A 288,358-nucleotide genomic window follows, 5' to 3' on the forward strand; every position below is an offset into this window, starting at 1 on the left:
TTAAGGCAATGCAGCTTGTAATTGGCTACCTCTTGGCTGTGGAATTTAATTTGTGGAGGGAAAAAACCTAATCATTTCATCTTCCTCTGCACCCTGCTTAAAAAAAAAAAAAAAAGCTCAGTGAATTTACTTATTTACTTCTTTACCCCAAGAAAAGCAGATCTTTGATCTTTTGATCATGAATGAATCCATTCATTCATTCACCAGTTCAGCACACTTCTGTTGATTGCCTGCTAGGTCTCAGGGATTGTGCTTGAGCTGGAATTGGCCTAGGAGTCTGGAACGACCAAATGAGATGGTAGGAGATATATATTAAAAAGAAAAAAGGAAGATGATCATATCCAGTATCTGAAGTGGGTGAGCTCAAAGGTAGGCACTGGTGGGTGGGGACCCATGACTGGAGTCTCTCCAGAATACGACACCAGGGATAGGTCTGTGAAGAATATTCTGGGTAAATTGCAACCCTGAAGGAATATGAGTTTCACATGGGACTTGGTCTTACTAGTCTTAAAGTTTTATTATGACAGAAAAACTCCTTCAGAATGTCAGGGTTGAGCTGACGTCCAGCTTATTGTTTTGTCTTTATTCCCAAGTGGGAAATTCTTCTGGACAACGCATTTGTGTTGTCCCAAGGGAAGGGACATGCTTTATGTTCTTGCCACGAGCTTGCTGCCCCTTTCCCTCTTCTGCTGTCTTGACTTTCCAACAGGTCAGAACAGGTTTCTCTAGCTGATGGTGTGGTCTTTGCCTGCTTAACAACAGGAGGTGGGCGTTGTTACATGGGATTGGATTCTGCTTCTTTCTTTTTGTTGGGGCCCTGGGTATACATTTCTCTAGCCTTCACCTGGGTTTCTTGCACTAAAAATTACTAGATTTTTCTCTTTGATCTTTTAAGCCGAAAAGTTAAAACAGAGGCATTCAAACAGGAAATGATCCAACTCAGGGTGTCACATGCACAGCCCATCTACAGAATAGTATATTGAGACAGAGAGGGAGAGACAGAGAGATAGATAGAGACAGAAAAAGAGAGAGACAGAGACAGAATGAATTAATCTCCTTTGGGGAAAGTTTATGAGATTCTTGCTGATACTGGTTGTGAAAGGAAAAAAAAAGTCTCCCTTTCAGGCCTTAGTGACTATATTGCTGTGGGAACTTAGCAGTTCGACTCTCAGAGGTAAACTGGGGAGTTTTAGGGTCTCTGAATCCCTGATGTATTTTGTATAAACTGTTTTCCCGTTTGCCATTTAAATCAGATTTTGTCTTTCCCCTAGAAAGCCTTTTGGGCTCTGGCGCCGGCTACATCTCTCCTCGGCTGCCGCCTGCCCCCCACCTCCGTCTCTTCCTGTCCCTCCCTAGCTGCCTGCCGTGCTTCACTTGTGTTCCAGCCACACTAACTACCGGCAGGTGGTTGCCTGCACACTTCATGCAGGTCCCTGCCTCATTGCCCGCAATTCCTGCACTCCTCACCCACCAAGAGCTAGTTCGAGGGCTACCTCCTTCGTGAAGCCCTTGCATTCTATTGAATTCCTATCCTGCACTAGACACTGCCCACTAGACACTCCTTATCTGTATTTAAGCTCTATATAAGATATGTATTTATATATCCATATTTAAGCTATGTAATATAGCTGATTTCAACTGTGCTGTGGCTTATGCTATATTTAAGCATTGCATTATCCCAGGGGATAGATATTATTATTATTCTTCCCTTTTTAGAGGTGAAAAGAAAAACGGAGCTCTAGGGTGGAACTAGGTCCTGCCCCTTTGACACCACAGCTGCTGGGTCTATGCCCTCTCCAGCACTTTCCTGCTTCAACAGATGTACTGAAAGTCTTTGATGCACAGGGTACTGTTCCAGTGCCTGGAAAACAGCCGTGCTGAAACACCACGCCCCTCTTCTAGGGAGGGAGCTAGACAATACACAGGCACATACGTAACAGCCAGGTGATGGTAATGGTGGTCAGCGCTCAGAAGACAAATAAGCAGGAACAGAGAGTGAGGTGGGTGCCATATAGATGGCCTCTGATCAGATAGGACGTCAGTGTGGCTGGAGCAGAGCAAGGGATGGATAGAGGTGGGGATGTGTTCCAGGAGGGGATGGTGGGACCACAAGGAGGGCTCGTGAGCTATAGAATGGAGCTTGGATTTTATTCTGCAGTCATAGGATGGTTGAGCAAGGAGTGAAATCATCTGATCTACGTTTTTAGAAATGCATTCCAGCAGCACACATTCCAGTGTGGAGAATGGACTGTGGCTGCCTCAGGGTGGCAGCAGGGAGGCCAGTTAGGTGGTCTTTGCTCTGATCCAGGGGAGAGTTGATGGTGGCCTGAATGGCAGCTGTGCCGGTAGCGAGATGGCGGATTCTGGATGTATTTGAATGTTGACATTCCTGACGGATTGAAAGTGAGCTGTGAGAGGGAAAGAAGTGGAGAATTGGCCTGATCAATGGGAGGAATGGATTGACCTTCCACTCAGATGGAAGGTGTGGGTTTTGGGGGTGTGTATTCATTTCCTAGGGGAATTTTTGTAAAGCCACCAGGCATCCGTGATGAAAGGAGATGGTATAATTGAGGGGGCAGGAGTCTGGCCTTTGGCATCAGCTACCTTGGGTTTGGTTTCAGCCACGCCATTTACTGGTGATATGGCCTTGGACAAATATTGTAGGTTGGCTTCTCCCAGAAGCTGACCCCAAGTCTTAGACTTGAGTTGCAGTTACTTATCTGGGTGCACATTTATTTGGAGGCCCTTGACTGTCTTGGGAGAGAGGGTCAGGAAGCCAGTGCAAGGTGTGTTAATGACCAGGAGACAGCTGTGGGCACCAGAAACCCAGTTCTGCTGGGACCTCTGGATAACCATACAGACCTTCCTCAGCCTGTCCCACCTGAGGAGCAAGGAAGCTCAAGTATTACCCACCAACTCCCATTTGTCTTTATTTGAGGGATGCTCCTGGGACAGGGAACATCAACTCCTTGGCACTTGCACACTGCCCTACTCGTAAGCCCAGGTGCTCTTGTGAATAGAGAAAGCCCTGGGGCAGAGTCTGGGCTTTAGGAATAAGCTAAGGATGCTAACCTGTGAGTATGGAGGGTGTCTTAGTCAGCTCAGCTGCTATAACAAAGTACCATAGACTGGGTGGCTTATAAACAACGGAAATTTATTTCTCACAGGTCTGGAGGCTGGAAGTCCGAGATCAGGTCACGATCTGGTGAGGGCCCTCTTCTCGCTTGCTGACTTCTTGTATCCTCACATGGTGGAAAGAGGTCAGGAGAGCTCTCTAGGGTCCCTTTTATAAGGGCACTAATCCCACTCGTGTGGGCACCACCCTCCCGCCTGCTAGTTCCATTACCTTGGAGGTTAGGATTTCAACATATGTATTTGTTGGGGGGACACAAATATTCAGTCCATTGCAGAGCAGATATGGATGGATACTAACAGTATAGGCCAAGACAAGTCACTTGAACTCCCTAAACCTCGTTTCCTCTTCTATAAAATGGGCATAATAATACCGTATACCTCATAGTTCTTTGTGGGGATTCAGGGTGACAATGAACATACAATGTTTAGCTTAGACTGCTTGGAAAGCCAGCAAGGGTAGCTGTTACTGTTATAAAGGAGAAATGTATGAAAAAGGAGACTGTGCCTTTCAAAGAGTGGTGCCCATAGACTCTACTGAGGAAATAAATTAGTAGAGGCAGTTTGTGTCCATTTAATTTGCTTGGAGAAATGCCCCTAATAGAATCTTTTACACTTGGTCACTTAAAAGAATTAGGTGTGGCTGACACACTGAAGTCACATTTATCCTCTTGGACAGAAGGTTCATCTTGAGCATAGAGCCTGTAATTTACTTACAGGTGTATATGGTGGGATAACTCAGGTTAATGTCTGTGAACAGAGACCAACAATTAGCAAGTTAATTAGGGGCCTGATTTTAGTAGCAAAGGATAATCATTTATTAGCTTAGGTCAGACCCTGGGCCTTCCCGTGAAGTGACTTTCTATGAAAATATTGACTGAGAGGGACTCCCTGTAGCTTGCCTAGTACAATTCACACATGCTCGGGAAACTCATTATCTCTCACAGAGATAGTAGTGAGGATTGCAATAAGTTTAGGATGCCTTGCTGCAGCTGGCCTTAATGTGATGGCCAAAATATAAATAGGATTCTAATATAACAATAGGAATATCAGTTCTTCCCCACCCCACCCATGCTGTTCAAGTGCTGCTTTGCTGGTGCGTGACTGCCAGGTGCTGGCGCTTGCTCTTTTCTAGCCAATAATCTCAGATATATTAACATTATCATTTCATATGAGGCATTCGTTGAAAAAAATATAAAAGGTACTATTGTGCTTTGGGGCTAAAAAGCATTAGGAAGTGGTAAGCTTTTCTATTTCTTGTTTTTCACAATGACCGTCATGGACCCGTACCAGGGATTCTGTATCAGGGGCTGGAGATGATAAATCCAATTTGGAGAAGGGGAGAGGGCATGGATCGAAGGGGCCTCTTGCCGTGGATGAAGATATGAGTGGCAGGCAGCTTCTCTTTTTTTGCCAATAAAAGGCCCGGGGTTCACTGTGTCCGTTTTGTCTTCCCACTCGCCCCTTCTTGCCTTTCTCCGGCACCCACGCCTATTTAGCTGGGTTGGAAAGTTACTTAGAAGGTCCCTTGACTAATGAGGTGGAGGCTTGGCCATGCCTCAGAAGCTGTAGAAAGGATGACGGACAAGGCTTTTCAAATCTGTTTGCCTCCCGCGTCCCATGCCATCAGTCACGAATTGTGAGTTGTTTCTGTGTGTTGTAAATAGAAGCAGAGATGAGGTCACGACAAATGTAGCTTTGGTAAGTCACTGCAGCCTTCTGAGGGAAGCTGATCCCGGGTGACGAAAACAGTTCCTGGCTTTTCGTTGCTGGGGGCAGATTCCCTGAACACTTTTTCCCATTTTGGTTTAAGCTGAACCTGCCTCCTGTGAAAAGTCCAAGTCAACAACAAAGGAACGCTTCTAAATGATAGGTTAGTGTTGTTTTTTCTTAACACGATCTGGGGAAACGTCATTTTAGCTAATTAGAAGAGAACTAAGTGGTAGAAATACCCACCAATAACCTTCCCTGACCAAGGTCCCGGCATTCTAGGTGTAAACTGGTGCACACTTTAATGAATTATGTTCAGCAAGTAGCCTGGGAGGCAAAATAAGGCTCCCGTCCCTCCAAATGTTCACGTCCCGACCCGCCAGAGTCTGTGAATGTTACCTGACATGGCCAGAGGCACTTTGCAGATATGATTAAGGTTACAGACCTTGAGATGGAGAGATTCTCTTGGATTATCCGAGTGGACCCAATCTAATCATGTGAGTCTTTAAAATCGGAGAACTGTTCCTGGCTGTGGTGAGAGGGAAAGAAAGAAGGATATGATGCCCTGGTGCTGGTCCCGAGGTGCAGGGGCTGTGTGCCAGGAACTAAATTCTGCCAGCAACCCCACTGCATGAGGAAACGGTCCTCCCCAGAGCCTCCAGAAAGGATGTCAGACCTGCCACTGCCTTGATTTTAGCCTGGCGAGACCAGAATTCTGATGGACAGAACTGTAAGGTAATACATTTGTATCACTTTAAATCACAGAGTTTGAGGTAATTTGTTGTAGCAGCAATAGCAGACCAATATATCTCAGTTTCTCTGGTCTAGAGTTTTCCTAATGATGAGGTACTTTCTGAACCCAGTCAGGAAGGGCCGTATCATTTCTTTTCAAAATCAAACGCTCTAGCTCCAGTGTTTCAACAAATTCCCACCTGTGGTCCTGGGTTTCTAGAATGTCAGAAGACTTGGGTGATGGAGAGACAAGAGGAGGTGAGTGAAGATTAATAGAGCATCTCCAGTGTTCCAAGGATATTGATTAACCTACTTAACCTTATTTCAATCTGTGCAGTAGGTAACATCATATTGTACAGATAAGAGAGGTTCAACAACTTTTCTGAGCTTAAAGCAGTAGTAAGTGACATAGTGAGGTTCTGAACCTCCAAAAAATATGTTTTTTTTCATCTTCTGCCCCACTCTTGCATTGTCCTTAGCAAGCCTGACGAGTCAGGAAATCAAAATTGTAGTGGCCGAGTCCTCTACCCCAGTGAACGAGAGAATAGAACCACTTGGCCAGTTTCTGCTCTAGAAAACAAGAGAATAGAACCACTTGTTTCTTTGGCTGATACAATATTGATGAAGATGGAGGACATCGTCCCTGACTTTTTTAAAAAAAACCCACAGTGGGACGGGGGGACCCAGACCGATTGGCTCATCTCTCAATCTCCACTCAGGTTCCCACCTGTATACTTGGCTTCTCTGATTACTCATCGGCAATGCTTTGTGGCTTGCAGAATACACACCTAGTTTCTTAGGAAAGAATCAGGGTGGTATTTAAGAATCAGACAAAGGAATTGGCAAAGAAATCAGGTCGGTATTTAAGACAAAAAAATATTTGAAAAAATGATTATTTTAAAGGGTCACTTGGCTTTGCCGATCCTACCGCACTAAGCCAGATTTTGGTTCTACTGCTGGCAATGCCGGTTGGATTAGACATGTGCAACATGGCCCTGAAATCCCAAGATCCTCTGCCAGCCTTTGAACAGCCCTACACGTTGTCCAGAGAGAACACTGACTATCAGCTAATGAACCCCTGCCCTACCTGTGCTGGGAGACGGCTTCTTTCAATTCAGCCTTAAGGCTGGTGGAGACCACCAGACAGGATTTGTTTAATGGGTGGTTTTAAAGCACTCACACGGCAGCATTAAGTTCCACAAGAGCAGGAAGGAAGCGTACAAAGTGCTACCTGCTTCTGAGGAGCATCCGGTCTAGAGGGAGGAGGAGGCTGTTTAAAAAGACCAACAGGGGCTTCCCTGGTGGCGCAGTAGTTGAGAGTCTGCCTGCCGATGCAGGGGACACGGGTTCGTGCCTCGGTCCAGGAAGATCCCACATTACGCGGAGCGGCTGGGCCCGTGAGCTATGGCCGCTGGGCCTGCGCATCCGGAGCCCGTGCTCTGCAACGGGAGAGACCACAACAGTGAGAGGCCCGCGTACCGCAAAAAAAAAAAAAAAAAAAAAAAAAAAAAGACCAACAGGTTTTGGTAAACAAGGAGTTCCGTGCTCCATAGGTAGGGGGAAAACTCCAAGGTCACCGAGCACATGCCCAGGTTTGGGGCTGGCAGTCGGATGTTGGTGACATGTATTTGCTTATGGGTTGGTTGGGGAGAATGCCCAGCACCCTTTGCGGCTTGAGAATCAAGCCCTTAGACCTTGAGGGCTACAGCTCAGTGTGTGTGCCTGGCTAGACCTGCCGCTGAGATCTGGGGGGTGAAACTGGCACCTCTGATCACCCCCTGCCCACAGGATGTAGAATCCTAGCTAGTCCGTTAGCTCTTCTGAATTCCCTTCCCTAGAGCTTGCTTCTAGAACTTCCTCTTCTGTCACCTGCTGGAGTTCTGCCCACTCGTGTTGGCCATTCCTATCCTAGCTGCCCCCTCACCTAGTTCCTGGTTGGGGCCAGTGCCTGATATCTCTCTGCTTTCTGTTGGATTGATGTCTTTGTGTTATTTTCCCCAGCTTGTAACTTGCTCTGCAGATGCCGGGCTCTCTCCCCCTACCCAGTTCTGCCTCTGGGTCAGCTTCCATTCCCCCCGTCCCTCATATCCCAGGCTTCTCCTGGCCTCTCCCCTCTACTCTCTGGTGACTCTGTATTGTTAAAGTCCCAGGGTACCTCATTTGGGAGTTGGAATAGCAACACAATGGACCCCAAATTCATCCCTCTGGGGCCTCCTTGATTTACACCCATCAGGTTTATAACATCCTTCGAGGCTTTGACTTCAACCCTAGAGCCCAACCAATACAGTACCCAGCTCTGCAGCTCTGCACAGAAACTGCTTCCCAGGATAGAATAAACTCCTTACTGAAATAAAAAAATTGAAAACCTCTTTCTTCTTTGTTGACTACAGGAGGGCTTCTTTTTAGAAGACCATATTAAAAAAAGAAAAAAAAAACAACTGTGATTTTTTGGTTAGAAAATAGTCTCAGAGTACACTATGCCCTAAATCAGGATGCTGTATGTTTTCTGTACCATGAAAGCTTTTTTTTTTTGCCCCTCTCAGCTCAATTCTTACAATAAAATAATTTTAAATACTTAAGACTAAACACTTCTTACATTGGGTAGTTAGTGTCTTTTTTTTGGAAAGAGTTTTGGATTATATCTGGGCTTATTTCTGTTAACTAATTTTTTATATTGAATTATTTAATGTGCATTGTGATGGCTTTTTATAAACACTCCATATCAAGCAAAACATCTGTACTCAGAATAATTTGCCTTAAATACTGCTTTCAGCACATCACAACTCCGCTCAGGAATTCTGGGTTTTTTCCTAAGCTCTTTGTCTTCTAACCTAAGTTTGAGCGTCTGAGTCTCCAGGTCTACTTGCTCCTGACCCCACCTGATCTGTTCTTTTCTAACAGCTCTTTTTGTTGTCCTCTCTCCATGTTCTGCTCATAATGAACTAGAGGCTGTGTTGTAGTTGGTGACAAAGACCCTGAAGCCAGGGTTTCTGGGTTCAAGTCATATCTATTAGCTGTGAAACTTTGGCAAGTTGCCTAACTTGCCTGTCTCAGTTTCCTCATCTGTAAAATGGGATAATAATATGACCTGCCTATAGGGTTGATAGGAAGATTAAATATGTTCTCATGAAAGCATGCTTTCCAGCACTCAGAAAGTGCTTACTAAGTGTGAGCTATTATTATGTTACACCTTCTCCTGAGGGAATTGGTGATTTAGATAAGGGAACTGTTTTTGTCCCGTTCCTCCTTTTTTCCTTACATCTCAGGTGTAGATATCCTTGCTCTTGGTTTAACCTGAAATTGGTGTTTTAATCATTTGGAACATTTCATTATTTTTTCTTTATTTTTTCAGAGACAGGGCAGATTTCAGGACAGCTTTGCTTGTTCAGAATGTACAGACTAAATAGTTTTCCTAAAAAGTAGCATCGAATCTCTACCCTCAGCCCTAACTATTTGCATATACATACAAGGTGTTATCTTTAATCCAGGCAGTCAAATAAGTTTTAGGTTTGCATCACTTTTTCTGTGTTTGCTGCCGTAGCATTGAAACTTGCATGGGAGGTAAAGATACAGGATAATTCATCTGTGAATAAAGGTTTGGTTTGAATCAGGAGACTCTAGAAGCAGAGTGTTTTCATGGTGGTTTTTGCTATTTTGAAACTTTCTATTCTGGTTCCCTGGCCCCCCTTCCTCCAAATGAATCCCAGAAGCCAGTTGACCTTCAGAGCTCAGTTTGAAGTTCATTGACAGGATCAGAAAATGAGAATGCCACAGTGGGTCAGAGTCCTAGTCTCTCTAGCCCAGTTTTCTGTCACCAGTATGGGGGGAAGTGTTGTGTTTTAGGAAAGCATGTCAGAGTTCTACCACAAAATGATCTTCAGGAAGTCAGGGGCTTACTCTAGCAGCCCACAAAGCAAGGCGTCCCAGTGGATCAAACTGGGTTGGATGCCCATGAGGAAACCCAAAGAAATCAAGGCTCTGAGTCACGGAGTCTGTAAAGCTTTTGAATTGTTCCCAAACCTAGTGTAATTGGAAGAAATCTACTTCACCCGTTTACTTTAAAGAACAATCCTCTTCATTTTACCGTGCCCACATGAAGAAATACATTTTGCGTCACACATTTAAATCTTGGTCATATAATAAAGGAAAGACTCCCTTATGTATCATCCGGTAGCCATTATGTATATTTCTCTTTGAAGGAGAAATCAGTGGAGTTGTCACCTCTAGAGTCTGGTTGAGGGAGGCAGCATAGGGTAATAGATAAGAGAACAGATTCTAGAGGTGAAAGATCTGGTGATCGTTAGCAGCGTGATCCCGGGCAAGCTCCCTAACCTTCTGTTAAGCCTTAGTTTTCTCACTTGCAATTGGAAACAAAAATAAGGAAAACCTCTCTCTCTTTTATGCACGTGCACACACACACACACACACTTACTGCAGATATTTTTGAAACTTGAGTGAGCTAATGCATACAAAGTGCTTAGGACACTACCTGATCTCTACCAAGGACTCCATGCATGGACTTTCAGTCATTAAGTACTCAGGTGCCTTTTATTCCACGCGTTTTATTCCATGCAAGTCACAGGGGCCACCAAAATGAGTAAGACATGGTCTCTGCCTTTGAAAACCACGCAGTAAGTGAGTATTACAAGGCATAGGAAGTCCGTGGGTTTAATCAATAAAGGAGGAAACAAGTTGCCTCTGGGTTTGTTGGATGTTGTGAAGCAGTGGAGCTGTCTTCAAAATGTTGGCAGTGCCCTCCGTGATGTGGCTTCTGCCTGGGTGAACAGCCTCATCTCAGGCTGCTCCCCTTGTTGCGCACTGAACTCCAGGAACACTGGCCACATCTACTCACTTAACAACCATTTAGTAGATAGTCCGTGAGCGCCTTCTATGAACAAGACACTCCTGTGAGCAAGTGGTAACTAAAACGGATCTGAACCCTGCTTTCCTGGTACATGTGTACTGCCAGCGTGTCAAACACACTAAGCTCTTTCTCACCTCAGGGCCTTGAATCATGTGTCTCTTCTACCTAGAATGTTGTTTCTTTGATGCCTTCCTCAACCTAACTTCTATACGTCCTCATGTCTTAAATTTTGCTTCCTTAGACAAGCTGATCTCCTGTCTCCAATCCAATCTAAAGTAAATACTGCTGTTATTTTTTCTCAACGTACTCTTAACTTTTATTTCAAAACACTTATCACAGTTTATTTGTATCACTGTTTGTTTACTGCCTCGTCCACTGGACTGTAAGTTTCATAAGGTCCCAGAGACTGTTGATTTTTTATTTCATTCTTTTTTTTTTTTTTTTTTTTTTTTTTTGCGGTACGCAGGCCTCTCACTGTTGTGGCCTCTCCCGTTGCGGAGCACAGGCTCCGGACGCGCAGGCTCAGTGGCCATGGCTCACGGGCCCAGCCGCTCCGCGGCATGTGGGATCTTCCCAGACCGGGGCACGAACCCGCGTCCCCTGCATCGGCAGGCGGACTCTCAACCACTGTGCCACCAGGGAAGCCCTGTGTTGATTTTTTAAAAAAATTTATTGAAGTATAGTTGATTTACAAAGTTGTGAATTTTTCTTCTGTACAGCAAAGTGATTCTGTTATACATATATATATATATTCTTTTTCATGATCTTTTCCATTGTGGTTTATCACAGGAGATTGAATATAGTTCCCTGTGCTATACAGTAGGACCTTGTTGTTTATCCATCCTATATATAATAGTTTGCATCTGCTAATCCCAAACTCCCAACCCTTTCCTCCCCCTCCTTCCTCCTCCCCCTTGGCAACCACAAGTCTGTCTCTGTAGTCTGTGTTGATTTGGTTTACTGTTTTATCTACCACATCTAGGACTTAGCTGGTTCACAATAGGTTCTTAAAATATATTTGTTGATTTAATAAAAGAATCATCTTAGTATTAAACTCTATTTTCATTTTTCAAGCACTGTTAGAAAAATCTGTGCAGATTTTTAGTGGTGACAATGCATTTAGATCAGTAGGCTTATTTTAGTTCTGCTGATTGTATGTGTATATGTATATATAATTTTTTAATTGCTAAATTATGATCCTGGGGAGCTATTCTTTATATTTGCAAAGCTTTCAAATAGTTTTCTTTTCCTCCCCACAGGATTAGCTTTTCGAGTGAATTTTTCTTGGGATTTTGTCATGTTCTTTAATCTCTGTAATAGCATGGGTTACTCAGTATGAACGTCCTTGGGTGTTTCACAGGCTCGTTCTTCCGATGGAAAATGTAAATCTGCTCCCTTGATTGCCTGTGCTGTCAGTGTAAGCCCAAATCTCTGGAGATAATGTTTAGAAGGAAATGAAGAAATGGATAATGCATCCAACAAATGTTACCTCTTTGTTTGCCTGCTGGGGTGAGGAGTAAATGAGAAAGGAAGTGGGGTGGTCTCTGGGTTTAAATGCCTACAGTTGATATTAGCCTGAAGCGTTGGTCAAACACAAACCTCTTCTTCCGGTAAAGTTGACTAAGTCAGCCCACCGTGTTCTCATCTATTTGAAAAGCATTAGTTCAAGTTTCAATACTGCTACGAAAAAAAAAAATCTGCCATCACAGCAAATGATACTGTTGGACGTGGACAGAAATCCCATAAAATTGTATGGGTGATATTAATTTAGTCACCTAGGGCTTAATAGTCATTTTATGGACATTAAAAAACAGTTTTGTAGCCATAATGTTTTATCTATCTTTATGGTCTCTTATGCTGTGTTTAATCAGTGTAATTATGGCAGAAGATAATTAAATATAGTACTGTACAGTTCTTAAGATTTTAATGCTGTTAATACTAATTTAACCACACAAAAAAAGATATATAAAATCTGCGCCATTGTAAATCTTAAAGAGAAATATCCAGTCAGAATTTTCAGGAAGCAGTTTAAATAATAGAGGTGCAGTTGTTAAAAAAAAGAGAGGTGCAGTTGTGACTTCTTTTTTTGTCAGTTTATTGATACCATTTAATATATTTTAATCTATAACTTGGAAGGGAAATCAAGAGGAGAAAATACTTGTACTATTCTTTGAACAAAAGTGATATCTGTCTTCAGTTCAAACCGGTTACATTAGAAATAGTCTACTGCCCCCAAAGGCTATTCAGGACTACATTGAAACACTGAGACTATACATGCAATATATTTTATTGTATATGTGTATTCAGTACACATTAGCCATATTATTACCTGGCATAAATAAGAAACGTTAAAAAACTTTTTTAACAAAAAGAGGGACTACCAAAGAATTGACGCATGTATTCTGAACTCTCTTGCTTTCAGGAAGGTACTTGAACTTCCATTTGCTGTTGTGAAAGCACACATTTTACAGCTGGTCTGACTGTAATTGAAGGGTCCTTAAGCTTAGTGGGTGCTTAATAGATCTCTCTTGATCCGTGCTCCCGTGGGTCTTTGTGGTGGAGCCGGTGTTGAATCGAGCTCATGCAACCACCAGGATTTAGAGTAGAGAAAGCCGGGTGTGGGGTGTGCTGGGATGGGGAACCAGTGTGAGCAAAGGGGAAGAGACTTGAAATTCCTGGGGAAGAGGCAAGGAACTCCTGACTAATCTTTTCTGCCCCAGAGTGCACAGAGCTATGTAACGGAAAATAAGTACGAAGAAGAAAAAGAAAAAAAAAAAGCAGACCAGGATGTGGAGGCTTAAAATGGCATGCAAAAAATACTGGACTGAATACATGGTATATTATTTAGCCTTAAAAAGGAATGAAATTCTGATACATACATAACATGGATAAACCTTGAAGATATTAAGCTAAGGGAATAAGCCAGACCCAGAAGGATAAATATTGTGTGGTTCCACTTATATGAGGGATCTGGAATAGTCAAATGCCTAGAGACAGAAAGGAGAATGGAAGTTTCCAGGGGCTGGGAGGAGGGGGCATGAGGAATTATTTTTTCATGGGTACAGGATGGTGGTGATGGGCGCACAGCAATGTGGATGCATTTAATGCCACTGAGCTGCACACTTTGGTAAAAATGGAAAATTTTACGTTATGTATATTATTTCTATATATGTTTTACTATAATAAGAAAAAGTTTAGAAGTACTGGATTGAATTCTGAAAACAATGGGAGGCATTGAAGGTTCTTGTGGATGGGAGGATATGATCCAAGTGGCATCTTTGGAATTAAGCTATTGGCTCTCTTTTTTGTAAGCTTTGTACTTTTGTTGACAAGCTATGTTTGAGACCATTTTTGTTGCCATCACATAGAAAGATGAGTATTGAGTCTCTATAATTTCATGAGAAAACTAACAGCGTTGATGGATGGAAGTTTCTAATGGAGAATGTATGGTTGACAGTGAAATTAAGGCAGCAATAAATGACTTGCAGCCGGAGTTGTACTCCATATTTGAAAGACTTCTTGGCAAACCCAAAGAAAGTCTGATTTGCCTGTGTGCTTCTAGGAAGCTTGAGTTGGATGAAGCACCGGGACCTAATGCTGAAAGTTATCAGCCTGGAATTAATGAAAAACGTGAGACCAGCCCTTAGGTTTGAGAGTAGTTCTGTGCACTAAATTGATGTTGTGTTCTTTTCATTCTCCGGCAAATATATTCTCATTGTTGTGCTTGGGAGGAAATGATTAAAAAAATCATTAAAGCACTTCTCTTCCTTTCTTCTTCATTGGAAGAGGCCACAAGTGTCTGCCTTTTCAATTTGAACCAAACCCTCGCTTTTGCATTCTAATAGTGGCTATAAATGCTGATGGTGTGGTTCAGTGGCTCGTGGAATTTTACACCATGAGACTAGCAAAAGGGCTCACACATCATCATTTTTTATTTCTTTATAGATAAGAGTTTTTAAACATTTATTTTATTAATTGTCATTTTTGTTTTGGCTGCGTTGGGTCTTCGTTGCTGAGCACGGGCTTTCTCTAGTTGCGGTGAGTGGGGGCTACTCTTCGTTGTGGTGCATGGGCTTCTCACTGTGGTGGCTTCTCTTGTTGCGGAGCACGGGCTGTAGGCGCGCAGGCTTCAGTAGTTGTGGCATGTGGGCTCAGTAGTTGTGGCTCACAGGCTATAGAGAGCAGTCTCCGTAGTTGTGGCGCACGGGCTTAGTTGCTCCGTGGCATGTGGGATCTTCCCGGACCAGGGCTCGAACCCGTATCCCCTGCATTGGCAGGTGGATTGTTAACCACTGCGCCACCAGGGAAGCCCCACTCATCATCATTTTTTAAAAACATCTTTATTGGAGTATAATTGCTTTACAATGGTGTGTTAGTTACTGCTTTATAATAAAGTGTATCAGCTATACATATACATATAGCCCCATATCTCCTCCCTCTTGTGTCTCTCCCACCCTCCCTATCCCACCCCTCTAGGTGGTCACAAAGCACAGAGCTGATCTCCCTGTGCTATGCAGCTGCTTCCCACTAGCTGTCTATTTTATGTTTGGTAGTGTAGATGTGTCCCTGCCACTCTCTCACTTCGTCCCAGCTTACCCTTCCTCCTCCCCGGGTCCTCAAGTACATTCTCTATGTCTGCGTCTTTATTCCTGTCCTGCCCCTAGGTTCTTCAGGACCTTTTTTTTTTTTTTTTAGATTCCATATATATGTGTTAGCATACAGTATTTGTTTTTCTCTTTCTGACTTACTTCACTCTGTATGACAGACTCTACATCCATCCACCTCAATACAAATAACTCAATTTCGTTTCTTTTTGTGGCTGAGTAATATTCCATTGTATATATGTGCCACATCTTCTTTATCCATTCATCTGTCGATGGACACTTAGCTTGCTTCCATGTCCTGGCTATTGTAAATAGAGCTGCAATGAACATCGTGGTTCATGACTCTTGTTTTTTTTTTTTTTAATTTTTTTAACATCTTTATTGGAGTATAATTGCTTTACAGTAGTGTGTTAGTTTCTGCTATATAACAAAGTGAATCAGCTATACATATACATACATCCCCATATCTCCTCCCTCTTGCGTCTCCCTCCCACCCTCCCGATCCCACCCCTCTAGGTGGTCACAAAGCACCGAGCTGATCTCCCTGTGCTGTGCAGCTGCTTCCGACTAGCTACATGACCCTTTTTGAATTATCGTTTTCTCGGGGTATATGCCCAGTAGTGGGATTGCTGTGTTGTATGGTAGTTCTGTTTTTAGTTTTTTAAGGAACCTCCATACCACTTTCCATAGTGGATGTACCAATCACATTCCCACCAACAGAGCAAGAGGGTCCCCTTTTCTTCACACCCTCTCCAGCATTTATTGTTTGTAGATTTTTTGATGATGGCCATTCTGACTGGTGTGAGGTGATACCTAATTGTAGTTTTGATTTGCAGTTCTCTAATGATTAGTGATGTTGAGCATTCTTTCATGTGTTTGTTGGCCATCTGTATATCTTCTTTGGAGAAATGTCTATCTAAGTCTTCTGCCCATTTTTGGATTGGGTTGTTTGTTTTTTTGATATTGAGCTGCATGAGCTGCTTGTAGATTGGAGATTAATCCTTTGTCAGTTGCTTCATTTGCAAATATTTTCTCCCATTCTGAGGGTTGTCCTTTTGCCTTGTTTATGTTTCCTTTGCTGTACAAAAGCTTTTAAGTTTCATTAGGTCCCATTTGTTTGTTTTTGTTTTCATTTCCTTTCTCTAGGAGGTGGGTCAAAAAGGATCTTGCTGTGATTTATGTCATAGAGTGTTCTGCCTGTTTTCCTCTAAGAGGTTTATAGTGTCTGGCCTTACATTTAAGTCTTTAATCCATTTTGAGTTTATTTTTGTGTATGGTGTAGGGAGTGTTCTAATTTCATTCTTTTACATGTAGCTGTCCAGTTTTCCCAGCACCACTTGTTAAAGAGGCTGTCTTTTCTTCATTGTATATTCTTGCCGCCTTTATCAAAAATAAGGTGACCATATGTGTGTGGGTTTATCTCTGGGCTTTCTATCCTGTTCCATTGATCTATATTTCTGTTTTTGTGCCAGTACCATACTGTCTTGATTACTGCAGCTTTGTAGTATAGTTGGAAGTCAGGGAGTCTGATTCCTCCCACTCCATTTTTCTTTCTCAAGATTGGTTTGGCTATTTGGAGTCTTTTGTGTTTCCATACAAATTGTGAAATTTTTTGTTCTAGTTCTGTGAAAAATGCCAGTGGTAGTTTGATAGGGATTGCATTGAATCTGTAGATTGCTTTGGGTAGGATAGTCATTTTCACAATGTTGATTCTTCCAATCCAAGAACATGGTATTTCTCTTCATCTGTTTGTATCATCTTTAATTTCTTTCATCAGTGTCTTGTAGTTTTCTGCATACAGGTCTTTTGTCTCCTTAGGTAGGTTTATTCCTAAGTTTTTTTTTTAAGTTTTATTTTTATTAAAAATTTTTTTATACAGCAGGTCTTATTAGTCATCAGTTTTGTACACATCAGTGTATACATGTCAACCCCAATCGCCCAATTCATCACACCCCCCCCACCACCACTCCTATTCCTAGGTATTTTATTCTTTTTGTTGCAGTGGTAAATGGGAGGGTTTCCTTAATTTCTCTTTCAGATTTTTCATCATTAGTGTATAGGAATGCAAGAGATTTCTGTTCATTAATTTTGTATCCTGCTACTTTACCAAGTTCATTGATTAGCTCTAGTAGTTTTCTGGTTGCATCTTTAGGATTCTGTATTTATAGCATCATGTCATCTGCAAACAGTGACAGCTTTACTTCTTCTTTTCCAGTTTAGATTCCTTTTATTTCTTTTTCTTGTCTGATTGCTGTGGCTAAAACTTCCAAAACAATTTGAATAATAGTGGTGACAGTGGACAACCTTGTCTTGTTCCTGATCTTAGAGGAAATGGTTTCAGTTTTTCACCATTGAGAACGATGTTGGCTGTGGGTTTGTCATATATGGCCTTTATTATGTTGAGGTAAGTTCCCTCTATACCTGCGTTCTGAAGAGTCTTTATCATAAATGGGTGTTGAGTTTTGTCAAAGGCTTTTTCTGCATCTACTGAGATAATCATATGGTTTTTCTCCTTCAGTTTGTTAATATGTTGTATCACATTGATTGATTTGCGTATATTTAAGAATCCTTGCATTCTGGGGATAAACCCCACTTGATCATGGTGTATGATCCTTTTAATGTGTTGTTGGATTCTGTTTGCTAGTATTTTGTTGAGGATTTTTGCATCTATGTTCATCAGTGATATTGGCCTGTAGTTTTCTTTCTTTGTGATGTATTTTTCTGGTTTTGGTATCGGGGTGATGGTGGCCTCATAGAATGAGTTTGGGAGTGTTCCTCCCTCTGCTATATTTTGGAAGAATTTGAGGATAGGTGTTAGCTCTTCTCTAAATGTTTGATAGAATTCGCCTGTGAAGCCATCTGGTCCTGGGCTTTTTTTCATTGGAAGATTTTTAATCACAGTCTCAATTTCAGTGCTTGTGATCACATCATCATTTTTGATCTCCTTGCTTTAGAGACAGAGAAGCTGGGGTCCAGAGGGTCATCACTGATCCTTTTCTCATTCCATCGGTTTTCTGCAGTTAGAACAAATTTATACCCTAATGGCCAGGCTGGGCAAAGAGAGGAATTTTAGTTGCACCTAGCTTAAAAGAAAACGAAAGTCCTCCTGGGTGATAAGAGAGCTAAGGAGAGGACAGAGCAAGGGAGGTTGCCTGGGAGAAGGCAAGTTGGGGGGAAGGCACCTCAATCTGTCTTCACAGATGAAACCACGGAGTTGGAGCTCACGTCTCAGGAGCTTTATTTGGGCTGATGGAGAGTTTGTAGTGAGCCATGGATCAGCTTGATGTAGAGCTTTTTTTTTTTTTATTTGTGATCATTCCAAATTTATTTTAACTTGTTTACTTTTTTATGTTAACTTTGAGTACAACTTTCATTTCTTTTTAAAAATTGAGGTATAGTTGATTTACAATGTTGTGTTAATTTCTGTTGTACAGCAAAATGATTCAGTTATACATATATATATTCTTTTCATATCCTTTTCCATTATTATTTATCACAGGAGATTGTATATAGTTCCCTGTGCTGTACAGTAGGACCTTGTTGTTTATCCATTCTATATTTAATAGTTTGCATTTGATGTAAAGGTTTGAAGTTACGTCTGGCGTCACATTTGGCTTCACCCTTTATTAGCTCTGTGATCTTGGACAAGTTATTTGTCCAAGATCACATTTGTGAAATTTGTGAAAGAGCAATAGTATCTCTTTAATGGAGGTGATCTGAGGATAAATGAGGAAATGCCTGTAAGTACAAAAGGAAGTGCTCAGAAAGAGTAACTATTATTACGTTGTTGGGGGAATGGTCAGGTGTCATCCCCACCAGGAGGTCTTTCTGACTCCCCCTCTCCCCCGCCCCCTACAGATGCCCTTGTGGGAGCACTGGGGCACCCAGGCCCACCTCTGTGGAGCCCTTGTCTCGTGGTGCTCTCATTCATTTACATGTCTGTCTGCCCCAAAACACCACTGTTCCTATAGGTTAGGGATGAAGTTCTGTTCCTCTTTATGTCCTCAGCACCTGGCACAGGGTCTGGCAAATAACGGCTCAACTACTCAACTAACGGTTCAACTGTTGGTCGGATGAATGAATAAGAGAATGGCTTCATTTGACTTGTCTTGCAAAAAACCTAGAGGGCAGAAGCTGTTGACCCTCTGTAGGTGGTGGGCGGAGAGCAGCTGGTGAGTCAGAGTGAAGATGGACCTGGATTTTTTGGGCCTTCTCCCAGATGACAATTCAGGAGGTGATTATTTTCTTTGTAAAACTTCTTTCTAAAATTTATAAAAAGGAATTTAGAGAGAGCACACATTTTTTGGACTGCAGTTAAACAATATAAAGAACCTTAAAAATGCTCATAACCTTTGATCCAACAATTTTACTTTTAAAATTATTTCCTAAGGTAATAATTGAAATGTTCAGAAAGAACTTTTTGCACAAAGTTGTTCATGGGAGCATTTATTTAGAACAGCAGAAAATTGAAAATAAAAAGCCAACTATTTTTCTTTGATGATTAAGTTATTTAGCATCAAAGGAGTATGATTCAGTATATTTTGGTATAAACATATATTGGAATAAGATGTAACCATTAAAAATAATGTTGAGAATTGTAATAGCATGGACAATGTAGGTATATAAGTAAAATTAGTGATATATGCAAATTTATGATATGTGTTGAAATGCAGGAATAAAATATATGCACGTTTAACAATAATTGCTTCCATACTGCAATAATGCTGAGTGATTACTTTCTCCATACTTTTCTGTACTTTGAATAAATGTTTATTAATTTTATAATTATAAAGACAGAACCCCTAAAAATATCTGTTTCCGTAATCCATTTAAAGAGAGACGCTGGGCACAATTTTCAGAGTGATTTTCGGGAGGAAATAGCCTACGCCTGGACCATCCCCTTCTCCTGGGGGCAGGAGAAGCTGATAGATCAATGCGTCTGAAATGACACAGTGACACAAAGCTCTTGCCAACAGGGGGGTGGAAATGCTGCCACTCGGATATCTCCTCTTGGAACCAGACACAAAATACCAGGGAAAAGGCACTCAGGAGATGAGGACGAAAGAGTCCTCGAAGAGAGGGCCAAAAGGACAGATTGAGAGAAAGACAGATTGTGGAAAACAGAAACCATTAAGAGGCAAGAGGGATGGTGGTATAGGAGTGGAAAAAAAATGGGAAAAAACAGAAGAGAAAGACAACTGGTGTTTTGGGGGGAATATAGAGAAAGTCCTCAATTAGTCCCTGTATTGCTCTGGACCTACATGTGTTCTGATCAACTAATAAATCAGTAGGTGCTTTACTTTTATTTATTTACTTATTTTTATATAGCGTGGTATCATTAGGTAATAAATAAATGGGCATATCCACCTGACTTCTTTCTCCAGGAAGCATTTGTGATTCAAATTGGAAACAAGACCAGTTTTTCCTCCCATGCATCTCTGTCACCTTGAGCAGCTTGTTCATACTGAGCTGGGAATCTCAGCCCTGGGTGATGGACTGTCGTGTGACTGTTGTCTACAAACAAGCACTTTGTTTTCCTAAATACAGGATCCTCTGAAAGTTACCCTAGTGCTTATGGCTGAGCACTGAGGGATCAGATTCAGAAATGCATTCCATATTTTATTCTGAGACCTTTCAGGGATGGCTTTGAGGGATCGCTTTTTTCCTACTATGAACCAATCCATGAAACGGGAATGGCTTGCTAGCATTTGTCACTGGCTGGCATTTACAGAGACTTCTGGTCTCTGTGAGAGGAACTTGATAGAGGTCAGGAGACAAAAAGGGAAGAAGGATAGAAGCAAGGAAGGAAATGGCTGAGTGTAGTGGAAAGAAAATTATTTTTGGCTTCAAGCACCTGTGGGCTTGCAGCTTAACTCACCTACTTACCTAATGAACTGGTGAAATCAGTTAACTTTTATGAGCCTCAGTTTCCTCATCTACACATGAACATAGTCATACCAAATTCAGGGGCCATAATGAAGACCACATGACGTAACATGTACAAACACCTAACACATACTAGGTGTTCATTTACGTGACTCCTGTTCCATTTATTGACTGCCTACCTTATGCCAAGAATTATGCTAAGTGATTTCCAGGGCCCCTGTCTAGTAATTTAGACAGACAGCTCCCATTATTTCCTCCGAACGCAATAAAGTTGTTTTGAGTATATCCTGATAAGTAATTGCTTCCCTTAATGATACTCTAGTGGAATACAATATGGAAATCTCTGAAGGTTCTTATTCTTGAAACTAATTTTTAAGTACAAGTGCTTACAATTAATCTTGCCTCAGCATGATTTGCAGCATACCAAAAAGCCCTGGATTTCTAAATATAGAAATCAAATACCTTGAATCCTCTGAAAGCCAAATCAGAAAACCTTATACAAAAGGAGGATATGCTCATACTATTCTTCAACATAACTGCGTGTCACAACCCAGGAAACATTGGCTGTTCAGTAAAGAAGTGTCTTGGGGAAGTGTCCAATTTGTATATATAATATATACAAATTATATTATATAATGTATATATAATGTATAATAACTAACCCCCCATCCATGGCCCCCCACCCCGACACCCATTACAGCAGATAAAGAAATTTCTTGGAAAAACAAATTCAGTAATTAAAAAAAAAAAAAACCAAACCCTGTGGATGGAAATGCTTGGATGGTGGAGTACTTTGTCAAACTGGTGGTTAAAAATTTCCCACGCAAATAGAAAATAGAGATTCCTGGAATTCTACCTTAGTTATTCTCCAGCAGGTCAAGTCCTGTGATAGAGGAGCTTTCAGGAACTGCACCTGCTTTTGACTTTGCTAAACACTTCTTAGACATCATGTCTTTTTAATCTTCACAAGATCTCAGGTAATATTTTTTCAGTAATTGAAAAATATGGGCCATGGAGAGGTTAATTGACCTTGAGAAGGCTACACTGATTTGGTTAATCAACAAGCTGGAATTAGAGCCAAGCTTATACTTGGGGCCTCAGTTTCCTAATACAGAAAATGGGTATAATTACATTTACCTTGGACCAGCAGCATCAGCATCATCTGGGAACTTGTTAGTGATGCAAAATCCTGGACCTCATCCCAGACATCGTGAATCAGAGACTCTGGGGGTGAAGTGCAGTGATCTGTGGTTTAACAAGTCCTCCAGGTGATTTTGATTCCCCCTGCACCTCCCCCCACCATCGCCTTGAGGACCACTAGGCCAGTTTCTTTCGTGCTGACTTCTCTCTTGGTGACTATTTGGTAGGCCCAGTGGCTTTCAGCTCTATAATGCAACCCACAGACTAGACGCTCAAGAGTTTTGACTTTTGTTTTGCTATTCTCACTTATCCTCAGCCTCTGGTAAGATTGAGAAGCTCTCTGTATCATAGGATCCTTTGCAGAAAAATGGGGAAAACAGAATCAAAGTATTTGTGAAGACTTATAAAAGGATTAGGAAAAATTTTGCTGACGGAACATTTGGAACAAACGTGTAATTGTCATTTGTGAGTGGATCGTGAAACTTAGAGAAAGCACATAATACATTAAATTGATTTTTAATATTTCAAAGGTATTTGAAGTCTTTGAAAAGTGAGGAAGATGAGGAGACAGGACACGTCATAAGCTCATATCCCTACCACACTTTTAACTCTGCAAAGTATTTGTTTATCTATTATTTTATGTTAGACTCATTATGAATATTTCAGGTTGGTAGATAGGCAAGAGATTGTCTTCAGTGTACAGATGAGGAAGCTGAGTCTCAGTGAAACTAGGCTAATTTCTGAACGTTACACTTGAGAAAGTTAATTGATGTTAACAGAGTGGCACATCTACTAGCCCCCCAGGCTACAGCCTGTCCTCTATAGACTTCACCGTCTGCACATTATGTCTTTTGGGTAGTATAGATGATAATTCATATTTCAGTTTTGCCTTGTGCCAATTAGTGTAAATAATTTTACAACTCTTTAGCTACTATTCTTTGGTAGGTTTCACGTACACAAAATAAGAGATGCACTGTCGGTTCTTGTACATATTGAAATAATAAGTGGTAAGCGATAAAATACAAGGCAAAAATATTTCATTCATTCAGCAAGTGTTTATTGAGAGTTTACTGAGCGTTTACTCTGCTCCCGATACTGGGTTGAATCTCTGTGTTTACAGTCGTAAGCACAGCCAACCTCCATTGGGTTTAATATTGTCATGTCATCATCTCCAGTTATGTGGCCTTTACTAATGCATGAAGTGATGTGAAGTCGGTCTGCTCAGCCTCCCTCTCTCCTTGGAATCATCCTAGAGACACCTCTGAGGACTGGCTTTAAAGCCACTGATCCACAGAGAGCCTCAGTCATACAGGATGGTCAGTGGTGGCTTGGATAACAAAGCATCATGTGAGCTACTGCCCAAAATCAACATCTGGCTAAATGTGGAGTTTACCTTAGGGCCACATGGAGGTGCTTCTTAAATGAGAAATGGAAGGATGTATGTTATGCTAGAGATGCAACTGAAATGTTAGGGGAAAATGCTTTATATATATTAGGAAGCCTGCTTCCTGATGGAACTTCCTAAGAAACGAAGATTAAGTAAACAAATATTTATTCACTTATTCAGCAAATATTTTTTTGAGATGCTGTCCTAGTGTCGGGAACTACAGCAACGAGCAAGATGGGCAAGTTCATTGTCCTTCTGGAACTTGTCCTCTTCATAAGAAAAGGAATACATAACTACATAATACACTGCAGCGTTAGGAGATGGTGCGTGACCGTCTGGGAGTGGGGAAGGGTGACTCGTTTAGATAGGGGTGTCAGGGGAGGCCTCTTGAGGACGAGGGGAGATAGGAGCCGGGATGGGAATGCTGTAAAGGAACAGCTCAGGCTGACAGCTAAGAAAGAATGTTCCAAGTAAAGAGAATTGTAAATGCAGAGGCTACCAGAAGCCAATGGGCTTGGGCAGTGGCTGAAGAATGTCCTATCGTGTGTACATTGTGCTGGGCAGTGTGAGGATGGGCAGAGTTCTGTTGAAAGATGGGCAAAAACAAAAGACTTGGTTTCGGCCTTCAAGGAGAGTATGTAGCAGGAAGTGTAGTACCAGAGCAATGAAAGATGAGGCTACATGCTGTCTTGAAATGTGCCAAAGAACTTGGAGGAAGAGAACATCAGTGGAGGACTCAGAGAGGGGATCATGACGGAGGAAGGGGATTAGATAGGTGGGCAGAAGAAAAGGCAAGGGGACCCTTATAGAGGGGAGGGCAGCTGGAGACTATATCTAGCAGTCAATTGGAGAAGGTGGGTCGCTGTGGAGTGGTGTGGCATCATGGAAGAGCACCCAGGGTCTGAAGCCAGGCTGCCCGGCTTGGACTCCCAGCCCCACTCCTTACCAACGGTGTGATTGTAGGCTTTGGGTGTCTCACTTTCCTCACTTGTCAAGGAAGGGTCGTAATAGTATTCATATGTTCTGGTTATCTATTTCTGTATGGCAGTCTTCCCCTAAACACGGTGGCTCAAGACATCAAATAATTATTCCCTCTCACAGTTTTGTGGGCTCAGTGGGATCTGCTGAGGCAGGAGTCAAGTGAAGGCTCCACTGAGTTGAATGTGCAAGATGTCATCTTCATTTGGATGTCTGGTACCTGCACTGGGATGAATGCAACAGCTGATGGCTGGCTGCGCATTCTCTCCCCAGGACCTCTTCCTGTGACCAGCTAGGGTTTCCTCCCTGCATGACAATTCTCAGGGGACTCAAACTTCTCACATGACAGCTAGCTTCCCCCAGAGTGAGCATTCCAAGACAGGAACTGGAAAGATGCATGACATCATTTCCCGTGCACTCTATTGGTCAAAACAGTCACATGCCCGCTCAGCTGTAAGGGGACAGAGACCCCACCTCTCAATGGGAGGCATGTTAAAGAATCTGTAGCCATCTGGAGTCATCTTTCATCTGCCACACTATTTTATTGATTGTGGTGAGGAGTGACTAGGTTAGGAGAGAGCACTTATCAATGCACATGGCACATAGAACACACTCGGTGTTAACTATTGTGGTGATGGTGGTAAAGGAGGGTCTTCAAAGCCAGGCAGCAGATTTGATAGGACAACCCTGATGGAATGGCGGGGTCATCTGAAATTCTTGTGTTGAAATGGAGGGAGGAGGAGGGGTTGGAGAGAAAACTCACTCCATAGCTTGTGCACACTTAAAATGAAGATTTTGTTTGGCTGTCTTTTTTTTTGTTTTTTTGTTTTTTTTTTTTTTTCAGTGGTACGCGGGCCTCTCACTGTTGTGGCCTCTCCTGTTGCGGAGCACAGGCTCTGGACGCACAGGCTCAGCGGCCATGGCTCAGGGGCCCAGTCACTCCGCGGCATGTGGGATCTTCCCAGACCGGGGCATGAACTCGCGTCCCCTGCATCGGCAGGCGGACTCTCAACCACTGCGCCACCAGGGAAGCCCTCGGCTGTTTTTTTTTTTTTTTTTTTTTTTTTTTTTTGCTAGGTTCTCTCATAGGCAATCAGTAGCTCTTGCGCAACGACTTCATTCATTCATTCATTTGACCTTGGCGAGCATTCAGAACTTGAGCATTCAAATTTCTGTGTTGCACTGAGTGTTAGGTGAATAGGACACAGTCCTTTCCAATGGAGGAGCAAAATTTCAAACCGATAGTCACCAATAATTATTTGTGATTGGGCTAAGGGTCCCAGGAGATCATAATGGGGGACCTAGCCAAGTCTCTGCAGATAACATTCAATCTGGAACAAGAAGGATAAGGAGAAATTGCCAGGTAAGAGCCCCAGGAGGAAGGCCCAGCATCAGCTGAGGCAGGAAGTGGAGTGGAGCTCGGGTCACTCAGAAACCTGAGTGGCGGCCCTTGTGGTTGATGCAGTAGGTTGTGGGGACCAGTGGCAAGAGTTGGAGCTGGTGAGGTGGGTAGGACCCCATTGTGCAGGGCGTCAAAGTCCGGTTAAGGACTGCAGATTTTATCCTAAGGGTAATGGGGTTCACTGGAATGATGGTATTTGAAGAGTTCCCAAAATTGCAAAGTCTTTTTGCCTGAAAAAGAAGGAAAAAAAATATCTTAAAGAGAGATGGGAGATGGTGTTGGAGGATGAACTTGGCTGGTTTCACTTGAACAAATAAATCACCGGTTGCCATTTATCCCCAATCAGCAGTAATCCTAGCATGCTCACCCGGGGTCAGTCTGGACAAAAGCTGGCCACTCTGCTCCTTTCCACATTTGTCAGCCTGTAATAGCATCCTTATCTTAGGAAATCTCTAGATTGCTCCCCAATATAAACTGTTTGCTGGGCAGCCAGGGTTAGCTGTGCCTGCTAAGCTCGCAGCCTGACCCAGGTGCCCTGTTCGAACTGCCAAGGGTCCAGTGGAATTGTAGCGAACAGCCCGAGGCGGTGGTGTTCACTGATACAGGTTTGGGTCTGGGACTGTAATTTCCCAGTGCCCGTGAAAACCACCTGCTCTAACCAGTGCATGGGCCGAATGGCCAAGCAATGCAGGTAGCCAAAAGGATATTCCTCCCCCCGACTGCCCTCAAAGAGTCAGACCATTTAAAATAAGCTCCATTCATGCAAGGAGCGGGATTTCTCATAGATTGGGGTGGGTGGTGTGGAAAAAAATCCCTCGAATTACAACATAAAACCAAACAAAAGAACCTATACATGACCTTCACGTTTTCTTTTGTCAACACGGGAACACAAAAAGGCTCCCCTGGGAAGGGAGGTGATTTTAGTAGGTAAACTCCTGTAAACTCCTAGCTAGGGTTCAAAAGCTTTGAATATTGCTAATGAGAAGTTCGGGATGAAAAAAATCCTCCTTGCCCAAAGGGGTTAAAATGTGCACCATGTTTCCTTGTGCCTCTTTTGTTAATGGGAACTGACGTTTCCTACAATCAAATGGGACTGAGTCTAGTCATATTCTCCATGACAGAGGAAATTAAGGTCTGTGGTAGAAGACATTGTAATCCTGACAGAATTTTCATGCTCTCCAAAAGCCCAAATTACTCTGTTTACTAAAATCCCATGTTGGCAGATCTTTGTTTTAATGCTCTGATTCGGAGGACCTGCTAATTTCCATTTTGTGGGGAGGGGGAGTCTTCAGGTGTCAGTAACCTCCCATCATTTATCTTTCGATGTGCTTGAGCAGATGAGTGCTGCATTCGTTGACTAGAAAATCTCCCCCATGCTGGATGACTCCAGGGTTTGGGCTGGCCAAAGGCAGCAGTGAGAACTGACTCATTTTGTTTTTCTCTAAGGCCCAGCATGGTTTCTTCCTTCCCAAATGATCTGTTTGGGATCTACCAGCAGTTAAGCCGTCCAGAATTTATTCGACAATTACCTGAGGTCCAACCCCATGCTCAAATATATATATATATATATATATATATATATATATATGTATATATTTCTGATAATGGATGCTGTGAGAGTATGAGCTGCTTTTCAATGATTACATCCAAAGAAAAAGTAGTCATTGCAACTACATTATTTGGTTACACGTGTATGAGGGTGATATTAAAAATGCTGGGTGTGGGCTTCCCTGGTGGCGCAGTGGTTGAGAATCTGCCTGCCGATGCAGGGGACATGGGTTCATGCCCCTGTCTGGGAATGATCCCACATGCCGCGGAGCGGCTGGGCCCGTGAGCCATGGCCGCTGAGCCTGCGCATCCGGAGCCTGTGGTCCACAACAGTGAGAGGCCCGCGTACCGCAAAAAAAAAAAAAATGCTGGGTGTGACCAAAGTGGACACTGTAGTGGGTCAGGATGGATGCCTATGTAAACAACGGGCATAGCTGTGGTCAGAGGTCGGCTGGTGCATGTTTAACAACTGACTGTCCCTCCAAAAACTCCCAGGATTTTGGAAGTTTTTGGAGGGAGCCCTGACTAAGTGCTGACTCATAGTGCATGTCGATTTCTGTAGTGTAAATACTCCCACCACAGTCAATTTCAAGCCACCCATATGATGTCAAGGAACTTGCAGAGTTCCTGCAAATTTAACAATCTGCTCTTGCAAAAGCGAACATAAGCCAGTATACCGCAGTCTGAAGCAAGTACATGCCAGTTTAATATTATCTCTGCACACACGCGTGCACACACACACTCACCCCCCCCCACACACAGTTACACATGCATCCAAGAGATCCTTTTCTCCCTCCAAAAAAATGTGAAGTTAAAAATGACGTATAAGAACAAGTCAGCTGGGAATAAAGTGTCTGAAGTGTCACCAGATGAGCCGTCAGGGTTGTCAAGAGGAAAGCTGCAGTTTGATTATTTTCTGCTTCTCCATTGTAGTGAAGCTACTGCTCAAGCTTCGTTTTCAAAATGCATTTCTCACCAAATGTTTTTTTTTTTTAATACGCTTCACCTGAGGGGAGAAAATAATTTTGTACCCCGAACACCGGCGAAGCAAGCCCCAAAGTCACCAATTTAAAGAACCATTTGCAGATTTGGTATGTGGACAAAATAAGCGGAGGCTATAATCAGGAAATTCTGCATTAAGAGCAACTGGATTTGAGCTGATTTTAACTCAGTGGGTAAGGAGTTCTACAGCATTATAGTTGGAATAATTCCTTGTAAGGCTTCTTGGGGCAGCTATGTTCTAAAAATGGTTGATGCTCCTATTAGGTCATTGTTCTCCATTAATCCACCATCTATTTTAGAAGCAGAAACAATCCCGTGCAGGCCGTGAAATTTTTGATTTGAGCACTTTGTTGCTCTTTCTTTTATGGACAAGTCCAGAGTTGCTCCTTACAAAGAATTCTAATAGGCTTCCTGCTGAGTGTTGTCTGTTCTGAAGTCTCTTTTCATTTGAATTGGAGAGGAGTAGCAGTCAGTTGAAATACTGGTCTCTTTGGCAGTGGCCTTTGTAGAGCTGAACAATACAAACCAACGTCCATCATCATACATTAAGACTAAATCATTTCAGTCAAGTTGTATGTAGCAGATAGAGGTGATTTTTACATTGTACAGCTGACAAATATTTCCCTATCCGTCCATAAACATCTTTATTGGTGCCTCTCTGGGTTCTGGAATAGTGGTTCCAGCAGGGTACTGCTGTGAAAAAAGTAAAGTCAGAGATGCACTTGTGTCATCCTTTTTGCTTTGACTTCTTTATATATTGAGATTAGTTTCTGTTTCCCACTTGGGAGAAAATAATACAGTAGTTCCTAGTGGAAAAACTATCTTCAGTTAAATTTAGCAGGAACATGAGTCAAGCTACTGAGGGGCTGCCAGCTTCGTCATTATAGGATTATGCATTTTAATTGGACACAAGTTCGAAGAAGGCCTTTGGGTTTGATGGTTGCATCACACACATTTTAGTTTCCCAAGCATTCTGAGGCCTGGAATCTCCCCAGTTTTTAAAAGCCAGGTGTTGGGTGACCTCTGTTTCTTTTTGCTTCATTTTAATCACTTGATCCTTCTTACACAGTATCGTTTAGGATGAGGGAATCGACACCAGCAAATTTGTTTCGAAGGGCACCTCTATTTTGGAAGCTTTACATGATGACTTAGCAGAGAAATGAATTTCCTCTTCTTCAGAGCTTGCTTAGATAATTCAGGCTTGCACAAAGAGGAGTCAGGCCCTACATTTGGCAACTCTTTGTTGGTACAGCTGGGACTAGGGGAGAGAAAATGGGGGCCCGGATGTCTTGGTGGCCTTGTAAGGCTGATTTCTGGAAACTGCTGGAATAGCGTTGTAATTTTAGAGGACTCTAAGGGTTGGCTCACTGGAAGTCATTTTCCGGCGACTGATACTGTTTGCCCAAGTGCAATTTTTGTCAAAATAGCAAACAGGTATTCAGAAGTTTATTACCTAGCTTCTATAGTTGTCTGTGCATGTTCCTCTTGGCTGCAATCTGTAAAATCTGGATGATCTCCACTACACGCTGAGACACATTCTTATGCAAAGCCTTTACACATATTCCCAGGAGCTTCTCTGAGCTTTGTGCAATGGAGACACATGTTCACCAGCCTGAGCATCAAACCCCATCTCTGTTTTTATATGAGAAGGCCTATAGCTTTCAAAGGATGTTCATTACCCGGCAAAATATTTTCAAGTTCCTAATGCTTAAATATACTTCAGGAATGTCAAAAAGAGTGAAAACCAAGTCTTCATTTTAAATGCATTGCTTTATGGAGAAAAGAAAGGGAGAAAGGGAAGGAGCATATATATTGTGACTAATATTGAATGCTAAGGTTGTCTATTTTCCGTCAGAACTAAGGAAATGTAGATTGAGTAGAATAGAATCTATGAGGCATATTAGTTATGGTGTTGTATTTATTTTTTGTGAAAACTATATTATTCATTCTAGAATGTAAAAAAAATGCAAAGTTTTCTTCCTTTTTATGATGTTGAAGATAGAGGATAATTTCAGAGAACATTGCTTAAACTTGCCAGAAACAAGATGTCTCAAGAAGGCTGGAGAGAGCTAGTGGCAGTGGTTCACAGCAAGTAAACATTTTCTAAGGAAAGCCATCATTTAGAAATTTAAGTTTACCAACTAAATGAAGAGAAGTCCGCTCTAGTGTTCTGATGCCTTTTCCTGGTCCTTCTGCCATTCAGCGTTAATCATTCCAGGTGTCTTGTGTTGCTATTTTCTGGAGGCCTTGCCTTACATGTAAGACACATTCGGGTCCAGAATGACTCTTCGAGAGCCATTGTCTCTCTCTCTCTCTCTTTTTTTTTTTTTTTGTGGTACGCAGGCCTCTCACTGTTGTGGCCTCTCCTGTTGCGGAACACAGGCTCTGGACGCGTAGGCTCAGTGGCCATGGCTCAGGGGCCCAGCCGCTCCGTGCCATGTGGTATCTTCCCGGACCGGGGCACGAACCCGTGTCCCCTGCATCGGCAGGCGGACTCTCAACCGCTGCGGCACCAGGGAAGCCCCTGTCTCTCTTTTTGATGAGCCAGCTTTTTGGGCAACGAACATGAAAAAGTAACCGAGAAAATAAAAAAAAAAAAAGAATTGCTGTGAAATCAGAGACAGCCCTGTGGATAGAAACAGGTATTTTAGAGAGAAGTAACATATCCTTCTTGGAGTGCATTCAACTCATTCGGCAACAATTTAATGTGAGGGGAAAAGTTTCTTCTTGAACCCAAATGTCTGCCTTGAGTTATGAGTATTAATAACATTAGCCATAACTGCAGATAGAACTCTTACTGGTGTGAACATATAATTCTATTAAAAATAAAGCTCACTAAGCTACTTGGGGAAGAAAGTTCCTATAGCACTGAATCCCCAGAGCTAATTGTGTGATGTTAAAAGCGCTTCCTCAACCCATTAATTTTTTTTTCTCTTTAATTTCATGGAGTGTTTCCTTGGTCTTGCATTGTGGCACAAGGTAACTAAGAATGTCCATCTGGCATATTCATGAACCCTCATCTATTAATTACTTCATTTGTACTTTTTCTTTTTTTAAATTTTTGGCTGCATTCGGTCTTCGTTGCTGTGCGTGGGCTTTCTCTAGTTGTGGCGAGCGGGGGCTACTCTTTGTTGTGGTGCGTGGGCTTCTCATTGCCGTGGCTTCCCTTGTTGTGGAGCACGGGCTCTAGGTGCGTGGGCTTCAGTAGTTGTGGCGTGTGGGCTCAGTAGTTGTGGCTTGCGGGCTCTAGAGCACAGGCTCAGTAGTTGTGGTGCATGGTGCACTTCTGGACATTTGATTTCACTCCACCAGACTGGCCATACTTCCTGCTGAATGTCAGGTGGTGCATGGGCTCAGTAGTTGTGGTGCAGTATCATGATCTAAGTTGCTCCGCGGCATGTGGGATCTTCCTAGACCAGGGATGGAACCCATGTCCCCTGCATTGGCAGGAGGATTCTTAACCACTGTGCCACCAGGTAAGTCCCTTCATTTGTACTTTTTATCTTTCCTGACACTTCTCTATTTTCACAACAATGTTAACTCTTATCTCAGGACAAACTAAGTCTTTTCTCAAATCAATGACTTCATTTCTGATCTCTTCTTTTTACTTCTCTGCTCCAGATTTTTTTTTTTTTTTTTTTTAAATCTGGAATGATCTCCCCATTCCTCTCCATTCTCAGAAATAGTATTTATCCTTGAAGGTGATGCTCACATCCTACCTTATCTGGGAAGTTCTTCAAACTTTATTGGCTGGATTATCAATGTGGCAACAGCTAGTGATAACTTCTGAGTCATCTCTTTTGTGTTTGTAAATTCATCAACCAGATTGCAGTTTCTGGAGAGTAGGGATTCAGAGGCCCTCCAAATTACACATCCTCGGTGTAACCAGTAGTTGTTGTTTGGGCTGATTTAGGCCATAGCCTAATAATACTTTTCTGTGTATCTCTCAGTGCTTAAAAAAAAAAAATGCTGCATACAGTTTATTGGCACTTTTGATGATGCCAGACTAAGAATAGGCATTCTCATGAAGCTGTCCACTGGGATGCGCACAGCCTTCTGTGAAGAAGTTATCACTTGTTCTGGACCAATCAAGACACAAAAATAGCAGGGCGAAAATATTTCCTTTGCCTTTTCTGATGCTCCTTTTGATCATGGATTGCTCAATCTTTTTAATTCTCTTTTTTCCTTCTGGTTCGACCTTAACTTCAAGTTGAAGGGTTTTAACTATTTTCACAGGTCTAAGAGCCCTTAGGCCATATCATGTGTAATCTCATCATTTCACACATAAAGAAATTGAGGCCCAGAGAATAGTACTAAGAGGTCCAGGCTGGGCCAGGCTCCCTAATACTCTACAAGCTGGGTGCTTTCTCTAATCTACCGTGCACTCTCTTGTCATTAGCTACCTGCATTTTTCTATTTACTGTACTTCATTTGACAAATCATTAAAAATAGATAGCACAAAGCTGGCCCCAGGACTAATCTTTGAGCAGCCCCATTATTTTTAGCATCCCATGTGGAGAATTGGCTATTTATTCCTGCTCTTTGTTTCCCCTAGCTTAAGAAGCCTTTAATCACAACAGAACTTTACCTTTCACCCTGTAGTTACCGACTTGCCTGCCTGGCCTTAATAGCCTCCTATCAGAGAGACCTTCTTCACAGCCTTTAGAAAATCTAAATAAATTATGCCCACAGATTCCTTTTTATCTGCTGTTTTTAGCACACAATTTTCCCAAACAAAAAACCAGGCCAGAGTGCACGTTCGTCTTGGTAGGTGCTTTGAAATGCTGTCCTGTGGAATTTATTCTTTTCTTGTACTTGGCTAAAGATGGGTGCTTGTCCGGGGCTGGACTGGGGGCTGTGGAGTGTGGCAGCCAGCTCTGAAGGGAAAAGTCCAGCCAAACAACTGGTTTCTCTGTCTACAGGGTGCCAAGTAGCCATCTACCTGCAGGTTTTTCAGGGATAATTCTTTTGGTGTTTGTTGTCTCCTCTTCTTGCTTAAGTCCTGCTAAAACTGGACTTCTCAAAGTCCCCTCTGCTATGAAGCCTTTCTGGACCACCATTCTTTCATCCCTTTCCCTTCTATCATGGAGCCACAGCACTTCTGGACATTTGATTTCACTCCACCAGACTGGCCATACTTCCTGCTGAATGTCAGGGCCTTGCTCAGTCAATACCCACTGAATGAATGACTTCTGTATCCCCAGAGCCTAGAATAGGGTTGGAATATAGCTAGATTCAGTACATGCTTATTAATCAACAAATAAATGAATGAATAGAGGTGAGCAGCTGTGGTTAAAGGCTACCCAACTAGCTGAGTGACCACGGGTGAGCTACTTACATAACCTTTTTAAGCCACATCTTCCTCATCTGTAAAATGGGGATAATATTACTTATCTATAGGGTGATGGTGAGGATTAAGGCACAAAGTGCTTGGAACAGTCCTCAGTGACAGCTTGATACCTCTATTTCTTTTTTTTTTCTGAATAAAAAGAAAGTAACTTTCTTCTCCCCCAATGTGCACACAGAGCAGAAATGAATGTGTGTTCTGCTGGAGGGTTATGGAAATGGTAGGAATGTTTGCAGTCATAACTGTACTGAATTAGCCCAAGACATGGTAGCTTAATGAAAGCCTACCTTTCCAGAAGACTTTTAAAAATTAATTTCCATTTTCAGAGTTCTTACACTGTGTCAGACAAGGTATATATGTGATCTCATTTCACTCTGAAAGCCAGTCCTTAAAGGTAGGCTCTGTTATTACCATTTTGCAGAAGATGAAATGGAAGCTCAGAGATGTCAAAGGCAAGATCTTGCATGAGTAAATGGCAGAGCCAAGTGAGAACTTTGGGTCTTGCCACTGCCCCTGTGGGAAGACACCGTTACAGAAACTGACATGGAGGGTTTCTGAAAAGTAGTCTTAGATTGGTGTTTGTGGAACAAGCTCATTTGCAGCAAAGGCCCCTCAGCAGCATAATCATGCCTCTTTCCTTTTGCTTCAAGAGGGTGACAGGACTACAGGTTATTGAATTATCGCCCTCTAAATAACCATTGAAAGTAAAGCATTGGGACTTTGTGCTAACTGGTTTAGCATCTTGACATGGATGCTAAGCTGACTCAGCAGCTACAGAGATGTGGTTGGTTCATCTGGCCCTGGTATCTGTCTCTCCTTAGCCCTGCTATAGGTGTCTCTGCCCATCCAAGATGAAACCCCTTGTGGCAGAAACATTTGGTCTTGACAAGTGCAGCATCACCTTGGTTGACCCCTTGCTTTGGAAGAAATTGTGATCTTCGAGCTAGACCAGGACAGGTGAGAGCATTGATGATCCTGAAAATCATTCTGGATCCAACAGAAGGGACAAATGGAGCAAAGCCCCCAATCTCAAGGGTCGGAATGAAAAGTGCTGGCTTCAGACGCTGCTCCCTTGGCCTGGCCTCTGGGGCATTGGGTGCATGCCGGCCTATGGCTCTTCATGCAGGCCAGAGCCCTTGCATATGAAGTGTCCTTTCTGAAGAGCAGGTCCAGGATGGAACCTTTAGAATGCCCCAGTTTTGTCTGGCTTTGAATGCCCAGCAAGGCCCTGGCAGTGTAACCTGCAAATGTTCTGACCTTCAGGGAAGAGTTTCTCAACTGTGGCACTATTGACAATTTGGGCTGGATAATTCCTTTGGGGACTGTCCTGTGCATTGCACTGTATGATGTTTTCCAGAATCCTTAACCTCTACCCACTAGATGCCAGTTGCATCGTCCTAGTTGTGACAACCACAGTCTCCAGACATTGCTAGATGTCCCCTGGGAGTGCAGTAAAATCGGCCCTGGTTGAGAACCACTGCTGCAGGGTCATTGGCATGTGAAGGCTTGGCCTGAGCCCAGCTGGTCAGTGAAGAAAGCCTTGGTTTATTGATGTATCTCGTATCCCAGGCATACTTTTGAATGTTCAGCAGCTTATGCACTCTTGGGTGGAATTCTGTAAGATATTTGGGGCCTAATACCATAAAACACCATGCATTTTCAGTTTTAGCCTATCCAAGGCCATTTTCTTCAAGTGGCTAAACCTGGGAGAGCAGATGCTTGGTTTACAACCCCTCTTCCCCCACTCCTGTGCTCATGCAGACATTACAAATCCATCATGACACTTTCCTACTGACCTTAGTGGCATCAGCATCCTTTCAACATAAGGTCCAGGAACCTATCATTGTTCAGAAGTAGTATGCAAGATGTCAACTGTTTGTCATCTCTGGGCTTGACTCTATGAACTCAATTCAAAGAGAACTGCCAAATATTAAACATAGTGGTGGGAAGAAAGTCTTTTGGGCATAAGAGGGTCTGGACCCCTGAGTTCTAGTTTGTTTTGATTTCTTTTCTTTCCTTAACACCTAAGGCCTCTGTTGATTAGTCTTTAAAATGGAGTCAAACTTTCTGGAAAAAATGGAATGCCATAGAGCTGTTAATTATTCTTCATGAATTCTTGGATGGTGGAAAACAGGCAGCCTTAGGGACTGAAGAGATGCTGACTATAGTATCATGATCTAAGTTAGCAGAAGAGAATGTTTCTGCCTTCACCTTAGATTTCCAAGGCAAATTGTGAGTTTAGGTTAGTAATAGCTCTCAGTACATTCAGTAGTAAGCAATTGAATAAAGTTAAGCTTTGTACCCAGGTGATAGACAGAACACTTTTTTTTTCTTGAAAATTAAAAAGAAAGAAAGAAAAGAAAAAAAGTACTATAACAAAAATTCTATTACCACCACCCAGAATTGATAATTGCTAATATTTTGTCATATTTTTCTCAAATTTTTTATTAAAGAAATAGATCTTCAAAAGATAAAGTGAAATATTCACTCCATCCCTAGTTCCATGACCCTCCCAAAAGGCCTCTGGAAAGCCAGAGGCATCCCATAATATGAATTTGTTGTATATCTTACTAGTGTATTTGTTTACTTACCTAAAATATGAATATGTAAAAAATGTATTCTATAATTTTAGGTGTTATTGACTTGCTTTTTTCACTCAGTGTTGTGATTTTGAAGTATGTAAGCAGATACATATAGATCTAGTTAATTAGGAGTTGAAAACATCCTTTTGTATTTCATTGTATGAATATACTTTGTTTATCCATTCATCCATTTATGAACATTTATATTGTTACCAATTTTTCACCTCTAGAAATAATCTTTCAGTGAGTAATCTTGTAATTTCTCCTAGAGTTTCTTTAGCATTTGCACCTAATGTGAAATTGGTGCTTCATTTCGCATATACATTTTAAACTTTATTAGATATTACAAATGTTCTCCAAAGCTGCTGGTACCAGTTTATCCTCCTACTAGACATATATGACAATTTCCATTTCCATACATTCTGAGATGGGCTGGATTAAAGCTCCAGAATCTTGTTTAACTTCTGATCAACCAGCCAGTTGAGTTATAATATACTGGCTGGGTATTTTGCTGTTTGGAGATCACTCTACCATAGAAATCAAGTATATTTTCCAACCATGGTAGAGTGTAACTTGCCTTCCAGTTCACTGCAGTATGAATGAAGCCTTTTAAATGTTAAATGGTAAAGCTATAAGGAATCAGAGATTACAAACATTTTGCACTTCTGGATTCTCTGGTGAATGCCTCCTGCTTTGGCTGGAACATGGCAATACCTTCTTTTACTGTTTCATTAACTCATGGTTCTTTTTGATGTCTCAATCTAAGCTGGGCCTCTCTTTCACATAATAAGGTTTTTCCTCCCTTTCCTCTATTGCTTTATTCTCCAGTGTGAAAACGGATGCAAATTCATTATTTAGTTTCCCTGCAATCTCCTTATCCTTTTGAATATCTCCTTTGTGCACTGCTTGTCTAGCCAATTCACTGATCCCTTTGCAGCAGTCTTATTTCTGATGTGTTTAAAGAATTTAATATTATTTGTTGTTATCATTGGCTGTTTGTTTTCAAACACCATTTTTAATCCTCTCTAATCTTCACTTTACATCTCACCTGCTAAAGTTTGTTCTTCTGTAAGCCTCACACTGGAATGGATTTCAATTTCTTGAAATATCCGTTTTCTTTGGTCTCAATAAGCTTCTGAACCTTGCTGGTTTTCTGATTTTTTTTTTTTTTTTTTGGTCACTGTTTTAACTTTTGTGTGGTGTGAATTTTGTTCTGATTATGGATTAAAATTTGGAATCTCTTTTTCTGGGGATTTTTCATGGTCGAATTCCTGGATGAATGTTATCCACAGTTTTATTGTGAGATGAAGCAGTAAACAAACTAAAAAAAAAAACTTCTAGGAAAGTAAATTCCTTTGTGCTTTAACAAATCACTGTAGCTCACACTACTGGTTAGGTCTTAGTAACAGAGTAGAGACAGAGGTATTGATAGTGTCAGTAAGTTGCAACTTTAGTAGATGAAAGTCCGTCCCCGCATCTGACTTGTTTTGGTTGCCGTATTTGTAGATATAAGACAAAGAGAAAAGCAAAACATCAAAGTGGATTTTCTGATAGATAAGAAAATTAAAGCATTTCTTCTCCATCTCTTTGTTGATTCTTTCTATGATGGAACCCCCTCAGGGCATATTCCTTGGACCCCCTCCTTTTCTCTATCCTCCTAGGTGATATTATTTAACATTTCTATTTATACATATGTTAGAGCTTTTGATATTGCCCCATTGAGGCTCTGTTCAAAAAAAAAATGTCCCCCTCTGTTCTTCAGATTGTATAGTACCTATTTATCTATATTCAAGTTCATTGAATCATTCGTCTGGTCTGTTAAGCCCATCTAATGATTTTTTTAAAAAGAATTTCAGATATTCATTTTTAGTTCTAGAAATTCCATTTGATTTTTTTAAAATTTAATTTATTTTTTTATACAGCAGGTTCTTATTAGTCATCCATTTTATACACATCAGTGTATACATGTCAATCCCAATCTCCCACCCCCCGCCGCTTTCCCCCTTGGTGTCCATACGTTTGTTCTCTACATCTGTGTCTCAATTTCTGTCCTGCAAACTGGTTCATCTGTACCATTTTCTAGATTCCACAGATATGCGTTAATATACGATATTTGTTTTTGTCTATCTGACTTACTTCACTCTGTATGACAGTCTCTAGAACCATCCACGTCTCTACAAATGACCCAGTTTTGTTCCTTTTTATGGCTGAGTTATTATTCCATTGTATATATGTACCACATCTTCTTTATTCATTTGTCTGTCGTTGGGCATTAGGTTGCTTCCATGACCTGGCTATTGTAAAGAGTGCTGCAATGAACATTGGGGTGCATGTGTCATTTTGAATCATGATTTTCTCTGGGTATATGCCCAGTAGTGGGATTGCTGGATCATATGGTAACTCTATTTTTAGCTTTTTAAGGAACCTCCATACTGTTCTCCATAGTGGCTGTATCAATCTACATTCCCACCAGCAGTGCAAGAGGGTTCCCTTTTCTCCGCACCCTCTCCAGCATTTGTTGTTTGTAGATTTTCTGATGATGCCCATTCTAACTGCTGTGAGGTGATACCTCACTGTAGTTTTGATTTGCATTTCTCTAGTAATTAATGATGTTGAGCAGCTTTTCATGTGCTTCTTGGCCATCTGTATGTCTTCTTTGGAGAAATGTCTATTTAGGTCTTCTGCCTATTTTTGGATTGGGTTGTTTGTTTCTTTAATATTGAGCTGCATGAGCTGTTTATATATTTTGGAGACTAATCCTTTGTCCGTTGATTCATTTGCAAATACTTTCTCCCATTCTGAGGGTTGTCTTTTTGTTTTGTTTATGGTTTCCTATGCTGTGCAAAAGCTTTGAAGTTTCATTAGGTCCCATTTGTTTATTTTTCTTTTTATTTCCATTACTCTAGGAGGTGGATCAAAAAAGATCTTGCTGTGATTTGTGTCAAAGAGTGTTCTTCCTATGTTTTCCTCTAAGAGTTTTATAGTGTCCGGTCTTACATTTAGGTCTCTAATCCATTTTGAGTTAATTTTGTGTATGGTGTTAGGGAGTGTTCTAATTTCATTCTTTAACATGTAGCTGTCCAGTTTTCCCAGCACCACTTATTGAAGAGACTGTCTTTTCTCCATTGTATATCCTTGCCACCTTTGTCATAGATTAGTTGACCATAGGTGCATGGGTTTATCTCTGGGCTTTCTATCTTGTTCCATTGATCTGTGTTTCTGTTTTTGTGCCAGTTTGTCTTGATTGTACCATATTGTGTTGATTACTGTAGCTTTATAGTACCATATTGTCTTGATTACTGTAACTTTGTAGTATAGTCTGAAGTCAGGGAGTCTGATTCCTCCAGCTCAGTTTTTTTTCCCTCAAGACTGCTTTGGCTATTCGGGGTCTTTTTTGTCTCCATACAAATTTTAAAATTTTTGTTCTAGTTCCGTAAAAAACACCATTGGTAATTTGATAGGAATTGCATTGAACCTGTAGATTACTTTGGGTAGTAGAGTCATTTTCACAGTATTTATTCTTCCAATTGAAGAATATGGTATATCTCTCCATCTGTTGGTATCATCTTTAAATTCTTTCATCAGTGTCTTATAGTTTTCTGCATACAGGTCTTTTGTCTCCCTAGGTAGGTTTATTCCTAGGTATTTTATTCTTCTTGTTGCAGTGGTAAATGGGAGTGTTTCCTTAATTTCTCTTCCATATTTTTCATCATTAGTGTATAGGAATGCAAGAGATTTCTGTGCATTAACAAGAGATTTCTGTGCATTAATTTTGTATCCTGCAACTTTACCAAATTAATTGATTAGCTCTAGTAGTTTTCTCTTGGCATCTTTAGGATTTTCAATGTATAGTATCATGTCATCTGCAAACAGAGACAGTTTTACTCCTTCTTTTCCAATCTGTATTCCTTTTATTTCTTTTTCTTCTCTGATTGCCATGGCTAGGACTTCCAAAACTATGTTGAATAATAGTGGTGAGAGTGGACATCCTTGTCTTTTTCCTGATCTTAGAGGAAATGCTTTCAGTTTTTCACCACTGAGAATGATGTTTGCTGTGGGTTTGTCATATATGGCTTTTATTATGTTGAGGTAACTCTCCACTTTCTGGAGAGTTTTTATCATAAATGGGTGTTGAATTTTGTCAAAAGCTTTTTTGCATCTATTGAGATGATCATATAGTTTTTATTCTTCAATTTGTTAATATGGTTTATCACACTGATTGATTTACGTATACTGAAGAATCCTTGCATCCCTGGGATAAATCCCACTTGATCATGGTGTATGATCCTTTTAATGTGTTGCTGGATTCTGTTTGCTAGTATTTTGTTGAGGATTTTTGCATCTATATTCATCAGTGATATTGGTCTGTAATTTTCTTTTTTTGTAGTACCTTTGTCTGGTTTTGGTATCAGGGTGATGGTGGCCTCTTAGAATGAGTTTGGGAGTGTTCCTTCCTCTGCAATTTTTTGGAAGAGTTTGAGAAGATTGGGGTTATTTCTTCTCTAAATGTTTGATAGAATTCACCTGTGAAGCCATCTGGTCTTGGACTTTTGTTTGTTGGAAGTGTTTTTTTTTTTTTTTTTGTGGTACATGGGCCTCTCACTGTTGTGGCCTCTCCCATTGCGGAGCACAGGCTCCAGATGCACAGGCTCAGCGGCCATGGCTCACGGGCCCAGCCGCTCCGGGCCATGTGGGATCTTCCTGGACCGGGGCACAAACCTGTGTTCCCTGCATCGGCAGTCGGACTCTCAACCACTGTGCCACCAGGGAAGCCCTCCCTCTTTTTCTTGATGAGTCTGGCTAATTGGTTATCAATTTTGTTTATCTTCTCCAAGAACCAGCTTTTAGTTTTATTGATCTTTGCTATTGTTTTCTTTGTTTGTATTTCATTTATTTCTGCTCTGATCTTTATGATTTCTTTCCTTCTACTAACTTTGGGTTTTGTTTGTTCTTCTTTCTCTAGTTCCTTTAGGTGTAAGGTTAGATTGTTTATTTGACATTTTTCTTGTTTCTTGAGGTAGGCTTGTATAGCTATAAGCTTCCCTCTTAGAACTGCTTTTGCTGCAGCCCATAGGTTTTGGATCGTCGTGTTTTCATTGTCCTTTGTCTCTAGGTATTTCTGATTTCCTCTTTGATTTCTTCAGTGATTTCTTGGTTATTTGGTAACGTATTGTTTAGCCTCCATGTGTTTGTGTTATTTATGTTTTTTTCCCTGTAATTCATTTCTAATCTCATATCGTTGTGGTCAGAAAAGATGCTTGATATGATTTCAGTTTTCTTAAATTTACTGAGGCTTGATTTGTGACCTAAGATGTGATCTATCCTGGAGAATGTTCCATGCGCACTTGAGAAGAAAGTATAATCTGCTGTTTTGGGATGGAATGTCCTATAAATATCAATTAAATCTATGTGGTCTATTGTGTCATTTAAAGCTTCTGTTTCCTTATTTATTTTCATTTTGGATGATCTGTCCATTGGTGTAAGTGAGGTGTTAAAAGTCCCGCACTATTACTGTGTTACTGTCGATTTCCTCTTTTATAGCTGTTAGCAGTTGCCTTATGTATTGAGGTGCTCCTATGTTGGGTGCATATATATTTATAATTGTTATATATTCTTCTTGGATTGATCCCTTGATCATTTTGTAGTGTCCTTCCTTGTCTCTTGTAACATTCTTTATTTTAAAGCCTATTTTATCTGATATGAGTATTGCTACTCCAGCTTTCTTTTGATTCCCATTTGCATGGAATATCTTTTTCCATCCCCTCACTTTTAGTCTGTATGTGTCCCTAGGTCTGAAGTGGGTCTCTTGTAGACAGCATATAGAGATGGGTCTTGTTTTTGTATCCATTCAGCAAGCCTGTGTCTTTTGGATGGACCATTTAATCCATTCATGTTTACGGTAAATGTTGCTATGTATGTTCTTATGACCATTTTCTTAATTGTTTTGGGGTTTTTTTTGTAGGTCCTTTTCTTCTCTTGTGTTTCCCACTTAGAGAAGTTCCTTTAGCATTTGTTGTAGACCTGGTTTGGTGGTGCTGAATTCTCTTAGCTTTTGCTTGTCTGTAAATCTTTTGATTTCTCCATGGAACCTGAATGAGATCCTTGCCAGGTAGAGTAATCTTGGTTGTAGGTTCTTCCCTTTCATCGCTTTAAGTATATCATGCCACTCCCTTCTAGCTTGCAGAGTTTCTGCTGAGAATCCAGCTGTTAACCTTATGGGAGTTCTCTTGTATGTTATTTGTCGTTTTTCCCTTGCTGCATTCAATAACTTTTCTTTGTCTTTAATTTTTGCCAGTTTGATTACTATGTGTCTCGGCATGTTTCTCCTTGGGTTTATCCTGTATGGGACTCTCTGCGCTTCCTGGACTTGGGTGGCTATTTCCTTTCCCATGTTAGGGAAGTTTTCGACTATAATCTCTTCAAATATTTTCTCAGGTCCTTTCTTTCTCACTTCTCTTTCTGGGACCCCTATAATGTGAATGTTGTTGCATTTAATGTTGTCCCAGAAGTCTCTTAGGCTGTTTTCCTTTCTTTTCATTCTTTTTTCCTTATTCTATTCCTCAGCAGTGAATTCCACCATTCTGTCTTCCAGGTCACTTATCCATTCTTCTGCCTCAGTTATTCTGCTATTGATTCCTTCTAGTGTAGTTTTCTTTTCAGTTATTGTATTGTTCATTTCTGTTTGTTTGTTCTTTAATTCTTCTAGGTCTTTGTTAAACATTTCTTGCATCTTCTTGATCTTTGCCTCCATTCTTTTTCTGAGGTCCTGGATTATCTTCACTATCATTATTCTGAATTCTTTTTCTGGAAGGTTGCCTATCTCTACTTCATTTAATTGCTTTCCTGGGGTTTTATCTTGTTCCTTCATCTGGTACATAGCCCTCTGCCTTTTCATCTTATCTATCTTTCTGTGAATGTGGTTTTTGTTCCACAGGCTGCAGGATTGTAGATCTTCTTGCTTTTGCTGTCTGCCCTCTGGTGGATGAAGCTATCAAAGAGGCTTGTGCAAGTTTCCTGATGGGAGGGACTGGTGGTGGGTAGAGCTGACTGTTGCTCTGGTGGGCAGAGCTCAGTAAAACTTTAATCTGCTTTACCGCTGATGGGTGGGGCTGGGTTCCCTCCCTGTTGGTTGTTTGGCCTGAGGCAACCCAACACTGGAGCCTACCTGGGCTCTTTGGTGGGGCTAATTGCAGACTCTGGGAGGGCTCATGCCAAGGAGTACTTCCCAGAACTTCTGCTGCCAGTGTCCTTGTCCCCACGGTGAGACACAGTCACCGCCCACCTGTGCAGGAAACCCTCCAGCACTAGAAGGTAGGTCTGGTTCAGTCTCCCCTGGGGTCACTGCTCCTTCCGCTGGGTCCCAATGTGTGCAGTACTTTGTGTGTGCCCTCCAAGAGTGGAGTCTCTGTTTTCCCCAGTCCTGTCGAAGTCCTGCGGTCAAATCCCACTAGCCTTCAAAGTCTGATTCTCTAGGAATTCCTCCTCCTGTTTCCGGACTCCTAGGTTGGGAACCTGACATGGGGCTCAGAACCTTCACTCCAGTGGGTGGACTTCTGTGGTATAAGCATTCTCCAGTCTGTGAGTTACCCACCCAGCAGTTATGGGATTTGTTTTTACTGTGATTGCACCCCTCCTACAATCTCATTGTGGCTTCTCCTTTGTCTTTGGATGTGGGGTATCTTTTTTGGTGAGTTCCAGTGTCTTCCTGTTGATGATTGTCCAGCAGCTCGTTGTGATTCTGGTGTTCTTGCAAGAGGGAGTGAGAGCACATCCTTCTACTCTGCCATCTTGGTTTCTAATCTCCATTTGATTTTTTGGGGGTAGTATTTATTTTTCTTTGTGAGATTCCTATCTACTCATTCATTACAAATATGCTTTCTTTTGCATCATTGGTCAAATTTCTTTCTTTTTAAAAATTTTTATTGGATTATAGTTGATTTACAGTGTTGTGTTAGTTTCAGGTGTACAGCAAAGTGAATCAGTTGTACAAATACATATAGCCACTCTTTTTTTTTTTTAAGATTCTTTTTCCATAAAGGCCATTACAGAGTATTGAGTAGAGCTCCCTGTGCTATACAGCAGGTTGTTATTAGTTATCTATTTTATATATAGTAGTGTGTATATGTCAATCCCAGTCTCCCAATTTATCCCTCCCTACATTATCCACTTCAAATTTCTAATAGTTGTTCTAAAAGCATAGTCTGCTAATGCTAACATCTGGGTTATCTTGTGGTTATTCTCCATTGATTGTTTTTCTTTTAATACTGGTCACAGTTGCCTAGATTTTGGTATGTTGAGTAATTTTATTTATTTTTAATATATTTACTTTTTACATCTTTATTGGTGTATAATTGCTTTACAATGGTGTGTTAGTTTCTGCTTTATAACAAAGTGAATCCGTTTTACATATACTTTTTTTTAATTTCTATTTTTTTTTAAACATCTTTATTGGAGTATAATTACTTTACAATGGTGTGTCAGTTTCTGCTTCATAACACAGTGAATCAGTTATACATATACATATGTCCCCATATCTCTTCCCTCTTGCATGTGTTGAGTAATTTTAGATTGTATCCCAGATATTACAGATTTTGTCATGGAGATTCTGGATTCTGTTACAGTTTTCAAAGAATTGATTTTTTTTGTTTTGTTTTAGTAGGCAGTTAATTTGTTTGAACTCAGAAAACTCTATTTCTTGGATAGCAGCAGCTGAAATCTCAGTTCAGGTATTTTATCTTTAGCTGAGGAGCTTTCAGTTGGCCTCATCAGTTGTGGTTCAGGGTCACAGAGATTTGCTGTCCTCTGATTTCTCAGGCCAGAAAGACAGGTTCCCCACCGCCCACCCCAGCCCCAAATAAGCTAAAACCCATAAAAATGGGAAACTCATCTATGACAGTATCTTTTTCCAAATATCAATTCCTTTCTAAAATCTAACAATTCCTTTCTAGAATCTGTCTACTTTCGTTTACTTTGCAGAGCCTTATGTAGCTGTTTTTGGTATTTTGTCTGGAGTTTATAGCTCTTATCTATGGGATGGTCAGTCTGACAGGAGCATTTTCAGCCATACTGGAGGTGAATCTCCCCAAATTTAAGTTTTTAAATACCATCTCCAAGTTACAGATGCCACATTTCCAACTTCATCCCTCAACGCTCTCTTGAGCTCTATATGTGTATAGCCAAAGTCCTACTCATCATCTCCATTTGGATATGCAGTATACATCTCAAATACAATATACCTGAAATGAATACTTTGACTTCTCTATGCAAAATATCCCTCCCCTCAATCTCAATAAATGGAAATACCATCCCCCTTGATGTTCAGCTGGGAGCCACTAAGCACAATTTTCCTCGCTACTCCTCCCCATTCAGTTCATCAGCAAATCCTATTGGCTTTATATGGAACATATCCTTTGAATTCATACACTTCTCTCTGTGTTTAATATTACCACCTTTACCTTTACCTTTACCACCATTATCTCTTTCCTTGACTAATGCAATAGCCTCTCATTATTAGTCTTCCTTGCATTTACCCTATATCCCCTACAAACTAGGCATCACACACCAGCCAGAGTATTCTTCAGATATAAGTCAGATTATATGACTCTTTGTCTAAAAACTCTTCAGTGATTTAGATTCTTTGCTCTTAGCATAAAATCTAAGTATTTCACCATGTTCCACCTGGTCATATGTGATCTGGTTTCTGTTCACCTCTCCAACCTCATGTTGGCCACTGTCTCCACCAGGTTCCAGCCACACTGTCCCCTTATCTGTTTCTTGAATGAGTCCCAGTCTTTCTCACTTCTGGGATTTTTCACTTAGAGTTCTTTTTATCTGGAATGTTCTCTCTAACCCTTTTGTATTACTGGCTCCTTCTTTTCCTTCTGCTTAAATTCAGGTTATCAGCTCATTAAAGTGACCTTTCATAACCAATCTGTAGACTTACCTACTACCTCGTCTTGTATATTTCCCTTGTGGCGTGTATCACATCTGTAATTATTTTGTTTATTTATTGGTTTGTAATCTTTTCCTTTTCTTTCACACTGGAGTGTGAGCTCCTAGAAGACATCCTTTTCTATCTTGAATGTGGTTCTTCCTCAGTGCTTGGCACAGTATCTGATACATAGAAGGTACTCAATAATATTTCTTGAATGAATGAATGAAACCAGGAGTACTGGGCTTTTTTCTTCTTTATTATACTAACTCCTCAAGTCTTTTCCATTTTCTGATACCTCATGCTGAAAGGTTGAAAGAAATCACTGATGTGACTGTGATTTTCTCTGTTTGTATCAGTCCTCTTAGAGATTTCACCTTCATTCCATTACCAGTTAGCTGGGTGATCCTGGGTAAGTCTCCCATTTTCTTGGGACCCCTTTTATTCCATCTGTGAAATGAGCAAATAGAATGAGAATCAGTGGTTTACAATTTTTTTTAAGCTACAGGAAACCTTCCCCTGTTTTATTTCCAATGAAATATTATGCAGAACCTCAAATAGCTCTGTTTAAAGTGAGATGGTCTACAGCCCTCCCTCTCGCTCTCACACTTGACCCCTGAGACACCTTGGTAGAAACCGAGGTCTTTGGATGCAGCTTGCAAGCCATTGTCTGTTCAGCTCAAGCAGCCTTTTACTAACACAGTCAGTTTTTCTGAGATGAACTCCAAAGCAAATACATGGCAAACAAATCCCATATTGTCCATGTGGTAAAGAGTATAATTAATCCCTCCGTACTATATAAATCAAAAAACATTTGTGCTTTTTAAAAAATTAAGGCAAGAGAATATGACCCTAAACCTAGCAAATTGAAAAAAATTAACCTGATTTATTTTATTTTATTTTTTACATCTTTATTGGAGTAGAATTGCTTTACAATGGTGTGTTAGTTTCTGCTTTATAACAAAGTGAGTCAGCTATACATATACATATATCCCCATATCTCCTCCCTCTTGCATCTCCCTCCCTCCCACCCTCCCTACCCCACCCCTCTAGGTGGACACAAAGCACTGAGCTGATCTCCCTGTGCTATGCGGCTGCTTCCCACAGGCTCTCTAATTTACGTTTGGTAGTGTATATATGCCACTCTCTCGCTTCGTCCCAGCTTACGCTTTCCCCTCCCCGTGTCCTCAAGTCCATTCTCTACGTCTGCGTCTTTATTCCTGTCCTGCCCCTCGGTTCTTCAGAACCTTTTTTTTTTTTTTTTAGATTCCATATATATGTGTTAGCATATGGTATTTGTTTTTCTCTTTCTGACTTACTTCACTCTGTATGACAGACTCTACATCCATCCACCTCACTACAAATAACTCAATTTCATTTCTTTTTATGGCTGAGTAATGTTCCATTGTATATATGTGCCACATCTTCTTTATCCATTCATCTGTCGATGGACGCTTAGCTTGCTTCCATGTCCTGGCTATTGTAAATAGTGCTGCAATGAATATTGTGGCACATGACTCTTTTTGAATTATGGTTTTCTCAGGGTATATGCCCAGTAGTGGGATTGCTGGGTCATATCCAGTTCTATTTTTAGTTTTTTAAGGATCCTCCATACTGTCTCCATAGTGGCTGTATCAATTTACATTCCCACCAACAGTGCAAGAGGGTTCCCTTTCCTTCACACCCTCTCCAGCATTTACTGTTTGTAGATGTTTTGATGATGGCCATTCTGACTGCTGTGAGGTGATACCTCATTGTAGTTTTGATTTGCATTTCTCTAATGATTAGTTATGTTGAGCATCCTTTCATGTGTTTAGTTAACCTGATTTAAATGTAGCTTAGAGAGACATGCTTTCAAAGTAACTTATCTTTTTCTTTTTTCCTGGGGGAATAGCTGTACTCCCTGTTAGTTGGGAAAGGCAGGGAATTTGGGCATTGGAGCTCTGGAACCAGGGTCTGTGTCGTATCCACTCTCTAAAGAATGAGGCAGGGGATAGCACTGCTACAGTACTGTCTTGGGTATTTGTTAAAACAGGCAGGGCAGGCTAGTGAAAAATGCCAGAACTGGAAATGAGGGTGAGCTCATGAGTCAGCTGTGGCTCTGGTCACTGTTAATTAATGGCTCCAACAACTTCATCTTCTGAACCAGCTCCTCTGCTGGTATTAAATCAAGACTTCCTTTTCCTCTTCTGTACCTGGGCTCCTCAGAGAATCTGCCTTTATCAACTCATGCTCCTTTTAGTCTTGTGTTTCTCAATGACTCTTAACTCTCCTGATTTTTTTTTTTTTGAACCATGTCCAGTAGCAAAATAGAATTGTTTTCAGCTTCTTCCTTGCTTCCCCTTATTTTGGGGGAGAGTATAAGCTTCTTGAGACCAAGGACAGGTATTAGAATTAATTGCCTCAAATTCACAAGAGTGCCTACCCCAATGCCAGGCATATAGCCTGTGCCTTTGACATCATTCAGTTCAAACAAATGTTTGGAGAAGACATTTTTCCTCTTTTTGAAAGTAATGTATATTTATTGTAGAAAATTTAATATAAGCAGAAAGAAAGAACTGTATCCAAGTGTCAAATGGGGAGAGCTGCCTCCAGTGTCTTGACAGATTGGGTGAAACCCCACTATACAAGTTGTGGGAATTTGACACCCTTTTCATGGAACCACTGCCTCTGGACCATGGAGATGCCTCATGGGTGTCTTCTTACTTTTAACTATATAGACCTGGAAGTGAACCTTTTGTTCCTTGCCTCAATTTTCTCTCCCCTTTTCAATAAACAAACAAACAAACAAACAAACCCACATCCATGAATGCAAGGCATTTGCATATATAGCAAACTTTACTTAAGGGTTTGGGAGATGGAAGATGCTTAAGTTAGAGCAAAACAAATCACCTCAAATTGAAGATAGAAATGCCTATTCTTATCAGCCATTTGACAGCCTTGCATATTACTTGACCATTTTCTTGATTCTTCTCTACCGCCACCTCTTTTTCTCTTTCCTAGGTCCCAGATTTCTCTCTTTTTTTTTCCAATGCAGAGCACACTTAACTAGGTTTTTTCCCCCTGTGTTTCCTACCATGGATGTAGTCTGAAAGGGGTCTTTCAAAATGAGGGTCATGAAATAAATTTTGATTATTTGGTGAGGCAGCATAAGTCATGGCCAGATAAACGTTTTCTTGAAACTTTCAAGAAACAACTTTCAGGGGTGTGTGTGTGTGTGTGTGTACGTGTGTACTAGGTCACTGTACCAGTCAGACTCCCAAGAGGAAACAGAAGTCACACTTGGGTTAGACTAATTTGAGCAAGGTTTAATAGAGAGACTATTTACAAAGGTGGGAAGAGGGAAGCCATGAATGTCAGACCCGAGGCTAGCCGCAGCAGAGCTATTATTAACTGGTCCTTTTGATTTTGGGGGTCTTGCTTGTGCAAACCCTCCATGTCTCCTCTCCATCCCAAGAGACTTATCTAGAAATAGTCCCAAATGAAAACAGGACTCTTTCTAAAAGGAATCTTGAAAGTATTTTTTTCTACCTTGCTACGGAAGAAAATAAAACCCTCACAGAGTATCACCACTTGAATAGCCACTAACGTTTTGGCGTAGATCTTTTTTAGTCCTTCTTTTATAACTTTTTTTTTTAAGTAAAAGCAACAAAAATTTTAAGCACCTACCATGTGTGCATCATATTTGTTTTACATTGTGGAAAAATGAATAAGGCAGTGCTTGAAAGCAGCTTTTGATTTGATAAGATGTATAACTGGATAGAAAAAATGATAGCATAAGCCTGAAAATCATTCAGCACGTGCTACTGTATTAGTTTCCTATTGCTGTTGTACAAATTACCATAAACTTGATGGCTTAGGACAACACAAATGTATTACCTTACAGTTGTGTAGGTCAGAAGTCTGAGATGGGTCTCATGGGGCTAAAATCGAGGTTTTGGTGGGACTGTGTTCCTTTTGAAGGCTCTAGATCAGAATCTCTTCCCTTGCCTTTTCAAGTTTCTGGAGGCTGTCTGCATTCCTTGGTTTGTGACCCCGTTCTGTCTTTAAATCCAGTGACATCCAGCTGAGTCCTTCTCATGCTGCCATTTCTCTGGTTCTCTCTTCTGAATACCTCTTCCACTGTGATGAGTGATTAACCACAACCATATATATATAACCATTATATATAACCAATATAATCTCTCTATTTTAAGGTTAGCTGATTAGCACTCTGAATTCCCTCCGAAGCCTTCATTTCCCTCTGCTGTGTAACCTCGCATATTCACATGTTCTGGGCATTAGGACGTTGACATCTTTGGGGGACCACTTTTCTGCCACCGTAGCCATAGTCACAGCTGTTGAGTAAGACTCTGAGGGACGTAGCTTGGATGCTACAACAACCAGAAGCTACAGCGTGCTATGACCAGTGAGCCTCAGTTGGGGGAAGGAGGTTGTTCTTAAAGGGAAAAGCAAGAGAAATTGAACTCTGGGCCAACTTCCTGATCTACCTCTGGATGATGATGAAGAGATACACTTATTGCCTGGGGAAGGTATGGGCAAAGAGGAAGCCAATCCCCTCATTTCTATTTATTTATTTATTTTGCCATCAAAGGCAATGACCTTCAAACTGAAACTGGGTGTTCAGTGGTTTCAAAGTTAGGGTGAGTCATAGGGGTGACCCAGCCCTGAGCCACCCGCAGTACTGCAGGGACTTGGGTATATATCACGGGACCACTGTTGGTGGTTGTATGCATATTCCACAGAAAGGGAGTCAGGCCGGAGAGAGGATTGGAAAGTTATAGATGACTTAATTTTTAAGAAAGAATTAGATGGATTTTAGACATCCTACAAGCCAGTGACTACCAATCTTCAGAGAAATTCTAGTACAGTTTGAGAGAAGTAAATAGCTGGTTATTGAACATAGAGAAAAAAGAAAGATCACTAAAGTCAATGAAAAAGAAGCCAAGCTAACCTCTTTTCTGGTGGACTGTTAGACTAATAAATCAGCACATGTGCGGATACTGTGAATACTGATTTCATCAGTGTGTTTGACTAAGACTGAAGGTTATTTTTCTTCTGTTGGGAGATGGTAGCTAAGCTGGAGAACTGGGTGGGGGTGGGGAGGGTGACACTTAGTTGTTGATCAGTGATGAATTCTCCTATGTTCCAGATTTTGACATGTCAAATTTAACATGGTCACCATGTTATCACTCCCACCCCATAAGCCTTCTCTTGTTACTACCATCATTGTCATTCAAGATGCTAACACGTAACACCACAGGGTATCTTTAGTGTAAACGTCCTTCTTATTGTCTGTGTTCAATCCTGTCGATTCTATTTCTAAAATGTTTTTACTTTGTACTCTTCAACATCACTGCCACCACCCTAGTATAGGCCCTGGTTCCTTTTTGCCTGGATAAATAGTCTCCCTGTCTTTAAGCGTGCTTCCCTCTTGTAATATATCAATACCTAAGAGTATTCTTTCCTTAATATTGACCTGATCATATCACACCCCTCCTCAGAAGCATTTGCTAGCTTCCCACTCCCTATTTGACTCATACTCACCTTTTTATTGCTAGTGCTAAGTCCTGCTGACTCCTCTCTCTTGCTCTTTTCTCCATCATTAACCTGAAAATACCAACACTACTCAAAATAGTGTTACTGAGAGCTTCAACTTTGCTTTATGATTCATTTATTCACTCACTTATTCGTCATTCAATGAGTTTGATTAAGCACTGAGTGAGATGTTGGGGAGATAATGATGATAAGACGTAGTCCTAGTTTTCAGAGATCCTGCAGCCAGATTTTAAATGTATTGTCTTTGACTGCTTTTCCGCTACAATGACAGATTTGAGTAGTTGCAGCAGAGACTGTGTAGCCTGGAAAGCCTCAACTATTTACTATCAAGCGCTTTTTAGAAGTTTGCCATCCTCTGGTCTAGATCATCACTCAGAAGTCGCAGATAAGGGAGCTAGAATATGGATGTTCACTATGTTGACCAAGGTCTTGGGGTAAATCTGTGACCCAGTCAAGAACCCAACGAGCATACTGCCCTTGTTCCCTTCTTGGTCATCTGCTCCTGTGATGACAGGAGTTCTCTTAACTTATGGGTACTGATTATTCTTCACCTCGTCCATTTTTGTGTCATTCGGATTTCTTCCATAGGTTGAGGACACATCCCTGATTTCACCCTGCTTATCTCCTTTAGGCCCTTCAAATGTTGTACAAATTCAGCCAGCTAAATATCCTTTAAATTCTCTATGCTTGTTGCATTTTGAGTCTACTCCAGTGTACAAGGACCCAGAAGACATCCCAGTAATGATGATGGCTACCTTGTTTTAAGTGGTGGCAAACACTGCGGAAGGCATGTAACATACATTAAATACAGTTCTTACTGCCACTTTGCGATGAAGATATTGTTATTTACATTTTATAGATAGAGAAATGGAGACTCAGAGTGGTTTGTTAATGTGCCCAAGGTCACAAAGACAGTTAAGTGGTAAAGGCCAAATTAGAATCCAGGTCTATTTTACTCCCCAATTCTTATTCTTTCCACCTTAATGCCCTGCTTCTTAGTGATAGCTGGGTGTCCAGTTGATCCTTGAACAACATAGAAATTAGGGGCTCTGACTCCCTCCCCCTTTCCCGGGCAGTTGAAAATCCGACTTTAGCTTTACAGTTGGCCCTCTGTATCCTCAGTTCTGCATCCGTGGATTCAACCAACTGCAGATAGTGGAGAACTGTAGTATGTATTTATTGAAAACAATCCACGTATAAGTGGACCTGCCCAGTTCAAACCCATGTTGTTCAAGGGTCTACTGTGTATTCCACTTCAGTGTGCCCTCAAACCACTGTTCTTGTGCATATTATCTCATTGAATTGATTTTGAACCTCACAACATCCTACTAGAATGTAAACCTCAAGGGGACAACGACCTTGTCTGACTTATTCTCAGCCATAATCTTAGCACCTAGCACAGTGCTTGACATAGAGCAGGGGCTTAATAGTTTCTAGAATGAGTGGGTCAGCTCACTATCCCCCTTTCTTAAAAGCCAGTAACACATGACTTTTGCTAAGGTCTTCCTTTATCATTCAAACTCTCTTTATAACATGTGTACCTTCTTCACAATTAAGGGGGCTGTGTTCACCTATTTGCCAAGGACAGTTCCAGCTTGCTTCTGTTTTGGCACAATTATTAATAGAATCCCTTTTCGCTTTTAAAAGTGTTCTGATTTGGTCGATGAATCATATGGTCATCCACTTAGAACACTTAAAACATTGCTGAGCCCAGGAGGGTTGAATTTGGAAGTCTCGCGGGGAGACGGCTGCAAGGACCGACTCTGGAGTCAGACTACCTGGGCTTGGATCCCAGCCCAGCCATATTCTTGCTGTGCAAGTCGGACAGGTACTTAACCTCTCGGTGCCTCCATCCACTTACGGAGATAAGACTGAGACCTATCTTACGGGGTTGCTGGCGAGGATTAAATGAAATAATTGCGCAGAGTACTGGCAGCAGTGCCTGCGTCATAGTTCAGACTCTAAGTAGTAGCTGTTGGGAGTGCTTTGTCCTGTAACAAGCTATAATGAGTTTGGGGGCCCATTATTGGAAATCACTACCCTTCGGCATTTATTAGGAGCCAAGTAAAATGTAAAAAGCTCCCCTCCAAAAGGCTGTCCCATTGCAGCACAAGCCGGTAACCAGCAAGTGTTTATAGATCAAAATACCCTTGTACTGAGTGAGCAATTTACTTCAAGCTCTCTCAGTCATCCCAGATTCGTCAACTTGTCCTCTGGTTGACTGAATCTTCCAGAACAGAAACTTGTCTTTCCTGATTCTCCTTACATTTCAAGGGGAGCTGGGGTGGGGCTTGTGGAAGGGTGTCCCCTCTCAAGGTCTGCCACTAGAACTGATTCATATTCCCTATGTACATTTCTTATTGGAACTAACGCCACCGCAGACAGCATCTCGCTTGTGCATTTCCCCACTTTCTGACATTTGATTTTAAAGTGAAAGCATCAGAACAATACAGGGTTCAATTAAGCTGGACATGAAGAGTCTCTGGTTTAAAAGGCACCAGAAACAAACAACAACCAATTTCAGCTCTCTTCCCTTCTTCTGTACAACACTGTTTATTAGACCAGATGATGTACTCGACTCCAAAACATTCATATGGAAAAAAATTGAAGAATTGTGATTAAAATTGATTTTTTCCCTTTGGGAAGTTGGAATCAAAAATGGTTACCTGCTCATTTATGAAACAGATTTATTCTGTTGACATGGAGGCTTGTTTGAAATGTAATTGAATTTCTGTTACCTAATGGAAAGTGACAGTTAACAGTATTTATTTTCCATTTGTGTCTCAGCAGATAACATAACACAATTTTGATTTGTAGTTAGCTTCGGAATCTGAGATTGTTCTATCTCTGTAATTGAAAAGATGGGAGTGTGATGGACCCAATACAATCCTTTTTTGTTTTTATACAACCAGTAAAGGTAGCTTTAATACAGTAAACAGCCTCTCTTCCAGGCTGCTAATGGTTATATTCAGTTGTACTGCGTGAAGCATGTGTTTCTTATTAGGCTCTAACACATATTTCTATGTTGATCATCTCTCCATTTAGAGTCCCATTTTTTTTTCTCTGCAACTAATTTCTGTAAATAACCTCTCCTCTGTCTTCTCCCCCTCCCTTTTGTGCAAAAATAACTTCTGTCTTGGAAATAGAGTGACGATTCTCCAAGAGGATTGCAACCGCTCCGTCTAGCTGACATTTCTGGGTGTCTGGTGGACGGGAGATGGAAGTTGTGGAGGAAGGGTGACTTTCGAATGTGGCGGGACTTCAACCCAGGGGTCTGGGTTTTCATGGCAGGAAAGGGGAACCTTCCTTTGACTTGATGTTATTACTCTTTTTCTTTATCTGAGTCTAGACCGAGAGGTACAAGAATATAATGATTTCTGAAGTAGACTGAAAATGGGAAGTAATGTTTATTAAGACGGTTTTCTTCTTCATTTGGAGAAGTTGGAATCCGATCTTGAGCCTGTGTCCCCAGGCAGAGATACATTTCTCTCGCCGTAACTGTATTCCTCCAACCCCCTGTTTTCCCAGAAACCCCTTTGGATAGATAATTCCTGACTGCTCTTTAAGAAACACTGAGTGTGCATGACAAATGGCAGAAGTGGAGGTTTCACAGCCACTGGACTTGATTATGGAATGCCCTGCCTGGCCCTTGACTTTTTAAGTGACCATGGGAAGTTCACTTCATCCACCTGCTGTAAATGAGGGCCTCAAAGGCCTTCAACAGTGGTTGGATGAAACGTCTTCAGCGAAGCTACAGCATTTTGATTCAGTAAGACCAGCCTTCTGCCTCAGGGCCACCTCCATCAAACACCCTGTCAAATTGCTCAAGTTTAAGACAAGTAGCCAAGATGGCCTGGAGGGCAGGGGCAAAGAAGAGATTGGCCAGATGTGACCGTTCATAACAACGGCCTGGAAGGGGAGAACAGACGTTTCAGCTCCTGCTAATTTAAAAGTGGCCCATCAGTCTCTGTGGGCAGTGCAGCTCTCCTCTAGAAATAAAGTATTCCAGCAAGGGTATTACTCAGGACATATATATATATTTGTGTGTGTGTGTGTGTGTGTGTGTATATATGATGTTTTGTAAAAAGTTATGCAGCAGTGACATCAAACCTTTTATACAACATCAGATATCATAACCATCAATTATTACTCTATAATCAAACCATTGCATTGTTCATGCTGAAGAATGAATCAAGAAGGAAGATGGATTTTCGGAGGTGGCCTGAATTTAGAGTGGTGAGGGACCCATGAGAATGCTGTGTCTGCCTCGAGAGGGACAACTTGGGGGCAGAGGGCATGAAGAGAATAGGGAGGGCTGCCTCTAATGTAGGAATAGTGTTGATTCAAAGTGAAGGTTGAATTTCACAAGTAGCATGACCTACAGGATGATTTTAGAAAATAGCAATTCGTTCAGGAAGCATTTTTGGGGCACGTTTCATGTGCCCAGCCCTGTGCTAGGTTAAGGGGACAAGAAATGATAGAAAGACTTCAGGATCTTTGCATTTGAGGCAGTCACTGGTTCTAAGAACCAAGAAACCTTGGCTGCCTGCTTTGAACACATGCACATACTTCTTTTTTTGGATAATGATGGGTATGGGGAGGGTGCATTTTCAGTGTTTCATTAAATGCTGACCCTTAAAGAATCCTCTCTGATGGTCTTAGAAACTAACTACAGTCTCTCTCAACTGATGTTGCTTATTTACTAAATAGACCCCAGGCTATTTTATGACTTGATGACTCAGTTTCTCTGTCAATAAAATTATGTCAGTAATTTTACCTACCCCATAGGGCTATTTGCAATTTGCTACAAATTTTAGGGGTGAAAAGCTCTAAATCACAACTGGTGTTATTATTTACCTAACAGCTAGAGTTCAGTTCTCATCAACATGAACCTCATTAACCCTGGACTTGGTTGGTTTTGCCAGATAAAATCCTTCCAAATTATGGGGTCTGAAAGATCTTATGCTTCTTTTTAATGATAAATATTAAAAAATAAACCAGCTTTTATTAAGGTAAAATCTGAATTGTATTCATTTATTTGCCATTAATCGGCTCATAAATTATCATTTTGACTTTTAGTGTGGTATCCTTTATACATACTGAATTAACTTATAAATAAACAAATTAAGGGTGGGATTTTTCTCTTTATGAATGAAGACCAGAAATAGGCCCTTTAACACTGACATGGTAGCTCCAAAAATGTATTAGGGACCCAGGTCTTTCTGTCTTTCTATTCTTTCAGTCGTAGTGCATGGGTTTTCATCTTCAAGATGAAAGACAGTGGCTGAATTATTATTCCATGATGATGATGATTATGATGATGATGATTACTTCCATGTTTCGGACAGAAAAGCAAGGGCAAGGGCAAGGGCAAAAATGGGGTGTGTTCCAGTTTAAAACTCCTTAAACTTCTTTTAAGGAGTTTCTTGGACATCTCAGTCAATGACCTCTGTTTGTGTTTCATTGGCCAGAACTTACCTCTCCACACGTAGCTACAAGGGAAGCTTTGAAATGTAGACTCAACTGGGCGCCTTGGTCCTCCAAATGAAACTGGGGCTTTATTATTAAGCAGGATGGGAGAATGAATTTTAGGTTAGGCAGCCTCCCTAACAGATATTAGGTAGACATTCTCTGTGGCATACGTATACCAGTTTATAAGCTGATGGGTCCATTTAATAACCAGTTTATTGCAGATGTCAGGTTACTGCCTGATGCGAAAGGTAAATAAATTTATCTAGCTGGAAAGTTATATTGTGCATTTGTAGTTATGTGTTTGTGTGTATATACATACTTATTTTTATACAATCATGTATTTTGATATATGCTTTTGTCATGTTTCACACGAGTACATATATATGCCAATATGCCTATACCCTGTGTTTTTAACTTATGCAAAAAATGCTATTGTTTAGAAAACTACCATTGCTTGAAGGAGAAAAAACCATAAAAGCAGTAGTTAGTCAGTTTTGTCTTATTTCTAGATAATGAGGTCCTATATAGCAAAATGTGGCAAATTAAACAGTGGTATAAAAATATGAGGAAGAGGACTTCCCTGGTGGCGCAGTGGTTGAGAGTCCGCCTGCCGATGCAGAGGACACGGGTTCGTGCCCCGGTCTGGGAAGATCCCACATGCCGTGGAGCAGCTGGGCCCGTGAGCCACGGTCGCTGAGCCTGCGCATCCGGAGCCTGTGCGCCGCAACGGGAGAGGCCGCGACAGTGAGAGGCCCATGTACCGAAAAAAAAAAAAAATATATATATATATATATATGAGGAAGATTCAAATAATTGATGTAAACTGTTCCTGAAGAAGGAGGTGGGAGTAGATACTGAAGGCAGGAACTCCAGAGTCCTCACGTTTATTTCATGATGCTCCCACCTAATCAGACCTGACCTTTAGAAGGCCTTGATGCGTGGGACCCTCATCAGATTGGAAATGATGAATTAAGTAAAAGCTTAAATTGCAAATATGAAAATGTTTAATTTTCACATCACAAATAAAAAGCCACATGATTTTTGATGCAGACTCTAATTTCAACACACATGGTTCTTATAGAGGAGGTTAACTGATATACAATTAACCTACAACGACTTTATATTTCTCAAAAAGGAATTTCTGGCCTGGATCTTGCCTCTAGTGATGCTATTCATATTCTAGTGTAAGATGTGTCGTTCCTGAAGGATGAAAACAGCCTAGTTAAATAGGCTTGTGATAGTCCCTAGGACTGAAATTACTTATGTGTTGGGTTGGGATGTCCTTTGTTTGTCTTGCTCTGTGCCACAGAGACTTGATTGGCAGTCCATATTCATGATCATAAATAAGAGTCGTATTCAGACTTATTTGGAGAAGGAAGACCAAATTGTAGCCCACCTTTTCCAAACAGTGAGCTAGCTCTTTAACCTCACCAGGGTTGAGCAAGGTGGTTAACCATTTTGGCCCCCTGAAGGGGCTTTATTGAGTAAAATAGTGCTCCGGGACACTGTGGACCCTTAAAAAATCCCATATACTTACTTCTGTGAACAAGCCTACACCCCAGATAGAGCTAAAAGTCCCTTCTGTTACAACTGCTTAGGCAATAATGCTCATGCACAAGACATAGACTTTTAACATTGTAATGTCCATATATTTTTTATTCCACTGGAAATTATGGCTTGAGTGAATAATGTTTAATAGCAAAAGTCCCATTTGTCAACTAGGTTCTGTGGTCGGCTGTGGCAATCCATGCTGACAAATGAGGAAATCAGTGACTGGATTTAAAATCAGGTCCTTAGAGAAGTTGTGTAATAAAGAGCATAAAATTTTCACCACAGCTGTTCTTTGTGTTCAGTCTGTATATTTGGCTGTGACTTCTGGCAGCATTTGTGCATTGGTTTTGGTATAGAATATTTTATCCCCTTCTTGGTAATGAGACCTATGGATTTAGTTGACTCAATTCTGTACTTCTTTTTACTGCTGAGTCCACCAGTGGCCTATTAGCTGTTCTATTCCTGTAGTGAGAGGAGTTGTTTAGGTTCTTATCATTAAACATTTAGTAAGCACATTTATTAAACACATATGTAGTATAAATGCTGTTTCACAGAAGGGAGGCATAGGTGCTTCTAGATGTTTACATTTTGAGAAGAGTAAATTTGTATGCGAGATACCAGTAAAACCCAGAACTTTATAGGAACTGTGTCTCTTGGACATCTGTTTCGAAGTTTTGTTTTTGGTGTGGAATTGAGCATAGTAAAAGCCATGTTTTATAGAGACACTATACATTTCCTGCTACATTTTTAAGCTCAGAGAGTTCCTTTTTCTGAATGTTCAATGCCAAACTCAGAATCTGATATGTGTAGGTGCTTAGTAGGTGTTGGTTGAAATGGACTAAACCGTTATGAAGGTGGAATCCCATATTAGTCAGGATAAGGTAGGTGAAGCTGCATTAACAAACAATCCTGAAATCATGGTGGTCAAGAGCAGTCGTGTAGATCAATGATAAGAATGATGACCAACATTTATTGAGTAGTTACAACATAGTAAACACTATTGCAAATAGTTTACTTGGATTAACTCTTTGAATCCTCACAACTAAATGGGATATGTTCTATTATCATTAGCATTTTATAGTCAAGAAGACAGAGAAACAGCATGGTTAAACAACTTATCCAAGGTTACACAGTAAGTCTAGGAGCCAGGATTCTTACTTTGGGAAGTCTGATTTCATTGTCTGCACCTGTAACCGCTACATAATGTTTTTGTAACCATTTGATGTTTTTGCCACCATTTGATGTTTTTGCCTTCCAAAGCAGAAACATTATGTTTTCCCTGACCACCTCTCCTTTTTTTTTTTTGGTAATAGCACATGGATTTTGCTTTTTTCTCTCCCAGGAATTAGAATATTGACTATAATTGGAGCTAAAATATGTCTCCATGGAGGTGGCTCTCTGCTCTCTGGGTCCCCTGTTATCTAGGTCTGTGTTCATTCTGAAGCCTGACTCTGCAGTCTTTCAGTTGGTCCTGTGGGTTATCATACGTCCTCTTATTCTCTCTTTGTAAAAAATTATTTGGACTTACATTAGCCAAAGCTGGTTTCTGTTGCTTACAACCAAAGGACCCTGATTGACCCAGAACATAGCTGACCGTAGAGTGGTTACATCTTAGTGACACATTTCTCTTTTGTCTCCATGTCTCTTGGCATGGAGCAGTAGAGGCTTTGGATGCAGGCAAACTAGGCTGTTTTGGCCACTTTTTTTTTCCTGTGTACAAATGGGATGCTCATTCGATGGTGACTGAATGGAATCAAAATATGAGGGGGGGGCTCACTTCCTTTACTTCCCTCAAAGCTCATGATGAGCTCCAGGTGTTAGTTATTTTATGATTCCTGGAATGGGAACAAATGCTTGAGGCTGGCTTTTGTTGACCTTATGGTAATGAATCGTATTTTTGCAGTGACCCTTTTCTTCTAGATACAAAGATTACATATGGATAATTGAAATCTGTTCATTGGCTTTTATGGAGTATTTACATCCCCTTGATGGCCCATGAGGGTAAATTGTATGTTTGTGTTTTGCAGTGAGCTGAAAGCTGTGAGAAGCTCATGAAAAGAAAGGAGAGGCTTTTTAAAGTGCATTTCTGAGAAGAATTATATCAAAGCATCACAGCCTAGTGGTTTAGAGTATGGGCTTTGTGGGAGAGTGATCATAGGGATGTGGGTTTAATTCTATTAGCTCTACTACTTGGCATCTCTGGGAAAGCTATGCAGCCTTTGCCTCACTTTCCCATTTATACTGGTAAGGTTGTAATGCCTACCTTGTGCCTGGTATTTAACAGGTGTTTATTAAATGATGCTCATTATTAGTAATATTGATTTGATCCCCAGGACCCTTCTAGTTTCAAGTGAGAGTCACTTTGACAGTTGTTTACTGTCTTTTATTAATTGTACTTCAATGCATTTGTCTTGTCTTCTTAACAATACTCCAGTCTCTTGTCTTCTGTCTATTTCCCTTGCCATCAACCAGAATCAATCCCTAGTATTTAAGGCAGTCCTCCACGCATTGCACATTTGCAACTGAAAAAAAAATACTGTGTTGATTTGATTGGTGAGATAGGAGAACATATGCTTGGGGGTGGGACAGACCTTGATGTCCATCCTGGAATCTCCATTTACCAGCTGTGTGACCCTGGACAGGTTTCTGCAACTTACCAAGTAATGAATAATACCAACTTCACAGAGTTGTGAGGATTAAATTAGCTAGAGCTGTAAACACCTAGCATAGAGCCTGGGCACAACCATGAAGATGCTTTTGATGATAACATTATTTGCTGTTTGAACTATGAATGGGTTACTATTTTAAAGCATGTGTCACAGGTACACACAGCTAGGACTGCTGAAGTGGTGAAATTCATAATGGTGATGGCCGTCGACCATGTTGCCATGAAGGCTGCTAGGCCCTGAATTTGTGAATCATTCAAGCAAATTTTCTGCCAACCTAATTGATTTAGACAAAAGCATCTGGCCTTTGATTGAATTTGCCAAAAGGATTAACTCCTTGGCTTCTGAGGATCAACTTAAACTCTTTGGGGTGAGGGTTGACAGATGAAATACAGGACAATCAGTTAAATGAAATTTCAGGTCAACAATGAATAATTTTTAGTATAAGTAGGTCCCATGCAATATATGGGACCTACTTATACTAAGAAATTATTTGCTATTTATTTGGCATTCAAATTCAACTGGACGTTCTATATTTGTATTTTCTAAAGCTGGCCACCCTATGTGGGACTGTGTAGCAGCCACTCCTGTGAATCTTGCTGGTAAAGTCAAGAATAGTCCTTTCAGGATAAATTTGGTTTTCTCTCTCCACTTTCTGGTGCCTCTAGCGCAAGGCTCTCTCTGATGCTTTTCCCACAAACTCCAATAGAACCCTGTTTTACCTTAATTTCGTGTTCATCTATTTTAATCTGTTTCATCAGATGAACAGCATTAACTCATCCTATTTATATATAACCTATTTATAAGCACTAAAAAAGAGAGGGTATATTTGGCAGGAGAAACAACTTCTATTTAGCAACTGGCAAACGTCAAGAGAGGTTTGGCTTCGGTAAACATCTCTAAAAGTTGTAATGGTGGGAAGGAGATTATTACGATCCTCTTCCTTTTTAGATAAACTTAAAAAATGAAAACAAATACACAAAAACATCTCATGATAAGGAATAGAAAGAGGTTTTGCTTTTATCCTTAAAGAATATTCTTTGAGGCTGCTTCTCTGTCCCAACTCTCAAGGCACTAACTAAACAGCTTTGCATTAATTGGAGAGGCAGCTGGGTTGAAAGCAGTGATTGATGCCTCTGATGGACCACGGCATGGCCAGTTGCCCATGAAACTGCCTCCTCAGAAGCCTTCCCAGGGGCTTGCTGGAGCAGGCGGGGCCCAGGAAGGGCCAGGGGCCTGGGATTGTTCTGTGTTTCTGCACAGCCTTTGTAGCTAGAGCTGCCACCTTCAAAAAGCCTGATGGCAGTCACCCCAGAGTTCCAGATGTGATTGGTGCCAGAGAACTGGGAGCTCCTGTTGCCTTGTCGTTGCATCTTTGTGGGATCATGGGGAAAAAGAATAAAAGGAAATCCTTTGCTTGGTTTCTTATCTTTCACAGAGAGAGATTAAACTTTGACAACATAGTGATTTGGCGTCCATGGGTGAAGAGACCCATGGCAATGCTGACTCTTGTTAGAAATCTCCAAAGGCCAATGAGGATCTGTCCGCAGAAAGCTTGTCTGGGGGTGGTGGGGGAAGGTTTAGACCTCAGTGGGCTTTCTTCGTGGCAACTCAGCTGGTTTATGCTCACTGTCACTTATTCTTTAACTCGTGATCTAACTATACGTCTGAATTGCTTCCTATTTATTTTAGAAAAGAAAATTTGTAGCGGTCGATATGCAATATTTATTCCCAAAGAGTGACTTTAGAGATAAAAGCTCAAAAAAATTAAGCCTTCCACAGAGAAGATACAGTATACATTTTAGAGACCGTATATTAATTGAGGCATCATTCAAGTCATATTTTCTGAGCATCAACTATGTACAAGGCATGGCACTGTAGCCATAAAAATAATGATGATGATAATAATAATAACAACAACAACAGTTAGTACTCATATGGGTTTTCTACCTGCCAAGTTTTTTCTAAAAGTTTCATGCATTTATATATTTATCTCCTCATTCATACTATAAAAGGAGCCTCAGTTTTGGCCCAGGCCTTCTCTAAGAAAATGCAGTAGGGAAGAAATAAGAGAAAATACAATTTCTCTACTCAGAGATCTGGGTTTAAGTTCAAAAGAGAAGACATGGTACCTGTAACAATCAGAAAACAGTTTAGGGTGGTTTGTAATACCTGAGTTCAGAGCAATAGGTAGGTACTTGGGGAACAAGAGTGTTCTAGAAAGCCTGAAGGAAAACTATAATCCCTGAGTTAGGCTTTGAAGAAAGGTTGGGCTTTGACATGGTAGCAAGGATACAGGAGGAGCACGGGCACCGGGTAGACAGGGAGCGGGTGGAGGTGACGGAGGGCGACTTGGTGAGGAAGAAAGGCAGGCATGGCTGGGTGACATTTCTGCAGCTTCTCGGGGAAAGGACATGTCTGGGAGATGGAACATCAGGTCTTGGCCACCTGCTTATTTGTAATTGACATTTTCCGTAGAATAGTGGACAGCAGTCCTGACCTCTTATCTCTTCTTAACGCCTCCGTTCTCGAAAGTAACCAGTATGGACATAATCAGGGCATTCAAAGCAACTCATAACAGTTCCCTCTTTCAGGGCAGGAAGTATTTTTTGAGTGGCTATTTTGTACTTGGAGATTTATATGTGTCCTCTGGGCTTCATCTCTAGGCAGGGGTGAAAATAGAGGTCAAACCCTTGAGAGCATCCCTGTGTAGGAGGTAAGTCTCAGAGAAGCTTGTGTGGTGACGTAGCTGTCTAGACATCTCGGCCTGTGTCCTCCTTTTGGTCTGTCTCCCTGCCTTCTCTCTCTCCTTCTTCTTCACCCACTTTTTTCCATCTCTGAGGAAGCCAGGCCCTCTTACCAGACTTCCGTGCTGCTGCCGCCCAGCATCCAGAGTGATACCCCTTTTTGTTCTACCTCTGCAGGAGCCCTTCTTAGTGTCTTCCAGCTGCCCTAGCCGTTTCCTCCCCAGATTCACTTATGTCTTCATTTCTCATGTTCTCCGAAGAATTCTCTCCAGCTCTTCCCCTCGTCACTGATTTCATGCCAGATGTTTCTCTCTGACTTACTACTTGCTTCCTGCGCCTTTTGTCTTTTAATTAATTTATTTGTTCTTCACGTCCGCTGGTCTCTACCCCAGGCACCCTGGCCCCTGAGTTCAGCTTAAACGTTCAGGCTGTTCAAGTGCGTGGGTCTTGGGATCAGCTGGCCTTGGGACAGAAGCCGGTTCTACTGCCTCAGTCGCTGCGTGTTTGGAGACAAGTTGTTAGGTCTCTGAGCCTAAGGATTCTTGTACCTGGGGATGAAACTCCCTGCCTCCTAGGGTTTTGTGAGGATTCAATGCAGTACTGCAGGCTGTGTGTGAGGCTTAGCGTCATGCCTGGCAGAGAGCAGGAACCCAATGACTAGTAGCCACAGCTGTCATTCACCGTTTAAAGCCATCCTAGTTCAAGTTCAAGAAGTACTCTTTAACATTTACATCATATACACATTGACATAGAATGGCTGCACAGACCTCTTGTCCACTACAAAACCGAGATGGGGGAAAGGGTGGGAAGAAGTTAATTTATTATATCATTAAGAGATACTGAGAGAGGGAGAGAGAATTTTAAGTAGGCAGTTTTGTCAGGCTCAAGGGTTTGGACATGTTAGAAAAAGCAACGGAGACAAACTTCTTAAACAAAAGAGTGATTCTGGGCACCCATTTCCCGGGGATTTATCTAGCAAATGGGTGGGCTACTTTAGGGAGATTGGAGGTAGGTAAACCATGTAGGAGGTCACAGTGATGATCTGAGAGACAGAAAGGGGGGTAAAGACCCAGATTAAAGTGACAGCAGAGAAGGATGCATGGGGTCCATGAAACAGTGAGGGTGCAATGGAGGGGAGGAGAGAGTAACATGTGAACCAAAATGTTGTCTGTAGGATATGGGGAAAACGGTTGTTTCAAATGAATAAAAATGAGGACTTTGCAAAGAGGAATCAGATGGAAAAAAGACATTGAGTTAAATTTTAGGCAGATTGTGGCTCTAGAGTCATATCAAATGTGTCTCAGAATTGGAATCAAATAGAGTCAGAAATAAGGGGCTGCATTTGGGAGTCACCAGCATTGAGTCATTACTTGAAATCATGCAGGCATGATTCTATGAGCCAGAGATATAGGAGTAAGCCAAACCAAGTCCCTGCCCTCCTGGAGCTTCCATTCCAGTGTGAGGACAGGATGGGGATTCAAGGAAATCCCGTTGGTAAATCACATTGACTTTGGGATGGCACCGTTCTCAGCACTTTACTTGGTTTGATTATGTTATTTTTTTCTCAGGTCAACTCAGTGAGATAGATACGACTATAATCTCCATTGTATAGATAAAGAAATGGAGGCATAGGGAGGCTAATTCAGGAGGAGAAACAGAAGAGTTAAGACTGAGCTTTGCAGGCTGTCGACTAGTCAAGCTGGGAGGGAGAAAGGAGAAGTAAGGAAGAAGGTGAAGAAGGGCTCAGAGAAGTGGGAGAGAAATCAGAAGCGGCTGGTGGCAGTGATCAATGTCAAATGCCCTGGGAAGTTAAGCAGAATAAGAAATGAGAAAAGACTTCAGGGATTTGGCTGGAAAGATGCTACTGATGACTTCCCAGTGGTCAGTCTCCCCAAGTAGTAAGTATAAGTAGATGATGCCTATCAGATGCTTCCCCAGACTGAGGAAAGTCTAGTGAGAAGATGGGCATAGATCACTCATCCCAGGAGTTAGAGAGAGAAAGAAGTGAAATAAAATAGCAGTTAACAAACGCAACCACGTAAAGTTATTTTCTATGTGGGGAAGGTACAGAAGGTGCAGAGGGGAGGGTAGGCGAGCTCACGAAAAGGAAGGGTCCAGGTGGCTGGAGGAGGTGGGAGCAATGGTGGAGGAGAGGGCTCAGCTCTTAAAAGATGCCGGCAAGGATGAGAAAGGAGATGTAGGGTGTGGATTTGCTGAAATGGACCAATGTAACAGACAGGTGGGACTCTTGATTCAGACAACTTTTTCTGCAAACAGTAAGATTCCATGTTATCAGGTAAAGTCTTGGTCAGCAGAAAGGATTGGCGACTAAAAGGAGGAAGAAATATTTTCCATATTTTCAGTGTCTCTCTGGGGAATTTATCATACGGGACTTGCTATTCAGTTGGTTGCACCGTTGATGTCTACTGCTGTTTATTTATTTATTTTGGATTTTTAAAACAGCTCTTCCTCTTATCCTGTTGGTGCATGTCTTGTTCTTGTACAAAAATGCTGGTGATATTAAAAGGAAATTTGTATTTGCACTTTCGTTAGTCTTTCACATCCTCTTCCTGTCAGCTTTATTAGTGTGAAATGCCGTTAATCATTACAGTGTCATAGAACATATTTTACAATAATGTTATTTCACCCCCCAGGTTGATTTCTACCATTCTAAGAGGTATTTGTGTTGGAAATAGGTTTCATTTTGAGCCTTTCATCTTGAACTCCATAGTTATTCCTGGGACTACTGCCCCTTAGTTGATAATTGGTTTCGGAGATCTGTTACAGACTTTGTAATCTCCGGAGGGAGCTCTGGAAAGGGATGGGTTAGACCAGTAAAAAAGACCCTTCGTTTTTAAATAAAAATCGCCATATGGTCTTTCCTTAGGACCATTTGTTCACAGCCTGGGGCTTAAGAAACCCAGCCAGGGTCATCATAAGGCAGAAAGGAGCTCTTTGCTCCTGGGAGACTGTAAAGAGTGGACAGCTCCTGAAGGATCTATAGGATGAAAACCAGGGTTGTTGGTAAATTGAATATAGTGCATGTTTGAGGGTGTAACAGTGAGGTTAGCCAAAGAACTGGAATGGGTTGAGGAAGCATACGAGAGTTGCTAGGTCCCTAAAGAGGGTTTAACTTGAAGGGCACCCAAAAAAGATGCGGGGATGTGGTGAAAGGACACAAATACGAGAGAAGGTGCTGCAGGATCAGCTGGCTGTCATCCTCCTTTGCTGTATAGTCCATGCCTGTGTCTTCTTTTTTTTTTTTTAAGATGTGTGTGGGGGGTAGGAGTTTTATTAATTAATTTATTTATTTTTGCTGTGTTGGGTCTTCGTCTCTGTGCGAGGGCTCTCTCTAGTTGTGGCAAGCAGGGGCCACTCTTCATTGCAGTGCGCGGGCCTTTCACCATCGCGGCCCCTCCCGTTGCGGAACACAGGCTCCAGACGCACAGGCTCAGTACTTGTGGCTTATGGGCCCAATTGCTCCACGGCATGTGGGATCCTCCCAGACCAGGGAGGATCGAACCCGTGTCCCCTGCATCAGCAGGCAGATTCTCAACCACTGCGCCACCAGGGAAGCCCCATGCCTGTGTCTTCTGAATGGTAGGTCGTTGTCCATTTCAACTCTATACCCAGGCAAATCAGGAGTAGTCTTTTGCTGAGTGCGTGGCATTTATTAAATGCTTAAAAAAAAAAAAACCAATTGGTATGATACGGGTCATTCCTTTTTTGAAGAGGTACCATTTAAAACAATCGTTGTCCTTTGTATTCTGACTCTCAGGTCTTCTTCATGTAGTGAAAATGCATAAGATGGGGGCAGTTGATGTCTTTCCTTTAGAAACTTGTGTGTGCATGTGTGTGTGCATGTGTGTATGGTGTTGAACATTTTATTGGTCCGAAACGGAAGATAATGTTTCTTTCCTAGGACACTAGTGCTGAGTCACTTCATTGGTAAGCATGATGCTTTGCCTGACCTTAAAAGATGGGAAAAGTAACATTATTATTATTATTTTTATTGAAATATAGTTGATTTACAATGTTGTGTTAGTTTCTGGCATACAGCAAAGTGATTCAGTTATACATACATACATATTTATATGTATACATATTCTCTTTCATATTCTTTTCCATTATGGTTTATTACAGGATATTGAATATGTGCTATATAGTAGGACCTCGTTGTTTATCTATTTTATATATAGTAATTTGTATCTGCTAATCCCAAACTCCTTATTTATCCCCTCCCCACCCCCTTTCTCCTTTGGTAACCATGAGTTTGTTTTCTATGTCTGTGAGTCTGTTTCTGTTTCATAAGTAAGTTCATTTGTGTCGTGTTTTAGATTCCACATATAAATGGTATCATATGGTATTTGTCTTTCTCTTTACAATTTATTTCACTTCGTATGATAATCTCTAAGTCCATCCATGTTGCTGCAAATGGAATTATTTCATTTTTTTATGGCTGAGTAATATTCCCTTGTGAATGTATACCACATCTTCTTTATCCATTCATCTGTCGATGGCCATTTAGGTTGCTTCCGTGTCTTGGCTATTGTAAATAATGCTGCTATGAACATTGGGGTGTATGTATCTTTTTGAATTCGAGTTTTTTCTGGATATATGCCCAGGAGTGGGATTGCTGGATCATATGGCAACTCTATTTTCAGTTTTGTGAGGAACTGCCATACTGTTTTCCATAGTGGCTGCACCAATTTACATTCCAACGAACAGTGTAGGAGAATTCCCTTTTCTCCACACCCTCTCCAGCACTAAGTAATAGCATTATTAATAGAGAAAATAAGTGGCTAGTCCCTCTGTATAGGTTAGGGAGCTCTTGGCTTCAAATAACCAAAGAGTCAACATTAAGTGGCTTAAACATTCAAGAAGTTGATTATCTTATAAAGCAAGATGTGGTATGCAGGACCCAAATGGCTTCCAGTGAGTGATTCCTGGCTTCTGGTCCTTCATGCTCTTATGTAATCCTCTCCTCTTGATCTTGTGACTCATTATAAATCAGTGGTTCTCATCTGGGGGCGATTGTTTCCCATGGGACATTTGACAACATCTGGTGGCTTTTTTTGTTATAACTGGGGGTGGTGATGGTAACACTGGCATCTAATAGAGACCAGGGATGCCGCTCAACATCCTACAAAGCACAGGGCAACCTCCCAAGCAAAGACTTATCCAACCCAAAATATCAGTGGTGCCAAGGTTGAGAACCTCTGCATTAAAAGAGTAGAATATAGCATGGAGTAATAGGATGCTACTTCTTTCTTTCTTTTTTTTAATGTATATATTTTTTATTTTAAAATTTATTTTATTTTTGGCTGCATTGGGTCTTCATTGCTCTGCGCAGGCTTTCTCTAGTTGTGGTGAGTGGGGGCTACTCTTCATTGCGGTATGCAGGCTTCTCATTGCGGTGGCTTCTCTTGTTGCGGGGCACGGACTCTAGGTGTGCAGGCTTCAGTAGTTGTGGCGCTCAGGCTCAGTAGTTGTGGCTTGCGGGTTCTAGAGTGCAGGCTCAGTAGTTGTGGTTCATGGGCTTAGCTGCTCCACGGCATGTGGGATCTTCCTGGACCAGGGCTTGAACCTGTGTCCCCTGCATTGGCAGGTGGATTCTTAACCACTATGCCACCAGGGAAGCCCTAGGATGCTACTTCTAATAATAGGTTATAAAAAAGACCATGGCTTCCATATTGGGTACTCTCCCTCATTTTCTCTTTCATTGCTTCTTCTGGGAGAAGCCAGCTGCCATGGTGTGAGGCAGCCGTGTGGTGTGGCCTGTGTGAATGAGCTTGAAAATGGATCTTCTGAGGCCTGTCAACTGCCATATGAATGAGTTTGGAAGCAAATCCTCCTCCACTTGAGCCTTGAGATGACTGCGGCCCTGACCAGCACCTTGACTGTAGCCTGTGGAAGACTCCAAGCCAGTATCACTCACCTATGCCACTCTTGGATTCCTGATCCACTGAAGTTGTGAGATAATGTTTGTTATTTTAAGTTGCTAAACTTTAGGGCTGTTTGTTACACAGCAGTTGATAACCAATACATAAGCAGTCTGGAGGCGAGGTGGTTCCAGAAGTGGATCAGAGATTCAGTAATATCATCCAGGCCCAGGTTGTCTTTGTGCCTTCACTCAGCCATCTTCTGTGCATTTGCTGGTCCCTGGGCTTTCCCTTTATGATCCTAAGATGGATGCCCTAGGTATCATACACTCAATTCCAAAAGCAAGAAAGAGAGTTTCTTCTTGGGTATCTCTTTTTATTAGAATTGAAAACTTTTCTCAGGAGCCTCTTATAAGAATTTCCCCTTACATCCCCGTGGACATGATTAGGATGTATACTGATGTCCTAGTTGTAAGGCAGGCTAGGAAAGTAAATATTAGGCCTTCTTGCCTCTGTGATGGGAAGTGGTCTCTATCAACAAAAAAAGAAGAGCAAGGCTGAAGAAGAGACAATTCCACATCTTTCCCTCTGTGAGTAGAAGCCTGTAGCTTTGGGTAACTTTCCTGTGGAGGCAGTGAACCCGAGACTCTAGTTAGCTCTCTGGGTACTGACTGCTTGGGCAATTACATGTCCCATTCACCTCTACCCTTTCTGTAGCAGATGTTTTCCCACTGAGGTATCCTTGCATGCAGGGAATTAGTAAGGAGGGTGAGAAGGCTTGGTTGGCTCAGGTATTTTGCTCTTGGCTGCTGGTTGACTCTCAGGGGACTGCTGCTGCTGTAATAGTAATCATTGTTTCCTCCGAAAGTTTGGGCAGAGTCCTTGAAGATGGATGGACTGTGGTTTAATAGTTTTGCTTTTCCTTAAGCTTCAGTGCAATCCCTGCTGCTTCATACTATGACCATAGCCTTCTGGAGGAGAAATTATGGAGAGGAACAAAATCACATATTTTATTCTCATGACTGCACTGGAAGTGGTGGACAGATGAAGAATACATATGATGAGGGACAAGTTTGTAAACACGATGACCTGCAAAGGAATGATTGAGCACAAATTCTGGTTTAGAAATAGAGACCCACAGCCATTTCTGAGTTGCACCCGGTAGTTTAATATAGAGAGGCAGAGAAGACAGGGGTAGGATCATGGGATTTGGAGATAAACGTGTTCAAATCTCAGCTCTGCCCCTTATTAGCTCTGTGATCTTGGCCAAGTCATTTAACCTCTCTCAGGCTCCAGGCTGTAATCTGTGGTACATGAAAGCACCCAATATAGTAAGCACTGTATTTCCTTCTCTCTTATGAAAAGTTAAATCAGGTTGTTTCTGTTGGGTAGAATCTTGATGTTGGTTTCTGTTTCCCTTCTCCAAGCCTCTTTTTCAGAGCCCCCTGTCACTACTTTATTCCTCATTCCTCCCTGAGGACATCCATGTGCTTGTGTATTTTGCCACGTGGAAAGGGGATCCGAGGAACACAGGCACCACTGCGGGCAGGAATTTAATTTCGTACCCATCACAGGCATATCTGCATTTTGAAAGAGGAGGACTGAGTGGATACAGGCTAAATGTGAAAGCATAAATCACGAATAGCAGGACATCAGTGGGTAAACATTTCTTTGGGGAAGATGCCTTAGATGTCTTTCTATGACATCTAAGCCACCCTGTTTAGGCATCAGACTCTCCTCCTCTGCCTATGACTGACCTTACAAATGCAAGTTCCTGTTAATAGAAAGGGCTGCATACGACACGGATTATTCCCTCTTTACCTCCGCGGATGATCTGTTACTTTCTTCTTTCCTTTCTAACGGGTGAAAACTATTCTGACACATTCCTGCTTCAAGGCACGGACAGACCGGGAGGGTTCACTCCTTCTTTGTAGAGGGTTGGAGGAGATGGAGCAGAGCTACAGAGCAGAGCTACAGAGGTGTCCCTAAGTCCGTAGCTTTTGTGGGCAGCCCTGCGCTGCTGACCAAGATGCCGGGAAGTACCTCCCTCCATTCCGGTCGTGGCTTTGGGCTGCCCTTGTGATCTTTTCCCCTTTAAATATCCATCTTTAATTGATATCACGAGGCTAATAAGGAAGGCTATAGGCCCAGAAACTCACAGCTAAAAACTGTCCCCATGAAGAAACTAAGGGAGTGATTAAGAACTTGGGCTTTGGAGTTAGACTGCCTGGTTCAAATCCCCATGCTTCCACTCAGTAGTCATGACCTTGAGCACGGCATTTAATTAATCTCCCAAAGCCTTGGTTTCCTCATCTATAAAACTGGATTAATGATAGTAATAATTTACAGTGCTTACCTGAGCACGTACCACATGCCCAGACCTGGTCTAACCCTTTATATGCATTGATTCACTTAATCCTTACAGCAGTCTTAAGAGCTGGGTATCATTATCCCCATTCTGTGTGTACGGGGCTGAGGCAGGGTTAGGTTAAGTGCCTTGCCCGAGGTCACACAGATAGTCAGTGGAAGAACCAGGATTTCATCCTGAGTAGTATGGGACCAGAGCCTCTGTTCCTAACCTGATTTCCTAGGAAACCTTTGAGGATTCCTTGAGATGTTGCAGGCAAAGTGATACAGTGGTCTCTTGGTTCCTGCTGTTGTAATTTCCTACTTATTGGGTTTGTAGAGAAAATTTGAAGTGCATTCTTAAATGTTGATGAGGTTAAAGATTTATCTAACCCTTAGAAGTTGCCAGAAAAAGATTTTAATGAAGTCTTTTCGCTTCTTTTGTCCCCTCTTTCAAATTCACATGCTACCAGCTAGAAGGAAAACTTTAATGTTTTAATTATCTGAAGATGGGCAGGTAGGTTTTTTGACCCCCGTTTTAAGAAAAGGGAAGCAGTTATAGAGGGCAGGGCTCATTAGATGGTGCAGCAAGGACTGCTGTCCAGGTAACCTCCTGCCGGGCCTCCGTGGGAGGTCAATTGGATATGGTGAGAAAGCAACTAACAGGGACCCTCAGTGGTTGAGAACAATCTTATCTGATGTTAGATCATGAGTGTTTTGGATGCCATACCAACACTGCGTCTTTGTCACTATGTAACAAGCCTCACAAGAGGGAGGAACGTGGTGGAGTCAGTCAGATGCCTTGGCCTTAAAATTGTTGCGAAGGAGAAGTGAAGGCCATCGACTGAGCTGGTTTGTAAGGACCATGGGAAGTAACAGCCATATTATTGAAGCTGACCTTCTGATTAAACCTGTAGCCATTTCATCAATCACCCACTGGTTGGGTCTCCTGAAGGTCAGTCAAATGATTCCGTTAATCACCGGCTCATTCTCAGGTTCTCGCTTCAGGAGTAATAAATTTTTAAAACTTTTTAAAAAATGAAAAGTTCGATGACAGGTGTGTATGGAAGAAAAATAATCAGATGAAAGAGCAGTCATTTAGGAGCAAGCAGTTGGAGCAAGTGCTGGACGAAGGTAGAGGTTTTCCACGGCTCAGGAAGACCTCCCTGCCTCCCAGACTTGAGCCTGGATGAGAGAGAGGGATGAGGTCCTTGCTTAGCCAATACTTAGTCTTTCCAATACTGATTAAGCAATGTACAGAGCCTGACGTGGAGACATTCCTTACAGAAGTAACCACACAGAGAAGGTCCTCATCAGTGACAAATTCTGATGGACAGGCTCCCCTGAAATCAAAGAGCTGCCTGACCCACTTCTCACTTGTCACCTATAATATCAGCCTTTCTTTTGTTATACAACTTATTGGGGAAAACAAAAAACAGTTGCAGACCCATAAAGAGATGTATCTGCTTTATCATAAACAACTTTTTTTTTTTTGGTTGCAAATATAGGTACTCTTATTGATAAGATGGGGGAAATGGAGTCACTGAATGGAAGCACTGAAGAGGGAGTTGCTTGGTCGCATGGTTTAAAATACTACAGTTGTTTCAAGACCATGGGCCTCCATGTCAGAAAGACCCAAGCTGAGTCCTCATTCTGCACACATAGCTGTGTGACCTTGGGCAAGTTACTTAACCACTCTGAGTCTCAGCTGCCAACTTTGTAGATAAGGGTAGTCATATTTTCCCCTTAAGATTGTTGTAATGCTTACCTTAGAGCCTTCATTCATTTAAAAATTACTTATTGGTACAGTAAACATCCTGCAATAGCATAGAGGTTAAAAGCAGAATATCTGTGTTTGAATTCTGGTTTTCACCACTTACTTAGACAAGGTACTAAAGTTCTCTGAGCATCTGTAAAAAATGAGGATAACAAGAGTATCTACCTCATAGGGTTGTTGTGAGGATTTGATGAGTTTCTGTATTTACCACCCTTAGAAAGGTACCTGGCACCTACTTAGCGCTCTGTAAGTGTTCGTCATTACTATGTGGTGGGGACAATAGCAAACCAAAAGAAAAACCAAAAGAAAAAGGAAAACGACAGAGAAAAGATCTTTGCCATTTATAGAACTCCAGGTTTATTGGGAGAAGACAAGACACATAAAGTGCTATAGCACAGAGCCTGGCATTTAAGTGTTCAGTAGATGGTAGCTATAAGTAACATCATTGTTACCCAGATTACTTGGCCTGGGTCACTAGGAGCCAGAATCTGAAAGGCAGAGAGGAGCTGTAAGTCACATCTAGTCTATATATCATGCCTGCACCTCCTTCTGGTTTCTCATCTTGCATCTGGGATGGATGTATCCTTTGAGATAGGCAGGGAAATAGAGGTGGCTGCCTGACAGCCCACTTGTAAAGTATATTTTCCTCCGTGATGAGAAATGTTGGGCTTTTCCAACTTTGGTTTGTTGATTCCGTTGTGCATTACCTGTGCCCAAGAGAACGCAGACTGTGACATACCAGAGTATGTTGAGTGATTAACTCCACCCGCTTTGGCAAGGAGTTGATGTTGAGAAACATGTCCCATGAGGCCAAAGGACCAGGAGCAATAAGAAGGCCCACCCAGTAATGTCATCATACGTGCAACGGGTCCATGCCTGAAAAGTTGAGAGTCAAGTGAAATGAAACCTGTTTTCTCATTGCACGATTGGAGATGAAGTCCATGGAAAAATTAACTCTTAAAATCTCTAATTTCCATAGAAATAGGTGTTATAAGAAATAGTAAGACTGTGTTTTGTCTTCCCAGCCAGCATTCTCTAAAGGCTTTTTTCCCCTCGGTAAAACAGCATTCAAGACACAGGAGAACAGAGATACACCCAGGCTGCCAAGATGCAGCTCTGAAGCAGGTCACAGCATATTTCTGAGAACAAAAACTGTGATCTCCTGCCCTTTCCGCTTCCTGGGAAGTTGGTTTCTTTATTTGGCATTTGTTTAGCATTTATTTACAAAGTTTAGGCAGCAGCTGCGACTTCAGGAGGTACACAAAGAGAAGAGCAAGCTGGTTGCCAAATTCCACGAGTACACATCAAATGCACTGCCACATTCCCGGAGTTCTCGGTATTATGTGAAATTAACCTCTGGACCATGAAGTTGCTATATGAGAAGGGATGCTTCCACTGATCTCCGCCAGCCAGTGGTCAGCATTAAAGATGACTTGTGTGTCTAGCTGGGATGCATCAGGACAGGCCTATTTGAAAGGGGGTGGGATGTTGGGGGCATTGTTGCAGGGGAAGAATGGATGGGCTAGATATTGGCTTTCTGGTTGAATTGGGCTGGGCCTCTCTAATAATAGCTCTCAGAGGGAAAGGCCAATTTGCTCTCCTGCTGTTTTCTAGAATGCTTAAATTCCTTTTTCTCAGTGGCCCAGTTATGTACCTTAAGCATATGGGACTCCAACAACTATCTGCCCCAAATCACACATCCTGAGCACATTTCTAACAGTGTGCCATTTTGATGGGACGCAGAGAGAATGGGGGGCAGAGATTGCCCCACGGCAGCTGAGAGCTGGACCCGCCAGCCACCCTTGCAGAGGGACTCAGAGGAAGTTTCAGTGCCTGAGGGCGCCGCATGTGTCAGAGCTTTGTCACCATCTGTGGTGGGAGTGTGGAGCGAGGAGACCATGTGTGAATCAAGGCGGGAGAGTCTGCCTGGCTCTGGCTGGTGCATTCTTTGTTTTGATTTTACTTTTTTTGGTTTAGAGAGCTAGACACAACGGTAACAAATGCTTGGCCTGACTCTACAGGATAGAAGGAGTTTTTTTTTTTCTCCCGGTTACCTCTTTCCCCATCATCTTGTTCTTCCATGTTCTTTCTGCAGCTCCAAACTTCCCTCAGTGTGACCTAAGAATGGGATTACAAGGACCACTCAATAGATTCATATTCTTTCTTTCTCAAGATACCTGTGAAATCATTCAACCTTGCTTTGATCTTTACCCGACATTTAGTCGATTCAAGACTTCTTGTTCGTTTGCACCATATACTGTATGTATAGAGAAACAGTGAAACCAACAGGCTCTTGACTCACTCAAACCAAAGACCATTTTATTGTTCAAGCAAAGTGGAAAAGAGCAGAATGTGGTTTTTGCCTCATGGTCGGATCACGGAAATATAGGATTAGAAGGCCCAGAAGATCAGCTGGGAAAAAGCCATGGCAAATTTTGCTGGACAGTTGGAGTGAGTGCTAATGCCAACGTTTTTCTCAGCCTTGTAAACTTTTCTTCTTCTTCTAGAAACAAACGGTTCCTATTTGTCATTTTTTTGTTGTTGTGGGAAAATGTATCTGGAACGCAGCCACTTAAACTCAGGGACTGACTTTCTGGTCACTAGGAGTGATGGAGGGAAGGATGTTGACGGTGAGGCTTCCTGTTCTGGAAGCAGAAGCTCAGAGGGGCAATTTGAGTACTATGTGCAGACACTCTTCTGATGAGGGAGCAAATAAGACGTTAACACAACATTGTCCCTGTCCTTATAAAGCTCACAATGTAGGGATTTGTCACTTTGTTGAATCACAGTGGCAACATGATGTGGAAATTCAGAGACTGACCTTCACTCAGGAGCTAAGAGAACCCAGGGGGAGGAACTGGGCTGGAGATCTCTGAAGGCTTCTGAAAGGGCAGATGCAGTCTTCAAGATTCACGAAGGACACAGGGGACCGGGCCTGTGTGCAGTATGAGAATTTTTGCCAAAAATTATGATTTTCCCACCACCTGTTTTTTTCTTGTGTGTCACCTTAATTGTTGGTGCTGTCACCTTTTAAAATTGGAGGTCAAGCCTGAACAACTCCCAGGATCTAGGACAAAGCCTGATACATAGTTGATGCTTATTTAATGTCTGTTAAATGAATAAAACCATCTTATGGGCCATCACTTGGTCTTGTGGGAAGAAAGTATGGACTTTGGGGGGGTAGCTAATTATTTTCTTTCTCTTTCTTGTATTAAAAAGAATTTTAAAGGTGGAGATGTGCTGTGTGTAACAGCTACCATCTTGAGTGCCTAATGTATGCATGGTACATTATAGTCTATCGAATTTGATCTCATGGCAGCCGTGCAAGGGAGTTTATCCCACTTATTGTAGAGTGACAAAACTGAGGCTCAGAGAATGTCACTTGCTGGTGACACACACTGAGGGGCTGGCACGGGGAGTGTTTGCTCTCCTGTTGGTCTGAGCCTTCCACCTGTGCTTTGTCCCCGTCCCCCAACCATCTCATGTTAATGTTCCCAGCTGATTGGAAAGTCAGTCTTTTAAACAAGGGAATAAATGAAATGAGGGAATTTTATTTCCCATCAGATTTCATCTCTCTCAGAGAGATTTATGTCCCTGGATTGTATTTCATGGAGCCTTTTTACGAGTACTGAGATTTATAGGTAATAATCAATAGAATGCTGAGCTGGGTTTCTGTTGCATGTGTGTACCTTTCACAAAGAGCAGGTAGCATTGTTCAGGGAAGAGGTGGTCTTCAGAGTTCCCAGGTAGCCTCACTGAGCTGACACTAATGGCAGGAGGAGGAGGAAGACAGAATCCACCCTAGGAAGGATGCTTGGGAAATAGTGGGGGGCCAGCTCTATATCTGGAGAAGGCAAACCATCAGAGGAGGCCCATCTGTCAGGAGAGAACGTTAACTCTCACACCAGAATCTCCATGTGTATGTTGTTGAAAATGGATACCCGTGAAGGAAGGCCCGTTTGGACATGGGTACATTCTGGAACACATGAGGGACCTGAATGTGAATTGCTTTTGATGTCAGACTGTACACAGCAGAACTAGAATGAAGCTGGGAATGCCTGATCCTTGACACCCACGCATTTTGCTCAGAGGTTATATGTGATCACACAACCCATGTGTGTTTATGTGTGCAGAACTGAGTCTAATCCTGTATCGTTGATATCCTCCTTTTATGGGGCATTTTCTTGCCTGTTTGTGATGCCTTGTTTAATTTCTGCAGGGCCTAAGTATCCAACAAGGCATCATCTGGTACAAGGACTTAAGCTCTTTTTTCTAGGTATTGTTATATTTGAGTTCAGTTTCCGTACCCGTGGAGACCAGAAAAATCTTTAAAAGGCAAAAGAATGAATTGCTAATTATGGAATTCGAGGATATTGAGAGAGCAGTGTTATAATTTCCAGAGCAAAGTGTTCTTCCCAGATGCCTTTCAAGTATGATCACAGAGGCCACTTGTTCTTAAACTTTGAAGTGCATCAGAATCACTAGGCGGTCTAGTGTAGGGCTCGTAATCCAGACATGCAGGTTTGGAACAGGACTCAAGGACCTCAGGGTTTGAGAGCTTGCAATGTAGACGGCTGCTGCTTCTGCCTTTTTGTGAGGATTAGAAGTCATCATTGTGAGCATAGGGGTGCACCTGGGTGCGCACATGCTTCGGGACCTAGACCAGCGTAACTTGGGGCTGCTACTTACTAAAAACATGGCTCCTATCTCAAGAAAAAACAAGCAGTAAGCATTTTCCTTATTGACTGTGATTTCAGTTCTGCTACCCTTTCTCTGAGTCTTAGCAACTCCCCTGTAAATGTACTGTGGAGCCTCACTAAACTTTCATCAGATCATCCCCAGCTTCCTGGATGGCTAGGAGCATCTGTGGTAGGATGTCATTATCACCATTTCCTTTTCTTCCTTCCTCCCTGCTTCTTTTCCTTCCTTCCTTGATTCCTTCCTTCTATTTATCTTAAGATAAAAAAATCAGCACGAAACTTTATGTTCTTAGAAGCCTCTGTAGAGTTATTTCCATTAGCCCGTATATATTATAATATATACGGGCATCACTTGTGCATTTGTATTGGCAGGGCGTGCTTATAAACGCTGCCCTAAACTTGGTTCTTCCATCTAGGATGGGAAAGGAGTTGTTAAAGACAGTTGATGAGGTGGCATCTGTTGGCCAACAGTTTTATGCTGCAGTAGCTCTGAGCAGATAACATTAATAGGAATCACATTTGAAAGTTGTAAATTTGATGTAAAAAACTAAATTTGACAATAATTGCTTTATAAAGCAAAAATTCTGTTTATTAAAGGGCTCCCGTCTCTGCCTCTCCTTTGTGTGAGGGGCTTGGAAATTCTTGCTCATACCTGCCCCTAGCAATTATCATGCCTTCTCTAAAATTCTGTTTTATTTTTCCATTTTCATAACAACTACATTATGATGTGACATATTTTTTCCAGATATTTTGCTTGAATAAATAAATAGGATATTAAATTCAACTGGGGTATTAGATTATAAATTAGTTCTGTAATAGGCGTCATAATGTTATTTAGATTTTCAGTTTACACAGACCTTGTAGCAACTCCCCAGAGCTATGCTACAGAATTAGAAGTAGATAGAAGTTGATGTAAGAAAATTGGTTTTTGTAATATGCTGATGCCAGTAGAGCTGTGCTGTGTGTAAAAGTATTTAAATGGAAGGTTCCTACTTATTTCATTGAACAGACAAAAGATTGATAATGAGTTCAGTGATTGATTTGTTGGTGCTAATATTGGCCATAGGTGAAACTAAAATATTTCTTTCTGAAATTAATATTTACATAAATAGCAATATTTATGTATGAAGGCTAAAAATCCAGTAGTAGAACAGATATCAACTGTCCCATGGCTGGATGTTTCTCTTTCATCTGATTGGTATCATAGTGACATAATTTCACAACTGTTTCTTGGTGATCAAGTTAGTCTTTTCAGTTGTATTTCCCATCGAGGAAGATACCCCACTCAGGAACACTGTGTGATAACTGAAGTTACTAGCAAGTGGGATAAAACCTTCCTGAAATCATACCTATCACACACCAATGGAAGAACGTGCACATTTAATAGAAAATGTGGATGAGCCAGGTGAGTGCTGATAGCAAATTATAAAGAGAGCAGCTGGGTAGGAAAAGGAAGTTTTCTTTGCAGTGGGTGCTTTCATAACTCTAAACCAGGGGTTGGCAAACTATAGCAGGGACGAGGCAAATCTGGTCTGCTGCCTGTTTTTGTACAGCTCACGAGCTAAGCATGGTGTTTACATTTTTAAATGGTTGAATAAAAATCAAAAAGATGAATAATGCTTCATGATACGTGAAAGTTATATGAAATTCAGTTTCAACATAGATAAATAAAGTTTCATCAGAACACAGCCATGCTCATTTGCTTACATAATGTCTGTGGCTGCTTTTGCACTACAGTGGCTGACTTGAGTAGTTCAGACAAAGACCAAATGGTCTGCAAAGACTAAAATAGTCACTATCTGGCCCTTTACAGGAAAAGTTTGCTGAGCCCTGCTTTAAACTAAACAAGGGTAGATGACTGTGTTCTCACCAACTCAGAAAACCCCAGACTGGGGATTGAGTAGGAAGTGGATATTTTCTGCCTGGGACCTGTGGTTACTAGTGAACAGTGGTGTAAGGGAGAAAAGGAGTTAACAAGTGAGAAAGATTGCACTCCTGGGCCTTAGTTAAAAAAATGCCAAATATAAAATCAATCCAACTAACTTCTGTAGGGTTACCAGACCGAACTTGGATCTGCTTGCCTGCTGTGCAGCAAAACCAAGTTACTGACACCAGATTGTGGCGAAGGAAAGTACAGCATTTATTGCAGGTTCCAAGCAAGGAGAATGGGCAGCTTATGCTCAAAAGACACTAAATCCCCGATGGCTTTCAGGGAAGGGCTTTTAAAGGCAACATTTGGGTTGAGGGTTGCAGGGGGCGTGACTTTCTTCTGATTGGTTGGTGGTGAGGTAACAGGGTGGTGTTTCAGGTATCTTAATCATCAACCTTCTGGTTCCAACCAGTTTGAGGTCTACATGCTTGTAGTCACCATCATCCACCTGGGTGCGAGTCTTCGTTCCTGCAGAAGAACTCAAGAATATGTTTCAGACTATTAAGTATATCCCTTGAGGAGGAGCTAAGACTCTGTTTTATCACTGAACTATTGTTTCTTGACTCCTTTTCCTTTGTTCCTTCATCCGTCACTTCCCTAATTAATAACTTCTTGAATCTGCTCTTTGGAGCTCAGGGAAGGCTGAGCGACTAAAGCATTTTTCTACAAATAAGAAATGGGGGACACAGAGGGGCATTTTTTTACCACAGGGTCCTGTTCTATTTTAATCCCCCCTTTTCTTTGCTACTCCATAATCCCGAGGGGAGCAGGGGGTGGTACAAGAAAGAGAATAAAGTTTTGGATAGAGAAGTTAATGATGAATTCGGCAGGGGAAATCAATTTTAGGGGGACTCGGTTTCAATAGCATGACTAAAAATATCCTACTGGGATAAGCTCACTTCCAAGTTTTTAGAACTTTTATGTGAACACCAGGAGGTTGGCACCCCATGGGACTTACGAAAGTGCCCCAGGAGGGCAAAGTCTATTTTAGAGTCTTGTCAACCCTATGGCACTAGTGGAAGGCAGCCGTGGGATGGCCAGGCCAGACCTGGGCCCAGTTGTCTCTGCCCCTCACTAGCCCTAACACTTTGGACGAATCTTGTTTTCTCTCAGGCTTCAGTTTCTTCATCTGTGAGCAGAAGTGGCTCATCTCAATGACCTCTAAAGCCCCATTTGGTTTTGAGATGATATAATAGGTTTTGAGATGATATAATATCTCTGATAATGAGAACTATTACTAGCATAAGAAAGCCCCAGTCCCAGGAAAGGAGCCTCTTCTTTCTGGCATCTTTGTAGCTTCCTCTGTGCCTCTAAAATGCTGCATTTCATTAAGGGTTCACAAGTCTTGACATGTTTGTAAAGAAAGACACGGCAGGAATTCATATGCCTCGCCTTATAACAAACATGTTGTGAATAACTTATATTTGGAATACGGTTTGTCATAGGGGTGCAAGCAGAGTTTTAAATTTGAGTAGCTTCTGAAACGGGATGTTTTATTCTTCTCAAGCAGATCTGGGAGTTCTTCCACTTTACACCTTGAAGGAGGTCTTTATTGGAGAAGCTGCTCTCCATTTCCGAAGAATGGGAACATTTGCATTAAATGATGCAAGAGATGCCATTGTAATTTCATGAGAATTACCCTTTCTGGTGAATGTTAGATTAAGGACCAAGTAAAATCCCTTGAAAGTGGCTGGAAGATAAATTAGAGCTGAGCCGCAGTTAGAACTAAATTTTATTCCTTCCTTTTAAAATGGTTTTTAATTGTTTTGGCATTCTTTTTAAGTTAATAATGAATAAGGTACCTGGGTCTGCATGATCACTCCTGTGAATTAGATCTATTGCACTTGAAACAGCTTTCCCTTGCAGAGAGCAGTGATTTTAATGAAGAGTCTTTACTTATTGCACCTATGGAAATGTGGTTCTTGGTGGTTTCAGACAGTTCTCTAATTAGCAGTCCAGTCTGTTCCCCTGAATATTTTCCCTGAAACAGTATGGAAATGTAGACAGGAAAGGTGCTTTATCATAATGCTGGGAGTTCTCCCCGACTTTGTAGGAAACCATGTAAATGCATGGAGATTTTGGAGGCGGGTAAGTCTGCACAGACGTGGCAAGGCCCCGAGATCTTTTTTTTTTTTCTCTTAAATTGCATAAATCAACGGATCTTTAAAAGTGGTAGAAATCGGTAACTCTGAATAAACAAATGATTTTAATGTTAGAATGATGAATTTCACTGATTTTGGGGGAGGTTGCATAGGCAGGGTGGGAGGGGCATTAAATCCCTAAATTAGAGCCTAGTGATCAGATGTCAGGTGTGGCAACTTGTAATATGAGTGGGGTTGTGAGTCTCGTGCCTCATATACTTGCCCATCTCGTGGCAGGTGGTGGACTTTCTCAGTCTCTCCACCGTCATCATTAATGGAGCGTGGAGTCTGGACACTGGACCATGCTTAGAGGCCATGGCTTTGTTTAGAGGTCAATGTTAAGGACAACATGGAAACAGATGCCATGAAAGGATAAGCCAAAGCCAGACATTCCTGAGAGGTGAAAATATAAAGAATGGGGTCTTCCCATTGACTCACAAAACAGAGTGAGTAAAAAGAAATGGGGAAAACATGGAAGGAGAGAGGAAAGGAGAATGACTAAATTTTGAAGACTGCAGTGTCCTGAGAGAAAGAAGCTAACATTCAGCACATTTCTACTCTACATAGGACTTTTGGTCACTATTATTAAGCTTAGGAAAATGATTGATCTGGATATTAATATAAAATGATAATAACAACCACTATTATATATTGAAGACTTACTATGTTCCAGTTGCCAGTCTAAGTATTGCCCACAGAATGATCTAATTTAGCTGCTATTATCACTCTCTGAGTTAGGTACTGCTATGCTTTCCTTTTTTTTTTTTTTTTTTTTTTTTGCAGTACATGGGCCTCTCACTGTTGTGGCCTCTCCCATTGTGGAGCACAGGCTCCGGACGCACAGGCTCAGCGGCCATGGCTCACGGGCCTAGACGCTCTGCGGCATGCGGGATCTTCCTGGACCAGGGCACGAACCCGCGTCCCCTGCATCAGCAGGCGGACTCTCAACCACTGCGCCACCTATGTTTTCCATTTTTAAGATGAGAAAACAGAGGCACAGAGAAATTCCTGTCAGTCAAATTTGTATGGCTAGAAAGTGATAGAATAAGGATTCTAAAACCCTGGAAAAATGGCTTCAAACCTTGTGATAGTACTGATTCTGCAGAGGGAATTGTGTTCACTATTTAAAGGTGGAGAAAGAACTGTGCATTTCCTGAACTCAAACCAAGGGAGTCAGAGTTAGGGCTGAATTGAAGAGCTGCTGATTCCCATAATGCACTTAGAGCCCTAAGCGCTGCCTGCTCTCTTGCTACCCAACTGTAATTAAAATTATCATACAGTATAATGATTTCTAATACATTTCAGAACAAATCACCATCTTATATCTGACATGTTGTTAATTTTTACTACCATAATTACTAATTTGAAATAGAAGGCAGCAATTTTTATTAGTGTTTGGTTACGTATAATTATGTCAAATATGAGACTGCAATTTAGATTGAACTGTATTAGCAGTGATCATACAAAATGATTATACTGTATATTTGACACCCTGGATTTTTATGTTTCTATAGATTTTTTCCCCCTCTAAACCATAAAGAATTATTTAAAGATCATCCAAGGTTATTTATAATGCTTTTCATTTAAGGAGTTTTAGAGTGTGGGAATATACATACTAAAAATGAAATGAACCACGCTTTAACAGAGAGGGATGGAAGTTACCTATCAGGGAATATGTGTGATGTGCCAGACCCTCCTGGGCACTTTGCACATCTAATTTCTAATCCTCACAATGAGTATGCTATTTTCCTGACCAGAAACCGGTGCCCAGAGAATTTAAGAGATGTTATTCATCTAGTGAATAGTGCAGCTGAAATTCAGGTTCATGATCTTTCTGGGAATTTTTAACCTGGGTGGTTAAAAAAGAGATCATTTTATGGTATGTTATTGTCAGAATGTGCTTTCCTGTAAAGTGAGTAGTGTCCTGTATATAATGAGATGATGTATGTGATCCTTCCTTATATATTATCTCATTAAATAAGTTCTATGAGGCCCATTTTAGGGCTGGGGAAGATGAGACTCGGAAGTTTAAGAGTTTTATCCAAGTTTGCAAAGTTAGCATGAGAAGAGCTAGGATTTGAGCCAGGGACTTGTGATTTAAGTTCTAGTGTTTTCTCGGGATAGATTGTTACCTGCTTCCTTTGTGGTTACCACCAGGATAGTCTAAAGCTGCTCTTTATTACAACAGATCTTGGGTTCTTCTGGGATGATGATGATGATGTCTTATGATGAAGGCAGCTAAGGATTACCTGCTAAGCTATTTACATTTATTATACTCACGTAGTTCTCGTGATATGCCCCTTTTATGGATAAGGAAACTGAGATGTGGAGAGCTTCTCCTACATAGTGGGAGAGCCAGGATTTGAAGAGAGAACTTGTTTGATCCCAGAGTTCATTCTCTTACATGTTCATTCCCCACAGAGATAATAATCAAGTTATTTCTTGGGAGAAATGAGCCTAATTCCTTATCCTTCCCCAAGGAGACCCATTTTCCACTCCTGAATATGTTTTTTGTTACGTTTCCCTAAACATTCTCTATTTTATTAACATATTTCAAATATTCAATGGTCAAAGTTTCTTCCAAAGTTAACATTTCAATGAATAACATTTCAATAAACAAACAAAAAACAAGTCCAGAAAGATTACTTCCTGGTCCCAGTACATAATCAAATTACTTAAAATAAATGCTTCAGATTTTAAAAGCAATAAAACTATATTCAAGAGAGGAAACAGAGTACTTACATATCTTAACTAAATCACTAATATGATTTGGTGAATTTCCACTCAATTCACACATACTTTTTTTTAAAGACAGTAAAGCTCCAGGAGGGCAAAAACTGTCTGTTTTGTTCACTGTGCTCGATCCTTAATATGGTCCTTGATATTTGATAGAAATCCATGAACTCATACAAATTAAGGAATCAATCAATGAAGTATAAATATTAGTTCATTTTTTGCCTTTTTATTTTGTTGGTTAGTATGTCATATAGATTTTTAATCATAATCCTTCTAAATCTTGTTTAAAATTAAATTTACAAAGTAATTGATTACTAGTGGAGAAATTTGCATCCTAACCAAGAGTTAGCCTTTTGTCTTTTGTTGATTCTCTCAAACTGCATCTTGCTCTTTGGATTGACTCAAAGCTGAAGTTAATGCACCTTTGTAAAACCAAAAACTCTTCTCTCTGAGGTCCTACTTGATAGCCATAAAAACTCTTTAAACAAATCTCTCCCTGCACCCATGTTTTGTCATCTATGTATGAAGTCTGTGTCCAACAGAAGGGCTTCTATTATGAGTTTCTACTCCATTAGTGGTAAGGGGTTTGCTGGCTCATTCCCACCAGCTTGACTAGCCATCATTAGGCCAGTGCCTTGCCCTTGCAAGGCTAGCGTTAAGAACTGGACGAGGCATGGTTTGATCATGTGTCATAAATGAGTGAACTAGCCTGATGCTGATTCAACTCACAGCAGCTACCGTGGCCAATGCTGGGTTCTGTCTTAGCGTGCGGCATCAAATCAGATCACATTGAAAATTTACCTGCCCTTTCAGCCAAAATGGAAAAAAAATAAAATATTTTGTTTATGATTGTTTTACTGGACTTTATAGTAGGGACCCATTATGCTTGATTAAAAATATGTACGTGTCAATATCCAGAACTTTACATTTTAATACATCAAAATTACATTTTGTTGTTTTTTTGTTTGTTTCTTTACTTCAAGTGCTTCTAACATCACAGAAATGTATGGATAAGTCCTTTTAAGGTTCATCATGAAAAAGAGTCTTATAAATCCTTTAACCCAATTCTAAAATTGATCCCTTCAGAAAAGTTAAATATCACCATTTTTTGTAGATTGCTAGATCACCACAAAGATAATTCTTTTTATAGATACAGATGGTGCCCTTATGGAAATTGCATGACAGTAAGTAGATGCCAATAGAAAAAAAAATGACACGTTGATTAGCTAATAAAATGGTTTTCAGTAGAATTATGCTTCTTTGTCTAATTTATGGTTTATTTGAACTTGTGATGCCCTGTTTTCATTTTGGCTTTTTAATAAGTGTTCCTTTAAAAACTTTTAAAGGGTAAAATAATAGGAATTTGATTGTCTTGAGCATAAAATGCTAATCATCGATTAGCAATGAATCATGTCTATAAAATTTCCACCTCCTCACCCCCGTTCTCACCCTAAGTCATTCTTATGAATTGATGAAGCTGAACCAATTGCCAGCATGTTGAAAACATGGCACTAGACTGGCAGTTAGAAAAAAATGAGCCAATGAATATGCTATTGGCCAATTATTGATATAAAAATAACTGCTCAGGGTATACTCAGGCAAGGAGTATGGGGAGGGGAACCTATGTTTACTGAGTGCCTGGTGTGTGTCACGTCCTAGAAACAGCCTCATATTTGGGACCCTGTTGGTGCTTTTTTCTTTTCTTCTCTCTGAGCTGTATTGTACCAAAATAATTACTCCTCTCTCCCTCTTTTTAAAAAACATCAGTTAAAAGAAAAAGAGTGCAGAGGCATTTTATCATGGTATCAGGACATGGAAGGCATTTGAATCTTGGCACCCCATTTATCACGTTTACCACGCCGTTTGTTGGTGGGTGCGATGTTGAGAAATGTTGCCCAACCTCTTCGAAATGGCATGTGAATAATCCCGTAATCAGTATAATATATGCTGTTATGGGAGTAATCAAGTCACTCAGCTTTGAAGTAAGATCGAATTTTTAAAGAGTGTCTGATGAATGCAGTTTCAGGTATTTAGAGGAGGCTGATGTTACCTGGACTATTTGGGTCTTCTGGTTGAACAGGGAAAAAAGTACTTCAAGAAACTGAAGTGGACCATTCTAAAAATATCCCGATTCAGGATAGATTTTCCTAGCAGCCATGGTACGCAATTTAAGATTTTAAGATTAAACACGCCTGTGAGCTTTTGAATTTCGTATTGCCGAAAGCTGAGTTGGTTGGAAGTGAGGGGTGATGGTGGCCTCTGCTTAGTCTGAGGGAGTATTTGCCCACTCCCTCCTCCACTGTGCTTTCCAGGTCTTGACAGGGTGGGGTCTACCTTGTTATTCGAGTCTTCACTTAAATGTTTCTTCTTCGGAGCTGTCTTCTCTGAGCACATATCCCCGCCCCCAGGAGCCCTTTCTCTTCCTCTTTTATTTTTGATTTTCTTCATGTGTCTTATAACCAATAGAAATTCGTATTTACTTGTTGGCTTTCCCTATTCCAGGAGAATGTAAGCTCCTTGAGAGCAGGGGCTTTGTGTGGTCCATCCCAGTATCTTCAAGACCCCAAATGGCTGCAGACACCCTGGAGACATTGATGCAAGACTGATTGAAAGAGTGAAAGCTCCTTTCTAAACCCAGGGCCCCAGGATTCAGGCTCAGAAGGTCCCCCACCAGGTGTACCATTTGCATTACTGATGGATTCAGGGAGCGGCACAGTCTCCCTGCCAACACACACCAGCTCCTCCTGAGCTCACCTCTGGGTGAAGGCTCACCTAGTTGGTCCTGCCCCAGGTGGGAGGCTGCTGCTGATCGGGCAGCTCCGGTTCCCAGCCGGGCCACCAGCCGGCAGCAGTGACGCAAAATGCTGCGACTGTCCCTGCTAGTTAAGCGTCATGTTACTTTTTTTTTTTAAGATTTAAATTTATTAATAAATTTATTTATTTTTGGCTGTGTTGGGTCTTCATTGCTGTGCATGGGCTTTCTCTAGTTGCGGTGAGCGGGGGCTACTCTTCGTTGTGGTGCGCGGGCTTCTCATTGTCGTGGCTTCTCTTGTTGCGGAGCACGGGCTCTAGGCACACGGGCTTCAGTAGTTGTGGCTTGCGGGCTCCAGAGCGCAGGCTCAGTAGTTGCGGCGCACGGGCTTAGTTGCTCCGTGGCATGTGGGATCTTCCCGGACCAGGGCTCGAACCCGTTTCCCCTGCATTGGTAGGCGTATTCTTAACCACTGCGCCACCCCGGAAGTCCGAGCTTCATGTTACTTAGGACATTAATTTCACAAATAACTCCTGCATCTTGGTTATGTTCTGTACGTGATTTGCAGGTCTTTAGTGGTCCAAATCCCATTAATACCAGAGCCCTTGCACAAAGCCTTTTGTATTGACATGGGTCAACTTCATCTGTGGGTTTGTGCTCCCCTCCCCCCACTTTAGGTTTCTCAACAACTCTTGCTTTTTTTCTCTCATTTGCTTTCTCTCTCTCTCTCTCTCTCTCTCTCTCTCTCTCTCTCTCTCTCTCTCTCTATTTCTTTCTTCCTCTCCTCCCTTCCTCCTTCCCTCTCTCTCTCTATCTTTGCCTTGGAGAATGGGAGAATGTGGGTGATTCCTTCCTCCTGAGATTGAATTCTAAGCATGTGAGGAACAATCTTGGCCCAGTTTCCTCCTTGCCTCCCTCTTTTGCTTCAGTTTTATCAAGTGTACTAATATTAAGTAAGATCTTCAGGAAAACCCCATATATAAAAATCTTCATGTGCAGGTAGGTAATTTTTGGACTAATCACTGGTATATCAACACATCTCTACAGAATTTCTTTTCCTTTTTTCCCCAGCATTGATCTTCTGTTTATGAAAGTGATGCACACTCACTGTGAAGCTTTCAGATGTTAAAGGAAACCCGGGGTGGCTTTAAGTAGCAGGATTCCCCATGTAGCCAGAAGGGGATTTGGCTTTCAAGAGAATAATTAACAAAACTCATTTTTAAAAAAAATTTATTTTATTTATTTTTTTATATAGCAGGTCCTTAATAGTCATCAATTTTATACACATCAGTGTATACATGTCAATTCCAATCGCCCAATTCATCACCCCCCCCCGCCCCCCCGCTTTCCCCTCTTGGTGTCCATACGTTTGTTCTCTACATCTGTGTCTCAATTTCTGCCCTGCAAACCAGTTCATCTGTACCATTTTTCTAGTTTCCACATATATGCGTTAATATACGATATTTGTTTTTCTCTTCCTGAATTACTTCACTCTGTATGACAGTCTGAGCCCATTTATTGAAGAAAATAGGGGAATTACCTGTCCTGGGGACTGAGAAGTGTTCAGATGTTGCCGACACTTCCCCCAATTGCGGTGTGTTTCCAGAATAATGACTTCTTTTCTAGGAAAAGAAGTTGCTGTGGTCCAGTGGATAGGAAGCACTGCCACCAGGCTTTCTTGGTTTGCAGAAAATATGCCCAAGTCTGCCTTTTCAAAGAAAGCCATCAGAACCAAAGATGATATAGATTCCTTATCTTTTGATTCATTTATTCTTAGAGCAAATCTATATTTCCTGAAGTCGGTTCCATTGAATGACTGTCATATAGGATTTGCCAAAGGGTTCCAGGGTCATATAAGGTGGGAAACACTCATGCCATTGTTCACATTTCTTGGAGCTATGTGATTCACATCCATGTATTACAGAACAGGAAAACCTGAAGTAAAGACCCATGTGGCTTCATTTCATTTGTTGTTTCTAAAACTTATTTGACTGTGGACTTTTTTTTTAAAGTACCATCTGGTATTCCATAGAACTCTTTGGGTCAAAGAACAAAGAAAACAAGCAAAAGCGTTTACTGTATCCTTACTCTAGGTGCACAGCCCTTTGTTGGGGGCTTTTGCATTTCTGGTGTGCGTGTTTTTCCTGGATGAGAAGATGAGGGAGGCACGGACTCATCTGTCAGTTTCCTTGTTCCGGGCACTGTGCTGGCCACTCTCCTTGCCTGACTGCATTTGAACTCCACAGCACCTGGGATCCTCACTTTGTAGATGAGCATCCTGAAGCTCAAAGCGGTGATGTAACTTGCTTACAGCCACTCAGTGAGGCAGGTGGTGGAGCTGAGGGAGGATCATGGTTGTGGACCCCGAACCAGGGCTCTCAATGGTTCCAACACCCATGTCCTTCAGCACAGCAGACACAGATCCCAGTGCACCCTTCCGACTCCGGGTACCCTTTAGAGGCATTCATCAGTTGCCCTTTAAAAGAAACTGCAGTCAGATTGCACCATTACACACAGACCCCGCTTGGTGAAGACTGTATACCCTTCACATGCAAATAACTGGAAATTAAGTGTGTGATGTGTATATATGCATATCCATATCTATTTATCCATCCAACCATCCATCCATCCACCTACACACACACACACACACACACACACACACACACACACACACATATATATATATATATAGCTTCCCCAGAGCCCATTACTGGGCCTGAAACATAGTAGGAGCTTGGCAACAAATACTTAGTGACATGAAATGGGGAAATAAATGCTGTAATGAAGTGTGAGTTCATGTTCTTACACTCCCTAACCTCCTCTGCTTTGTTTTTCTCTGAAGAATTCATCACCACTAGACATATGTTTACTTGTTTTACATTTACTTATGTATTTACTTACAGGGTATCTCCCTACCTTTGGATGTACATTCCTTGGAAAGTTCTATAGGTCATTTATTCACCACTGTGACTCTAAGGAAGGTGCTCAGTAAATATTTGGTGAAAGAATACATGGTTGAATAGAGGGTTTTTTTTTTTAACATTACTTCTACTTTTCCAAAATTTCTCAAATTGCTTTCTTTATTCCTCTGCTTCTTTCTCACGAGTAGTTAAAATCTACTTAGGGCTGTAAATAAAAGTCTACATTCTTAGGTAATTCAGTGGATCAAATACTGAAGGGCTCTGGGTTCATGGGCCTGGGTTGTTTGCAAGGCAGAAACAGCTGCAAAGCCTGTGTACAGGAAGGTGTACAGTCACGGGGACAGTATGCAAAGGCCACTTTCTGCTTTCTGCCACCGCCCATCACTCTCCCAGCACAAGTCTCCAGGGCAGAAATCCCAAGTTCAAAAAATAAAAATCCAGACAGCATCTCTACTTCCCATCCACTAAAACCACACCCCGCTGGGCTTCTTAACTCAGGATGGAAAATGTTTCAATGTAATTAATCTCCTTTGTAATCCTTTGAAAACCGCTCTTCTTAGAAGGGGTCCATAGATTTCATCTGATAGCCAAAGGGATCTAGAAAGGATAAGGACCCCTGAAAAGCCTTGACTAATATAGAATGTGGGGAATATTTTTGGTTAGTGCTTAGGTAAGGCAAAGGGTTGAAAAATGGGTTTCCTTTAATCTTTAAAGTTAAAAAAAACTATGTGTGCAGTATTTGCCCCTGCTGTCCCTGCTCCCCACCTGTAGGTGGGTGCATTACAATCTCTTTCTTTCTCTCCTCTCTCTCTCTCTTGCGCTCGCGCTCTCCCTCTCTCTCTCTCTCTCTCTCTCTCTCTCTCTCTCTCTCTCTCTGGCGCGCACACACACACACACACACACACACACACACACACACACACACTCCACTCCTTGATGCCAGGAGTGCTTCTGATATCCTGCAGTTTAAGAAGGCAGGTGAAGCCCTGTTCCTGGGACAGGATGGCCCTTGGCTACGTTCACTTCTGCAGAGCGGAGCGGTCAAAAATAAACAAGGGACCAGTGCGGAATGCACAGTGCAGCTGAAAGGCATCCTGCCAAAATGTTTTCCAGCCGAATGGAATGGTAGAGATTGAAGCACGCCCAGCCCTGACTGGATTACCACAGCCCCAGAAGCACTTTAATCTCAACTGCTGCTACTTGGGGTGGGGAGGGAGCTGGGGGAGGTGAGGTGATGACTGGGTGATTGAGATGTGCGTGTGCCACGGAGGCCCTCAGAAGCTTGAGTCTCCCAGCCTTGGGGCTGGTGCTGGGAATATGAAACTACTTGCTACAGAGATAAAGTGAGGGATTCTCAAGTATGGGTCTGTTGATAACTTCCCTTTAATTTGGATTCTGTTGTGTAAAATCTTTGTCAAAACAGGCTTTTAGCACGCACAGCCTGGTGGTGGTAGATTGTGTATCAGTGGCTGATTGTATCCAGGGGATAAACCAAAGCTTTAGATAGGGATACATTTTCATAATGGGTGTGTGCTGGGATGGGGAGGTGAAGGAAAAAGAGAGCTGACTTGTTAAGAAGGGATCCTTTCATAGCTAGAAACAGCAAAGTAGAAGGAGAAAGAAATGGAATAGAGCATGAATGCTGTAGGACCACCAGAAAAATATTACTACTGTCAAAATGAATGGTGTTTATCCAGTTATATACTCGTCTCTAACGTTAAAGTATCTGAAAAAATTTAAAAGCCCAACCTTGGAAGGAATTTATTTTCTTAGGCCACAGAGAATAAAGCAAACCACAGTAAGCAGTGATGAATTACACCCAAACTGAAAAATTACACCCAAACTGGGGATACACTAGATTTTCTGCCCACCTGGGGCCCAGAGTCCATACGTAAGGGAAGACGTCCTGTGATTAGATATGAATGTCATGGTCATGAGAGTGACAAGATGACCCCGCAGGAAGGCTAGCAGGGGAGTTGAAGATTGAGAGGCATGTGTGGGTCTGGAGAGGTCCAGCCTCCGAAGGTTGAGCCGTTCACACTTTAGGCTGAGGGAGAAGGAGCGCCAGGGCAAGGATTCAGGAATGTGGTCCAAAGGGAGGTCAAGATCGATTTGCCTGGCGTTGGCATTTTAGAGGGATGGTAGTGATGAGAGATGAAGGAAACGGAAGCAGGAAGAGTAACAGTGGAAACATTCTCTATTACCCAGAGACTCTCCTGGTAGGATAAGATAAAGGGTGTGTGTGTGCTGATTTTGGAGTGATATTTGTGAAAACAGGTCAGAAAAACTGACCGGGAGGCAGGCATAGAGCTCGTTGGAATGGGAGTGCCCATGTCTTTCTGTGTACTTGGGATGTATCAACCCGTGTGCACGCAAGTAAGTGGCAACATTTATTGGGGAAGCGTCTAGGTGGAAATTCATAGCTATTATTTTTGTGGCCTCTAGCTACAAGAGCTAACAGGTGAAGATAGTCTAGAGACCCAAAGTGGGAAAAAATGACATTTTAACATTTTTGTCAGGTAGGCAATTTAAAAATAAACTTGAATTCAATATATACCATTAATGCTAGAGGTTGTGTTATAACAATGCATAAATGCCTTCTCTTCGATAGCAGTTAAAAAAAAAGTATGTCGTAGGGGGGGCTAGGAACCATATATAGAGGAGGCATATGTGGCTCTGACAGCAGGCCCCACAAAGCTATTGAAAACATACCACGAGTCTGCCCTCCAGAATTAACACTATAACCTATGTCAGGAACTCACTATTATCCTAATATCTGCTTTTGGATTCTGTCCAGTCCCATTAGCGATTCCCTTGTTGATTACTCTGTTACTTGTGAATGTTAATTGCTTCTAAATCTCTTTGGATGTTCAGATGCTTGGGGAAAAAATTGTGACTGGCAAAGGTACGAGTTTTGTTAATGTGCAAGTAAATAAGAAATCTGTTTAAAGGCCCCACTGAAGTGTCTGTAACTCAGGACGTCATAATCAGCTGATGTGGCATCTTTCTTTGCATGTCTGTTGTATGTTGGTGGCGTGATCATGCATGGTGGTGGGGAACAAGCTTTTGGTGATATCTGTGGTGTTTCTCCAAAATTGGCATGCTTGTAGATACGGTTAGATAATCAACTCCTTCCCTCTGGGATTTCGTCTTGCTTCGTTGCAATGACCTCCCTACTTTTGAGATAAGCTTATACTTAGAAAGTGGTATGAAATCAGAAGATGTAAAAATATAATTTGGCCCGTCACCTGTATGTTGATCTCCATAGTTTCCAAACCGGAAGGCAGCCTGGAAATAAGCTTCTTAAGCTTTCTTATTTTACCATTGGGAAATAAAGACCCTGCAGGGTGAAGAGCTCAGGGCCACAGAGCAGCCCACAGTAATGCTGGTCGGAGAGCAGGGTTACCTGACTCTTGGCCCAGTGCTCGAACAATCAAGTGAAGGGAAAATGCTAGAAATGGGTGTTTATTATAATTTTCAGAAACATTTCATTGACTATTTGTGAATTTTTTTCCCTTTAGGTGGAAAAACCTATTATGAGCCAATTTTGAGATGTATTTGTTAGTAATTACAACAGTATCCCAGTGAGAGTAAAACAAGATGCAGGAGAAAGGCAGAGCACCCAGTTCAGCACTGTGATTCATTCATTCATCCAGAATTTATGGGGTGCCTTGACCTTAGGATTGATTTAGTGGTGAACAAAAAAGTCCCCACTCTCATGGAGCTTATATCCTAGTGGGTGAGGCATAGGGTAACAAAAACAGGTAAAGACCAGTAATGTTAGGTTGTGGGGAGCCTCGTGGAGAAAGAGAAAGAACAGTAAGGGGATGGAGCCTGGTGAGTTGCAGCTGTTTTATTTTATTTTTGGTGTTTTGTTTTAGCATTTCGTAACAGCTTTATTATGATTAACATGAAAGAAAATTCATTCATTGTAAGTGTACAGTTCCATGATTTTTTAGTCAACGTACAGAGTTCTGCAACCATCACCACAGTCCATTTGCAGTCAATCTTGGCTCGCTCCCTTAGGGCCAGACAACCAGTGATCTGCTTTCCGTCTCTATGGATGTGCTTTTCGGGAAATTTCATAGAAATAAATGGTAACAGTGGAATTGTCGGGTGGTAAGTTTAGCTTCATGGTGAAAGAATGTTTCCCTCTAAGTTTTGGAATAAGACAAGGATATCTGCTCTCACCATTTCTCTTCAACAGAGTACTAGAGGTGAGAAAAAGAATTTAAAGGCACTAGACTAGACTGGAAAAGAAGAAATAAAACAGTCTTTATTAGCATACTTTTTGATAGCAATGCAGCTATTTTAGATGAGTGTTCAGGGGAGAAATCACTGAGCAGGGATACCAGCAGAGATCATGGAAATACCTGCAGGAAGCTTTTCCCAAGAGAAGGGAACAATTGGAGGGGCAAAAGACCTGTGATTAGGTATTTGGGGACAGGCAAAGAGGTCAATGTGGCTGCAGACGTGAAGATAGTAGGAGAGATCATGACCCTCAAATCATGGGCTTTGGGAAGACTCTGGGTCAGACATTTTTAAGGAGACACAGTTTTTAGCATTTCTGTAATCCCAAGTAGTATGGTTCATAAACAGAGCCCAAACTCATCTTGTTGGAGCACATTCCCCAAAGGAACCATCCTTCTGGGACTGGTGTTCACAGCTCACCAGGAGTGTCCAGAAACCATCAAATCTTTCCAGAGTGTTTTAGATCAGAGAGATTGTTACTGTTTCCGAATCACTGAACCATAAGATTATAAGTATCTTGATGACGGGACCTGTGTCATACACATTTTTGTGTCCTCCAAGAAAGCACATGGAGTGCTAAACTTAAACATAGAACTCAGTAAATACTGATTATTTGGTCAATGCGTGAATAAATGGCCTGAGAGTGGTAGAAAGGATGGGGTGTCCTAGAAAGGGTTGTTAAAAATACACCCTTCTAAAAATGTTGTTAGCGAGATTACTTCTGAAGCTTCTGACTTCCTTGGAATAATTTTTAAAGACAGGTCCATATGCTGACATGTGAACATAAGTATGTATGTAACAAACTGAACAGTAGTAACATTATTTTCAGGCCAAATTTTACTTGGATGATTGTATTTTGTCAATCTAATTTTTCCTCCTGTTTAGACGGATATGGGAGGTTTTTTTAAACTTTTCTCTGGTATTAAAGGAATATTGGTCTCTGGGCTCTTTGGACCTAGTGCCATTTAGCACCGTCTTACTCTGGGTAGAATGTATTTAATACTTTGAGATCGTGGTGGAAATTACATGGGAAATATCAGTCCCCAAGGAAAAGATGGGTGGTCAAATTGCCTTCTGACACGGAAGATGAAAGTTGTAATTCTTGTCCTCCTGTTACTGAATTCTCTCACTATAACAGACCAATAATTTATTCTCCTATTGCATTTCTATATCCCCATCTGCAAAGTGGGGGTAACACAAACTTACCCTCTGCCTTTCAGGTTTTTTGCGAAAATCAGTGAACTAATATTGGTAAAATTGGAGCCCCATGGATGAAGGGTACTTTGTAAGTATAACCACATTATTGTCATGTTATGTTCTGTTACTCCAAAGTGCAAATATCAGATGTCTGTTTTTTGCCATATTAGGGAATCAGTAACACCAAGTTTCACACCCAGATATTGAGAATCTGACTTCTTTTGAAGACTTTAACTTTTCTGAACTCTCTAATGGTTTGTCAATATGTTGGATGTAAAAGAGCCTGACCCACCCCTCAAAATATTTGGTTAATGTTTACTAGACAATTTGGAAGAATACATGTCTGCATATTGTGTAAAAATGTTGATATCAACCCTGGATATGAATGCAAGGTATCTATTTATCTTCCCTCACCTCTCTCTCCCTTTCTTTTTGATTTGCGTTTAACTCTGTGTTTTGATCAGTCCATTTGTGTCTCAAAGAAACGATTGGTTTCAGGGAGACAACTGCATGTTTCACTGAGGTCAGCGATGTTTTGTTAATGATGAAACTGGACAAGACATTCCTTAAGTTGCTAAGTATTGTGTTTTCAGACTTGGGTTTGGGGGAGGAGGCTACGGTGGTGAGCTAAGTGTGGATCACCCCTTTGTGACCTTGTGACAGCCCAGGTGACTTGCGAGTGGACTCCTGTCCATGGAATGGCCGAGGCCTGCAAGCCACAAAACCCAAGAGCAGGCAGAAACTGTATAATCCTATAGCAGCTGCTTCAACTGATTTTCCCTGCTGAATGGGACATATTTTTATCTTGTTAGGTCAAACAGTGCTCTGGTGTTGTGTGAACAACTGTAGATTGGCCAAAGACATGCCCAGCTTAACTCATGGTATATATATTTTTAAAGGGTGGCTATCACCCTTTAAAAACTCCAGAGAGAAATTTTAAAAGGGTTGTGACTGCTTAGCAAAGCCCATTTTAGTGAGACCCCCCTGGGATTTCCAAGGCTGTAAGATCTTATATCTGGAAGGGTCCATGCATGTCTCATCTCTAGTCCTATTTCTTGGCCAATTCTAAGTATTCCATCTGATGGGTACCCGAGCACCCCCAGAGGCTGACCTACTACCCCGAGAGGCAACTCTTTTCTGTTAGAGCATTCTTTCTTGAGTTGAACCCAAATCCACCTTCTGTGTATCTTCCGCGCTCGGGTCCTAATTTTACTATCCATCCCTACAAAGAACCAGCCTTCCTCCTCCAAAGTGACACCCTTTTTCAAGTATTTGGTGGTACTTATCGGGTCCCCCTGCCTCAGTTCCCTCCACAAGCAGAACTTGTCTGCTTTGACTTCCCGACTCTTTACCCCTCTGGAAGCTTCTCATTGTCTACATCTTTCTTAACAAGCAGCACTGAGAATCTCCCTTCTGCAGGCCTCATTCTGCATCTCAGAGTCAAGAGATCTAATCAGAGGTCTGGAAGAGAATGACCTCGCAGGAATCGTCTGGAATCCCATGCGCCCATGGATTGGTTTGAGTAAGGACACAGCAAAACCCACGTCCCTCTGTGAGGTGCAGATGACTGACAGGGAGAACGTTGTTCTGGTTAATAATACAATCTGCTTGCCTCCTGGATATGCAGCCGTCGCCTACTAATTCGTTAGAAGTGAATTAAGGCTGTTTACTGATGTTTTAAAGTAACTGTCAGAGTGAAAAAAAAGAAAAGGTTCATCCTGGATGAGACCACTCACCTACTTGCAAGTTGCTGTTTATTTTAAGCCGAGTGCATAAATAATATATTGAGATAAGAAGGGTGATTTCAAGCATTAGAACACGAAGCCTCCTGTTTACTAACTGTCATTGGGCTGAAGAGAATTTAAACAGCTCTGAACCTTTTTGTCTGTGAATGAAAGGCATGAAATTAACTTTCATTTCGTAGTTAGCAGAAAGCATGATTAAGGCAGTCTTGTTGATGTGTCTTCTGCCGATCGGGGGCTCTTTTGCTATGCAAGACAAGCCTGGCGACAGAAACAGGGGTTTGAAACAAGACGCTCTCCCCTGCGCTGCCACCACCCCAAAGAAACATAAGCAGGGATCTGTCTGGGACACTGAGTCAGTGTGTTCTGAATGTAAAGAGAAATAGTGGAAGAATCCTAGGCTGGGTTCAGGGGCTCTAGTCCTGACCACCAGGAGCTCTGTCTGAAACTCACTCTCTTCCCCTGTAGAATGGGCATCATAGCATCTGCTCCCACTGTTTCCCAGGAAGACGGTGAGACCCCAGTGATGTCATCTTTGGGAAATGGCTTTGAAAGGCATCAGGTGTCATATCTGGGCAGGACAAGGCTATGTTTTAGGTGACTTACGTAGAGTGGCTCATTTCATCTGCCTGACAAAGCTATGGGAAAGGTACTGTGATTATCCCAATTTTACTACTGCACAACGTGAAGCTCAGGAAAGCCAAAAGGACTTGCTCCATCAACTCGCAGCTAAATGATTGCAAATTGGGATTCAAACACCAGGCAACTGGGGGCCCGCGTTTGTGTTCTTAGCTATCAGTTATTTGGGAGAAGGGGCCAGGTTTTCCTACATAAGATTATGCCTCCCAGTCTTGCTCAAGTAAATGAAACATCATTCCTAATAGCCTGGACCAAATTTAGCTTGAGAAAATGCAGGTATGCTTCTCCATTAGTGAATATCAGCAAGGAGGATTCCCATTGGATAGGGGTGTAGCCAACGGTATGGATTAATTATATTTTATGTGTAAAGAGCCTGGTGATACTTAGATGAAAAGCCTAAAGTGAAAAGACCTATTACTTGGAATGCTTTCAGAAACAAGAAATTTGATTTACCTTTTGTCCCTGTAAACTTGAAAGTGTGATAGCCTATTTTGGAGTATAGGGAGAGTGTTAGAGAATGAATAGAAAATGTATGGAATGTTTAATTTTGCATGATTATATTTCATATTTGCTGAGGTGATGGTGGCAAATAGAAGTGCATGATAATATCACAGCATACTTGTATTAGATGTTTTGATGAAATACTCTGGGTTTTACAGTCTGATACAGGAACCTTTGGGATAGGTCCTTATTAAGCAGATGAATAGGAATGTATTTGTGAATGTATTCGCGTCATTGAAAATATGTAATTTGTATAACTGCTTTTTAATTTATATTTTACATTATATTTACTTGAATTTCCAAGGAGGAAAGAGCCTGAAGTGATTGGTGAAAACAAAAATGATGTGAGTTTGCAGATCTTTTCCCTTGAAATATGCTCAGTCAGTAGCGGGGTCATATTTTAAGGAGTGGCAAAAATGGGGGTCCGATTTACTTTCGATTTCTGAATGAAGCAGTTCAAAAATAAGATCATTTCCATAATCCCAGAAAAATGGACAGACTCATGAGAAGTAGTCAGCTGAGGGGAAGACTAAATCCTGCATTTCCAAATTGCAAAAATCTCAGCAATTGCTGTTGTGCCTTAGCTCTTGTTAATACAGTAAGACAATTGCATAATTAAATACAATGTGGTATTTCGATAATCGGAGACTCTGTTTTTTCATCCCAATATGCCACTGGCTGGGGTTGGGAAGCATCTCAGTGTTTTAGGGAGGCTGGATCATTCTTTCACATCACGTCCTCTGCAGTGTACTGCGGCTCCTCTGGCGGTTCTGAGACACTTCCCTTTCGGGTTATTTTTAGCTGGTTATATTTAGACAAGGTGAAATTAAGCAGGAAGTCCCCCAAAGTCTGACTTGGCCGTGGGAGTTGAGGATCATTTCACTAAAAGGGTCCCTGGTGCCCTCTAGATCTTCCTAGGAAATAGTTGGTGAAAAGTGAGCTGAAGATGAGTGCTGTTTGGGGTAGGGGAGCACCTCTTTGGGTCAGAATTGTGAGGTGACTTAAAAGAGTCACTGAGTGGGCACGCTCCAGAGCTGGGGTCCTGGGTTCAAACCCTGGTACAGCCTCTTACCTGCTGTGCGGCCCTTGGAAGGATACAAAGCCTCTCCTGTGTGCTTATTGGTAAAAGGAGACTCTTGGCCTTGTTGCAAGGCTTAATTGAGTTCATATATGGAAAGAGCTTAGGAAATATGAGGCAGTTTGTAAGCACCCAGGACATGTTAGCTAGTATTACAATATTAGGCAATCTGGGAAGAAGTTTCATAGTCATCTAAATGTGGCAAATCTTTGAGGAAGAACAAATAAGTAGATTTATGGTTTCATCCATTCAAGCAATATTTACTGAATACTTTATCTATCACCATCCTGGGTGTCAAAAAAACAAAGATGAATAATATTCATTCCCTACCTTGAAATAGTTCCATGGAATTGGGAAAATAGACATGCCAATAGATGATGATGATGATGAAAATAATAGCATTAAAACAGTGTCTGGCAGATAGTAAGACATTTTAGTAGGGACTGATCTGTCATCACAGTGTCTCTGGCACCTAACACATGGATGGATAAACGAGTGACAGGAATTTGGTTTAAGATTCTTTTGTTCGAGTGTCAAAATGGTTTACTAGCACAGAATAGGTTCCTAGCTGAGTGGTCACTTAGCATATAGCTGGGGTGCGATACATGCTTGGTGAATAAATGAAGGAATCAATGCATACATAACATTGACTGTAAGCTTCTTCTCTTTAGGATTACTACAGTCAGCTTGAGAAAGCAGGTGTATTTGCTAAGGTTGAGTACTAGGGCCAACGCTAGGGTGATACAAGTGAGCACCTATGGTACAAAATTGAAGGAGGTGCTTACTCTCGGAGTTGTACCAGTGCCAAGGAGGCATTCACCCTCCGAGAGTCCTGCAGGTGCTTCCTTAGGTGCCTCAATTTCCTCACCCTAGTCCAGGCCCCAATGACTGTGCTTCATTTGTACGTGGGTTTGAACATTCCCCCCAATTTTATTTTGAAAAATTTCAAAGCTACAGAAAAGTTGAAAGAACAGTAAAAGGAACACTCTGTACACCTTTTACCTGTATTCATTAAGTGTCAAACTTTGGCCACAGTGATAATATCTCTCTCTCTAGACATGTCTTTGAACCTCATGCTAATTCACCAGAGAAATCATGTACCCTCCATGTGCCCCTGCTTATCATGCACATAATGTTAAATTTACTTCCTAAATTCTGCATCTAACATTATAAATTTGGAGGAAATATCCAAAAAGAGCATAAGAGAACTTCGCCTAAATATTTTTGCAAGTTTAGAAACGGCTGCTTGAAACTTATTTTTAGACTATTTATACTACTGACTTATTTAGAACACGGCCAATGTAAGATGCCTAAAATTTTAAAAGGTTAGAAAGTTTTTCTGGATGCTCTTAACGTTCTCTTTCACAGAGGAGAGATTTTCTTGAAAAGGCAAATTTCCTTGACCATTATTTTTCTGAGAGCCTTTCAAAAGTAGACGATAGTCCAGATACTAATACAATGCGATCATCGTTTCCCACGTTAAGAATATTCACTGTAAGGGGTGACTTTGTAAATATAATATAGAGGCTGTTTATACATTTGGCGATATGATCTCCAAACTGTGTGTGGCAGGATTCCCCAGAAAGTTGCGTTATTTCAGTGGTTTTGGAAGTGCTTTCTGTGAAGCATAGGGAATCTGGGAGGGGACTCAGGACCCCCATGGATGGTGGCAAAGGGGGAGGGCAGAGGAAAGGGAGTGGGACCAGCATTGGAATCCAAGCCACTCGCCCCTGTTGCGTCTGAATAGCTCTGATATTATGTGCTTTACACTGGCATCTGCCTAAGAATCAGTTTTCAGGAAAGCATGCTAAAAGTAAAAAGAAAGAGCTTGGAAACCATAGCACTGGCAGCTAGGAGATAAAATAGGAAAAATGTATGCTGCAATGTTGGTTGGCAGTGAGAAACGATAGCTGTCAACTTGCAGGGTGGAAGAGGTCGGAAAAGCCATGAAAAACAGACACAAGATCTAAGATACAGTTGGTGTCTAGGAGTATAAACAGGGTCAAATGCCCATACATAGCCTGAGGCAGTGATTCTGAAACTTGAGTGACTCCTGGTCTTTAACCCAGAGATTTTGATTCAGTAGATCCAGGGAGGGGCTCATAAGTCTGATTTTTTTTTAACAGTCACCCTGTACCACACAGATAAAAATTGCCCTAAAGTCATGTCTATAGCATAGGATATCATAGGGCTTGTCATTGATGAAGATGACTGAAGTTGTCAAGAAAATGTTATATTCAGCCCAGTATAATGTAGCCCTTTTTCAACTTCAGGGACATTTTAGGATGAGTTCTTTCCAAAATGCTTAAAATAGAAAAGATTATCTTGAATAACAGAGGTGGAAAGACGAACAAGTAAGTAATTATACTGTAAAGTGGACTTTACTAAGTCCAATGGGAGAGGAAAGAAAGTTCATGTCTGTCTGAACCCTGTGGTGGGTTCTTGGAAGAGAGAACTTCATGGTGGGGCCTCATGGCTTAATGGGATAAGTGTAGGCTGTGGAGTCACATGGACCTGGGTTTGAATCCTGACTCTCCTATTCACCGGGTGTAGGACCTTAGGAAAATTTACCTAAGCTCTTTAAGCTTGGGCCCTCCTCATATGGTAAAAAATGAAAATTAAATTAGATGATATATTCAAAGGATGGAGCACAGGGCTTGCAAAGTAATAGATGCTCAATAAGTGTTTGTAATTACTATTGTGTCTATTCAAAATGGACCTTAAAATGGGTAGGCTTTTAAGAAGGCAGGAATGAGGGTGTGTTATCTACTGCTTTTGTGTTTGGCTTTTGGATGGGATGGGGAGAGGAGGCAATAGAATATCCTCAAGAAGAGGAACAACATAGGCAAATCCTGAGGCAAGAGATGGCGTATACTTGAATGCCGTCAGTGTCCCCAGTAGTGTTTTTCAGGTAGAAGGTTCTAGACAATACCAGTATTTTACAAATATTAACTAATTGAATGCTCAGAGTGACTCTGTGAAGTAGGTATTATTACTTAACAGACCATAAAGCTGGGGCACAGAGAGGTTAAGTCACTTGCCCAGGATCACACAACTAGTAGTGGCAGAGCCAGGATTTGAATGCAGTCAGCATCTGTACTTCTAACCACGATGCTGTGCTATTTTAACAATAATGATTTATCTCAATGTGTATGAGGAAAATATAGCTAGCACAATAAAAACCATGGTTTTATAGATATTACTGCCTAGAACAATAGTAAAATTTTAAAAAGTAACTTGATTTAAATGAGTCATATGAAACAATTAATAGTAGGGGTGACATCTGATATGACGAAAATCCTGTATCTGGTTCCCAGATGATTTTGGCCTGAGAAATTCTGGGGCAAGGAGAGATTGGGGCTATGACAGGAGACTGTTGCCTTTAAATCATTCTTGTGTAAAACAACAACAATTAAGTTCTGGGGAAGAAGCAAGTCTCTTTACCCTCGGAAAGGAAGCGTGGAGAAGGAAGTCCTTGTAGCTTGCTGAGTTCACTCCCATTTCTGGCAGCTCCTTTGGGAAGGGGAAAACATCTGCTCCCCCCACCACCCGCCGCCGAACGTCTGTGGAGTGGCCGGACTGAGATCTGGGCTGTTTGGGAGATTTTTAGTTTTTCCTCCTCTTCTTCCACTGCCCCCCTTCGTTCTCTTCCTTCTTTTCTTCTCTTCTCTACCTCTTCCATTTCTTCTTTTTACTGTGCATGAGACACATTCCAAAGAGGCCGTGCCCCAAGAATGCAAATGTGTAATGCAATTCAATAGAAAAAGAGTTGAATCCTCTATATGGCTTTTTTTTTTATCATCTTTATTGGAGTATAATTGCTTTACAATGCTGTGTGAGTTTCTGCCGTTTAACAAAGTGAATCAGCTATAGGTATACATATATCCCCGTATCCCCTCCCTCTTGAGTCTCCCTCCCACCCTCCCTATCCCACCCCTCTAGGTGGTCACAGAGCACCGAGCTGATCTCCCTGTGCTATCTCTATATGGCATTTTACTTTACCTTCAGCTTTCCAGGATGGCACATGTGTCTGCCCCTGAATCTTTCTTTCCGTTGGATATTTAGTAATCCTAAACCCATCCATGCCTAGTGTTTATATTTGCAGCAGAGTTATCTTCCTAACAACCTGTGTGAGGCTAATATTAAAATGAGTTGGCATATCCTGGGCAAATGAGCACAGGAGTTAAGTCTATAAGTTGCAAGAAACCAGTTATTTTTAGGCAATGCATTTTTGGATAATTCACAGCCCCCCAAACCTGGGTGTGGGTAGGATGGCTGCCCCTCAGTCTCCAGATCTGGGTCTCATATTTAGAGATGACGGGTCTCCTAATCCAGTCCTGTGTACTTTCTCTGTCTTCCCCTGAGGACAAACATCTTACGTCTCTATTCCCACCACTTCGTGCTTGGCATATGGTGTGCATTCAGTACATTAAGCTTATGCCCATTGGTTAAGGAGTGATATCAGTAATCCAGTATTTCTTGTTTCAGATTGTGTTTCAGCACATATTTACTGAGCACTTACTATGTGTAGGCGTTGTGCCAGAGGCTTTCATACCCTTTGATTCTCTCACAGCCCCCTTCACCTGTTGACAATGGGAGATCGAGGCTCAGGGAGGCCAAATGATTTAAACGAGACCACACGTTCTTAGCTCTGCACGATTCAAGGCTGGATATTCTGATTTTCAGGCTCAGTTTTCTATTTTCTTTATGCTACTCTCCTGGGCCTTGCAAGCGTTGAGTGGGTTTCCCCACTCCCTATTAAACTGGACTCTCCTCACAACTGACTCCCCAGGATCTCAATAATCAACTCCCAAGTAGAAGGAAGGTTTCTCCCTCTCTGACTGTAAATAAAGAATCTTTCTTCATGGCATGAGACTCTGAGTGTCATCAAATGCCACTGCCCACAGTGAGTCCAGGAACGGAAGCTTCCCTCAGAGTTTCCAGTGGGGCCTGCCCGTGAAAGCACCATGGGATTAGTCCTGTATACGTGCCCCAGACACTGTTCCAAGGATGAAAATAGTTGTCACAGTGACTAGAAAATTGAATTGGTTAAACCTTCTGGTTTTAGATTGTTTTTGGAGAGTGAGTAACTCTATGATTTTTTACTTGTCACAGGCTAAAAGGAAAAAAAAAAGTAAGAGTGAAACTTCATAGCTATTTTTCTTCCCTGTATGTTCATAGTGGTTATTTATATCTGGGAAGTTTCCATTGGGATTTAGTTCAGGATATAGACTTGGCAGGGTGGCTTCTGCACTCCGTGGTGACATTTGACAGACTGCAGGCAAGGCAGGATGGATTTCTAATATCTAGATGGATGGATTTGGGAACAAAGTGTTGGGATTGTACTGTATTATGAAATGGATTTATTGATCTGAATATAAAAGTGGCCCATTGCCTGTCAATATCAGATCTGCATCAACACATTTGATAAATAAGGGCTCCCAGCCCCGTACTTTGTTTGCTTATCAACTGCACTTGGCAATAACAATAAAAGACTCCAGGTGGTGTGTTGTGAACACACACTTATTTCACTCGTCATGTGCGCTGCTAACCTTAGGGCCCAGTTTTGCGATCCTGCATATGTTATAACCACCAGGAGTGCACTGCTGTGCCTGACTTCTCCCCCCACATTAGACATTCCCCTGCAAGGTTGTGTTTCAATGTCAGCCTCACCATTAACCTTGAAACGCTGTGCCTATGCTGTAGGTTGCATCTTCGTTTTCCAGATGAAGAAATTAAGACACTGAGTGGTTAAATGAGCTACCCAAGGCCACACGGTAAATCTCGAATACAGCTGGGATCCAGGCAGAGGTGTCATGGTTCCTGGGAGAGGGTAGGACACTTTCCTTTTCTGTTCTTCTGGAGTAAAAGGATCTGAATTTGCAAGGAGCTTGCCCGTGATATACTTTCTGCCCAGGTGTAGTGAGGCTGCCATCTTATCTCTGACTCGTTTGGGGAAGAAATCCAGGTCCCTGTGTTGGAAGCAGAAGGTTCAAAATATGCTTTATTTGGTCTTGGTAACCACAGACCAAGGTTGGATGACAATACTCATGCCATAGTTCTTACCATGACACATGTATCTTTCAGGGGCAGCTATATGCCCAACTAGTTTTTAGGTGAGTTAGGGGGACAGAGAAACAGAAAACACAGTTCTTCCCCCCAAGTGTGTACATTTGAGTTGATGAGAATGGTTGAATGCCAGTTGTATCCTCAGATACCTTCATTTGTGGGCTGGTGGGTGAAACAGGCCCTCTGACTCCACTCACAGGACCACGGCACAATATTAATAAGTGATATTAATAATGATTGCAGTGATTGCACTGTTGCTACATGAACACTTTGCATACACTTACTCAGCCAGTCTCAGCAACTACCTGGAATAAAGTTAACAAAGATGTTCGAAGTCAGCAACCCCTGGGTGTGCTGTGTGGGTGCAGGTCTAATTCCAAAGGTAGAGCTGATCTCTTTGGTGTAAATTAGGTTATTGTCTTACTTTTGAGCCTCTTCTGGAACTTTGAATTAAAGTCACTTTACTCTGTCATCACAATGATGATGAGCTGGGATAGAAAGCCAAAGAGATGATTGGTTATCAGGCAAAATATAGAACTAGAAGCCTTGGGGGGTAAGTGGAGTTTTAGCTAGGAAAACTTCTTTTTAAACCTTTGCAGTTGAAAATTCATTCTAAAGGATATCATGGAAAAATGCTTATATCTCTGTTTTCGTGCCTCTTTCTTTTTGTGGAACCTCAGCGTTATCTTTCTGAAGACCAGATTTTTTTTTTTTTTTTTTTGGTAGGTTGAGAGGATGTAGGGTTGAGAGGATGTAGGGCATTAGCCAACTGATGATTTTTACTATGAAATTTTGGACATTATTTTCCTTCAAATGCAGTGAGTTAATGAGCACATTTCCCACAATCTCATTTGCATCCCTTGTTCCAGGGAAAATTGTTTAGTAATATGCTTTTGCTTTCTCTCCTCTGCCCCTCAGTCCATACTCCACAAGACTCAAAGAAGAAAGCCAATTTCACCTGCACGTATTGTTGAACATCCAGATTCCCCTAGAGGGTCAGCTCTAATCGGTTTGGCACGGCATCTAGGAATCACCGTTTCTAAAACGCACCCTGAAAAGCTGATAACAATCTTTACTTCTAACAGGCAGGTGTTCTGAGGCCCACATTTTGAGAAACAGTGTTAGAGGCAGAGGAGTTGGTACCTAGACAGATTCCAAGTGGAATGGGAGAGGTGATGTGTGCTGGACGGAAGTGTCCCTTCTCCCAGAAGATGGTTTCATGGTAGTTGGGTGGTGGCTTTTAGTCAATGACTAATTATACAACCTTGTAGGAAATTCAGAGCATGTCTATTACCCCAGATTCAAGTGTACAAACATATATTGAAGATAATTTCTTGAGGCTAGGATCTGAATGAGAAACAGTGTTAATACTGATCACTGGGAAATATATTTATTACAGGAGCTGATTTTTTATAGTAAAGAGAATTTATTTCATGCAGAGAATGTATTATTTGATTGATAGGATCAGATTATAGGAAGTCTGTGAGAAAAGAAACAGTAACACCAGCAAATTATCACATTAGAGTTATTCATACAGCCATTTGTATACCGTGTGAATAAGCACTCTTGGAAAAATTTTGTGAGTCTGTCAAATAGAGGAATTATTCACAGAGAACATTTTCATTATTTTCAAAGCAACAACATAGCATGGCTGAGCGTCAGTGTGAGTGTGTGTGTGTGTGTGTTGCACACGGTTTGTCGGTAGATGTCGACAAACAAGCCATGAACTAACAATAAAACAACAAATTAGGAACAATTTAATTAAGCACGATTTATGTCAAAGTATCTGAATGGGGATATGATTACATAATTACATGTAAAACTTTGAGGGAAAGAATAGACATTTTTCTTTTCTTATATTCAACTCCGCATTCCGCCATGGTCCGGCAGCTGTGTTTTTGAGCTGCCAAGCTGTGTCATGAGTTGGGCCAAACGTTTTCCGAGGGAATGGTCTGTGCGAGCTGGCGGGCTGTTAAGCCGTCTGTGGTCCTCGTCCCAGCAAGTGAGTAAATCAGAGTTGTGAGTTGCAAATATGCCTCACGTTAACTTCTGCAGAGTAGGGAAGGAGCTGGGCATCACTGAAAATCTAGCTCGGTGACGTCTCTCGTGGCAGCTGAATCAAGGAGGTGATGGAAAGTTAAGGCCTGATGGGCCATGGAGCTTCCACAGGGCATGAACTCGGTGTACTGTGCTCGAAATGTCACATTCCAAGAGGTCCTGGAATTAGCAGGCTCAGTGTCATATCGCGCTGTGGGCTCGGCTCACATGATGCAAGCTTTTGCTTATCTGACTGGGGCCTAAAATAAGATGCTCCAATGCTTTATTTATGAGCTCTGGGCCACCCAGGCCTGAGATGTAAGTAACCTTGGGGTACACAGCATTTGATCACTTCAATTCCCATTAACTACCTGTTTCTAAATGAGGAAAAGCATTTACCCAGCACATTGCGTTATTCATGAAGACACAAAAGCAGCCTGTTGTGCTGTTGCTGCGGCAGATTTCCATGTAATGTGATCCAGCTGTTGAATGCTGCAGTGTAGGTGTCTAATGTTACTTGTCTCCTTCTCTTTTTCTTGTTCATTTTCTTTTTCTCTTTCTTTTTGTTACTTCTTCCTCATTTTTTTTTTTAACATTCTTAAAAAGAACCTCGGCCAATTCCAGACATCGTTAAACATGTATATCAAGAAGTTACAAACTGTTCCCCTGTTTAACACAGAAAGTCATGAGTTGGTGGTAGAGAACCATTTTACATAATAATGGGAGCATCTAGCACAGAGTTTCTCAGCTTTGGTGCTATTAATATTTCAGACCTGATCATTTTTTTTGTGGTGGGCGGCTGTCCTGTGGATTGTAAGATGTTGGGAGCATTTCTAGCCTCTGTTCACTAGATGCCAGCAGCACCTACCCATGGTGACAGCCAAAAAGTGTCTCAAGACATTCCTGAATATCCCCTCAGGAGCAAAACTACCCCTGGTTGATCTAGTATGACAGCTAACTGGGTCTTTGTTAATGAAAAATTTTACTGACTCTCTCTGAGATGTACGGATAGAGGTATCAGACCTGGATTTGGAGGCAGAAAACCTGGGTCTGAATCCTGGCTCCAACCCTAACTGTCACTAATTAATGTGACTCTGGGCAAGATAGTTAGCTTATTGAAGCCTAAAATTCTCCACCTGTTAAATAACAATAATACCACTTAACTTATAAGGTAATTGAAAATCAGTGAACTAATATGTATAAAGAATATGGCATATATACATGCTCAAAAACTGATGATCTGATTATATGACCTGACATAGGAAATATTATGACTGTCAATTTAGACATGCAGAGAAATAAAAGGCAGTCCTGTGGGCCCCTTTCATCATGTGTTGCTCAATTCTGGTTTCATCCTTTTTTTTTCCCTCTCCCCTTCCATCCCCCAGCCATTCTTTTTTTTTTTTTTCCCCCAGCCATTCTTATATTCCAGAAACTGACTAATTATGGCCAAAGGTGTGAAACAGGGAGAGTGGAAGGAGAAATGGTGAGGTGAGGAGAACAGTTTCCCAGTGGGACCTTTCTATTAAGGAGCCCCATGAAAAGACATGGGCAATTCATTTAGCTTCTTGAATGTGAAAATATGGAAAGATTGTAAAAACAAAGAAACCCTCAACACACCATTAATCTGAACCCCACTCCATACTCAACAAATGTCAAATCCACCTTGTGGTTTTTGCTTCAGGAGGAAGTGAAATCTCTTTCCTTATTCCGGAATGAAGGTGACAAATGTTAAATCTGTTTTCTTAGGAAACAGCTGAGAAAACAGTCAAAATGATTCCATGTGACTAGCACAATTTTCTGCCTGGGTCTTCAAAGTCTGAGTCTCTTTTGAGCTATATCTAAATCTAGAAATAAGGGCCGGGTTAAGAATGAAGGAGTAGACATCAGACAGGGAGTTGAGACTGTAATCTTTGACATCTCCCTTCCAGCCATCACACACATATTTTAACAGAGCCTCTCATATCTGCTACCTGCCAGCAATTAAGAAAACCTTGGCAAAAACCTGCTCTTCCCATTTGTTCTGAAACTCTCTTTTCTGGGAGGGAGGGAGTTGCAATTTCACTCATGTTCTGCGGATCTCTCTTCCTTACACCTACCCTCTTTCTAGTTGCACCGTAGAACATGAGGGTTGGAAAGGATTTGAGAGATCAGCAAGTCCATTGGTTGAACTGCTTCTAGACCATTTCTGATGTGGTCCATCTGTCCTATCCTTGAATGATTCTAGAGATGGGGAGTTCACGGTTAAGTGACGGAGGATGCTTAACTGCTGGTCCACTCTCTCTGATTGTTAGGGGCATAGAATCTGCCTCTCCATCTTCACCCAGTATTCCTTCAACAAGTGCATTCTCAGGATCCACCTGTGCTGGGACCCAAATATGAATAAAAGATAGCTTCTGCCCTCAAGGAGCGAATTATGGTCATAGTGATATGTTTCATGGATGTAAATCATTCATTTATTCATTCAACAAACATGAGCAGTTATGATGAACCAGGCACCTTGCCAGGAGCTGGGGATGCAGTGGAGCAAGAATACCATCTCTACTCTCAATGGAGCTTGCAGCCTAATGGAAGAGAAAGACATTAATCAAAATTTCACCTTAACAAATATATAAGACGATTGCACTAACTTAAGTGTACTGATGGAAAGGGATGTGGTTTTGTGTGTATATAACCACAAAAGCTGACTCAAATTGGGTGGAAAAGAGGCATTAGAAAGTGTTTGTACGTGAAACAGACTGTTTTCTCTGAGCTGTGAAGGATGAGTGGGAATTAAATGTTCTGAGGTTGGAAGGAGAGGAGTAGGGTTAGTATCCCAATCAGGGGGATGGCAAGTGTTGAAACAGGAGGAAACATGGGGACCCAGGGAGTGATGAAGGCCAGCAGGACGGAGTCCAGACAGCAGATGTGGATGCGATCAACAGGGCTTCAGGGGCTATCGATTTTGGTCTTTGTCTTAAGATCAAGGCTGTTGAAGGGATGTTAAGAGTTATTTAGGGGGTAAAGGGACAGACTTGGCCATGGTTAGATATGGACCAGATCAGATCAGTGGATGGAGAGAACACACTGAGATAAATGCTTCTTATGTGTTGAGGATGGAGCGAGCGACCCGGCTGGTGAGGCCATAGCAAGCTTTACGGAGAAGGCAACTTCTGAATCCTTATGAAATAAGAGTGGCCGTCTTCCAAGCTGGTGTTCCAGGTAGGACAACTGCAACTACACAGACAGGCAGGCATGAAGATTTACAGGAATCTTCCAAAGCACAGCAAAGTTATCCTTCGTGGGCTGGAGCACAGGGCTGGTGTCAGTGGTGAATATCACTGGTCAAGAGCCCTGTAGACTCTGCAGAGGTGTTGGGCTTCATCCAGAAATGAGGCCTTGGGGAAGACAGAGAATCTCGGCTGCAGTTTTAGAACAGTCACTTGGCTGCTGGGCGGAGGAGAAGACCGGAAGCCAGAACATGTGACTGAAGGGCTGTGGGCTGGTCAGGATGAGGAATAAAGCGATCTTTCATCAGGGCAGCAGTGGTGAGCTGGAGCTTTTAAGGAGAGAGCATCAACAGGATTTTGTGTTGGGGCTTTGGAATTTCAGACACCCTGACTATTGCTTCCTTAATAGCTGGGGAAATACTGGCTAATGGTGTCGTGAATCTATACAAAATACTGCTTGGAAGAAAACCTTACAGCAGAACAAAAGGACAGGAATAAAATATTCCAACATGTACAGAGGCAACCATGAGTTCCCGTTTTATCTGCTCTTTTGGATTGTTCATGCACCTGTTCGTTTTCTTTGTCAAAGGCAGCATTTATAAAATGCTGTTCTTTTTTCCCTCGAAACATCTGGATACTCGGAGCTGCACAGATGAAACATCTGGAGTTAGGCCTGAAGTTTTTCCTCTTCTTCCAGCTGTTTGGTGTCCTGTTGACAAAGCCTGGGAGTCTTTGTGAAGAGCCATCCATAAAACTAGGTGCTACCCAAGGCTTGAGCTTGTAGATGAATTTTAAGAGGTGTAAGAGTGAATAAACCCCTGCTTCAAGGTGCTATAAACTAAGCAAACAAATTACAGGTCCAAGGGAATTGAGAATATTTCTGGTTGACGAAAAGGGATATAAAGTAGTGTATCTAGGCTTTTTAGGAATATACTTTCAGGTGAATGTTTGCTTGAAACAACTTGGGGTGGAGAGATCAGGGGTGATAAAATGTTATGTGTCTGGAGGGATTCCCCAGCTGAATTAAAGTCTATCATTTAACTTGGCTGGCAGACAAAGAGGCAAGAACTTGAAGGTTGAGTTCATTCTTTCCTAAATAGCATTTTTTGGGGGGCTTTCCTAAATAGCATTTTTTGGGGGCATTTTTTGGGGGGCACTTTTTGATTAACCTCTTGTAATCTTTTATAAAGGGATGATCCACAAAGGGTTTGGACAATTACTTACATATAGGAATTATACACAAACTTTAGAATAGTGCAACCCCATTACAATATCTGGGGCAGGAGACACATGCAAGAGAGAATACACAAACAGTGTTAATAAATTGTGAGTAAACTATCTTGGCCATTCTGGAACTAGGGGTAGATGAGTTCATTTTCTACATCCTCCTCCCGCCACCCCTCAGCATCCTAGTTTCTCATGTATCCTCATGGCTTTTTCTTTGGTTGGGAGGGGGATGTGACCATGACAGGTCATGCCATGGATGTTCCATGAGCTGGATGAGGCTGCTTCTGGGGACTGGGGAGGGGTCCCCTTTCTCTCTCACCCTACATGATGTGTGTCTCTCCGTAGAGGTGTCTTTGAGAGCTGCTCTCCGGCCAAGGGTGTATCTGAATAGCTACATTCCTCTGCTAGGAACTGCCTCCTTTTGAACTACTGTCAAGGCAAAATTGCTTTATTTTCTAATTTTGATGATATTAGCAAATACATGTAATGGGAAATAAAATTAATCAGTTTGTGCTTGTGAAATTGCCTCCTGTTTACCTCAGCCTTGTAGCGATTTTTTCCCCCTCCTACAGGGGTTATTTTAATTAACAGCGTGAATTTTTGGTAGTTTAATTTATTTTATGATTGTGTAAAAATACTCCTTTGTAAGGGTTTATATATAACTAGCCAGCTAATTAGCAGTAATATTTTAACAACAGCTGTAGAAGCAGGGAGTCCCATGAAACATAGCTTCTCCCTTCAGACCGCAGGATATTTATTGGTGTCTTTCCTTATCAGCTCAGGCTGAAGGCAACAAAGGAGGGGGGTGTGAGCATCAGATAATTAAAAGAGAAGTAAGCTTTCAAGTCCTCCTCTCACCTGACACACAGAACTTCCTAAGGGCTTCTGTGTCTCTAAGCCTCTGATTTAAGACTCCTTCTCCGTGGCTTCTAGTTCTTCTGAAGTCTATTATATCTTCCTGTGGACCTCAGCATAAGACATACCTTTCTGGAAAATTACCGGGAGGCTTTTAACGGCATTAACGTGAACTAATAAAAGTCACCAGCATTTGGACTCCACTTTCCATTGATGCAAAGCATTTTAACATAGAGTGACGTTCACCTTCCATTCGTTGAACTTACTGGGATTCAATATAAAACTGGGGAGAGGCGGGTGCAGGGGGTGAGGGAGAGAGTCTGGGGAGATGATGCAGAGAAACGAAGACATTGAGAATCAGAGGGAGCAAAAGCAAGACAGACAGACAGCCTTTCCCTAAACATCTTACCCAGACCCGCAATCTGCTCCTTTCCACTCCTCCGTCGTCAACCAGCACCTCTTTTCCTGCTTTGGGTTTGGGTTACAGGAGGGGCACAGGAGCTGCGAGAAGGCTGCACGTGGAGAGGATGGTGGAAATGGAGATGTAGTAAGGGGCCAGCAGACTCAAGCATCCCCCTGGTGCCCCATTTCAGGGTGTGCAGCCAATGGCCACCCTGAGGGAGAGTCCAGAGTTCAAAGAAAAGTGGTTTGTTTTTTTTGTTTGTTTTTTGCAGTACGCGGGCCTCTCACCGTTGTGGCCTCTCCCGTTGCGGAGCACAGGCTCCGGACGCGCAGGCTCAGCGGCCATGGCTCACGGGCCCAGCTGCTCCGCGGCACGTGGGGTCCTCCCGGACCGGGGCACGAACCCGCATCCCCTGCATCGGCAGGCGGACTCTCAACCACTGCGCCACCAGGGAAGCCCCAGTGGTTTGTTTTTTGCACCACATTTTTTACTCCCAAAGGCAAGGCAACTACTTACTATGGAGCCTGAATTCTGCCTATAGAACGCTTTCCCCCTTTACATGTGTAGATATTCTAACTCCTTCAGAAGAGGGTCATCCTCATGACTGTGCGACGGTGGGTACCCTTAGCCTTCTTCTCTATCCCTAACCTTGCTTTAGATGTAGGGACACTAAGGGCAAGAAAGTCAGGTGACTTGCCCAAGATCACACAGAAAGTTAGTGGTGAAGAGGCGAGTAGGATCACACCCAGCCCTTAAATGTCTGAGGTCTGCTTTCATAGAGAAGGCTTATTTTCTACGAGAGAGCTCACCAGTCTTTCCTCTGTGTGCCCTACAACACCTCACCTCGATGATAGCACAAGCCCAGTTTTCTCATCGTGGTTCATTTGCATTTTTGTTCCCCTTCCCAGACTGTGAGCTCCGTGAAAGCAGAATGTCTTTGGGACAGTTAGGTGCCTGGTCCATGGTAGATGCTCAATAAAAAAATGATTGTGTGGGTAAAACAATTGTGTAAGTGGAATCTGACTTTCCAGTGCAACCTTCTTTAGAGTCAGGAGTCTCAATTTCTGATGAAGTGCTTGATATTCAAGTCCTTTTGCTAGTAGCTGTATACTACAGATAGTACATGTGCTGTGTTAGTACAGTGCCTGAAACATAGTCAGGGCTCAAATGTTAACTATTAGTTTTTCCTCAACTTTAGTAAATTAGAAGAAAAGTATCTATAGAAAGTACAATAAAATTTTCCAAAGAGCATCTAAATCTAAAAGTAGGGGGAATCAGTAATCAGAGACACACACGTACACACACACACACACCCTTGGTCTGACTGGATTCACTTCAGAGATCTGGAGAGGGAAACGCCCAGTGGTGGACAGGTAGAAGGTTCCTAAGAAATGGAGAGCTTCTTGTACTATATAATCACTCCAGTGACTAATATAATGACTTCTGTTTGTAAAGCTCTTGTATTTCACATAAGGCAGAGAAACAGAGACATGGAGAGTCAGAGAGAAAAGAACAAGACAGACAGAGACCCTCTCTCTCTAGCTAACACAGACCAACCGTTTGCTCCCTTCCCCTCCTCCATTGCTGTCAAGCACCTATTTTGCTGCTGTGGGTTTGGGTTTGAGATGGAACACAGGAGTGGTGATGCTGCATACCCAGCACTTTAACAGTGCCTGACATATAGTTGGTGCTCAGTATATGTTTGATGAGTGGCTGAATGACCTTATTTGGCTTTCACCGTAACCCTTCGAGGAGGTTATTGTTATTATCTCTATTTGGTCAATGAAGTACTTACTCTCAGGAGGTTGATGAGCCTGATGAAAGTTCCCTAGCTAATCAACGACAGAGCCAAGAGTCAAACCCACACCTTTTCATTCCAAAGTCTGTGCTTTATTTTATTTACTGTAAAATAGCACCACTAATGATGTTTTTATTTATGTGGATATATAATAACCAAGGATAAGGGCAGTTCGTGGTAATATTGAGAAGATGGTCCTGTGTAGTGTTTAGAGGTAAGTCTCTATAATTAGACAAATTTGGGTTCGAATCTTGAGTCTGCCACTTATTCTCTGAGTGTCTTTGAGCAAATACCTAACCTTTCTGTGCATCAGTTTCCTCATCTCCAAAATGGAAGCAGTATTAACATCTACTTCATGAGGTTGTCTTGAAGATTATGGGAGATGATGCCCTGTCTATTGGGCACAGAGTCAGGACTCACTGGTAGCGACCTAAGAAGTGGGAGACAGATCCTGACTTCTGTCCTTAACTAACTGCAGTGTGATCTTCCTGGGTCACGCTATCCTCATCTGGAAAATGGGAGTTCGGACGACACGATTTATAAGGCCCCTTCCAACTCTAAAATCAGTGATCTGAGCATAATTTTGTGGTGTCTCACATCTGATGTGATTCCCTTCAGTATTTCTAAAACGTTTTCATTCTCTGATGAAGAGAGAAAATAATAATGTGAAGTGGAAAGAGAGAGGAGAAAAGAGGAATTGTAAGAGCATCGGTGAGGGACGGATGAAGAGTGGGTATCGTATGACAAGTAGCTAAATTGACCATTACGGGTATTGAACTCCATTTGGTGTGTAATAGTAGGTGAGCACTTGGCCATATGAAACTCGCATCGATAGATCAGCTTTCCCCAAATGCCATCTCAATTAATGAGCGCTGAATGAGGAATGGAGATTTGGCTGGGCAGAGATAACGGTAGAAAATATGAGAAATATAAGTATAATACTGTAATTAAAGGAAAACCGTTGTGACTTATGGCCTCCATCTCAATTCCTGTTTCTTTCTTTTCCTGTTAAGCAGCACAAAGCAAGAACGATAATGGAAATAGATAGAGGAAGCAACGTTCCTTTAAAAGTCTAAAAAAAATCTAAACTCGGGATTTCTTTTGATGGGGAAACAATAAACTGGTAGATAATTCTGAGGTTCTCACTGCAAGAAAACAATAATTGTATTTTGTATTTTATTATAATAATAGGTTCCCGGCTAAATGCACAAATCTAATAAAACCATAATACCAAGCTACAATGGGCTTCATGAATTAGAAATGGAGCGAATTTAAATGTTTTTGGCACCTGCCACCCAGTTCCCCAATAATAAGATCTATAATTTCCTGATAAGGGCGTGCAGCACTCTTGTGAATTTAGGTCTGTAGAAGGGCCCAAGTCTGTCTCAGTGTTCATGTTAATTTCTTACTGGCCTTGCTAGGCCTAGTCCTTCATGGCCAACCCTTTTGCCATTTAAAAGCATTGAGAGTACCAAGATAGATTTTGTGACTTTTAAAGGGATTTTTGAACATATAATTAGCAGTATAGGACCAGAAAATGGTGAGTCATCTTGGGCTTATTTAAGAGTGTTTCAAAAGTACTGAGTGTCACTTATACACATTTAAAGAACACTGTGTGTTTGCAAGTGGATCAGGAAGTGTTAATATATGTTGGTAAAGCTCAGGGCACTGTGGAAAAAAGCTGGAGTTTTTCTGATCTGAGTGGCTGCGTGAAAGTTGAGGGCAGTTTTCCTTAACTCAAGTTACAGGGGTCACTAGAGGTCAGTGTGGATGTGGTGAGTGGGGTAAGAAAGATGGGATTTCATTTCTTTGCTCAGGCTCTTGGTCCTGACAAGGCCTCTAGGCTAAAAGCAGTTGTTAATTGGGCTGTCAGACACAGCATCTCCATGTACAACTCAGGGTACTGCATGGAATCCTTGGAAACCCCCTTTCTTCTAAAAAAAAAAAGGGTGTCATCATTGGTGGGCAGTTGGATCCCATTTTATGACTCTACTAGTGCCAAGTCCACAGAGAATACGTGAAGAAACCACCAGGAGTGTCTTCGGCCTTTATTATTTATTTATTTTTAATGGAAGTAGAGTTGATTTGCGATGTGTTAATTTCTGCTGTACAGCAAAGGGATTCAGTTATACATATATAAGCATTCGTTTTTTAGTATAGTCTTTTCCATTATGGCTTATCATAGGATACTGAATATAGTTCTCTGTGCTGTACTGTAGGACCTTGCTGTTTATCCGTCCTATATTATAAAAGCTCACATCTGCTAACCCAGACCTCTCGCTCCATCCCTCCCCCACCCCCTCCCGCTGAAAACCACAATCCGTTCTCTATGTCCTTGAGTCTGTTTCTCTTTTGTAGATAGGTTCATTTGTGCCCTATTTTGGATTCCATATATACGTGATATCATATGGTATTTGTCTTTCTCTCTCAGACTTAACTGCACTCGGTATGATCACCTCTAGTTGCAGCCATGTTGATGCAAATGGCATTATTTTGTTCTTTTTCTCCCAGACTCACAAGGCACCATGTGGGTAGCTGGTGATGGTATAATCCAGGAGTCTGGGAACCGTAGTTTCATGACAGGCTTCCACGAGCATGACAAAGCGTTCACCACTAGAACCTAGGTTCACTACTAGAAATCAATGGTAGGTATACCTCGCTGGTTCTCTCCGCCTGCTGCATTCAGTTCATATGCCAGTCCCACACAGCAGTGGTTTTGCTCCTTTTTCCTCCTGTTGAACCTTTGGACATTAATTGCTAGTGGTGAGAGTTTGAGATATTTACTACGTACAGTACCAGGATGAGGGAAAATACCTTCTGAAAAACTTGCTGTTTCCTCCCTGTGCGCCCCACCTCCTCCCATCACACTTCCTGCTCTCCTTTCCAGTTTGGAAAATGCGGTTCAGTTGAGCTGAGTCACCTGCCTCTGATCACTTCCTTATCAGCTGCGGATGAGTCTACCTTGACTTTGCCCCCAGTCTCATTTAATTAGATATAAGCTTACCTCAAAGTCAATTCATTCTGTTTCTTAACATTGACCGCAGTTTCTCTTTTGGCTAACTCCTTGCTTTTCCCTGTGATTGAAGCAGTGGAGGTTGCTAATTCATTTTGTTCCACCATTATTGATTTGGTGGCTCTGGTCCAAAATTTGAAAATTTCTCTCCAGGTTGTTCTTGCCCTTGGTTTTTACAAAGACACTGCATAAAATGAAGGGTGTAGGTCAGAAATAGAAGCATCAGTGCTACTTTAGGGTATGAGGGTCCACTTTCAATTGTGAAAGAGGCTTATTGTTAATTACAGAGATTTCCAAGGGCATCACACACTTCTCATGCGGTGGCTGGGAAAAAAAATCCTCCTTACAAATGCTTTCTAAACTGAGAATGGATTTGAAAGACCATTGTCTGCCCTAGCTCAGAAATTATTCCCTCATAAAGAACTTGTGTAAAGGTTTTCAAGATACCTTTATGTGAAAGATAAGCTATATTAAGGGCCCAAGAGCTTCTGCTCCCCACATTTTACTGAAGGCTTCCTTTCTTGATTCTTATAAATGTCAGTTTCACCAAAGAGTTTCTTAAAGTCACCGCCTCCCTTGGATTAAGAACTCAGAAGTGGATGCTTCTCTGACATCCTTTCTTTTTATTCTGGGTACCTTGATGGGTGTCAAGTAGCCAGTGGAGTTTGTCTTGATGGAGATTCCTAATTTCCTAATGAGATTATTGAAGGGCTCTTATATTATCTTAAAAAAATCTTCCCTAAATGAGCATTGCATTGCAGAAACTGCAGGAACCGAGAATTTGTGCTGTGGGGCTCTCGTGAAGGCTTACATTTCTTCATGAGTTCTCTATAATGTGATGTTTTATTTTCACGTTGCAACTAGTTGTAATAAAGGCCTATCCTTAAAAAAAAACAAAACAAGAAAAACAGGAAAAAAATCCTATCTTTCTTTGTTTCATTTTCCCCAATTAGTGTGGCAAGCTGAGTCAGTGACCCCTAGGGTCTATTTATTGGATTGTATGAAAGAGCAGTAGAAATGGACAAAATGCATTATTTTCCTCAGGTTACTTTACTTTCATATGAAGATGGGTCCTTTGAATTAGCTCATAATCACAGTAGTGTGTAAGCGTTTTACTTTCCTCTTCCGATTTTCCTAAAGGCAAAGGCAGAACCCATGGCATTGTCTTATATCTTTAGAAAACTGGTGGTGGATGCCTTCCAGAGACACTTATTCTAAATAAAGCTAAATTCTTCCCTCTCCTCCTTTCCATCTAATTTGATATCACGGGTCTCTATAAATAAAACGAGCCCGTAAGGCCAGTTTATCATTGGCCTAGAGATCAACTCAGCCTTGACCTCATGCCTGTCATGAACTCAGTTTCCTGTGATCAGATGGTGAAATCATAACCCCAAAAAGTGTTTTCCTGAAGGGAGATAGAAAACTCAAAGATGAAACCATCATGTAAGGACTTTTAAAATATTTCCCTTCTGTCAGTCGCGATTGTTCTGAAACAGGTAGCGCAAGGATGTTTATAAGCCTTGCTGGCTGTCAGCTATGAAAGGATGTAGCCAAAATCGGGGAAAACTCTTACTGCGTTAAGTATTCTGGCTCCATGCAGCAAAATCCAAGTCTGCCCATTGTGCTTTCATTTCAACAGGCCCTCTAGATTCTTAATTACAACGTGGGCCAATTATGACGTCCAAGTTCTAAACCACGCTAGATTTGCACAGCACGTCTCTCCTTCGCCTCTTCTTCTCGTTGGCATTATTGTATTGGTTTTCCCGACCCCGTCAGACTGAGATTTAAATCCTTAGCCTGACATTCATTGTGTTCTGTGTATCAGCCTTTCCTGCCTTTCTGAATTACGTGCCCAATAAAGTTCTCATTTCTGTCATAGGTCAGGACTTGGTCTTTTATAAATTCTTAGGCTGGGATCATTTAAATTCTGTTTTTGATTTTATCCTGCCTCTTCAAATTATTTGCCTTGTAAGCGCTTTAACTTTTTGGTCTTTTGCCCCAGCTTCTTAGGCTATTAATTCTTTTTTTTTTTTTTTAACCTATGTGACCGTTGAAGCAAATTTATGCTTCAATTTTATTTAAAATCTCATTGACAACGAGGTAGCTTCATTCAGGAGAGAGAAGAAAAATGTTTGGAAGGTCTTCAAATGGGTGTATTTGCCAAACTCTGTGTGTGTGTGTGTGTGTGTGTGTGTGTGTGTGTGTGTGTCCTCACTGCAGGTCACTGAGGGAGTCTCCAGCTATTAGAGCCTCTTGAGTTGGCACATGCAGGGTATTCTCCATCTACGCATTTCCTCCAGCCGCTTTGGGTTGGAATTTCACTGGGACCATTGGGACAATGTGTTAGTTTCCTCTGAATCCAGTTGAGAGAAAGAAGGAGAGAGGAGGGGGTTGTGTGTGTGTGGGGGGGGAATGAGAGAGGGAGAGGGAGAAGGGGGGCGGGAGATGCTCTTTAGTACAATGTGTATGTGAAAGGCTTATGACACATGAACAGGCCAACATATCATATTTGCTTGGTTATTGGGTGACTTGTCAGAATATTTTTGTTTCTTTGTTTTGCCTTGGAGAGGAAATTCTCCAATCGCATCTTGTTTGCACATACCTCTAAGTGAGACCTTTTGAGCTGTTCCTACAAATTCCAAAGATACACTGGAGATACACTGTTTCTAGGCTTTCCTCAAGAAGAAAGGGGGCCCAGGGCAATATGAAAAAGCAGACAGTGCTGCGACTCTATAGCACCAGAGCCCTGATGCAGGCTTGGGGCACATTTTGTGGCTATTCTAGCCACTACTGGACATTCTCAGTCATGCCCTGGGTTCTTGCTCCGCCCATCTCTTCATCACACTTGTCTGTCTTTGATCCCTATCCTTAGGGATTTGCTTTCTGCCATCTATGTTAATAAACACATCCATGCAAATGTGTTAGAACCTATTAGTTACTCAGTATGTTATCCCTTCTAGATCAAGTAGTTGTATTTTAACAGACTATTTCTAGAGACAATGCCCTAAGTCAAAAAGATGGTGTACATGGTAGGAATTTCATTTGATCCTGTGGGTATTCCTCAGTCAGGCCCGGCTGGAAGCCAGCTTCTCTGTACTAGCATAAGAACAAAACCAGTTCTACTTGGAGTAGCAGCAAGTCTTTGTGAATTTTTTTTTAAAGTGCATTTATGTATTATATATGTAATATATATATATTTTTTTCTTTTCTGAGTGAACAGCTTATTGATCCCAGCAATCAGTATTTCTTTGATCAGTAATACCTTGATCAGTAATATTTTGATCAGTATTTCTTAAAAAAGGTCAAGTACTCCTATACAACTTTCATCTGAAGACATTCCAAGGTGTTCGCTATCAGTCCAAAGGGAGTTGGACAGGTATGTAACTAATGGAGTCACAAATTGGAGGCTGGCAAGGTGGTGACAGAAGACTTTAAGCAAACCTGCTTCTGCATCAGTAGTTCTCTAGACCTGAGATCTCTAGGAGAACGGAACGGTGTAATTCCACAGGGTTACTTCCGTTGTACAAATAATCAGCTGTGATTCTGTTCCAGGGTTTTTCAGTGATTGCCCCCCGCTCCCCCGGCCAGGAAGTAAAGAATGGAGTATGATGATGATAGCAGTTGGTCAGCTACAGCCTAATTCAGTCATGTCACATGCTGAACTGACTGGTAATTTCATTGTCACACTGAAAGACAGATTGAGACATATTTCAGAAAAGTGTTTTGTGGTGACCTGAAAGGTTATGTATTTGAAGATAGCCACAGAAAAGCAGACAGGGTATACCATTTTGTGTGAATTTGAAAAGTTTTTCTCTTAAATTGAGGGGAAAACAGGAAAAAAAAAAAAGAGACCAAATACAGGGCTATTTTCTTTGCCAGAATAGTTGTTACTTTTTTTCCTCTGGAAAATAAATAGGTTACTATCTAGGTCTTTGTGTTTCTCTTCCTCAACTTTATTTTATGTCTTGTCACTTTCACTCTGGCAATATTACATTTGACAAGAAAAAGACTGGATTTTGAGTTGGCAAAAAATAAAAAATAAAAAGCACATGTCCCAAATACCCAAATAATGTTTAGTGGCACCCTCATTCTTTGTGTTCCCTTCTGGAAATATGATTTCTTCCTGAGTGGAAGTTTCTGGAAATAGGTATTTGAACTCCCTTACAAATTGCCGTTTGACAGCTATTTTGGGGAGGATTACAGTTCCCTCTCCAGAAGCCTCTGAGCCTGGGTAACGTCCCCCCATGTGAGCTCCATCTCCTAAGATTTCTCGGACTGAGCCCTTTGGGGTGGACCCCTCTGGGGAGCATGGCAAATCCTTTGTACTGAGAACCCTTAGGAGAGAGACCGGACCAGACTGGAGAAGGCCTTACATCTCTTTGAAATGTTGGCTATCAGGGCTCTGAATGGTCCAGAATTTTTAGTGGAATTTATAGGTCAATATCCCAAGACATATGATGGGTAGGGAAATAAAGTCGCCATCCTGGTGTCACAAAATGAGTGAATGGTGGAACTGGGTTTTTAGCCCGGGGCTTTTGCGCCAGACTCTTGGCCTTATTTTACTAGTACAGCCCACAGCTGCAGAGAGGTCTTTGGTTGTGGAGTGTCAGCACCTGAGACTAAGGACACAGACAGTGGCTGAGTCAGACAGGGACTTGGGATTTAGGCTGTGGACTTGGACTTTCTCTTGGAAGCGCTTTGGAGCCCTTTCTTCCTACAACTGCTCATCTACATCTTGCTTTGGATCCTTCGCTATTTGTTCTCTGTTCCTCTTCCATATCTGATGAGAGCTTTCCAATTATAAAGTTGCAGTGACATCATCCCTTGTCAAACAATAAAACCTTTTCTTCTTTTCTATAAGTTTGATCATCTGTCTGGTTCCTTACTCTCCTGTGCCTCTCACTGAGAGGTATAGCCCTTTGATTGTCACCCCTCCTCCCTCTGACCCTTGTTTCTAGATCATATCTGGAAATCCATACTAGTAGAGCTAATTTTACTTGACGTGTACAGTTGGCAGTTATCTCTGTCATCCTGCCCACACTTGTCTCAAGACAGCAAGGTGCAAGTGGCCTTCTTCGCTTTCTTCTACTTTTAGATCTTTTCTAACGTCTACCTTGAGTTTCCTCTCTCTTCTCGCACTGCCCAGAGTCATTCTACTCTGGAACCCATCCTGTGGTCCCCAGATTTCCTCTCTTCTCTTGGAGGACTCATGGCTGAAGTTACAGACCCAATATTGAGGCAAAGAAAGGTGCCATATGGGCTGGGTCGAAGAGTACCAGATGGGGATTAAGAAAGAGTATGTTCTGCTCACTGCTCCACCGTTACCCGGCTGACGACCTTAAGTTAATTAATTTATATCTCTTGTGCTTGCATCCTTCATCTATAAAATGAAACAGTTCATAAAATGGGAACTGACTCCCATTCAACTTGGTCTCAGATCCTTGTCCTACCCATGCTTCTCCCCAGAAGGAAAATCTAGAGGACCGAGAGAAAAGCCCCTGAAGTGGGGGCATTTATTGTTTTGGTTTCATTTCACAGGCAGGTTTAGAGAGTTGCAGTTGATCCTTTTCATCCCCAACTGTGTGCTGGTTTAAATACCAGAGCTTGTTTCTACATATATACTCATGTAAGAATGACTAAGGATGATAAAATTGGAATGTGTTGCTAAGAGCAGCACTTCAATCAATAGGATTGCAATGGTAATAACACCAATACATCTAGTTAAAGAGATGTAAATTGCATTTCATCTGAAAGCAGAGTGGTATTATGCTTTGATGCTGGTGCTGGGACTTTGGGGATTCAGCTACCATGTTGTGTCCTGCAGAGGAAGAGGAACTCCAGATACCAGGAGGCATTCAGTGAACAGAAAGCCTTTCCTCCCATCAACAACAGCAAAGATCTTTAAAAACAACAACAACCCTTAAAGAAAGATTTCTTTTGAGGGGCTATACCAGTGGGTCTTACCCAGGTTGCATGTTAGAATCACCTAGAGAACTTTTAGAAGTCCACAGAGCCAGGTGTCATCCCTAAGCAATTAAATCTGAATTTCTAGGAATGGGATTTAGCTAATCATTATTTTTAAAAGCTTTTCAGGTTATTTCAAAGTGAAGCCAAGATTGAGGACCACTAGTTCTACACCTTGCTTCTCAAAGTGTGAGAATACCTTGGGAGTGCTTATAAAAGACACAGTTACTGACTCAGAATCCCAAAGGTTGGAGCCTGGACATCTGTATTTTAAACAAATTTCCTAGGTGACCATGACAATGACAGGAGTTGAAAGATAAATCCGCTGGCAAACAACGAAATGAACTGTGGTGATAAATATCTACTTCTGATGACATGAATAATTACAGCCTTAATTAGTTAGTGATAATAGGGCTGCGTGCAGCTAGAGCATTACATCAAAGACCAGGGCTCATCTTTATTGTGGGGGGCTTCTGAGCAGTCCTACCTTTATCCCCTCCCTGGGTTTTGAACAAATTGAGAAATAAAGGAGTCAAAATAGAGGCCATCTTCATTTCCACTGCTGCTGATACCGGGCTTGGCCAAGAGAGGCAAATGGCCCATCACTGTGACTCAGGGTGAAGTAGACTGATCTACTTGGTCACTGAAGGATAGGGTCCCCGTCACCTCTGGCACTTGGTGGAATAACCAGCTGGAATATGCCAGCTCCCTGAGGGTAGCTCATGCTGAGGATGAGAAGTGTGGAGCTGAGCGCAGCATACTCAGTTGTTTTCCCTAAATTCAAGTTAAGGGGATCATTCCGCTGCCCCATTGTAACGGGATGGGGAAGGCAACTGTTTCCTAGGGAAATCTTTCCTGCATGGAAACAGAGAAAAGAAAAGTTGCTTCTCTCTCATTAGGCAACCCTATAAATTATTTTTGGCCTCCCACCTCCATTTGTACTTCCACGGTTTAGATTCTCACTGCCCTCCTCTTTGGAATCTGCCCTTAGATTTTTTTTTTATTCATGCCCAGTTTTCTCTTCCAGATACAGGGGACCCTGGAGTGTAGGATCAAGGCTGGGGTTTGGAGGTCTGGAGGCTGAGCTGAGGTTGGAAGTGAAGGCATATTGGGCTTTCTTCCATCACTGCAGTAACCAACCCTCTGTATTCAATCCTTTAAATACCTAGAGTGATCTCTGTTGTTATGACTGGACCATGACTGATAGAGTTAGTGTTTTACATTTATCATCATATTTAATCCTCTCAGCAACCCAGAAATCTTTGCTTTCTCCTATATTCATTTTACAGATGAGTCCACAGAGACGTGCAAAGGTTAAATACTTTTCCCCAGGTTATAATTCTAGAAGTGTTGGAACCAAGAATTTAAACGCAGTTCCGGTTGAATACAAAATATATGGTTTTCTCACAGAATAAAGAGCCAGGATAGGGGTTTTCACTTTCTGCTGAAGATGCCATAAGAAGTTCTACTGTGAGAAGGAGGGTGACCGAGCACATCTGTTCCCTGCACACATCTCTGAACTCCTGCCCTTGTGCATTTCACTTTCTATAACCATCACACAATCATAGACCTTAGAGCTGGAAGGGCCTGAGCCAGATCATCTGGCCCGTCATCCTGCCTTCTGGCAGGCAAATGCTAATTATCTTTACTTTTCCAAATGAGCTACCGAGTCCTGGGAAGTTGTGTGACTCGCCCAAGATGACACAGTTGAGTGTTAGCTGAGACCTGGGCCCCAGGACTTCTGGGGGCGACTTCAGCTCTCTCCAAACACGGAGCCAAATAAATCAACTCGGAAGGAAAGGCTGGGAGACGGTTTTCCCAGGATTATTCCAGAGGAGCTAATTCTTTGTTTTACATCAGCATTTCCCCTTGACTCTGAAGACACAGCTGCTGGCCAGTGAGTTCCTGCCTCGTCATCCTCCCTCTGCCCGTGTCTTCCTAACCCTCCTTATTCACGGTGAACCGCCTTTCCCAGCCTGCCCAAGTCAGGAGCGCAGAGGAAGGGCCTGGAACCATTCCTATGCCACGGCAAGCGAGTATTAAGAAAACCCAGGCAGGGTTGACAGCGTGTGATGCAGAGGGCCGGGTGCCTCTGTCCTGCTCCCAGATTTCTAATTTCCAACCCTCCTACAGCCCGGGCGGAATGAGCACATTTTAGACAAACGTGCGAGAAATCATCTTGTCACTGGTATTTACAGTGTCAGACAACGGCAGATTAGGATGCAGGCTCTTAGGAGTGGTGAAAGTGGGGCTGGGAGGAAACTCAGACCTCCACTGACAGGAGATGGAGGGTTAGAGACCCCTGTCAGCACAGGCTCAGCACCGGCGCTCACCTCTCCTCGCTTGTTCTCTTCCCTGTTTCAGACGCTGTTCCTTCTCTTTGCCTCCCTCTCTTTCATTTTGTTTTGTTATTTTTATTTATTTATTTTAATTTAATTTTTATTTTATATTGGAGTATAGTTGATTTACAATGTTGTGTTAGTTTCAGGTATACGGCAAAGTGCTTCAGTTATACATATGCATATATCCATTCTTTTTCAGATTCTTTCTCCACAGAGGTTATTACCGAATATTGAATAGAGTTTCCTGTGCTATCCAGTAGGTCCTTGTTGATTATCTGTTTTATATATAGTAGCGTGTATATGTTAATCCCAAACTCCTCATTTATCCCTCCCCCCACCGCATTTCCCCTTTCATAACCATAAGTTTGTTTTCGAAGTTCTTTTATTTTATCAACAGCATTATATTTTTTACCTTTCTCTCTCCTTTCTTTCTGTTTTCATTTTTCACTTTTCTGTTTTTTGAGCATTTGTTCAGATATCGGTTCAACCTAAACACCAGTCAACAGGACAACTCTGCTGGACTATCTAATAATTTTGCAAACTTACAGTGTCCCCAAAGTGGACTCTTGGCCTTCTCCATCCAAACCTACTCCTCTCACCACTTTTCCCATCTCAGCACACAGAAGTTCCATTTTCCATCTGTTCAGACCAAAAAACCTGGGGTCACCCTTGACCTCTCTCTTTCTATCACACACCGCATCCAATCCATTTGCAAACCTCTTGGGGTCCATATTCAAAATATTCCCAGATCCAATCACTTTTTAGTACATTTCAATTATCATTTTGGTCCAAGACTCTTAGCTGGGTTATTTAAATAGGCTTCAAACTGGCCTCCCTGCTTCTTTCCTTTCCCCCATGGACTATTCTCAGCACAGCAACGGATCCTGTTAAAATTGGTCAGATCATGTCACCCTTCTGGTCCAGACTCTTCACTGGCTATCCACTTCACTCAGAGTAAAAGCTTTGGTCTTAAGATGGTCTCGGAGGCCCCAACCTGTTCATTCCTTCTCTGAGCTCATCACTCTGCTCCACCCACACTGACCTCCTTGCTGATCCTTGAACAGGCTTTACACATTCCCACCTCAGGGCCTTTGCATGTGCTATTTCCTCTCCCTCAGGTATCCACATGGCTTCCTCTTATAGTTCCTTCAGGTCTTTTCTCCAGTGTTACCATCTCAGTGAGGTCTTCCCTGAATACTCTATTTAAAGTTGTAAGCTTCTCCCTCACTCTCAGGCACTCTCATCCACCTGGACTCTTGCCTTTCCTCCACAGCACATATCATGATCTAATGTTTTGTGTGTTTTACAGTCTTGTTTATTATAGTCAGTCTTCTCTACCCACCTTTCTACCTTGCTCCATCCCCACCAGAGTGTTAGCTCCCTGAGGGCATGGATTTTTATCTGTTTTCTTCAGTGCTTTGTCTACCTTGCCTAGATAATTGCCTGCCACATAACAGATGCTTAGTAAATATTTGTTAAATGAATGAATGAATAGTGGTTGAATAAATTATTGAGCAACTACTATGGGTCAGACATGGCATTAGCATTTAGGCATATAGAAGTCATTCATTCCCTTATTTATTCCTTTAACAAATACTTGGTGAGGGCTTACACCATGTGTCTTTGAGGATGTTCTAGTTCATCCTCTCTTTTCTTCCTAACTTATTTCTCCTTCCAGGGCTCTCTTTATTCCTGCCTCCACATCAACTTCCTGACATCTGTCTCATTTTTCAATAACAGTTGTGTTCCTACTGCCTTATCTTCATTCTCCTCCTCTAGCTATGGAGCCCAATTCTCTTTGGTCCAGTGTGGCAGTAGGTGTGCAGTCTGAACAGGTCCCATAATCTACCTTAGGGGGTTTGGTTTTGTTTTAGGCTTCCTGAAAACCCACTGTAGCTTGCAGGGGTAAATGTCCTCAGGGGTCACCCTGCTCTCCTCCCCAGCCTGCTCCTACACAACCCCTCCTGGAATGGATGGAGGAGATAAGGATTAAAAACTCTTTTTTTTAAATAGGATTTTAAAAAATATTTATTTATTTTTGGCTGCGTTGTGTCTTTGTTGCTGTGCATGGGCTTCCTCTAGCTGCGGCAGCAGGGGCTACTCTTTGTTGCAGCGCGCAGGCTTCTCATTGTGGTGGCTTCTCTTTTTGCTGAGCGTGGGCACGTGGGCTTCAGTAGTTGTGGCGCACAGGCTTAGATGCTCTGCAGTATGTGGGATCTTTCCGGACCATGTCCCTTGCATTGGCAGGCAGATTCTTAACCACTGCACCACCAGAGGAGTCCCTAAAAACTCTTAGGTTTCTGTTTCTACAATGAATAGGGCATTTAGGTGGCTTTTATTCCTATCGTGTTCATGATATTTCTGCCCAGGATTTCATGGGAAGTGAATATCAGTGAAGGCATGTTTCTTTCTTAAAAAAAAACGAAGAAGAAATGTTAACACATGCATAATATCATAGTGACATTCATGCAACTCTAAGTGAAAGGAAGAAAAATATTACTTGTAAATCAACCTGCATTTGTCTACTTGCTTTCTACTGTAACCCCCAATCATACAAAATTTAATATGGTTGTATTCGATATTTTCATGTTTTTAAACAACATCTATAGTTACTATTTTTAATGACCACAGGCTACTGCATTTTCTTGATCATAAGATGCTACCGATTTTAAGATGCACCATTGCCTTCATAACAGCTTTTCAAGGAAGAGAAGAAATATTACCACTTTAAATGTATACAATGAATGTAAGATGCAGTCTAATTTCAGAAATGTTGAAAATTTACCAAAAAAGGTATCTTAAAATTGAGAAAATAAAATAGTTCATAGTATGTATATTTATTTTACACTTACGTTTACTTTACGTTTATATTTACATAATTTACTTTACTACAAATAACCCTGCTGTGAACGTCTTTGTGCCTATAACTTTTACCTTCTGAATTGTTTCCTTGGTATAAATTCATTGGGATACAGATACTTAAAAGCTTTTGAAGCATATTGCTATGTTTTTCAAAAGGATTACAATATCTTAGACTGTTACCCAAAATATATGCTTGAGTATCTGTGCTTAATTGCAACTCTGCCAGCATTAGGTCTTATCAATTTTTGTTTGGTTTTGCTAATTTTATATGCATAGCAGGTTTATATTTGCATTGTTTTGATTATTTAGAAGGTGGTATAAATTCCATTAGTAGCAAATTGAGTGATGTGTCTAAACTGCTAGTAAAACGTGTTGCTATTGACAATGTGATGTAAGATTATCTTACTCAGGTGACAGAGACTGGAATTGTTCTTCAAATTCTGGTCTTTGGCTGGAGTGAAGGAGAAGATTCAGTTAATAGAATTATTGAAAAAGAAAATCAATTTTTGTTTCTAAGGACAAATCTAATTGACTTTTGCCATTTCCCAAGGATTTTTTAAAAAAGGTATTACAGTCTAACCTTGAAATTTTCAAGAATTTCTGTTGGGAACTTTGACACTGCTTGTCTCTGTCACAGACTATGTAAGGAAGAATTTTTTTTTTTAATTTGATAAACAGTTTTATTTATTTTTAAAAATTATTTTATTGAAATATAGTTGATTTACAATGTGTTAATTTCTACTGTACAGCAATGTGATTCAGTTATACATATATATTCTTTGTCATATTCTTTTCCATTAAAGTTTATCACAGGGTATTGAATATAGTTCCCTGTGCTACACAGTAGGACTTTGTTGTTTATCTATTCTATATTTAATAGTTGGCATCTATTAATCCCAAACTCCCAATCTATCCCTCCTCCCCCAGCTCCCCCCAACCGTTTTATTGAAGTATAACATATGCCATAACATTTAAGCCTTGTAAGTGTGCAAGTCAAGGATTTTTTTTTTTTTAGTAAATTTCTATAGTTGTGCAACCACCACCATAACCCAGTTTTAGAACATTTACATTTCCTCCACCAGTTCCCTTGTGCCCATTTGAATAAATCCCTGCTCCCACCTCCAGCTGCGGGCGATCACTAATCTACTGCCTCTAGATATTTTAGGAAGGATTCAGTTTAATCACTTTGAACCCATGATAATAATAGCAACAAACATTTGTGTATAGCATTTACCATTTGCTGGAAAAAGATCCAATCACTTTGTATATTCATTGAATTCTCACAATGACCCCATGAGATAGGTATTATTATTATTATCATTTGCACTGATGGATGTGGAAACTGAGGCACAGAGAAGCTGTTGTATCTAGTAAGTAAAAACACTGGGATACCAAGCCAAGAAGTCTGGCTTAGAGCATATTTTGTTAACTACCTTAAGTTACTTCCTGCTACCAGTGTAACACACTGCAATGTACAGGAGGTTGCAGAGGTTGATGGAGATGTTAGGTTTTGGAGGACTTTCTACTCTATGCTAATGAGTTCACTTTCCACATCTAGGATGGGAGGATGAGATTTACTCTCTTGCCAACTGAAAGCACATTTTCCAGCCACCTCTGCCTTTTGACTCAAGTCCTGAGCCAAACACCCCGATGATATAATCGCCCTTGGAGATGGTACCCTTTACCATCTCCCCGGTGTTATCAATGGGTGTCTCTCAGTGAGGCAGATGTTCGAAACACTGGGACTTGCTAAAATTAATGCAAATGTTCCAAATGCCGCAGCATCTGGGATGCTTCTAGAACATTTTGTTTCTCTTCCGCCCAGAATGGTGAACTTTGAGCAAAGAAAGGTCTTACTGTTATTGGAACAAACAAATCATTTCAACTAGCTAATTTAATTACACTTGTTCTATTGCTCCTCCAACTTTACCATTTTATGTGTTTCCTCTGTGCTTCTACATCACAGGCAAATATCTCCTCTGTGTTTTGTTGTCAAGAATTAGTATTATGTTTTATTTATATGAAATTTTACTCTTGTTTGGAAGATAATTTTGCCCAGTGATTAAGAGCGCAGGTTTCAGTGTCAGAAAGACCTGGATAAAATCCTAGCTCTGCTATCACTTAGACAGGTGGTCCGATTTCCTCAGGTACAAAATGAGGATAATACCACTCTACCACATAGATTTGCTGTACAGATTAAATAAAATTAATGAACTAATGCTTATAAAATGCACATCAGTACTTGGTGCATACTAAGTGTTCAATAAATTAGCTACTACTAGTACTACGTATGTAATAAATTTCTTTTTTTTTTTTCGGTACGCCGGCCTCTCACTGTTGCGGCCCCTCCTGTTGCGGAGCACAGGCTCCGGACGCGCAGGCTCAGCGGCCATGGCTCACGGGCCCAGCCGCTCCGCGGCATGTGGGATTTTCCCAGACTGGGGCACGAATCCGTGTCCCCTGCATTGGCAGGCGGACTCTCAACCGCTGCGCCACCAGGGAAGCCCATGTAATAAAATTTTAATAAAATGTAATAAACATTTAGGTAAAGTCCAAACTCAGAAACTGTTTCAGGAAGTTGTTCCATGTTTTTCCTGTTTCTCTTTCTCCAAATCAATGACTCCCAGCCTCTCTCACTGTTTAATTTTGTGATCTCTGCCCTCTAAAATTTTCCTTTGGAAAGTAGAATAAATTAAGATTTAATTTGTCTATGGATTAAAAAGAATAATGTCACAGTATTTTGGTAAATTTTGGAGACATCCTCATTTTCTTTTCCCCATCTGGGGATAGGATGTGCTATTTCTTATGGTAGTTTCTGGAGTTCTACAAAGGAACTGTAAAGTAAGTGGACTTATTTCTAAGAAGTGAAAATTTTAAACGCCTTGTCTACAATCGGTTCAAAGAGAGAAATCCCTTCTTAAAGGTAGGACCCTGTTACTTGATGTTATCGTTAGGAAGGGCCCTTCCAAGGGGCTTCTCAACAGAAGGGATGGGATGGTGGATGATTAGCACCAGAGTGGGGCAGTGGCCTTTATGTTGGCTCATGTCTGAATGGCCTCCAATACCAGGTCCAAGGCACCACTCACAGAGCATCAAATATCCAAACACCATTCCTATCCACACATTTTTAACTAGTCTCCAGAATGACCGTATTTGGGGGAGGGGAGATGGGCCTCTGGAGTCCAGCCAGTGGCTGCAGGTGTTTAGTGAAGATAGGTAAGTGTTAAGGGAATCATGGAGACAACTCATTGATGGATTGATTGTGAACTGAGCAGGACCCTTTCCCTGAGACTTTATCTTGATGGTTGCTCTTATGGGGTAGAGGCAGCAATGCAGATGGTGACAGAAAATTGACTCCATCCCTGAACAATTCAAGGGAAGCAAGAGCCCGGTACGATGGAGCAGATAACCTGGTTGCTGTTGTTTGTAAGATTCTGCCTGGGAATGCGGCAATTCCAGCCTGCAGGTGTTGGTCTGACAGCTACTCTCAGCATCGTAGAGAGATTCTGGATGGCTGCTGCCGGATAACAAGAGTTCAGAGCACACTGGCCCAGGTGTGACTACCCCCAGCAGTGTGCTGGCGCTTGCAGAAGAGCAGAGCGGTTTCCCTGGCTCCATCTCCAAGGGGCACAGGGCTGTGAAACATCGCCAGGACGTTTGGACTGGTACCAGTCACCCTGTCTGTTCACCTTTCTGCCATCACTACTTCTGAAGCAGCTGAAATTTGAACTCTAAGGGGAAATTAAGTACCCCTCTCTCACTCCACCCAAACAGCACTGTAGTTGTTTTAATGGGAAGAGGATTGTGTGTTCCCCATCTTGGACTTGGTGATTGCCCTAGAAGGGGACTGAGACTATACATGTGTCTCCTTAGAGTGGAGTCAAGGGTGGGCAGCAGGGCAGGTCATTGGGACACCAATCTCAAAGGGAGATTTAAACAGCACTGGGGGTGAAGGGAAGATGATGTCTAGCTGCCAGAACTCCAGTCCGGACAAAGGTTAAAATGTGGTTGGAAAGAGTGCCATGATTGTGCTGCTTGGGGCCCATCATCTCAAGAGGTAGATTGGGGAACAATGGATGTTCCCTAACCTGCCTTCCAAGGAGGATGGAAGCAGTTAACTGGTGTGTTGGTAGGATGGGGAAGTTTGGGCCAGAGCTGAATTGCTGGGGACGTTACAGAAAGGATTGAGTACTGCTACCTCTTGCCCTCTTCCTATCTGAAGCTCTCTGCCATTCTTCTAAAGAAATATTTAACCATCACTTCAATGCCTTTTGGAAGATATGACACATTGTCAGCTTCTTGGGGGACCCACATGACTTGGTTCAGCCCTGCATCCTGGCCGAGGTGACAGGGGCCACCTCCTTCTTTCCTTGCACTGCCAGTTTCTCTGTACCCTCCAAAGTGGTAGAAAAAAAACTGGTGTGAATGGTTATGTCTAGGATTTTCCAAACTCATCATGGAATCTCTTTTTCTGTGACAACAATTACGACTTAGTCTTTTGTGTACCAGGCTTGGTAAGAGTCTGCTCTAGCTGTTCCTTAATTCCCAGAGCAGATGGTCTATGTCATTTATTTATTCATTTGAGAAGCATTTATTGGGCATATGCTGTATGTCAGTTACTGCTGTATGCTCTACCAACATTTTAGATTCAAGATGTCTCTGGATAAATTTCTCACCATTCTCCAATCCATACTCTGGAAACCTTATTTATGGTGATTTTCTAAGTTTGTATCAGTGACACTAGCATTTTCTCCCAGGCACTCAAGATTAAAGCCTTCTCGTAATCACTAATGCCTTCTTTTTTTTGAATATGACATTGACTTTAAAAATTTTAAAAATAAATGTTACACATTCCTTGTAGAAACATTAGAAGAACACACCTTAGCTAAAAATGGAAAAAAATTTACTCGCCATTTCAAATCAGTTGCCAGGCTCTGATGTTTCTGTCTTTCCCTGTTTCCTCATATGGGGCCCCTTCTCTTGTCCCCATGAACACCATCTAACACCCTCCATGGCTCAGCAATGGCATGCCTGAACAATGGCAATAGCCTCTACCTAGGTCTCTTTAGGTCGACACATTTCAGTGTCCCCAAGGCCTACTTCTGTGAAGGTGTGGAATGGTCTAGAGAAGAGAATATGATCAAGAATGAAGGTTAGGTTCCTACATTTTATCAACAAACTGTTAATACTACCTTTGCATCTCTGGTAGTTAAGGCAGTACTACTACAGTTCTTTAATCAATTTAATGATCTACTATTTCTTATGAACATGGATGCGCTACATGCCAGTTGAAGTTTTGCTTGAGATCTCTGGGAGGAAATACCTAAGGGACAAATAAATTCTTCATTCCCTCAGATCCCTAACTTACGTTTCTCCCAGCTTCAAAATATCATATGCATATATTCACACACGTTACCTCCGTTCCGGAGTCTGCCAAGGGTTGCCCCAGACTCTGTGGGATGGAGCCCTAATGTGAGGACCTACTGTGTGTTGGGCACATTGCATGCATTATCTCTTATGTAGTCTTTACAACGGTGGTAGTTATATTACTTAGTTCTGTATTAAGATGAGGGATAAAAAGAGGAAAGGTGTGTGGGGGGGTATAAATTAGGAGTTTGGGATTAACATATACACACTACTATATGTAAAATAGATAATCAGTAAGGACCTACTGTATAGCACAGGAAAGTCTACACAATATCCTATAGTAAGCTATATGAGAGAAGAATCTGAAAAAGAATAGTTATATGTATACGTATGACTGAATCACTTTGCTGTACACCTGAAACTACCACAACATTGTAAATCAAGTATACTCCAATATAAAATAAAAATTAAATTAAAACAAAAAAGATGAGGAATAAACACAAAGAACTTAATGTACCCAAGGTCACAGTTTCAAAATCAAGTCTTGATGCCTGACAAACTCTCTGGGTTGGGAAGAATCTCGGATGATCAGAAAGTCCAAGGGGTGCTCCTAACATAATCCCTTCCTGGGTAAGATTTTCTTTCTACCCTTTTTTTTGGTAGTAAGTTTCATTTGTAGCTTCTGGAAACTGTCCCTTTAAATCCACTCAAATATTTGAATAATGAAGAGGCTAGGGCCTCTGAGTGTTTTTTATTTAAAGCTATGTTTCATGGAATAAATAATTTGGGCCAGAAAAGAAACTGAAGGGCAACATAATTCTCAGTGGATCTTTTCAATTCTTGAAGAACCTCATTATCTCCTCAGAAAAATCAGAAGAGCTGATTTTGAGTAAGTCAGCCCCATGATGTACCATCTTATGAGAAGTTAGCTGCAAAATGGATAAGCCTTCTGTGCGAGGTGGTGCTATACAGTAGGGTGGTCTGGTCAGATTGGATAGATGATACCCACCTGAAATATAACTGGTGAAAATACCAGCCTCACAGGTTTCTTTTGTTTTTGTTTTTTTTTTTTTTTGCTGTATGCGGGCCTCTCACTGTTGTGGCCTCTCCCGTTGCGGAGCACAGGCTCCGGACGCACAGGCTCAGCGGCCATGGCTCATGGGCCCAGCCGCTCCGCGGCATGTGGGATCTTCCCGGCCCGGGGCACGAACCCGCGTCCCCTGCATAGGCAGGCGGACTCTCAACCGCTGCGCCACGAGGGAAGCCCCCTCACAGGTATTTTAACAGGAGCTGGAAAAAGTTGATTGAGGTGTACTCTCCACAGCACCTAACCCCGTGCCTATGACATTTGTTTATCTCACTGTCTAGTCTGGGATGGGCTATGAGAACAAACAGGACATGGGTTTTGTCCTTTCCATAGGAAAGCGCATTTTTACAGAGCTATCCAATGTATGACAATCCAATCCGTTTAGTCCAGTAAATGCTCAATACATGTTTCTTACGTTAATTCGATGTGGACACTTCCCTACTATGGCCGTCTTGGTCATTCCCTATGGACCTGCAGGAGAACCATGGGTCACCACGTGGTGTTATTTCATTTTTCTCTCCCACCTCTTCCCTGACAAACCTCTCTGTTTGAAAAGTCTTCATTTGTATCTCCTTTTTCTTCCATAGTAAGTGTAGCATTATTGTATTTTATTTTTTATTCTTTTAAATTAATTTTTAACTGGAGTGTAGTTGATTAACAATGTTGTGTTAGTTTCAGGTGTACAGCAAAGTGAGTCAGTTATACATATACATATTTCCACTCTTTTTTAGATTCTTTTCCCATATAGGTCATTACAGAGTATTGAATAGAGTTCCCTGTGCTATACAGCAGGTTCTTATTAGTTATCTATTTTATAAATAGTAGAGTGTATATGTCAATCCTAGTCTCCCAATTTATCTGCCCCCCCATCCCCCTTGGTAACCATAAGTTTGTTTTCTACATCTGTGACTGAATTTCTGTTTTGTAAATAGATTCATTTGTACCATTTTTTAAGATTCCACATATAAGCAATATCATATGATATTTGTCTTTCTCTGTCTGACTGACTTCACTCAGTATGACAATCTCTAGGTCCATCCATGTCGCTGCACATGTAGCGTTATTTTAAAGTTGCACATAAACTCCTTCAAGAAGACATCAAACTCCCATGAATAAAAAAAGTAAACTCAAGGACCAGTTACTCAAGATTAAGTAACTGGTCATGAACAAAGGTAAGATTTACTACCAGGATTGTCTGATTCTAAACACTTTTTTTTCCCTCTTAAGAAAGACCCTCGTACATTCTTGTAAAACTTGTTTAATGAGGCCAACAAACCATTATTTCCAACAGTGAAATTCAGCTTGGGTCTTCTTAAACTGACCAGGTACCAGCATCCTCTGATCAAGTACCAGCATCCTCCACGTGCCATGCAAGTGTGGACAAGCCGTTCTCTCTGGGTGTGGCTCTGGCTCTCTGTTGCTGTGTGACATCTGAACTGACAAGATGGTGGGGAAAGCACAGGAGGGTCTGAAGCCATTTGTTTAACTGAGAGCCTGGGCATGTCCTGGGGAGACCGACTCCCTCTATTACCAGACTAGAGCCAGTGCCTCTGTGGGGGAGGGCCAGGGCAGTGAATATTTCCTTCTCCCTCGGCTCTCGGATTTGCTGCTAACAGAAGGTGCACTTGGAGTTTTCTGTGATGGTGACGGGGATCCTTTTTCTCCTCTGGGCCTCTGGGTTGAAGCCACAGACTTGAAGACTCATGGTTCAGACCCATTCATGTATGCCGCTTACTCAGAGTGAGGGGCAGCCTGCCTGGGGTTTTTCTCAATCCTGAGTCCCCTGACTCCTGGGTCATTTCTGCCATTTAGATACTTTGCCTTTTCCCCTCTTTGCTTTTCTGCTTTCAAAGCTTTACCTTCTTGGTCAGTTATGGCAGGAGAATTAAGGATTAGAGTTTCAGTACTTCCTCTCTCTCCTCCTGTACTCCTGCTTCTTGTCCTTGGCTGAATTTCTGATATATACTTCCTGCCATATTTATAGGACTTAACTAGTATTTTTTTGCATTATTAAAATTTAGTTACAATTCAAATTTCAGGAAGATATTGGCTTAAAATAAATAAAAATTAATTTTCCACAAAGAGAAAAAAAGAAGAAATGACCTGGGATGGAGGGGCCATCCACACGCTGTGGACAGCTGGAAGGTTTGGAGGGCAAGACTGAGAAGGCAACACACTGTAGTCAAGGGAGCGATTGCAGAAGAGTCTGGAAATCTTTGTCTTCACCATCGTGTAGCTGTCAGCTGGAGTCTCTCTCACGCCTCTTGTCTCACATGGTAATGTGACCCATCTCTTAGGTTTTGCTGCTCTCCTCCTCTTCTCCATTGTCCAAATCCTCCAAAGGCCTTTCTAGAACACCCAATTCTGTAACTCTTTCAGCTCAACTTATGTACACAGAGTGAGGTTTAGAGGCATGTTTAACAGCACCCCCCCCCCCACCCACACACCCCCTTCAGCTTTCCTAAATCCTTTGGAAAATAATGTGAAATAATGCTGTTGTTTTCGGGGAGGCGTGTCATTTGTTTTACTGGTCTGTAGTTGATTAATTTGCAAATGATATTCTCAATAAAGTGCTTAGAAGTAGATAATTACAACTATACTAACAGTTCCCAGGGAAACAGATGGTATTCCGAGGAGCTGCCATGCAGCATTACTGCTGATGCTCTACTGTAATGTACCATCTACCCCCGAAAACCACAAACAACGAGTGCAAATCCTGCTGATATTCCAGATTGGGAGGAAATTGTGCTTTTGCCTCACATTCCGTTCTTATCGGAATTTTTATGTGTGTTTTCTTGATCGCTACGGTGCTCAGTGAACTGGTACATTTTATCTTGAGTCCCATAAGTCTCCAGCTCTGTAATTCTGAATTAGCCCCATATTAAGCCCGCACGAAGCAAGTTTTTTAACTGTTCATCAGTGTTCCTCCTACCATGCCAGATATTTTTAAGCATAGATTATCTCTGTACAAACATATAATTTCAATTTCCTAAATTACCTGAGCCAACATGCCATGTTAGATAATCAATTAAGAATTTTTGGAAACAGAGGAATCTCTTCCTTTTTCTTTCTCCTGTGTCATACACACACACTCGTGCACGTATACACACACACATGCTCTTGTCTAGTTGCATCATATTTTTTTCAAGCTACCTGATTAAAAAAAGGATCATTTTGCAACTTCTAGTTCTCAGGAGAAAGACTGCAATGTCATGCATTTCTCTCTGTGCAGCTATGCATCAGGAGTTGCCGCTCTTAAGTAGGCTGGAGTTATATAAATGTTATGTACACAAGGTTATATACACAATAGGTCATGGGAGTTCTATTTAAATATTCATTTGTGCTCTGGTCAGCTGAAGACGGTTGGGCCATGGAGAAGAGGCTGTGTGTCACCCAGAGCAGGACGTAAGTGTGACATGGAGCCTCTCTGGGGACCACTGGTAGATCTTTGCTGTAGGTCAGGCTAGCAGTGGACCACCAGCAAGGGCTCTACCTTCAGCTGCTGTCATCTCTGAATCACCGCTGGCCTGGAGAAGCTCTGGACAGGCCATTGTCATAGACTTGGAATGACCACACTCTTACATGCACAAGGCCATAGTCATTTCTGCTAAGAGAAGAGGAAATGATGGTGACCAGTGTTTTCTCTGCTTTCCGTGGGTGAGAACGGGCTTGGGCTTGGGCTGCTGAGTGCTTTGTGCTTATTTAAAGCTGTCTCAGAGCATATGTTCACTGGCTTTTCTAGAAGCAGGCCTTGTGGTTCTCACCGGGGGCTTACGCGTTAGGGGGCTTAGTTTGATATGCAAGTAGGCTCCAGGATTCTCAACAAGTTGCCCAATTATCACCATAAGCCTTTTTACTCTTGATGTACACTAGAAACTTTTAGTTTTAGCTGCCATTTTTTGAGAGTGTACCATGCACCAGGCACTGTGAGAACTAATTTGAATTACGTTATGCCACTGAATGCTCACAATATTCTCTACAACACACAATAGCTGTAGTTCACCAAAGAAGAGATAGAAGCTCAGAGAGGTTAAGTAACTTGTTTAAGGTCACAGAGCTAATAAGTGTCAGAGTTGAGATTGAAACTCTCATCTACCTGCCACCAATGCCCAGGCTCTTAATCACGATGTTACTCGGTATTCAGTTATTTTATGAAGTTAATTCCATGAACGTATGTTTAAATCACCTAGAATGTTTTTATAGTTCTGTGCAGGTGTCAGAAGTGCATGGATAGTCAAACCATGCGCGTTCTTGATTTTACATAGGCTGTGCTCAAGGATCAAGGAAGTAGAACATGAGAAAGGCATGGAAGATGTGGCTTGAATGCAGGCTTGGAGTTGGATTGGGAAAGGTCTTGACAGTCATATGAAGGAATCTGGGCAGCATCTTAGCCATTGGTGTTCAGGCAAGTGAGTCACATGATCAGAGGAGATTTTTCAGAAAGAGCTTAGAAAGAAGATGCTTCAGGGCAAGGTGGGGCCGTAGGCAGGCAGTGGAGTAACGCCAAGGTGTAGGCTGGCATAGGTGATGAAACAAGTAGGAAAGAGCATCACAGAGGTAGAATATGCCAGTGCAAGCATAACAATAGCTAGTATTTCTTATCCTATGACTGTGTGCCTCTCGTTGTATTAAGCATTTAAACAAATGGAACTCATTGGGCTTCCCTGGTGGTGCAGTGGTTGAGAGACCGCCTGTCGATGCAGGGGACGCGGGTTCGTGCCCCGGTCTGGGAGGATCCCACATGCCGCGGAGCGGCTGGGCCCGTGAGCCATGGCCGCTGAGCCTGCGCGTCCGGAGCCTGTGCTCTGCAACGGGAGAGGCCACCACAGTGAGAGGCCCGTGTACCGCCAAAAAAAAAAAAAAGGGGACTCATTTAATCCTTAGAACGTCCCTATGAAGTAAGTTATATTACTTTCCCCGTTTTACAGATGAGGGGATGGAGAGACAAGGAGTGCTCAGGGTGACACCATGTGTAAGTGGCTGAGCCTGGATTCAATCTCAGCCCCTTTCACTCCACAGCTTGAGATCTGGGCAGCATGGTGTCAGACCTTGAACGGAGGTGGGGTGTTAGGGTCCAACGCGTCATTTCCTAGACGTGCCAGCCATGCGTGCACCCAGGGCCATATACCCCTATCTCCCTGGGACAAAATGCATGTAGGGCACACGGGAAGAGAATTGGCATAGTGAGTTCGATGATTCCGTTTGTGCCCACTCCTGTATCCTGGCAGCTCGTTCAAGGCTGTACTCAGGAGAGCAACATTCAGGTTTCTTTCTGTTTACCTCCCTAAGGTGGGAATTGCTTTCTATATTGATGTCTGGTGAAAATGAGGTCAGAAGACCTGGGTTTAGGACTGTCTCTGTAACTTAGAAAAGCATGTTTTTGAGCACACAACGACTTATGGTCCCTGGGCTTCAGGTTTCTTACAGTTAAGGTAAGGATTATAATATTCATTCATCTAGTTGTGCTTTCAAGGAATGGAAGTGGAGCACCTACTATGAGCCACGCACATGCTAGGGGGGCCCTGGAGATACCAAGACAGAAGCAAGTCACAGGACATGCTCTTAGGAGTTCAGAATCTAGTGGCTGATAAGTAAGTAAAGAAGCCATTGCAATTCAAAGAATTGAGGAGATAATATTCATTACAGGTTTTTAAAATCTAAAGTGCTTTGAAATGCTGTGCTATTATTGTTATTAACTCTATGAGGGAGAGTGGGGGGAGAAAGTCAGAAAATGCCAGCAAGATCCAGGTTGAGTTCCCAGCATCTCCGAGGCTCCCACTGGGAGAGGTTCCAAGAGCTCAGGCTCCTCCAATGAGGACGCCATGGCTCCCGCCTGCTTTTGACCTTTGTGAAGAGTGCTTGCATGAACACACTTCACCTTCAAAAGTTTAAAAATACGCACTTGGAATTGTAGGTGATGGAGCACGAATCCCAGGCCGTAGGCATGTGGGAGAATTGTGCTGAGCTGGGAGTCCACGGGGCCATGTGCCCTGCAATTTGACGTCAGCACCATCCGGGAGGTACACAGCCTCTGGGCCCTTCTGCGTGGTCAGTCTGTGATGCAATGTGCTTTCACAGCGTGTGAATCAATTCCCTCTAGAAGAAGAAAAGAAAACAAAAAACAAAAAACCAACAAACACCATGCTGTTGAACTGAATATACCGCTGTTGAAATTCCTGATTTTGCAATATTTAAGCACTCTCTCAGCTAAGATGGTGAAATAGTGTAAGCAGAAAAGAAAAAGCCACATGGAGTTATTAGAATCAAGCCCTTTCCTTTCTGAATGTTTATCTTTGAGTTTCCAAATTGGGCAAAGGAGTAATTATCAGGAATACCCTTGATAAAAGGTTGTACGATCACAATTTAGGAAAACAACTTTATATTTATAAATCCTTTGTATTTTTGGTAGCACTTTAATACCAATTTTCTAATTCAATCCTTCATGCCAACTCTGTCAAGTAGATGGAATATTCATAATTTGATTATAGATGAAGACACTCAGGACAGGGAATTTGTGACCTGTCCCAGGCTTTTATACCTAAAACACAGGGGAGGGAAAAGAGGGTAAAGGAAATGAATATTAATTAAGCAGCTACTATGTGCTAGGTGTTCAATACACAGTTGAATTTAATTCATCACACAATCCTGGGGTGGGGGGATGAGTATTCTTATAACTATTTTACAGACAGTTAAACCAAAGTCATACATTTAATATTTAGAGGTTGAGTTGGGAATTGGATCCCAGATCTCCTTGATTCCAAATCTATAGCTCTTTTCTCTACATTTCCATCCTTGTTGATTATGTGTTTTTGCTGTTCTGCACATTTACCTCCAATAAATATGTATTTGTTTATACACAAATTATTTGCATGTACTATTGTACTACTATTTTAGGGACATTATAAAACATACACAGGAAATAAAAACATAAAGATGTATACAGATGAATGGAAGGCATACTATTTTCTTGCTATACTCCATTTTGAAAACTGCCGTCCAGTCTATACTCCTTTTTTGGCAATTTAGGGGCTCAAAGTTCATTCCTATGGCTCATTTTCTTAGAAAAATCCACTAGGCAGCATAGGGATACTTTAGGGTGGGTTCCTCAGCAGAGACACTATTGGCATTTTGGACCAGGTAATTCTTTTTTTTTTTTTTTTTTTTTGCGGTACGCGGGCCTCTCACTGTTGCGGCCTCTCCCGTTGCGGAGCACAGGCTCCGGACGCGCAGGCTCAGCGGCCATGGCTCACGGGCCCAGCCGCTCCGCGGCATGTGGGATCCTCCCGGACCGGGGCGCGAACCCGTGTCCCCTGCATCGGCAGGCGGACTCTCAACCCCTGCGCCACCAGGGAAGCCCAGGACCAGGTAATTCTTTGTTGTGAGGGGCTGTGCATTATGGATATTTAGTGGCATCCCTGGCCTTTATCCACTAGATGCCAGTAGCACACCCTCCCCAGAGTGACAAAGAAAAATGTCTCCAGACATTGCCAAATGTGCCTTGTTGGGCGAAGGGGGAGCAAAATCTGCCCCAGTTGAGAACCACCATTTTAGGGTAATCGTTAGGAATGTTGTCCTCCTTGCTAATGTCAAAGAAGAAGGCATCTGGCAGCACCAGTTTGGAAGATGTTTTTTCTTGCCCTTTGAAATTCATCCAGAGGACCCTTGGGCTTGGTTCTAGCCTGTGTCCAGCAGCTCCTGAGACTGGCCAGCCGGAACAGAGGTCCAGCTGTTCAGTGATGTTATCAGCCTTGGGATGTCTCCTGTCCCCAGGCATATCATGTCTAATTTTAACGTCTTGCGCTTCACTGCCAATGGACTTTGACAAAGCCCAGTGTGGAAGACCGTGGTGGTCCAGTGTGAGGTGGAATCAGGTAGACCTGTGTTCAAATCTGTCTTCTGCCATCATTATCTGTGACCTTGAGCAATTCCTTCGACCTCCCTAAGCCACTCTTTCCTCATCATGATAAGACATACAAGGGAGGAGAACTCTTGTATCCTAAGAATGAAGAATTTAGCACAATGACTGTTACTGGCTCTTAATAAACAGTAGTAGCTGTTATTTTGATTATGATGATGTTTGTATAAAACATTCAGACTCTTGCCTGGCACATAGTAAGCACTCAATGAATGATACATATTATCATAATGTATATTGTAAGTATAGATATTTCTGTGTATGTATATGTATATGTTTGGTGAGTTTGACTAGGGATTCCATGAAATAGGGACAAGGCCTGTCTTATTTATCACTTGATCATCATTGCCTAGTTCAGCCTGGCATGTAATAGGTGGTCAATAATTGTTTGTTGTGAAGCCATGAATGCATGTGTTCTTCCTTTTAAGCCATCAAAAATGTGGGATCATTATCATTTTTGGTCTGCTTTAGAATCATACCTGATGGTCCTTGCCAGGTAACACTCCCAGAAATTCTCCTTCCCCCTTCACCTTGTGCAGCTCAGTGTGACTGCATATGTTTGGAGAAAAGGGAGGAAAGGGAGCTCAAACTCTTCTTAAGGACCTGAAGCTTAAGGAAAGGAAATTCATCATAATTTGATCTAGTCAATGGAAATGCAGAAACTTAATCATCAGGATTGTCTAACTGTTCCCTTGGAATTGACTGAGATGCTTGCTGTCATGATATTTTCTCGAATTCCATTTCATAACGCAAGTTTGCTTATCTGGTTTCAGGTTTTTGATTTATTCTTTGTTTCCTCTGGCTAGTTTTAGAAAAATTAGAATTCTTCTGTGGCTTTATGAAAAAAAGATAACTTATGAGGTTGAGGAAGTTTTTTTTTATTGGGAATACATCAAAAATCATCAATAAGCCAGGCATAACAATGCTTGATAAATTTAAGAGAAAATTGATCGCAGCAGCGATAGCTGATTTAAACTAATGCCTGCTTGCGTCATTACTCAAACAAACACAGGAGCTACATCAGTTTTAATTTCTGTCTTGTTTAAAAATGAGCAAGTTTCTTTTCAGCAAATGACTGTTGATGATCTGGATCTTAACACTAAAAAAGGGGAACCTTTTCCACCATTTTATGACTCGTTGATGTTTTATGTTCCTCAAATTTTCAGCACCTCAAACCTATAATTTTCAGAATATGTTTTATAAAAGCAAAATTAACCGTATAGGCTTGTTTTTGTGTTTGTATGGGTATTGGGAGTGTGTTAGAGAGGTGTGAATGTAAGTAGGCATGTGGCTTTTCTCGTTTAACCTAAACGAGATATGAAATTGGAATGTTCCTTTTGTTCGAAAAGCATGTATTCAAAAACATATTGCCTCTCGACTTCATTGAGTAACCTCTCTTTAGCTATTAATGGAATGAGTGAATAGAAGCTTCCATTTTGCCTTGTCTGGTATCATTCAAAGGCTGATTTTATGTTAAATTATATGTAATTGCCTAGCCACATCAAAATATTAAAAAAAAAAATTGAAAGCGAGAGCAGCCAGCCTTTTTATTCCCACTGTGTCTAGGAAAGGCTGTTGAGATTCAAAGGAAGTAAACACCTGAGGAACTGGGGGTTTCGATTTTTTTCTCCCCAATTATGAAAATATGTGAAAAATGCAGACAAATTTTTAAAAAGTCAAAAGAAAATATTTAAAAGTTACATAAAGTTCTGTCATCTAATTGCAACCACTGTTAGCATTTTTTTAAATATGGTCTCAGGCTTTTCTCTATAGACAGGTTCAAATGAAAGAGTTGAGATAATATTGCACATAAATTAAAAAAAAATCTTATTGAAATATAGTTGATTTACAATGTCGTGTTAATTTCTGCTGTACAGCAAAGTGATTCAGTATATATGTATTCTTTTTCATATTCTTTTCCATTATGGTTTATCTCAGGATATGGAATATAGTTCCCTGTTGCACATACATTTTTGTATCCTAATTTTTCTTTCATGTAACTTATACCCATGCTTTTGTGTTATTGCAATTTTATACCAGTTTAATATCTTCATTGGTGAGTAGACCATATTTGACTCAACTGTTCTTCTATTATTAGATATTTAAGTTACCATTATTCTTGTTACACAAAACTGTGGACCTATTAATTAGGCGAGAGTGGTGTGGCCCAGATATATATTCCCATTCTCATACTTCTGTGATTTGCTTATACCTCCTTCTGTGGTATCTTAACTTGGCTTTTTTACTAGGCCAAATGGCCTTCTATCTTTTAAATAAAATTTCCACATCTTTACCGGGGGATAATTTCAGGCATAAAGGACCCAGGTGATTTCCTGTAATTGACTTCCAAATCTTGCCTCCAGTGTGAAAACATTATTGCCCTGAGCCCAGAGAATGGAGCTATAGTTGCCTTCAGCCAAGAGAGAAACTTGGCTGAACTTAGCCTTGACTTTTAAAGCTGAGTTTTAATAATTCAAGGTTAGCTTCCCCCAAAACCTACTTTAAATCTCTAATTGTTAGAAGTTTCTTGTGTTTAGCCATACATTGTTCTTATTGAACATGGGTTACTTTATACCAAAAATGCATGGTTTATTAACCATAGTAACAGGCTTCCCAATATGAACCTGCAGCAGAAGGATTCCCAAATATCTTGACTCTGACTTCAGTGTTTTCTATGTGTGGATTGTGTTTAGAGCAAAAACTGTACCATCCATTGATCATGTTTCCGTGAAGAAAAGCCTCGATTGCTCTTATTCGTGTTGGAAGCATAGAATCTGGACATGTGTGTGCTGATCTACCATGTGGAGAGGTCAAGGGTGAACATTTTGAACATCTGCTTCAAGTTACTTCTTTTACTAATTTCACATTATAATTTTCATGACAGATATCATTTGCTAAATGTCTGTAGGTTATACTAAATCTCTATCTGTCTTGTTTATGGTTTCCTTTGCTGTGCAAAAGCTTTTAAGTTTCATTAGGTCCCATTTGTTTATTTTTGTTTTTATTTCCATTTCTCTAGGAGGTGGGTCAAAAAGAATCTTGCTGTGATGTTTGTCATAGAGTGTTCTGCCTATGTTCTCCTCTAAGAGTTTGATAGTGTCTGGCCTTACATTTAGGTTTTTAATCCATTTTGAGTTTATTTTTGTGTATGGTGTTAGGGAGTGTTCTCATTTCATTCTTTTACATGTAGCTGTCCAGTTTTCCCAGCACCACTTATTGAAGAGGCTGTCTTTTCTCCACTATATATTCTTGCCTCCTTTATCAAAGATATGGTGACCATATGTGCCTGGATTTATCTCTGGGCTTTCTATCCTGTTCCATTGATCTATGTTTCTGTTTTTGTGCCAGTACCATACTGTCTTGATTACCGTAGCTTTGTAATATAGTCTGAAGTCAGGGAGCCTGATTCCTTCAGCTCCGTTTTTCTTTCTCAAGATTGCTTTGGCTCTTCGGGGTCTTTTGTGTTTTAGTACATATTGTAAAATTTTTTGTTCTAGTTCTTTGAAAAATGCCAGTGGTAGTTTGATAGGGATTGCATTGAATCTGTAGATTGCTTTGGGTAGTAGAGTCATTTTCACAATGTTGATTCTTCCAATCGAAGAACATGGTATATCTCTCCATCTATTTGTATCATCTTAAATTTCTTTCATCAGTGTCTTATTTTTCTGCATACAGGTCTTTTGTTTCCTTAGGTAGGTTTATTCCTACATATTTTATCCTTTTTGTTGCAATGGTAAGAATGGGAGAAAATATTTACGAATGAAGCTACTGACAAAGGATTAATCTCCAAAATTTACAAGCAGCCCATGCAGCTCAATATCAATAAAACAAACAACCCAATCCAAAAATGGGCTGAAAACCTAAATAGACATTTCTCCAAAGAAGTTATACAGATTGCCAACAAACACATGAAAGAATGCTCAACATCATTAATCATTAGAGAAATGCAAATCAAAACTACAATGAGATATCATCTCAAACCAGTCGGAATGGCCATCATCAAAAAATCTACAAACAATAAATGCTGGAGAGGGTGTGGAGAAAAGGGAACCCTCTTGCACTGTTGGTGGGAATGTAAATTGATACAGCCACTATGGAGAACAGTATGGAGGTCCCTTAAAAAACTAAAAATAGAACTACCATACGACCCAGCAATCCCGCTACTAGGCATATATCCTGAGAAAAACCATAATTCCAAAAGAGTCATGTACCACAATGTTCATTGCAGGTCTATTTACAATAGCCAGCACATGGAAGCAACCTAAGTGTCCATCAACAGATGAATGGATAAAGAAGATGTGGCACATATATACAATGGAATATTACTCAGCCATAAAAATAAACAAAATTGAGTTATTTGTAGTGAGGTGGATGGACCTAGAGTCTGTCATACAGAGTGAAGTAAGTCAGAAAGAGAAAGACAAATACCATATGCTAACACACACACATATATATATATATATATATATATATATGGGATCTAAAAAAAAAAAAGGTCATGAAGATCCTAGTGGCAAGATGGGAATAAAAACACAGACTTACTAGAGAATGGACTTGAGGATATGGGGAGGGGGAAGGGTAAGCTGGGACAAAATGAGAGAGTGGCATAGACATATATATACACTAGCAAACATAAAATAGATAGCTAGTGGGAAGCGGCCGCATAGCACGGGGAGATCAGCTCGGTGCTTTGTGACCACCTAGAGGGGTGGGATAGGGAGGGTGGGAGGGAGGGAGACACAAGAGGGAAGAGATATGGGAACATACGTATATGTATAACTGATTCACTTTGTTATAAAGCAGAAACTAACACACCATTGTAAAGCAATTATACTCCAATAAAAATGCTAAAAAAACAAAAACAAAACTCTGTCTGTAAACTTGAAGTCTCTCCTTTTGGTTGGTAATTCTAGGTTTTCAGCTTAGAGTCTCACTAATTATGTCTTCCTTCTGGTTTGGTCAACTCTTTTGATAACACTGTTGATAACCACTGCTAGTCTGGTCTGAAAGGAAGTTTTCATGCATTTAAAAGGTACATGTTGAGCTCTTGCTATGTTCTAAGGGACTAGAAATATGAGCAAGAACATTTAGTACGGGATATGCGGGCTGGGTGACGCCTTGGATTATCATCACTAAGGTGTACACGTGGCTAACCCCTTGGAAAAATAAGGGAAAACATGGTGTCTGCCGCACGGCGTTTTCTGTGGTCAATATTCAGTTTTGAACTTGAGAGCCCCCTGTGTACGCCTCTGTTAGGCCCATTTTCTCAATGGGCAGGATCAGGTAAACAAACTCATCAACAAATAAGGCAGAGTGGTGGTAAGTGCCGGAGAGGAGTTGTGAACAAAACATTATGGCATTGCAAAAGAGGAATTTGGTGCTCCTACATACACTGACATTCACAGCTCTCCTGCTGGCTCTTATTCTCTGCTTCTGTCTTTCAGGATGCTGTGGGGTAGGTGGATATAGGAAGGGATAGTTTCCAGGGAAATTATCCTAGGAAGGCTGTTCACCGAGGAGTATAGCCTTCTCTATCTTCTTTTCTTCGAGTCTTTCCTTCCTCCGTCTCTCCCTTCCTTCCTTCCTGTCATTTATTATTTAATTTACTCAATAAATGTTTCTTAAGCAGCTGCTATTTACCAGCATGGAGATACGGTGATGATGAATATAGGCAAAATTCTTGCCTTCAAAAAGCCTATGTTCCAGCGGGTCAGCCTATTGGCACTGATTAAAGGACCAAATTACAGTGGTCCATATGCAGATGTTTCTGCTGCTATCAAGCCATGCTGTCTTAGCAGAAAAGCTCCTGCTGGCTCCCTGAGTCCTTTAACTCTTTGCTGGCCCTGTGTGAGTTTTATCCACGTCATGCTGTGCTCATGGTAGGCCCTCATGATGTGCTTGTTGATCAGTACTTGGGTGATTCTGCCAGTTTCCTAATTATATGCCATTTTTTTCCTTTTAAAATTCACTTTCCTACATCCTTGACTTATCTCATTTCCAGGCAGAGTCTCTGCAGGAGTTGACTCAAGGATGGTTTTGGTTCGACATCTCTAATAAGCAGATCCCTAAAGCATTTATTTTTAGAGGTAATGCTCTACTCCAGCAACTTAATTTCACAGTAACAATGAACAATACATACTCCAGTGAACACTTCAGAAGTACCCATAAGCATAGACAGAGTCAAGCTCCCCATATTTAAGTTATCCAGAATTTAAACCACTCCTAAGTCAGTACTTTGGCTTATTCCCTTTCTTTCAAAGAGCTCAGAGCAACTTGTCTGCTTTATCTCCTTGATCCTCACATTATCCATCAGACGTTCACGACGGGGTTTCATCATTGCCTCGCCCTCTGTGAGTCTGCAGGCAAAAAGACAGATTTTCGTATTCAAAGATGTTTTATGCTTTTGTATTTTAAAGCCAAACTTGTAAATACTTCTTTATTCTTTCTCTGTTTTCTCTTTTTCTTTCTCTTGTCTATCTTTCTCTAGTTATTTCTTCCTTCACTTTCTTTGAATGGTTCATTATTTCTGTATTGAAGGGATGAATCTCAAGGACTGTCCATTCTTAGTGGAAAACAGTCCCGGGAGGGATTTCTGTGCTTCCACTGGCCGGCGATCTGCTCCCTTCCATCATAGAGTCTTCCTGCGTGTGGACCACGGGTTGGATTTTAAAAGCCGTGCCCTGTTAAATTGATAACGGTCCATTTTCAGAGCTGCCTCTGTGGTTACGGATGCGCATTCTCTGTTGTACTTCCTTTCCTGGGCCACAACCCTGTTTTGGAGAGAGAACCTTTTCCTGCTGAGGGGCAGTCTACTCCTCAGCCCCTCCCTGTCCATTTGATGACTTGGCTTCTCAAAAGGCCGTGCACATGGTGGATTCTTTAAAGCTTATTTATCTGGGAAAGGGCTTTAGAGGGGAGATCGAATCCCTGCTGTCAATGACTCTTTTCTGAAACAGGGCCAGGGAGATAAGGAGAGTTCATGTGGCCAGGTAATGACCTTGCCTGGACCCACTTGAGAGAGGAGCCTGCAGGCATCTTGTTTGGAGGGGCCTGGCAGAATGATGAATGGGCCCACTCTCTGTCCAAGGCGGAGAGGGCTGTGTCCTCTCTGCTCCTAAAAGGCCAAAGAGGACGAGAGTTGACCCACATGGACAGTTTTCAACTTTCTGGCACAATCCTTTGGTTTATTCAAGTTGTTGGGGTCATTTAATATTTATTAAAGTGTCTCCTCTGCATAAGGTACCAGTTGTCCGCTTTCACCCTGGTACACTCCACTTAGAGACAGTGAGGGCACCAAGGTCACAAGTGCACTCAGTTCATGAGCATCTCTTGAGAACATGCACATGCCTGGCTCTGCATTACATTCAGAGGAACCATAACAAAAAAAAAACGTGACATAGTCTCTCCCTCCCGACTGTAGTTTGAGTCATACTGGGGCCCGAGGCAGAGATATACGAAGCGGCTAGAAAACAGTGCCTGGCTGTGTAGAATTGAGCTTTACAAGGAAATTAATTGCAGCGTTATTTGAAAGTGCAATGAAATTAGAAACGCTCTTGATGTCGCTCAGTATGGGAATGCTTACCAATGATGCTATAACCATACCGTAGAGTATTCTGCACCTGTTTAAAGGAAGGCAACGACATTGAAAGATTGCCAAGACTATTGTCAAGTGAAAAAATATTTTACTTTCCCTATAAGCCATTTATATTAAAAAGTATATATTCGTGGATGTAGATAAATGCATTGAAGAGAGACTTCCATGACATTTACATGTGGACTTTCTTTTTCTGTTTCATAAGGATAATGTATTTATATATTACTTATATAATTTAAAGTTAATAAGGAAGTAAGTGCTAGATTATATGAGATCAGAAGAGAGCAGGGACGAGTGAGCGCCCTCTCCTTCTTGACCCTAGAATATTGAGCCGCGGTCTTATTTGAGCAAAAGACCAGGGGTCTGGCTGGAGTTGCTTCTTCCCAGGACCAGGCCGAGAAAGTAGCCGCAATAATCTATATGACTTTAAAAATGGCTGACTCCGCTTCTGAACACAATGCAGGCTGGGGGGGCGCGCCATTTGTCTTCCTTTTCTCCTCACCAGCATGTTCGTGCTAGTGGGGGTGAGGGCTGGCAAAGTAACTTTTGACTCCTTGTCATCAAGAAGGGCATAAGGTCCTTATGCCTTATGGCATAAGTCCTTATGAGTATGTAAGGTCCTTTTCTGCCATCGCTTCTTTAGATCTTGATAACTGCCGAGACATGATATTGTATTTATGGCTCCAAGTTTGTTTTACACTGATACCAGCCGCATACTAATAAAAACTGAAGTGCATTATGGTGATGTAGTTTTCTGGCATATAATTTCTGTATACTGAGGTGTTTGGGAGCTATTTGAATGTATGTGTCTTTTGACTCTAGACAGATTATATACATGTTGAAGTTGAGGATTTTTGTCTTTTGGGTCACAGGAAGTCCCTAAAGTTATGGAAAATGGTAGCTTTTTACATAATGGACACTGAATAAATGCTTGTTGTTGGGGTGAATTTATGAATAGAGTAAATAGTCCCTGACTTTTTGTTTTCATATAGAAAACAGAGTCAACACAATAAAAATGAGGCCAAGGAATGAAAACTATATAAAATAAGTCTATCTTTCAAGTGAAATTCCTTTGGCCATTTTAAAAACTATGAAATCTTTCTGAACAGTAAGAAAAGCACAGAGATGAATGTAACAAACGCCTAAAAACATCCGTGTGTCCAAAATCCATATTTAACAAATGCTCACAGTTTGGCACGTTTGCATCGGATTCTTTTTCTTAAGAAATAACATATTTCAGATACATTAAAGCTCCATTTGCCTCCTGTCTAATCCCATTAGCCTCTCTCAGGTCTCAGAGGTAACCACTAAGTCTACAGGATCTATACATGTTTTTATCCTTTGATTTTTTTTATGTGAGCATAGACTCCACCAACAGCCTAGAGTTTTGTGAATTTTAAAATCTACGTGATGGTATTCTGATACGTGTATCCTTCTCTGACTTGCTTTCTTTTCTCAATATTATAATGGAGATTCCTCTGTGTTGATGATGTAGATCTAGTTCATTCATTTAACTCCTCTATACACAAATTTTGTGGTGTATTTATTGCTTATTCATAGGTAAGATATCTGTTCTCCTATAGATGGAGACCTAGATTTGCCCCCAGTTTTTCACAGTTATCAATGGCGTTGTTAATGACATCCTCGAGGATGTTCCTCCTTTTGTTTGTGAGCACGTCCCTCTTGGGCAAGTACCGGGAAGTAAAATGGCTCAACAGTGAGGGAATTGTATTTTCAGCTTTGCTAGATATCAATAAATTGTCCTCCAAAAAGGTTGTACTAATTGACATTCCCACCAGCAGTGTAAGAAAATGCCTGCTTCTGCACATTTTCACTAACACTTGGTATCAGAGTCTTTCACTTTTGATTTTTTAAGGGAATTTATTTCTGGCTGATGAAGGCTATGTTACAAGTTCAACCCCTGCCAACCTGCTTCATGCTCCAGATTTGTGTAATGTCACATGCTATCTGAACATCGTAAAAGCCATCCCCTTTGCCAGGAATGCGTTTATTGCCTTTGAGTGGCAAACTCTTACTGATATTTCAAGTCCCAATTAAAATATCCCTGCCCCTGGGACACTTTCTCTGATTCCCCCAGATTCTTTGTTGTTCCCTCTTTTTGTTCTCATGGCTCTCTGTATAGATCTCACTTGTTGCACTTACGACGTTATATTATTATTACTTTCTGTGGCTGTTTCCATGGCTGGACTGTGAGATTTTCCAGGGAAGGGATGATAGGCAGGCAACTCAATTCATGAGCATCTCTTTTTTTAAATTTTTTAAAAATTATTTATTTATTTTTGGCTGTATTGGGTGTTCGTTGCTGCGTGCAGGCTTTCTCTAGTTGCGGTGAGCGGGGGCTACTCTTCATTGTAGTGTGCAGGCTTCTCATTGCAGTGGCTTCTCTTTGTTGCGGAGCACGGGCTCTAGGCACGCGGGCTTCAGTAGTTGTAGCACGCGGGCTCAGTAGTTGTGGCTCGCGGGCTCTAGAGTACAGATTCAGTAGTTGTGGCTCATGGCCTTAGTTCCTCTGCGGCATGTGGGATCTTCCCAGACCAGGGCTCGAACCCGTGTCCCCTGCATTGGCAGGCAGATTCTTAACCACTGCGCCACCAGGGAAGCCCGAGCATCTCTTGAGTACCTTGTTTGTGCCTGGCCTGTGCTAGGTTCTGTAGAACCACAACCACAACAAAAAAAATACTTGGCATTGTCTCTCCCTCCCGAGTGTTGTGTGAATCCTGTTAGGGCCCAGCTGTGTAGTAGAACTGAGCTCCTGTCACGTCTGACACACTAACACTTAGCCCAGGTACAGCCCAGTCAATGGTTATTATATAAATGCATGAACAAATAAATTAATTCATCCAACAAAATCTGCTAAGCACTTGTCTAGACATTGGAGATGTAGCAGATAACCAACCTGTGAACTGTCTGTTCTCCTCGAGCTTACATGGATGTGTTTGTTGGCATGGGAGCAGGTATGGAAAAGGGATAGACAATAAATAAATCAACAAATCAATGTATACTACATCAGGGGATGAAAATTGCAGGGGAAGAAATCCAAGTAAGGCGAGGGAGAGGGAGTGGAGGCTGACGTTGCCTTGCATCACGGCCCTTCAGCCCACCTCTGACTTCAGCTGCCACTGAGCGAGATTCCTTTGCTAATGACAGCCCTCCACCTGCAGCACTTTCTCCAAAGCTGAGGAACCGGCACCTCCTGGGAGGAGCAGCCTTCCCTCCAGCAGGATTGAGCTCCGGTTACCCACAGTGGTCACCAGCTTCATCTTCGCCCTGCACTGGCTTTCTCTCCTGCCACTTCTTCACTCCAGCTTCCTAGCATCACCTTTCAGATAAACATTCTGCTCACAAGTCCTTGCCTCTGGCTGGAGGAACCCAAACTAAGACAGAGAATGCTAGAGAGGTTTCCAATCAATAACGGGGAGTTAGGAGAGGACTCTTTGAATGGGGGACCTGAGTGTAAAGAGAGTACGCTGTGGACACCTGGAGGAAAGGTGTCTCAGCAGAAGGAACAGCAGGTCTAACCCCAACCCTAACCTTGAGGTGGGCGTGTGCTTGGCATTTTTTTTGAGGAACAGCCAAGAGAAACAGCTGGAGCAGATGTGAGCCGGGGAGGGATCAGGAGATGATATTGGAGTAGGAGCGGGGACCCTGTAAGCCAAGGTAAGGGGTTTATCACTCATTCTCGATGAATGAATTGGATGCCTTTGAACAGAGGAGAGGTAGGATAAAACTGAGGTTTTATTTATTTTTTATTTTTTGCGGTACGCGGGCCTCTCACTGTTGTGACCTCTCCCGTTGCGGAGCACAGGTTCCGGACGCGCAGGCTCAGCGGCCATGGCTCACAAGCCCAGCTGCTCCGCGGCATGTGGGATCTTCCTGGACCGGGGCACGAACCCACGTCCCCTGCATCGGCAGGCGGACTCTCAACCACTGCGCCACCAGGGAAGCCCAAAACTGAGGTTTTAAATGAATGCATGCATGTGTACTTAGGATTGAAACAGACCTCACAAATACTTTGGTTGTTCAGAGATGCCAATTCATGCAGATCTGAAGGGCAATTGTATTTCACAAGACAGTATTGCATCACAGCCAACTCTTCTAGTGAGGACCAGTTGGATTCCACACTTCGATAGTGCTGAAGTTAGCTATGGTCAAAAGTTGCTAGGCTTGGTAAGTCTGTGCGGGAAGGAGAAAGTGGGAAGGGAGCAACAGGAATCTGAGGCCGTTTAGAATTCCCCTGGGCACTGAGGATTTTGAAAATGATGTTCGAGGTCACACACTCTTTCTTGCTTTGTGATGGGGGTGGCTTTAAGTCAGAATGCCCTCTGCTTAACCATGTTTTCTAGCAGGTGAGCTGCAAGTAAAGGTAAGCTTCCTTCATAAAATCCAGTTCTACAGCTAAGGGGGACGTTAGCTAATTCATCAGGTTGGTAAGAAACTGCTACCTGGCAGCTCAATTACTTTTGCGTTCCCTGCGGCGAAGCCATGCGGGGTTGTTGGGTTCCATAGTAGTTTCTCCTCTTCAAGGCCGCACCTTTCTGCTTCAGTGCTGGGGTTTTTGAAAGAGGTGTTTATGGGATTTATTTACTGCTTTGTTGAAAAAAGGAGCACCCTGATCAGATCACAGAATGAGCTGACTCACAGAAATGATGACCCTTCCCCTTTAAGTGTTAGGAGCAAAGGGCCTAGTGGTGTAGGAACGTAGAAGGGCTGTGTGCGGACTTACTCAGGCCAAGTGGTCAAGATGTGGGCACCGAGTGAGGACGCAGAAGAAGGAAGATGACAGAAGTTCTAAGGGGAGAAATGCCCCTTTGCCTTGTGGAAACTCAGTAATGAAGAATCCCACTAACTGACTCTCTCTGGGCCTCCCGTGCGTTTGCTCTGCACGCATTAAATTTATCCTCACCAGCATAGCTGGAAAATGGAGGTCAAATTTCCTTTCGGCCTGCAATGTGATAAAAATGACCTGCAAAGGGTAGATGACGGGTTGTTATTTTATGCCCTGGAAAATAGCAAAGATCAGATAGTGCCTCCTTTTTTTCCTTCTTGGATGGCTGCTGCTAACTTTCCTTAGTAATGCATCATAAATGCACATCCTGATTTGTTAGATGGGTGGTCAAGGTTTAAAAGAGGGACGATCTATTTCTAACTGGCAATTTCAATCAGTCCAGGTTGACTAGGCACCTTTTGCTGTGCGAGTTCTTTACGGAACCACTGACAAGTCATAAAACTATCCGGAGCACAGGTGTGACATTCAAACACGTTGTGTCTTCTGCTTATAGTTCATTGACTCCCAGAAGTCATCTATTTATAGCAATTAATGATTTCTAAGCAATTAGATCCCCCTGTTTCAACAACTATCATGTTGTAGGATAACTCTTTCCCCACAGAAGTATGTGTGGCAGGCAGTTTCTGATATAGGAATCAGGGCCAAATTTGGCATGCACGAGGCAGGGGAAGAAACCTTTTCCATTTGAGATGGGTAGGATTCATGGCAAATAGCGGCTCTCAGAAATTATCTGTCCATCAAGAATGGTTTAAACTTAGGAAGTGCTTAGAGCCTGGCTCCTGCATTGCCACCTTCTCCACTGGAGGTCCTTCATGAGTCAGTACTACTTCTGCTGTGCTTTGCTTTGCTTTGTAAAGATCATTGCAAGGGCTTATCTTGGGTAATTGTTATTACTACCATCTGCATTACGGTATAATTACCTTTCCAAAACGCTAGATCTCTTTAGCTGATATTTAAAGATAAGTAATAGCCAAATAATTGCAAAGCCTTTGGATACCCAGCAGAAGCTCTGCAATGAAAGGTGGGCTGTGTTTACCACGTGTGTTTCTCTCTCTTGTTTTTATTTTTATGTTTTCTTTCTCTGGGAGTGGTAGAGGGGTGACTGATTTTCCTCCCTAGCTCTTCCTTTATTTTTACAAAGACTGATGACTCGGTCAACGTTGTAGAATTTATCCTTACCCCAATCTGGTATCTATCCGATGCAACCACCGGGATATAGATTGTGGCATTCAATAAAATTAACTTTTGATAGTCAGAAGTTATGATGGGTAAATGCTCTCTCTATTTCTGAGGACCAAAAGTGAGAAAACAGATGAGATGAATTAGAGAAAAGTCCCCTGGCCTCTTTTGGATCAGACAGGCAGATTTCGTGTCATCTCATCCTGACTCCTCAACTTTTAAATAAAAGATTGGAACTCCTTTCTTTGTGATCCTTGATGCTCTGAAGTTCGGGCTACACTTGGTGATTAAACCTTGCGTGTATTTCTTTATTAGCATGATCAAGCAGCAGAACCTTAGCTGCGTGTGAACTCGGTACTTTTGCTATAAACCCTAGAGTATCTAAGACACAAAACTATGGATGGTGTGGGATAAAAATTCAGAGAATGAGGAAAATGAAGACAATGAGCAGAAAAGTATGGATTAATTGATAACAGAGAAAAAAGCATGATAATGTGATGTTTTGCATAAGGAACAGTATCGAATTAACGGTTTTAAAATTGCTGTTTTCAATCCTGCTTCCTTGATCTTTGACATTCCCGTTTTTCTGGAAATTCATTTGATTAAGCAAATCTGGCCCAAATATTTACCTCTCTAAATTCTTAAACAAGTAAGGCAGATGAATTACTTCGAGCCATGTGGATTCAAGGAGTAGGTACCATATGCCTGCAAAATTGGGCGTAAGTACTAGCTTGTCAAATACCATCAGTCCCCAAACTCATCTGTTATAAGCCAGGATTTACACTGGGTGAACCAGGAAGGATGCTAGTTTTTAAATCTCAACCGCTAGCCATATTCTCCATTCCACTGGAGAAAGTATGCTGGAAAAGATTTTGATGTGGTGGTATTTATTGATTAGGCTGAAAATTAGCTTCTCCCAGTTGAAAGAGCATCCTTTCTCTTGCTCCATTCCCACCACCAATTAAGCAGTCATTTAAAAAGTATTTTGTATAGTCCCATTTTGAGAAATATCAGTACCCATCAAAGCTGACGTTCACACAGGCAAACCATGTAGCTCCCTGATTGTGCATGCATGCGTGTGTGTGTGTTTTAAGGGGGACTAGAAATGTGCCTTACTCCTTGCCCCACCAGTGTCTGAAATTCCTCTGCTACATCTTGGTTCTTTTTATTTCTTTCTTTATTTAACATCTTTATTGGAGTATAATTGCTTTACAATGGTGTGTTAGTTTCTGCTTTATAACAAAGTGAATCAGCTATACATATACATAGATTCCCATATCTCTTTGCTCTTGCCTCTCCCTCCGTCCCACCCTCCCTATCCCACTCCTCTAGCTGGTCACAAAGCACCAAGCTGATCTCCCTGTGCTATGCGGCTGCTTCCCACTAGCTATCTATTTTATGTTTGCTAGTGTATATATACACATGCCACTCCCTCACTTCATCCCAGCTGACCCTTCCCCCTCCCCGTATCTTCAAGTCCATTCTCTAGTAGGTCTGTGTCTTTATTCCCATCCTGCCCCTAGGTTCCTCATGACCATTTTTTTTCTTTTTAGATTCCACATATATGTGTTAGCATATGGTATTTGTTTTTCTCTTTCTGACTTACTTCACTCTGTATGACAGACTCTAGGTCCATCCATCTCACTACAAAGAACTCAATTTCATTTCTTTTTTATGGCTGAGTAATATTCCATTGTGTATATGTGCCACATCTTCTTTATCAATTCATCTGTCAATGGACACTTAGGTTGCTTCCATGTCCTGGCTATTGTAAATAGAGCTGCAATGAACATTTTGGTACATGACTCTTTTTGAATTATGGTTTTCTCAAGGTATATGCCCAGTAGTGGGATTGCTGGGTCGTACGGTAGTTCTATTTTTAGTTTTTTAAGGAACCTCCATACTGTTCTCCATAGTGGCTGTATCAATTTACATTCCCACCAACAGTGCAAGAGGGTTCCCTTTTCTCCACACCTTCTCCAAAATTTATTGTTTCTAGATTTTTTGATGATGACCATTCTGACTGGTGTGACGTGATATCTCATTGCATTTTTGATTTGCATTTCTCTAATGATTAATGACGTTGAGCATTCTTTCACATGTTTGTTAGCAGTCTGTATTATTTCTTTGGAAAAATGTCTATTTAGGTCTTCTGCCCATTTTTGGATTGGGTTGTTTGTTTTATTGATATTGAGCTGCATGGGCTGCTTGTAAATTTGGGAGATTAATCATTTGTCAGTTGCTTCATTTGCAAATATTTCCTCCCATTCTGAGGGTTGTCTCTTTGACTTGTTTATGGTTTCCTTTGCTGTGCAAAAGCTTTTAAGTTTCATTAGGTCCCATTTGTTTATTTTTGTTTTTATTTCCATTTCTCTAGGAGGTGGGTCAAAAAGGATCTTGCTGTGATTTATGTCACAGAGTGTTCTGCCTATGTTTTCCTCTAAGTGTTTTATAGTGTCTGGCCTTATATTTAGGTCATTATTCCATTTGGAGTTTATTTTTGTGTATGGTGTTAGGGAGTGTTCTAATGTCATTCTTTTACATGTAGCTGTCCAGTTTTCCCGGCACCACTTATTGAAGATGCTGTCTTTTCTCCACTGTATATTCTTGCCTCCTTTATTAAAGATATGGTGACCATATGTGCGTGGGTTTATCTCTGGGCTTTCTATCCTGTTCCATTGATCTATGTTTCTGTTTTTGTGCCAGTACCACACTGTCTTGATTACTGTAGCTTTATAATATAGTCTGAAGTCAGGGAGCCTGATTCCTCCAGCTTCGTTTTTCTTTCTCAAGATTGCTTTGGCTATTCGGGGTCTTTTGTGTTTCAGTACAAATTGTAAAATTTTTTGTTCTAGTTCTTTGAAAAATGCCAGTAGTAGTTTGATAGAGATTGCATTGAATCTGTAGATTGCTTTGGGTAGGATAGTCATTTTCACAATGTTGATTCTTCCAATCCAAGAACGTGGTATATCTCTCCATGTGTTTGTATCATCTTTAATTTCTTTCATCAGTGTCTTATAGTTTTCTGCATACAGGTCTTTTGTCTCCTTAGGTAGGTTTATTCCTAGGTATTTTATTCTTTTTGTTGCAATGGCAAATGGGAGTGTTTCCTTAATTTCTCTTTCAGATTTTTCATCATTAATGTGTAGGAATGCAAGAGATTTCTGTGCATTAATTTTGTATCCTAACACTTTACCAAATTCATTGATTAGCTCTAGTAGTTTTCTGGTAGCATCTTTAGGATTCTCTATGTATAGTATCATGTTGTCTGCAAACAGTGACAGCTTTACTTCTTCTTTTCCACTTTGGATTCCTTTTCTTTCTTTTTCTTCTCTGATTGCTGTGGCTAAAACTTCCAAAACAATGTTGAATAATGGTGGTGAGAGTGGGCAACCTTGTCCTGTTCCTGATCTTAGTGGAAATGGTTTCATTTTTTCACCATTGAGGACGACGTTGGCTGTGGGTTTCTCATATATGACCTTTATTATGTTGAGGTAAATTCTCTCTATGCCTACTTTCTGGAGGATTTTTATCCTGAATTGGTGTTGAATTTTTTTGAAAGCTTTTTCTGCATCAATTGAGATGATCATATGATTTCTATCCTTCAATTTGTTAATATGGTGTATCACATTGATTGATTTGCATATATTGAAGAATCCTTGCATCCCTGGGATAAATCCCACTTGATCATGGTGTATGATCCTTTTAATGTGCTGTTGGATTCTGTTTACTAGTATTTTGTTGAGGATTTTTGCATCTATGTTCATCCGTGATATTGGCCTGTAGTTTTCTTTCTTTGTGACATCTTTGTCTGGTTTTGGTATCAGGGTGATGGTGGCCTCGTAAAATGAGTTTGGGAGTATTTCTCCCTCTGCTATATTTTTTGGTTCTTTTGACATAACATTTTATTCCATGTTCAGAACAAAACTCCTGGAAGGGTTGCTATAGTAAATGCTGCCGCTTATTGTGAGCACTTTGATCAGATGTTTTCTAGAGAAGCAGACTTAGATGAGGGCAGGTAAACAAAGCATGCAGAGAATGGAAGTCTCATGGGAGTTTCTGGGGGAAGTGGTGTTGGAGAATAGAAAAGGGATACTAAGGGTGAAGGTAAACTTCACCTTCTTCCCCATTTTTCACTAAACCAGCTTGAATTCTGGCTATTTAGTTGGTTTAACCAAGGAAAGAGTTGAATCAGTACTGGGTACTTTAATGAAAGTTTTCACACTTAGCGCTGACAGAATACATTCTTCCAGGTAGAGAGTTGCCCAGTCTTCTTCTTTCCTTTTGTTTATTGGTGTACTCTTGATCCAGTGGCTGCTTTGTAAGAGTTGCTGTGCCTCCCTGGAGCACAAACAGAGAAAACGCACCGTACCTGTTGTCACGCTGCTCCTAGCCTGGGGAATGGACACACTAAGAGTCACAGTGCCCTAGGCTTCATAAAGCTAAGGCAGCGAGCGACTCTGCTTGCAACTGCTGGGGTAGATTTTATAAAAGATGATGTTGAACTCTGGGTCTTGACAAGTAAACGGCATCCCTACGTGTGGAAAAGAGGCAGAGCATGGAAACTTCGCGGGAACAAAACATTATGGGGTCAGAATTTTCAGATCCTGATGAAGCCTCATATAGCTTGCATTTAGTTAGGGTAAAACCCATCAGTTGCCAAGGAGGCTTATTGAGGACTTTCCAAAGGGATGTACTTTCCTGGAAGGCTGGGTAGAGGTGAGCTGCTTTTGATGGAGTCCTCTGTCTCTTTCCCTTGCATTCCTCTGGCATCTCTGTAATTGATGCTAATTGAATTTCAAAGCAAAGGTAGCACTCCTCTGTTACTGTGGTGAATACCCCTGTCATTGAAAACTGGCATCACCTTATACAATCCCAGCCTTGTCTCTTGCAGTTTGTTTGGGAGTTACAGCTAGGGGCCAACTCAGGCAAGAGCAAATACATCCCAAAGAGATAGATTAATGCATTTTAAACAAAGAAAACCAGGAGAACCTCTAAAATGCAAAAACCAAATAGTTTGATATTTTTGAGAAAAGTTACTAAACATTCTTAAATTTGCCTTACAACTTAAATATGCTAAAGCCTTTGCATTTATAGACTCAGTAATTGATCTAGAGATCTCTTCTTGCTTCTTCTTTTCTAACGTTCTGGTACTGAGAAAAAACAGCATTTCTAATTTACATGTCCAAATTAGTTTCAACTTACTTATATTGAATGATAATAGATTTCTTTTCCTTATAATTAATGTTGTCTGAAAACATAATACAGATTTAACTTATCATTGTAAAGATCTTAAGATTTTAATATTTTTGCACAGGCATAAATACAGTGTAGCTATAATTATTTCATTATGTAGGTATAAAAATAGGGTACGGCAAAAAGTACATGCTTTCCCTCACTGATTACTCTTAATGTCTCCCAAATTTCCTGATTTACAATATTCTCTAAGGATGTAGATTTTTCTAATTGAAGTACAGTAATTTGCATATTTTTAGACCTTGTTGACACAGTTAATTGATATGTCATTACTTATATCATGCTGAATATAATTTACACTCTTTATTCACGGCAGACTTACAATGCTGTCCTTTTGGGGGAGAATTCACAAAACAGCGTTCTTTGTCTGGCTTTTCTTTTTTGCTTAGCCAGCCTTTGCCCAAGGAAACCCAGAAAGAATGACGGCCAATTGGCAGGGCTTTCTGTTCAGCTGAATATTAACCATTAACATAAATAATCTAATAAATCTTAGCATTGGTGGTAAAAGTGGACATTTTTTTCTAGCAGTTTGCTATTTTCCAAAGGACTTTTACCTATTATTATCTCAATTAATCCTCACATAACCCTTGAAATAGGGATTATTACATTTCCTTTACTGATGAGCAAATAGAGGTTCAGGAGACATAAAGACTGGTCCAAGGTCACATAGCTAGAAGATGACAGAGCTGGATGGACACTTTTTATCTCCAGGACAACTTTTTTTCCTGCACTACACATTCCACCAAAGAGGTAAGGAAATAGAACTAGAGGAGTATGAAAGAAAGAAAGGAAAATAAGGAAGAAATCCTACTGGAGCCATGGACCAAACATATAAGCTTAGAGACAGGGGAAGAGGTTCATATCAGAGGTGTCTATCTAGGTATGTCTGAAAAAGGTAATGTTCCTCAGTATAGATGCCCGTTTTCATGTCTGAGAACCTGAATGGGAGTACTGTGTACTCCCTGTGGGTTGGGCCCAAGCTTTTTGCTCCTTTGTCACTCCCACAGTGCTTTGCTCTGTTGAAATGAGGCACTCAGAAATCATTGTGGAGTGAACGAATGGCATTCTTCAGAAGTTGGACTTATGGCTTCATTGTTCTGACGACGGGCTGTGATTATATCTGTGCCAGCTTCGGCCACCCACAGGCCTCCTCTGCAAATTACTTGTTGCCTTTCTCCTTTTCTTTTCCTTTTTTTAAAGCCCCATTACTCAGGGCGGAGAGTTCTCTTGTGAAAAAGATGGTTGGAATTTGGCCTAGCATTTATGTGGATTGCTAAAGATGTAGGATCTGCTTTTGGTGGATTTCCAAGTGTGCAATCCATCCAAGCAGCTGAAAATCACAACAAATGGAGTTCAGAAAGCATGCAAAGGCGAGACATTATGGTATAATGGAAAAAGCATCAGCCTGGGAGCATCAGCAGACGCGGGCATGGAACCAGAGTCTACCATTTGCTAGCCATGTCAGCCTTTGTAAATCACCTCAGTCTCCTTTTCTGCACAGTGGGACTCTAGTTAATACTTCTTCTCTGGAGGCAGTTCAGAGATAAGGTATATCAAACGCCCAACCCAGTACCTGGTGCCTACTGGATGTTATTTCCCTTCCCTCGTTCATGTTCAGGCTGACATTGACCCCGTTTTGATGAGTTGTAAATTCTGCTCAAAGAACACGTGGAGCTCAATTCTTCATTCATGGATGTTGGATCACGTGACAGTTTCATGCCTCGTTAATGTCCCAGGTTGGTGTTGAGAACTGTGGAGACCTGCCTGTTGTCCACTGTGAACACAGATAGAGGGGCTGCAGCTTTCTTCACCCAGCAGCGGTGGGATCTGTTCCTCTCATGGCATCTGGGGGATTGGCTGTGCTGCCCTGTTTCACAGAAGCGGGCAGTGCTGGGCTCTACATAGCTCCTTCTGCGCTCTTCTCTGGGAAGCTCTTTTTCCAATGAAAGGCAGACTGATCTTCCTCTGGAGGATGCTGCAGCTGTTCATCACTTTCCTCCAGCAGCAGGAAATATGCTGAGCTTGAGAAGAGAGTGGGGGTTGGCCACTGGCTGTAGTTTTCCTTTATTTCTAGAGGCATGAGGAGGCAGAGTAGAAAGAGCCCAGGTGATGGAGAGTGCAGCTGAAACCTGCCGTGGGACTTCAGCTGCATGGCATGCAGAAGTCACTTCATCTCTTTGAGGCTAAGTTTCCTGCTTTGTAATGTGGGGCTAATAGAACCTAATTTATAGGGCTTGGAGAGGATTAGAACCTGAGAGTTAGTAGGGGTTCGGGAAATAATGGAGATAATTATTTTTATTGTTTTCATGAGATTACTTACAGGTCAGTTGTAACCATGGGTGGAGTTGGTAGCCACCCATGTGTTGTGATTTTACCAGAGACTGGCCTGCAGCAGAGAACCCCCATTATCGTCCAGAGGTCCACAATTCTTACAAGTTTTCTGTAACTCTGGACCTCTTGATTGGGTTATGGTATGAGATTGCCTGGAAGGGAACCTCCTTAGCTGAGTACCATATTTATTTATTGGATCAACCAATTTCCATCCCTTGTAACCTAGCAGGCAGTGGTAGGGCCTTGCAGAAATGGGACACAGAGCAGGTGTGCTTGGGAAGGGGCTGCTGAGAAATGGTGGAAGCAAGAGAGTTGCCAGGTGAAATCATTTGGTGGCGTGCTCAGGGCAGGCTGGTAGGGATGGGGTGTAGGAGGCAGTGAAAGGTTTAGGGCTACAGATGATTAAATCCATTAAACTAAATGCATGGAGCATGAGGGTCTTCTCTGTGCAGCCACTGTGCCAGGTTTCAGCAAGGAGACCTTTGACTAAGTCAGACTCTGTTCTCAAGGTGCTCACCACCTAGTGAACAACTTGAGAGTGCAAGTCAGAGTAAGATAACCACCTGTGCAGGTATGATGCAAGAACTATAGTAGTCAGAGGAGTGAGTTCAGAGGGGTAATTAGAGAAGGCTCCCTGGAAGGGGTGACGTTAGAAGGACCTGGAAGTCTAAGAGGACAATTACCAAATGCTTCCTATTTCATAGTCTTGCCAGAGGGTAGGCTGAAGCACTTAGGTAGGGCTTTCTCAGGGCACAGCAGAGCTTCTTGATGGGTTTACAGTTGTATCTACATATATGGAGTGAAATGGAGAATCCAAGTAGCTATTTGGATCACTCAGGTCAGTTTTTGAGGCAGTATTGGAAACTTGAATTATCCAGGTAGTTGTCCATTTTCCCCTTCTTTACTCTATTTCCCCCAGGACCATTCCTGTTGGTGAAGAGAATAATATAGGTAAATGTTGTCAAAGCACTAATGGTGCCTGGGAGTTCCTTAAAAGTTAGTGCCTCTGCCTGATCCCTAGCTCAACATCCTTTTCCTTGGGGAAAGCCTGATATTGACATGGAGGGCTTGGAGATGGGAATGGGGAAGACTTCTCTACTGTGGCAATTATTAGCATTCTGATGTAGTCTTAGGATACAGGACATGGATGGACAAAGACATCAATGGTCTGCCACCTGCCTGCTTTACCAGATCTGTCTCGTACCACTTTTCTCCCCTATTCGCTGTGTCTTAGCTACAATTGCCTTTTCTCAGTTCCTGGAATACACCATATTTTTTCCCATCTCAGGCCTTTGCATATGCTGGTCCCTCAACCTGGAATACCTTTCTTGGACTCTTAAACTAATCAGCTTCTACTGCCTTGAAGTCCTTATTTTAAATATCACATCCTCAAAAGCTCCCTCAGTCTAAATCAGGTTCTTCATATTATCCTCTTTCATGGGGCCCTGGTACTTGCCCTTTAGGGCACCTATAGAAGTTTGTCATTATATATTTACTTGTCTGCTTACTTAAGGTCATCTCCTCTTCTAGACCATGAGCTCCAGAAAGGTAGGGAACATCTGTTTTTACACCCCTGTTGCATAAGGACCAATACAGTGCCTATAACACAATAGATGCTTAATGCCCAATTATTATTTACTAGATGAATGAATAAATCATACAGTTGATGATCTGGAAGAGACCTTAACAGACATTTAATGTAAAAACTACTCTTTTTTAGAAGAAGATACTGAAACCAAAGATGCAAAGTGACTTAAGCCAGGTTAGTTAAATAGATGAAAAAGTAGTTGGGCAGAAGCAGAACTAGCAATTGGATTTCCCAAACCAGTGATTTTTCTATTAGATAATTTTAGAGGTAGCCTAATATGGTGATTAAGAGTGAAGATTCTGGAGTCACCTGCTGTATGACCATGGTCAAGATACCTAACTCTTCAGCACCTAAGTTTCCTTATCTATATAAATGGGTATAAAAGGCTACCTATCTCCTAGGGTACTCACGAGAGGTAAATGAGATAATCTAGGTAAAGCATGTAGAGAAGTGCCAGCTCATGGAGAGTGCTCAATAAATGTTATCCGTCATCATCACCACCACCATCATCACCACCGCCATCGTCACCACCGTCACCACCATCATCACCATCATCATCACCACCACCACCATCATCACCACCACCACCACCACCACCACCATCACCACCATCACCACCACCACCATCATCATCACCACCACCACCATCATCACCATCACCACCACCACCATCATCATCACCACCACCACCATCACCACCATCACCACCACCACCACCACCACCACCACCATCATCACCACCATCACCACCACCACCACCACCATCATCACCACCATCACCACCACCACCACCACCACCATCATCATCACCACCACCACCATCACCACCATCACCACCATCATCACCACCACCACCACCACCATCACCACCATCACCACCACCACCATCATCACCACCACCGTCACCACCACCACCACCATCATCACCACCATCACCACCACCACCACCATCATCACCACCATCACCACCACCACCATCATCACCACCATCGTCACCACCATCACCATCATCACCACTGTCACCACCACTACCACCATCATCACCACTATCACCACCACCACCATCACCTCCATCATCATCACTGCCATTATCATCATCTTGAGTCAAGGAGGGTATTTCCAGATGACAAGTGACATCATTTTAAGGTGCATAGCAAAGAGGACTAGTATTCATGGAATTTTATTGCCCTAAAACCCCAAAGTCCCTGGAGGTGATGGGAGCTGCAGTTGCACTGTCCTCTCTCTAGGTGGTGCAGTGTTTGGCAATGAAAAAATAGCTGTATTTAAAGGAAAGCACATTAAGTTTTTCACAAGTAGATGCTCATTTGGAAAACATCTCTGGCTGCACATGCAGAAGCAGTTTCAATGGTCAAGCAGGTACACAAGTTTTTGCTGGTAATTAGTGGCTGTCTTTCCTTGGCCGTCCCACCCGTGGTTCTGGTGACCAGTGGCACTGAATGGGGTAGAAGAGCCATCATGCCCCCACGCAAAGGAGCACATGCTCCAAGTGGCTCGAACTGGGTAGCAACCTCTTTGCGACCCACCTTCAGAGATGATAATGTGATGATAAGGTGTGAGTAGCAGCAGCAAATGTGTACTGAGTCCTTCCCTCCCACGTGCCAGGCAGTGTTCTAGGTTCTTTACCTGCATTCACACTCATTTAGTTGTTCCAGTAGCCCTGCTGGTGGGCTCCATTTGTAGACTGAGGGCACTGTGACACAGAGAGTGTGAATAAACTACCCAAGGTCACATGCGACATAAGCATGTGGCACATGATGGCCCTGAACCCAGGTGTCTGATTCAGAAGCACCCACACTCTTAATAACTGGGTGATCCTGCCTCATGAGGCACAGATGTAGGAGGTGACAGGTGGGGTTGTTTGAAGCCCAGATACTCACTCTGAGGTTGTTTGACTGTAACTTAATGGTTGCACAGAAGGGTCCTCTTTGCATTCTGAGGCATTTGGCACTGTATGTGCCTCCATCTCCATCTGTCTGTCTGTCTCTCATTTATGTGTCTCTCTTATCTCTCTCTTGCTCTGTCTTGCCCTCTCTCCCCCTCTCTGTCTTCTTTCTCCTACCTTCTCTCTGCCTCACGCAGGGCTAAAGGCTCCAATCTGCCAGCAGTCTGATAATTGACACGTTCAGCAGAGGTATCAACATGCCACAAATTCATGAACGTTCAAATCGAACTTGCTGTACATGAGTAACCAAAGATTGCTTTAAGAAATGTTTTCCGTTTCCCCCCTCCCCCAAATATCTGTAAATAGAATCTGGCCCAGGGATGATTCCTCATACATGTAACGCTTTTGCTGCTTTAAAGGAGAGGAAGAAGGTAAGAATCCCGAAACCCTGAAAGAAAGTAATATTCTCAACTAAAAAGAACTTTGTTCTCTCCAGCTATAAACATGTAATAAATCACCCATACAAAGAGCCTTATCTTTGAACTGAAAGTTGTTGGCTGCTCTACCTTGCTTCTTAGCCTGGCATGGGGAGAACTACTACGCTGATGTCACTGTCTTTGAGAGGACCGGGGGTTACATGTGATTGTGTACATTTAAAATGCTGCAGGGACTTCCCTGGTGGCGCAGCAGTTAAGAATCAGCCTGCCAATGCAGGGGACACGGGTTCGAGCCCTGGCGAGGAAGATCCCACATGCCGCGGAGCAACTAAGCCCGTGCGCCACAGCTACTGAGCCTGCGCTCTAGAGCCTGCCAGCCACGACTACTGAGCCAACGTGCCACAACTACTGAAGCTATGCAACAAGAGAAGCCACCACAATGAGAAGCCCGTGCACCGCGACAAAGAGTACCTCCCGCTCGCCACAACTGGAGAAAGCCTGTGCTCAGCAACGAAGACCCAATGCAGGCAAAAATAAATAAATAAATATTTTTTAAAATGCTGCAATTTCATTGATGAGCGTTTCCGGGGTTGTGGAGGCATGCTCATCCTAGCTCTTTTGGAGAATTCCAAGGTTTGCTTTGTCAATATGTGGCTGATCTAGTTTTCAGTTTTAAGATGAGAAAATTATCCACCTCTTGGTTTTTCTCGGTTTCTCTTGGTTTCTCAAGTATATAACTTAACAATTTTAATGATTTTGGAATTATATTGTGACAGGCTGAGATTTTTAATTTTTTTTTTTGTGGAGGGTGGTGAAGGACATAATTACCTAAGTTTCAGGAAATATCTGGTATTTCATGAGGGAAAATGTCAACATTTGGTACATCTGATGATTTCATTTTATATGTGTGAAAACAGAGGCAAATGTCTGTATTTGAGGAGAGTAATTGTATAGATCAGTGTCTGTACTTTTCTCGAACACACTGTTAAAATAATAATTAAGCCTCCACACCTGTTAGACTGTGAAAAAAATCCTCTTCTCAGAACACAGGGCCTTTCAAGAAGCTCGTAGTATCTCTGAGACAAGGACAGGAGAGGTACATAGCTCTCTTGTCTCTTTCTCTTTTTCCCATCCTATTCTTCTTTCTTTCTTTCCTCTGGTCTTTTGCCTTCTCCTTCTGCCTCTTCTTATCACCCTCTCCCTCTTCCTCATCATTTCTTTCCTGGGGAAAAGCAGTTTCTTGACTCTAGAAAATTATTTTAGCTGGGATCTCTCTGAGTCAGACTGGGATTCAGCCCCTCCATCTGTGTTTCTTGAGCCACATGGAACTTCAGCTGGACCCTGAAGGACAAAAAAAGAGCAAAAAAGTAATGGTGGATAAGGAGAGAAAGCCATCACCAGCACCAAGAATAGCATCCTCAGTATCATCAGCCTCAGGCAGAGGCTGGGCCTAGAGGAGGAAACTAGTCAACCAGCAGGTATTTCCTGAGCACCTACTATGTGCAAGGTATTCAGCTAGGTCCTTGGGAGGCACCCTATCTGCCCTTGGCGACCTGATGGGGTTGGTGGTTGCAAAACTAAGAGACCACCCACATACCAGGTATGGACTAAACACCTGGTAAGAACTGGCTGATTAATTGCTCAAATACCTCTTCAGTGTTAGTTTCAGAGTTCTTTAAAGACCCATGGGAGGTAAGGAAGAAAAATATAGTTCAGTGCTCACCACTGGACCATCTGTTGTCTCACCAGAAAATAGAATATTCTTTTTTTTCTTTTGGTAAATTTACATATTCTCCCTAAGAAGCCAGTTTTCTAATTTCCAAATTGGGGATAATAAAAGTACTGAACTCCAGGTGAAATACTTAGAACAGTGCCAAATACGATATTCTGCTCAATAATTGTTAGCTACTATTATTGTTGTTGTTATCGTCCATTGGCTTCCTAGAATTTGTATCCGCAATTCCAGGTAGCTCAGCAATACTTTTATTTACAACTCTGCACTTCCTGTAATGATGGCCGAGGAGAGAAGTGCAACTAAGAAAGTTGGACACAGGATGTCAAGGCAGTGCATTATTTTAGGAGTGCAGCCAAGGAAGATTCAGTAGGCAATTTCTTGGGGGGGGCAGGTAAGCAAGTATTTTTCACACCAGTCTTTGTGTCCGTGGAGTTTTATGTTTTTTCTTCAACTTGCAAACTGATTATTTCCCAGAAACTAGACTCCTGTAACATTTTATTAAAAAAACATCTCCACCAGGCAAGGCACTAAGTCGAATCCTGCATTTTTTCTTTTATCACTAGCATATCCTTTTCAAGATCAGATGTTCCTGATATAGATAACAGGGTCTTGAAGGGAGAATGAAAGAACAGAGGGAGGAAGGGAAACCATTGCCCATGAGAAGATGATTTTATATTACAGGAATGCCGATCCACTTGCTGCAAGTGTATTCTGAATATAAACGTGGTTTTCACCAGTCTCATGCCTACCAAGATGAAGGAAACATGCCGGTGTGCAAGGACCATTTGTTGATTCATATTCACAAGGATATTTGTCAAGACCTTAAAGAAACTCCCTCACTTTGGTTCTATTTCTGCCCTCTGTTCCAACTCAGTACCTAGACAATTCCTTTCAATGAGATTATGAGATGATCCTTCAGTATTTGGACGGCATGGTAGCCAAGAGCCTAGGCTTTGGAGTCAGGCTGCCTGCTCCAGAACCTGGATCTCATTAGCTTGTAACTAGTGTGATCGTAGACAACTTACTAAGTGCCCTGTGCCTCAGTGTCTTTACCTCTAAAATGGGGTAATAAGGATTCCTACCCAACAGAGATGACTTAATGCATGTAAAGAGCTTAGAGCAGTGTCTGACGTTCAGTAAGTGCTGCAGAAATATTTGCTGTTATTATTGTTGATGCTACTACCGGCGATGGAGTCTTGTACCATGTGCCAGGCACTTTGATAAATGCTTTACATCTAACATATCGTTTTCTCCTTATTTCCATCTGGTTGTCTTTATATTATTTCCACTTGGAGCCATTTCCTTAGAAAGGCATTGCATAAGCTCTTTTATCTTCTTTGCAGCACTTTTCAGGGCCTAAAGTAATTTTTGCTATTTCTTTAATTACATGTTTATTGTGTCACTCTCTGCAGTGGTTGTAAGCTTACTGAGGGCAGAGATGCTGTCTGTCTTGTTTACCATGTGATTCCTGGTGCCCTGGCCTGGCACATAGTAGGTGCTCATAAATATTGACTAACTTGATTCTCTTGCCCAAGTGGAGATACCCCTGAGGCCATTAGCCATTCCGCAGGTGACTTGGTTTCAATACTTTATCCAGCCTGCTATTCATTTTATTCCTCTTAAAATGTGACACCAGGAACAAAGCACCTTATACCAGATGTGATCTTGTTGGCCCGAGGGCTCGCAGAAACGTTTCTTCTCGGGAAAATGGGCCTCCGTATTGTTTTGTCAGGGGAGATATCAATGGCTCTTTACATTTCTGCCTCAGTCGGGAGCACACATCAGCTACTGGCCAACCAGACTTTAGGAAGCAAGGTTTTCCTTAGAGTTGCTTCAACTACAGTTGACCATGCGGGACTTTACTCTTATCCTTGTTGAGTTTTCTTGGCTCCGTGCCCAAGGTTCTGTTTGTCAAGGTATCTTAGAACTTTCGTTCTGACATCTATTGTATGAGCTCTCTTTCTTTTTTTTTTGTTTTTAATTTATTTACTTATTTATTTATTTTCATCTTTGGCTATGCTGGGTCTTCGTTGCTGTATGTGGGCCCTCTCTAGCTGCGGCGAGTGTTGTGGTGCACAGGCCTCTCATTGCAGTGGTTTCTCTTGTTGCAGAGCATGGACTCCAGGCGCGCGGGCTTCACTAGTCATGATACGTGGGCTCAGTTGCTGTGCGGCATGTGGGATCCTCCCGGACCAGGACTCGAACCCGCATCCCCCGCATTGGCAGGCAGACTCCCAACCACTGCGCCACCAGGGAAGCCCTGAGCTCTCTTTCTTATCTTCAGGTACCCATACATAGTTAATCAGCATGATCTATACACACTCCTTCAAGGAGCTGGCAAACGTGGAGCTGGATAGAGCGTGTGACACCCAAAGTGGCTATCCCATATTGACGTAAAAAGGAAACTATCAGAATTACTTACAGCAATAGCTAGTGTTAAGTACTTAACTCATGTAAGGTCTTGTTCTAAGGGTTTCGAATGAATTAGCTCATTTAATCTTCACAAGAACCCTACAAGGTAATGACCATTATTATCACCGTGCATACATGGAGGAAATAAATAACTAATAAGAGAGAAACTAAATAATTTACCCAAGATATTTAGACAGAATTAGGATTCAACCCAGAGAGGATTTGAGCCTGTGTTTTTCATTCTAACACCCTACCCTATGATCCCTCCTGTAGATACTAAACCATTAGTCCATACTTCCTGATTACAGTGATTTTGGGCTGTTAGTAATTCACTTAAGTCCACCAGCTTATTCTCAAAGAAACCATGGAGGCTTTTACTTAATGTTTTTATTACGTTAAGGTTTACTCCGTTTTATGGCATTTCCTTGATATTGTTTGTGGGCAATAATTGAAGGGGCAAAAATATGTTCCCAGGGCTGGAGCTGGTATATTGTGGACTGGCAGGTGCCTACTTGGATGAATCAGAGGCAACTTGTTTAGTCCCAGAGAGGTCATTTTTTGAGTCTTGATTTTGTAAATGACACAGGAACCACGACTTTAAATGCTTCTACTTAAAGATTTATGTTGAGGATCAAAAGTATTAAAAAAATGATGCAGAGGGGCTTCCCTGGTGGCACAGTGGTTGAGAGTCCGCCTGCTGATGCAGGGGACACGGGTTCGTGCCCCGGTCTGGGAAGATCCCACATGCCACGGAGCGGCTGGGCCCGTGAGCCATGGCCGCTGAGCCTGCGCGTCCGGAGCCTGTGCTCCGCAACGGGAGAGGCCACAACAGTGAGAGGCCCGCGTACCGCAAAACAAACAAACAAACAAACAAAAATGATGCAGGGCATTGGGAATATTCTAATACTTTTGCAAACCCATCTTCTAGTCCTCATGGATGGGAATGAACAGTTTCATGGCCTCAAAGCCATCTGGGGGCCTGTTGATAGCTTACTCAGATCAAGAGTGCCTAAAAGAGTCAAAAACTCAGTTGAGACCAAGGAAATAACATTTGCTTGCTGGGCCCAGGGCTAGAACATTTGTTCATGGTTCTTCAGATGGCAGGGTGTTGGTCAAGTAAGGGACCAATGGAATTGTCATCTCCATCAGAGTTCCCTTGGGCCTAGAAAAGCCTTGTAAGTTGCCCTTCCCCTATAGCTAATAGTCAAAGCTAAAGAGTTGAAGTCAATCAAAGATGGGTCATGCAATATTTCTCGGAGTATGGCAAGCAGGATGATTTTAGATGGTATACAGATGAATGTATGCATTTTTATTTTAACAGTTATGTAGAAAAATATATCATTAGTTTACAAAACAAGTGATCTCATGGCTATTATCTCAGGATTAAGCAAAGTAAAAAACGTGAGTCAGTTTGAATTTCATTTAAAGAAAAATATTCAGTAAATAACAATATTGGTAGTTTGCAGATTAGCAAAGATTGTGAAAGTGATATGTAAATGAATAAGATTTGGAGAATATTGAGCTAATGCAATGTTAATTAAAAAGGTAATTTTATGTGTGTAAATACTGCTAAAAGTTTTTCATGCTCATTATATTTTCAGAGCTCAAATTGGGCATGTAGTCACTGTGGATACAGTGTCTCATGGCAGGAAGAAGCACTGATAGATTGGAGATGTAAGGCAATAGCTATGGTAAATCCTAGGGAGACATCATTCCTTTGTAGCATGGTGGGTATGATCTGGTAATGAAACACACACGGAGGATTAATTAACCCCTACCTTTTGTTTAAATCAAATAATTCCATGTTTTTATCTTTTATTGCTACTTTAACCCTCCCACACCCGATATTTATTTTTTAATTAGAAAGTAATCTAGTTTTTCTGTAGCAAATAAAAAACATTGACTTCTGAACTCTGTTTTCAGCACTGCCACTGTGTCAGTCAGCTCTTGCTGTGTAACAAAGCACCCCAAGATTTAATGGTTAAATATAATGATCTTTTTTTTTTGCTCACAGTTCTGTGGTTTTGTGATTTGGGTTTGTCTCCTCTGAGTTTACGCATGTGTTTGCAGTGAGTTGATAGTTAGGCACTAAGCTAGGCACTTTGATTTGGGGCTCGTTACCTGGAATGAGGGGGGTGGCCAGGCCGTATGTCTCTCACCATCCATCAGGCTAGCACAGCTCATTCTCTTGGCGAATAGAGCACAGAAAAGTGTAAGACCTCTTGAGCCTGAGAACTGGCATGTTGCAGCTTCTAACTCATTGGATTGGTCAAAGCAAATCCCAAGGCTAGTTTAGATCCAAGGGGAAAGAGACTCCTCCTCTTGGTGGGAGGAACAGCAAAATTACATTGCAAAGGGGAGTAGTTACAGGGAAGTGAAGCATTGTGGCCATTTGGTGTAGTCTATTACAACCACTTGGCGAACATGTCACCTTGGACAGGTTACTTCACTTCTCTAGGTTGTGGTATTCTTGTATCTAAAAAAAAGAATCTAAAAAAAGATATGTGCACACACAAACATACACACACACACACACACACACACACACACACACACACACACACACACACACACACACACACTGGCCCCTCAGTGCTCAAAGTTACAACCAGGCCACATGAATCAGACCAACTATGTCAAAACACTTTGAAAGCTACAAAGTTTCTTAAAAAGGTATGATTTTGTGCTGACTTTGCACAAATTCCTCTGTAGAACAGAACGTCATAACAGAACTTGCCTCATAAAGAGATGCAAAGAGTCAATAAGATAGTGACTGCAAACTGCTTAGCCCAGTCCTGGCACAAAGAAAGAGTCCATAAATGACAGTGGCTCTTTTTATTATTAATAAAAAAACGAAGATAAGCTATAGGTGGAGAATACCGAGTAGGTTGTGATTAAAAAAGAAAGAAAAACAAAAGACAAAACAAACCCATTATAGTGAAATATGAGCTGACCCCCAAATCTCCAACGGCTTTACTATAAAATATATTTTTTTCATCACCCGTTGATGGCTTTTGAAGTCATTTATTTTTATTGTCTAACAAAGGGCACTTTGTTGAGTGCTTCATCATCTGTAGAAATGCTTTAGCATTTGCACCAAAACCCTGTGCTCAAATGCTGGCGCTGGCAATGCCTCTTAGTGATAATTTTCGAGTTAAGTATTATGCATCAGGTAAATGACTGTGCATATAAATGGTCATTTTAGCTGGCCCATTAGCAGGTAGAAATGGACAGTCTTTTCCGAGGAATATTCAACTCCCCCCCACCCCACAGTTAACTGCTTCAAGTAAGATTGTAGAGCATGCTGTGATGTTGTACAAAGTCAGATTTAAAAAAAAAACAATAACGAAGGTCTTATTGTTAGCTCTTCCAAGAAAGGACTCGGTACATTTGCTGTTTCTTTTCTTCTGCTGTGCAGTCTCACATGTGTTTATGATGTTATTTGAGTAATGCTTCTAAAAAACCACTAGCAGCAACATGCCATTTAGTACTTGTGGCCCTTATTCATTACGGGCATTGCTTTAAAGTACAGACACCTAGATATCATAATAGCAGGTAACCCCTCTAGCAAAAGTGTTCCAGCACTAGATTGTATGACTCTGGAAGGCATAGGTTGGAATTTACTTAAATCTCAGTGAGTTGCAAATACTAGTTGCTAAATAATTGTATATTAAAATGAATATTTGGGTGCCATCATGAGGGCATTCTCTCACAATTCACCACCTTTTTGATCCAATCCCACTTTGGCTTCCAACAGAGAGCCTAATGAATAAAGAGATGCATTTCAGTTCAAGAAAAAAATAGGGCTTCCCTGGTGGCGCAGTGGTTGAGAGTCCGCCTACCAATGCAGGGGACACGGGTTCGTGTCCCGGTCCGGGAAGATCCCACATGCCGCGGAGCGGCTGGGCCCGTGAGCCATGGCTGCTGAGCCTGCGCGTCCGGAGCCTGTGCTCTGCAGCGGGAGAGGCCACAACAGTGAGAGGCCCGCGTACCGCAAAAAAAAAAAAAGAAAAAAATAATGGTGGTTTATGGAGTTCTATTTCATTTCTTTTTTTTTTTCTTTTTCTGGAAGGGAGGGGCAAAGAGGATTAAGGAGGAATCTCATTTCCTGAAGGCTATCTTTTAACCAGAATCTCATATAGTTGATTAAAGACACGAGACATCCCACTAAAGATGCTTTCAGTTGTGCTGCTCCCCTCACGCTATTTGCAGTATACTACTGCAAGATAACCTGTGTATGGCATAAAGAGAAACCTGTTCCCTTGTAAGGTAACCTCCAAGATTGCAGATAATTTCCTGGAAAGGGAATCTGTATTATTACATATAAGTGGTGGTTGACTCATTACACGTGTCTACCCTAAGATATCCCAGATGTAATTAAAGTACCATGTTTCCTATTGGTTCCCTTCTTTTGATGGTAAACTCCTTGAAGACAGAGCAACTGTGTTTTGTCACTTGAACTCCTGTCACCCCTCAGAATGCCTGGCATCTACTAGGCACTAAGAAGCCCAAGAATTCTTCCACGGCTTGAAGACACTGCCCAAGCCCTGCCCTCAAGGAGCTTCCCGTCTAGTGTTAAGACAGCAGAGAGTCATAAAGACTGAGTTTTAAGACCTCTTTCCAAAAATCGTGAGGACTTTTGACTGACTTTTGTGCGGAATGTGAAAAATAGAGCAAACGGGCACTCTACCCGTGGTTTGAGGTATGTTGCTTGCACTCTTCACCTTTGACCTTTCCTCCTTGGCACTGCCTTCTTGTCTCTAGTTCTCTCTTTTCCACGTGGTTCTCTGAGTTGACATTACTATTATTATTACTGTCTTAACCTGGGTTATGCTTCTCTGAGGAGGTTGACTCTTCTCTGATGAGTGCTGTGGGTCTTTGGCTAAGGAGCGATAGTTGTTCTTCATGCCTCTTGGGTGTCTTTAGCACGGTGCTTTGCACACTCTGCATGGTCGGGAAATATACAGGTGCCATCTTCTGTTTGTGTCTCTTTTCTGGTTCCTCACTAGCCCTCCCTGTTGTAATCTCCACTATCCTCTTCTGCCTTTGAACATCTCTTTGCTCTCCTTTTCCCCATTCTGCTTTCAAGGATGAGTCTTGTGTCATGTCCCCATTCGCCTCCTTCCATTACAGTTTTTCAGTGTGGGTGGGACAGTGGGGGATGATGGAGGCTCAAGAAGTAAAGGCCGTGTTAATACCGCAGTTGAGGCATGTTGCAAAAAGGAAAGAAACATCACCAGCTAAAAAGGTGATTCTGTTCTGTGTCAGCACTGTTCTAGGTGCTGGAACAAAGCAGTGAATAGAGTGACTAAGTTATAGGATGTTAAAGCTGGAAGAAAGGACTTTCTCATGCAATACACCTTTATCGCAGAGCCTCAGAATGCCAGGGACCATGGTAGGTCCAGGGGATACAGCCGTACTCCAGTCTAAGGCTCTGAAGAGTGGCTTTTTTGGGAGGAAGCAAAGTCCTAGCCCAGTGATCCTCAAGATTTGAGATGATGAGAGTGAAGGTTAAGTCCTTGTTATTCACTGTGTTTCTAGCTGGAGTCCCCAGAGTGGTTGCATTTGAAGAGTCAGCTGACTCTGGGCCTGTGGCTTCTAAGCTTCCAAAGGCCCTGGGAGATAAGAGGATGCCATATGCTGCCTGTTTAAGTGGTCATTACCACAGTTGTGAAATAAATGAGATTCCAGAGGATTTTGTACTCCCTTCTGCTAAATAGAGCTATGAATGGGATTACAATGAAATTTTTAGGTATTTTATTATTTATGGTTGGCTTGGAGCTATTAGCCATATATATATAAAAGAAAAGCAACAAAAGGATGTTTGAAAAAAGCCCCAGAAATCAGAGTAGGTTCAATGGTTGTTATCACAAAATGAGATCATCTATTTATGACGAGCGAGGAAGGACCTTCATGCCCCCCGGAGCGGCATTCCTTTTTCTCCGGTAGATAATAAAGGGTTTACCCCATAATTACCTGATAGACTGGAAGAGCTCTTTGGGATCCATTTCAGTCTATTGGGTAAATGATATGTTTTCTAATGGCATTTTTACCCAACAGTGAAGCTTGTGAACTAATGATATATATAGTGAGGCCTCTGTAGGGAACTGTGTAGGGGCATTAGTTACTTTTATAAAGTTATACGTAGGCCCCAAGCTACCAGATTCCAGGGAGACAACATTTGTATTTAGTATTACCAGAGAAAATAAACACTTGGCAAGAGCATTCTTAGGACATTTTCACAGGATGTCTAAAGAGGCCATGCATTGGGCGGTGTGCCATTTCCAGCCAGTGACATCGTATTTGAAATGCAGCTGCTCTTCGTTGCTATGAAAGACATGTCAAAATTAGTCTGGGAAGATCCCATGACTAGTCCCATATGGCTGCCCGCATCATCAGTCTTGGAGTTGTTGATAGAGGAGTGATTTAGGTTACTGAGGCACCATGAGATCATGGAAAAAAAACCCTGGGCGGCAGTCATAAGATGTGAGTTGGAACCCCAGCTCTGACGCTTAATGGGGCAAGTCACTTACCTGACTGAGCTTCAGTGTCTGTCTTTAAAATGGGGACAACGGTCACTGTGTCCCATGGGAATTGAGAGGACTGAGAGGCATGTCTCACGTGCATTACTATAGCAAGGTTCTGGCATGTTCCAGGACCTCGATGGTGAGTGCTTATCAAGGAACAAAACCAACAATAAATGGCTTGGCACTAAGACAAGTATTCTGTCCTCTGTTAAATGCAGATCCCCAGGCCTCCCAACTGACCTATTAATTGAGAATGTCCAGAAGAGGTTATATAACTTGCATGAGGTTGCTGAGCTACCGGAGGGAATGGCAGAAGTGAAACGGGAACCCAGTTCAGCCTCAAACCTCGACCGTCATACTGTATTATTCTCCTCATAATGTATCCCAATATTTCTGACTTTTCCAGCTGCTCTGTGCAGATGTAGTCCCACTGATATTAATGCACCCAGGCCCCACCTCCTTGACTTGTTTCTCTGGTCTTTGACGATCTGCTTCTCTTCAGATGTTTCTAGAAATTTCTGTGGGGATGGGGCTTCTTTGTCCAGCCCAATATCGACCACGGCTATTTTGCTTTCATAACATATGGATCTATCGTGCCCATTTAGAATAACAAAATCTCAGAATCAGAAGGACTATAATGGTCGTGTAGGCCAACCTTGAACATCGTCAGAATGTTGACTCCAGGATCTCTGACACATCCTGAGCCCTCCATCTGAATGGCTCCCGGGACAGAGAACTTTCTATGATCATAGGCCGTCTCTGACCACTCTGGGCAGACAACACAATCTGTCCACATTTACTTCCATCTTCTGTTGGGCTGATGGGAAAGCTTCAAGGGACTAAAATACAATGTGCAGTTCATAGTGGTTGACTGAGTCCAGGACACAGAGTCCCTGGGTTTTAGAATAGTCACCTTCCTTGGATAAACAACAAGGTGACTTCATATCAGAGCCGAGGAGAACGGTAAGATGGCAAAAACTGAAGAGGCTTTTGAGGCACCGAGGGGGCCGACGTGAAGGAAAGGCTGCGGTGTTTTCAGGATTGAAAGGAGAGAGTCTTAAACCGGCAAGGGTAAAGTGCCATGTTTGCATTTTATTGATTTCCTACCTATTGATTTCAACAGATGAACTGTCTGCCTGAGAAAAAGAGACTGACAGGGAAGCAGAAACCCAGAAGGCCTTGCCTTCGAGGGAGGGAGGGAATTACATAGAAAACACCCCAGGCCCTCTTTTCTTTCTTGGTCAAGCCGGGAGCACATTAGGGCTTTAATCCTTCTCTTAGAATCCTGGAGAGAGATATATTTGTGAGCTTGCCAAAGCCCTGTCTTCTATCCTCCCAGGAAGTCTCAGCTGTAGGGAGGGAGAACTGGGGGTTTTCTTTTGGAGCTTCCTGAGCCTTGAGTGACAGTATCAGAGCTGTTCTGTGCTTCATTGTGTCCGATGCATCTGTGTGTCGCCAACACCTAGCAAGTGATTGCACAAAGTAAATGTTCACTATATGTCTTGAAAATTGAACGACTAAATGCTTGATGAATTGCTCTCTCTTTGGGGGCTCAGGAATTAAGATATTCTTAAATTGGGAGTTTATCTGAACATCTCATTTCTTTCAGTTGAAAAATACCCAGAAGGGCAGAGACCACTTTTAAACTTCTTTTTCAGTGCTCCTCTGTGATACTGTAATATATCATGGGGTTCAGTGTCATCAGTATTTTCTCACTCTGATAAAACTAGAGTTAGTTTTTGCCCTTGTAGAGAGCCACTGTTTGGGGCTGTAGTTCCTCTGTCTCTGTCCAATGTATTGACTTGTGACACAACGGTAATGGTGAGACAGCGCCTGGCTCGTTCCTGAACAGTTTCTTTTTTTTTTTTTCATTTTTAAATACCTTTAAGTACGTTTAACACTCAATAAAATTCATCTGTTTTCAGCATACAACTCAATGATTTTTAGTAAATTACATAATTGTACAACCATCGCCACAATCCACATTTAGAATGTTTCCATCACCTCAGAAAGAATCTTCATGTCCATTTGCCCTCAAGCTCCCATCTCACCTTTAACCCCGGGCAACCACTCGTTTACTTTATGTCTCTGTAGGTTTGCCTTTTCAGCATTTTTTATATAAGAGAATCATATACGATGTGAATTTTGCTCCTTTCATGTATCATAATGTCTTGAAGGTTCATCCATGTTGCAGTGTGTATCAGTAGATTATTTCTTTTTATTGCTTAATAGTTTTCCTTTGTATAGACACATCATACTTTGTTTTTCCATTTACTAGTTGATGGACATTTGTATTTTTTCTTTTTTCTTTTGATTCTTATGCTGCTATGAACATTCATGTACAAGTTATAGTGTGGACATATATGGAAAGTAGTGGGCTGGGCTCTGTGTAAAAGAGAGGAGTGCAGAGATGAGAAGTGAATTTCACATGTATTTGTGAATTTCCCCACTCACTACCTAAGTAAGAAACAAAAGAAAACGGCTTTGGGGTTTTTTTTTGTTTTCTTGTTTTTTTTCTTTTTTGCGGTACCTGGGCCTCTCACTGTTGTGGCCTCTCCCGTTGCGGAGCACAGGCTCCGGACGCGCAGGCTCAGCGGCCATGGCTCACGGGCCCAGCAGCTCCGTGGCATGTGGGATCTTCCCGGACCGGGGCACGAACCCGTGTCCCCTGCATCGGCAGGCGGACTCTCAACCACTGCGTCACCAGGGAAGCCTAAGAAAACAGTTTTAACATCACTTCTAATACATAAGGTGATTGTATTTTCTACACGGTAAGTCTTAAAAGACATGTTGATAAAGTTTATAATACCATTAAAGTGGAATGTCGTATATATGCATATCATGGATTAACTTTTTTAATAGGGGTGGTGGATAAGGTTTCTATAAATGTGAGCTGCTCAAACAAATAGAAAGTTTTGCTGAGAGTTAAGCATTTATTCATTCATGAATTTGTATGAACTTAGTGACATATGCAAACCACAGTTCTGAGTGCTGGGGGTACAACAGTGAACAAAGAACCCTGACCTCAGGGAACTTATATTCTAGAGGGGAGACTAAGATGATAAAGAAATAAACAGGAAAATATATAGTAGGTTAGATAGATAGATAGATAAATGCTGTAGAGAAAAATTAAGCCATTAAAGAGTGTTGGGGATGAAGGTGGGAATGGGACAATTTAAAATGAGGTGGTCAGGGAAAGCTTCATTGAGAAGGTGACACTTGGGCGCAGATATGAAGAAGGTGAGGGAGTAAGTCATGTGAGTATATGGCAGTATTGCATTCCAGGTAGAAGAAGAGGCAAGTGCAAAGGCCCTGTGGCAGGAGTGTGCACGGAGTGCACAAGCAACAGTGAGAAGATCAGATGGCTGGAGTGGGGGAGTAAGAGTAAGAGAGGATGTCAGAGAAATGGGATCAAGAAAGGACAATGATGCCCTCGGGACATGCCCTGAAAGGCAGTGAGGTTCTCGTCCCGAAGAGAGGCTGAAGGATCCTTTGGCAGACATCCTATGGTGATGCATCGGGTATCAAATGGTCTGCTGAATACAAGAGTTTTTCAGGTTTCTTGCAAAACTGAGACCGCACCATGATTCTTTGAGACAGGAAAATGCTGTTCGGTACTAAAAAGATGGGATCTCAGAGCAGATGTCAGAGGGCCTCCACTCCGTCAACGAGCTGATGGGTTATTGCCCGGCGTTTGCTGGAGGTGGGTGATCTGAAGTGACCAGGCTCAGAGGAGCTCAGCACAACATCTCATTTCACCGACTAGAGTCTCGCTGGGGCCCCACTCCCTGCCCGGGCATTGCAATTTAGCTCAATTTAAAAATCAAGAATTCTTGTTTTCCCCTCAGTAGATTATATCCTCTTGGTGTATAGGTAGGAGGGAAAATAACTTAGTTTGTGAGGTTCCGACAGGTACTGTATAGTACATTAATGTCCACTTAGCCACCACGTGGATTGCTCTGTCAATACCCAAGACATTTAGAGTTACAATTTTCCAATCTCTTTCACACCGGCTACACACACACTCCAGCTGAACTTGTTTCATTTTACTCCCCCAGCTGTGAGTGACTCACTGATTTTTCATCTTTCACCACCACTCAGTAGAGTCCTGTTGGGGCTGGAATCAGGGAGCACAGTTGGGACAACCTGCAACACATTTTTTTTCCCAAGCTACCCTTGTTTCCTTAGCAGCTGTTGCCTCTGATCTTTTACGAGTTTGCTCAGTGGTAAAGAAGGATGACCCACAGATTATGGAGGATCTTATAGATTTAAAATATTCATTATAAAACATTTAGATGCCTGAAGGCTTAGGGCTGCCATTAGGGCCAGTGTACAGAAAGCATCGTTAAGTTTCCTTGTTTACCCTGAATTAAATCCCATCCTTAGATCATGTAAAATGGTTTGTGTGTCATGTATATGACTTTGTTGCAGAGGCAACACACACATCATTTTTTAATCAACATTTAATTTTAGAACAGGTTTAGGTTTACAGAAACATTGCAGATGTAATACAGAGTTCCCATATAATCCCACCCACCCCCAGTTTCTCCTATAATTAACACCTGATGTTAGTATGGAACATTTGTTACAATTAACGCACCATTATCGATACTTTACTACTAAGTCCGTGCTTTATTCATATTTCCTTAATTCTTTACCCGATGTCCTTTTTCTGCCGCAGGATTCCATCCAGGACACCACATTACATTAGTGGTCACGGCTCCTTAGGTTCCTCTTGGCTGTGACCGTTTGTCAGACTTGCCTTGGTTTTGATGACCTTGGCGGTTTTGAAGAGGATTGGTCAGGCCTTGTGCAGGATGTCCCTCAATTGGGATTTGTCTGATGGTTTTTTCTCATGATTAGATTAGGCTTATGGGATTTTGTGGGGAAGGTGGCAGAGGTAAATCACATCATGTCAAGGGTGTATACTATTAACATGACTTATCACTGCCAATGTTCAACTTGATCTGAAGGAGTGTTTGTCAGGTTTCTCCACTGTAAAGTTATTCTTTTATTTTTCCTTTTCCCATACTGTACTCTTTGGAAGAAGGGGATTCTCATTGCACTGCTCACACTTAAAAAGTTGGAGTTACTCTCCACCTCTTTGAGGGTGGCGAATGTGCAGACATTATTTGGAATTTTGTTGCGTGGGATATTTGTCTCCTCTCTTTCATTTCCTTATTTATTTCAATTGTTTACTTCTATCAGTAGGGATTCGTGGATATTTATTTTATAATCTGAGTTCTAAGAAATAAGTAATCTGTGTTATTTATTTCGTTTCAGCTTTGGCAATTGGTAACTCTTTTGGTTGACTCTTGGGTTCCTTTGACATGCTCCCATCATTGTGCATGTGTGTGTGTATGTGTGTATGTGTGTTTGAGCGCTTCCTTACTTTCTGGCATTGCAAGATACTCCAGAGTTTATTTCTTGCCCCAGTCTGAGAATCAGGCATTTATGTAAGGGTCTCTGGTTTCTTTTATTGGAGAATGGTATTGGAAACCAAAAACTGGGTTCTAGGAGTCCTCATTGTTACTGGGATATAATTGTTCTACACCCAGAGGGGTTATCTTTAACAAACATTTTTTTGAGGAGACAGAGTTGTGGTATGGTGGAAGAGGCTGTGAACTTGAAGCTGCTATTTGGGGCACTGGGATACACTTGTTCATGTTACTGTATGTTTGAATGCAAGCAATCCATTTCACTTGTGAGCCTCAGTTTCCTCTGTGATGTACAGCGTGGGTATATTGGTATCTTGTCCACCTCATTTACAGAGTTTCAGCAAAGATCCAGAGAGTTCATATTCTTTGAAAATGTTTCGTGAATTGGAAGTTTCTATACAAAGGTTTTTAAAATTTTCATCGTAATACTTTTGCATAAGTCGTGCCTGTTGTCATGATTTTAGTTTGATCAAATTTCATGCATTTTCAAGTACAGGCTCCTAAACACCAACATCCAGTTATTTTTTAAATGAAAAACAATTTATAATTTTTAATCTTAGAATTTATTTGGTAATATGTCCATTGGAAATTTCTGTTGTAAAAAAGGAAAGCTTCTGATATTTTGGTTAAATTATTTTCCTTTCCTCAAATGCTTCCATGTTTTAAGAGGTTTAAAAAGGAGTCAAGTCAGATACTAACCAAGAGACAACTGTAGTTACTCCTAGTAGGCATATCAGAGTAGCTCGGAGAGACTTGGAGACTTCCCCTCGGCAGGCTCCCCTCGCACACCAAATGAATCTGCTATGTCAAAACAATGCGCTTGCCATGCAAAATGTCACATTGAGACAGGTTCCCTCAGCCCCCATTTCAACCTGCTTGCCCAACCTCTGCCCCCCCCAATAGAAATTCTGGGTCTGCCAACGTGCAGAGTCAGAAGGTTTATTTACCTTCCAATCTGTGCACTGGGAACAAGGCATAGACTAACTCGTGCTTTCCCCATGTACTGCAAACAATGAAGGCTGTGCCTTGTAGGTAATGTGGTGAAGCTCTCAGTTATTTTAAAACAGATCCTCCAAAGCAACTCATTTGAAAGGGTACAAAAAAATCACATCAGGGCTTCCCTGGTGGTGCAGTGGTTGAGAGTCCGCCTGCCGATGCAGGGGACACGGGTTCGTGCCCCGGTCCGGAAGGATCCCACGTGCCGCGGAACGGCTGGGCCGGTGAGCCATGGCCGCTGAGCCTGCGCGTCCGGAGCCTGTGCTCCGCAACGGGAGAGGCCACAACAGTGAGAGGCCCGCGTACCAACAACAACAACAAAAAGAAAATCACATCAACCTCTTTCTGTTTGATGTCCCTTGTATCAACCAACTAGATGGGATTCACACACAAACACACACATATATAAAATGGCACCATGGAGATACAGCCAGTGTTTGAGGACCTGAGGCTCAGCTCAAAGCTGTCAGTCTCTGGGTATTGCTCCCTGGCCTGGCGACCCTGTGGAATAACCCCCAGCTGTGGGCTATAAATGATGTAGAGGAAGCAGTGAACCGTCTCGGCATGAGGGGAGACGCATTTTGCTGGCATGTGCTGCTTATTGGAATTTCAAAACGTGGTCTCCTCTAGGAAAAGGAGTCCCTGCTCTGTCCCCACAGCTGAGGATTCTGAGATTTTGCTTCTGCTCCGGGTGCCAACTCAGCTCCGCGACCGCCTGACTCAACTTCGTCTTCCTCTGCATGAAGCTCAGCTCACTCATGACTCCTGTTTAAATCAGTTTGTTTGCCTTTTCATTAAGCACTAATGTAAGAGGAAAGAAACACACAAGGAAGATAGTTGCCTATTGTACTATGGACACAATACAGAGATGCGTATTTGGAAAATGAGAGTTATTTGGTTCAAATAGGATTTTCATTTTGCTGTAAGTAAATCAGCTTAAGGTGAAATGACCGAGCAAGAGAGAAGGCAGGGCAATGGAAATCCAGCCTGCTTGAAAATGTGTTTATTTAAATGAATGAACAGTCATGGTATTTCCGGTCTGATGTGGGAAGGAGGTCTTGTTGGTTTGGAAAAAGCTCCCTATGGGCTGTTTGTCTTAAACACAGCCTAACAGAGTGCTACTTAATGAGAGCCATGCGGATCTCAAATTCAATTTTGTTTCTAACTGGCTAAAGCACGTCTTTAACTTTGATCTGTAAGTAGGAGTCAGGAGCATGATTGGCTAATGTTTGACTTCCAGTTGGCCTAATGAGATTTTATGAATATCAATATTGCTACAGCATCATAATGTATTTGCCGGCTTTGTGTGGCAGTGAAAAAATATTGCTGTCTATTGGTCAAATAAGTTGGTCTCATAACACCACAGTGATTATTCCGATTTCCCTTTGGTGAGTGTGGGACAATGGCTTCTTAAGTTTGGGGGAGGTCAGCATATTTTTTTAATTGATGCTTAGTTTGACCACATCTAATGTCAGTCAAGTGTTGTTAATAGGCTCTATTATAACACAAAAGTGCTGATATTTTCAGCGTAGCTGGTGAACCCCAGCAGGGCTGCGTATTCAGGCCTGCTCTACGGGGTTGCATTAGTCATTCAGCAGCGGTACCAAATTTATGTTGTTAAATTCATTTCAGCCATTGAAACTTGACAACTAATTTTGGATAAGAATGATTGGAATTGATAAACTCTCTTATTTTTGGAAGTGGCTGTTTTTCAAAACAAATCTTTTATCTAGTATGGCACATAATTTAGTGGAAACGTACACAGATCAGCATTGCTGTTGATCATGAGGGCGGGGGAAGCATTCAAATCATTAGGTCCTTTATTTTTCAGGAAGAAGAAAAGAATATTGTATGAAGACCACAATGCTCATTCAGACCAATACACATAGGGCAATAGTTTGTACACTGGTAGTTTTTTAGAAAGGGAGATGGAAAAAAATACACTTGGTGTCTGTTTTCCACAAATCTTATATTATTACCTTTATGAAAACAAAACACTTGGATGTTTCTGGCATGGCAGAAAACTCCAATAAGAAGGAAATAAGGAAAGTCTATGCCTTCTCCTGTAGGACTGGCTCTTACGGAGGTATCCCACTTAATCTCTAGAAGAACGCTGTGAGGGAGCTAATATTAACCTCATCTTACAGCTGAGGAAGTAGCTTGGGTGAATTTGAATCACTTGCCCAGGACCAATTGTTAGAATATGGCTGAGCTGGAATTCACTCCCAAGTGGGCCTGGTTCCAAAGGCCACTTCTTTTTCATTCAATTGAAGGCTCTTGAGTGAATGGGTCATATTTTTGCTCACCTCTGTATCTCCCAGTGCCCTATGCAATGGCTGGTCCTCAGGGACATGATAGCTCCCCGCCAATCCCTTCCCTGACCTCCAAATTTACCATCTGAACCTCTGCAAACTGCCTCTTTCCCTTAGCTACTCCATATTTTACTCTCAGTTAAAACCCCCTTGTAGTGCTGATTTAGAATCTGCTACCTGTCCGCCTCTGTTCCCCTCTCTAATTCTCCCATGGTATCTGTAACCCTATGAATGAAACAGATGGTGTCAGCTCCATTTTCCAGGTGAGGAGAATGGCTTGGGGCAGTTAAGTGGCTTCCCATAGGCACAGATCTCATGCGGGATGGACCTCGTATCAGATTCCTCATGTGCCCTGCTCCGAAGCCTGGGTTCCTTTGCATGGAATCTGAGCTGGGTCTTGAAGGAAAGGATAGAATTGTGTTTTTAAGTTGGACTTTCTAGGTGGGAACAGGCTAGAATTAAGAAGTACGAGCAAAAGTTCAAAGGTGTGAGAGCATGTGGCTGGTCCTGAGAAGACGGACCCTTGAATAAAGTCGTCAGGATTCTGGTGTTTTAGATTTGTTCGCTAAGGGAGGACCTGGGCCATTTAACAATGCTGTGTTCTTGCTTCTTGACCATTGTAATCCTCAATCATGCTCTTCCTTATTGCAGACCAGCCAGTAGAACTTGGGAAGCATTTAGTTGGAGAGTAGCTCTGGCTCTTTGACAAACTCCTTTTCTAATCACTCATCCTGCAGCCAGCAGCCACCGCCCTCACGTTTTGAGGAATCCACGCCGTACCTTTTCTGCGATTGCCTTCCTCCAGGCCTGGAAGGAGATTTGGTTCTGTCCCCACTTTGGCTTTTCATTCCAAGGGCACAGCAAGATGCACAGGTTAAAACATCTCCGCTGTCTCCCATCACATCGTCCATAGTTACTCCTCCCAGCAAACACCCGGTTTTTGGCAGCAGGAGGGAGAACATTTGACAGAGCCAGAGATTCCAAAAAAGCCCATTCCTGATGAAACGGTTTCGATTTTTCTTCTCTTGTGCTGTTGTTTAAGTTTCAGGTTTCTGTCTGGGGAGACTCTTGAAATTAGGAAATTAGACCATAGACAGTGTCACTGCTGAGCTCCAGTGACAATGTGGTATAATTTGAAAGCCCAGTGATATCAAACTTGTCAAATGTTTGTTTTAGATCATGCAACAAAGGAAAAGCCTTAGCTGTTCAGATCTTGCATTGCTAGACCGAGGGAAGCAGGAGAGTCTTGATTTTCCAAATGTTCTCATCTGACAGAGGCTTCTTGTGTTGGCCATTTTGTTCAGGCTGAAAATTACCCACCTTCTTCTCTCTGTCCCACTTCTTCCCCCTTGTCAGGAGAGTCAGGGGTCTTGACGGTTGCACGGTCAACCCATTGTCCGCTCAGGTCTCAGGAATGAAGAAACAAGACTGGCTATGAGCACAGTTTTAGCTTCTCCTCCTCCTATCCAGTGCCTCTACCCCACCTATGCCTTGAAATCCAATGGAAGGCATATCTTAGCTGTCTAGTGCCTTCCCCTCTCTATTTCACCAAATTAGCACCTGTTATGTCTTAGGTTCTGTATGCAGTGACAAAGAAGATAGATAAGGCCCTTGGCCTCCATAACCTTTCAGTTTACTCTCCCTAGGGGGGCAGGACTCCTGCCTGTTCAAGACAGTTTTCTACACTCACAAAGCTCCTTTGCTATTCTTTCGTGCATCGGGTAGCATTGTGAACCCCTTCTGCCCCTTTATTCAATCAGCTCAGTATTTCATTAACCTGAAGAGTTTGTTTGTTCAGCAGAGCTGGAGAATTGGGTGCATACCACTATATTAGATCATTTATAAAAATATTAAAGAAGGCTAACGTCAGTGTAGCCTCTGGGGCTCTCTCGTTGCATTCTGTCTTTAAGCCAATTCACTTGATGCAGGTTAGGTATATAGTACATGTTCAATAAATTTCTTGTTGATTCATTGATCCCCTTTCCTTGTCAGGCTAGTTCCCGGAATCCCAGGATGACTCAGTGTTTTAATGGCCCTGGACTTGAAGTATTGTCAGAAGGGTTTTTTTTTTTTTTTGAGGCTAAATAAACGATAGACGTTCGTTTCTTCTAGTTGCCACGCTTGCCTTCTCAGAGGAGTTCCATGATCAAGCAGACCTGAATTCATCATCTCCTACCTCATCCTATTCCTATGCTCCCATTGGTTTTGTTGTCTTCAGTGTGCAATGATTTGAACACCTTGATTCTAAGAATTTGCAGGTCTTGGAATGAAATGAAGTGATTTGTCTTTTCAGGGTCTGGAAGCCAGCCTCTGTAGCATTCTGCTAACTCTGTATTGCTTTGGCTGCTGGTAGTAAAGTTTGAGTGTTTGCTCCTGAGGTCGCCAGCTTTATCCTTGACTCACCATGTATATACGTCACAGCTCTTTTCTAGCAAAGCAAGGTGTATCACTGATGCTAGTTCATACAAATGTTAAGTGCCAGGGCCTGTTCTAGGTGCAAAGAGCATGGGTCTCTGTGCTCAGGGAGCTCACATCCTAGTCGGAGATAGGACAGTAAATACGTAAACAAGCAAACACGTTTAAAAATGAGAATTTCAGATTGCGGTGAGGGCTCTGAAGCAGATAACTAAGGTGAGGTGATAGACACATGGGGCTGGGCCAGGAAGAAGAGGCTGGTTTAGGCAGTGTCTCCTCTGAGAGGTGACCTCGGACCAGATATGGCATGATGAGGAAGAGACGTGTGGTGATCTTGGGGAAGAAGGCTATTGGCAGAGGAGATCTAGGCACAAAGGGCCCCGAGATGGGATCAGTTTGGCGCTTCATTAAGAATTCTTGGACAAACTTCAACTGGACAGCAGTTCTAATCAAAATATCAGGTGTGAATACTCCTATATAATAGTTTTAATAATAACTTTTATTTACGAATCACCAAGTAATATGCTGGACGCTCTGCATCCATTAGCACTCATTGCTAAAATGTAAGCCAAATGAAGGCAGGGATATTTACCTGTTTTGCTCAATGATATATCTCACATGCACATAGAAAATGCTCAATAAACACTTGCGACCTAAACAAATCCTTATTGCAATCCTGTAGTGGAAATAGCACCTCCTCTCATTTAGAGATTAGAATACTAAGGCCCAGAGACGTTAAGAAGAAGAGTTAGGATCTGAGCCCAAGACTGTCAGACTCAAAAACCAATGCATTTCCTACTGTGCTCTACCTCCTATGCTTGTTCTAGTACCTCTGACCCACCTGCTTCCAAAGTCTAATCTTTTTAGCATCCCACTGAGGCAAGATTGAGGCAGGGGGTTAATTTGGCTGTTCTGCTCAGCCCTGTTCATCAGGGAGTGGTCCTTCAGCAGCCCAATCATTATATGGTCCCACTGATTTCCAAGCTAACTTCCTGCCTTTGATATGGGTTCAGATCTTTTCAAAAAACTGGACCTCAGGCTCTGACTGCCAAAGCTTGCCCTCTAAGAGGTTTTACGTAAATCATGGAATCGGAGCACAGTTCGTGCTCTCACATTCAGGCAAATGTGAAAGAGCAGGGAGGAAGGGAACTAACATGAATTGAATACCTGTTTTGTGACTTATTTGTGAGTTTGTATTTTATGTACAGAACCTAATTTAACAATTAATAGTTATCATAGTAGAGTGGTGATGAGAATTGGCTTGAGGGCTGGTTAGATCTGGATTAGATTCTAGGCTCTAGCGCTTAGAAGCTGTATGATTTTAGAGAAGTTACTTAATCTCCATGTTCCTTAGTTTGTTAGTTATAAAATAAGTCTAATGTTACCTATTCTATAGGCTTCTTGTGAAGATTAAACACTTGCAAGTGCTTGCCGAAAGCCAGCATTCAATGAACGTAACTTATAATAAATCACTATACTTTACTGAGTCTAAGATGCCATATGTTAAGTACCATCATTTTACATACCACTAAGAAAAGATGCTGCCAATTTAACTATCATGCACTATCAATTGTAAGATACATTCTGATATCAGAGATGGGAAAATGTGCATCTTAGAATGGATGAAATATGTTTATGTTATGTAGCCTACTAATAATGACAGTAGGCTACATGACATTAACAAATTACCGAAGCATTGAAGGCAAATCACGGGTTATTGTTTGTCAAGTGCTTTAGGAGTTGAGTGCCAGCACCTTTCTTCGTTTCCTCTCTCAATTATTCATGACCCTCAAAATCAAAAAGATTTTTCTTACATCAAGTCAAGTTGTCCCACAACAATTTCAGCCAGATTTGACTTGTTTACTTCACTCTGCAGACAATGTACAAGTGGCCAGTGTCCTCAGAACACTCATTCATCTGCTTGTTAATTTACAACTTAAATGCCTTTCTTTCAGTCTAATTACAATATAATTATCTAGGCCTGCAAAACATCTCACCAGTGTAATGGGGTTGAGTTCAGGGAATTAAGAGATTTAAAAAGTTCATTCATTAATTCATTCATTTAGCCAAGACATGGAGAGCATAACATGTACTTGGTCTTTTTTAAATATTGGAAATAGGATTGTGAACTAGACAAGATGCCTACTTTCATGGAATTTGGGGGGATAACAGGTAATACATGAATAACAAAGAAATAATATTTCAGATAGTGATGAAGTTCATGACAAAAATAAAGCTGGATAATGACACAGAAAGTGACTGCTTCAGAGGCTATTGTAGGTAGAAAGCAAGGAAATTCTTTGGAGATGTTACTATGAGTAGAGACCTGAATGATTCTGGCGTTGGGTGGGGAGGAGGTGTGGCCGAGGAGAACATTCTGGTCAGAGACCGCTATTGCAAAGACCTCCTAAGGTAGAAATGGGCTTGGACTATTTACAAAACAGAAAGAAGCGAAAAATGTAAATGTAGGGGGAGCAGGGGAAGAAAAGTGGAGAGGTCGGCAGAGGCTCACTCATGGTGGTCATTGACAAGGTCAGGGTAAAGAGACAGGAGTTTATTCTAAATGTGAAAGCAGACCAGTGGACAAGGGCAGGTCATGAAACTGGGAACTGATAAGATCTAATTTGCTTTTAATTTTTTTCTGAATTCTGTGGCTGCAGAGTAGAGAGAAAATTGTGGGGTGGGGTACAGGGACCAAAAGTAAGAAGACACCACAAAGATCCAGACCAAATCTAAAATGGCAGCGATAAAAATGGAGAGATGTGGTCGGATAGGGGCAGATTGGAGAGGTGGAGGTCTTGGGGTAAGGATTTGGGAGGGTGAAGGAAAGAGAAAAATCAAAGCCGACTCCTAGGCTTTGGAACCAAGCCACAGAATGGATGGTCGTGCCACTTACCGAGGTCGGAAGGAGCCTGGAGGAGTGCATTCAGGGAGATATCTAAGGTCAGGTTACCACTGAGACGTTTGTTAGTTGTCCAAGTGGAGGGGCACAGGAGGCAGGTGTGTGAGCCAGGCGTTCAGAGGAGCAATCGCTGTTAAAGGTATACATTTAGGGCACCCCCCTGGTGGCGCAGTGGTTAAGAATCCACCTGCCAGTACAGGGGACACAGGTTCGATCCCTGGTCTGGGAAGATCCCACGCGCCGCGGAGCAACTAAGCCTGTGCGCCACAACTACTGAGCCCGTGAGCCACAACTACTGAAGCCCACCCGCTGTAGGGCCTGCGTGCTACAACTACTGGAGCCCACGTGCCTAGAGCCCGTGCTCCACAACAAGAGAAGCCACCGCAATGAGAAGCCCGCGCATCCGCAAGGAAGAGTAGCCCCTGCTTGCCGCAGCTAGAGAAAGCCTGTGCACAGCAACGAAGACCCAGTGCAGCCAAAATAAAAAAAAGGTATACATTTAGGATATTATTTAAAGCTCAGGTGAGGTTTTCTAGGAGAGAAAGGAGATAGAGTTGAGATGTTTAGAGGAAGGGGAGAAGGAGCCCACAGGGGGTGTTGCTAGGAGGAGATGGTGAGTTTTGCAGATCAATTAAGAGGAGAAAAATTTTTAAGAGATGAAAGACACTGACAGCTGGATCATAGCTGCAGAGTAATGGGCCCATTTTGGGCTAGGAGTCTGGTAGAGAGAGTTTTCCTGGGAGCAATACTGATGATGATCAAAGGAGTGGCTACCTCTCATTTTACAGAAACTGAAACACAGAAAGGTTAAGTGTCTTGACCAAGGTGACGGAGCTAGGAAGCGATAGAGCTGGGATTTAAATTCAAAGATCTTGGCTCCAGCATCTGGATTCTTTACCACCGTACTACACTGCCTCTATGTGGAATCCTTGAAAGAGTTTAAAATAAATGAGGGGGGGGGGGGAAAGAATGTTCTGTATTAAAGGAGGAGCGGAATTGGCTTAGTGAAAAGATATTTTGGTCAGCTTCACCATTTGGGTGACGGTGCCATTTTGATAGAGGCTAGAAACAGTCATAATGAAAATAAATCTCATTTGGAACGGAGAGAGCAAGCAGAGCTCATTCCCTCCCTTTCCTTTTCAGGTAGTTCTGAGCAATAAAGGCCACCAACCACTCTTCATATCTGATTAAACAAAAGTTAAAAAAAAAGAGAGAGAGAGAGAGAAAAGACCTCCAGAGCAAGTGGCAAGCTTAATCTTTGGTATTTAGAATGATGAAGAGAAGCAATATGTGAAATCCACTTAAAATATGATTTCATGTTCTAATATACATTTTGAATTTATGGGGAACTGACTTCTGCCATTTATTCAGAGAGCAAAAAAAAAAAAAAGCATATGCTATGCAGCTGAACTTATCACACCATAATGGGACACCTAGCATTTTTCACAAGTGATTGATCTTCCCCACCCCTTAACAGTTCTCTCCTAACTGTTATGAAAAATGGAATACATTTCAAGCTTCTCTTGAGTTGAATTGAACAGAAAGCCAAAAAGGCACAGACACTTGCCAGCTTTAGTAAGGGAAAAAAAAAAGAGATGGGGGGTTGGTGGGAGAGCGTCTCCACTTTACGAAAAAAAAAAAAGGAAGAAAATTTTAACTGGGAGAAACACCCTAGGGGTGGATATGTTAATTGGAATATTCCCCACTAAGGTTAAATAGAACTTAAACACTGTTTGAAGCCTATGTTATATATCCCAAAATACATACTGAACCAGCAGGTAAAGAAACTGGGTTTTATTTCCAGCTGTGTCGTTGATTTGAACAGGTAGTTTAACCTGTCTGTGGAGCTCAGTTTATCCATGTTCAAAATGAGAAAAACAGTGTTTGCCTATATCCAACAGAACCTGAAAACCAGGTTTCATATTCAAAACTCAGGGTCCTGTCTAAATTTGAGTTTTAAGGTGAATGGATCTTCTTTCCAAAAAAATGTTCAGAATTCTGCAAACAGAAAGATGGAGAAATAGCTGAGTGTAGGGGTCTAAAAAGTCCTTATTTTATGAAGTCCCCCAATTATATAAATTCTAGTACCAGTTCCTTTCTTGGAGCTCTTGCAGAACTTGTAACTTGCATGTCTCCTGTAGGGTCACCAACTCATGATGCTTTGCCCAGGACTCCCCCGGTTTTAGCATGGAAAATCCCAGGTCTTGGTAGCACACTCTCTCTGGGTCAAACCTGGACGATTGGTCACCCTAGTTTCCACTGAGCCCTGGGTCACACTTGCCTTGGTGTTTTTGTGTTGGCAACTAGACTACAAGCTTCATGAGGGCTTTCACAGGAAGTGAAATATACTGATTGTTTATATTCTCCTTGTGTTTTGGCAGTGAGTGTTGGGTCCATAGTATGTCCCTCTTGCAAATACTTCATTGATTGATTTGTTTCCCAAATACATCCTGAGACCTTTAGCCTTTGCCTTCTGCAACATATTTTGCTAGGCAGTTTCGCATCATCACGTTTATTACAAGAATCCACTGAGGTTGGCAGTGAACCTTCCTACTTCAAGATCAACAAACTGGGGTCCAGAGAAGAGAGTGATTCACACAAGACCATCCATCTTGTAAGAGGCTGATATCAGACTAGAACCCAGATCTTCACTGAACAAAGCCTGGACTCTTTTCATTACGTTGTGCTGGTTCTTGCTTTTGCGGCCTGGAACACCCTTGCCCCTCACTTGGTGGGTGGACTCTGGTACACGTCTCAAGACTTAGCTCAAGACATAGCAACTACTCCAAGAGGCTTTCCCTCATGCCCTTACCTGTTTTATTTGAATCAACATTGTTGTTTTTTGCTTTGGAACTTAATCTTACCCTGCCTTTCACAATATTGGTTTTCATATCTGTGTCTTACTTTATATCTCCTGGGTGATTGTGTGTTTCATGAAGGCAGAGAGGAGAGCTTCACTCAGTTTTGAATTCCCAGCTCCCAAGTGCCTGCTTATTCGTTCATTCACTCATTCATTCAAGGTTTGATGACCCTTTACGTTTCCATTGTGAAGGGAAAAGGACATGCACTTCACCTTGTTTGATGTCAGTGGGAAAATCTGATAGTAGAAAGCAGAGAGGAAGTTCTTTAAGCAAGTTGGCTGGCCATATATTTTGAGTTTTATTTAAATGCTGACCACCACGACTTGCAGAATACTCTTCCCATAGTATTTTCCCCAAGTTTTCTCGTAATATTTTAAGTTCTGCCATTCAGACAATAAAAGCGTTCAGATTCGACGACTATTAGAAGAAATTCATGGAAGCAACCTTAATGTCCATCAATAGATGAATGGATAAAGAAGATGAGGTACATATATACAATGGAATATTACTCAGCCATAAAAAATGAACTAATGCAATTTGCAGCAACATGGATGGACCTAGAGATGATCATGCTAAGTGAAGTAAGTCAGACAGAGAAAGACAAATATCATATGATATCACTTATTTGAGGAATCTAAAAAAAGTGATACAAATGAACTTATATACAAAACAGAAATCGACTCACTGACATGGAAAACAAACTCATGGTTACCAAAGGGGGAAGTGGGGGAGAGATAAATTAGGAGTATGGGATTAATAGATACACACTACCATATATAAAATAGGTAAACAAAGACCTACTGTGTAGCACAGGGAGCTATATTCAATATCTTGTAATAACCTGTAATAGAAAAGAATCTGAAAAAGAATATCTATATATATATAACTGATTTACTTTGCTGTGTACTTCAAACTAACACAACACTGTAAATGAACTATACTTCAATAAAAAAAGAAGAAAGTCATTTGCTTGATTAATTTATTTGACGAGTGTGTTTTTGAGCATCTGCAGTGTGAGGGATGCCATGTGCAGGTCCTGTGGGGAATTTGAAGGTTGTGAAGCCCAGCTCCTGCCCTCCAGAATTTCACAGTCTGGCTGGAGAGGCAAGACAGCACAAGAATCACTGTGGTAGAATTCAGCTTATGTGTTCACGAGATGAAGGGAAACACATCATGCAGGAGGTGACACTGGACAAATTCCTAGAGGAGATGGGATTTCAACTGGGCCTTGAAGTTTGTAGAACATTAAAAGTAACAGCGATTATCAATCTCAAGTGTCTTCATGGGAAAGGTGGCTCCTGAGTTTGAGTTTGTGGATTCCTGTCTTTGCCCCATGGTCCTCTGTATTTCTTTGTAAGAAATTCTGGCTTTCCTGGGATCTTTTGTCCTGTGTTCACTTCTCCCTTCCCTCCCTCTCAAGTGTGTATGTTCCCTACTGTTCCTCCCCTCCCCACCCCGTCTGTCATTTGGAGGAGTCTGTCTTTGCTTGGCAGAGAGTATTCCTCTCTTGGGCCAATGGCCCAGTTTGATTTCAATTTGATCTTATTTCCAGGCTTATAGTGACAGGAAACCTACAGCCCAGCCCATAAAAAGCAGATCATACCACTTCATTCATCAACAGAGTCACCATCAGCCCCCATTAACATGGCACAGGAAGTAGTATCATTATGTTTTCATGTGAATGAAGAACATGCGGAAATGTTTACGGGATTTTATGAAATTTTTATGGACCAAGCAGTAATTGACATGTTAATAAACAGCAGAAAAAATACTTTGGTTTGCTTTCTAGTTATCCTCGTATTTCCTATTGGAAACCTGTTGTCAACCAGCGTATGTCTTCCATGTCCAGTGTACATATGTCTGCTGATAATTGCTATTTATAGTTCATTTATAAAGAAATCCTGGGAAATGTTGGAACATCAGTCTGCACCGTCTAGTTTCATTTTTATTCAGATCAAATCTTCCTGTTGCTGAAAGGAGAGGAGGGGCTAATGCTTGATATTGTTTTCAAAGCATGGCATTTTTTTGGAGATATTATCTAAATTACTTTATTTCTGAGTGCTGGGAGCCTGGCAAAAACAATTGAATTGTCAGTGTTTGGTGCAAATTCTCATATCCATCGACTAGGTTATTTTTGTTTGACCAGTATTCCGCGTGACTGTATAAACAGAGCGATCGTACAGTTGGCATCTTCAGAGAATACTCTGTGCTCCTTTTCAGCACCTTGGCCACCCCTGAGCTCATTTCACCTTCTGTATCCAAAGTGTCTCTTGGAAATCAGTCAGCACTATTATTACTGTTGCTAACAATAGCTCATGTCCACAGCGGGGAAGAACAATTAACAAATTCATCAATTGTGTTTGTTTACATGTCTGAGCTCAGGCTAATCATTTAATTAATGTCTTCTGTCTTGAACAGCAGTGTTAGCACATGGAAGTGTTGCTGAGTGGCAAACAAGGTGGGATTTGAGACATTCCAACTTATTTGTGAGATGTAAATAGATATTTATTTGTTGAAGACCTAGAGTTAGGTTAGGAGTGCTTCAATCTCAACAGTTAACTTTAATGCTTAATAAAGAGTTAATGAATGAACTTAGCTAATGCCTGTTGCAATCATTGGAAGGTACTTCATAGCTATGACTAATAATAATAATAATAGTAATAATAATAAATGGCAAGCTATTCAAATATTTCGACAAAGGCTTCATCACATTTCATGCTGTGGTATTGGAAGAAGGTAGCTACTGATTATTCTCAGCCTCAAAGTCCCAACTCCATCTCTGATTCATTTGTGTGCTCCCATAACTCCTTATTTCTATATTTCATGTGGTGGTATACTTCGCATTGTGTGAAAAGCTACCCTCCCTCTCCGCAGGTGTTGACTTACATCATGGTGTCCACGATCACTCACTGTGTTGCACACATTTCAGGTGCTGCGTAAATGTTTGCATGAATGGAAGGCTGATTTTCAGCATTTCATTGATTTTAATACCAATCAAGGAACTAGTTTGCTCTTAGAGCTGCTTCTTTTTAAATATGTAAGTACAGATAGAAAAGAGACATAGTTACAAGGCCTTTGTAGTTAAGAAAAAGCTTCTTTTAAAATTTACCTTTATGTTTTGGGGGGATGTGGCTTAAAAAGAAGAAAGAAAAACCTTGAAGTAGCTAACAAGTCCCTCAGTTGAGGAGCAATGCTTTTCTTCAATTTCCATAACAAAAGACCAGCTCTAGCCCTGCATTTCCCCTCTCTGTGCCTTACTGTTTAAACATATGAACCAGATGCTTCTTGAGACCACAAACTCTGAGCTTGATTGTTCCAACCGCTCTGCAATGGTTTGGTTTTGCCTATGTCTGAGGCACTTATCTAGGTGCTCTTTTAGCATAGACATATATGCGGATGCTACAGTGTCAAAGTTGAGAGTATGACCTCTGGAACCACAGGCCTGTGTACGTTCATTAACTCCATGATGTATGAGATCTGTTACTAAACACTTTGTGCCTTTGTATTCCCATCTGTGGGATAGGGGTAGTGATAGAACCTATTCATAGGGTAATTGTGGTGAGTAAATGAACGAAAACGTCTAATCAATATAAAGAGCGTGGAACAGTGCTTAGCACAAAAATATGCACATTCAATAGATATTAGTTAGGTGCTATGGACTGAATGTTTGTGTTCTTCCAAGATTCATATGTTGAAGTCGTATCTCCAGTGTGACAGTTTTGGAGGTGAGACCTTTGGGAGGTGATTAGATTTAGATAAGGTCATGAGGGTGGAGCCCCCATGATGGGATTAGTGTCCTCTAAGAAGAGGAGGAGACTAGAGCCCTCTCTCTCTCCACCATGTGAGGTCACAGCAAGAAGGCTGCCATCTGTAAACTAGGAGGCAGGCCCTCACCAAGAACTGAATCTGCCAGCACCTTGATCTTGGACCTCCCAGCCTCCAGAATTGTGAGAGAATGTCTGCGGTTTAAGCCACCCAGTCTATGGTATTTTGTTACAGCAGCCTGAGCTGATTAATACACTAGGCACACAGTTTCTGCCCCCAGGCAACATATAATGTGGGAGCCCAGAAGGAGAGGTGATGTAGAGAAATGAGAATTAGATGGCAGTAGAAATGCTTTGTTGGCAGCAACCAGAGGCAATAGGAATTTAGGCGAGACAGTGCTTACAGTAGAACCTTGAGGACTGGTAGACTTTAAAAAGTGGAGGGGACCCCAGAACAGGGAATTTCATATGGCAAACTATAAAAGTGGGAAAGTACAAGGCATATTTGGGACATAAAGGAGGTGTGTGAGAATAGAGAAGAGGGGGGTATGTGGGGAGGCAGTGGAAAATTAGGTTGAGCCCGTTACGGCTATAGCAGTGTCATGCGTGAGAGAATTTACTTTGGATTCAGACTAGCTTGATATGAGTCCCAGCTTTGCCTCTTTCAGTTGTATAACCTTGGGCATGTCATTGTACCTTTCTGAGTGTCAGAGGCCTCATCTATAAAATGAGCACCATTTACATAAGTCCTAATGCTCCATGTACTCAAAGGATGGCTCCGATTAGTGTATCTCCTGTGTGCAGTGCACACTGGAGTTTTTGCAATTGAAGAGTTACACTCCAAAAACAATCTTTTAGAGTTAACTGGCAACAGAAAAGAAAGGACCTCTTCATTGTAAAATTTCCAGGGATTTGGGCTAAATGGGGTGGGTCAAGCCTTCCAGTTTTAATGTGAAGTGTTTAGTCTATGCTGATAGGTTTTCTTCTGAACATCGTTTAATGAAAAGCTAAAGCAAGAAGTCTCCCTCTTGCTCTCACGAGAAGAACAGAGGCTTTAAAGCCACCAAAATACTTGCTGAAGGAAGTTTGTAGAAGAATAATACATTAACTGATATGTATGTAGTGTGCCCTTTTATGTTCCACCCACTTGTCCTTTCTGCATTGCAGATCCCAGAGGGAGTTGGTCTCCATTGACCTTCTTACTCAATAGTTCGCAAGCACTCCATCCCGGGAGCAATTTTTAACCACAGGACACAGCCCGGTATATCTCTTCAGTTCATGACTGAGGATGAAATAAGATTCTCTCATCCTGTTTACACTGCTGATTTGTTAGCTCTTTATTGATTAACGATTGCAATGCACAATTTGTTTTTCATCTTAAGTAAGGATATTCGGTGTAAGTCATACTGTCTATGAGTTATTGATTTACTATGATCTGTAAAAACTCTTTTGTCCCAAAAGTTGGGGATACTCCACCTTCCTGAAGGATAATTGTCCATCCTATTCCAAATCAATGCATTTCAAATTCTCCCATGGGGTTTTCTGTAAGTTAAGGAAAAATTAGATTTAGATTTAGATGAAAATAGTTCAGGCTAGGAAGGACCCTCTTAATTTCTATTATTTCACATCTGGTTTATTTAATATATACCTGCTGAACCAAGTTTCAACACTGCTCAGGATTTTTTCCCATTTATGGAGAATGGTAGGCATGGTGGCATTTCCATTCTATTTGCAAGTGCATTTTAAGAACATGTGCATCTATTGGACCATTAGAGGACAGCTTGTCTGAGCTCCTACAAACTGCATAGCTCCTTCACATCAGGAAATGTGTGTAAATTGTAAAGTATATGAAACCCAAGCCTTTAATGGCAACAAATTGATTCCCTAAATGAACAAAGCAAATTAGTAATACAAATGGTAACCCAATAGGCCTTTTTGCTTTAACCCCAGGCTAATTCTCTAGACCCAGCTTCTGTCTTTTCACTGCCAACTTATTTTTTTATTAGCAGCTTGTCATAAAAGTTGCTAGATATTAAAATCTTCTTAAAACTTCTAAATCCAACAATTCATTAATACTGCTTACCTTGGTTTTTCCTTTTAGGAATATTGGCTTTAGGAGCAAATAATGAATTATGGAACTCTACATAGATAGCATATCTTCATTATTCTTGATTTACCATGTGAGACAGATAGTGCTAATAATAACTGTACTCATATAGAAAACTCTTGATCAGAACTATTTTATCCTTTAATTCCATGCAGTTATGAGCATTCTCTTTGTATTTTGCCAATTTTATTTTTGTCATTCATTTAAGTGTCCTTCCTCATTTAAAGATAGATGCAATAATAGTTTTTATGGGCATGGTGAAAGGGAAGACCATTCAGAGATTAAATTTGGGGCACAGCATGATTTGAATACAGCCTTTGATGCCACTGAGCAGGTTAAGATATTTGACTGATAAATCAAGCACATGTGTTTACATTGCATTTAGAGCAGCATTTGGTCTTGTGTCATTAATGGGTTGTCTAAGATCCTGTTTGTGAATGTCCTTACTCACGGAGAGGAAATATTTTTCATCTGCCTTGACAAACATGTATCATGTCCATGTCTACATGACAGCAGCATTTCTAAGTGTATTTATTTCGGTGTTGGGCATATACTTTTAGCTTTGATATGATGAGCAACTAATCCTTTCCCTGGACTTGGCCCGTTTGAATGTGGGATTCATTACAAACACAGAGGCACCAGTTTTTTTTTTTTTTTTGGTTGTTTGTTTGCTTGTAATGTGTATCAGTGTAGTATCTTTGGGTTGATCCTCCTTAGGATTTTTTCATAATTGCTTTACAATGGTGTGTTAGTTTCTGCTTTACAACAAAGTGAATCAGTTATACCTATACATATGTCCCCATATCTCTTCCGGCTTGCGTCTCCCTCCCTCCAACCCTCCATATCCCACCCCTCTAGGTGGTCACAAAGCACTGAGCTGATCTCCCTGTGCTATGCGGCCTCTTCCCACTAGCTATCTATTTAACATTTGCTAGTGTATATATGTCCATGCCACTCTCTCACTTTGTCCCAATTTACCCTTCTCCCTCCCCTCAAGTCCATTCTCTAGTAGTTCTATGTCTTTATTCCCATCTTGCCCCTAGGTTCTTCATGATCTTTTTTTTTTTTTTTTAGATTCCATATATATATGTGTTAGCATAGGGTATTTGTTTTTCTCATTCTGACTTAACTTCACTCTGTATGACAGACTCTAGGTCCATCTACTTCACTACAAATAACTCAATTTCGTTTCGTTTTATAGCGAGTAATATTCCATTGTATATATGTGCTACATCTTCTTTATCCATTCGTGTGTCGATGGACACTTATGTTGCTTACATGTTCTGGCTATTGTAAATAGAGCTACAATGAACATTTTGGTACACGACTCTTTTTGAATTATGGTTTTCTCAGGGTATATGCCCAGTAGTGGGATTGCTGGGTCATATGGTAGTTCTATTTGTAGTTTTTTAAGGAACCTCCATACTGTTCTCCACAGTGGCTGTATCAATTTACATTCTCACCAACAGTGCAAGAGGGTTCCCTTTTCTCCACACCCTCTCCAGCATTTATTCTTTCTAGATTTTTTGATGATGGCCATTCTGACTGGTGTGAGATGATATCTCATTGTAGTTTTGATTTGCATTTCTCTAATGATTTATGATGTTGAGCATTCTTTCATGTGTTTGTTGGCAGTCTGTATACCTTCTTTGGAGAAATGTCTATTTAGGTCTTCTGCCCATTTTTGCATTGGGTTGTTTGTTTTTTTGATATTGAGCTGCATGAGCTGCTTGTAATTTTGGAGATTAATCCTTTGTCAGTTGCTTCATTTGCAAACATTTTCTGCCGTTCTGAGGGTTGTCTTTACGTGTTGTTCATAGTTCCCTTTGCTGTGCAAAACTTTTAAGTTTCATTAGCTCCCATTTGTTTATTTTTGTTTTTATTTCCATTCCTCTAGGACGTGGATCAAAAACGATCTTGCTGTGATTTATGTCATAGAGTGTTCTGCCTGTGATTTCCTCTAAGAGTTTTATAGTGTCTGGCCTTACATTTAGGGCTTTAACCTATTTTGAGTTCATTTTTGTGTATGGTGTTAGGGAGTGTTCCATTTTTCCCAGCACCACTTATTGAAGAGGGTGTCTTTTCTCCACTGTATATTCTTGCCTCCTTTATCAAAGATAAGGTGACCATATGTGTGTGGGTTTTTCTCTGGGCTTTCTATCCTGTTCCATTGATCTATATTTCTGTTTCTGTGCCAGTACCATACTGTCTTGATTACTGTAGCTTTGTAGTATAGTCTGAAGTCAGGGAGCCTGATTCCTTCAGGTCCGTTTTTCTTTCTCAAGATTGCTTTGGCTATTCGGGGTCTTTTGTGTTTCTATGCAAATTGTGAAATTTTTTGTTCTAGCTCTGTGAAAAATGCCATTGGTAGTTTGATAGGGATTGCATTGAATCTGTAGATTGCTTTGGGTAGTAGAGTCATTTTCACAATGTTGATTCTTCCAATCCAAGAACGTGGTATATCTCTCCATGTGTTTGTATCATCTTTAATTTCTTGAATCAGTGTCATAGCTTTCTGCATACAGGTCTTTTGTCTCCTTAGGTAGGTTTATTCCTAGATATTTTATTCTTTTTGTTGCAATGGTAAATGGGAGTGTTTTCTTAATTTCTCGTTCAGATTTTTCATCATTAGTGTATAGGAATGCAAGAGATTTCTGTGCATTAATTTTATATGCTGTTACTTTGCCAAATCCATTGATTAGCTCTAGTAGTTTTCTGGTGGCATCTTTAAGATTCTCTATGTATAGTATCATGTCATCTGCAAACAGTGACAGCTTTACTTCTTCTTTTCCGATTTGGGTTCCTTTTATTTCTTTTTCCTCTCTGATTGCTGTGGCTAAAACTTCCAAAAGAATGTTGAATAATGGTGGTGAGAGTGGGCAACCTTGTTTTGTTCCTGATCTTAGTGCAAATGGTTACAATTTTTCAACACTGAGGACCAGGTTGGCTGTGGGTTTGTCATATATGGCCTTTATTATGTTGAGGAAAGTTCCCTCTATGACTACTTTCTGGAGGGTTTTTAATCATAAATGGGTGTTGAATTTTGTCAAAGGCTTTCTCTGCATCTATTGAGATGGTCATATGGTTTTTCTCCTTCAGTTTGTTAATACAGTGTATCACATTGATTGATTTGTGTATATGGAAGAATCCTTGCATTCCTGGGATAAACCCCACTTGATCATGGTGTATGATCCTTTTAATGTGCTGTTGGATTGTGTTTGCTAGTATTTTGTTGAGGATTTTTGCATCCATATTCATCAGTGATATTGGCCTGTAGTTTTCTTTCTTTGTGACATCTTTGTCTGTTTTTGGTGTCAGGGTGATGGTGGCCTCGTAGAATGAGTTTGGGAGTGTTCCACCCTCTGCTATATTTTGGAAGAGTTTGAGAAGGATAGGTGTTAGCTCTTCTCTAAGTGTTTGATAGAATTCGCCTGTTAAGCCATCTGGTCCTGGGCTTTTGTTTGTTGGAAGATTTTTAATCACAGTTTCAATTTCAGAGCTTGTGATTGGTCTGTTCATATTTTCTGTTTCTTCCTGGTTCAGTCTCGGAGGTTGTGCATTTCTAAGAATTTGTCCATTTCTTCCAGGTTGTCCATTTTATTGGCATATAGTTGCTTGTAGTAATCTCTCATGACCCTTTGTATTTCTGCAGTGTCAGTTGTTACTTCTCCTTTTTCATTTCTAATTCTACTGATTTGAGGCTTCTCCCTTTTTTTCTTGATGAGTCGGGCTAATGGTTGATCAATTTTGTTTATCTTCTCAAAGAACCAGCTTTTAGTTTTATTGACCTTTGCTATTGTTTCCTTCATTTCTTTTTCATTTATTTCTGATCTGATCTTTATGATTTCTTTCCTTCTGCTAACTTTGGGGTTTTTTTGTTCTTCTTTCTCTAATTGCTTTAGGTGTAAAGTTAGGTTTTTTATTTGAGATGTTTCTTGTTTCTTAAGGTAGGATTGTATTGCTATAAACTTCCCTCTTAGAACTGCTTTTGCTGTGTCCCATAGGTTTTGAGTTGTCGTGTTTTCATTGTAATTTGTTTCTAGGTATTTTTTGATTTCCTCAGTGATCTCCTGGTTATTAAGTAGTGTATTGTTTATCCTTCATGTGTTTGTATTTTTTACAGATTTTTTTTCCTGTAATTGATACCTAGTCTCGTAGCATTGTGGTCGGAAAAGATACTTGATACGATTTCAATTTTCTTAAGTTGACCAAGGCTTGATTTGTGACCCAAGGTATGATCTATCCTGGAGAATGTTCCATGAGCACTTGAGAAGAATGTGTATTTTGTTGTTTTTGGATGGAATGTCCTATAAATGTCAATTAAGTCCATCTTGTTTAATGTACCCAGTTAAAGCTTGTGTTTCCTTATTTATTTTCATTTTGGATGATCTGTCCATTGGTGAAAGTGGGCTGTTAAAGTCCCCTATTATGATGGTGTTACTGTTGATTTCCCCTTTTATGGCTGTTAGTATTTGCCTTATATATTGAGGTGCTCCTATTTTGGGTGCATAAATATTTGCAATTGTTATATCTTCTTCTTGGATTGATCCCTTGATCATTTTATAGTGTCCTTCTTTGTCTCTTGTAATAGTCTTTGTTTTAAAGCCTATTTTGTCTGATATGAGAATTGCTACTCCAGCTTTCTTTTGATTTCCATTTGCATGCAATATCTTTTTCCATCCCCTCGCTTTCAGTCTTATGTGTCCCTAGGTCTGAAGTGGGTCTTTTATAGACAGCATATATATGGGTCTTGTTTTTGTTTCCATTCAGCCAGTCTGTGTCTTTTGGTTGGAGCATTTAATCCATTTACATTTAAGGTAATTATCGATATGTATGTTCCTATTACCATTTTCTTAATTGTTTTGGGTTTGTTATTGTACTAGCTTTTCCTTCTCTTGCATTTCCTGCCTAGAGAAGTTCCCTTAGTATTTGTTGTAAAGCTGGTTTGGTGGTGCTGAATTCTCTAGCTGTTGCTTGTCTGTAAAGGTTTTAATTTCTCTGTCAAATCTGAATGAGATCCTTGCTGAGTAGAGTAATCTTGGCTGTAGGTTTTTCTCCTTCATCACTTTAAATATGTCCTGCCACTCCCTTCTGGCTTGCAGAGTTTCTGCTGAAAAATCAGCTGTTAACCTTATGGGGATTCCCTTGTGTGTTATTTGTCATTTTTCCCTTGCCGCTTTTAATATTTTTTCATTGTATTTAATTTTTGATAATTTGATTAATATGGGTCTTGGCGTGTTTCTTCTTGAATTTATCCTGTATGGGACTCTCTGTGCTTCCTGGACTTGATTAAGTATTTCCTTTCCCATATTAGGGAAGTTTTCAACTATAATCTCTTCAAATATTTTCTCAGTCCCTTTCTTTTTTTTCTTCTTCTTCTGGGACCCCTATAATTCGAATGTTGGTGCATTTAATGTTGTCCCAGAGGTCTCTGAGACTGTCCTCAATTCTTTTCATTCTTTTTTCTTTATTCTGCTCTGCAGTAGTTATTTCCACTATTTTATCTTCCAGGTCACTTATCTGTTCTTCTGTGTCAGTTATTCTGCTATTGATCCCTTCTAGAGAATTTTTAATTTCATTTATTGTGTTGTTCCTCACTGTTTGTTTGCTCTTTAGTTCTTCTAGGTCCTTGTTAAATGTTTCTTGTATTTCTCCATTCTATTTCCAAGATTTTGGATCATCTTCACTATCATTATTGTGAATTGTTTTTCAGGTAGACTGCCTATTTCCTCTTTATTTGTTAGGTCTGGTGGGTTTTTATCTTGCTCCTTCGTCTGCTGTGTGTTTCTCTGTCTTCTTATTCTGCTTAACTTACTGTGTTTGGGGTCTCCTTTTCACAGGCTGCAGGTTTGTAGTTCCCGTTGTTTTTGGTGTCTGTCCCCAGTGGCTAAAGTTGGTTCAGTGAGTTGTGTTGGCTTCCTGGTGTAGGGGTCTAGTGCCTGTGTTCTAGTGGATGAGGCTGGATCTTATCTTTCTGGTGGGCAGGTCCACGTCTGGTGGTGTGTTTTGGGGTGTCTGTGGCCTAATTATGATTTTAGGCAGCCTCTCAACTAATGGATGGGGTTGTGTTCCTGTCTTGCTAGTTGTTTGGCATAGGGTGTCCAGCACTGTAGCTTGCTGGTCATTGAGTGGAGCTGGGTCTTAGCGTTGAGATGGAGATCTCTGGGAGATTTTCGCCATTTGATATTACGTGGAGCTGGGAGGTCTCTTGTGGACCCGTGTCCTGAAGTTGGCTCTCCCACCTCAGAGGCACAGCCCTTACAGCTGGCTGGAGCACCAAGAGCCTGTCATCCACACGGCTCAGAATAAAAGAGAGAAATAAAAAGAAAGAAAGAAAGAAAGAAGATAAAATAAATTTATTAAAATAAAAAAATAATTTTTTTAAGTAATAAAAAAAAGAGAGAAAGAAGGAAGAGAGCAACCAAACCAAAAAACAAATCCACCCATGATAAGTGCTAAAAAGTATACTAAAAACAACAACAACAGGGCTTCCCTGTTGGTGCAGTGGTTGGCAGTCCGCCTGCTGATTCAGGGGACACGGGTTCGTGCCCCAGTCCGGGAAGATCCCACATGCCGTGGAATGGCTAGGCCCGTGAGCCATGGCCGCTGAGCCTGCGCGTCCGGAGCCTGTGCTCTGCAACGGGAGAGGTCACAACAGTGAGAGGCCTGCGTACCACAAAAACAACAACAACAACAACAACAACAAAAAACGGACAGATAGAACCCTAGGACAAATGGTAAAAGCAAAGCTATACAGACAATATCACACACAGATGCATACACATACACACTCACAAAAAGAGAAAAAGGGAAAAAAATATATGTATCATTGCTACGAAGTCCACCTCCTCCATTTGGGATGATTCGTTGTCTATTCATGTATTCCACAGATGCAGCGTGCATCAAGTTGATTGTGGAGCTTTAATCCGCTGCTCCTGAGGCTGCTGGGAGAGATTTCCCTTTCTCTTCTTTGTTAACACAGCTCCAGGGGTTCAGCTTTGGATTCGGCCCCGCCTCTGTGTGTAGGTCGCCGGAGGGCGTCTGTTCTTCGGTCAGACAGGACGGGGTTAAAGGAGCCGCTGATTCGGGGGCTCTGGCTCACTCAGGCCGGGGGGAGGGAGGGGCACGGAGTGCGGGGCGGGCCTGCGGCAGCAGAGGCCGTCATGACGTTGCAGCAGCCTGAGGCGCGCAGTGCGTTCTCCCGGGAAGTTGTCCCTGGATCCTGGGACCCTGGCAGTGGCGGGCTGCACAGGCTCCCCGGAACGGGGGTGTGGAGAGTGACCTGTGCTCGCACACAGACTTCTTGGTGGCGGCAGCAGCAGCCTTAGCGTCTCATGCCCTTCTCTGGGGTCCGCGCTGATAGCCGCGGCTCGCGCCCGTCTCTGGAGCTCGTTTAGGTGGTGTTCTGAGTCTCCTCTCCTCGCGCACCAGGAAGCAAAGAGGCAAGAAAGAGTCTCTTGCCTCCTCGGCAGCTCCAGACCTTTTCCCGGACTCCCTCCTGGCTAGCTGTGGCGCACTAGCCCCTTCAGGCTGAGTTCCCGCCGTCAACTCAGTCTTCTCCCTGGATTCCGACCTCCGAAGCCGGAGCCTCAGCTCCCAGACCCCGCCCGTTCCGGTGGGTGAGCAGACGAGCCTCTCTAGCAGGTGAGTGCTGGTCGGCACCGATCCTCCATGCGGGAATCTCTCCGCTTTGCCCTCCGCACCCCTGTGGCTGCGCTCTCCTCTGTGGTTCTGAACCTTCCTCCCTGCCCACCCCCTATCTCCGCCAGTGAAGGGGCTTCCTAGTGCGTGGAAACTTTTCCTCCTTCACAGCTCCCTCCCAGAGGTGCAGGTCCCATCCCTATCTTTTGTCTCTGTTTTTTCTTTTGCCCTACCCAGGTACGTGGGGAGTTTCTGGCCTTTTGGGAGGTCTGAGGTCTTCTGCCAGCATTCAGTAGGTGTTCTGTAGGAGTTGTTCCACATGTAGATGTATTTCTGATGTATTTGTGGGAAGGAAGGTGATCTCCACGTCTCACTCTTCTGCCATCTTGAAGCTCCAAGGCACCAGTTCTGACCCTGAACCTACACAAGCAGTCTCGGGGCGGTCAGCCCTGTTGCTCTGTTTAGTTCTTCACACCGTGTGCTGTAATTTATGTTGATGTGCTGGTTCCTTTTCATCCTACTAGGAGCTCCTTGTGGTCAGAGACTGTGTCTCCTTCCTCTTCATATTCCCAGAACCTGACAGAGCACATAGTAGATGCTCAACACATAGGGGAGGAATTTCAGTGGGTATCACATGGAGTCAGAGAGCATGCCTGAGTTTGTAGGGTTGTGTTCCTTCTACTAGGGCTTAAAAAAGATGTTAAAGAGCAGTTCAGAAATAACAAGTGCTGGAGAGGGTGTGGAGAAAAGGAGACCCTCCTACACTGTTGGAGGAAACGTAAGTTGGTGCAGCCACCATGGAAAACAAAAACTAAAAAATAGAGGTACCATATGATCCTGCAATCCCACTACTGGGCCTATAACCAGACAAAACTATAATTTGAAAAGATACATGCACCCCTACATTGTTCACAGCAGCACTATTTACAATAACCAAGACATGGAAACATGTCCATCAACAGATGAATGCATAAAGAAGATGTGATATATTATCACACACAGAATGAAATATATATATACGTGCACACACACACACACTGTATATATATATATATATATATACACACACACACATACATACACACACACACAGTGGAACATGTATATATATATACACACACTTAGACACACAATGGAATATTAGTCATAAAAAAGAATGAAATAATGCCATTTACAGCAACATGGATAGACCTAGAGATTATTATACTAAGTGAAGTCAGAAAGAGGAAGACAAATACCATATGATATCACTTACATGTGGAACGTGAAACATGGCACAAATAAACTTATCTACAAAGCAGAAACAGACTCACAGACAAAGAGTGGTTGCTAAGGGGGAAGGGGTGGGGGAGGTATGGATTGGGAGTGTGGCATTAGCCGATGCAAAGAATTATATATAAGGTGGATAAACAACAAGGTCCTACTGCATAACATGGAGAGCTATATTCAATATCCTGTAATAAACCATAATGGAAAAAAAAATATATGTATGTGTGTGTGTGTATATATATATATATATATATATATATAACTGAATCACTTTGCTGTACAGTAGAAATGAACACAACATTGTATATCAACTATAATTCAATAAAATAAATTTTAAAAAACAACAGGTAGGGTTATAGCAGGGCCATGAGGGAAGGGTGGAAAACAGAATTTATGGGGATAGTCCTGAGGACACAGATAAAGGAACGAGATGTCGAATGCATCTTAGCCCCAAAGCATGTGTTCCATCCAAGATCTGATTGTGAGGTAGGAAAGGCCACACAGGCTACTTGAAGTGAAGAGGGTATATGTGGCTGGATGAGGAGCAAACTCACAGATAACAGGAAATGAAAGCTGCTCAGACCTCAGGTGAGTTGGAGTTAGGCATCTGCTAGGAGTGGAGAGCATCTCTTGTCATGTCTACAAGGGTGGGGCCTGGCTTTGCAAGTTTCTTAACTACAGAAGCCACGCACAGTATCTCATTCCTGCTTTCTCCATCTCCATTGTATTTGGATTGGTTTGCTTCTGCTCATTTATCAGCCAATATTGCACATCCTGATTTGTTAAGACCTCACAGTTCTATTGCCCACAACCTGTGGATGATGGTCTCTGTGGCCCTTAAATAATCTCTCAGGAGATTATGAGCTGATCAGCCACTGGTCAGTCAGCGGTTGGCCGTCTGTGACCTTGTGGCCATTTCTTTACTCAGCTGGCCAATACTGGGTGAGGGGGCAGTCAGACCTTACAGGGTGTTTGAGCGATTCACATTCTTTAGAAGGGGCTTTGGGCAGGAATGGCCATAAAGTATGCCCAATGCAAGAAAAGGCACAGAGAGGGGTCGTCTCCCATGTTTAAAGGCTTTGACAAACTCCTTGTGGCTGGAGGGCTGGTACAAATGCTAGGCATTGTCTGCTCTGACGTAAGAAGCTAGGAAAGAGCTCCTTTCATAGGGTGTGTTACCACTGGGTCCATCTTGAAGCACGTGACCTTCTGCATAGGGTATGAGCCCAAGGGTACATGTGATGTCATGTCTACACCAGAGCTCTGCCTCCTTTACCCTGCCCCCTTTTTTCTTTACTTCTTTTGCCCTGGGTTAGGTTGGGGCTGAGAGGAGTGTAAGGAGGCATGATAATTGTGTCAAGGTGGGACAGGAAATTAAAACAGGACTGTCATTCCCCAAGGCAGGGGATCTGGTCCCCTGAATCAAGGTTTCCTGAAAGCAGAACATTCATTCAGTGTGCAGCAGGTATTTGCTGAGTGATTGCTCTGTGGCAAGTATTGTTCCATGGGGGCTATGGTGATGAATGTGACAGATATGTCCCTGACCTCATGGAACATATAGTCTAGTGGGAGGAGACAGGCAATAAAAAAGAAAAATAATAAGACAGTATTAGACAGTAAGTGCTGTAGAAGACAGCAACAGGGAGATGGGCTGGAGAGCCACTGGGAGGGTAACCTCACGTAGGTGGTTGGGGAGGACCTCTCTGATGTGGGGACACTGTCAGAAGGTGCTTAAGTCTGTCGTGTGAGAATGTCCTAGTGCCCCATTCCAACTGGCCCCATTTTGAGCTGCTCGTAAGGTCCAGTGTTGGCTGTTGTGTTGATTATCTTTCAGGACTCATTGAGGTTGCATGTAGCTTGTCTGCTAATAACGTGGTTCATCTCCGGGCAAAATGCTGATGGTGCCTGGAATCTTTAATGTGTACTTCCTTTTAGGATCTAATGATGCGGTGCTTTCCTAGTCAGGGGGTAAAGGTGTAGGGATACTTGAGGTTACGTGAAACTTCTGGCTCACGCTGACAGAGGGGAAACACTCATGCAAAGTTCTGAGGTTCTTTGCTGAAGCTTTGATTTTAACTTTATTGAGTCCTTTTCCGTTGGGACTTTACATTTGCAGAAATGTGCATTCTTGGTAACATGCACATCCTTAGGAAGACCTGCACATGAGGACAGATAACTTGGCCAGGCCCAAATATACACATGGCTAATGCTAAGTGATGAACCAATGCATATTTCTGTTTATTCTTTGCTATACTTAAATACTGGCTTTGCTACAGTTCTTTGATTCGACATCCATTACACTGGTGTTTCAATAGACTAATTATCAAATAGGTCCTCTTTTGAAGCAAATTTCTTTGGTCAGTGTTCAGAAAATGTGACATGATGTGTTCCATCTTGGAGAAAGGACGTATTACCGTTTTATACTATGTTACAGATTTTGAGGTTAAATACATCTGTTTTGCTCTCTTTAACTCACATTCCCGAACTTGTTTGGCCAGTGCGCTGCTTTCTGGGGCATAATACCAAATAGTTGTGCTAGGTGCTCGTATGCAAATACTCATTGGCCCTGCATCTCCCAACATTGAAATGTAGGCTCAGAGAAAGCCCCACGTACTTGTGGAAGTTTCAAGCACATTATCACTCACTTACAGGCACTAATGACTCCGATAATGTAGTGAAGTTTAACATAAATAGGCTCATCATTAAAGTTGATGGCAGAAGTATAAACAAGGCCCACACTATGAAATTTACTGTTTGTTCATTATGCATCTGGAATTATCCTCCTGTCTCTAGCTGTCTCATACTGGGTGTTTATAAACCTACGTAGAATGTAGTATTACTTTGTTTTTCTGTGAATGAGTTGATTTTTTAACATCTCCTCTGCTACACAGCGGATGACCAAGGCTGGGAAGGGCAGTTTTTGGCTTTTCCGTGGTGATGTCTGCCATTCTGGTCATAAAGCTTTTCAGAGTACCATGATTCCACAGAAGGAACCAGCAGTAGATTCAGGGAAGTTAAGGGTCTGATGGTGTGACCTTGGCAAGGCACTGAAACCTGCTGAATCCTTGTGCCATTATCTGTTGGTAGAGCTGCTTAGAGCATGATCTACCAGGGAGGATGGCGTGAGGCACCCTGCTCTCACAAGTGCAGAATGGAGTTGGCTGGTTGTGCCTGCTGGTATAGGCTGAGGGACTTTGGGCAACGTACTTCGTCTCCTCCTTCCTCTAAAAGTGGAGGTAATTGTAGGGAAATTGTGAGGATTAAGTGTGTAAATACTTGTAAAGTGCTTGGCGTATACACATGTATATATATATATATATCTCTCCTCAACAAACACTAATATATGTATATGAATATATTATTATGTAATAATATATTATAATTGTTTATAATATATTATTGTATAATAATATACATATGTAAATATATATTGGTATAATGTAATATATAACTTATATAAATATAGGTTTGAAATCTATATATTCAACAAACACTAGCTTTTACATAAAACAGATGCCCTTGGATGCGTGGGAAAGTGGGGAGTCATCCAAGATATTAATTATTCCTGGCTGGCAAGCATCCAGAGACCAAAAGTAAAAAGACCCTGAAACATGTTTATTGCCCTCACAGAGCGTGAGCGTGAAAGCATGCTTGCCCCTGGCTGAGAAACAAAATAACACTTCAGTTATTTTGCCAAATGTCAACATCAGAGGAGGACTAACATTTATTCGAACAGTGCATCAATTTTGTAGGGAGGCTGGCTCTATTCTCTTACTGTCTGGATGAGGTGGCAATGAAGGTTCAAAGGAGGACCGACAACCAGGGAGAACGTGGAGGGAGAGGAGACAGACCAGAGGGGCCACAGGAGGAAGACTGGTGCCCTTTCCCAGGAACTCTCATCCTGCATCCGTCTCACCATCTGCCAGGAGCTCCGAATTCCCCTCCATGCATGCTAGTGCCAGCTTGCAGATTCCTGCAGTCAGCCCTTCATATCCGCGGGTTCTGCATCCAGGAATTCAACCGACTGAGGATAGAATTTCTGTGAATGCAGAATCCGCAGATACGGAGGCCTGACTGTACTACGCCATTTTTTAACATGATCTGAGCAACCGGATTTTGGTATCTGTGGTGTGTGTGTGTGTGTGTGTGTGTGTGTGTTTTCCTGGAGCCAATACCCTGTGGATACACAGGGACAACTGTTTGTGGTAATTCCAAGGCTCCTATCCACTCTCACTTTCTTTTAAAAGCCACCTCCAGCATCAGTTTCCCTGGGAAGTTATCCTTCAAGCTATCGAACAGGTGTTTCCCTATTTCTTAATCACAGACCTGCATATTCCTACACCAGAGTTTTCTTGGACCATATTCACCTTTCTGAAGTTAACATCATAAATCGTATGCGATGGCACTGGGTGAGGGCTCTGAATATTTGTGACTTTAAGGTAATCAAAACAGTTAGCATCTGTCTATCCTATTTGCTACAAGTTAATCATCACATGACTAAATTGTGCAGGCACTTTTTTGGGACACTGTATACTTGTAATTGTTTGCAGTCTATCTCATTAAATAGGAAGCTCCTTAAGGGGAAACTTTCTTCCACCTCTACACCTTTACCTCTTAGTACTGGGTCAGCGTAGGGCCTGTGGTCAGTAGGGCTGGTTGAATGTATTGATAAATATGAATGCAAATAAGTGAAAAGCACATAGACTCCTTGTTCAGTCAAGAGCATGCTAAAGAAAACCAGTTTACCTGCTATTTTTGCTTAACACTTGTGGAGAACTTGGGGTAAGACTGCGTGGTTCCTGAAATCCATTGCTGGCTCTTTCCCAATTTGCTGTAGTGCCAAGTGGGAGTTCTGAGATCTTGGTTTTGCCTCTGATTTGATTTAAGCCTTCCTGAGAGCAGGGACCAGCGTCTGTTTTATTTACAACCTTATTCCTAGCACAGTTGCTTGCGTATAATAGATGTTCAGTAAATGAGTGATCAAAATACTTGGCACAGTCATATAACTATGTAAGGCTATATGTATACACATATGTATGTATATATATATATATATATATACACATATGTATGTATATATATATGCACACACACACATTGTATATGTATACCTATGCATTATAATACATACACATTATAATATACATATATATATATACACATATAATCTATTCATGTTCACACTGCCTCATGCTATTCTAACTTACATATCCTCACTTGCCATATCTTTACTATACCTTTGGTTACTCAAACAGGCCTCTTTCCTGCCGCAGGGCCTTTGCACACGTCTAGGAAACTCTTACTTTAAATATCTACATGACTGATGCCCTCTTCTCCTTTAGGAGATCCTGACCACTCCCTCCCCTTTTAAATTGTAACGCCAACACTCTTCTTTCTCTTCTGCCTGCTTTGTTTTTCTCCGTGGTATTTACCACTGTTTGACAATATATATTTTGCTTATTTCTTACTGCTCCTTTTCCACCCCTCTTCAAATGTAAGCTCCATGAGAGCAGGGCATTTTGTCTCTTTTCTTTTTTGCTGATCCCCAGGGCCTAGATCAGTGCCTGAAATACTTTATTGAGGTTGGTTTCAATAAATCTTTGCTGAAGGGATTACCCCTCAACACGGTTATTTTAGGTGGTTGTACTGTGTGGGCCATGACGATTTAATTTTGAGTGAATGTAACACTATGTGCTGACTCTCTTATAATAGAATAATATTTTGAAAGTTAAATAGTTCTTTGAGCTCCTCAGGAAAGGGTCATAACTTTGTCTTATGGGTGATCATTTTTAGCATGATGCCAAGCTTTTTGAGCCCCTGTTTGGTAGCAGATTTTGTGCCCTGATTAGAAGCGTGGTCCCTTTTCCCTGGTAACTGTTCTTAGAACCTATCAACCATCAACCTGCAGTGTCTTATTTTCACTGGAGGAAACTGAGTGTTTCTTTCTTTGCTTCAGATGGTCACATCTTTAGATCCTGAAGCAAGAGCCGCAGCCCATTCTCTCAGGAGTCCAAATTCAGCAACAGATTTTGCCTCTAAGCAAGTAAGATATGCCATAAAAACGAGCAACTTTCCTTACCAGCCTGTCTCTCATTTGAATTTTTGATGCCTCGGTGGTCAGTTGGAGATGATAGCTGGTTATAAGAAAGTCTCTGCATTGGAAGGGGGAACACATACACCATTTCCCTCAGGGCCTCCAGCTTTTGCTTAATAAAGTAATTCCTTGGAGTCCGTGTTCTCTACCTCTATCCTCTTTGCTTGGAGGCCCTGCTGGTTCCTCTGAGAAATGCATAATTTGACATAGCTGGTTAGTAAAACCCAGATCTGGGGTCAAACTGTATCAGCCCAGCAATACTTGAGCACAGGGGCAACACTGAAGATGGAAGGACTTCACAGCTGCTGGAGATAGCTGTGTAGATGCTTCTAGCAATGCGTTCCTTGAGGGGTGGGCAAGCTCAGGATAGGCAGGGGACTGAATGTGTGGACTGGAGGCCAGTCGCTGTCTGGGCCTCTTTGATGTGCCCGCCATCTTGTGAACCATAGAAGGCATTTTGTCAGAGTTTGGTTGAAATTCTTCTGGAGTGAGGGCTTTTGCCTGCTCCAGGCAAAAGAAGTGGCTTTTCCCCACTTCTCTCCCTAAGTCATTGCTCTAAGGATCCTGGCTCAGCATCTTCTGGTACCTCTAATGGCTGTCTGAAGCCTGTGTTTAGTGATTAGCCTTCCCTAGAGTTCTCCCACCTCCTATTAGTTCTTCTGTTATCTGGAGAATCATTCAATATGGTTTGGAGGAGAAGAAAAACAGATAAATCTGTGTTGCCAGGAACACCCATCATCATTTTTGCTTGGGACTATCTATCTTTGGTTTCTTCTGGGGGTGGTTCCAGGTGGGATGGGTTGGGGGCAATGTCTCCTACAAGCCTGAAAACCTGGTGTTACTCAGTGGTTTTTGAAGATGTATATTCATCAGGGACTGATGGTTTGAAAGAATCCTAAGTCACGCTTCTCTCAGCTATGTGAGCACAAAGAAAGAAATTCACCTTTCTTTGTCTTCCTTTTCGTCAGCAGAATCCTATTTTTAAGTCATTGGCGTATAATTCAGCTTCCCTTACAACCAGGTCCTGGCATTCCTTTTAGGAATTTCTAGAGCCATTCATGGTATGTGACTAAGTTAGGGCAGAGTGTATTATCTCAGTTCTCTCCTGGCGATACGTACATTTGAGGAGCGTGCTATTTTCAGAAAGTTTCCAGTGTAGCATTGTCCAACGATCAGGCCAAGAAATCACAGATACTGGGCATTGTTGTGAACAAAAGAAATTTCTTGTTCCTGTCGCCAGGCAATGTGATTACAGGGCCCGTGATCAGGTACGTGACCCAAGATGGATGCCTTCCTGAACGTGACTCAGGTCTATCTGTATCTGTCCCCACCTTTATCTCTGAGCGCGTCCTTTGCATTTGAAGATGACGTGCCTGTTGGATTTATTTCCTGTTCTGTCCTCCACCAATGGTGTTTACCCTTGGTGCCGTGCTGAGGGTGAATCATTCCCTCACCTATGCCTTTGTGGTCTAGTGTCTATACAGCCAGGTGCCAGGCAGGCATCTCGGGCAGCTTTTGGCTCCTGGCTGAGTGATGATCTCCTTGTAACCTCTGGAGTGATGGGGCAGAAGATGGGTTCACCTCTGCTTGGTACCTGGAGATACCCCTGCTCTTCCCCATTCTCTGCTGGGAAGGAGCCAGCCTGTTTTTGTTTGTTTGTTTTTTGGAGAGGCTTCCAGTTGGGTTTGCAGATGAACTTGTTTCAGAGATGCTGCCTTTCAGGTTGAATCCTGTGGATAATTGAGCCGTAATGGACCAGAGTTTTACATACCTCCTCTTTGCTGTGCTCATTTCCAGCATTTAAGCCCACAAGTGAGCACTTCCCTTGTGAGCCGCTGAGTGTGCTGCTTGCCTGATGCTTTTGCTCAAATGCTTATTAATATGTGGGAAGGAAGGAAGGATGGGCACCCTGGTGTGGGACACGCACAAGATCCTTTCATGCACCGTCAAGAATCCTCAGGTATCCTCAGGGCCATGAGCACAGGAAACAAGTCAGGGTGACAGCAAACAATAATCTTCATGTTGGGATTGTGTTTATTTCTCACTAAACAGGATCATTTGGGTGAAATTGCACCAATTAATAGCAAAAGTCTGTTTTTCTCTCCACTTATACACTGCAAAAGAAGAGAAAGCAGTGTTTACTCAAGCAATCTGTATTTCACACTTGGAGCCATTAATGTCAGTTGATTTTTTTAATAACCATCTAGCAAAAATTTACTAGTAAATATATGTAATTAAAAGTTTCTGATGGTAGAGAAAAACAATTTAGTAACTCAATTTTTTTGAAATAGCTTAACCCACTTTGCATCCACCATTGATTCAGAGGAAGAAAAACTGTACCGGAGAACTGCACGGAGTTTACACGGAGATATTGCTGATGGAAACAAGCTTCCCTTGGTGGATCACAATATAGGGCCCAAAACACAGAAGTTAAAAGAGGTACTGGATATGAAGCCACGGAGTGTTTTGTAGGTTAAAGAAACAAGTCTCAAAATCAATACTCTCACTTAATAGACGGTCTCCGCTGTGTTTCCAGGCAGCGTGAAACGTATTCACATGCACACACTAGGATCTTTGCATTTACACGGATTTCTCCTGATGTTTCCAGTTGAATTGAGTTGACAGGCTAACGGGAAAGCTGACCATTCGAATGGTCAAAGGCCTTGGCTGTTCTGAGAAGAGAGACAATTCTATTCTTTCGCTTCTTAGCGAGAACAAGCAGGAACTGCATGCTGTTAGGCCTGGTAAGACTTCAGTGATTTGCAAAGGAGAATGCATTTCATGTGACCAAGCTGGTTAGTCCCAGGCATATACTTTGGGATTTCACCAGGAACAACCAGAGGCCCCAAAACAAACAGCCCTAAAGGATTTGTGAACAGGAAGCATTCCTTCCCTTGTTGACCTTAACTTATATGTTGAGTAAGCAAGCCCCTGCTCTGTATACCCTGGTGTATCTAAGGCAACTTCGAATTTCACTGCAATTGGACTGTGTCCAATTGTCCCTTTGGTTCTGGTTCTGAAAACTGCCAAGAAGTGGAGGTTGAGAGAGACCTGACTTAACGAGAGAAACTGACTTGGAACAGGCTGTGGGTGGATATGCATATTTCTCAGGTTCTCCGTGTGTTACCTGACCCCCAGTAGGGGATTAAGAGGGGCACACATGACTAGGTGGCCCTGTCTGACTGCAGTTTCACTGCAAACCTGGCAGGGTGTTTGTTGTTCTAACTTTTAAATGTCTCATAGCTAGTTTAATCTGGTGAGCACACAGACCACGGGTGTGGAGAGTTTATACTCAGAATCTTGGGTTCCACAATAACCCTGGCCTTCTGGGGCCCCGGTTTTCTCTTTGGCATGAAGCTCTTCAAATGCTTGCATGACAGTCTGTGAATATTACTGGAACGTTTTTCACAATCATGGGAGATGGCTTTTTGGGGGGGGCGGTAGTTAAGAATTGGGTTAATTTCATCATAGACTTGTCAGGCAGTTCTGTCTAGATAGAAGGGGAAAAAATGGGTTAGACATTGCTTGATTATTTGGCTAGCACTTTGGGGAAGGGATTTTTGGAAAAGCTGTTTGCTTGTACACAGTGATCTCCCTCTGACCCCTTGTTTGTAGCTTAGAAATATTGAAGCTACATTGAGATAGGAATCTGCCCTTGGCTAGAAGCCAGGAATGTCATCTAGGGTTTTGTTTAATGTGTTTCCCTATGCCCACTGTGCTTCCATTTCTTGCAGAGGCAGAATGGTCCAGTAGATGAGGCGTGAACCGCGAGGCTTGGCCTCCGAATTTTGGAAGGTGACTTCCGCCTTCTGTCCTTACTATATCACATCAAGGCAACTCATCCTAATTGATCTGTTTCTATTTGTGCATCTCGTGTAGTGTAATCGGACTGGAGAGACTGGAATGGGAACTAACATTCTCTGAAGGCCTGTGCCATGCTGAGCACCTATTGTATCTGATGGCACTGGAGACTCAGAACAGCCTGTATGAGTTTGCTGGGGCTGCCAAAACAAAACACCACAGACTGGTTGGCTTAAACAACAGAAGTTTATTTTCTCACAGTTCTGGAGGTTAGAAGTCCAAGATCAAGGTATCATCAGGGTTCATCCTGAGGCCTCTCTCCTTGGCTTGCAGATGGCTCTCTTCTTCCTTTGTCTTCTCGTGGTCTTTCCTCTGTGTGGATCTGTATCTAATACTTCTCTTATTATAAGGACACCCGTCATATTACATTAGGGTCCACCCATCCGTCCTCATTTTACCTTCATAACCTCTTTATAGGCTTTATCTCCCAGTACAGTCACATTCTGAGGTCCTGGTGGTTAGGACTTCAACATAGGGATTTTGGGGTGGGACACAATGCAGCCCGTAACACAGCCCCTGTGCATCGGTTCAACGTCGCGATTTTTAGGTGAGAAAACAGGCTAGAAAAGGCTGTTTAACATTACACAGAGAGAAGCAGGGCCGCCAAGGCTTGAATCCTTCTCTGGTTCTACATTCTGTGCTCTATTTCGTTTCTCTATTTCTGTTGAAGCAGACCTCCCTCCCGGAGATAGTTGGTACAATGACTTCACAAGTGCAGCGTTTCCATAGCACTGTTCTTGTGGTTCTTCAACTCTGATTCTGACTTTCTGGGGAGGGTTGGTAACTTAGAGTCTGCTTGTGTTACACTCAAACCGTAGGGTCTTATGACACCCGTCCACGTGTTTCCTAATGCACTGTAACTCGTAGACTTCCCATGTGCTTCATCAGAAATCCAACTACAGGAACATAGAATCTAGACTTTAAAAGATCATTCTCAAAAAAAAAAAAAAAAAGATCATTCTCTGTGAAAATGGCAAATGGAGTTGTTATTACCTGTGCATCACCTCTTCAGAGCCCAAGTTCACAGAATAAACACTCATCGACCCGGTTGACTCTACCCTTCATAATCTTGAATGAGTTCAATTAAGTGTCTGGACAGTGGCTCCATATGTTGGCTGGATGCAAGGTGCCAATATTTTGATGCTGCCTTCTCATTAAAATGATCAGGGCATAAGCCTGGAAGATTCCAGTGTGCATCTCACCTGGGACCTCCCCAAGGGAAACGTGACTGCCAAGCAAACCAGAAATAGTGTCAGAGAGGAAGCACCCCCTCTGCTGGCTCCCCTCCTGGATTGAGTCATTAATGAGCACTTTTTCCCCTTGGCAGGACCAGGTGAGTTGAAGTGTACCTCCTGTGGTGTTTAAACGCATTCTGGTTACTCCCATGATAGCGATGCATGAAGAATCAACATATTGGACCCCACCCCCCAGAGTATGTATTAAGTTCTGAAGGATTCATCAAAACTGCACCATGTTGTGTGCAATTACACCCTTGAAAGGCAAAATAAATTTGCTGGAGCAGCAGCAGCTCTCGTACCACCTCTAGCTGGAACGAGGCATTTTCCAGTTCTATTACCAACAGATGAGTTTTTGCTTGGGCACATTTTTCAGGAGATGGGATGGGCTAGATGGAGACATCTACAAAACAATTTATGGATGGGAAGAGAACAGGGAGTCAAGCTCTTCCTGTGTTACCCTTTGGAACTGGGTAAATACCAAGCAAAATCCTTCCATCAGAAGGAGCACTGGATTGTGTCATTTTTCTTATTCAAGGAGAGAATGCCAACGCGTTTTCTTGGGAAAAATGGAAGGAGTAGAACCTCTGCTGTCTGCCAGGGTCCTCTGTGGTGATGGGCGTGCCCTGCAAAGGGGGTTTTAGGGAAGGATTTCTCTACTCACTTAGCCATGCTCCTCCATTCTTGAAGATGAAGAGCTGGTGTGTATCTCCATTTCAGGTGAACAGAAACAAGCAAACTTGTTTCTCCCTGACACAGCTATGCTTGAAGTCACCCAGGGTGGCTCCTTACAGCGGTACCTCTGCCCTGCCATTTAAATGTTCCGGTGGTGCCGAATTGCACGTTGTGTAGTCATTTTAGTTTATTGTATTATTATTATTTTTTTTGGCGGTACGCGAGCCTCTCACTGTTATGGCCTCTCCCGTTGCGGAGCACAGGCTCCGCACGCGCAGGCTCAGCGGCCATGGCTCACGGACCCAGCCGCTCCGCGGCATGTGCGATCTTCCCGGACTGGGGCACGAACCCGTGTCGCCTGCATCGGCAGGCGGACTCTCAACCACTGCGCCACCAGGGAAGCCCTATTGTATTTTTTTAAGCGTCAGTTAGAGTGTGTTGAAAAGAGCTGGGAAGCTGTATATTCAATTCACCAAGGAGTGAAAGAGGAAAGGTTTGGCGTTGGATTGCTCTGCAGTGACACACGATAGCCAAGCAGTCACAGAAACTGCATTTTGGAGCTAGCCCTGTGAGCTAAAGGAGAATGAGAGCATTGTGAGATCTGCTGGAAGGGAGTTAAGAAGTTAAAAAAAATCTTAATGAAGGCATGCATGAGACCAGAATTACATTTTTCTTTGTCCACTTTTGACAATAAACTTCCTGCTTCAGCCTGACTGCCAAGGCTCAAGAGAGGCTGGTAAGGATGGAGAGTGTAGCATGCTGCTAATGGTATAAATTTGTCTCCATATCTCTTGTTCCACCAGGGGTAAAAAAATTAGTGAATCAAAATGCCTAAGTCATTCCCATAAATAATCCAAAATTGTCTTCCTTGCAAGAAAAAATATTATATAGAATGATGTGAAATTCTTGAATTCATAAGTTCAAGCCCTGACCGTGTTAAATGTAGCAATTAGAAAAATAAGGATAATGTGTTTAATTTATACAAAGTACATTTGTTTGTTTTTTTTTCAAAGTTCAGAAATAAATTTTATTGGGCGATGCATTGAAAACTCTCATGACATCTGGAATATGGAGATCTAATTGCTGATTCAATGGCATTGCGAACACGCAAACATATTTCCTTAGTGAAATGTCAAAAAGGCGGCAATCAAAATGAAGCGTTTCAGCATTAAAATGAAGAAATGATGACTGGGTTGATTTGTAAACATTTATCTCTAAGCTTACTTTATGAAAAAGAAGGAATAAGTTTGGGAACATGATGGCAAATTTGCACATTCTCAGTCCTCAGTGTCGTGAGGGCATAGAAGTCTCAAGATGCATGGTGGGTTCAATCAAAATTTGTATTTCCCCAAATTCTGATAAGCCCACTTGACTTTTTATGTGAGGTTTACTGCGCTTTAATGAACAGCAAGAGGTTGCAAGGGGATTGGGGAAGGAATGGGTTTCTTTTTCACCTCCAGCTTAGTTATTTTAAGACAGAAGATTTCTCTATCTTTGCAATAATCACTTTTTAATGCATTTTGGAGTCATTTACTTATGCTGTGATGTTGGTAGGTGGCAGTGGTTACTTTCACTTGTGTCACTGTATAAGTAAGCTTGGTAGGGAACCTCTGGTTCTGGTATCATCGAACTTTGGCCTGGCTGTGCTACCACTACCGCTTCTTAGAGCTAGCTGTCCTGAAGGCCAGTGTTTGTTCACTCTGATTACATTCTGAAAAGACAGATCATGATTTAGGGGTATACCTCAAAACCAAAATGTGTTAGGCCACCTCACAGAGAAGGCAGATAAACTTGTTTCTGAAATAATGTTCCTTTGTGCTTGTTTGTACAATCTCTACATTCTAGAGAAGCAGTCCAGAACGAAGTTTCCAATGAAAGGGGGAAACTTGTTAAATTGATGAAATCCCCCATGTATGAAGGGACTCACAATTTCTTGGCCACGAAATGAATAATCTCTCCCCAGTGAGTATGTTTTCGGGTTCCCAAATTATACCAGTCATATACAATGAAACCTTTCTTCAATGAAGACCTGATAAAGAAATAAAAATCTGCTTGAGGAAAGAAGTTGCCTTCCCCAGAGGCAATGCATTTGTAAGGTCTCCACTGTATTGTGCTTCCAAATAACATTTATTTCTGTACTGTAAATATGCAAGAGTTCATTTTAATAAAAAGTAAGTCCTAACATAAGATAAAACCCATGACTAGACTTGCATTTGAAGATGTAGAGTGTATTCATCTGCTGGTTTTCGGTATAAATATTCATTGGTTTTGAGCTCTCAGGTGTTGGAACTTTTAATCTGCATTCAGATGGAGGTACTTTAATCAGAGTTCATAAAAGTCTGCAACTTTCCCCCCAACCAAGGAAAAAAAGAACAGAGTAACAGATAGCATAGAGGGTGCTAGGGCTTCAAAATAACCCACCAAGCTGAACTGCATTGCTAAAGCGGGGGGGGGGGGCGGCGGGGATAAACATCAAATGCCATTTTGTACCATAATATCAATATTCTATTAAAAATAAATCTCTTTCTGTTAGACCGAAAAGCCTCAAAAGCCTGTCACTTGACTGCAGTCTTCGGAGATGACTGATAATGGGTAAAAAACCCCACAGCATCTGTTTACCATGTACTCACACAAACTGTTAGGAATGTTTTTAAACGTCAGCAGTAAGTATGCGTGTGTATTAGCTATCACAGAGCCATGTCGCCACCATGATGGCACCAGGAACAGCTCTAAATTAGGTAGGTCAGGTGAGGAAGGTACCAGAGGAGCCCTTTGAAAGGATGTTGTTTGTCTGGGAGAGAAACAAAAAACAAAACCTGAACTGCAAATGTTAATACGTGAATACCTGGGAAACCCCCTCCATCTGATTTTGAATCAAGCTTTAAATCAAGGAATGTTGGGCTTCCCTGGTGGCGCAGTGGTTGAGAGTCCGCCTGCCGATGCAGGGGACACGGGTTCGTGCCCCCGTCTGGGAAGATCCCACATGCCACGGAGCGGCTGAGCCCGTGAGCCGTGGCCGCTGAGCCTGCTCATCCGGAGCCTGTGCTCCGCAACGGGAGAGGCCACAACAGTGAGAGGCCCGCGTACAACAACAACAACAACAACAAATCAAGGAATGTTTATCAGGATCCCAAGCATAAGGTCAGTTTTGGGAGAGCAGAGGGTAGAGGGAAAACATTTTGCACTAGATGAATTTTGCATTAGCAAGTTCTCAGATTTCTCTTGGTAACCTAAGCACAGATCAAGAGAAAAAAGTCATTGAGGTACAGTCGCTGACTAAACAATGTAATGGTGGTTAGCAGCTGCTGGATTACTTGAGAATTCTGTGCCATTTAGCTACGTAGAGGGGAAACACTGCATATTGTCCCAGCAAAGTCATGGGGACTCCAAGCCTTCTTCAAAATGAGCTTTACAGCAGTTTTCACTTTCTTCAAAAAACAATAAGAGGTTTGGTAATTTATTTTGTTAATGGCTTTTATTTTTTCTGGTCTGGTAAAGCCCCATGAAGGTACCATAGCTTATTGATGACTAGGGAGTGTAGGGAGTCCAAAAGGACTGAAAATGAACTTTGGTTTCACCCCTTGCAAATTGCAACATTGGACGAGTTTAATGTCTCTGCCTCAGTTTCTTCTTTTTCAAAATGGGCTTGATAATAACACCACCTACGTTGGGTTGTTGGAAGGATTAGATAGATGATGCATGAGAAGTGCCTTTCTCAGCACTCAGTGAATGCTTCAGACAAATTCAGAGGGAGGCCAGTGTGAATTAGTGAAAAGCCTAAACTGTGCTATGTTTTCTTTTTTTTAAATTTAGTTAATTTATTTATTTATTAACATCTTTATTGGGGTATAATTGCTTTACAATGGTGTGTTAGTTTCCGCTTTATAACAAAGTGGATCATGTGCTGTGCTTTAACGTAAATGTGGGTTCGTTATTTTCGGGTGTGTATGAGAATCATCCCATGCTGTCTAGAGAGTTGTGCCTTAGTGATTTGGTGGTATGTTTCAAAATTTACGTATCAGGGCTTCTGACCTCTGCTTATATCGTGAGAGGTGTGTTTGTATACAAAGTGGTTCCTTCTCAAGTGCTCAGAAGAGTGGGCATCCTTTCTGATCTGTTTTCAGCATTAACTGGCGTATTAAGCTCCTTTTTAAAGACTAGAACCAAGGTCACCTTTAGAATACCTCACATTCTGGTTATTATTTTAAGTAGTGGTGTTTTAACTAATGTGGTTTTATTTTGTTTGGCAAATCATATAAATTGCAAAAGGGAAAACATATAAAATCAAAGTAAGTGGCTTCTTTTCCATTTGTCCAATCTAATTAGTTGGGGAAATAGAAGTATGCTTAACCTTCTCTTTTTTGTGGTCCAGCATAAAATTTCCCTCTCACACCACGTGTCCTATTGCAGTAGTTACTGATGTACATTACATACCTGGCTTCTCAGCTAGCATCTGATTTCTACCAGGGCAGGGACTACGCCTTATTTATTGGTATGATATATACTCCCAGAACAATGCTTGGCATTTGTAGACCTCGTTTATCTTTTGTTGACTGATAGTAGTCGTAATAATAGAGTGGAAACAGAATTAGTGAAGTCAGTTCTTAATGCTTTCAGCACAACCAATGGATTATGTTTTGGGTGCTAGACAGAACCTTGGCACTCAGATTAAAACCATTTTCAGTACTTCAGATGACAAGTTTTTTGTCTGCTCATTCAACATATATTTCTCCCCCAAGCTCTGTGTACCTGACACTGTGCTGGGTTCTAAAGGTAGACATGGCCCCTGGGTGCGGTCAAGGAGGGTGGGCATATAAGTAAGGAAGTGCAATAAAGCGGGAGAGGGGTTGTGACAGAAGGGTGGTAAAGGGTCTGAGATGAGGAAATGGTCAGTTCTATCTGAAAGGGACAAGAAGCACTTCCTGCTGGAAGTGGGTGGGGAAATCTCATCAGATTTTGCTGGGAAAAAAGAGTGGTGGTGGTAGTGATGGTGAGGAGAATGTTCCTGGCTGAGGGAATAAAAGTACAGACCACCTGGCTCAGCAGGCTGGATCTGGGCAAGAGTTGAGCCCAGAGAGATGAGTGGGGCCTGTCCTCTTGGGAGATGAGCCCAGAGAGATGAGTGGGGCCTGTCCTCTATACAAAGGAGGCTGGACTGTGTCTCGTAGGTCGTGAGTGGCTGCTGATGAGTCTTGAGTAGTTTGTGGCATGAGTTGATTTTCATTTATAGAAGCATCAAATGTTAGAGCTAGTGGTAGATTTAGAATAGATTTAGAATTAATATTTAAGATATTTACAGATGAGGAAATTCAGGCCTGGAGATGTGAAGTAATTTGGAGGTCATGGTGCATAATAGGAAGATGAAAGAGATTTCTAGGTGGACGAGTTCATGGTCCAAATTGGATCTAGCCATCTTATGGGATTGCATTTCATTGAACAAGTCGCTCAGACTCTCTGAACCTCAGTTTCTCCATCTTTAAAATGGAGATAGTAATTTTACTTGCCATGCAGGTGGGTAGGCAGGTATTGCTGTGGGGCTCAGGTGAGCCACTGCACGTGAAGCCCTCTGAGAGAGTGACATGCTGGAGAAATATGAATGTTTTTTGTTAAAAGCCTGAAGGTAGTGGAAAGTTGTCATAGAACTTAAGTTTTTATGAAGTTGTATCTTTATCTCTATCTGTATATGTTATATAATATTATATATATCCATATACATGCACCATATGTGTGTGTATATATACATAATATTATATATATTTAAAAATATATATATATCTCATATGATCCTTGAGAATTGCTGTCTTGAAATTTTAATTGCCAAAGAATGATCCACCCCCAACTCCATCCTCTTCCCCACCAGATAAAAATGTTTTTAAACAAAGACTTTGTTGTGATAGAAAATCTTCAAATTTGGAAGAACACGTTGAGGTTTTGGTTTTTGATGTAAAAAAAACAAACAAACAAACAAAAACCCAGGAAAGACTCCTGATCTCCCACCCCCACCCCAGGATTTATTAGTTGAATTTTCTAAGCACAGGGCACATTTGAAACTTTTCAAATACTCTGGCCATGACAGCTAATGGTGGAGGGTGCCATGGTTTGGAAGTTTCTCAAGGCTAATCATTTTTCAAAGGGGGGAAAAGAAAAAGAAAAAAACAAGTAGATTGATAAAAAGGGCATGGTGTTCTTGATGAGGCAGGAAAAATCTCAGGCATGGCTCATCCCCTCCTTTAATTATCCAGCTCATTTAGTCAGCTGTGACCCAGGACTTTGGGAGGTGACCACAGTGTGAGGAAAAGCATGGTTGCTATTGACCCAGCGTTCGGTTCAGGCATGGAAAATGGCCACACCGGCTGATTCGTCCTTTTACAAATGGAACCTGAAGAGAGGAGCTCTGGGTGTGATGTGTGGTGCCCAGAAGTCCTCTTGATGCCCTGAGTTTTCTTGAACCTCAACATAAAAATGTAATTGTATCCAAGAAATTGGCTGGTCAGCCAGCTTCTGTGGCAGCTCCTTCACTTGAACAGAGAGAGCACCAGGATTGAAATTTTCAGGTAATATACCTGCAAGGAAGCCCTTGGGAAATCTAATTATTGTCAGCACTGCATGCACTCCACCTTTTCCCCACCTCTGCTGATGGTTTTATCCACATGGGGTAACCTTTGGGGCTTCCTGCTTTCATGGTACGGCCGCCCCTAGACATCATCTTCAGGCAGGGGAAAAAAGCCAGGAAAACTCACCTGGTTCCTGCCTCACTACCTCTGAGACGCACTTGTCCTGGGATGACGAAGGAGAGTACCCATCTCTTCTTGCTACCAGCCTTCTACTCAGTCCTCTTGAGGTCACACATCCCACACAAAACACTCACCGTTTCTTGGTCCCTTTAAGGTATGTTTCATCCGAGGAACTACAGAAGTGACTCTGTCCCTTGTGTAACTTTAGAGTGCAAAGGGCATTACTGCTTAGTTAACTTAGAAGACCTTTTGGGTCAGTTTACCCACGTGAAAAATGACTGTGTCGGTGTGTGGTGAGAAGCCAGGCCCAGTCAATGATTTAAATTACTGTGTCAACATTCACCGAGGGAGGAGAAATTAGTCATTGTCGAATGATACACTGTTGGCATCTACACTGGGCTGTAGAGCCAGCGAGATCTGGATTGGAGTCTTGTTCTGTCACTTACAATGGGCAGTCACTACAGTGGGCATGTCACTTAATCTCGCTGATTCTCAACATTCTTTCTCCTACCTGTGAAAGTGAGGGTAATGATGACTCTTCACAAGGTCATCGTGAAGATTAAAGAGCAACATTCATTTCATAGCCAAGGGTTTAGAAAATTACAGTTCGGAGCTTACCCTCTTCTTGTTTTGGTCTCACTCTCACAGAGGCAAGGAAAGCTATTCACTGATTTATTCAAGGAGCCCTGTGCCACCCCTCACGGGAGGTGGGCAGGTGAGATATGTGAGACATAATCCTTTGCCTCACCTCAAGGAACAAAGGAGCCCGTTGCCCTCTGTAGAAATAAGATCACATTGAATAAATTTGGGGTGTGAAGTCTTTCTCTCTCAACTCTTCTTACATGAACTTCTAATAATCTCTAAAACTTGGGCAACTTTGTGGGTTTGATGCCATTATTTATAAATTGCTGGTCTCTCCTATAGAGATAATTACAAATAAAGCATATTAGGGAGTAGGGAAGGAGAAAGGAGGAGAGCAGGAGTGGAATTTTCCACTGAAGTCTGGTAGCATCACCAAAGTAGACCAGTAGCTGGACTTGCAGAACCGCTTCTATGAGAAGAGTGGGTGCTCAGCATTGTGGTATCTTCCAAACTAATGGCAGATGCTTTGGGGGGTGTGTGGCTTCTCTGGAAGACTCAGAGGCCAGGAATCCACAGCTCCATATTATATATTATATAATCAGAAAGGCAGTGAATATTTGCCTGGAGACCACCTTGGGGAAGGGGATGGGGAGGAAGCTTTTCTGTGTGCTCGCTGTCTGTGACAAGAAAATATATTTACAGGCATTTTGTCGGCACTCTCGTGGAGGGAGGACCTGGCAAGTTTCTCGAGAGCCCAGAATGATAATGATAAGAGGGGGTTAATTATGTGATCCACATCATGATTAAGATGTGTAAAGTACCATCGTTGGCCTCTATAGAGCAGGGGATCCTTATTCTGCATGCAGTTTGTGTTGGTCATAGAGCATATTTTGAGCTTTCCATAGTGCTGCCCTAACCTCAGGCTGTCTAACCCAATATTTTCTATGGAGCCTTAAGTTTCTAATTGTGAATTTCAGGAGTTTTTTGGACTCTCATCCCATGTTTCCTTTCATTCAAGGAGGGAGTGGAAAGTATTTACTCTGAGAAATTGCAAGACCCAGGGAGGTTTTCTGAAATTCTTGTGCTCTCCTGTGTTTACCATAAATCTGAGACAGTGATACGATCAGCAAGCTTATTTATATCTGAGTACAAAACACGAATACAATTTAAACAGAGCAGGCTCCCTTTCTAGCAGCTCCCGTTATATGCTGAATATGACTCTTACAACCTTGGTGGACAGTCTGTCCCACCATCAGATATTGATTAGTAATTTAGTTTGCAGTAAATTGTTGCCTGTGCTAACATTTGCATTTCCTTCCTAAAAAAATGGGTTTCTACCTTCAGCTACCTCTCCAATGTCATTTGAAGACTGTATCTGGCTAACTACTGAGGGCTCCCCCTCCCCGGCTTTCTAGAAAACTAGTCACTTCCGGTAAAGATGTGTAGCTCAGGGTTTCAATGCTGCTTTGACGTGACACCCAGACTGCAGGTCATGCCACAGACTGTCACCGTAAGGTGTCTGTTGGCATCCAATAGGATGACTCTTGAGGAAGTGATAACTTTAAAAAATGTATGATGAGTACCACTGAATTAAGACAGATGGGCTGATTTGTGTTATTCCTGAAATAACTGGCAAGTAGGTGTTTATCTCATTTTACAACAGGACAAAATTGCTTTTAGAGTGATTCATTTGTGATCCCAGCTAAGCTGTACTATCAATTTACTTTACTTCTGACTGGTGTATTTGCCTCGGTATTTATTGTGTTTCCCATCAGTATTGTCAAACTGTGGTGCCGCTCTGACACCTCGACATTTGCATTTAGATTATGGGGTTGTGGGTTAGCATTGTAAGATGGTATATGCAGCTACAGTGTGCTTATTGCAGGTGTAGTCAGAGCCATTTCTGACATTTTTCCTTGGGTTCTGCATGTGAAACCTTGATGATCACTGTGACCCTCTGACAGTTTCTTCTGCCTCCAGTCCCTCCCCATTCCTGTCACCTACTCTGGACACTGATGCTCGAGTGAGTTTTGTAACATGCAAATTTGATTCTTTTAAAGCTTCTTCCTCTGCTTCTTCTTCTTCTTTTTGTTTTTTTTTTTTTTTGAAAGAAAACCCAGGTTCCTGAAGGGATCAGTTTTACCAAAGGCATGAAACTGATTAGGTATGATGGGGCCTATGGTGACTAGGGGAGTGTCTCCTAACAAAGAGAGCACTGCTATTCCGGCTAATGAGAAAGTCAGCCCATCTTCTTAAGGAAAAATCCAGGTTTATGCAGAATGTCTTGATTTTTAAAACTTTGTACAAACAAATTGCATCTGTGCACAGCTTTTGAATCCCTGGCTTATAGTCACTCACTGGTCCCCCCCTTGGACCTTAAGATAACTCCAAACTCTTCAGCATGGGATATGCAACTCTTAATAATCAGGGCTTTGTTTCTATCCTTATCTTCTACCCTGCACTCCATTCCCACCAGTCCCAATGCTACTCACACTGAACCCACTATAGTAAAACCTTCCACAATGCAATCAGTGGATTCCCAAAAGTCAACTGTGCGGAATGAGGTGGGTGGGAGCTACGAGGTGGGCGGAATGACCCGGGAGAGCCAGTGCAGTGAGGCACACAGGTTTCAGGGATTTTGCTGCAAGACCCAAATCCATCCCAGTCCCACCTGTGGTTTGGTACAGGCTGGTGGTGGAGGTCTACTCTGGCTTAGTTCTTTTTTTTTTTTTTTTTTTTTTTTATGGCTTAGTTCTTGATGGGAACCATTCTGGTCAGGATAGCAGCAGTGATTCTGGGAATCTTAGCTGGTTATCATTCTTTGGCCCACTCTGGAGCAGTTGGGATGGGAGGTTACTTGGCATGTGGGATCCAGCATCAGCCTTCCTTTATGTGCATGAGCGCCATTTGCACGTGCATGCATACAGGCAGACGTGTGTGTGCGCACGCGCACACACACACACACGCACGCACACACACACACACACACACAGCAAAGAACTTTAGCTGTCCCCATTTGAGAACTGGGACTGGAGAGAGGGCAAGAGCTGAATCTTGTATTCAAATTCACATTATTGCACGACATGTTATCCTGGGGTTTTCCTGTACCTGTAGTTCCTCAGATGTCAGCACTGGGCTGTTTAGCCTCTGGGCCTCTGTAAGGGCTGCTCTGTCTGGTGGCCTCATTCTGGTTAACTCCTCTTAATTTGGGGGGATTCAATTTCTATTTAACCACCTCTTTGAAGACCTCTCCGAGTCCCTGTGAGGAGTCACTTACTTCCTCGTCACTGTGAGGAGTCACTTACTTCCTCTTCAGAATTCTTGGTACGTCTGAACAACTTATCACGTCTCTGTAATTGGTTCCTTCTACTGTGTGTCCCAGGCTAGTTCTGGGTTGCTCGGGGACAGGGACCATATTCTCAGTACCCTTTTCTTTTCCCAGTACCTAGCACATGCTCAGTAAGTGTTTGTTGAATGACAGAAGAATGGAAATGAAATGTAGCCAAATGGCTACAGAAAAGTTTGCCAAGTAAGAATGAAGCAGTTTGGTTGAAAAAATAATATATATTAGTATATATATTTTATAGAATATATTTCATATAATAATATGTACAGTGTATAGTAATATAATATCTAGTAATATTTGTAATTTTAAATATAATCACACATTATAAATATATGTAATTATTAATAATATAATTAATATAGAAACATGTAATCAATATAGAATTGATTATATATTATATTAATTATGTATGATTACAAATTATATATATAATATTACAAATTATATATAATTTATATAATTATAAATTATATATAATGTGTATATATTATATTCTGGCTCCTACAGAGGAGCTAAGAAGTGAGCATACCTTTCTCTCCCTCCCATCCACCAGCCACATTATTCCACATTTTAGTTTCGCTCTGAACTTCCTGGCCCAGAACAAAGGTCTCCATGAGTGAAGCCTTTCTTGCTGCTTCCTGGCTTGGCCTGAAGTCAGATGCGGCAGAAAGGAACCTTACAAATAGATCTGCTCTTGCCAGGTTGCCAGCCAAACTGCGAAGACTTGACACACTCGTTGAAGTTCTAAGCACACTGTCACACCGACCCCAGACTTTCTGCCACTTTCTTCCCCTCCTCCCCCAACTCGAGAATTAAAGTTCCTCAGCAAATTTCCTCCCCCTTCAACTTTTCCACTCTTTGAGTCACCGTCAGTGACGTGCTCTTACCCGTCACTTCAAGTCTTGCTAAAACGAGGTTCTCAGGAAGAAAGGGAATTCAAGTTCAGGGTTAAGATGCTAAAATCAGATTGTTCTCATCTGGCAGTAAATTGGTATGCCACGCTCACCACTGCTGCAGATGAAATTAACCATGCATTGAAATTATTGCAATAGGCAGTGTCATCAAAGCTTATTTGTAATGAAAATATGATGTTTCAAACCTAAACTCAGGAGTATAATGAATGTAGGACCATATGTTTCCCTCCCACGTAGGACTGCAGAGAAGAGATGCTATTTAAAATATGTAGCTGTGGATGGGGCTTGTGGTTTTCTCTGTAGTCCTCACCTCTGGTCACCCGTGCGGGTGGTCCAGGAGTAGGGGGAAGATCAGGGCGCCAAGCCTGGCAGGGACGGCTCCTGAGTCTGAGGTGGTGGCCGGTGGGGTCTCTGGCTTCTCTCCTTCAGTGGCAGTTGTCTGAGTCCTTAGTGATGCCTCCCTGGTTGCCAGCAGTTGTGCTTAGGCAACTGCTGTAATGACGACAAGGAGAATGAAGGGACTGGAGGTAAACTCTAGTGAGTGGGACCCCTGAGACTGATGGTCAGGCTCAGAGGTTCCTGAGGACAGAGTTAGTTGGTGTTCTCACTCATTCGAAACAGAGGGATGGCAGAAGAAACCTTCATTCCAATAGCCAGAAGCCTGTGTTCTTTCTCACTGGCCTTTTCCTGGCCAAAGCTAGCTCTCTGAAGGGGCCGCAGACCTTTGTCCCGTGACCATGAACCTCAGCCACCCAGGTGCTTGGGCTCTGATGCAGCCACCCTGGAGGGCCCGGATGTGTAATTCTAAGTCCTCACAGTAACTCTGACTGGTGGTTATTACCACCTCTGTTTTTTAGGCCAAGAAACTGAGAACCAGAGAGGTTAAGTAGCTTGCCGGAATGAGACCAGCAATCTGAATTATTTCCTGCTTGTTACTGCTAGAGAGCGTGAAGCAGAGGGGTCTAATGAGCTGTTTTGCAGCCTGGTTTTGCCATTAGTAGCCGTGAGACCTTGGGCAGGTTACTTATCCTAAGTCTTGATTTTCTCATCTGTAAAATGGGAACAAAGCTTATCTCAAAATTCTTACGGGAATTAAATGAGAGATTGCACATATGGACAGGAATCAGGACAGAGTCAGCGCACATTAAATCTTGGTTGTGAATATCATGCTGTTGCCTCTGCCAGGGTCCGTGGAGGGCCGCTCCGTGCCTTCTGTGTCCGAGCCTCTCCTACCCATATCCCTGTCGGCCTGCCTGGCTGGGGTGGGACCACACGGTGGTGTTAAATGTCTACTTTTTTTGCAAAGGTGACATGAAATAATATAATGTAATGTTGCTGGCGCATAGCGGGTATTCTACGCCGGTACATTTTTTCCTCTCCTGCTCTCAGCTGCCTTCCTCTGTTACTTACATTGCTTTCAGGCCTTTTACAGTGTCATCCATCTGGGTATTCTTATAACCTACGAAGGGGACTTGTGAGGACCAGGAAAGTGTTTAAGACTCAAAGGATATGTTTCCGGTGGAGGAAGTTCAGGCCCCTTTTATAAGTATAAGATGATTTGGGGGGTGTTTGAGTGAGTGAAGAGGGGGAGGGTTTTGGTGGGATGGATTTGTTGGGCCAAAAGGATGGCTTACGCGGAATTCACATCTCCTGAACTTATCCCAGACACAGAAAAATGGATCAAAGCATCCACTTCTTCGTTTCTTGCTCTCCCTATGAAAACATGTGCCATATTACCCAAATTAAAATCCTCCAACAAGTTTCTAGTCTGTGATTTTCTTTTGCCAAGTGTGTATACTATATTATTGTAAAGTCGGGCAGGTCTTCAGCTTTTCATTTGGCTTGTTCAGATAACGAGGTGCAGATGAAGAGGTGACCCTTGTGGATGGCTCTACACGCTCCTTTCATCTCCTGACGGTTTGCTCGGTGGCCGCAGAGCAGCCCCTGTATCTTTCCTCCCTTCAGTTTTACAACCGAAAAATTGAGAGGGCGCGTTCCTACCTTCTGAGCCCAGGGCTTTCACGTCTCGGGAAATAATTTGGGGGGAACATTCTGTGTGTTTCTGGTGAAGCAGTGGCATTGAAAGCCAGAAGGGGTCCTACTTTGGACTTAGTGCTTCGACTGAGAGGTTCTCATACCCAGCAGTGGGAGCAGCGCTTCAGGGCGGCAGGAGGAACACGTCCCGGTCTCATCTTCTTGGTTTTGATCAGTCGTCTCTTTGAAAGGTTTCCTGACAAAAGAGCCTCCCTCACGGCATCGGGGAAGGCAGGCTTGGCATTCCATTTTATGTTGAGACAATGCAAACCAAAATCCCTCCCTGATGACTGTCTGATAAAGGAATAAATTGACTGGACAAGGTGATGCGTTTGCTAGGTCATTCTCACCAATGCACTAGAAACACCTTCTATTAAGAGCAAAATGAGGACAAATTTGTTATGCACCTTTTGTTATTTTTAGATTGCACTGACTTTTTTTTTTCAGGTTGGAGCCTATTATCCTGAACTTCCTAATAAAGAGGAGTGACTTAGAAAACGTTTCATTGTGTTGACCTTTACTTAATTTTCTATGCAAATGAAAAAAACCTATTCCAAGAACCAGTCCATGCTTTAAATATCCCATGTGTATATGTTGTACTTATAAATAGATGTAGGTATGGCTTCGGAGTATATTTTTATCAGCTTGTGTAAGGGTAAAGGGCTTATTTAAATATATATATATATATATATATATATTTGGAGTATATTTTTATCAGCTTGTGTAAGGGTAAAGGGCTTATTTAAATATATATATATATGTGTGTGTGTGTGTCTATATTTATCTGTTTCTGGGAATAGGGTAAAATGGTTCATTTAGGACCATTGTGGTTCTAAGAGATCATGTGGCTGCTAAAATGTTAAAACCGGGTAGTGTTCTAAAAATAATAATATTCCACTGTGGCTTGCCTTTGGTGAGAGCTCTGCGTAGGGCAATTAGACAAAAATGATATTCTGTTGTCAATTTCCTCTTTAGCAGAAGACAGGGGCTGGCAGTGGAGCTAAAAGTGTTTGCAGGGCCGCTGAGAGGAGAAGCCGGCATCGGGAAGCAGCACCTTTTAACGTTTGGGGATTTTTCTTTTAATTTTCTTCAAACGTTCCAACTGTAGGAGGGTGGGTAACACAGCTGTTCTTTGTAGCTTCTCTTCTGGCAGGCCGACAAGAAAATCAGAGAGCTGCTGGAATCCCTGACTTGGCCCATAAATAGCGGCAAAGTGTTTGGTTTTGAAATGCCTGTGTAGCTCATTGACCACGCGCGATGGCTGGGATGCTAATGGTTTATGTGGTCTGCAGGTGACAGGAAGATTTCTGCAGGCAGGGCTTTGTTGTAAATTCAGTTTGCCCGGCCGCCTCCTACCGTCAGAGCTGGTTTCCAAGTGATTACAGGCTTTTTGAGTTACGGCGAGGGGCACCAAGATGAATGATGGGTTGGCCTAACACAGCTGTTGCTCCCGTCGTGAGGAATTCCAACGGACACATAAAAAGAGATGGTGCCGGGGAGATGTGCGAATTAGAAACGAGGTGCAACTTGTGTCACAGAGCGGGGACTTTTGTGATGACGCTGTAAGAGATGCTTAGAACTTTTATGTTATTGTTCCATTACGGCAGTGGACGTGGGGATAATTCATCCAACATGTATTGCTCTTTCTTATTATGACTATTTATTATTAATAGCAATTATGTCTTGTTCCTACAAGGGACTTCCGTTTCACAGTGTGCCCTTCTCTGTCATCTCATTTTATCCTCATACCAAGTGGCAGATATTTATAGAGGGGGTGGTGCTCTTTTCGGGGGAGCCACCCGGCTCCTGTTGTGTGCCAGGCGCTGTTGTAAGTTAATTAAAAAGACACATTCTTTGCCCACTAGGCACTTCTAGGCAAAAGAGACGAGAAAACCGCAAATGCTAAACATGTCATAGCTGTTCTCCAAAAGGCCCTCTACAAATAAGAAAATAAGGGGTGAAAGGGTTTTTTCTTTTTTGTTTTTGGTCTGTTTCTCATCTTGGTGGGCTTGTTCCTAGAGAAATAATGTTGATAAACAACAACAACATTCAAAGACATTAGTACACACTTGGCCCTGTCCTCGCTGGTACCTCGCGTGGATTCCCTCACTTAATGCTCACAGCAACCGGACAACGTTGGTCTTGCTATTAGTTTTGTTTTACTAAAGAGGAAACCACAGCACAGAATGAGCCCAAGGCCACGCAGCTGGTAAAGGCATTGGCAGAACTCGAATCCAGGCCATTTGGTCTTCTTGGAAAAGTATAAAGCTCTCTATTTATGAGGGTGTTATTACTTTATGGTTTCAAAAAGCTTTCTGAGAATTCCCCTGCTCAGTCCAGATGTAATCCTTTCAGAGGAATCTAAAACAATTTCTTTCCAATGATAATTTACCTACTTTGCTGTGTAGTCATCATTTTTTTTTTTTTTAACTTTATGAAGTCTAGAAGAGAAGTCAGTGGGAAATGCAGCACAGTTTCTGAGGCTGGGTTCCCCAAGGGCCATTCAGAACTCTGTACCAAAGCGTGTGACAGAATGTTTTAACCTGAGAAGTGCAGGGCTGTGGTGTCGGGGAGAGGTTGAGGAGGTCTGAGTTTGAGACTGCAGTGAGTTTTCGCAAAATCCTGTCTGGGCTTTCGTTTCATCCCTTGTGAAATCGGGACCATCCTACTCATCTTGCCTGTTTCATTATGTTCCTGGACCTGCCGAGTCATTCTCCCCTCCGAGCCTTTGTGTGTGCTGTTCCTTCTGCCAGGAGTGCCCTTCTCAGATCTTTGCATTGTCTAGCTGTCCCTCATCACACGTCAGCTTCTGGAAAATTCTTCCTTGACCACAATGCTAAAGTGGCAGCCCTCTACTCTTGAGCTTCTATTGTATTATTTTCTTTCACATTTTTATTATTATTATATTCTTAGTATACTTACTGCTTTTAGAAATGATCTCTTTATTTGCTAACTTGTTGATCATCTGTGACCCCAGTGTGCTAGTGTCAGCCCCCGAAAGTAAGGATGTGACCATCTTGTTAACGACGTAAGTCCAGTGCCCAGTACTGTGCCTGGAGCAGAGAGGGTGCTAGATAAATATTTGTTGAAAGAAGGAACGAGCAGATGACTAAGTGAGTTACTTGTTGGAGAGTTATTTGGGATAAAGTAAAGGAAAGTCCTGTATACAAATTGCTGTAAATATCAAGCACAAAGCCAGTGACAACAAAGGGGCAGATCTGCTTAGGATGTTTACATGCAGCTAGGTGCTCCATCAGAGAACGTGCTCGGGTGACCTGCTTGTGTCAGTTCCAGGAACTGGAAGGCAAGATAATAGCTAACTTAAAATGAAAAAGCCTCCTCCCCCCACTCTCCTTATCATAATGCTGGAATTGAGTAAGTAAATTTCTTGGGTATGTTCTTGATTGGAATTGAATAAAAATCAATGTAAAGTGAAGCCCGAAGCCTTCCTTTAGATCTTCCTGTAGACAAAGTTTCATGTCTCTGATCTTATCAGGGAGGACAATCAAAGGGAGGATGTGTTGGGTCAGTCTTTGGATAAAAAGGAGCTCAAGAATAGCCCTTAATGATTTTCTAATACTTGGTCAGCATGAAAGTGCTCCATCGTTGGTCTATGAAAACGATAGCCTTTCTGATAACATAGTGTTCTCATTTCACCGGGAGCTGTTTCGAGAGCCTCTTAGGTGCATTGGCGCTTGGCATTTCATTTTAATTGGAATAATGTGAATCCTGGTTGCTAATACTCAGAATCAGAAGACCCTCCAAATATGGGATACACTTTCAAAAAATATTGAAATTGAGATGTTTGTCTCCACGTATCACATGGGCAGAATGACGTACGCCAAGATACTCCATGTTTTTTTGCAAGCCTCAGGGTTTTCCTAAGCACATCTGACTGTCTTTGCTACCTACCCTTTACCAGAAAAATGTTTATTTAAATATTGTACCATCCCCACAAGCACTTTTATTATTTACCGATTGAAAAAAATGACATCATTACTTTTCTTTTGAATTTTTTAAAGCGACAATTGTGCAATTAAATTACTGACTTCATTTATATTTAATTGTGCTTTTGGTTTTAATGTGCTATTAGACGACGTTTCTTTCTGAGGCTGTTAGTTTTCCACACAACATGGAGAATCTAAGGCTATATCAAGGAAATATATTACACGGGCAAGACAAAGTCTCATTAGTGTTATTTATAGCATGCTGAAACCTCATTAGGGGAAGGTATGCTGGATTCAAAAATGCATTACCGGGAATGCTTTATTTTTTGTACTGGAGAAATTGCTTTTATTGTGTTTCTTTGTCACAAGCATAGTGGCTACTGGACATTTTGGTTTCTTAAAGTATGAAATAAATTAAGTTAGAAGAAAAGAGTAATTAATCCACTAGCAAGTATAGCCTCATCATATTAGCAGAATGGCCTACACATGGTTCTAAGGAATTTCTATTTATCAACGCACCTTACCCTCGCCCAACGATTCACTTATAACTGGTTTCACCTCAGGTAAAAAGTGATATTTTTCAGGGCAGTAGTTTGCATCTTAAACAGGAGTAATGTGCTTTTAGTGCATTTCAAATCAGGGATGAGTGAGTGAAACTTGGGGTGCAAAGTCACAAATTGCCCAATTTAGGAAGTTCTATTTGTTCTAATGGGTGCCATATATTCAAGCCTGCATAAATAGCGTCCAGGAGGCATGCCAAAGGACTGTGATTTGAGGCAAATGGGAGCAAAAGAATGAGTCCCTGAGTTGTCAGTCTCAGGAATGAAACTCATTTGGTGTGTGTGGTTGCCTGATGGGATGGAGTAAGGAGGTGCTCGACTATTATAGCTAAAATTCTGCTCTTTTTTCCCCAAGACTTTGCCTTGCTGCAGGGTAGGTTGGTGGAAATCGTTCAGACCTGGCTACTCATTTCTCTGCTCCGTTATCATCCTGGCTGTCGTTGTTTATTGTCATCTGTCTTTGAGTGAAAGGCTGTATCAGTTAGGAATAATTTCTACTGTAAAATTCAGAAAACCCAACTGATAGTTGTTTATGATATTAAGTATCTACTTCATATCTATTATTTACTTAACAGGAGAGATAGGTGGTCTCAGGGCTTGTTCATTAGCTCAGCAGTATTATAAAGACAGGTTCTTTCCATCTCTCTTCTCTAAAGCTCTCAGCTTTTTCTTTTCTTTTCTTTTTTTTTTTAAGCAGAGGTCTTCTTAGAAGCCCATATGATTTAGATTTATTTATTTGTTTATTTATGACTGTGTTGGGTCTTCGTTTCTGTGCGAGGGCTTTCTCTAGTTGTGGCAAGCGGGGGCCAATCTTCATCGTGGTGCGCGGGCCTCTCACTATCGTGGCCTTTCTTGTTGCGGAGCACAGGCTCCAGACGCACAGGCTCAGTTATTGTGGCTCACGGGCCCAGTTGTTCCACGGCATGTGGGATCTTCCCAGACCAGGGCTTGAACCCGTGTCGCCTGCATTGGCAGGCAGATTCTCAACCACTGCGCCACCAGAGAAGCCCGCTCTCAGCTTTTTCTTCATGACTGTTGCCACACGGTCTCAAGATAGCTGCCACAGCTCCAAGTATCACGTCTTTACACTAAGTATTGCAAGCAGAAAGGGACAGGCACAGGCAAGTCTTGTAAGTTTGTATCTTTTTTTTTTCCGTAGCGAGGAAGCTCCTCCCTCAACCTCTGCAGGCTTCATCTTAAATTTCATTGATCAGAACTGGTCCACTTGACCCTCTCCTCCCCCAAACAAATAAAATTACCAGGATTGGACTATGGTAAGGAGAGGGATCCCTGTTCCCTAAGATAAAGCATTCTCTCAACAAAGAAAAAGAGGGCATATGGCTATTGGGTAATGAATATCCAGTATTTATTATCTGCCTTGTTGGTCACAAAGCAGTTTATAAGGTTTGTTTGCTTATTTGTTTGTTTGTTTTCGCTCAGTAAATATTTCTACCAGTTACACTTGTGATATTGTTCTCTCGGTCAAGGTAGAGATTTTCCCATCTATCCTTCCTCTTTCCTTCCATTTATCCATTTCCCCCCCATCAACTTACCAAACATTTGAATACTAGCTTCTATGTACTAGGTACATATTAACTGCTTTGTGGAACAGAGAGATAAACTAGACATGGATTCTACTCTAAAAGCATCCCTGCTATAATTTGGAAATTAGACATATGCCTAAGTAATCATAACTCAAGACAGAAAGTATGAATTGACCTGAGAGTTCAGAAGTGGGAGAACCAGGGACGCTTTCTGGAATAAGATTGGATTTGAGCATTTTATTTCTATCTAATACCTATATTAAACATAATAGCCCTTCCTGTATCTTTGTCATTGGAGAAAATGTCCATGATTCTCTCAGAAGTTATTTTTGACAGCTTCTCTTGCCCCGGCTTCCTGTGACACATCTTGGGGTGGAGTGGTCTCTGGTTAAAAAAGGAGTGGAGAAGGGCAAGGGATGGATCTTGATGTTCTTTCGCCTCACTTGATAATGAGTGTATTTGAATTTGTGGATGAATTGGGTGGCTGGTTTTGATGAGATTTCTATTGGAATTATGTCACCAATGACTCCAAGTGGTGCATGCAGGGCAAGATCACTACAGCAAAAACCTAGAGAAGAAATAGACATCATCAGCCACGTTAACAGTGATGAATGATCATGGCACTGATGTGGTCTTTTTTTTTTTTTTTTTTTTTTCCTCTTGGAAGCAGACAGCCCTCTACCTGGCTACATTTCCAAGGCATAGTGACATAAATAGCTTCTGGGTATACATCTAGAAATGTTCTACCTGCTAACTTAGACTTGAAGGCAGAAAACCACTAAGGGCAGACGGGCACACTTGAGGTTCATGTGTCAAATCCAGCCTGTGGTCATATTTTGTTAGGTGTACATGGTGTTTTAAAAATCATGAAATTAAAATTCAGATTTTGGGCCTAAGAAATGGAACTGTGTATAAATTCTGGGTCCATATTCCTACAGGGCAATATTTGCCTAGAACTGTGAAGCTCCAGCTGCCTTGAACAGGGCATATTCCCTTCAGTTTGCCACATTACCTCCCATTCTCTGTTGCCTCACACTGGCTCTACTTGATTCACATGTAGTCCCTGGTGGACAGTGAAAACTTTGGAGTTTTGTCTCCCTGAGTTAGAGACTTTAGTTCAACTTAGGCACCACAGAACAGGTGACTCTAGCCATTTAGAAATTACTGACTTTTCTTATCTTTCAAAGTCCTCAGAGAAAGCTCACCACTATCTTCTAAAGGTTTTATTATTTTGTTTGTTTGTTTTCTCTAAAGTAATGAATAACTTTATATTTGAATTGCTAACAGCTCTGTTTATAATGTGTTGACATCTCAGTTAGTTTTAGAAATGGAGTAAAACTATTTGGAGTTAATCAAGCCAAGTGTAAATTAATACACTTCTTCAGAACTGTTTTATATATATATCATATATGTATATATAATATTCATATATACATATATAATACTCATATATACATACACTATTCGTGTATACATATATTACTCATATATGCATAGACTGTATAGTCATATATGCATATATCATTCATATATGTATATATTATATGCATATATTTATATATTCATATATATGAATACATATACTAGTCATATACATATATATATACATACATATATATATATATATATATATATATATATATATATATGAACTTTCTCCACTGGGAAGCATTTGGAAGGCAATTAACTCTTTCAAGAACTGTCATTAAATGATCCCAAGTGGATTGAAAGGGTTAACTCACCTTCCAAGTATGCAGTTAACTTCTTCAGGGCACTGCGAATTACAATCTTGGAAAATTTGGTTGAGTTATTGTGGTTGTTACCATTGCTGTTAAATAGTAGTAATAATGGATTTATGTACTACCTTGACACCACAGAGCTAAAAACAATTACATTTAAATATCAATTTAATTTAATGTGAAACCATGTTTTGTCTAATCATTGTAGCTAATTGCCAGCTTTTAGAAGCCGTTGCCACGACATTTTTATTAATGGTCTGGTAGCAAGTTAGCTGTTTGGAAGTTTCTTCCATGAAGTATCATGCAGTGTGAATTTATGTGTATCAAAAGTATCTTTTTAAATGTATTCACTAGCTGATGTGTATACAATATATGACCTACTGAAGATCAGAAACATCAGTGGAGTGAACATGTCTTTGAATCAAATATGTCTGGAGAACGTTCATGAGGGTAAGATGAAGGCTTCAAATGATGAAGTCAATCTACAAAACAATGAATAAAGAAAGTTGGCTCTCCCACTCTTTCTGTCACCTAGGAATCCCTGTTAACAATCCATAGGTGTTCAATAAATACCCAGAGATCAAACAGTATTGTAACAAACTATGTTTGCAGTCATCTCCCCGGGGGCAGTGCAAATGGTGTGATGTCAGAGTAACACCAAAGAAAGATTAAATGCCTTAAATGCTTTCTCCCTTAAGCTTTTAAAACAAGAAATGATCAAAAAGTTAAAGTCGGTGGGAAATAAAACAATATTTAAATTGTTTATATATAATGGGGTTGAAATCAGAAGGCCTGGTTTTCAGACTTGATTCTTCCACTTTTTAACTGTGCACCTTAAGCAAGTTATTAGACATTTATGAGTCTTTTCCCCTGTTAAACGAAGGTATACCTTCATGAGATGTATGCTGTACACCTCATAGGATTCTTGAGAAGTGAGAGTAAGATGATTTCTGTGGGCAGCTTGCATAGTGCTGGACACATTGGAGATACTCAACGTGCTGGTCAAGTGTTAGTTGCCTCTCCTTTTATATGAAGAAAGGCTTTTTTTTACACAATGTATGTTAGAAATTTCAAAGAAATGGCCAACATTATTGTACTAAGTTTATGAAAATGATATGGTTGTTCCTACCTGTGTTTCTTGCCTCATCCAGAAATACCCACCTGACTACCAGACGCCTGGTCCTCCTTTCCTATTGATTATTTTCCTGATGATTTGGTGATGCTTGTTGCTGAGCTGGAAGGGTGTGGTAGGTTAGGAGCTGAGGCTTTAAGTCCTGTGGTACTAAATTAAGTGATTTAGACAGATGTTTGTTTAATATGTACAGTTCAGGGAACATATCAATGTCCACGTGATTCCATATTCAGGTCAACCTCTTCCTGAAAGCCAAGGGGTTGAGATATTTGGAAATGAAGCAGGGCATATCGAGCTCTTAGGTTAAAATCTGATGGTTTGTCTTTTACCACTCGGGTCATCTCTACACATAAAGTGTCCCATTGGTCTTCCCACCTAAGGCTAAGTCACGTGGCTGAGATAGGTGGGTAGACCAGATGGCTAGGGGAGGGCACTCACATCCAGGCCCAGGACCCCAAGCTTGCTGTGGTAGATAGCAGAGCACCAAGGAAGCAAGGAAGTGGTGTGGAAAGATGTTCAGTCTGATTGTCACCTGTGAAAAGGTTAGAGAGTTTAGAGGGCAGAGGCAGCGATCCCTGCTGGGAGAAGGTTGCTGGGAGGCCCCCGTTCCCTCGCGCCTCCCCTCCTCTCTAGGCTCCTGGGGCTTCTTCCTTCTCCTTCTCCTCTGTGGGGATGCTGAACTCATCTGTAGCAGCTGTAGAAGGGGATCTCTGGCTCCGTGCCACCACCTCTTAGGAGGCCAAGTTAGACCAGGGAATGGAGTTTCAACAACTCCTTGTGCCTCGCATCCCTGCCCCTTCCCTTTTCTCCCACATCCTCGAACTTGCTTTTCCTTCCCACCCCATTGCTCACTCTGTTGTGAAGGCCTAGGAAAGAAAAGAGGTGTGGGCTACACCACTTGTCAGCATCTATTTTCAAGGTCGATTGTGGGGATCAATAATTGAAGAGTGAGTTTTAAATACGAAGTGTCATATAAATGCTAAATAGACTTGTAATTGATGGGGATGCTAACGTTTCAGATACCATAAGGTGGGGTGGGAATGAGTAGATATAAATGCTTATTCCATAAATATCATGACAAAGTAACACGTTAATTTGTTCAACAAATATTTATTGAGTGCCTGACTGCCTCGTAGGAGCCAGACTTTATGGTAGGTGCTAGAGATACAGAGGGAGCAACCACAGAAATGACGATAAACCTCCTTTCCAACTCCTGCCCAAGGAACTTATGTCCTGATGAAGAGAGATAGGCAGTAAGCAAAGGAATAAGATACATAGTGTCAAAAAATGCTGTTAGGTCCTATGGAGAAAAGTATAAAGCAGAGAGGGGTATAAGGACTTGGGGAGAGGTGCAGTTTTAAATGGGATCAACTAGACAAGGCCTCATTGGGGCTATAGTATTTTAATAATTAATTTTTACCAAGGAGTTTAGATTTTCCAAATTAAAATCTAATTCAGAAAAACATCTATTTCAACCTAGGGTAAAGAATGCCTTTTCTGTTATGTAGATATCCTTTCTAGAAATGGCATTATGGTTGCAGATAAGGATGTGTGTGTGTGCGTGCATGCGTGCGTGTGTGTGTGGTTTTTTACAGCTCCAGAGTCAAGGTTTTTGTTGTCACCAATACTTCTAGATTCCACTAACGCTCGAATCTTGTTTTTTTCCAATTCTTTCAATCTTCCTCTTCCTGTCTCTTTCTCTCAATATATCCCTTCTGTTTCCTAAGTTTAGTAGCATCTTCTGCCCAAAGTCACCCCTGTATGTTTTCCTAGAAATTCAAATTCAGAGGCCCCTGAGAGCTCGTGGATGAGTTCCTGGAGCCACTGGGTGTGCGTGGAAATGTGTACAGCTGTGGTCAGAGCCCAGGCTCTGAAGGCAGCACTGAGATCTTGGGCAAGTTTTGGATCTTTCTGGGCTTCAATTCCTCATCTGCAGAGTGAGGCTAATGATTCCTAGTTTGGAGATCTGTGGTGTGAATTAAATGAGAGGACCCAAGGAAAGTGTACAGCACACTGCCTGACCTGCAATATGGTCAAGAGGTGTTGGGTGCTTACGTCCTGATTGTTTTCCTCATTCTACGTTTTGGAAGCTAATTAGTATAGATTTTTATCTTAGAGCCAGGATGGATCATGGAAATCATCTGGTTTAATGGTTTTCAAATTATTATAATTTTTAAATCAATAGAAGGAACCCTATTTTTTCCCAATGAAATTCTGGCATGGAACCTCAGAACATAAGGAAGATAAATGAGATGAAGCTTGTTGAAATGGGAGCAAGAAATCAGGATCCTGCCCACCTAGCCTGTACCCCTTGACACCTCAACCTTCCCTTCTCTCCACAAAACAGCCTGTAAGGCACTTCTGAGAAACGCTAGGGTTTCTTAGGCCTTTTAGACCAGCCAAAGCCATTTATCAGAGGGAGGCTGACTATAATCTTCCCTCAAATGCTCTGCATCCTTAAATACTCTCAATCAGTCAACCTTGTCTCCTCTCTGGAAGAATTTGGGATGGGAACTGGCACTTTGAATTTCTCACCTACCTACTCCGTCCCATTCTTTTTTTGTATTCTATTGAAGTTTTCCTTTCCAAGGTCACCAGACTATCTGCCTGGCAAACCCAATGGATTTTTCATCCAGTTTTATCTCTATGCAGAACGTGCAACTAACCGTCTCATCCTTTCTGAAACTCCATCATCCTGGGGCTTCCATGATCCTTAAGTAAGGGCCTGAGGCATCTTAATAACGCTTCCTGAATGATAGCTTTGATTGTGTCACTCCCTTTCTCAGAAGCTCTCCATGGCTCCCTATTGCCTGTAGAATCAAGCACGTACTCTGCAACCAATCTTCAAGGCCTTTCGTGATCAATCTGCTATAAAGCTCCTTTTTTAACCTTAAATTTTATGACTTCCCTGGATTCTTGCCTGAACCTGCTCTATGCCTCCCAAAATGTGTTTTGAAAGTTCAGAAACTTTACTTATGGCTGGGGAAGGAAAAAAATAAGGGTAGGATTAGGGAAGATGAAAAAGAGAAAGAACCACTTCACCTGGACTTGGTAAGATGGGTAAGATTTGAAACCGTAGAGATGGCAGCAAGAGCATAACATGTTCCCTGCAATGCGTTAAGGGTGAATATGTGCTTTTGTCAACCCTGCTAGATGGAAATTATTTGAGATCATGGACTAATGTGCTATTAGAGCCTCCACAGTACACGACTCTCAGCTCTGCCCACCATAAGCCTCAACAAACAAATGCACAAAAGAAGGAATGACCAACCAAATGTGTGAAAAAATCTGCACAAGTTTATATAGTCTATTAATGAATAGATGAAACCCTTTGAAAAATGAAAACTAATATAGAAATGTGTTTTATTATCTAATCCCCTAATGTGCTTTTTGTTTTATAAATGATGCAGTTATGTTATTATAATGTGTTTATGTCCATTAATAGTTTTGTCAGAGGAAAGCCAGTGTCCTGTTGGAATTATTTATATACCTGGACTTTTTATCATGGCTTTTCCAAAGGATGCAGTATCGGTTATTTTTTTGTTTTTAACCCAATAATGCTGCATCACCAAGCACTCCAAAACTTGGTGGCTTGAAACAACCACTGTTTATTATTTCTCATAGGTCTATGGGCTATCTGTACAGTTCTTCTGGTCTGAGGCGGGCTCAGATGCTCTCAGCTGGGCTCACTTTTGTGTCTGGGCCAGCTGGTGGGCCAGCTGGGGGCTGGCGAGTCGGAGGATAAGCTTCACTCTGCTCTAAGTGATCATGGGCTAGCCCAGACTTGTTCTCTTGGTGAAGGCAGAAGAAAAAGAGAGAGACTAGAAGTATGCAAGGGCCACTAGCCTCAGATCACACGCTCACACTGTTATTTCCATCATATTGTATTGGCTAGAGCAAGAGACAACGTAGCCAAGCTTCAAGAAATGGGGAGGTGCTCTCCACTTCTCAGTGGAAGAAGCTGCAGAGTCATATGACAAAGGGCACAGACACAGGGAGAGACAGAGAGCTGGGGACATCCATCTTTGCAGTCAGTCTGCCATGGCAGACCTACATGCTTCGTCAGTTTTTCTTGAGATTAAGAAGGAGACGAAGGAAGATACACATTACTCTAACTTGAGGGACCATGAACTTCCTTTTGCCTCGTTGATACTCAAGCTGCTGCTTAATGTGCTCAGAGTATTACTACGCAATCTGCCCCTGAAGCTGATTTGATTCTTTAAAGGCTAACTCTATATTCCGTCTCTTTCGTGCCCTCTTAGTTTCTTATCTTCTAACACAGGAAATGATAGATCAGTTATTTGTTGCCTTTGTGTCTCTAATGAGTAGAGAAAAGAAAAGACATTGGGAAGTTCCTAGGAAGCAGATATGTAGAGAAATGAGAAGAGATAGCTTTGATTTGCCTCTTTCTTGGCGGTTTTTTCAAAGGTGAAATCTAGAAGAAAGTAGAGTGAAGTCTCGGGGGACATCTTTGGGTCTGGGAAGGATCTAACCAGGTGTGGAAAGGTATCTGTGCGGCGGGAAGCACATAGAAGTGCTGATCTGGAGTATTGGAAGGCATGAGAAAGAAGGGGCTGATCAATAGCTGTTTCTCAAGTGCGGAGCATAATTTGTGTCAGGCTGCTGAAATGAGTTAGTGCTTCATAGTTAATGGCTGTGAGCACATTTTGTTATCGCTGCACTCTCTAAAATGTTTGCCATCCACAATTTTAAAACGCTGTGAGTGACTCACGGCCAGTGTGAGTAATGCACTGGAGCTCTGTGAGCTGGGGCCTCTTCTATTCTGAAAACCTTCCCCTTGGACATCGTGTCTCTGTATTTACCTCTCTGGCTTGGCCGCCTCTCATATCATCTGGTATTCTTGCCATCTTGTTCGGACATTACTCTTCCTCAAGTTGCCCTTCTTTCCTTGGGGGCTGTCCTGGTTCCCCCACTCAGTCTTTTCTTGAACCAGGTGGAAACATCTTTCCCTTGACATTCAAAGTGTGGTCCATGGACCGATAGCATAGATATACCCTGGGAGCTGTGATTCAGCCCGACTGAATCAGAGTCTTCATTTGAACAAGATCCCCAGGGGATCCGTGGGCACATGAAAGTTTGAGAAACACTGCACTGTTCAACAAACATTGATCTTCACCCCTGCTATTTCTGTTCCTTCACTGTTAACCTCCCCCAGGCCCTTTCCCGCCTTACCTTAGCTCAGAAAATGCTCATCCACTTTTCACTAAACTCTGTATGAGTGATTCCAAAGTGTGATGAGTTTCCCTGCTGTGGATTGACATAAAGGCCCATTAAAAAGATCTTTTCCCACCAAGGTTGCTTCTTTGCTTGGGTAAGTGGAAACTGGTGGTGGCCGTGGGGTCTTCTTCCTTTGTAATGTGGTGTGAGCCACAAGGTAGTCCGAAATCAGACATTTACGAAAGCAAAGGACACTCTGTCTTACTCTCGCCGTACCCTAATATTAATCAAGGCTTCCTGCCAGGAGAGTGGGTACTGTGTGTGATTAGAGGCATATTAGAATATGATCTCATTTAAATTGCTCCCAATTGAGTGAGTTATACCCATTCCTTGAGTCTTTTCCATGAACCGTGTGCCAAATCCTGAGCCAGGTATCTATTCATATTATGATTTAATCAGCACATCAGCCCAATGGAGCATCCTCCCCATTTTACAGATATGAAAGTGAGGCTCAGGGAAGGGAAGTAATTGCCCAAAGTTGCATAACTGGTGAACTGCAGGATTTGAAAGAGGCTACATTCTTCACTTCTCTGTGATTTCTCCAGCTGGAACTTCCTTTTTCCGCTTCTAGAAAGCTTTTTCCTCTGGGTTTACTAGGCATATATTTTTGAGAAGCGTCGTTACACTAAGCTAATTCCTGATCTTCGTCCGCCCCTGGGCTCGCGTATTTCGAGTCCACGTCCCCACACTGTCTTCATTGTCTGTTCCCCGTGCTGCCTCCAGAAGAAGGTCCGTTCTGATTCCTTCCAACGAGATGGCAACTCTCTCTTCTTCGATCTGTGTTGCCTGCGGTCCTCTGAAAGCTTTCCTTACTCAGGGAATTACCTGACGCTTTCTCTAACAAGGACGTTCCATCCTTTGCTCCCCTCTGTCCACTTTGCCCTGCCTGGCACTGTGCCTGGCACATCACAAATAACACATATTTGTTCAGTGAATTGAATCTGAGCTGATTTCTCTCTGACAGGGACCTTGGGAGTGTCAGGACTTCGGGTGGAGGGAAGGTTGTTAACAGAGGAGAATTTCTCTACACAGACTATTTCACACTTTTTGCCAAGGGCCGGCCCAGATTTCTCTTAAAATCCAGTCCACAAAGAACCGAAGCTGAGGGGATGATGAGCTTGCCCTCCTAGGGAGAGGGGGGCCCACACCACTGCTTTTGCTCCTTAAGAATCTCAACGAGAAAGAAAGCAGAAAACATTTAAAACTTCCTCTTGGAAAGCTCTTCTGCCTCTGATTTTTTCAGAATGTCTTCAAGTGATTTGGGTCTATTTTTAATACCCGTGAGACATGATGTTGTAAGGAGAGCTAAATATAGGGGCCACATCCCCCTTTCTTTTATTCATTGGCCTTAATCTTCCTGGGAGGAGAAGAAAATGCACATGATATTTCACCACAGAGTTGTGACGTTTGCCCTGCTGGGCCTTGCTGCGAGGAAATTCATAAATACCATGTCGGAAATAAAGATAATGAATGGATTCTTTTTGGAGAAGATGTGAAGTGGGAGTTTATTTATGTTAAACCTCCCCTGTCTGCTGAAGACGGCGAGATAGTTCCTCTCGTTTTCCTCAGGGTCCTCTGGGGACAGCAGGCAGCCTGTGTTACTGGGGCGAGCTGCAGCACGCTACCAACAGAATCGAGAAGAGCCGGACAGTCAGCCAGAAATAACACACGGCATCAGAACAGCAGCTATAATTCCGGTTTATTATATACTTACGAGCTTCCTTCTTCTCTCTTTTGAAAAAGAAGGCATTAAGTGGTTGTTAAAAGCAAACAACTTTGTGAGTACCCGTTGGACCAGAAGGAGAGACCGGAGCTTACTGCGGCTGCCCTAAGCCTGAGGGATCTGGGCCGGAGGGCTCTGCTCTCTGTCTTATGCCTTCTTTGGGGCCTTTGCGTTTCCCACACACCTTCAGGATCCATTGTTTCCACTTGTTTTGGGTGGATCCCTACATCAGCATCAGCATCTGGGGATGTGGCTGGGATGCATCTTCAATCTGACGCTGGTGCCATCGTTACCTGTGGTTGCTTTGGAGGCCGATTAAGAAGGGAAGCAGTCGGGGGTGTGGCTCCCAGGATGGGCTCTGGAATCACCCATTTGGTCGTGGATTCGCTCCCTTAAAGCCATGAGAACCTTGCAAAATTATTCGACTTTTTCATGCTTCAGTTTCCTCATTGGTCAAAGAAAGATAATGATAATCTCATACAGAATTGTCTTAAAGATTGCTGTGCATGGCGAGTAGTAAACACTCAGCATCCTTTAGCCTCTAAGTCTACCCTTGTAACAAAGGCTGGGCCCAGTGCATCTTCTAGAGCAGAGACATGATTCAGGGTCTGATATAGTTACTGTGTTTTAATAACCATCTACAGGATGGTCTTGCCTTAATTTGGTTTCTAAATCTGCTCACTGTCCTGATTCCTAGTGTTGTTCTAGGTAGAGTGGCAGCCTTCATTTCAGAGAAGTTGCATCTATATTAAGTGCCGTATCTGTGCTTCACGTGGGCTGCATCTTGGGGAAGAGGTCTTCCCCCTGCCTCCTCTGTCATTCCCCAGGAAATAAGAGTGGCCCACAACTCTGCCTGAGAGACGGAACTACGGCTGGAAACATTGAAGGATTTCTTCTAATGGGGTAGAAATCAAAAGGTCCTGAATGGCACTCTTTCTGCCCAAGTCCAAGAAATACAGTCCCCAGTTACTCCCTAAACCTTCCAACAGAAGCTGCATGTTTAAATCTCTTTGCTTGTGTGTGCTCCTGTCCCTCTGTCTTCAGAAAGGCAGCTCTCCAAAGGAACATCTTTTGTTAAATGACATTCAAAAGACTTAACACCTCTGCTGATCTCTAGTTGGTTGGCCTCTGAGGGGACTTTTGGCTCTCTTAGATAAATCATGGCTGTTCAGACAGAAGCTAGAAAGTACGAATTTAGACACCTTGGGGATATTAGGTCAGAAAACCCCTTGTCCCCAAATTTCTCTGTTTATACAAATCATTGACTGGAATCTAGCAGAGGAGAGTTTGTCTGTGTGGGCATCAGTGTCCTGTAGGTGTCCGTGGATATTTGGATTTGGAAATCAATCTAAAAAGAAAAAAAAAGAATTCATGGGTCAGAGTGCTGTGAAGTCTTATTGGTTCTGTGGTCTGTGTTTCTGTAGAAACCTTTCAGAAACTATTTGATTTAAAAACATGACCACCAAAAACCTTAAGCCTAGATTATATACTCAGATTTGGGGCAGGGTCTCCACATTGCCTTCTCCAAGGACACGGCAACAGGAGCGGACCTCCTGGCCTTGAGCTAGGCCGGCATAGGGGGTTGGGATGGATGGATCCCTGGGGCAATGCCAGCATCCTTCCTTCTCCATGTTCAGATATTACTGTGGCTGAGATGGTTTGCTTACCTGGCTGTCTCCCTCACATGAGGGCAAGGAGTGTGTTCCTCATCTCTAATGCCCAGCACCGTTCCTAGCACATATTAGGTGTTTAGTTCATGATCTTAGAATCCATGAGCTATAAAATAATGTGAAAAGCCACTTTGCATCTGTGTAGTTATAAAGAAAGACATTTATCTTGATTTCTGTTACAGGCCTGGATTTACCTCTGATGCCAGTTTAGGAAAAATGTTTAGAAAAACATTTGGATTTGAATTCTGACATTTGGTCTGTCTATTAATTTATGGTTTATTTGATAGCTCTAAGAGACATGTTTGAAATTTGAAATGAATTAAATAAATTACAGAATTTGTCTCCCTACCTCTGTCCCCTAGAACCCAAAAGTGTTAATCAAATATGTGCTCAATTTCATGGTTGCTAGGTTATCGCATGGTCTGCATCTGCAAATTGGAGTTTATTTGTTGTAGAACGTTAAAAAATTATGGCTGTTCAGACAGAAGCTAGAAGGTACAAATTTAGCTCTTATTTTGTAGTTCCTGTCATAATGCTTTCCTGGGAAAAAAAATGAACAGCATGTTTGTCACGAGTGGTCTTACCTCTAAATTATATTGGTTTTTTTTTTGTGGTTTTAAGCCAGATTCTTGATGTTACTTTAACTTGCTTTTCCTGGTTTAATTTATTTTAGTTGGTAAAGATTATTCATCACTCATTCAATTCCAGGGTTATCTATTGATTCTTTTCTCCCCATTTGGTATTTTCTGACATTTTGTGGCACTCAATATTGATTTATACAAAATCAGTCATCTAAATGTCCAGAGGAGGTGTCATTCACTTGTCATCAGCTGTTTTTCTGAGCTAGTAAGTGGAATAGTCACGTACACTGAGGTTGTTGAGTGATTTAAGGGCTGGAGTCCCGCCCGTCACACCTGCTGGATAGTGTTGATAAAGATCCTTACAGAATTTTGAAAGTGAGATCACTGAGAAGATTCTCCAGAGGCAGCATCAAGCAGTTTCTTAGTAGGGGGCTCAGTTCTTCCATGTAACATTTATCAGTTATTCTGTTCCTCAGTTACTCTAAGCCTATGCTCTAAATTAAGAAAAAATAAATAAAATAAATAAAGCTTGCTATGCAAATACACCTTCCAGATAATTCTTCCTTTGTTTCCTAAATTTAATGAATCAGCCTTGATAAGATGCAAATAGATTCTGTAGATCTGGAGTGGGGCATGAGATTCTGCATTTCTGCCAAGCCCCTAGGTCATGTTGGTCTGTACACTTTGAGTCCTTAGCCCACCTATTAACCAAATTCCCATTCTGATTCCTTCGTATTTTGAAATTCTTGAACTGTATCTGAGGTTCCCCAGGCATTCAGATGTTAGTATTAAATGAAGAGGGAAGAGATGGACCCCCTTCCTGCCCCCACCAAGTTATATCGGCATTATATTTTTCCAATGTTATATTTTTTAACGGCAATGAGAACCTAGGTGTATGTTACAAATCCCTAAACCAATTGGATAGCTTCTAATAATCTTCCAAGAATCTGGTGGTTAGTAAAGTCAATTTTCGTGAGTCTTTGAATTTATATTTCTTAAAGTTATTTGTGCCTGAGGGGCTCTGGCAATCCCTCACTTCCTCGGTTCTAAGCCCTTCTCCTCTTCTGAGGTTCCTCTGGCCTCCATCTTCATTTCTTGCCTGGTGGCAAAGAGTCTTACTCTCTAAGCTGAACTGAAAAATAACTTGTGACAAAGTGTTAGGAGATAAAGCTTTAGGTGGCCCCTCCTAGGAGTATATGCAATTTCATAGACAGTGACAGAAAAGTTTTTAAAATCAAAAGATATGACTGGTGGAATTTTAGCCCCATGGCAGTCTACTGGAGGACCCTTTTTGGGGGGTCAGGAGGAAGAGGGAATGATGTTTCCAGCCTACCACATAGCCTATTTCTCATTCATTCTTCCTACTCATAAGATCTACCTTCCCACTCTACTCATGAGTCCATTGGTTATGACTTCTGGGGGCTTATGGCTTTCAGGTAGTCTTTAAAGTAATCTCTTTCAAGGAAGTATTCTGTAATTCATCTCTGCTGTGCGTACCATTTGCTAAGGCAACGCTCTGTGTCTACGGGCTCTCTCGATGTCCAGGATCTCACAAAGTCCGGAACAGTATATAAACATACTGGAAGGGGAAATATTATTTTTATATTGAATTGGAAGGATGATGTATGGAATATCTTCACCTGGTCGGACTTAGATTTGATTCTTCTCAAGTCAGCGACAGATTCATATGAGGTTCTCATCTGTATGTTGCTTTTTATTACATTATTTTGCTTCAGGCTCAAACATATCAAAGTGATTCAGACACTGTGGATGAAATCATCTGATTTCCATCAATAAAAGTCTACTAAATCCTTTCGATTATAGGCAGTTGGTATTATTACACGGTTATAGGAAGACATGGGGATGCTATGCACTAATTAATAGGAGTCTACGTGGCTCAGATTTATACAATGATGAATGTTTATAGTTATAGCCAGACTGGTTCTCACTTAAGCGATATAAGTAGATTTAGGTATTGAAATGGATTCTGTGTCTTGGTTTGAATATTTGAGTCTATTGCTTTCTATCTCTGTTCACTAGGAGTCGATTAAGAAAAGGTCCTTTCTAGTTTACCTTCTTATTCCATGATTGAAAATGGTTGTTGACTGATTAATCATGTAAGTTGATTAAGTTGGGGGATCATAAATCATATACCTACACAAAAATTTGACTTTTGCTTAAAATCCGTAAATGCACATGTATTCACCAGGGTATTGCTGTGGAGCTAAGGCCTTTTCTCTAAGTAGGGGTCCACAGAGTGGAATTTTGGAGTCTTTTTTTTGTGTAAGCTATAGCCCTAGAGGAACCTCTACAAATTCCATTTTCAATGTCTTTAAAGGTAATTAAGAATTTTAAGGCAGTGACCAGTAACTTGAGTAGAATCTGTGCAGACCTTTATAATCCCTGCCCCTGCAACGACAATATTTTTAAAGCAACTTTTCTTTATTGGGTCTTTCCAAAGCATTTGACTAGTTTCATGAAAGCAACAGCTCCCTTTCCATTGAAACTCATATTTTATAGCTATATTATTTAATTAAATTATGTAATTACATTAACAGGCACAACTGGTATAAATAGGATTGGGAACAAACACAAATGAATCTTGATAAGCTTACAACTCAGCCACATGGGAGCCAAAGCACATAGGTGCACGAGAGAATATTCTCCTAGCCACAGTGCTTTATTGTCCGCTGTCCTGTGGGCATCACTGTAGTTCAGTTTAGATATTTTACAGAGGGAATGATTAGCATTAATTATTCCAGTGAAACAGTGAACTGGAAACCAATGTTCTATTTTTTTTCTTTCCAAATTATGGCTACACTGCCAAAGTTCATCCTTTTCAGATTTATCACTCTTATGACACCTGTTTTCGTGTGTTTGTATTTATTTTGTTTTGTGAGAGTTAATACACAGACGCCTCTGGTGTTGCGGATTTCATACATTATTGTAGTTTTTCTGTGAAGCAAAGTTCTGAAGGTAAACACCTTACTATTAGCTTCTAATAAAAAAAAGAGCAAAAACAGAAGTAAAAGTTTGTGGGAAAACGTCTTGGAAAATTTCATTGAGAATGGATTTAAAGTGAGAATGTATAATAAAATGGATGGTAGGAACTCATAAAAATTCTAGCCCAGGTGTTAAGTGAAAGTGTGTACAAAATCCTATTGGTGGGTGAAAGACCATCAGTTCCTTCCACACCTGGGTACTCCTTGGCTCTGTACTTATTTTCATCAATGTCCCCCGGCTCTCCCCACCCAGGCTTTCTTTGATTTTCTCCTCTAGACCAAATACCTGCATCCCATAGAGCAGGTTAAAGTGTCATGTTCTGCCATCATAGAACTCTGTGGAATGTATGGCTTAAGTCACTTAGAAAACTCTTTATTTTCTAGTCCTTTGATTCTTAAAAATGAAGTATTAACCCATATTTATTCTATAAGTTAAAGGAATTTTCCTTAAAATCAAGGGAGGACTGACTGATGCATTTTGTACAGATATTTCCCTTTTTTTAAAATTTTTATTTATTATTATTATTTTTTTGCGGTACACGGGCCTCTCACTATTGTGGCCTCTCCCGTTGTGGAGCACAGGCTCCGGATGCGCAGGCTCAGCGGCCATGGCTCACGGGCCTAGCCGCTCCGCGGCATGTGGGATCTTCCCGGACCCGGGCACGAACCCATGTCCCCTGCATCGGCAGGCGGACTCTCAACCACTGCGCCACCAGGGAAGACCTCCTTTTTTATTTTTTTATATAACTTTTCCTTAAGGAAAATGTTACAAATTCTAAAACTCCTTCTATTTCTTATTAGTTAGCATATTCTCAATAAGCTGCTTATATTGAAGGAAAAATAGTGATTTGCCAGCAATCCTCGGCATGTAGATGCATCACCCCAATATCTGCCTTCATTTTCACATGGCTTTCTACCTGTATGCATTTGTCTTTGTGTCCACATTTTCCCCTTTTTAGAAGAACACCAGTCAGGTTGGATTAAGACCCACCCTAATGACTTTGTTTTAGCTTGATTATCTGTGTAATCCTGTGTCCAAATAAGATCACATTCTGAGGTTTTAGGGGTAGGATTCCATCCTATCTTTTTGCGAAGACACAATTCAACTCATGACGCAGGGCATAGTTTTTAGCATTTGCATTTGCAAAACATTAAGAAAAAAAAAAAAGACTCTCCCAGCGGTGTCCCAAAGCAGGTTTGAGTTTGTGTCTTGAAATGTCAGTGTTGCAGTTTGGCTAACGTGTTATATATGCTTTCCTTACACTTTATTTTCATAGTTGAACCTTCCTTTAATGAAAATATTTACAAAGAAAGAAACAAAATGAATTCTTTTTTGATTGCTTGATTTAAGAATCATGAATAAAAGCTATGCTATTTAATAAGCTCCCATATTCCTGTATGTTCTCATCATGTTTACATTTTGAAGGCGTGTACTTTATTTTATCAGTAGTGAATTCATACTGAGCTACATTTAGTATTTGAGGCTTCATGTTGCTTTCGTTAATTTCCTTGCTAAATGATAAGTGGCATTAAAGTCATGCTATTCTGAGTTTGCTTTCCGAGACAGAGTGACGCTGCATTATTGAACACTTTTACCCTTCCTTTTTAAAATTCATATTTCTACATCATCTATGGAAATTGCCACACTTAATGCTACTATCTTATGAGCAGGAAAAACCCAGGCTGTAAAAGAAGGAGGAAATAGTGGATTATGTGGGACGTGGGTAGAACAGACTGACTTGTAATGGAATTTATTTAAAATAAAATAATACTGCAGACTTGATGCTCATGATAATGCTGTAGTGAGATTATTTCATTTGATTCTTATAATGACTCTATGGTAAGGACAGTGTATTGGTCAGGGTAGGCTAGGTTATGCTGTGGAAACAAATAACCCTGAGGTTTATTTCTTGTTCACATAATGCCTGTTGTTGGTCCAGGTGACTCTCCAGGGCAACTGTCCTCCATGAGTTGGCTCAGCGTTCTAGTCTACTTCGATGTTCAGGCATGTCTTATCAACATATGCAGTCACTGCAGTAGGGGAAGAGTTGGCTAGGAGTCAAGAGCTGGTGATTAAGGTCTCCCCTTGAGAAGTGATAGCCATCACTTTTCTTACATGTTATTGGCCGAAACAAGACATGTGATTGATTAAGGCTAATTTTAGGGGCTTAAAGGAAATGCCATCTTGCTGTGTCCCTGGGACAAATGGGAATCAGATATTGATGAACAATAATATGCTTGAGACAATAATACTTCCCTTTTACACACATGGAAACTAGGGTTCAGAAGTATTAGGTGACCTGCCTAGGGATATAGAACCAGATAATAATGGAGCTGCTACTCACACCTTGGTCTGTCTGACTCCAAAGGCTCTGTTCAACCACTTTGTGTACTGCCATAAGAACTGAGTCAGCTACCTTGAAGATGATGTGATTCAAATGGTAAAGTTAATTGCCCCCAGTTTTCCTTACGGAGTGCTTTTGATAGAATTTAGAGGAAATGGGGAAGAACAGGTGATCGGTGAGGCTTCCATTGAGTCTAGTCTCTGGGGAAATTTTCTGGACCCTTTCTCCTCTGGCCTTTCTCTCTTACCCTTCAGGGTAACCTCTGAAGAAGCATCTGAATATTATGGATAAAAGAGAGGAGCTGAGCAAGTAAAGGAGCGATTTTGCATTTCTCTGCTTTGCTAGAGGTGGAAGGTATAGTCTTGTAATTATTAAAGGGATAACAGTGTCAAGGTAGGCCTGTATGGCAATTTGTAGCCTACATAACATGTCCATATCTAATCTGAAGGTGAGAGCAAACCTCAGTGTACTAATTGACTGTGACCCATATCAGTGAGGTGTGGTTGTCAGAATAGCCAATGGGACCTGGGACTGCATCCGTGAAAGGGACTGACTAACATGAAGTAGAGGTGGAGAACTCAGACCTTGGGGTCACATCTGGGCTACCCTCTGACCCATCACCTAGGCAAATACCTTTGTCTGTCTTGGACTTTTCACTGTAAATCAGGAGCAAAATGATGACTTCACAGTATACTCATAAAGGATAAATGATGTAAGGTTAATAAAGTACTTGCAGTACCGGGTGTATAGGTCCATGCTCAGTAAATGCTGGCTGTTCTTCTTCTTATGTTGGTTGTTAGTGTGAGGATTTTTAAAATAAGGCATGTGATTATTAGGCTCTACATGCAATGATAGACCATAGCGGGGATATTACAATCACTTCTGGAATATTAGAATCACTATCACTAGAGATAATGAAATATATTTTGAGGCTGGCATCCAGGTTGGAGAGTTTACCTGAAACCATCTTCCATGGTTTGCTGAAGAAACTAGCAAGACCTAACTTGGAAAAGAGATACTTTAGCAGTGGTTTGAGGGCATGGGCTGCTACTGTCTTTGGATCTCTGAAAGGTTGTCCTACAGAATAGGCTCTAGTATTCTTTATGGAATTAAGAAACAGTACAGCCATGGAAGTTGCAGGGAGAAGGATATCAATTCACTGTGGGACAGAAAAATCAACCATGGAATTGGACTGTCTTGGGAAGTAGTGAGTTTACTGTCATTGGTGGTAAGAACATTGTTCACATGGGTATTGGCAGGATCTTGGGCATTCAGGCATCAGCTGAGTGATTAGATTAGAGAAACCTTAAATGATACTCAACACTGAGTTTTGTGATTCTAATCCTGGGCACTCAATAGAATCATCCAGTGGGATTTAAAACAATATAGCAGTGTCTTGGGCCCTACCCTAGACCAATTAAATCAGAATCTCTAGGGGTGAGGCTCCTGTAACAGTATCTTCACAACCTTTCCAGTTGATTCTGTTGTGTAGCCAAGTTTGATAACCACTGTTTCAACAGAAAGAAGCAGGTGCCATTGGCAGTAGCGCCTCTCTTAAAACTGTAGGTGATCAGTTTTGACTAGCAGGAGAGAGTATCATTCTGTGTGACAAATAGTAATGGAACAGGGCAGAGTTTGGTTGGGTTTGGCTTCGTTGAGCCCCCAATATTGAGGAGTCCATCCAAACTGAAGCCTCTGGTCATTTTGGCTAATGGTTTTGGTAAAGGGTTGAGGTCCATGTTCAGTTTAAACTCACAACTTCTTAGAGGGGGGAAACCAGAGACTGTAGACACTCAAGATTCAACTATAGGAAAAGTCTATTTTCCCCCAAAGGGACTTGCTATTATTCATGTTTACTGGCTGCTGAGTGATTCATCCGGTGTTGAGGGAGATGTGCTCAAATAAAATGTGTTGCTTCTATGTAAAGTAGCTTATTTCTTCTAGGATACTCCGGCCCACTGATGCAACCCTGCAGAACAATGCAAATCCTGCTGTGAGAGAGTGTGTGTGTGTGTGTGTGTGTGTGTGTGTGTGTGTGTGTGTGTGTGTGTGTGTGTGTGAGGAGGAAGAGACAGGTGCACACAATGATATGCATGTTTCTAGGTCATAGAGCATGCCTTCACACCTCCCTCCTCTGACCTTTATGCCAGAAACATAAGAATGACCCATTGTCCACTGGCCCTGGAGCTTGGTTGTTCCTAATCTCTGGATGCTTAGTGGCTGAGCTGGCCTCCTGCCTGGCCATTTGGCAGCCGTCAGGGTAGCCCCGTGTATCCCAAATTTGTTCCCGCGTGGCTTCTTCCTGCCTGATCCCTCATCCTCTGGCATGGCATTTTCTCCATGACAGTCTGCCCCTGAACTGCCCTCGCTGCCGCTTTGGTAAAGGCTTGCAACGAAAGAGTAACAGCCACTGGCGAATCCAGTTTGTGCAAGCAGCATCAGCAATGGATGAGACCTCCCCCAGGCTGGAAGAAGACTGGAAAAAAGGACTTCAGCGAGAAGCGAGCTGGCAGGTAAGTGACGTCCTCAGCCCCAGACGGACCCAGAGCTCTCTCTCAACTCTTTTAGCCCAAGTCTGGGTAATTCACATCAGTCTGTTTGCACAAATGCGTTATCTGCAGACACATCCATTTGGGGAAAGTCATCATTAGTTTTCATTTCTTTGTAAACCATGCAAATTAGATTCCAAATGAATTTCCTCTAGATTCTTGAGCAAGCTAATAGGGTTTTACAAATCTATAGATGTTGCTAAATTTATACTTTCTTAATAAAGCCCCTTGAATTAACGAGTTGCAGGTGTATGTCAAAGGAAGCATGAAGATTTGGTTTGTGTGAGTATAAGTTCATTGCAACATAAAAATTTAATACAACACCTGTCCCCAGACTTACTTTATAGTGTTATAGTAGCTTGGAATAAGGGGCTTGGTTTTAACCTATTTTAATGAGGTGACCATTCTTTTAATGCGGCTTGCGTGCCTTTCTTATTTATGCTGAACTCATAATAGGTGGAAGCTCTGTGGTATGCAGAAAGTTCAAGCTAAAGGATTCATTTTGGTGTAGAGGCAGTTTTCATTAAAATATGCAAAGCAATAATGTTTATACCTTACAATACCTATTTCAAATTAGCAAAATTATATGCTCCTGTCTCATAAGCTGCCAGCTGAAATCCCTTCCTAAATCCTGTTGAATGGCTTTGATTACTCTTCTTCACATTACACATTACACCTCTGATGCATATTTTTACGCATCCACTCCATTGCCATTTAATTAGACAACAATATTGAAGAGTGATGCCAGAGGTTTGGTTTTTTTTTCTAATGCTGCTCCTTATGGAAAAAGAACGCTTCCGTGCATGAAGCATTTCTTATGGGTGGTGTTGGATAAAGTGCAACTGTGATTTTCCATTTTGTCTATAGCAGACAGTTTCCTACAGAAATGGTGATTCAGGATGAGTTGATGTTCAACATCAATTTTTAAAAATAATTGTCCCTTTTTATAAAAGGAGGGAAACTTTTCATAAGAGTCTCCTTTGCTATTGAAATTTCAGTGAAATGTAATACTGGTATTGACAGGTATGTTCTGTTCTAAGCCATGTGATGTTAAGTAAGGAGCTTCAGAAAAAAACCTCCTCCAGCCTGTCATGAAATTGGAGTCCTTCCACTTTGAGTGGGAGTGTTATTTAGGAAGCAGGAAGGCATACAAATAAATCTCTGCATGCTACTTTGAGAATGTCATGTGGTAGGTCCCCAGGGGTTCTAAACAAATATTCAGGTATGTTATGGTATATTGATGTGACTTTTGGATATTTGTCTTTTGTTTATGTGTTTTCCTTTAGAGAGTTGGCATCTTATATATAGTCTTCATTTCAAAGGAGGATGAAGGAAGGAAGCATGTGAGGAGATGACTCAGAGATCTCTGTGGACAAAATATTTAAACTAGGAACATGAAATCCAAATGTTTCTGTAAAAAAGCATGTGTCCTATCAATGGGAGCATCCCATGAACCTTTAGCTTAGTCATTTCCCAACAGGCAGATAATGAAAATGTTCTCTCTGCTCCTTGCCTTCAAAGATGTGATTATGTTCAAGTTGACCCTTGCCATTTCCATTATGGTAACCGAAGCTCTCCCTATAGCTCCTGGAGGTCACGGTTATGGGAAGGACATCCCAGGCTCCCATTTGACCCTCCCTGACTCTTGGCCATGGCTACTCTGCTTCTGGCGCTCTACCCCCAGTGAGGCCTGCCTGCTGCCCACGCTGTACAGCCATCTGTGTTGCCATGCTGGGTCCCCACATGCACAGAGTCACCCCACTTCAGCTGATACTTAAGCTGTCCCTAAAGGAGGCAATGAAATCTGATGGCATTAGATGTAAGACCTTTGTCGTGAGAGTGACTTCTTTTGACCCTGCATGGTAGTGATGGAGTTGGGGACAATTTAAAAACAAACTGTGATTGATACTGAAACTTTAATTTAGCTTTAGTACTACATTTCTTGTAGAAACTGATTCCATACTTCCTTACCTAACTAACCACTATTTACCAATCACAGTGCCAGGTGTGTGTGTGTGTGTGTGTGTGTGTGTGTGTGTGTGTGTTGAATAGGATCGCATCTTTGGAGGCAAGGAGCAGAGAGAGCACTTTCATTATCTGCCTTTTGGGAAATGACTAACCTAAAGGTATGTGGGACGCTACCGTTGATAGGACACATGAGTTTTTACAGAAACATTTGGATTTCATGTTCCTAGTTTAAATATTTTGTCCACACACACCACTCCAACATTCCTAAGAAGCCTAGAAGGTACATAAGATTACCCCCTTTAACAGATGAAGAAATTAAGACCTAACCTGTCCAAAGCCATCCAGTATTCAAGTCCAGTCCTGTTTGACTCCAGTGCCTGTGCTCTTCCCACTTTGCTGTACCATCTGAATTGAATTTTATCTCATTTTTAATCTCGTGGAATAATAGTTTATGAGCAGCTGTGACGTGGGCAGGCAGGAAGAAAGAGAAAGAAAGGGAAAAAGTATGACGATCTTCTAATGGAATAATCAATCTCTGAATCATTAAGGCTTTAATAAAATGTTTTTCAATAGTTGATTTTTTAACCCTTACTATCTACCAGGCACTAAGCTGCATTTCTAATTCTTACAAGTACTCTGACAGATATTATTTATTCATCTTATACAGATGGGGAAACTGAGGCTCAGCTCAAGGAAACTGAGGAACATGCTCAAGGTTACATACCTACTGAGATGATGAAAAGAGATGTGGGCCCACTCAGACTGGCCCCAAATCCTGTACTCTTATACAAGACTGCCTCTCAGAGTGTATTTTCGAATTACATTTTGATCATACATATTTTAACTATCTCATCTCACAATGATGTGATGGGATTCGGTCCTTGAGAAATCCCGCTAGTTTTTTTTTTTTTTTGTAAATAAATGAGTTGGGCAAAAATGCCTTGCTCACTCATTTCTCCAGAATGTATTTTAATTGGATGCTGTTTGCCTTAAATGAACCAGCTTAACCATGGAGTTGAAAATGAGCTAGATGCAATTTCTAGAATCAACTGTAAATCTAAAAATCCTTTTAAGCTTATAACCTGTACTGGAAAACCAACAGTAGCTGTGTCAGGGTTAATGCTCCTGTTGCCCATGGCCCACTTCAGCTCTGGGAGAAGCTGGGAACCAAGATGGCAGGGGCTTCGGCCACCAGGTAACAGTCGGCCTACTGGCAAACTTACTTAAGGCAGCGCCTTTGCTTCTTCACTTGTAAACCGAGGTGATTATGCTTGAGTGGGGCATTGGAGAGAGGATGGGAGGAGACACCAGTGCTTCGTTGCTCTGGTCAATGGTCAGTTGAAAGATATTATGGAGGGGCAAATGGCTCATTTCTGGGTAATGTTTTATCTTGCGGTGGTTCCCTTGAAAATAACCAATGTAATAGTGGTGTGGCCATTGTGAACTCCTCTGTCAATGTTGTCTGTCTGTGTCCATCTCCCCCACAAGAAGACAAATTCCTCAAGGGCAGAGACACATCTCGTGTGACTCTTGTGTCTCTGCCCTTAGCACTGAGCCTGACACACACTTAACCCTGATGATGTTTGCCTAACTGAAGGGAATTGCAAATTTGATCTGGAAAAAAGCTAAGGTGTAATGTGACCTCAAGGCCCTGATTGGACACGTGAAGAACAAAGGCTGAGCAAGGCTGACTGCGCTGAGTTCTACTGCTGGTTAGTGAGTAGCAAAGATGGTAATCTCCCTGTTTAGCTTTCTTCCATTTCCCTGGATCGCTTCTCCATGAAATTCCAATGTCTCAACTTCCCACCTGTAGAATTGGAACTAGAATATATTATCTGTGTCTGTTTAGATATCTTTATCCTGGTACCCATATCTGACAGGAACAATGGCATAAGGGTTAAGAACATGGGATCTAGAGTTAGACTTCTGGGTTCCAACCTTGGTGTCATCAGTTTCTAACTATGTCACACTGGTAACATTTCTAACCTTTCTGTGCTTCAGTTTCCTCACCTATAAGATGGAGGTAATTATCCCAGCTACGTTCTAAGGTGGTTGTGAGGATTAAATGAGTCAATTCAAGAAAAGCCCTTAGAAGAACCCTTCAGTTAAGTACTGTTTAGTGCCCCATAGTGTGCACTATATGTGTCATCTGGATCTATTACCTGTTTAATGAGATCAGCCATTTAGCATTTTTTTGAATAGGTACTGTGTGCAAAGCACATCCATACTTATGTGAGTGAGACAGTGACAGGAGACATTGCCCTTGAACTTGAGGTCATGGTGGAGAGAGCATAGCAGGTCATCACGATTATAGAATAGCCACAAAACGCTCCGTGTATCACAGAAGCACTGAGGAGTAGCCTCTGATCCGTCTAAGGGGTTCCATGGAGGGGGTGATACTGGTGCTAATTAAACAAAGAGAAGGACTTAAGCCAGACAAAGAACTCAGAAGAGTGTTTAGGCCAAAATAAAGAACATATCAGAGGCGGGAGGAGCCAGTTGTCTTCTGGTGCCAGCCTTTCAGGGTGAGGCAGGAGTGATGCAGATGAGTCTGAAGGGGCAGGAAGGAGACAGTTCCTGCATGGTTAGGCCAAACAGCTTCAAACTGCAGTGGAGAGCCATCGATGGGCTTTAAACAGAGGCATAAATAGGGATCAACATTTCTTAAAGACATCATTCTGGCTTCAGTGTGGAAGATAAATTAGACTAACAAGACTAGAGGCCAGAAACCCAGTTAAGAAGCTGCTTCACCACTTTAAATGAGGGCTGGCAGGACTGTGGAAATAAGATGGAGATGGAAGCGTAGATGCGGAAAAATCTAGAGGGCAGAGGCCTCTGGATTTGGTGATCGATTGATGCAGGGAATGAGGGTGTGGAGAGTCCAATGACTCTTTAGGATGGCTAAGTGGATATCAGTGACATCACCTGAAAAGAGATTGCCAGAAAAGAAGGTGGTCTCTCGGCTCATGGTGGGCTGGGTAATAACTAACGAAATAGTGGAGGAGAGTTATAAGAAATATGAATAATATAGTGTTTTATACCAGAAAGATAAACAAAACCTCGTGAGGACTCAGAAAACCCAGAGAAGGTAATAATATCAAGAATATTGAACAATTACCAAGAGCTTACTTTGTGCCAAGAGCTGTTTTAAGCATTTGTCCTGTTAACTCAGAGAATCTTCACCATCACGGCGTTAGAGAGATACGAGTTGTATCCTCATGGTGTAGGTGAGGAAGTTCCAGAGAGGTTAAGATCGATCACTTAACCAGTCCATGGAGCCTAGGTCAAAGCAGCCTGGATGCAGAGCTTGAAAGCACTTAAGATTATGTCCATTTGCATGGAGCTAGGGGCCAGGGATGAGTTCACAGAGTAGATGACATTTGAGCTGGGTTTTTTAAGGAGTGCAATTTGCAAGTAGTGAAACCCTGAGTTAGAATCTGGGCTCTGCTGCTTCACTGGCGGTGGATATGCTCTACTCGGGGCAGATAGAACAGTCTCTTGTATGTGTCTCTGGGTTCAATGGGTCTCCTAAGGTTATTGGCCTGAGTTTCTCAAGGTGGGACAGGCCAACTTCATAGCTCCCAAAAGAGGTTGCATATGGTGAAGGAGGCCTCTAGCAAGGCCAGTCCAGTGCCCAGCAGTCCATGATGTATGGGAGATGATAGGCCTGGAAATTAGAGGGCCTGACTGGGGAAGGGCAACTAGACTTAGATGTGTGACCTCAGGCAAGTCCCTCTTCTGAGATGTTTCCTCCTCTGTAAACAAAGCAAAATACCCACTTCCCAGGTAAAATAATGTGTGTTTAAAAGAATTTGTCTAATGTAAAGCATTAGACAGAATGTAAGATTTTTATCTCTAATAACAGAAAATAAAGTAGAATTGTATCTTTGAAATAATACCAAATACAAAAATAGTTTCGTGTTACTCTCTACCTTCCCTTCCAATTCCATTGCTGTTTTGTTTTTCAGTTTCCATGTAGGAAGGGAAAAAAGTATGTGTGAGGTTGTTTCCTCCTCTCAGGAAAGGATTCATTTCTTTATATGGGATACACCTTACATTGGTATCAATGGAATAGTGGTTCGTATTTTGAGTTTACATGATATTTAGAGAAATCTGCTTCAAGATACTAATGTCATCTATCAAATTAGCAAATTGTGATGATAGGGTAAAAAGCAGTACCCGAGGATATAGACTGACCAGTTCTAACTTTATGTCAGGAGTATGATGGACCTAGCAAGAAATGGTTTGAACGTAGAAACTGTTAAGAGTTTAGGTTTCTCAGAAAACAAGTTCTGTTTTTCTTCTATTGTTACATTTCTGGCACAGTAGTATGTTTGAGAAGCCCTCTTTTTCTGCTGGTTATAATTTTTTGTTGCCTTTTGAATTATTTGGGACTCATTCATTCATTCATTCATTTGGTCCAGGAAGGTAAAGTGACGCATTTCTTAGATTCAAATGTCATCGATTTATAAAGCTCAAAGAGACCTTGAGATGACATGTCATTGTTTGTTTTCACCCTCTGTGTTCCTCACTCTGAGCAGAAGCAAGTCCAAAATGCTGAAGACAGATGACCTTCTATAGCTTCTGTCCATAACTCATCCCTGGGTCTAACAAATGATTCTTAAGCTAAGGGAATTCTTCCTTGTGGTGGATTTAAACCGCTCCCGTTGCAGCTGAGGACCTGCTCCTTCATCCCTGGAGGTGGAGAAAAACAGCTCAGTCACTGTCCTCAGGAATCAGCCTTCCTGGCCTTGAAGATCATTATGAAAGCAGCCTTCAGCTTTTGCTTCTCAAGGCTAAGCAACTTAAATCCTTAGGTTTAATTCTTCATTTCCATCTTCTTGAGTTTCTGTGAAGCTTCTCCAAATCCGCTCATTACCTTTAGCTTCTCTTTTTTTTTATACAGCAGGTTCATATTAGTTATCCACTTTATACATATTAGTGTATATATATACACTAATTACCTTTAGCTTCTATAGTCTAGAACTTTTCAAGAGGATCTAGCCAGGGCTAACCAGTAGGGGTCATCTGCTCATTTATTTAATCAGCTACTGCACATTTATTGAGCTCCACGTTCTAAATACTAGACCTCTGGGCAAAGTCCTGAGGGTACACAGATAAGTAAAAACAGCATGAGGTAGCACTAAGAGCCAGGCTGTATCATGGATCACTACTTACCAGCTGTATGACCTTGAGCATGTTACTTAAACTCTATGTCTCACTTCCTTCATGGGCCAAATGAGATAATGATAGTATCAATAATCTATGTCATTGGTTTGTTGTGAGGATTAAATGGATAAGTACATGTAATGCACTTAAAAGTAGTGGTCGACGCATAGTTATGGTCATGTAACTCCTTGCTAAAGAAAATAAAAATGAAATAAGATGCGGATCCTGCCCTCTAGTTGAACCCACTCTACTTGGAAGGATGAGCGAATAAATAGTTAATGACAGTTCAGTATGTTCGATGCTCTGGTAGCAGTTTGAGCATGTGGGATGCAGGTTCAGAGGTGCAAGAGGAATCATGCCCCAGGGCATCAGGAATGACTTCATGGTTCAAGGAAGGTGGACTGTTGGATGCACGTCTTAAATTCTCATATCGTTGACATAAAAGGCTGGCAGAGACCTTGGGATGACATCTCCTTGTTCATTTTCACCCTACAGATGACTGAGTTGGATCTTAGGGGAAGAGTAAGGGCTTCCTAGGTGGTAAAGAGGGTGAAAAGGCACTCTGGTCAGAGGAAGGCTTGTGAACAAAGAATTAGAAGCGTAGACGTTTGGCACATGTTTGAAAGATGAGGGTGGCTTGTTGTGTCAGGGGGTGTGATGGGCAGTGATGCTGGGAGAGGTTCTTCCATCTGGGTAGCTTCAGGTTGTGAGTGGAGCAGGGGGCCTTGCTGAGGCATTTGCCATATCCTTAACCTAATCCGTGCTCCTGGGGCTTTATTTTAAAAAGCTGTAGGTGTGTTAGGGAGGCTGCCACAGCATTTGATGTCTCTCTTCTAGGAGTTTTCTTACATTGTCTTGGATCAGAGTTATGTATCAATCCCTAGAGGCCAGAATCTGAATCTTATTCATTTTCCTATTTCTCTCAGGGCCTAGCATAGTACCAGGCACGGGGCAGGCTTAAGTCATGTGTGTTGAAATCAAGTTCGCCGTGTATAACCAGTGCCCTCATCTGACTGTTCAAGGACAACCAATTGTGCTTATGCATGAATGAACACACGCTAATAAATGCATCCAGGGATTTTACAGTTTTCAAATTTGACTCAATTTCGAGCACCTCTTGGGAAGGGAATAGTTTTGTGTAAAACCCAAAAAACCAATACGAGAAACAAATTCTCCCTGTGGTGTCTTTGCCTTTTACATTCGGCTTCCTGTGCTCCTGTGTGCCACATTCACAGCTGATTATTCTGATGGGGGCCCAATGAGCATCGACTTTATGTCTTAGACTCTTCCCTTCTCGAACTCGTTCTTGAGCATTGGCTTACATTGGTCACAATCCACGCTGACGTTGGCTACAGAGCATTCGAGCTGTAAAGGGCAGATCTTAAAAGAAGGTTGAGGGGGAAAAAGCAGCTCTGGACTCTAAAGAGACAAATGTGTTTTACATCAAGTTCCCCTGTTGAAAAAATGTCAAAAGTAAGTGAGAAATACTCAAGTTGTACCAGCTGGTTGAATGCAGTGATTCTCACTTAGGGTGCAAAAGCTGCAACTTTCTATCTAATTCACTCCTCAATCACTCCATGGCCCCTGTCTCAAGCTCAATTTAAGTTCAGTCCCCAGTACACGGAGCCACTGTACGGTGTATAAAGAAATGACTGGCCAAAAGGGACTGAGGGGAAGACGGAGCCACGTGGTGACCAAAGCTAAGTTACCAAGTAGTCCTGGGATCACGCAGCATCTCTCCCTAGCGCCTCTCACAAAGTCCGTGTAAAATAGGTCATTTCTCCTTTAGCCTTTAAATGGTAATTATCTCCGCCTGATAGGCTAATCTGATCAGACATAGCCTGATGCTTCTGGTCAAATGCTCACCACATATACTGGGGAAACAGACAGATATACTGGAGACTCTGGGGTAGTGCCTGGATTGAAAGTTTGCTGCCTCCAGGGCTTTGAATCGAAATGGAAATGGGCCGGCTCTCTGCAGAACCCCATTACTGTTGATGACCGTTTGTCTTTTTCAGAGGAGTTCGGGTGAGCGATAAATAGGACTGCTCTATAGGGAGCGCGTCCTGGAAACTGTCAGATCTTTCCTTACACATGTCAAGTGTATTTCAGTTTTCAAAAGCGCATATCCATTTATACTCCTTTTTCAATCTCATAGAGGCCCTATGAAGGAAATGGCAACCGTGTTATTATAACCAATCGTCAAATGTATAAACTGAGGGCTGACAGGTTTAAGAGCCTTGCCCAGCAGGGCCAGGACTAGAACCTGAGTCGAAGTACAGTCCTGCGCTTGTGTGCTCAAATCCAGCTACCTCTCTCTCCACTGGTCAAGGGTAAGCTTTCCAGAAGCTTGTAAAAAATTGTTATTAAATTAATACTTAATTAACCTCAATCAATTGTCCCCTTCCTAAAAAAGGGTGACATTTAAAGCTAAAAACTTTTATGTAATCATTTCTGAGGAAGAGTTCCCCTCCCCAACCCAACAATGAAAATGTCTGGTGAGAAAGCAAGATGTTCGTGTTTCTCCATGCTGCTCCTCAGGCTTCAGGCATGGGCTTCTCGCAGTGGTGGGAGTCCAGCAGGGCTATTACACAGTTACCACTATCTGGGGATATGCTGCAGAGACATAATTTTGTGTCACACTCTAAAGACTTTATTTTGAACATGGCTAAATTCCTTTTTTTTTTCTCATTGGAGAAGGAGACACACCATTTCCTGCAACTTAGCTCCTTGCCAAGATGTGACTTAAATAGCATCAATCACCTCAATCCCACCTTTTGGATGAATCAAAATTTCAGCGAAGCAAACATCTGAACTAATGAAACCAAATGTTTTCTTTAGAAATTTTTGAAAACTGAAATGGTCAAGAGGTTACACAGATTTTGTTATTTTTGTGGGAATAATAATGAACTCTTAGGTTCATTGGTCTTCGAACTATACTATGTTTATTAGTAATTGGTTTTGGTGTTCACACGTATCTTGAGGAGCTGTGGAGAAGCATCTTATGTTGCACTTTTCTTGCACTGTTATTGTACTTTTTATGTCTACGTTTCATCTGCCTAAAATCAATCCACTCTTCTCTCTCCCATCTCCTTTCTCAATCAAAAATTAAAAAAAAAATAAATCTCCTAGTCATCCTTAAAAACTCCTATCACCAACTCATACTTGAAATTCTGGAATATAATATTAGTTATACACAAACATAAGCTCTGAAGTCAAACCAATGTAAAGTTGAATTCTGCTTTGCCATTGACTAGTTGGATAACTTTGGATATATTTCTGCTTTAAAGCCTCAGTTTCGCTACCTTTAAAATGAGATTACAATAGTAACTTTACTCTAAAATGATTATGAAAATTAAAGGAAATAATATACCTAAATCCTTTGGCAAAGTGGCTAGCATGGTGTTTCCATTAAGACCAGGATTATGACAATGCTGTTCACAATCCCATTTATGCCAATTTACTCATGTATGGGACAGAAGTAAGACATAGAAAAAAGAGACAAAAAAGTATATTATCGCTAAAATTATTGTCTATATAGGAAAGCAAAGATATTTAGAAAAACTGGAAAATTATTTTTAAAAATGAGAGTTGAGTTAGTTGATTCAACAGAAAATAAATATACAAAAATTAATAGCTTTCTGGTGTAGTAGTGATAATCAGTTAGAAAATACGAAGATTAAAATCATTCAAAATAGCACTAAAATATATAAACTATCTAAAAATAAATTCATTGAGTAATTCTGTATGAAGAAAACAGTAAAATTTTAGCAGGAGACATAAAAGAAGACTTGGATAAATGGAAAAGGAGTCATTTTCTTAGAAAGGAGGAATGAATACTGTCAACATGTTAGCTCTTCTCAAATGAATATACATTTTTAATGTAATTCTAGTCGAAATCATTTTGCTGCTGTGGTTTTCTGGAAACTTGACCAAGTAATCTAAAGTTAATCTTGAAGGGTAAATAGAATGAAAGAGCTAAAAAATATTTCAAAACAAGAGCAGTAAAGCAGGCTTTTCTCTAGTGGATATTGTAATGTACTGTAAAGTTATGATAATTAAAACAGGATGCTCTGGAGTAAGAATCAACAGACAAATGGGGCTGAAATAGACCAGAAACAGACTCTAGTAAAAAAAAAAAGAGTTTTAGGAGGTGGATGTGGTCAAGGCTAGATTACATATTAGTTGAAGAACTGACAATTATGCAATAAAGGGTGTTGAGCCACCTGGTTAACTAATAGTTGAAACAACTACATGTTAAATTCCAGGGAGAAAGAGTAAAATGTAAAAAATTCAAAACATACAAATGAAAAGAGAAAATATAGGGTAATATTTATCCGATTCTGAATGGTAAGGCTTTCTAGGCTTAAAGAAAAAGTGATAATTTTGATTATGTAAAAATTTAAAAATTCTCTATGTCAGAGATGTAATAAGCAAAAACCCAACAAATAATAAAATGGAAAAATATTTTGACAAGTCTGGTCTAAACGGCTTGATATCTTTAACAAATTAAGAGATTATAAATAAGAAATAACCTAATATTCCACTTGAAAAAAAATGAGTTTGGTCCAAGAACAACTAACAAGAGATATATGTTACCAATAAATACACGAAAAAATTGTAATCATATTTGTCAGTAGAGGAATTCAAATTAGAACAACAGTGAGACACAACTGATAAAGATTTTGAGAAACAATTATGTTGGTGATGATGTTGGTGATGGTGGAATGAATCCCATGTAAGTACTACCTCTGCCTTTTGGGGGAGAGTGTGAATTATTGCCACCTTTCTAGAAATCAACTATATAATATGTATCAATAGCTTAAAATTATTTAAAAACTTGAGTGAATGTGATTCTAGAAATAGATCTTAAGGAAGTTATCAGTGACAAAGATAAAACTTCATGTAAAAGGACGTTTATTTTGATGTTGTTTATAATAATAAAAGTTTGGCCCATTCTAAATTTCCAGTTATAGGTTGCTGGTCAAACACACTATGATACAGCCATCAGAAATTGTGTTCTCCATATTTACTGTAGGGAGAGAATGCTTTTGATAGACTATTAAGTGAAAACCATGGACAATATACTTTGGATTAAATATGGTAACTGAAACCCAGCGAAAGACAATAAAGACATAAATAAGGTTTAAACAATGAAAGACAAAGAGAATGAAAGAGGAGATGACATTGGTGAAGAACTGTCTACTGGAGTCTGAAGGCTTGAAAGAGAATAAACAACTAGTAACGGACTTGGCACGTCATTAAAATAATAGTGAAATTTTAGCTTCCAGGGGGAGAAATCAGCAAACAGCAGGCTGTTTAGCATTGCCAAATTTTGGAAATGCTCAGGAATTGAATGTGCCAAGTATCTTAGAAGGTGAGGGTGAGAAGCAGAATGGAAAATAGGTGAACAGGCCGAAGATATCCAGAAAGAGCAAAGAGACCAGATCTCTTCTCCCCTATATGAAGGCAGAAAACAGATAGTTCATATCCTAACAGAGTTGAGAAAAGATCTGAGTTTTGAGGACAGTCAGGCACCGTGGTGGGACAGGTAACAAGCAATGTGAAAATAAGAAGGTTTCAGGTGAGAGTCTGCCTACTGAACAGTGAGACCCCAGTTCTCTCTTCTCTTACAAAGTGTTGGTGCCTTGCTTCATTCTCTGCTGGAGAGGACAGTGAAGGGTTCCTTTCTGGGGAAACTGACCAGTCCAATAAAAAATGCGTACTGTGAAAAGATAACTCTCCTCCAATGCCATACTGCGGGAAAGCCCACCACCTGTAACTCCTTTCCATGCTCCTGGAACTTCCAGTCAGCCCTGGATGTTTTACTCTTGAATGACCAGATATTACTGGAAGGCATTCTAATATGAAAGAGGCTAAAACAGAAACAAACAAACCGAAATAATTGGAGCAAATGGAGGCTATGCAGACCAGAGGAAAACATTTTAAACAATCTTAAATTTATTTTGAGAGGTAAGAGAATATATTTCATTCGAGTTATAAGAACAGGCCACTATAGGAAGGAACATTCTGAATACCAGAATGAGCTCTTGGAAATAAATATATGAATGCAGAAATTAAACTTAATAGAAGAGTCGGAAAACACGTTTGAAAAAAATCTGTGACAAATTACGTAAAAATGAGAAAGAGAAGGAAAATACAAAAGAAAAAAAAGACAAGAAAAAAAAACAAGAAAATTTGATGAACAACTTAGGAAGTCTAAAATCCAGAGGAGATTCAGAAAGTGATACCAGATAAAATGGAGGGACTGCCACTGTTAAAGAAATAATATAAGAGAATTCTTTTGAACCGAAAGACATGAGTTTACAAATGTAAGCATCCATTTATTTAATGCCAGCATAACAAATGAAATAACACACACACACACACACACACACACACACACACACACACACGTAGACATATCACTGAAAATTTTCAGAACATTTGGAATAAATAAAATATACTAAATGATTCCAGAAAAAAAAAAAACAGGTCACATACAGCAGACTAAGAATAACATTGAAAATTACCACTCGAAGCTAGAAGAGACTAGAGTATTATATTCAAAATCTTAACTGATTATCGACCTAGAAGTCAATATCCTGCTACTGCCTCTCACTGCTATGGGAATAAACTTGGAAGCATCTCATAGGATTAAATAAGATAATGAATGTAAAGTTGTTCAAATAAGATATTTTCAGATTGCAAGATCTTTACAAATGTCTCAGAAAGCTACTAAAGGATGTGCGCCATTAAAAACAAGAGAGTGAATCAAGAAGGAAGAAGATATGGGATCCAGGAAATAAGAGAGGCAAAGGATATTCCTGGGATGATGGCAGAAGGGAGCTCTAGGATGTCAGCTGTGCTGAATGCCTGAAGAGAAGCCAGTCCAGATCAGAGCAAGAGCATTAAGGACTCCTGGAGGGATGCCTTCTGGAAAAAAATGGAACTGAACATCTGTCTGAAGTGAACATATTGAGAAGTTTTTTTCAGCTCTGACAAAGAGTTTGTCCCGGAGTGAAAGAAAGAAAAGGGAAATAAAAAATGCAGACAACTATTAACTCCAGGGAAAACAAAAAAGTATGTAAGAAAGAAAATTTAATTATGAGACACTACATAGCTCAGCAGTGAACAAAACAGTTTTTAATAACGTAACATAACATGAATATAATTTATTTTACAAAACACTATGACATAACTGTACTGGGAGGGTGAGAGTAGAGGAAGTGTATGTGTCAGTAGGGGTGGTGTAAGACCTAATCCTCCGCTTCCATATTTAGACATCAGTAGATAATATCTGATGCAACAACCTGGTTAGAGGGACTGTTACAATTTACAAACAAGGAAATGAGCCTAAGGGTTGGATGATTTGTTCAAGGTTTTGCAGCAAGCTCATGGTAGAGCCAGAACTAGAACTTAGCTATCTGTCTAGTCTTGGTCCTGACTGTGGCAGAAGGGTCTATCAAAATACATCATCTGCCTTTCTCTAGCTCTTCCCATACCTCCAAGTTGGCTGACTCAATAGAAATTCCTCTCTCCATAAACTTGTATTGAATTAAAATAGGTAACCAGTGATTTTTATCACGTATTTTATGTGAGTTTCACTCTGAGATGCGGTAATTGTGCTGTTAAGGAAATTATTTTCTAAGAATAGGCAGAATTTATATATAAATTGTGATTTGAATGGGCTGCCTTTGTTGTTACTCTGGGTCTGGGTTTGAGGGCTACCTTTTCCGTTGATTAGCTGTCTGATCTTGGGCAAGCTAGTTCATCTATCCAAGCTTTGGTTTTCTCATCTGTAAAATGGGAATAAAAACAGCAGCCACTTCATAAGATTAAAATAGGTTATGAATGTAGAGGGATGAACACAGTGCCCAGGTCACAGAAGACCTTTGATATGTTAATGATTGTAATAACGGCAGAAGCGTAGTTTTGGGGTGGTGAGCAGGGGGAGAAGTTGATCCCAGAAATCACTACAAATATTGTACCTTTTTAACATATTTATAATATTAATATTATATTACATGGTTGTTGCGAACTATGACATAAAAATATAGGAGGAACAGGGAGATCTGTAGGGAATCTAGTCAAGGTGGTATGGTACCAGTGTTAGGTCTCCTGCCTCCACCAACCACTGGCATGGGTTAGAAAAAGGTCTGACCTTTGGTAGTGGTTATTTGACAACTGGAGCAGAACTGGTAGTAATAATATATTACAGGTTTGTTATTCTCTCAGTAATTCAGCATACTTCTCCATGGGACATCTCTGAATATGAAAGTGGGCTTGAGAAGTATTTGAAAATTTCATGGATGATAGTTTCAAGAAGTTGCTAAGCAAAAGGGAGATGCTTAGCCTTGATACCTATCTTTAGAGCTTAGCCCTGGTGGAGACCACAGCCTATCACACATTTTCACAAGGAAGCAAAATGGACCACTAGGTCGCTTGGTCTACAGTGTGAAGCCCATGTGGCAATTTCTTGTTCTTAAGAAACACACCAGTTGCGGTACAGAGTATTTTCAAAACATGATGTATTATTCGATGACAAGCCCTGTTCTCTGATATATGAGGTGGAGAGGGGCTCATACAAACCTGAAGGATTCTGCAGCAGGGAAAATATTTGTCTTCACCTCTAGGGAAATGAGGCATTTGTCTCTCTCACCTGAGACTGCCATTGGCATCTGGGGCTTGAAGGGAAGAGAGGGGATGCTTAGGGCACCCTAGGTATCTCTGGAGCAAAAAAGCTGGAATCTGTGAGGGGTATCAGGAGGATTTTCCTTCCCTCTGCTTTAGGGAAAACACACTCTGCCACTTAGGGAAGGTGGGATCTTTCATTCATTGTCCTCTGTTTATGCTTGTGGTTCAAAAAAATCTAAACATATCTCTGTGCAGTTAGGGATATAGGAAACACTTGGTCGGGCAGACGCTTACAGACCAAAACATCCAATTATTTGCATCTCACTGCACTGGACAAATGTTTTCAGTCAGTGGGAGTTATCACAGGGAGAGTACTTTATCCAGAATTTCAGAGAATTCTATGAAGGAATGAAAGAGCAAGGCCGATTTTACAGTAGAAAGATTAGGGCACGTAAAGGTAGGCAAAGGAGCATGTGGGAGAAATGACTTCTAAGGAGAAGGGAGTAATTAGGAAATCGGGGGAAGGCAACTTAGGTAAAACGATGCTGATGTGTATGGTAGTTTATGTTTAATTCTCATGTCAAACCTACAGATACATAATTTTATAATGATTCCCATTCTCAGATCAGGAAACTGAAGGATGGGGATGTTGGTTCTCTGGAGGGTACCCAAGCCCACATAGGTAGTAGTAGGTAGTGACTTCTCAGGTCTCTCTGGCCCCCAAGACTATCATTTTCCTTCCCCCTTTCTTTTCTAGGTATTTTACAGTTACTGGAAATCCTATTTGTTGGGGTCCTCCCTTCCCAGTGTTTGCTAGACCAATCCCTTTTCCTTCTGGTGATGACTTCCCTTTACGAGACCCTCTACATGGGTGAGGAAGATCTGGGCATCCAGGCTTAGTGCTGCCTTTGGGTAGTGGGGCTAGATACCCACCAGGAGCCGACAAGGGGTCCAAAGACATCACACTCTTCCCTATCCTCTCCCCTCCACCCCAACATGCTCACGTTCCACAGATTGAGACCGGCAGTTGACCAGCAGTTCCTCGTGCTTGCCTGTAAAGGGGAGAGGTCAAGTTTAATGCTGGTCAGTAGCATTAAATGGTCCAAATCCTGGTTAAAAACCTCTTAAAAACTGTGAGAACTTGACAATTTCCTAACCTCTTGGTGCTAATTTCTGTGTTTCACCATCTGTAAAATGATGATAGTAACAGTAGCTGCCTCATAGGGCTGCCATGAGGATTAAACAAGAAAATAACACCATCATCATTGTCGTCATCATCTCACTACCACCCCCAAAGGGCCTGCACATACAAGGTGCTCAGGGCATGTGGCTCTTTTCATCTGAGATTGGTTTCAGCTGTTTGAAGTTTGGATTTGCAGGAATAGGGGTGAGATTTGGGGAGGTCCAGGGTTCAAGAGAAGGAAAAGCAGAAATAAGAACAAGGTGTATGAACATAAACTCCCTACTGTCCTTAATGTTTCTCCTCTTGACTCTTACGAACACTCCAGCCACTTCCCTCACACATAAACATACACACACATACCTCTACATTTTTATTATGGATAAAGTTCACCAGTGGTCAGAATGCTCTGAAGACTGTCTCTTAGAAAAACTAAAACTTTTCTGGATCACCTTGCTGTATTAAATGAAGGAAGACATCAGGGAGCATTTTAAGACATCTAGACCTCCATGCTATCCTGGGAGCGCTTGTTGATACATCTCTTTAGTGTAACTCCAGTTAGACTTAATTTGTGACTCAATGCAAGTTAGTCACTGTGACTCCGAGTGCTTCAAGCAACTTCCACCCAGTGACTTTCCTTTAGCAAGTCTCTCTTGGCCAGCGATCCCCATGCAGTTGCATTGCGCCAATGTTTCCACCTGGTTTGGTCTCCCTGGCACCAGTGGGCCTTTCTAGGAGTCATTGAATTGCTGTAGCACCTCTGAGCAAGGCTGAGTCACCCTCAGTCCTTTAAAATACCAGAGACCTTTCAGACAATCGTGGTTCAAAATACTGAGGCTGCTTGAGGTTGCCTGGAGAAGTTTGTATGTGCATTTCAGGAAGGGTAGCTTAGAAATCTTTGATCATTGGGTGCACAGGGCCTGTAGATTCCCGCTGAGGGGATGACAATGCACTGGGGAAAATGGCTAAGCCGTTAAGAATCAGGCTTTTCTTTGTTTGTGTGTGTTTGAATTCCTAATTTTCAGATTTATAAGAGCAAGTAATTATATCACCAATTAAATAAGTGAAAAAAATCTATAAAGCTAAAGAAATGCTATTCCTGTTGAAAAATATACGTACATAAAATTAGAGCAATTCACAAATGCAGAATTCTAATGTTATATTAGATGGTTGCAACTGCAAAGCCTGCATTCATATTTCCATTACAGCTCTGTTTTCTTTCAATTTGAGGAAATGTTTCTCTTAACAAAAAACTCTAATGCTTTATTTTAGCCTCAAGGGATAAATCTCATACAAGACCTGTTTTAAATGATTTTTTTTGAGCTTTTGAAGCAGTAAAGTATTTTTATTTTAATCTCATTAATTTTTTTGTTGTTGCTCTGGGAGGACTCACACATAAATCAAGTTTAAAAGCTGAAACTTTCCACCTGCCTAGTTCCCAGGGAGAAGCTTGCTCATGAAATGAGAATTGTTCAGAGAGACAATGAGAGCATTGAGGGGAGGTCGAAGTATAGGATCTGGTATTGGAAGGGACTTTAGGGTCATTTAGCCCCACTTGGTCCTCTCAGTGACCCTTGGGAAATGTGTGTAAAATCCACATGCATGTCTAAAATTCAGTAGTACGTCTAGCCCCGTCCATCAAGGTGTGAATTACAAGTAATCTAAAGTCTCTTCTAGGTTTAATTAAAATTTTTAAAAAAATTATATATTTTTTATATGTGCTTATATTTTCTTTAAAAAATCAAATGTTTCAAAAGGACTTGTAATGAAAAACAATTGGCCTACCTCTCTTCACTTAGAGCCCTGTTCCTTAGTGGTAAATACCATTACCCAGTGCTGCTTCTCAGGCCCTAACAAAACAGAACAAAACAAAAACTTAAATACTCTGATTCAAATTGCTATTTAGTATTTCAAATTCTTATGTGATGCTAAATGACAAATTAGAATCTATGCGTGAGTTATTGTCCTGGAATTAGGGAATGTGAGAATGGGAAAGCCCCTCAGGAGCTGAAGTAATTCACTTGTAAACGAAGACAACCAAGTCTAAAGAGTGACTTGTCTGTGACTAGTCCAAGGTCAAACATTTAGTTTATGGCACTCTGTGAACTAAAACTTGGATCTGATGCCCTTTCCCCTTTACTACACTGCTTCTCAGGATGTGTTTTGATACAATTCAGGTACATCCTCAGTAGTGCTGTGATAAACTAGGTCTCTTCTTTAGATAGTTAAGACTATTTTAAAATGCTAGTTAACGTGAATGCAATAGGAGCGATGCATTTGTCATTTAGAGACTAGTGCAAATTATAACGTACCTATGAAATTATAATGTACCTGTAAAATTGACCCAGTTTGGCAAGAAAAAAAAGAAAGAAACAGGCAATTTGGAACAGGAAAAATAAAGCATTATTGATACAGGGAACTATGTAATGTTAGAAAGCATAACTGGTAGGAACTTTCTAATGTTAATATTAAGTTCCAGTAACATCTTTCCATACCTGATGGTTCCTTCAGTATGTCATTTGATGAGAAACAGAGTATGATGGTTCAGGAATTATCGAAGACAGTGTAATAGACGGAGGAAATCAGAGTATAAAGAGTGGGGAAATAGAAACCAGAATTTGGGGTCCATGTGTTCACGGAGGGCTATCTATATAAATGGAAGTGGTGATGGTAAATTAGAGGCAAGAGTCAAGAAAGTGTTCTGGAGTTCTAGGAACTATCTTGAACAGAGGCTGACACATTTGAAATCCAGTCTTAAGGGCAGAAAGAGTTTGATCAGGTAGCAGCCAGGCTAGATAGGTTAGTTTCACCCACTGAAAGAAAACATAATTGGCCTAGACAAGTAGCTGGCAAAATTATTCTATAAAGAACCAGAGAGTAAACATTTTGGGCTTTGCCAGCCATAAAGTCTCTGTTGCCATTACTCAGCTCTGCTGTTGTAGCACAGAAGTGGCTACAGGCAAGATGTAGACAAGTGAGCATGGCCACGGGCCAATCAAACTTTATTTATGGTCACAGGAATTTGAATTTCATGGAATTTTCATATGTCACAGAGTCTTCTTTTCTTCATATTGTTTGCAACCATTTAAAACTATAGAAACCATTCTCAGGTCACAGAGCTGTACAGGAATAGGCGGTCAGCTGGATTTGGCTCATGGGTCATAGTTTGGGGAACACTGGGCTGGGCTGACAAAGGGTTAGGGTGTAGCACTTAAGGAATGATTCTTCTGTCCCAGCAGAGGAGTGGAGAGGAGCTGCCCCTTTTCTCTAATTCTGTGGTTTCTGGAATCTAAGTACTCTCTGTTTTGCTTTGTTTTCCATAGACCAGTGGTCTCGACATAAGACAGAGTAAGATCTATGTGTGATCTTTTCACTCTAATGTCTCACTTCCTGATCCACAAAGCACTCCAGCGGATAAAACAAAGAGGTTCTTTACTGCATTGTACAGACCATTTGCTGAATATGTTTGCCATTGTGACTCAGGTGTAGCACTTCTGAAAAAGTTTGTTGTTCTGAAGTGCATCCTGCATACGGATATAGTTCTGTGTGGCGTATATGCGTGGGAAAACCCTTCCACGCGTCATTTGGGTTCTGACGTCCTCCCTTATGTCAGGGGGGCTCTGCCTTGCTAGCCACCCCCAGAAGTGCACTCAGTGAAGCGTTCCGGGCTACATCCCTCACAATCATTTGTACTTAGTATGACTCATATTTCTAATCCCTACACTTTGGATTGGTTCCTGGCCCTTTTTATGACTGTAATACCATATACGCGTGGCATGCTTTCAAGGTGACAGGTTTTTTCCATCTAAAACCCTGATGCAGATGGCAGACTGGCACTCAGGGAAGTCACACAGGTAGAAAGTTGTGGAACCACCGCTCAAAGCCAAACTAGACTCCCGATGCATTTTTCCTTCCGCTCAGCCACCCAGCCTTGCCCCTAGTTTAGAGTTTATAAGGCTTGGGATCTAAAGCCACTTGTAAACTTTGATTAGATGAGGTCAATTATTCTTAAGATTTATTGCCATTAGAGAGTGTTTATGTATTTTATTAATGTGTTTGCTTCCTCCTAAGTGAAAGTCATTGACTTGAGTGTAGGAGGGCATCTCATGCTTTAGAGAGTGATAAATGAATGCCCACATTCAAATTTGTTGAGCAATTAGCCCCTCTTTCCCTGTGTTGACCTGGGGATTTTTGCCTTTGGACAGTAGAAGAAAAAAGGTACTTAAGGAAGCACGAGAATTTAAATTAACGATTAGAACATAACTTGAAATTTAAGTTCCTTGGAATCTGTAGGATGGATGGAGATATGTACAAAAACCCCTATCTCAACTAATTTATAAATTACTTGATTTCTTTTCCAACGAGTATTTATTCCACATGTGGATGCCTGTAGTATTTACTTATTCTTTATTCTGCCAACCCACCTTGAAAACCCATGCACTTAGCAATGCCCAGGCTCCTTGGGGAAGATAAGACCTGATTACTGACTCAAGAAATGTATGATGTTGGAAAAGCCAAGAAATCTTGAAATAATTCAATAACAATACATAACAGTATGACCAGTGCCAACATTAGTGGCAGACATGCTAAGCTGAAGGAGATTTTAAAGAAAGAACAGGTCAATATAGACTCAATGTCTGGGAAAGACTTCATGAAAAAGCACAGATTTGACCTGGCCTCTGGAAACAAGGAGGATTGAAATAGAGGAAATCAATATTTTTTGAGTGTGTACTGTGCTGGACACTGAAGTTACTCATTTATTCCTCACTGAATATCAGTATTACTAGATCCACCTTGAAGTTGAGGAAATCAAGGCACCCAAGAGAGGTTCTAGCGTGGTTAAAAGTATACACCCTGGAGCCAAAGTTCCTGGGATTGGCTCTAGGCACTACCATTCTACTAGCTGTGTGACCACAGGCAAGACACTGAACCTTTCTTTGCCTTAGTATTCCTCTTTGTAAAATGGAGATCATAAAAGTACCGACCTAGGTAGCATTACTGTGAAGTTTGAATGGGTTAGTGGAGTTAATGCATGTCAGATGCCTGGCGTATATTAAATGCTCAATAGATCCCAGGTACAGTTATGACTGTCACCACCAAGCACCTTGCCCAGGAGCAGGGCTGAGATCAGAAGGCAGGTCTGACTCTACCTCCGTGCTGCTCATTTCACTGCAGCCCCGTTGTGGAAGGTGGTCCTGGTGGATCCAGCACGGGAGAAGGCTGGAGTGCAGGATGAGGTACCGTGATGGTACGTGAAGGGCCGTGAGGAGAGTGCTGTGATGAAGTAGAGGATTTGGGGTACTGAGTGGTGTGAGAGAAAGTCGGGTGTGTAGGGGGCAGTACTAGTGTCCCCTTCAGGGTAGGATGCACTGCTCACTGAAGGCCGTGACTAAGTGAACATGACTACGTACCTTTCCCTTTGACTTCAGTTCAGGCCAGGTGTGTGTGTCCTGTTCTGGCATCACACTCATCCCACAATACACATGCGCACATTCACACAGACACAGTGGCGCTGGGTATAACATCTAAATCCTAAACGTGACACGGATGAAGCCATGCATACTGCCCCAGCTTCTGCTCTCAGCCCTCATTCTCCCCACCCCCGCCCCTCCCACACACTCTGCGCCAGTCACACAGAATTAATTTGCAATTTCCCAAAGCCGCTTGAAGGCAGGGCCCTGTCGGTCACCCACCACCGTAACCCGACTGCCTAGGGTAGCGCCTAGTGTATAGCAGATGCTCTGTGAAGGATGGGTGCAAAAGTGAAGGGATAAGTAAAAGAGGGTTCTCTCACACCTCTGGACTTTTGCACATCCCGTTCCCTCTGACTGGAACAATCTTCCCACCTTCTGTTAACTTAGCTTTGTCAGTCACCTCTTCCAGAAGGTGTTTACCGCGTCTTCCCTCCTCCTTTATTAAAACCTGAGTCACGGGCTTCCCTGGTGGCGCAGTGGTTGAGAGTCCGCCTGCCGATGCAGGGGACACGGGTTCGTGCCCCGGTCCGGGAAGATCCCACATGCCGCAGAGCGGCTGGGCCCGTGAGCCGTGGCCACTGAGCCTGCGCATCTGGAGCCTGTGCTCCGCAAGGGGAGAGCCCACAACAGTGAGAGGCCCGCATACCGCCAAAAAAAAAAAAAAAAAAACCTGAGTCACATGTCCATAGGATCCATAGTCATTCCTTCCCCAGCATTTATCACTTTGTACTGCAGTCCCCTTTTTTAGAACTTTTTTATTGTTCTATATATATGTATTTTTTATTGAAGTATACTTGATTTGCAGTGTTTCAGATGTACAGCAAAATGATGTAGTTATGTATAAATATATATGTATATATATATTCTTTTTCAGATTCTTTTCCATTATAGGTTATTACAGGATATTGACTATGGTTCCCTGTGCTATACAGTAGGTCCACGTTGTTTATCTATTTTATATATAGTAGTGTGTATCTGTTTATGCCCAATCCCTCATTTATCCCTCCCTGCCTTTCCCCTTTGGTAACCACAAGTTTGTTTTCTGTGTCTGTGAGTCTATTTCTGTTTGTAAATGAGTTCCTTTGTATCATTTTTTTTAGATTCCACATATAAGCGATATATGGCGTTTGTCCTTCTCTGTCTGGCTTACTTCACTTAATATGATCATCTCTAGGTCATCCAGGTTGCTGCAAATGGCAGTGCAGTCCCCTCTTTATTAGTCTTTTTACCTCATTTAACTGTGGCTTCCTGAAGGGTAAGACAGAGGTTTTCTTCCCCAGCACCACATGCCCTAGGCCTAGCAGAGTGTCAGACCCCCACGAGGGCCCAGGGCCTGTCTGTAAACATAGGTGAGTGAACACACACACACACACACACACACACACACACACACACACACACGTTCTTTCGGGAGCCATTCTGTTCAGGCCCCTCAGAGAGTGAGTCACCAAGGTGAGTAACAGGTGACTCAGGACAGTGGCAGATGTCTCCCTCCTTTTCTGGCAGCGGGGGTGGTATGGCTCAGCCTCCACCGTTACTCTGGCAGTTGGAATTCAGAGAAATCAGTCTCTGACAGTAGCAGTGAGTGCCTGAGATGGAGGTCCGGAATCAGCCTCAGGCCTTTTAATGAGTGTTCTCCTAAGCAGAGTTGCTAACGAACCATCCTGGACTCCCTTGATCAGTTTAATTGGAGGACAGACGGTCTTAAACATTTAAAAAAGCTGACAGAAGGATCCAATTCCCAAGGCTTCCCCTTGAGCTAAACCTGTTCTGGAAGCTCACTTTCTCGAACACATGCAATGCTTGCATTTTGACCTTTAGTGGATTCTAGATTGTTCCACGCCCAGCCCTGTTTCTGAGCGTGCTCTTCATTTTGTCCTTTTGAGCACAGACAGAACGATACTAAACTCTCCATTCATTCTGATGGCTTGCTACTGGAAAGAAGTTTGAGCGAGGGGTTGCTTTGG

The sequence above is a fragment of the Lagenorhynchus albirostris genome, chromosome 4 (assembly GCF_949774975.1).
Source record: "Lagenorhynchus albirostris chromosome 4, mLagAlb1.1, whole genome shotgun sequence".
NCBI lineage: Eukaryota > Metazoa > Chordata > Mammalia > Artiodactyla > Delphinidae > Lagenorhynchus > Lagenorhynchus albirostris.